Source organism: Sceloporus occidentalis, unplaced genomic scaffold, assembly GCF_023333645.1.
Source record: "Sceloporus occidentalis isolate IW3139 unplaced genomic scaffold, rSceOcc1.0.p SCAF_22, whole genome shotgun sequence".
NCBI lineage: Eukaryota > Metazoa > Chordata > Lepidosauria > Squamata > Phrynosomatidae > Sceloporus > Sceloporus occidentalis.
The window spans coordinates 6543188-6825249 of NW_028317002.1; the positions used below are offsets into that span (position 1 = coordinate 6543188).

Sequence of the window (282062 nt, forward strand, 5' to 3'; positions counted from 1 at the left end):
AGAACAAGACAATCACATATTATTTGTAGCATTTTATGGAGTCTTTTTGTATGTGCATTCAGCACAAATATGTTGATATCTGACTCTGACTTACAATGATTATGGATTTATTAATGTTTAAAATATATTTTTGTCTATACTGTTAAAAATGAGCACATAAGTTTCCAAATGTCAACATACCACTTCTCTCTTCTTAAAGCCAATGACATTAAAGATGTTTATAGCTCACTGCCTTCAATTCCAAAGCTAATGTGATTTAAATGTCAGCACAGGGAAATTACATTATTTGAAATAGAAGATGTTACAGATTGAAGCTCTGCTTACCATTATATCTTCCAGTATTGCAATTATTTAATTAGGATAAAGTCCCTAACAGTGGGAGAAGGTATCAGATTGAGGAAAAAATGCACGATGCTCTCAGACAACCTCTGCTGCTGCCCTACACTCCTGCTGGGGCTTTTATGACGGAGCACCCGCATGACATGACCTTCCGGTGCTCAGTCATAGAAGTCCTGTGTAGCAGCCGAGCCTGTCTGCGCGCATTATACAGACATTTACCGGCTGCCCCCACTTGACACCAGGGAGTCTGGAGCACGGGGGACAAGTCTAGGGATGCATCAGTAAATCGGGGGGGGGGGGCATATAGACGGTATAAGGCATATCAGGGGGCAGATTGGCAAATAGAGGGGGTATAGGGCATATCAAGGGGATAGAGTAGCTTATAGGGGGGCAGAGTGGCATACCAGGGAGACAGAGTGACATATAGGGGGTATAAGGCATATGGGGGAGGCAGAGTGGCAAATATGGGGGTATAAGGCATGTCTGGGGGCAGATGTGCAAAAATGAGGGGCAGGTTGGCAAAAGATATCCTATATATTTTCCAGATATATTGGTACCTAGATTTTTGTGGTCATTTAAAAAGGAGGACCTTAAGCCATAAAACAACGAGGATGAGAGGTATATGTACCTATATATTTAAGTGGAACTGTGCAAACAACTTCCAAATAATCTAATGAACCAGAGTTCACTGAAAAAATCTGCAGATTTTGATTGTAGGAGTTCTATTTCATACATTTTAACACATCACATAGAATCTTGATAGGACATGTCATCTTGTCATATGTAATGATAATAGATGTACAAGGAAATATACATGGTACTTTTGTAGTACCGTTTTACTGTGTTTATTACCCTCAACTCTTTCTGCTTGTCAAATATGTCATGATTCAAAAGAATGTCACTCTAACCCCCTTTAAAATTGGTTAGTGTACCTGACCTTGAAACTTTTGTAGGTCGGTGAAAAAATACTTAATTCCACAATGTGCTGATCTAACGAATGACTCTTCAACTATATAAAAATCAGACTAGGAAAAAAATATATAGAAAATGTAAAAAATGTAGCACAAAGAATTTATGAAGTGCTTCCATTCATTTATTCAAAGGTTTTGCCAAAACTAGAACTGACAGACCAAGTCAAACTGCTCCATTAGGTAAAGAGGGCCCTGCTTGTAAGCTTACAATCGGAAAATGATAAATATTTTAAGAAAACCTACCATCTCTTTAGCCAGGCTGGATGGATTCACCCCATGCAACCATGAGGCGGTAAAGATTACCATATGTTTCATTTGTAAATCATGGACAGGGATACAGCTTAATGGGGTATGTTATTCTTCTGTATTGTGCCAGAATCAGATTACCCAGGATAAGGGACAACTTCCCTGATTACAAAACATCTTCAGGCCATCCAGGACATATGAACAACCTAGTGCTAAGGGAGTTGAAAATTGCCTTAATAAACATTAAGAGAAGCAGAAAGAACATCTCATACACTATTTTGTAGTTGGATGAAGTGGTTAGGGGCATGTGTATCCTCCCCATCTAATTATCTAAATTACCTTTTGCCCACCAACCAAATTGTTTGACGATCAAGTTGCTGTCATATGTGCTGCAACTTTAGGAAATATGTCAATTTGTTACTTTGATCCAACATTTCCCTTACCAGACTGCACTCAACATTTATTGAGTAAATCTCTACAACTTTACTATGGCTTTTTTTTGCATTTATATATTGTAATTTTGTATTATAATTTTCAATGCATTGTAATATAAAAGTCTCAGATTTTTCTTTAAAACTGCCTATTCTGCACCTCTACAACAGGATTATAAATCATCTATTCATTTTAATTATAACCATAGTTTTAGTAAGCTCTAAGGAAATAAAATAATTCAATGCCAAAATAATTGCTTCCTAATCAACAGACTAGGCTTTTCCCAGAATGACTCTAATGTGCATATATCACTCCTCAGGATGCAATTAACAATATATCTGTTACAGTAGCAGACACTGTGCAACACCTTTATTCTTTTCTCAATGACAGCAGAGCAGAACTTATGTTTTCAAAGTGTTCTGAAACCTTGTGAATCAATTGCTCTTGACATTAGCTTCTGCATTACTAACAAAAGTGACTGTAGTGGTGTTGGCTGTGCTTCAGCTACAGAGCTCTTAGCTAGACTTAGCAAAACAACAGGCCATATTTTTTAACTGTGCACTGAATCATGAGCTGATGTCCACTGGAATGAACTAAGTTAACCTGGTACTTTCTTTTCCTACTTTGAAACATTAATAAAATGTATGGATGTCACTTCAATCATCAACAGTATGTAGAAGTAGAAAAAAAACTTGTATTATGGGGGACAAAAGCTGTGCCTGGGCTGAATTCTGGTATCCCCAAAGTAACCATGTGGGTGACATCTTCTGGTGATGGCTTACCACTGATGGTTGTAATCATCATGATGTGTTATGATGGAATCAGATGAGGAATTCAGGTTGCAGAGATTCGAATGAGGGTTACAAGATAAGCAACAGTTCAACAGAATGGTCAGGCAAGCCAGATCAGGAATGGAGAGATCAAATGTTTTTAAACAGGCAAATCAGACAACAGAAGGAGATTGTAGATAAACTACTGCAAGAGTACTGAGCCCAGCCAATACAACAACCGAGCAATGAATGGAACCTACCGTGCTTCTAAGACCCGCCCCTGGTACATGACATTGCGCTGTGCGTGTCCCGTCGCCTCCACAGTGGTACGGGATAAGAAGGGGCGTGAGGTGTGCGCATGAGCAACTTACCTCCTGGAAGACGGGAAGGGATGGCGGTGGAGGAGATAAGTAATGAGTACCCGCTAGACGTGGGTACTCTGGGGATAGACTGCGGTGTGGACCGTCTGTTTTGAAACCAAACAGCAGAACAAATTCTCAATTGACTTCATATTATGATGTAGCCCACTGCATTTGGATTATTTGAAACTAGTATATCTTTATCATTCATCAAGAGTTAATTAATATTCTGTATTCCTCTTTTCATAACACTTGATATATTGGGGTTTGATTGGATATACACTAGCTGGACAAAAGTATTGGAACACCTGACCATTACATTACATTTATTGCATTCAAAATATATAGACATTAATATGTAGTTGGTCCCCCCTTTGCAGCTATAACAGCTACAACTTTTCTGGGGAGGCTTTACACAAGATTTTGGAGAAGATCTTTGGGGATTTTGCCCATTCATCCAGTAGAGCATTAATGAGGTTATTGTTCAAAATGTCTTGGTCCCCTTCACCGCACAAAGACATTGGTATTCCTTGAAGAGTGGAAGCTGCAAAGGGAGATCAACTGCATATTAATGTCTATGTATATAGAATGCAATGTCATAAAGTCCCTGTAGGTGTAATTGTCTGGTGTCCCAATACAATTGTCCATATAGTGTACCAGACTTAGGTCTGGATGGATTTATATAACAAAAGAAAAGTTCTATGGTATTGCTTTCACATTGCTTTTAGTTAGGTACAAGGTTTCTAGCATTTTTTATTAGATTATTAAATAGGTTAAAGAGAGACCCTGCATATGTATGCATTCAAATACACATTACTGGCTATTATATAATAATATAATATTTCATTATCCAGCGTACCAGCAATTTTTTTTTAAATACATATGCATGTTTACATTTTACTGTTATTAGTAGATTGTTCTATTTAGTCTATTTTCCAAGCAGATGGGTTTTACTTTTTGTACATAATAATATGCTGAAAGTTCTATGTCCATTGCATGGACATATTAACCCCTAACAAATCAATAAAATAACCACAGACACAGAATTGTAAATTGGATAGAATTGGCCGTAGCTTTATTTAAAAGGGTATAAGAGGCATTACCAACACAAACCATTTAACGTAATAACCAAATAACTTCTTATATATAATACACCAAATACCGTATTTGCTCGATTATAAGACGAGGTTTTTTCCAGAGCAAATGCTCTGAAAAATACCCCTCGTCTTATAATCAGGGTCGTCTTATAATCAGACCTCAAATAGGTCTGATTATGAGACTAAGATTCAGATCCCCCGCAGCGATGCAGAGGACCTGGATCCTCCTGTGTTAATCCCCCCCCCCCCAATTTACCGGTGCTTCTGAGTCCCCGGTGCTTAGTCCGGGCTGCGTGTAGAGCTCTACGCGATACAATCGCGTAGAGCTCTACACGCTTCCCGGACTAAGCACTGGGGACCCAGATGCAGGGGACCTGGATCCTCCTGTGTTAACCCCCGACCCAACTTACCGGTGCATCTGAGCCCCCGGTGCTTAGTCCGGGCTGCGTGTAGAGCTCTACGCGATTGTATCGTGTAGAGCTCTACGCTCTACACGATACAATCGCGTAGAGCTCTAAACGCTGCCCGGACTAAGCACCGGGGACTCAGAAGCACCGGTAAGTTGGAGGGGGGGGCATAACACAGGAGGATGCAGGGGACCTGCATCCTCCTGTGTTATGCCCCCTCCAACGTACCGGTGCTTCTGAGTCCCCGGTGCTTAGAGCTCTACGCGATTCGCGTGGAGCTCTACATGCTGCCCGGACTAAGCACCTGGGGCTCAGATGCAGGGGACCTGGACCCTCCTGTGTTATGCGCCCCCCCAACTCAGAAGCACCGGTAAGTTTGGAGGAGGGAGGGGGAGTGTTAAATGTGGGTTTGAGGCATTTCTGGAGGCAGAGTGCTCTGTGAAATGCCTTTTAACCCCTTTAATGCCACTCTGCCTCCTGAAATGCCTTAAACCTCCCTATATGCCACTCTTCCCCATAATATGCCTTTTAACCCTCTAAGTGCCAGAGTGGCATATAGGGTTAAAAGGCATATCATGGGGCACAGTGGCATATAGGGTTAAAAGGCATATTATGGGGCACTGTGGCATTTAGAGGGTTAAAAGGCATATCATGGGGCACAGTGGCATATAGGGGGTATAAGGCACTTCTGGGGCAGATGTGCATAACTGGGGGACAGGTTGGAAAATAGAAGGAAATAAAACCAAAATATTTTTCTCAAGCATAGCTTTTATTAAAAAAAGTGTTTAAATGAATTAACATTTACTGGTAAAACTTTTTTCCTATAGGGTCGTCTTATATTCAGGCTTTTTCTTTTTTTCCTAAATTAATATTAAGATTTGGGGGGTCGTCTTATAATCAGGGTCGTCTTATAATCGAGCAAATACGGTACAATCCGCCCCTTTCTCAGCCAGATTGTGTAACACCAAGCCTCTATCCACCTCAACACAGAGGCGACCTTTACCCCTTATAAAACTACGCCAATATACATATTACATACCTTACATTTAAACACAAAAGGGGAGGGGGGGTGGGACGCTTGCTCAGCAACAGCTCCTTGAAGATTTCTCTTGAGGTGAATTTAATCTCCCTGCGCGCAGCTTATTTATTTATTTTAGAGTTGCCTCAAGCAGTGAGCACAGCTGACTGCACCAATCAGCTGTGCTTATTTTTCCCGCCGCACAGAACGCCCACTCAAACCTCGTGCTGCAGCACAGCTAATTAACCAATCAGCTGCGCTAAATAAACTGCCTGCCCAGCAACCTAGAATTAGATTTAGCTAACCTAGCCCGCCAAAACGTTATGCCTTAACTTTCTTGACCTTTTAGTGACCCCTGTTATATAACTAATGTCCAGCAATGGACAATTAGCGCGCCGCTTAGGCAGCTTGCGCTTTCAATTCTTACAGCTGTTAATACATATACACAGAAAATGTATCTAAGCTAGATATATTGCCTTGAAAACATTACATTTAAATGTAACTGTCCAAATGTGACCTTGCGATTTACAGTCTGTGTATGTGTCCCCTCTACTGCCAGGGCTTCCAGTTTAGATACAAGTTGCTGTTCTATCTACCTCAAAAACATTTTTTTTTATGTACCTCACTCAGAGCTTGCTGCCATTGTGAAGTCTAACCTATGTACTGGAGCAGTTACTGCATTTATCTTTCTGACTTTGATCCTTGTTGTTCGCTGATGTTACCTGAACTTACCATTCGCCTGTTTTACCACCATCCTGTCTTCCCTCTGTGTTTTTTTTTTGCTACATACAGGGTTCTCTCCTGTACTACTGAGAGTAGCTGCCTTTCCCTTACGAAAAAATTACTGCAGTTTTTCTGAAGTAATACTGCAGTTTTTTGGACATGAAAAAACTGCAATACTGCACTTTTACTGCAGTATTACTGCACATTTACTGCAGTTTTACTGCATTTGTACTTCACTGTACTGCACTTTTACTGCAGTTGTTTTTGTACAAATGCAATAAAGCTGCAGTACATTGAAGTACAGCTGTAGGTTTGCAATATATAAAAAAAAAGCGCAGTAAATGTGCAGTAAAACTGCAGTACAGTGAAGTACAAATGCAGTAAAACTGCAGTAAATGTGCAGTAATACTGCAGTAAAAGTGCAGTATTGCAGTTTTTTCATGTCCAAAAAACTGCAGTATTACTTAAGAAAAACTGCAGTAATTTTTTCGTAAGGGACTGGCTAGGAGTGCTAGGTGTCCATGGGATTATCACTGTCCTGAGGCCACTTGAACTGGAGGCTCAAGTTCTGGGAGACAAATGGTTGTGGTGAAAAACTCACTGTGGCGCACAGGCCCGGACTGCGACAAAAAATAGGCCCGGGCATTTAAGACTGAGCAGCCCATTTTTATTTGTTTATTTATTGTTAAAGCCCACCCTTCATGTACCATCTTTGCATTTCCCCAAATCATTCACACAAATCATTAACACATACTCATTAATGCAGTCTCACAAATCATTCAAGCAATTCATCCACACATGAATTCATTAATTCTCATACGCATTCACACACTTCATCCACACATTTACTCATTCATTCTTGTACACATTCACACTACCCTCTCCCCATCCCCTTCTTATCTGCCCATTCTAACTATGTTCCCCCTTATCACTATGTACCCCCTTCCCCATTTCTCAATATGTACCCCCTCTCACTATCTATCCCCTCTACCCCTTTCTATGTAACCCCTCTCCCCCTTCTCACTGCACCCCCCTCCCTTACCCTACTTACCTTGTTGCTGGAGTAAGCAGCAACTGCGACCGGATCCGCCACTCTAGGGGGCCGGGCAGCCCCCACCAGGGCCGGCCTTAGGGGTGCGCGGCCGCACAGGGCTTAAATTAAAACATCAGGGTTTTTTTGTTGTTTTTTTTTAAACTTTATTTAACATCCTCCATGTTAAATAAAGTTAAACAAACTTTATTTAACATGAAGGATGTTAAATAAAGTAAACAAAACCCCCCCCCCCGATGTTTTAATTTAAGCCATGTGCGGCCGCACACCCCTAAGGCCGGCCCTGGTGGGGGCTGCCCGGCCCCCTAGAGTGGCGGACCCGGTTGCAGTTGCTGCGGGCTTAAGGGACAGGTGCCCCTTATGCCTTGTGTTAATGCGGCCGCATAGGCCCAGTCAGTCCGGTCCTGACTGAGCCTATTTTAAGGTAGGAGCCTGGAGCTGCAGCCCCATCAGCCCCTACGTCAATCCTGCCCTGGGCGGGAAAATGCCCGGTGTGCCCGATGGCCAGTCCGGGCCTGGTGGCGCATAATGGTTCTTTCAAGCCATGGCAAGCTACTCCAGTATAAAGGAATTTAATTTAATCAGCTAATTTAATCTAATTATATAAACATGGCATAACAATATTTTGTCCTAAACTGTCAGTGCTGGGTGCGAACGGAGCACACTGCAGAGACACACCAGAGATTAGTGATGCCAAAAGTAATCCAAAAAGGAATTTATTCCACAAAATCCAGGTGGTTCTGTCAGGATTTCATCCTGTCAGCCAGGAATCTGCGTTTATTTTCTAGGTGTCATATCCGCGGCAGCCACTAGAGGCCGCCTGTCTGTACACAGCCCCGTGTAGGCTAACGAGCTGCCTCCGTTTACCTGGGTGTAATCCTACCCCTTGAATAGCTGCTTCCTCCTCCATTGGGCCCCTTTGCATTGCAGTTTAGCAGCCTATTGCTGTGGCTCTGTAGCAGGTCCTGAATTGTTCCTGGCATCCTGCTTCTGATCTTCGGCTTCTGACCCGGTTTAATTTTTGACTCTTGCATACCGTATCTGGCTTTTCTCAGTGACTTCCTGCTGTGTGCCTTGCCAGAAAGGGCTTCCAAGTCTTTTGGCCTGCCGGAAGAGCTTCCAAGTCGTTTCCCCTGCCAGAAGGGCTTTCAAGTCGTTTGCCCTGCCAGAAGGGCTTTCAAGTCGTTTGCCCTGCCAGAAGGGCTTTCAAGTCGTTTGCCCTGCCAGAAGGGCTTTCAAGTCATGTGCCCTGCCAGAAGGGCTTTCAAGTCATGTGCCCTGCCAGGGTCGTCTTATATTTAGGCTTTTTCTTTTTTTTTCCCGAATTAATATTCAGATTTTAGGGGGTCATCTTATAATCAGGGTCGTCTTATAATCGAGCAAATACTGTAGTACCGGTTTGACAACTGCAAAACAACATTTATTTAGGAATGTGCCACATTTGTATTCCTCAAGCAGATACAATTAGCATGAATGCCTGTTGACTTTTTTAAATCTTACCTTTGGTGAACTTATAGTATTTAGGAATGATGACAGAAACATAGTTCATCAGCCAAAATAAATAACTATTGATTGATTTTAATAAAAAAAGAGCAGGAAATCCATAACACATAAGAAAACAACTCATTCTTTCAATTTTATTTACACAATTTATTTTTCTCACAGAATTTTATAATAGTGTCCATGCAGACCGCAGATCCCCTTTTTTCTTGAAAAGAATTACGCTGGTCTAGCATTCTGCATGTGACAGACCCAACAGATGACGCATGCAGTTTAATTAAATATGGAGCCAACAATTGCCTGTATTGCTGACATGAAGCTTCATGAATAGCTATATAATCGGGACTCATTGTTTCCAAATACTTGTTGTCTTCATTCAAAGGAGCAGTTATTCTGAAAATGTAAATATGTTCATAAAGAATAGAAACCTTGAAATTAACCAAAATAAGAATATAAATGCATTTTGGAAAATATTAGGTTCTGAGCACAAGACAAGCTGCTTTTAGCTTAATACAGAGGTGTCAATTTGCATGACAGGTTTTTCTGATATAATATAGTTACATTTTTAACATTCTTTAATTAAGGGATTCTAAAATTTTGCAGGAGCTTAAAGTGCTATGAAAGTACTAAAATAACTGTAGTTTTTGCATGAGTCTTAGTTGCCAAACTAACTTGTACCCCCTGATGGTGGCCTTGACAGCATAAGAGCATGGCTAAACTCAATCACTAACTGCAAAAAACCTGGTAAATACTGGACTTGTGCATTCGTATTCAGGCGAACATGAAAACGAACACAAAGTGCATTTTCGTTGTTTGTCCCGAAGAAACGAAGAAGCGAAGATAGCATCAATTGGTTGATGCCAGAGGAGGACCCTGCAGGCGACCAATAGGCTCACTCGCACAGCCTTTTTAACGGATTTCCGCTCCCGTTAACCCCTGCGATGCTGCGTAGATAACGGGAGCAGAAATCCGTAGGTTCGCTGCCAGGGGTTAACTTGGCCGGCAGAGACCACTGGTCTCCCTGCTCCAACAGTTAAAAGTCCGTACGAACGACCAAGAAAGTCGCTTTTACAGACCTTTGGGCCAGGATTTTAAAAGTCTGTACGAGCGATCCTATTGGTTGCCAGCAAGGGCTCGTCTGCCATCAATCAATGAAGTACAGGTGTACTTCATTGGTTGATGGCAGAGGAGGCCCCAGCAGGCGACCAATAGAGTTGCTCGTATGGACATTTAAACTCCTGGCGCCAAAACTGCTGTGTAGTCCGTACTGCGTTAACCCCATAATAACCCCTTCTACAAAAGACGAAGAAAAAACTAACACGAAGAATGCACATGAATATTCAACCGAACACAGGAATGGGTGAATATTCCTGGAATATGAAGATTTTTTCCCCCACAAAGACGAACACAGAGACGAACACAAAGAGTTGGCCGGCGCCCAAGTCTAGTAAATACTCTTTTGGGATGTTGGTCTAATATACAGTGCCAAAATACAAATAAAAGCTGCATGTATATTCAACAATTTATGAGCTGATGTGAATGGTTTTGAAGTACATAAAAGTTGCCTCACAACCCTTTATTTAAAAAAAACACAGAGATACCCAAAATCTCCATTTTAACCAAAATGGGAGGGCCTCAATTATCCCTATGTGGGGATTTGTGGATTCATAATTTGCCGAATTATACTCCCATCAAAACCTGTCATTCAATATAATGGAAAGACCCTACTGAACAACATCCTGTCCACTCATGGGGCCTCATTTGCATGGAGGTAGTTATACACACAATGGCCACAATTTTCTGAAATTCCCTCATTTTATTTTTCGTATGGGTGACCCCTTTTCCTGGTCCAAAGATAAGGACTTACAAAGATGTAGACATCACTTGTAGACATCACAACAATGCTCCCAAAGCATCTTCTATATTCCTTCCATTTGGAAAGAGGTTGCCCCTGTGGTGCGTGCTGAGGCTCTGCTCTGATGCGGTAGTGCTCCAGGAGGCCAGGGTAACGCACCAATGCACTTTAGAGGTGGATCACTGGAGAAGAAAGAAGAATGAAGACGCAGAGAAAACAAAGGAGGAGAAGGAGCAGAGAACAAGAAGAAGAGCTGTGGAAAAGGAGATGCCGTGGAGACATTGAGAGAGTGTGACAGAGAGTAAGTGTGGAAAATGAAGGGGTTTTTAAGTTCGTTTCATAGGGGCCCCCTCCTTGTTTTTGGAAATTTGCACCAATTAAGGAAATTGGCAAATTTTGTTAAAATTCATACAAATCAGAATGCACAAGTCTAGTGCACAGTATATGGGATAATGGGGATGCCTAGGATTGGGTCCATGGCTCCGTAGTCTATTGTTGCCCATCCAGATTAGTACCCACTTGCCTTTTTTAAATATAGTTGTTATTTTTTAAAGTATATTTTATTATTTTATGTAAGTGTATTCAGTCGAGTGTATTCAAGTTGAGAGTCAGTATTTGTGAGTCCATATGCAAGACAGCTTTAGTGAATTTGCGAGATGATCTTTTGTCCAACTTCTGCAAGTTTGTTGAACTGGCGCACACACCGCGAGGGAGCAGTGTAACATAGGTCTGTAGGAACAGACCTTGTACTCGCACCTCAGGAAACAAGAAGAGAGAAAGGAAGAGGGGGAATGTAAGAGATGGTTAGAAAATGATACACCACTGGCCAGGCTATATTTTTGACAACAAAATTACATATGCAAATGAAATGTAAATGAGTTACATGAAAGAAAAAGGTATTCCTACTTATGGATATCTCAGGATTTTAGTTGTGGAATCACTGTCTGCTTGGAGACACCTAATAGCACATTTTATTCTCCATAGTCTTCAGTATGGTGTCAATTCTTTCTGCCACACTAGATTTTTATGTAGACTACATTTTAAGTGAATAACCCTTATAAAACTGAAAAAAGCTATTCATCACATGCCTATCTACAGTATTCATAAAAGTAATTGAATAAAGATAACTTCAAACATATATGTTTCTTAGGGGGGTCATTCATACCAAAGTTTTATATCACTGGTGAATATTTTCCAGAGCTCTTCCTGTGATTTATTAGTTATTTTTGTTATCTGTATATTAAAGTTTAGATTTTGTCTCTCAGTGGGATAATGAGGAAATCTTATGATATAATCCAGCTGCACATTTTACAATTCTTTTAGCTGAAAGATCTGATCTAGAAAGATTTGATGTAGAAATATATCATACTCCATTCTTGTAATGTATTTTCTTTCCTCAATGTCTGTTTCTTACCGAAGATTCACTCAAAGATAACTTTTTATAATAGTGTCAACATTGTATTATACCTACTCCCTCCAGTGTCTCTCGACTCCGACCAGACCCTTCCTGCTCCTTTTTACACCAGCAGGGCTAAATTTCCGCCTGTGCATGGGAGATCAGGCTTTCAAACTTTACTTTAAGTAATTGCAATGTGGAGGAGTACATGCAAGGACACACAAGCTCACATTAAACTTGCATGTCTTAGCCTGTAACCCCTCGAGCACAACAGGTTGTCCTCAAACCCATTAATGACAATGCAATGCAAGTTCTAGGAAGTGTACCATTTCCATGGCTAACTGTGTAATCCGCTGTCCATGTATCCTCCTTGCACTCCCACCATGCTAAAGTTGCTTAACAGTGTCTACATTCATTTACCAACTTGAGATCACACATAGACACTGTCAAATTCCAGGTGTTTTCATATGATTGAAAGAGGGATTTGTATGAATTGCAAATTTATCAGATTTTGGTAACTTTAAAGATTTGTATGAAGCCACGAAAAGTCCTGACTCCCGGAAATCGGACAAAAATGCAGAATTCTAAATGTTTTCCCCTTCTCTATTGTCCTCTCCCGCTTCTGCCGAAAACTTCCACTTCTGCAAGCATTCAAACATTTGCGAAAAAAAATTGATCATTCTGAAGAGAGAAGTGAATTCAAGCGTGGTACATTAACAGGATGCCACCTTTCCAATAAGTCAGTTCATGAACTTTCATCCCTGCTAGATATTCCATGGTAAGTGGCATTATTGGAAAGTGGAAGTGTTTAGGAACAGCAGCAACTCGGAAGACCTAGTAAAGTCACAGAGCGGGTTCACCGACCTCTGAGGAGCATTCTGCGTAAATGTCGCCAACGCTCTGCTGGAGCTTCATGGAATGGGTTTCCATGTGCTGAGCGGTTGCATGCAAGCCTCACATCACCAAGTTCAATGCCAAGCATGGTAAAAAGCACCCCGCCAATGGACATTGGAAACATGTTCTGTGGAGTGATAAATCACGCTTCTCTGTTTGGCAGTCTGATGGGCGAGTCAGGGTTTGGCGAATGTCAGGAGAACGTTACCTGTCTGACTGCATTGTGCCAACTGTAAAGTTTGGTGGCGGATGGATAATGGGCTGGGGGGGTTCAGGGGTTGGGCTAGGCCCCTTACTTCCAGTGAGCTGAAATCTTGAGTCTTTAGGCCTTTGAACAATGCTATGCTTCATAAAATTCCCTGTAATGTTCCAGAGTCCAAATGTTTTGGTCCATATAGTGTATTTAAGATAGAAAAAAAGGATTTGTGCCATACAGGGCTTGACAAAATTGTTGTGAATCTAGGCGCCAGCTAAAAAAGTTAGGAGCCAGGATTTTTTTTTTTTATACAGTTGGTTAGGAGTGATCTGATCATTATCAGCCCACTTACTAAACTCACAGCATTTGACCTGGAAGCACCCTGGACTTTCAGGTCAGTGATGGTTTTTGTTGTTTATTTATTTTTTCTATTTATTTTTTTACGCTTTCAATGCTGATGTTCCATTGGAGCACAGCATTGACTGATATTTAGTCCCCACAAGCTTGTGGGGACAAATGTTAACCCCTGCAATGCCACGAATGTTATACACAATTGTGGAATTGAAGGGGTTAATGCTGCACTGTCGCTCTCATGGAGCGATCGGGCAGCAGGGGGGTGTTGGGGCTGGTCTCATGTGTGGCAGCTGGGACGCAATTGCTGGTCTATAGACCAGCCATTGCAGGGGGGGTCTCTTTGATGACTGCTGTAGGCTTCCATGCCTACAGGAGTCATCAACAGGGCTCGTTTTTGCTGTTGCTGAGACCACCAGCAGCAGAGCCCTGTACAAAACGGGAATTAACGCCTAAAATGCTGCAATCGCGGCATTGAAGGGGTTAACGCTGCACTGTCGCTCTCATGGAGCGATCAGGCAGCAGGGGATGTTGTGTCAGGTCCCCACACTTGTGTGGGGACCCAATCAACACTCAACCCCCTTTCCTGAAGCTGCAATTGCTGGTTTTCCTGCAACCGCGTTTTCAGCCTACAGAATCACTCCGTGGGAGTGATCTCAGGCTCGGGGGCGGGCTCTGAGTGGCTGTGCTGTCTGCCCAGACTCCTGGGCAGACAGCAGCAGCAGCGCCCCCGCGATCACAGGCTGGCAAACACCTAGGCGCCAGGACAAAATTCTGAGTCGCCATGGCGACCTGGGATTTCTCGAGCTCTGGTGCAATATCAGTATTTCATAATAATGACATGTAAGCCTGGGTCTCTGTTTGAAAGTTATAAAGGTTACTTGTAGTTACAGGAAATTATGTCTGCCTTTTGTTGCGCATCATCTGCAGGACATCTGGGTATAGATACATAAAAGCTATTGTTTCAAGTCAAGACCATGTTGCAAACAGGCTGGGGTAATTTACTGTTTGCCAAATTGTGTTAAATTCCAGAAAATAGCATTACAATATAAATGGTATATTTTCTTGAACAATTGTAGAAAAATAAAATAACTTTAAATGTATTGTTTATTTTATGTAAAAATATACAATGATCAGGTTCATTCAGGCAGTCCCTGGATTGAGTTTTCTGTCCACAGAGATGTTCATAACTTGGGGCAGGTTGGAAAATAAAAGGAATTAAATAAAAACTAAATATTTTTCTCAATCATAGCTTTTATTAAAAAAAAATAGTTTACATAGTTTACATGAATTAACATTTACTGGTAAAACTTTTTCCTATAGGGTCATCTTATATTCAGGCTTTTTCTTTTTTTCTAAATTAATATTCCAATTTTGGGGGGTCGTCTTATAATCGAGCAACTACGGTATTTTATTAAATAAAAAAATCACAAATGCATGGTCCCTCTGTAACAAAAACATAAAGATTGCTTTTTGACATATAATATAATGTGTGCTTGATGTTGAAAGTGATGTTAGTTTCTGCATTTTTTATTAAAAAATATAAACTGAAGTATACAAGATATAAAATGACTTTCATTGTGCATATCTATATATTTTGGAACTACTTTAAGTTCCTTGTTTAGCCAAAATAATTTGCACAAGCTGTGCTCATAAAAAAATATTGTAATAAGCAGAACTGGCTAGTGACTGTTCTAAATGCCCAGACATTAAATGGAATGGCTGGCAATATTTTGGCTGATACTAAGCATTGTGTTGCATTAAAGGATATTGCAATACAATCATAAAATAAATCAGTCTTGTTTATTTAATTTTTTATAAGGGTGGCACATATTTCTTCTTGACTGAGATTGTATACCAGTTTTTACAAGCATATAGAAATGTCTAGCTTATAGATGGATGCAGAGTTTATTAGAGAGATCTTTAACTGAAGTTATTTACCCCTATTGTATATTGTAACAGAACACTTGCTTAAATAATTGACTGAATTAATTGTAGTAGAAGTGGTCAGCAGCACCAAAAAATTAACAGGTGCATGAGTCGGGATCAACCAGGACCCTTAATGACAAATAAACAGACGAAGGCTCAGCACTTTAAGTTGTGAGGTGTTTCAATGTCCACACACAAACAGTGCCAACGTTTCGACCCCTACAGGTCTTTATCAAGCCAATCATGAGGTTATTTTCTTCCTATGATTATTAGCAAAGCTTAAATGGTTTTCTTATAAACATTCCTTATTTAATAATTGAGTAAAATGTATATTGGGTTCTTATTTAAATGCTTCCTTTTACATTAATTTGAACACTGTGCACACAAAGACAATAGACAGTGAAGCTGATTTTACAGGTTGACTAAAATTGTATTAATATTTTATTCTGACCTCTGTCTGTATTTTCTATTAAAAAAACAGTTTAAAAAAATCTTGTCAGTAAACTGATTTATACAAATGTATTACTTGAGATAAATTTTCCCCACTCATCTCTGAAATCTTACATGAAACATATTATTTTGTTAAAATAAATAAACAATTTAAAAAGGTTTCCCATTTTAAATTGCATTGCTGCTTCACTTGCATCTCAGGGGGAAATCATTTGAGTTTCTAAGAGTCAATTTAATTTAATACTCGAGGTTGCATCTCGCATTGTAACGCTTGCAAAACAACTTTGCAACTTGTTTACAAGTGCTTGCAACTTGCAATTGAGTGACTTTAACGTAAGGACATGCTAAAAGCAAACTTGCAAATCCTCACCTGAAAAGTGGAAAATGTATCCAAAAAAACACTCCTCAAAATAATATAATTAAATGTAAAAAATAAATTAAATTAAAAAAATGAAATGAGGGCCCCTATCTTCCCCCACACTGTGCTCACTAGGGAGGAAGGGTATTATGACTTGTGGGGTATAGTCCTCCATAGTCAAGGGGAGAGGCTTAATTCTAATTGTAAGAAAAACTATGGGAAGTTCAGACCTCATCCCATGTCCCCCTACCCCCATCCTGTTGTCAGTGAGGTGGGTTAATAATGAAATAATTATATTATTACAGAGGCCCTCATCTCCACCACCTAGCCAGGGGTGAGAGAAATTAAAAAGTAAAAAGCTCAACCTACCCTCTCTACTTTTAAGTCCTCTAGGTAGAGAAGCCATTGACTTGAGTGGGTGCCACAGATTTACATGGGGCCCATAAACTTGAATAGGGCCCATTAAATTCATGGGAGGATGCAATGCCTCCTCCAGCTACTGGGGCCATTGGTGCATAAAAGTATATGTAAAACTCAACAAGAGGTCATTTTACTATCCTCTGTCATCATGTGATTTTCTTTCTGCTCTGTGGCAGCTTTTTTAAATAGTTTATTTTTTGGATGATCCTTTTCTCTGAGCCAAAGATGAGGATATAAGCATTGCAGATCATCACTGGATAGGCCCAAAGATGTATACATCCTTTCTTCCCCCACAGGGTTTGCACCCCTTTTCACTTACATGTGAACTCATAAAACATTACATTTAAGCAATTTATCATACAAGTCAAAGGACTAATCAAGGTTACACTTTTTTTCTGATTATACACTGTTTTCTCTCCATACAAAAGTCAGCTAAGGACAATAGATAGCTGTGTCAGAAATGTGTGTTTCATTAATCAAGTATTAATTGACTTGTCCTTGCAAGTAAGTGCTTACAAATCTGCAGCAGAAACACGTGGGAATTAATTGTCTATGATTTTACTTCTTTAAGATTTGGTGCGATACCATAATTCACAATGCAGCTGTATGCGATTAATAGTATTAGATCCCAAACAACAACTAGCTAATGCATTGACAGAAAGTTATTTGTCTTAAAGAACAAATTATCAAATTACTAACGATGCCAGTAGTGTACATTGAACCAAATAATCAACATTATTTTGAAGACAAACTGATCCCATTAGTGATAAAGCACGTTATGTCGGTGCTCCTGAGGGGAAGATTAAGTGGGAACATTAGGGAGGACTTTTCATTTTCTACTTACACCCATTATAAATAATGATTGAATATGAAACTAAAGTATAAACAAAAATGTTTTGTTTTAGACTTAGCAGTGTTCTCACTGATCCATTGTTTCCAATTACTTACCACTAGAAGCATTTATTACTTTTTTTAATTATGCTGCAGGATCACCATTTAGGGACACAATATGCAGAATGTAATTGTAGGATCTCATTATCACAACATGGGATAAGCAGCAGCAATGTTTTTTAACAGTCCAGTGAGGCAGGTAAAGATCACAGTGTAGTAGGCTGAAGTTTTTACTGCTCTGTTTCCTTAAGTATTGCTATAATTTCACATAAGTTTACATAATAAGAACCTAGTATATCAACAATATCACCATTCGTATAGCTACTTGTAAATTGTGTCTACAACTTTACTGTGGATTGCGCCTTGCCTACTTATAGAGAAATTCTGTTTATTACAGGATAAAACCAAAATAAAGGAGAATAAATTACTTTCTAACATGATCCTAACTGTTGTACATCACCAGATAACATGCAAGATTTGTAGATGTCATGGTCTATAGACTTCTCAATAACTGTTCTTTGATGATTTACTGTCATTTTGTGAGAATTTAACATTCTACCACATCGGCACTCTGCTTTTAATCATTCTCCTTCAATGGGCACTACTTTTGATCTTCCGAGGAGCATCTCAAAAATATCACTAGATAACATTCTTACATTTCTGTCAAGCACATAACTTAAGATTTCAGTGCTGTGAATCTACCTACATCCATAGGTCGCAATTCACTAGATGAAATACCGTATTTGCTCGATTATAAGACGACCCTGATTATAAGACGACCCCCCAAAATCTGAATATTAACTTAGGAAAAAAGAAAAAGCCTGAATATAAGACGACCCTAAAGGAAAAAAGTTTTACCAGTAAATGTTAATTCATGTAAACTATTTTTTTTAATAAAAGCTATGATTGAGAAAAATATTTTTTTTGTTTTTATTTCTTGTATTTTCCAGCCTGTCCCCCAGTTACGCACATCTGCCCCCAGGCTTGCCACACCAATATGGCACTGTGGCCCATGATATGCCTTTTAACCCTCTATATGCCACTGTGCCCCATGGTATGCCTTTTGACCCCCTATATGCCACTCTGCCTCCAGAAATGCCTTATACCCCTATATCCCATTCTGGCATTTAGGGGGTTAAAATGCATATTATGGGGCAGAGTGGCATATAGGGAGGTATAAGGCATTTCAGGAGGCAGAGTGGCATTAAGGGAGTTAAAAGGCATTGTATAGAGCACTCTGCCTCCAGAAATGCCTTATACCCCTATATGCCACTCTGGCATTTAGGGGGTTAAAAGGCATATTATGGGGCAGAGTGGCATATAGGGAGGTATAAGGCATTTCAGGAGGCAGAGTGCTCTATTAAATGCCCCCTTAACGCCACTCCAGAAATGCCCTATGCCCCCATTTAACTAACACACACACACACACTCTCTCCCCCCCTCCCCTCCCCTCTCCTCTCTCCCCTCTCTCCCCTCTCAGCCCTCTCTTACCGGTGCTTCCAGCCGGGGCAGCGGGTTGACGTCGCCTTCTGCTGCAGCCGGAAGGAGGTGGAGTTGGCAGCGGGGGTTTGTATGCGTCCGTCGCGTATACTTTCCCCGGCTGTCAGAGATCAGAGATCTCTGACAGTCGGGGAAGGTCTACGCGACGGACGCAGACAACCCCCGCTGCTAGCCACACCTCCTTCCGGCTGCAGCGGACGTTGTCTACGCGGATCGCGTAGACGTCAACCCGCTGCCCCGGCAATACAGCAGGAAGCACCGGTAAGTGTGTATGATGGGGGGGGGGGGTGAGACAGGAGGATCCAGGTCCCCTGCAGCGGTGCGGGGGATCTGGATCTTAGTCTCCTAATCAGACTCTATTTGAGGTCTGATTAGAAGACGACCCCGATTAGAAGACGAGGGGTATTTTTCAGAGCATTTGCTCTGAAAAAAACCTCGTCTTATAATCGAGCAAATACGGTATATCTGATGTAAGTCTTGTCCCTTTCAGGCTTGCCTTGTTCAGACACAAAATAGGCATTGCCTACTGTAAATGATCTGTCAGTGGAAACTGACAAACTGGCTGAGACTACTTACATGAAAGGGATGTGCCTACTTAACCATAACTAAAGCATCTTCAGTTTCTTCTTCACACAAATTATTTTTTTCACATGATATTTATATCTTCCTTTCTTTGATAATACTCCAAACCTAGACAAGTAGCAGTAGTGTAAAATTCTGGGCCTCAAGGGGATTTAATCTGTTTAAGCCATTACAATGGAGCTGCCAGTGCTCATGGTGAGATATCAAGAAAATCTAGCCAGGTTCCAGCTCTTGAGCCCTGGAGCTTGACAGTTGACACCCCTGAGCTAAACATACTATTATAAACAACATTAAGAAACACACTGTTTTGGAAGTAAAAAAAAATGCAGAACTGGTGTGTTTTCCCTTATGACCGATCGTAAAGTTCATGCACAGTTCTCCTACACCAAAGTCATACCTTTTTTCCATTTTTACAACAGCACTTCATGTCAGCTTTACATTATTATATGCATATTTCACATTAAAACATATTAACCTAGGAATATCTTTCTATGCATTGTGCAGGATATCAATTCTCAATAATGTAGTTATTATAATGGTGGGCTGTATCCACAAATAATTGCAGATACAACCACTTTTAAACTGATAGCCCCTAAGATAATTATTGACTACTTAAAAAAACTACTAAAAATGTTTTAGAAGTGTTGGTCTGCAATACTTGTGTAATATCCTTCGTTCTATAAATATCAATTTGAAATGTAAAACATCTGTTGCATAATGGAATGTCTGCACAGATGTTAGCCATATGTCTTCCTTAACTGATGCAATAATGGCAGTGGGTTCTACTAAAATCCAGATCCCCCTTGAAAATGACAGATGCATAGTCAAGGAAAATTGAACATTTTCACTCTCATTTTTAGTCAAGATGCGTTATGTTTTTTGAAAACCCTTTTTAACCTCCTTCTGAAATATGAGCATATTCTAAATGAGGGGCATTTTTAGCTTGTGCGTATTCTACATGGGTGGGCACTGTATGATATATCTGATCTTAAGGTAATCGTTTCCTTTCAAATCACGATATTGCAAAGAAATTAACTTTATAAATATATTTCCTAAAATATACAGTGTCTAATTTGCATATAACATCTGCTCTGCTTAACCTTGATGTCAGCTGTATGGTACTTCCTTGTGAGCCTTATATTAAATATTTTGCAGCCAAAATAATTATATATAAGGAAAATGTTGACATTTCATTAATTGGATCATCGGATTTATATTGATGATGTTCCTCTTGAGATCAATTACTTATTATAATAAATATTAATATATATATATATATACTATTATACATAATATAATGGGTGGCTCCCATACACCCATCTGACTTCTCCCCCCTCCCATACATCGCTCTGCCTCTCTACCCGGCTCCGTTGCTGACAGGCACTTTCACTGCAGCTTCATAGAAGCCTCAGCGTAAGTGAAGGGCAGTAACGGAGGCTGTCTGTGCGATGCAGACCTCCACCGGCTGACAGAGAGGGTGATTCTCTGTCAGCCGGTGGGGGTCTGCGCGATGCGCACAGACAGCCTCCGTTACTGCCCTTCACTTACGCTGAGGCTTCTATGAAGCTGCAGTGAAAGTGCCTGTCAGCAATGGAGGTTCACAAAGCACCAGGGAGTCGGGAGAGAGGCAGAGTGATGTATGGGAGGGGGGAGGAGTCAGAGGGGTGTATGGGAGGGGGGAGAGAGACGGAAGTGAGAGACCGGCCGACAGTGAGGGGAATCCAGGTCCCCTGCAGCGTTGCGGGGGATCTGAATTCTAGTGTCATAATCCGATCTCTGTTTGAGGTCGGATTATATAAGGAGAGGAGTTTGCTCTGAAAAAAAACCTCTTTTTGTAATCGATAGAAATCGATTCGACTAATCGATAATGAAAATCGTTGACAACGATTTTCATTATCGATTATTATCGATTTTATCGATTAGTTGTTTCAGCCCTACATAAAAGCAGTTAGCTGATGACGAAGACTACACTTATTCTTAGTGATACAAACCTAGTGGTAAAGGTTATAGTGACTACCAATAAATAATTTGTTTTATGCAAAGAAGAGAAAGTTACCAGCTATAAGACTTAACACAATGCCTACTTATGTGACAACTGAAATAGATATCAGCAACTGTTCCATGGTATGTGTTTAGCATGTTGGTTGAACTAAACAACAAAACAAATAATGATGTCTTTGTGTCACATACAAGTAGTAGGAGACACCGTAGTCAGGTAGGACTCTAGGACAGAACGAGGTCATTATTCCTTTGTGGTGGCTGCTGCGGAGGTGTCCGTACGGTGGAGGGGGCTCTCCCTCTCCTTCGTGGTGGCTGCTGCTGCGGAGGTAGCCGTGCGGTGGAGGGGGGTGTCCCTCTCCTTCGTGGAGGCTGTTGCGGCAGCATGGGAACCGACGTCAGGTGAGTAACACTTTGATGTTAATTTACATATTTGCACCCACTTTCAAAAAGTTGATACCTGAAGCAAAAGGAAATAGCTGACATCCACCCCCCAAAAATATCTATTTTTTCCTCTGCACCCAAAGGCGTCGCTACAGCAGGGCAATTGCCCCGCCCATGGTTGTTTCTCCCCCCCCACACTGAATTGGGAACCCCAGCTGCAGGACCTATTGACACAGTGTCATCTAAACACATGGGCATGCTGGGCAGTTGCCAATGGGCTCTACATTCTAGGGGCCCCATGGTAAATCACATTGCTGCCAGCAATCCTCCCCGTGGGCACTGCACACCCAGGCACCATGGGATCTGCTCTGCTCACCCAGTGAGCAGGGTTGGTTGGGGTGATCACAATCCCCCTCCAAGCGACCCAACATCAGGGAGCGCAAGGTCTGTCACTTCAGATGTTGGCTTCCGTGCTCCCTTTTAATTACGCAATGGCAATTGATGCAGAGTGCAGGTATATGACGTCATATTCTGGCACTCTGCATCAATAGCTGGAGCATAGTGATTAGGAAGCACTAAAACAGAGGTCTGGAATGACAAACTTTGCGCTCCCACGACTAGATGGAAGGTGGAAGATAGAATATGGAACAGGAGAAAAATAAGAGTTTGAGGAGAAAGGGGTGTGTAATGGCAGTGTGTGTGTATGTGTGTGTGTTTGTAAGCTGGTGTATGTAAGGGCAGTGTATGGGTGTGTGTATGGGCAGGTTTATGTAAGAGCAGTGTAGATATATTTGTGTTTGCAAGCTGGTATGTGTATGGGCAGGCATGTGTAAGTGAGGTGTATGTGTATATATGTGTTTATGGGCAGGTGTTTGTAAAGGCAGTGTATATAGGCAGTCGAGTGAAAAGGCAATGTATGTGCATCTTTGTGTTTCTGGGGAGGTGTGTGTACAGACAGTGTGTATAGGCAGTTGTGTGAAAGGGCAGTGTTTGTGTATATGTGTGTTTATGGGCAGGTTTGTTTAAATAAAATAACTTCTGTAAAAAAAAAACGGAACCACATGGCAAGCTCACTGCAGCACATCTGTCTTCAGACACCTGGCAGCCTGACACAGGAATCAATCAGCTCCTTATAGCAGAGACTTGTGGGATCCTCAGCAGCAGGAAAGGTCCAGAGATCTCTTGGGGTGCTTTTCTGCAGAGACCCAGTCACCCCTCTTTTTTTCCAGCTGCAGCCACCTCTTGTCTCTCTCTCTACACTCCTCAGGCAGCCTGAGGAAAAGGCCTCACTTCTTATTGGCCCCAAGTCATGCCCAGTGCTCCAGTGATCAGGAAGTCTGTATCTATGGTAACTGGAGGTATATAGATACCAGGGTTACATTAACTATAAACAAAAGCCTTTGAGAGTTTTCCTCTCTTTCTTAAATCTGAAGCACATTTGCTATTCACTTTCATTATCATATTTCAAAATCCATCCTAATTATAGCACATGATTTTTTTGTAAGCAGCAAAACATATTTTATAGGGATTTTTAAAATTTCTCACTGTTTATAATAAGACTTTAATAAATAGAACTCAATATGAAAACAAAGGAAATTAAAATATGCAATGTTCTAAGGAAAAAATATCTAAAATGTATTTATTTTGTTAATTATGTGTTTAAAAATCCAAATACTTTCTCTTTGCTTGAGAACTCTCAGTGTTTTCAAATCTCAGAGTTTGATGGGCAGCAACAGCAGCAGCATATTTTCATGTAAGCCAAATATGCTTAAGGCAGCAAGTCCAAAAGGGCCAGGGGAGGGCTGGCAGCCTAAGGCCTGGGGGGCAAGTCTAGTCAAGTGGCCCGTTGTGCCACCGAATCAGCACACCATCCATGCCCATCTTTTCCTGATTTTCTAACCCATATTGATGTAATATAATGGGACCGGGAGTACAAAAAAATTATGTTTAATACATTAAAAAACAGCTAATCTTTGTAACAAAAAAGATAAGCATCAAGATAACATTAACAAATTACAGTCCAGAGTGAGCCAACTTTGTCCCCAAACAGCCCAGCGTGAGCCAATTTTGTCCCCAAACAGCCCGCCCTGACACCAGTAAAGGCTCTGCCACACCGACACCCAAACACACACACCAGGACAGGCTCTGCCACACAGATACCAGGACAGGCTCTGCCACACCGACACCCAAACACACACACAACAGGACAAACTCTGCCACACCGACACCCAGACACACACACACATACAGACACACACACACACACACACACACCAGAACAGGCCCTGCCACACAGACAGCCAAACACACAGACACCAGAACAGGCCCTGCCACACAGACAGCCAACACCCTTGTGTATTGATTTATGTGATGTCCCCAGCCAGCCCCCCTCCCTTGTGTATTGATGCCCCCCTTTGCATTGTTAATGACCCATGTATATTGAACCCAGCCACCCACCCCCATTGTTGACCCATGCAGACCCCCCTTTGAATATGGCTCCCCTTCTGCCTATTACCTCAACTATTTTTTATTCTTTTTAATACTTACATTTTTGCTGTCATCCTTCACTGCTGCTGTCCTCCAGAATGCTCCTCTAGCTGTCACGAGGAGCTGTTCCGTGTGACTCCGCCCCCTTGAGCGGCCCATCACATTGACAATGTGACGTGTCTCTCAAGGGGGCGGAGTCACATCGAACAGGACACTGTGCGGCACTGGGCAGGCACGCTGGCCGCTTAATGATTTTAAAGCGGCCAGCGTGTCTTACGGCCGCTTTAAAACTCGCAGCCACATCGGCTGCAATGGCATCTCGGTGTGCCGGCCAGTTAATGCTGCGGGCATTAAAGACGGCCCTGGCGTGGCCGAATCGGCCACTTAAATGGGCGGCCGCGCTGCCGTTTAATGTAGATTCAGGGCGGCCTGGGGGGCAATTGCCCCCCGGCCCAGCCCGCCCCTGAAGTGGGCGCATATATTTCAACAATCCTGGTTTGTGTGGGGCAGTCATGCTGTCCTGGGAAGTTGCCCCACGGTCCCACTTTTGGAACATGGTCTGGTTGGAGAGATCCTCTGGTAAAAAAAAACAATGAAGCCCTGTGTTGTTGCAAAACCAACCTTCACTGTCTATGTAGACAGTATTGTTGCGAGATGGCGAGTGAGTGGCCACACCTCCCACCATGCCCCAACCACACACACACATATATATTGCAGACCCCACCACTCCTGGACTCTTGCCCCACACTGATTTGGACACCTGAAATGATGAGGGGTATGGGGGAAGTAGTACCCGTTACCAATTACACTTTGGAGGTCTGTGCCAAGCTAGACCTTTGGGGTTTCATTTCTTCAGAGCTGCAGAACCTTCTAAGACATAGTAACAGGACATGGTGGAATTGACTCCAGTGACTGATGCTATTGCACATAGGACGTGTAGTACGGAAGAGGAGGCACTACATCCCACATTAATAAATGACTTCATAGGGTCAGACAGGCTACCTGAACTCATTCCTATTCCACTCTGATTTAATAGAGAATTCTTTGATTATTATGAGTCATTTCAGAATATTCTTATCTCCTAACAAGTAACATTTTTCATTAGAATATTACTAGATTAATTTGGTTGCCATTGTTTTAAAAAAATGACAACATAATCTTTAGGATGGATTGGTAATGGGGAATTAGCACAGTCACAGCTTTCAGTATATGTAATTTTGTTTTTTAAAACTACCTATTGCTTGGATTATTTTTTTGTTAAGCCCCTAATTGTTTTTTATATTTATTCATTTTAGAAATTCACCTCATGGAAGCTGAGATCAGAGGCAGTCTACGACAGAGCCATCATTATGTGAAGTTATCTGAAGTTCTCTACATGCTCCTCATCTGCTTATAGTTTAAATTTAACCCCTTAATGACAAAGCCCGTACATTAAAATCAAAATGCATTGTTTTCAATGGGTTTAGGGACCGCCCATTGTCCTTAAGGGGTAGGGCATAGATAATTAAATGTGAATGAATAATAATGCAGTTCCATAGGAAAAAAAGTTACAATATATTTCCTTTTGTTATAGATCAGAATTGTTTTTTTTTAAATATATAAATATATAATTTAAATACAATTGCATAGCTCAACACATTCCCTTGAATGGGTTAATATTTTACTTACTTACTTACTTTCCAATGTTGTTCCAGTTCCAGATGCGATGGCAAATGTGTTTATCAGGGTAGAAAAATTATTTTTGATTTAAGACTAGGATTTTGCTTAGATCAACCCACAATAAACATGTGTGGGATAGGCATATGCTTATCCTGGAGACAAGAGAAATTGCCAACTAAAATTTCAGGTCTTGTACAGCAGGAAACAAGCTCTCAAATTCAATGCTTCTATGTAAAGGTTACAACCCAGGTAACAATTTCATTAGACACAGTGAATTCTTAATCATCTTAATTGCCCTACCTTGCTTTGAGTATTTGTGCCCTGGAAGTCTGCTATTAGATGGCTCACTGAATGAATCCCATGGACCATGGAGCAACTGGTCCAGACGTGCATACACATAACACCTCTATACCAAAGTTCTCTTTTAGGATACCTCATTAAGTCTTATCTCCAACCTAAGTCTTATCTTTCTCCACTATTTCCTCATATATAGTGACAAGATAAGACTATGCACAACACTTGAATATAAATTGTTTCCCTGTTTATCTAAACGTGCTACACCTAGCACTTAAAAAGCCAGACCACTTCAAATAGCAGACCCAGTATGCAGTGTTTATAACACTCCCAGGAAAGAGTATTCTTGTTTTTTAAACTGTAATGTAGTAGATTTTGCTGTCCAACTTGATATAATACGGACATTGATCTCACAGGACTTGTTTGCTTTAGCTAATTTTGTAGCTACTGGAAATGATGCTGGTTTTAGAGTTGATAAAAAGTGTAAAATTTGTTGGAAATGTACATGCTATAAAAATAAATAATTTCAGCAAAATGTTTTTTGCTAAAATCCTAAAAAGGTAAACGGCCAAGGTAACATTGGACTGTTATAGTTATATGCATGTCAATGAAAACATATACAGTATTTAGCAAAATTCATCTAAATTTCAATCATATAAATTATTATTATTGACTAAGGATTTAAAAGTCAAATGAAAGCAGATGAACCCTAATACAAGAATTTTAATTTATAGATTAATCCATTATTAAAATATTTTTATTTATGCTGCAGAAAAAGTACTTGCAAGCTCCATGAACTTAAGAAATTAAGTGGGGAGTGTGATAGAAAAACAGTGAAAGGAGTGAGAAGGAGGAAGAGAGAGGGGGAGGTGAGACATGGTATGAGGGCAGGGAGGCAGAGAAAGAGGAGTGAGACATAAAGAGCTGGAAAGGAGGGAGAGAACACAGAAAAAAAGAGAAAAGACAAGGAGAGAGATCTGTCAAGAGAGATAGGACGAAGCGAAGGGGTAGCAGAAGAGAGAAAGAAAGGTTTTTGGCAACATCATTTCATGAGGGGCACATACATAATTTATTTTTTTATGATCTCACTCATTCACTCTCACTCACTTTCTCACACTCTTCTCTCTTTCATCTTCTCTCTTTTATTTTCTGTTATGTATCTTTGTCGCGGACATAACCTGGTGCTAACTGTGACCAAAATAGCTTCCGGTGACGTCCTCCTCCCTGATCCTCCAATAAAAGGATGTCACCAGGACCGGACTGGGAATTAAACCAGCCCCATATTTAATGGTGCCATTTTGGACACCAAACACATAACTCTTAATGTCAATGTGGCCCATGACATCATGTAATGGGCTGGGACTCACTGAGAGAGCACTCGTATAGTTTGTATAATGCGATAATTCATCTTCATATGAAATTAACCATTTTCACAGGTACTTAACATAGCAAGTACATTTGTAACTCTACTAAAAGTGTAAGAGGGAGGTTTAACTCCTGACGGCAAAACTCTGCCTGGGGAGACCACTGGTCTCCCTGCTCCAGGAGTTAAAGGTCCGTAAGAGCGACCAACGGAATCGCTCGTACAGACCTTTAACTCCTGATGGCGAAACTTGGCCTACGGAGGTTCCAGGAGTTAAAGGTCTGTACGAGTGACCAATAGAGTCGCTCGCACAGACCTTTAACTCCTGACAGGGAGTTTCCGCCTGGGGAGACCATTGGTGTGGGCAGAAAAAAAGGTAAAAAACATAAAAACGTTGGGTATTCCTAAACTCTGGACAAATTGTAGAATGTATTTAGCAGTTTTTTTCATTAGCTTTTATAGATGAGTAAAAGTCCTTTTTTCTAAATTTTTCCCCATATTTTATACTTTTTTAAAATTATATGATACAATCAAAATAATGACATCATTGTTTGAGTTCAGAAAATAAAAAAATAAAATAAAATCAGCCACTATTACGAAGGGGTTAAAGGAATTGTTTTTTTTAGTGTGTGTGTGTGTGTGGGGGGGGGGGAGTGTGGACTTGCATATCAACCTGCCTCCTCCTGGGGATGTGAAGTAAAATAAGATACATATTTGTGTTTGCAAACGAACTAATGTAGTTCAGTAGTACTTGTGCAAGCAGTACTTCAGAGTATAATTAGTTTATTTTCATTTTCAGATTTGTATTTACTTAATTTATTACCGTAGTATAGCCTTAAAGTAGGGAACCATTTCCATTTTAATTATTCCTCCTTGATTTGTCAAGATGAGACTGTAGCCTATGGAACGAGTGTAGCTAAGTGAAAGGGGCCTTGACTGGGTGAGGAGGTGGGCTTAGGATAATGGGGTTAAGGGACATTGGTTAAGGGACTTTGGGAGGTCGTGTATAAATAGGTCCCTCCATTTAATTAGTTTTTCTTACCGGAATTTTCCACCCTCCCTCCCTGTTATTAGTTGGATAATTGAGGGTCTTCTTGTGAGTGTCACAGTGGCAGGACTGGTCAGTGTAAGGTGGGGGTGGAATAATGGTTGGTTAATAGGAAATAGTGTGTTTCTGGTTTGGTTGGTGTTGGTGGTTTCGAGCTGGTTGGTGGCTCAGAACCTGGTGTGGGAAAGGTGTGTCTAGGTAAGCTCTTTCCTGATTGGTTTTGTTGTTGGGGTTAATGGTGTTGTTATATGCATGGGAAGGGGGTGTTGTTGTGAGGGGGATGGTTGGAAAACAATGGGGGAATGTATGCACTTTATTACTTGCGGTGTTAATTCTGACAATGACTTTATTGTGTTAATAATTGATTGTGTTTGTTTCCCATACATATTAAAATCTGTGGCCAATTTTTTATCCAAAACAGTTTGCTTCTGTGTGTTTATTTGGAGATATTGGATATGGATATCCAGGGCCCACAAAATCGACGATTCCTCAGTCAAAGCATTAGGCTTGAATCCAAACCGAGCCAACACCAGCTCATCCAAACTACAGCTATAATGTTCCAAAGGGTATCTGAAAATTTTGCAACATGGTTGGAAAACAGATCTGTAAACATACTAACCTCATATTTATTAGGGAAGTTTTGTTTATCTTAATTTCCCCAATATTGTTCAATAGATGCATTGAATGATTGATCTTATCTAATGACTGAAATTTAAAGGCTAAGTGACCATGATAAAATATTAGCCTATGAAGCATGCAGATAGACAATTCAAATAATATAAGCCAGTAACAGGCACAAAAATAAATCAGTATGACAGTAGCATGTGTGTTCCCTATTTTCCTGATAGTTACTTCTAAAAGGTTAAGGATTTTACTACCAACAGATGTTACAGAATGTGTCTGCACACTACATCAGTTAACCAACGCCATTTAGAAACCATGTTAAGGCACATCTGTTCTCCTCAGGAAACTTATAATGAAAAATCAAATTAATTAACATTTCTGCAACATTATAGGTCCCCTACAGAACAAAAAAAGGCTAACTAAGGAGTAACATGGCAAAAGGTTTAGAAAATATTTAAAGAGTAATACAAGGTGGAGTAACAAAATGGAAAATAAAATATTTGCTACCTGCAGTTGTCACAGCCTTTGAATGCCCCCTTTGGAATATAAAATGCATGATACAAAAAAAAAGGCTTATTTAAGGACGGATATCAGCTACACTATAGGTGGAAAAAAAGACCCAGCTCCGAGTGTAACCAAGTACTCAGGTCAGGTAAATAAGATTAGGAAAACTTAAAGCATTTCATTGGTATGTCAATAATAAAAAGGGAATTGGACAGGTATATCTATTAGCCACAAAAATAATAAACAAATAAACAAATAACATCCGTTTAATATAATATTAAAATTAGAATTCTAAATCAGTGTTTATCCCTTCCACATCCGATGTCTTAAACAGTGTATTCATTGTTCTTCTTAGGGGAAAGTTTTCTTTATATGTAAAAATCCACATTTCCTATGCTCCATGTGTAAAAGCCATTAGGCTTAACTCCTAAGATAAAGTAGGTCTATTATTTGATACAGAACATCCAGAGCAAAAAAAGAGAGTTTTTTGCTATCTAAAAATCTTACAAAAAGTTTTCTAACATAATTTGACAGTGGATCTTATAAAGAGGCTTATTTTAAATGTTATTATGATTTTCCAGAAAGAACCCCTGAAATATTTATCCTAATTATATATTTTTTTTCTTATTTATCTTTCCTCACCCTCTAATAAAAGTGCCCAATGACATTTTTCGTCTGGGGATGCAGGCCTGACACATTAAAACAGAACGTTATGATCCTGGTGTACAGGTTAAGTGCATCTCAAGGGGCTTATGTGCAAGCTGTTATTGAGTTGTGTGTTCCAAAAGCAGACTTTAATCAATTTCATGGCTCAGTAGCCTGGTTAAGTGAGATCTTCTGATCTTCCATAAATGGTCCAAGAGCCCCATTGCCCAAAGCATGACAGTTGGGTAACATGGCAGAACTGAGGAAAACAAAATGGTTGGGTAGTTTGCATACATTGCTGTGTGCTTTTGTTTTACCTGTTATACATTTTTGTCTCTACTTGTCAACTTATTTTCCATAGCAACATTACTGATGATTTGTAAGCATCATTACTACTGGTACTTTTTTCCATTATAATTAAACAATATTTAGAAGAAAATTATAATGTACACAACTTTATGTACAGATAGTTTTAGATTTTATTTTATAATATCTGTATTGCACCTATGTGGGTGAAGTGGTATTATCCTTAAAAATAGTTTTGTACACAGGTCAAATACTGCTTTTTTGTAGTACATAAAACCATGATGGCATTATCATGCAAAACATGGACCTCTATTAATCTTCTAAATCATAATTACAGAGTTATATCAGAGGATTAAAAAGTTATGGATCAAAGTGTAACTGGAACACTGATTTTTTTTATATTCTCTATAAAGGTCCACACCAGTGGACACACTTTATTATCTTGAATTGTAAAACACCGCAAGTATCCAGAACTAAAAATAGATACCTGAATATATTGAATATTAGCTCCATTTAGCTAGCTTGAAAATCACTCAGTAGATAAGTTTTCATGTTTTGTGGGCCTAGATTGAGCTCATAGGTTAATATAGGCTATCACGCATGCTTCCCTTTTATCATAGAGTCTATCAACAGGCTCTTCTTGCTCAGACAGTTGTTTTTTTGTATGTTTGAATTAGAATTTTATATTAGGTACAAGATGTGCAAACTTCCATGTATGCCCAGCTGCAATCACCTTACCATTGCTACTCTGACAAATCTTTCCCATGATTCTCATCAATCAAATGCGATCATTTCAAACAACCTGATCTATTCTACTTGCACAAACCTTTTTCACCTACTGTACCCATTAAAACGCTACAGTGGCTCTATACAAATCTAAATGGAAGTTCTGTTGACAAAAGGATCTCTAAGAGGCAAATGGAAATGTGTGGTTCCTGGAAGTGGCAAGGTTGTGAATTTTCTCCAGTGAAAATACAAACCTTGAAAATATTTATATAAAATAACTTTATGGAAATGTCATATTTAAAATGTTTTTTCAATATTTATTGTGTAAAAAACACTCTATACTTACATTTAATCATGTTACACAATATACTTAAAAAGTTAGACTCATTAAACTCATGTTACAGAGCTCTCGAACAAAGAAAAATGGAGTTACCTACCTTTCTGCACAGAGACCAATACATTTTCATATACTCGGCTACAAGAAAAAGAAAGACATTTATCATAACAGGAATATACTTCTGATATATTTGTCAGGGACTGGGTCCATACAGACGACTGTAAAGACCCAGAACGCCCACAGATTTTGTTCAGGAGTTACAGTGCAGTAGCGGAGTTGGACAGGGCCTGGTGCAGGGCGACCGCACTCACCCGGGTGTTGAGCACCTAGGGTTGTGCAGCCACATACCAGCGCCCTGATATGGCAGCGGATGTAGTCCAGAACAGAGGAGAACGAAGCTTGGCTGGATGTGGAAATCCGAACAAAACTTGGATGTAACAAAACGAACAGAACTTGGAGATATCTTGCAGGCACCCTGGAGCAGGCATGAAACGTAGCACTGGAATCATGTGCAGGATGCTGCAGGCAGGGAGTATGGAAGCTAAGCAGAGTATCAACAGAAACATAGCGAGCAAGGACAGAGCAAGGAGGACAGAGCAAGGAACAGGGAGACCGAGCAAGGAACATAACCATACAAGACATATGTGATATAGGGCACAACAAAGGACAGGGAACAAGGCAAGGAACACAGGGGAAGGAGTGAGGAGCCGGAATCCTCAGACACTTCTCCTTTAAGCAAGGATAGGACATCTTCAGATGATTCAGGGAAGGAGGGCAAAGGTACAAAAGAGACAGACAAACATGAATACAGGAACTTGCCTAGGACTAAAAGATAACAATTGGAGATTCCGTCACATCATATGGCCATAGTATGCTTAGCCCACCACTACGCCAAAGTACTCCAATGACGGTGGGTCCTAACGCTAAACCCTGCTGACAGTGGTACGAAACAAACCAAACATGTAAACCAAACACATAGCACTGAGACATACCTTTAGACTGCAGACGGAGACAAACAGAACACACAGGTGGGGCACACCTTATAAAGGAAACAGAGCTGAAGCAAAGGGACTGGAATCAAGGGATGGAAGAACAGAATAGAGCATACGGAAATCCAGGAATGGATAAAAGCAAGACAGGGAAACAAAAGACATGCAGCTCCGCAGCCTGGGAAGAGCGTGACAATATTCATGCATTAAATATGCTATAATTGCTCTCTAACAGTGTTCCCTCTAAGATGTGCGCTTGTGCGCGCGCACATAGCTTTTTTAGAGAGCGCACATGTCCAAAAATTGTGCGCACAACAGTTTTTCCCAAAACAGGAAAAAAATATATATTTTTTAAACTTTATGCGGAGCGGATATTGTGCGCACAAAATTTTGGCTCTGTGAAACTTTTTGCACAAGAGAAATTTTCTGCGCACGCCAATTTAGAAAAATTAGATGGAACATTGCTCTCTAATTGGTTTTTAATGTATTTTCCTTCTAATTTATAATTATAACAGTTTTTAGCCTACTTGATTAATACTAAATACCAGACAGTGGTATATTCTAAGCACTTCTAATCATCATATTAACAATCAATGGGCTATCCATGGAAATTAGAAATAATCCAGATTGCATTGGTCTCATTGTTGGAGGCCTACACAGACAACCTGTTGTTCATATTTAGTTACGAGCTTCTCTGTCTTCTAACCTGTCATAATAAGGACCACCATTAACCTTTGACTCCCTCAGAAAATATAACTTTCATTTTAGGAAAATAGAGGTTTGAAATGCATCGATCCCCAGAACAGAGAAAAACACACATTAGCACTCACCCTTTCCATCAGTTTTGTAATTAAATCAGTAGACCCACTTCAACAAAAAAAATAGAGAAGGAAGCCATCCACTTACCTAAAATGAGCTTTATTCCATAGTAATTTGTTGACAATGAGGGGCTATTAACAGAAAGGCAACCTAACGTGCTTCATGCCTCAGATGGCATTTAATCATAGGCTAAAACATTTTTTCTTTTTTTTGAAAAAAATGTTACAAGCACTGAGAACCTCCACACCAGAACAATGGTAGAAAATGATGACTATTGCACAAAAATGTTAGATCCATACCACATTTCATGAACTCATATGAGCTATTAAAGATGTGGTAAGGGACCCCACAAAAATTTGCATATTTATAGGCACACAGATGACTTATGTTGGAGATGTCATGATATACGTTGGGTTTTGTTCCTTATACAGTGATCCTATTCTAGGAGGGCCTGTATTATTAGGAATGTTGACAATCTCACCTTCATAGACTCCCCAAAGGTAGTGTTGTTGCATGCATCTCGAATGTCCCAGACAAAATATAAAAAACCTCTGCCATTCATATGCTTAAAACAGCTAAAAGGATTATACCCCTACACTACAAATCATGCACGTTACCTCTCTTTATGGAATGGCTAACTAAGATAAGTAAGTCCACTCATGGGTTCTATCTGACACAAAGCAGTGTAATGGCTACTAAAATTCTTTATGATGATCCCTCTGGACTGAGGTCAGACCTCCTTAAATCCTTAATTTAACTTGAACACAATGTAATTGTTTAGAGTGGAGACACTGGGTTGGATGTCCTCTTATTTTGAGCCCCTCGATAGGGAACTCATGCTTTATTTCAGCTTGCATTTATTAGTATGCAATCCAAGAGAATAAATATTATGTGTGATGAAGCAGATCTTGCAGTATTCTTGTTTTGTTAGGGTTATGTTTGGTTTTATTTAGTGTTTTCTTACTACTTGGTACTTTTTGTATACTGGTTATACAGGTACTCTTTTGAGTGCATCACATACTCCTCTGTTTGGACAGTGTGTCCAATTTATTTATCCATTGCACTTGCTCTTTTACCGCATAAATACCTATATTGCTTTTGTAAATCATGCTCCAATGGTCGAGTTGTACATCCACCTCTAAAGGAAAGTATATTCTATTTTATTTTTTTGTTATTTTGAATACTTGCCTGTGTACCACTCAAAAATGCATTAAAAATAGTTTGCATAAAAAACAGAGACATGCCATTAAATAATTTTAAGGAAAAACGTCCTTTGAATATATTTTGGAATTTGCAATATTAAATCAGTGAACATTTCTGTCGTAGTTTTATGTCATTAATTACAAATCACTAAGGCTATTTTTCCTTCATTTTTTTATACTCATTTCATTGAATATTGCTTGATATTCTGGTTCATTTCCTGTCTTTATTTTGTAATATTCAGTCATATTATGAATACACTGTTAATTGTAGTATAATTTGATCACAGTCCACACAATTTCCACTAATTAGACAGTTCTATTACAAAAATGCACATAATGGATGAATATTCAGTTGCATGCTAAACCATCTTTATTTAGCATTTCCAGTTCTTTAAATGATTGGATTGCTATTATTGACACTTGGCTGAGAATAGTCTAACTAACACCTGTCTTGCATTTCCTTTCGGTAATCCTTATCCTGCGGTCTTGGCGAGGGAAACGGAAGGCATGGTATTTTGTGACTTACATCATGCAATGTAATCCACTGTAATAATTTCTATCCTGTTCCTGTCTCTTTTTCCATAAAATATTTTAGCGCTGAATTATAATAAAATATATTAAAATAATTAAATATTAATAACTATTAAAATCATAATAACATAATTGTATATTAATATAATAATAAAACTATAATTTGATATTAAATATAACCATGCTACATATAACCGCATAACATTCATTCAAAATACATGTTCATATTTACATGGGATTTAAACATAAATAATAATAGTTATACTTTGATATTTATTTTAAATAAGTTATTAAAGTTATCAACAATCTCAAAGAGACTGCACCAGTTTTGCACTCATTAAGTACCATCAGTGATTTCTTTCTGCCATGCAGAATATGACTTAACTATAAAATGTTGTTTACCTATGTGTTTGTGGTACCTGTGTTTTTTTTTCCCACAAGATAATGGGATTTGGTAGGAAATGTACTAGAAGATATTGGTGTAAGTGGTATGTGGTTAAAAAAAGGTTAAGAAAAATTAACAGTTCTATGTTTGACCAGGAGTCTTTGGGTGAAGCCCTGCATTCTCAGGTTTCTGAGTCACTTTCCTCTTTCATAGGGCAGGGAGCAGTATTTTACCATATCCACTCCCCACTGTGGACTGTTAAACTGTACCCCGATATTTCCCACTGTCTCACCTGATCATTTTTCCACAGATACTCTCCCTCCTTCAAAATAATATTTAATGTTTCTTAAAAAACATCCTGATAATAATGACATTGACAATATGGTTACCATATGTTTCTGTAACTCAATAATTATCTTTAATTAACATTCCACTCTTTCAAGTACAACAGGTGTGCCCTCTAAAAGGGCACAATCACCCAAGGTTACTTGTTCGCTTGTTTACTATCACCATAGTAACTGTTAAATGTAACTGTAAGATGCTTTCTCTTCTGCATTACCCATAGGAGCAAACTATGAATTGAATAGCTTCAAAGCACTAGGCTAAACATACTTAACAACTGAGATGCAACATATAATATTCTCCTCCACAAGCCTGTCTGAGGCAGAAATGAGCAAGGGGTGATCGGATCTGAAAGCCACATGCACACATTGAGAGCTTGTGCAGTTGTATACTTCCTCTGTGTTATATGTATGTTTCAACTTTCAAAGTGTGGCGCAGCTGGTTTTCCTATAGATTCATAGATTATAGCATACACTTTTTAACTGCTTTTAGTGGACAGCCCTAGGGTCTTCCAAAACCTGAGAAGCTATTTTAAAACATGCTAACACATGCTTGTAGTGTTTATACATAATTCGATTTACCATAAACTGTGTAATATATTCTGCAGGTGCAATTTCACAAGGAATATTTGGAGAGGCATTTACATAAACATAGCAATTGCCTTGGAAATCCCCCGAGTTTTAATGAGCAGAAGATATAAAAGACAGATACATACTATAGTAATACATATATAAAAGAGCTAAATCAATATTTACTGCATGCTGTACAATTTAATGAATTGTCCAAACACAAAATTATTATATTAATTGTGGACTCAAATGCACTAATAATTTTGTATTTGTGTGTAAAAAAGTCTAAATATTCCTATACTGTTAAAATTTCATGAGATAATATTAAGGACATATATTAGAACGGGGTATTTTGCAAAGTATTCCAATACACATTTTGTTTCATGTATGTTAACCCCTTCATTACTGGACTGTTTTTGAAATGTTGTGCCCTTTGCGACAACGCTGTCATTTTCTTCTTTCCCATTTACTTTACCTGCACAAAGGGCCTTTCTGTTTTAGATACCATTATTTTGATCATATCATATAATGTGTTAAAAAAAAACCAATAAAATATGGTGAAAATGTAAAAGAAACCTCCTCTCTCTCTGTAAGTCAATTTGTTATGTTACATACTACTTGTTATGTCCTACCCATTGTACAGCGCTACGGAATTTGATGGCGCTATATAAAACAATAAATAATAATAATAACATTTGCTAAACAGATATGGTGCAGCATAACTCCTATCACTATATACTGAGCCAGACATTGATGGTGGTACAGTGTAACTCCCATTACTATACACTAAGCCAGACATTGAAGTTAGTGTACCATACCCCCATCACTATTTACCAAGCCAGATATTGAAGTGGTAAGCCTCTGCCCCTATAACAACCTGCCTGAGCTACTGCTGCCCTTGAAGCAGCATGCCTGTGCCAATGCTGCCCCTGAAGCAGCCTGGCTGTACCACATCCGCCCCTGAAGCAGCCTGCCTGTGCCACCACTGCCCCTGAAGCAATCTGCCTGTGCCACCTCTACCCCTGAATCAGCCTCCTTGTGACACCTCTGCCCTGCAGCCTGCCTGTACACCCGTGCCCCCTAAAGAGCCTGCCTATGCCACTGCTGCTCCCCCTAAAAGCCTGCCAGTGCCACTGCTGCCCCTGAAGCAGCGTGCCTGTGCCACCACTGCCCCTGAAACAGCCTGCCTGTGCCACCCTTGCCCTTGAAGCAGCCTCTCTGTGCCACCTCTGTCCCGGAAACAGCCTCCCTGCTCCCACCTCTGCCCCTGAAACAGTCTGCCTGTGCCACCTCTGCCCTGAAGCAGCCTCTCTGTGTCACTTGTGTCCCTGAAGTAGCCTCCCTGCTCCCACCTCTGCCCCTGAAACAGCCTGCCTGTGCCCCCTCTGCCCTGAAGCAGCCTCCCTGTGCCACCTCTGTCACCTCAATAAGCCCCCTGTGTCACCTCTGCCCCTTTAGCAGCCTGCATGTGCCACCTCTGCCCCTAAACAGCCTGCCTATGCCACCTCTGGCCCTAAACAGCCTGTCTATGCCACTTTTGCATCCCCTAAACATTCTGCCTTTCCCATGTTTCCCCCTAAACAATCACTCACTCATTCATTCATTCACACATTCACTCTCCAACCCTTACTGGGTTTTCCCACCCAGGACTGGAAACATCTGATCGGCAGGCCCTGTGGCCCACCGGGTACCCCCCTGATCAGTAGCACTCAGGGCGGACTGCCCTTAGGTAAACTACTGCATAAAACATAATTATTAATGGTAATTTGTAACAAAAAATCCTTGTACTAAATAGAAAAAAAAAAAAATTTCACGTACGATTTCATGTGCACAGTAGATGCCAGTGCTGAACAAAGCAATCAGGCTTTCCTTATATAAAGGAGTACCAGGAGTATAACCTGCTACAAATCAGAAAAGATGATGTTTCAAAATGTTGTGTTTTCCTATTTAGTAGTTCACATAGGGCTGGATTAGACTGGGGTGTCATCATTTTTAAACCCCTTTAATAATGGGCTAGCTTTGCAAGGGTTATTTTAAAAAAACCTTTTTTACTTCAAACACACATCTTTGTCTGTAGTGCAATGCAATACTAGCACATTTTACACTTCATCTTGCAATATAAGGATTCATTTGTGTTGAAATGCCACAAATGTGCAACAACTTTTAGAAATAACCTTGATACATGCCTGCAAAACCAACCATTAGACAGTGTTCTTTGTAGGGACGTTTGTTGGGCTACAACACAGGTCTATATAGCGGAGAGAGTTGATACCGGAAATATTTGACAGCTGGTATAGTAGGACACCTTAGACTTAGAACATATAACAAACAATGCATCCATAAACACTAATATAAACATATTATACATTTTCAACCCTTATTTGAACAGTGTGACTTGTGACATACATGGTATTTTGCTAAATAGGGGTGGTATGTATGTACAAATGGGTAGCTACGCACTTAAATGTTGTGGTGGGATTTGTGAGGTTTGTGCATGCTTAGTAACATGTAAGTAGTTCAAGAGCAGGGGTTGATATGGTATAATACATAATGTGTCAGCATTGAGTTAGATGTCCTTTTTGCTTGAGTGTGCAATGTGCTTAATTGGTTGTACTGTTCTTTAAGTTTAGTCAGGTCTAGTAGAGGTTAGTCGAAAGATCCATTAAAGGTGCTTGTACACAAGGGAGTAATTAGAAATCATAGGGCCCTGGTGCAAAAATTACCCCAGGGCCCCTCAACTTCATAAGCATGCTCCAAAGTGCCACCTTTGCCCCATACAGCTTGTGAGTGCCACCTTTGTCCCCAAGCAGCTTATCAGTGCCATCCTGACACCCAAACAGCCTGCCTGTGCCATTTTTGCCCACCAGCTTGTCAGTGCACCCAAACAGCTTATCTGTGCCATATTCGCTCCCCCAAACATCTGATCTGTTCCTTCAGATGCCTAACTTCTTGAGTAACCCAAAAGCTTAATAGCTCCCCTAGCCTGTTTCTGAAAATACTACTAGGTCAGGTGTTTATTGCCATCCCTTATCTCAAAGCAGTTGCTCATTTGGACTAGATATGCAGCCATGCTATATAGCTTTTTTTTTCTAAATCTCAGGCTTTGACATGGTAAGTGACCTTACCTTTTTACCTATTACCAAAATACAGTCCTTAAGCTTTGTGCTTATGCTTATTTAATTATCTAAAATGTCTAATCAACTGGTAGTTTTAGCAAATATTATGTAGAGTAATTAAAAGTACAGTTAAAAAATAGCGACATTCATTTATAATTTATCACCAATAATTAGTGTTCCAGACTCATATAATAAAAATGTCTATTTTTTATTAATTGCCATTTTGGAGCGTAAAATATTTTCCATTAGATGACACTTAGAAGACACTTATAGGAAATAGTGATACCAGATTAACAGTTTATTATGTTTCTAGTTTAAACCTATAACGATAATTGATGCTATAATTATCATTGCTGTCAAATTGTTATTTTATTTGTATTTGTATATATATATATATATATATATATATACACACAAATCATGACTATATTATGTTGCTTTCAGTGCAGAAGGCAGTAGCTGATCCATGTATCCAGGCCAGGTTTTCTCTGCAGCCCTTTTGTAGGCATGTAAACGGGGATCTAGGCAGCACACAGGAGGATGTCTCTGCACAGAAATATTCAGCTTAGAGAAATGGGAGCACAGAAGAAAACAGCTTCTTCCAGGATCAGCAGAAAGCATTCCCAGCAGCAGCAGCAGCAGCACAGACAGCAGCATTACCAGAAAGAAGGCATCACAATAACCATCACCTGAGACAGCCAGCAAGCCTGTTCACCCTGCCCTGTGTTTTTTTTTTGCTGCTCATTGGACTGTGTACAGAGCAGTTTGATAAGAAGTACCACTGAGCGTGGGAGCGGGGAGCCCTGGATGAGAGTGGGTTTGTGCGATTTGGGGGATCAGATCTGCTGATCCGCTTGCTCTTGGGGTGCAATCAGGAGTTCAGTCCATGGCAAGCTCTGCCGCATTGTCAATTTTCACTGCATTAGTCACTTTCCACGTTCACACTTGTCGGTTTGTGTTACGGTAATGAAGACTCTGCTGGTGAAATCATTATTCCGGATAGTTATTATTTATCCTCTGTAATAAGGATATCACAGGCTGCCCTGCTCTAGAGACATAGCTACATATTATTGATGTTTCAATGACAAACAGAAATTGCTACATTCTATTTATATATTGCAGGTGAAGGGTAGCTCTCCTTTTTTTTTCCAAATGGCAAGCCTATGTCTATGTCTTTATTCACCCAGCTCTCTACATGGCTAAATGGGAGTAAAGAACTACTCTGTGTTCTTGTCGGCTTCTTAACAGGACCCAGTAAGTAAATAATTCACACCGTTGAAACATTTACAGGACTCAGACTTTATTAAAATGCATATGCTACATTTGCAACTATTCCCATTGCAATGCTGATTGACTCAATCCATCATCTGGATATAATTCGTGTGATTAAAAATAAAAACACATAGGCACTTTCACTAAGGCTCTGCATGCAGAAGGGGATCCAGATTGTCTTTCAATTTGTAAACTTTCATTGTACTGCTTTGTTTATTTTGGACATGTTGAGGTATGTATAGATGGTCTTTTAAAAATGTATAGACCGACAACCAGTTTCCAGCATTTTGATTGGCTAGGCAGTTTTGGATTCAAGATTTGAAAATAGTTCCTTATATATTTGAAGATGTTCTTTAGTCCAAGTTTTGTGCTTGGAGTGCTGTAAAGTTCCCACCCTTATCACATATTGATCCTAACGTCTGTAGAATTCACAGAGATGTTTACCTTTTCTCTAGCACTACACGAGTTGGATGATAAATTAAGAAATCCCTTATATTCCAGAAGAGTCTGAAGACTGAAGACCGTGGAGTTTGATGGCTTCTCTTAGACGTGTCAAAATCTTGTTGGTCTTGAACCTAATCGCAGTAGCTGGATTTGTCCTGTTTTTGGCCAAGTGTAGACCTATTACTGTGAAAGGTGGAGAATCTTTCCATGAGGTTCATCCAAGGGCTGAGGTCAGCAACCTGACTACTCATGGGGTCAATCATATTCAGGAGGCTGTACTGAAAAGGCTTTCACATTTAGAGGACATAGTCTACAGACAACTAAATGGTAAGATGGCATGCCAATAATATAACATATTAATGTATGAGAACCTTTTTATGCTACAAGAATTGAGCTTTGCAAAATAAGTATATGTGCAGATGCTGGGTCTAACTCTTGCCATTGAATATATTTTTTATATCTCATTTCCAGATATTGATTGGTTCTGTAAAAAAGACATGTGGACCATCCTTCAGGAAAATATTCCCAAATGTATGCATTTAATAATTCTTACATATAGTACCTAAGTGTAATAGTCTTATGGAGGAACTTGTCAGTAATCCTCCAAGGGCACCATTGATCTTACTGAATTATTGATAAATGATGTTTTTGTAACTGCAATATCAAATGCTGGGTTTAGCAGGATTTATCTAGATTTTCATGGTATTGCATGCACCTGCCATGGTTCCCATTATACATATTGTCCCATGAGATAGTAAGTTAGATAAGCAATGGTATAGTTTTTCTGCTCCAGAAAATATATATATTTCTCTGTTACAGCAAGCGAGGATTTAAATCACTACTGGTAATGTATCCTAATATAAAAGGTTGCATTTGAATTTTCTGCTGCTTCAGTCTTTTAAAGAAGAGCTTTATTATTATTATTTTTTAATTACACAACAGACTCTATAAAACAGTCTTAACTATAGTTTTTTAAATTATCATTTTATGTTTAGTTAATTGAACCAACATTTTAATGTGCCAATTTAATGGTATTTCATTTGTTTGCCAATCTTTAAGCAAGCTTTATACTGGAATTAAATTCAACCAATAAGAAAATAGGTCTATAGTGATGTCGTTTTATTCTTGCAGTACACTAGAGGAGGAAAATACAGATTGTTCAATTTCTTTTACCTATATAAAGTTGTCAAATCAATTATTTCATGTTGATGCAGAATCCATTTATATTGGCTTATCAGTCATAGCTTAATTACAGATTTAAACATGATTTCTTGTCAGTCTATTTTATTTATTTTACAAATAATGGCCACTTTGGAATTTGGTTTTAAAATCATAATTATACTATTAAGTCATGTTATTTGTTCAGCTATGTTTTTTAATTCATGCTTTTCTAAAACCTTTTCCCTTGTGCGTGTACACAGATAGCATGTGTGGTTATTTTTAGTAATATGTTGAGCCAATTCCTTGGGGTAAGTGTCATATTACAGAAACCATGCTGTTATTGCTGCAATACTGTGTCAAGGTGTACGGATGAAGACTGTAGATAATGGCACATAATTTACTAAACACTAAGGGTTTTTTGTATGCATATATACAATTTCAATACACAAATGTCGACTCAAGATTCCATTTTTTCGGATATTTCCAGTATAAAATATCTTACTATTTTATATCTGATGTCTGAAAGATTAAACAACAATTGCTGTTTTTGGCTTTATTGTTTGAGGATGGACACAAAAGGTAGATAGATGTATACATATATACAGTATGTACATATATGTATGCAAACCTACATACAACATTAGTGTACCGAGAAGCACATTTTTATAGTGAGGCCCATTAAATTGAGCAGTCTACATATTAGTCATAAATCCATCCAACCCTGGGTTTCTTGTAAATTGAACCAATTTTGGATTACTACAAGGTGACCTGTCTTTCTTGATATATGTTCCGTGAATGAGTTCGAAGAATTTTGTGCTGAAACTATTGATCACAAGACTGCTCTGTTCCAGTCTAAGGAATAATCAATGCACGTATCCACTTATATAGAAGTTATCCATGCTTCTATGTGTTTATGGTTTAACCAAGCCTTCTTGTTCCTTTATAGCAATGTTTAACTCTCACAAGCAGGGTAGTTATTATTTTTTTTGTCATATTGCAATATAGGAATTTGCATAAAAAAAAAATATCAATGATTCATTTATTATCCAAAAAAGCATGTTTAGAGTTATAGAGAAGATAATTTTGCAGAAATAGTAAATATAAAAAGGTATTGTTTTTATGTTAATAGGACTTTACTTTGTGTATTACAGCTTCTAAATGGCTATAGGAACAAAGAAGGATTATAAAACACAAAGTTAGCACTTATACAGGTATCTCTGGCTTTATGATATTTAGAAAGTTAACATGTTTCAAAATTAACATTTTAAGCTCACATGGTAACCATGTTATAAAATTATTAGTGTTAAATAGCAATACTTAAAATGGACGGTTATATCTCATCAGTAAAATGAAGCCAATCTTCCTAAATCTTCTTACTGTGTATCCTTAATAATGTTATTATTTTGAAGTGCCTAAAGCAATGTCAAGGAACTAAAAAAAAATCTCAATTTAAAAAAAAATATATATCACAAGGTATGAGGTAAAGGGGCATCTTTCAAGAAACAAAAGTCACCCCCCCATGACCAAGTATGAAAGTGCCACTATTTTTTTTCAATATTTATTAGCATATCTTGTTTTTTTTAAGTGGGGGCTTAAAGTTGAATCTCATCTAATCTCCTCTTAAAGCAAGGTAGAATTTGACAGCACATAAGAACCATTTGGCCCATCTAATCTGGCGATTTTTCCTCATGTAAAATCAGCCCTTGGTCTTGTCTAAGATTCAGGAAAGCTTTACAAATTTTCCATTCATATTTCAGTTCCCACACTGTATGATCCCCTTCCACTTCTGATGGAAGGCTGTTCCATGTAGCTACCACACTCTTGGTACAGTAAAACTTCCTTATGCCTCTTTACAGCTAAACCTATGACCCTCAAGTTTTTAATTATATGACCTCTTTTTTTTAACATTTCTCATACTTTAACATACTTTTCTTTCCTCCAAGCTATACATATCCTTTAGTCTTCTGTTACTTGTTTTCCTGCAAACCATTTACTTGAAATCACCTCAATTATAACTCACCAGAGTTCCCTGAGTTCCTGGTTGCCAGTTGGCATCAACATGACATCATCAGCAATGATGGAGCTGATGCAGGTAGAAATTCTACCTTTGTGTAGTTGAGTTGTTAGTAAATATGCAACATTTTGTTGAACTCACGCAAGCTTGCTCCTGCATATTGCATTATGGCATTCTTACATTATATTGTCATCTACTTTCAAACATAATAAGGATAAATGTAGAAAATGTATGTAGTAAAAATGTCTTTAAAATAATTTAACATGATTTTGAAATGTGTCGAGGCTGAACAGTTTTTTTGTTTAGTGTTTATAGTATAAATTTCCTTTTCAGTGAGGGTTAAGAGGATAAACATTTTTGTAAAAATCCTGTTAGGCACCTGTCACTCAGGTTTGGTTTATTATGGTTTTTTAAGTCTCAGAAATATAGGTATGAATCCCAAATAGTAAATGGCAAAGAGCTGGACAGAAACTTTAGCACATATACAAAATATATACAGTGGAAAGTAGCATTTTCTGCTCCACAAGAAATATTGTGTTAAATGTATGACTCCAGCCAAAATGATCCTTATAAATAATGTGCCACTCCATTCTCTCCGGGCATTCAGCAAAGCAGGATGGATGACAGACAGAACAGAAAGGGACCTATGGCAGGCCAGACGAGGGCTTAGGTTAGGGTATTATTTATTATTAGTTTCGTACAACATGACTGCCAGCCAGCTAGGGTATCTTCCAGTTACCACCAGCCCTGCGTCCTACCCTAGGCAAGCTGTCTGCAGTACTCTTCTTCTTCCTCTCCTGTTGCTAACCTGCCTGTGCCCTGGGCTGGTTGCGTCCATTCAGGCTGCTATTATCTTTTTAGCATTTTTTTAAAAGCAAATGCTTTGTTTTAAAATAATAGAATTTTCTGGTTTAAGGTTGGTGGACAGTGTCACATTAGAAGTACAAATAGCAAAATATACACATTAGTAGCAGTTAAAGACACAAACATCGCTGTCTGTTGACGTTCATGAAAAAAGTCATAATACATTTACAAACAATAATGTGCAATGTGCAAACACTGGTGTTGGTGTGGTTAATCATAGCTAAATTCAGTTCAATTCAGACCAGGTGGTGTTGGTCCAGAGTATTGGGTAAACAATATGTGTGTCCTGGCAGGTAACCAGCTAGGTCATTAGCAAGAACTTTTTCTTTGTCTTTAAATTTTTTAGGGTCTAAAGTTTCTCCAGTCTGCTCTTGTTATCATTTTCAATTTTGGAAGTATCATCAAGCCTAGTAATCCCCAACCCAGCATTTTTGTTTCCTTTCTCTTCTGTTGTCTTCTGAGTCTGAGGCTATATAACTATAGTGCACTATAATTATTATTAACTATTTTCAATCTCAGAAATATCAGAGGCTTGGAGCAGTAATAATAGCCTACTAGGTGACATTCTATGTGGCCTGGCTTGCAACCACTGTGCTCTTCTTTTCAATTAAATTGTCTAACAGGCCATCAGCAAGTCTCTTAAATTTTGTTTATCTATCTGATCGCAGGTTGGGATTGTGATTTGGGCTAGGGGGCCCCCTGGTGCTTGGGGCCTTGATGCAACTGCCCCATTTGCCCCATCATCGACCTGCCTCTGATTGTTTAGTGTAATTCTGTTTTCTGTCTGCTTCTAATGTATTCTCAACATCTCAATATATTCATGAATATATAAAATATCTGTCAGATTAAACCATGACCTCAGTGTATATAACTAAATGTGGGGCTCTCCATTCAAATTCCATTGGAGGAGCCACATGCCAGTGCATTATCTGTTGAAGGTAATAGTCCATAATACATGTTTAACTCATATTGAGACATAGTAACATATTAACAGTAATTTAGGTTGAAAATCCATCAAGATGAAACCCACTGTCGATCTAGAAGAGGACAAAAGTCCTTCAACTCTGAATGGATCACCTCTTCTGGTTTGTATAAATCTACTAAAGAACAGGTCACCGTAAAGAGGCTGGGGTTTTCCTTATATGTATAATGATATCATGTTCCGCTGAAATGCCTTCTCTATTGTAAGTTCATTCATAACTAAGGTGTATCACTCCCCTTAGTAACATTGTAGCCTAACTACTGTACTTTTCAAGTTTCATAATGTCACTTTTAAGAGGAGGTTCTCAGACTTTCAAATACTGTTAGCTATTTTACAATAAAACCCCATATACTAAGAAAAATATAAAAACACAAAATGAATTAATATGCCTTTAGTCTCTTGATTTTCACCTAAAAGTGTTAACATGGTTGATGGGAAATAAGCCAGAGGATATAGTGTCCATGAATATGAAAAATAGAGGCTTTTTAAAAAACCTTAATGAACTACTGAAGAAACCTTGGGTAAATGACATAAGAGCACGCAGCCTTATTAATCGTGTTTGTTAAGTTGTTCCTTGACCTTATTAAGAAACTTGCTGTCTTCATGACTTCTAGAATTTGATAGAATTCTCACATATTTCTACATAATGGGCAGATTTTCACAGTCAAGCGTCTCAAAATGTTAAAATAGTCATGAGCACATGTAAGTTGTTATTTGTGCAAGCAAAAATAACTTATAAAATGCAAATGAAATGTATTTAAACAAATAAAATACAAATAAAAAAGTAGAATGTAGAAAAAATTAGCACAACAGGGTATAGACTCCCCAGTGTAATATAAGAAAGCTTCTTGACATTCTTATTTTCTAATCAGATTTTTTTAGTCTGATTTATGGCACTTAAAAACATCAGAGAGTTGAGATTTATAGAGCATCCATGTAGTTTCTCCATCTTCTCAAGTTACTTAATGCTATCCTTTACACCCCTTATTCATCACACTTTTATTTATTTATTGTTATATTGTTCTGCATTCAGTAAAAAGTAATTGCAAACAGAATATACTGTAGATCCTACAGGATAAATATTAACCCTTCAGTTAATGCTTAAGATGTTTAGCACAGTGTAGCACAGGTGTTCCCCAATAAAGCTTTAAAGCTGACATTGGCTGCTAATTTAACTGATTTAATTATTGCCTACCAAGTATTTACAAAGTGTTTGCTAACAACAAGTATAGATTTGGGCAAAATTGCCATCCTGTATTTATTTTCAGCCTAATATAATCACACTTATATTTTGAGAAACATCCACTTTAATCCAAAAGATGGTGGCTATGATAGCCTCCTTTGATATAGCATGGGGGTTAAAAAATGTGTGTTGCGCTATGAAGTTATATATTCTATGAATACATTGTGCACTGTCAAATACCCAGAAATTGTCATAAATTAGAAACAAATAGACTGTTTATTTCAATCTTTGAAGGAGAAAAAGGATTGGGTTAACATTTATTACACTATCATAGTTTATGCTACACAATATAAATTCCTTTGTTTTAATACATTTCCTTTGATTTTGCTTCTTAGTAAATCCCATCAATATTGTTTTCAACCTTAATCAATATGATTTGCCTGTGTCTAAAAGAACATTTCCTAAATGAAGCATGGAAGAAAATTGCACAATATATTCTATTTTTACTTAATTACTCTGGAGGGGATACTGTTTCAGCACAGAAAATTACATAACAAAATATAGCTGAGTTGGGTTTAGTGGGAATAGGGCTAGGTTGGGAAAAATTCTTGATCATTTTTGGCTGAAACATTGACAATTCTTGAGATTTTGCACCCTGCTAGTTTTAGACAAATATAGTATTATATTGATTGCAAAGCTATCTTCACATTTTTTGGATTTTAAGGATTGCTAGAGTGTTATCTATAAGACAACATTGGGTAATCATGATTTCCATACTTTCAAACCAGTTCTGCAATTTTTTAGAACCTATAAAATAATAATCACAATTTAAATCGAAATATTTGTTTTTGGTTCTACCTCTAAAAAAAAGCTGGAACATCATGATTCCCAGTGTACCTCCTTTTAAAAAAACATTTTCAGGCCAGTTCTAAAATCCTTTGGAATCCTTTAAAATCTTTGCAATTGCTTTTGAAATCTAAAAATTTTTTTTTAAATTTAATGCATTGTTTTTTACCTCTACCTGTGAATAATTGGATATTTTTATAGCGCAACCAACTGACTGAAGAAAAACCATAATAAGTTTTACCTCTAATAGGTATTTCTAAAGAAATTTCTCTTTACTGCTCATAAATCTGAAGAACAACTGATTGGAGACACCTGTTGAATTACTCATATTTTCCAGCTAAGGGGGAAAAAGGAACACAGTCTGTTCTCAACATGTTTAGCAGCTTGCAAGAAAGAGAAAAGAGAGGGTATATAATAGATCATTTGGAATTCGTAAAGGGGCTGAAAGCGTACATGATGGAAGCATCAGGAGGACAGAAATTGTAGGATGTGAAATCGATAACGCAATATTATTACTGAAGAAGCTGAAGCAGAAGGTGTATCTGTTTATTCTCCACAGGTATAACCAGGAAATTAAAGGGTGATCTCAAGGTTAATAGGAAACTGAAGTATAAGTAAATATCTATAAACAAACATAAACATGTGTTAACAATATTTATAAACACAGCCCAAATGTTAGGATCTAACTGATCAATGGTCTCTGATAAAGAAGATATCCACTCTAATACTGGAGGCTAATTACCTGAAGTGCTAGTTGCAGTGATATTACAAAGTTTATCTTATCATATTAACTAAGCCTTTTGTAATGTCTATCTTAGAGAAGCGTATCAATTATCTATTGACCTCACTTTAAGGAATAAAACAACCCCTTCCTCATGAAACAAAAACGTTTTGTATTATATGTACTTAGGTACTAATCTCTATACATATAAAATGTTTGTCACTGCGGGCAGTCCAATCAGAATGGATGTGCTGGAGTATTATTGGATGTTTCACTTAAGCTCCTTGAGTGTAAGACACATTTGGTGTGTCAATGTGCCACTGATATGGGATGGATATGTGAAAGGGGTTTTAAGGTAATGCAGTACTAGTATAGAATAGTATAGTTAGTCTTATAATGTTATATTATAGTTTTATAATGCAGTGAGAGGTAATATGCTGATATAGGTCAACTGAGTGCATGCAATATAGAGCATCGGGTAATGTGATGGATAGGGGAATCTGGGGTGCATACATGCATCAAAAGGGTGTGGGGTGGGTATCTACATCAAGCAATGTGGTGTAGAGGATTGTATGTGAGAGGCTGGGCAATAGAGTGGATGATGTGTGCGCTGGGGTAGGAGTCTGGCATGCTGAAGTGTATGATATACCGTATTTGCTCAATTATAAGACAAGGTTTTTATCAGAGCAAATGCTCTGAAAAATACCCCTCGTCTTATAATCGGGGTCGTTTTATAATCAGACCTCAAATAGAGGTCTGACTATGAAACTAAGATCCAGATCCCCCGCAGCGCTGCAGGGGACCTGGATCCTCCTGTCTGGCACTTACGCATTTCGCATAGGCAACTTCCGCTGAAGCTGGAAGGAGGTGCAGCGGGGGTTGTCTGCGTCCATGGTGCAGACCTTCCTCGGCTGTAAGAGAGGAGAGTTCCCAGCACCGCTGCTAATGGTACCTCCTTCCAGCTGCAGCGGAAGTTGCCTACGCGCATCGCGTTGACGTCTACCAGCTGCCCCGACTACACACTAGGGAGTCAGAAGCATCGGTAAGTTTGGGGGGGAGTGTTAAATCGGGGCATAAGGCATTTCTGTAGGCAGAGTGCTCTATGATATGCCTTTTAACCCCCTTAAGGCTAGGTTTCCACTTGTTTTTTTTTTGCTAAAAACGCCCATAATAACGCCAATTCAGCCACACAGCGTTTTTTTGGTGAAAAAACACTGCAGCCAGATGTTAGCTGTTCTTCAATAGGAAATCGCAGAATGCCATATCCACTTGGCGTTTTTCTGTTCGGCGTTTTTTCAGTCCTCTTTGGCGTTTTTCTGCTTTTTTTGGGCTCTGTGGCAGTTTTTCAAAATCGCAGCATGTTGACACTCTGGCGTTTTTTGCAAGGAAATCTTGGCGTTTTTCTCCAATAGAAGTCTATGGGAGAGAAAAAACGCCATGAAAAAGCCATGTGGGTTTTTTGCCTTGGCATTTTTTTATGGCGTTTTTTTCCACAGTTACAATGCAGAGGATGGACCCAGTATCTGTGTGTCCTACGAGAAATAGGCTGGAAACAAACAGTTTCACACAACACACAAAACAAAGTTCATATTGAATTTTACACCATTTGGAACAAACATGCCATTACAAACAAACATACCCAACTGGATCCTGCGTGCCAAAAGCAACAGCAAACAATTTGCACCATCGTTTGGGGCCAATCTTCCTAGAGGAGCAGACATTCGGAATAAAGCATGCCTTACAAACCACAGAAAAGAGACAAAAGGGTCCGCCGGGGCGTGTTTAAGTAGAACTCTACCAAGTAAATGACATCAGGAGAGGGCAGATACTTGCCATTTATCCTAATCCCTTTTAGCTGGGTGAAAATTCCAACATGTAAAGGCTGGAAAAACTGCCTAAGGTCAAAAAAAGCAATTTCCACAGAAAGGCTAAAACGCCAGAAAAAACTCCAGAAAAAACGCCAAAACACAGGTAAATGCAGTGGCAGTTTTCTTGGCGTTTTTCATCAAGAGAATAACGCAGGACAAAAACCCAAGTGGAAACCTAGCCTAATGCCACTCTGCCTCGAGATATGCTTCTTAACCCCCTTTATGCCACTCTCCCTCCAGAAATACCTTTTAACCCTCTATACGCTACTCTGCCTCCTGAAATGCCTTATACCTCCCTATGTGCCACTCTGCCCCTTAATATGCCTTTTAACCCCCTAAGTGCCAGAGTGGCATATAGGGGTATAAGGCATTTCTGGAGGCAGAGTGGCACATAGGGGGTCAAAAGGCATATCATGGGGCACAGTGGCATATAGAGGGTTAAAAGGCATATCATGGAGCACAGTGGCATATAAGGGGTATAAGGTATTTCTGGGGCAGAGTGGCAAGCCTGGGGGTAGATGTGCAAAACTGGGGGGCAGGTTGGAAAAAAAGGAAATAAAAACAAAAAAAATATTTTTCTCAATCATAGCTTTTATTTTAAAAAAAAAGTTTACGTGAATTAACATTTACTAGTAAAACTTTTTTTTATACAGGGTCGTCTTATATTCAGGCTTTTTCTTTTTTTCCTAAATTAAAATTCAGATTTTGGGGGGTCGTCTTATAATCGAGCAAATACGGGTAATTAGTGATGTGCATGTTCATTGAGAGAGAGAGAGATAAGAAAGAAGAAAAAAAATATGCACATAATTTTAATGACTGGTACATATACCAATATGTTTCTAAAGGTTTTTAACATACTAAGAAAAACTTGTTACTGTTAGTGTCAACTTGCTTTTTTGAAGAATGTCTAAGGGGCATGCCTCACCCACCGGAGATTACCTTTATACTTGACAAGAGAAAAACAACTACTGGATAGTAGCAGTGAAAACAATTGTAGCTCGCTGTTTTATGCTACAAAAGAAACACAGTCAACAAAATCTACCTGCCATGACACATCCTCAATTGACGAATGTCAACTAATAATACGTTTCTTTCTTTCTTTCCTTTTATTTTCTAGTTTGTATGCTGTAGATGAACAACAGGGAAACTTTTTCAATGGCTTGTTGAAATATACTACAATACTAAGACTCTGTTAATGAAAAAATACCATTTATTATTTGTTTCTTGTAGTGAAAATGGAATGAAGCTATTTTAAACAAATACACTTATTTTGTCAACATAACAGATATAAGAATAAAGGACAGCTGTGGTGGTGCTACGTTATAAGCAGAGTAATCAAATGCTTAGGGTCCCCATTCATTCACCTATAAAGCAGGTGTTGCACATTGTATCATTAAAAAAACAGTATATTATCCAAGATGAGGACAATACCATATTATAAGATGACCCCGATTATAAGACGACGCCTCTAACTTTGGATCGCAATGAAAGAAAAGAAAAAATGCGTTAATATTAGATGACCTAGTTGGGAAAAAAAATAAAAACTACTGTTTTGCTCTCACACACTCACTTTCTGTAACAATCACTCTGTTAATGTCTACCAATGTCAAGGCCACATCACACGCCAAATGCAATCTTTAATTTAACCTTATTAGACTATTGTTCTGGTCCTCAAGGCACACTAACAGCATATGATGTAGTAATTAGTAATTACTACATTCTGTTCAAATAGGGATTAAAAAACCTGACCCATTGATGTGCCTTGACAGCTTGGTTGGAAACTATTATACAAATCATTTTTATTATTATTTTTTCCAAGGCTTATAGTCAGAATGAGTCATAAAAAATTGTATTTAAATTGGTAGTGCTTGGATTACATAATCTTAGAGGAACAGCGACAGTCAAAGCTTTTAGCATAAAGTCATTTTTTATAGTTTGCATATTATGTTATTGAATCCTAATAATTAGTTTAAAAGTGGGGAAATATTTTACCTGATGTTACAGTCCTCCTGCACTAAAGACTGACATGAATTTAATAAAATAGAAAGTACAATTTAATTATGTGGAATAATTATGTAGACCCTGACAATAGGATATTAAGATGACTGTTCCGAGTAGTATTCACATAAATGGTGAAAATAAAGTTTTGTCAAATCTCTTTTGCCAACCGCTAGACACAAGAAAGGGTGGTGACTAGAGGTCAGAGCCTTATTGGGACTAGGTCTGATCACAACTCCACCTTACTTTGATCCTTGTAATTACACAAATATGCCGTATTGGCTCAAATATAGGCCGCACCCTTAAAGTTTGGTGCTATTTTAAAGAAAAAAATATTTTTAAGGAAAAAATACACATTAGTGGGATGGTAAAACAGTATTTTGTCTTATGAATGAACATGAATACATGTATTTTAACATTTTTGGTATCTATCAGTTTGTCAGCATATGTTATATACAGAAAACCAATAGCCATTTTAAGGTCTCCCCCTTAATTCATAATGCACCTTACTTATAGATATGCCCCTCTGCCCCCTGATATACCACTCTGCCCCCTGATATGCTTTATCCCCCCAGGTATGCCACTCTGACACCCCAGATATGCTTTATGCCCCCTAGAAATGCCCACCTACCCCCTAGAAATGGCCACCTGCCCCCAGATATGCTTTATGCTCACTAGAAATGTCCACCTGCCCCCAGTTATGCTTTATGCCCCCTAGAAGTGCCACTCTGCCCCCATGATATCCTACTCTGCTTCCTAGAAGTGCCACCCCCCGACTTACCAACGCACCCCCAGACTCCCTGGTGTCTAGCAGGGCCGGCCTGTGGACGTCTGTGTGATGCACGCAGACAACCTCCGCTGCCGGCACTTCAGCAACAAAGACACACCGGCTGAAGTGCCGGCAGAGGAGGTTGTCTACGTGCATTGCCGCAGCCGATGAACGTCTGCGCAATACGTGTAGGCAACCTCAGCTGCTGGCTCTTCTATGATGGAGCACCGGAAGGTTATGTCACGCCGGTGCTCCACCATAGGTGGAAGTTCTGGGAGAAGGATCCAGGTCCCCTGGAGCGCTGCGGGGGATCTGGATCCTTACCCTGCTGCTTACCCACAGCGGGGAAAAATGAAAACAGAACAAAAAAAACCCGTCCTGAGCCCGGAACTGCATGTCCCGGGCGTCAGGCGACACTGACTGCGCAAAAGCCAGAGTATAGGCCGCAAAAAAGTGCGCCCTATATTCGGGCCAATACGATATACAATTTCTGTATGCAAGTGGGTAGTATTGGACATGATTAGTTGGTACTAATTGGGAGCACCTCTGCAGTTTATATTAATTATTTAATTTAAATAAGGTATGTCCTGTTAGACTAAAAAGAGAACACATTCTTCCTAAATAATGATAAAATCCCTATAGTGGAGATGGCCATACTGTAGGAATACATGCTTGAGTGCATCTAACACATACTTATTCTGTAGAATAATATCCGGTACATTAAAAAAGTTAATGGAACGACTTCTTCATCCAGGTAACTTGTATGTGTTATATTGTATCAGAAAAAATAACTAATTTTTGAATGTTATGTAAACCTTCAAGGACAAGCATCATTAAAAAAGTATATGGATATGTCCAGCAGTATTTACAGATTTACACTTGGTTGAATGCTGACGAATGTATAGCTGTAAAAATGAGATTTGTGCTAAATCTTTTAGAACTTTGGTGGTTTTATCAAATATTTTGCACGGAAACATTTAGGTTGGATTACTTATAACACACAGTAAAACATATCTTCTTATATACAATTTCAGTAAGAAGTGATATTTCTTATATTAGTTTTTAAAGAGTTACTATATAACAGGCGGCAGATATTTTTTTTCTTTCTCCCAAGGGCCACACAGAAATCTAATGAGAAAATTCACTTCCTAAAATTATCAAAAGAATACAGCCATAGTGCATAAAACATTTAGCTATGTTTTATACTCACTTGAATATATAACATTTATGGGTCTCTTAACGTACTTACCCAATTAAGGATTATTAATGTATCTTTATGAAAAATCCATGCATTTTACCTGTAAAATAAGAAAAAAGAATTCCATAGTACACTAGTATGTCTGTGTTAACCTAAAGGAAAAAACCACAGTACTTACCTTTGGGACAAACTGCTGCTCCAGAGCTGTGTAGCTGAAGGCATCTGCTGCATGCCCAGGAGCTGGGGAAGGGGGTAAAAAAAGAGGCAGGTGCATGGTATGGTGGTATTCTTCAGAATCCCTCAATGCATTTGCAAGGAGGAAAAAATTATAATTGAATGTGGAAACTCAGCTGTTGTATGCATTAAAGTGCATATGAAGGCTGGAGTGTCCCTTTAATATGACATTTCCTCAATAGGCATTTAAAAAAAAAATTTGCTTACTCATGTCATGGTCCTTGTATTGCCCACTAAAGCAAGTTAATTACTTCTCCTCCACATTAAACATCATAATCATACCTAAATAAATGTGACACCAACAACAACTCAAACATGAGACTAGGTAGAAGTAAGAATTGCCTGAAGTATTTATTTATTAAATGCTGTGACTTTTGTTATTAAACATATTTTAACACATGTAAATCTAACATCTAACCAAAAGATCTAACCTTTTTCTTCTGTATATGGAGGTTCCCCACAACCACTTAATCTGAACTCCAATCCTCTTCTAGCCTTGTCAATTTCCCGCCATGTACCACCAGTTGTATAAAATAACACGGTGGGCCAAGTTTAACTGTATTATGGAGTTGGACCCAATCCAACAACTTTAACATAGGGAGGGAGGGAGGGTTGGGGACATTTTATTTTATATCAGACTGATCAGCATAGCTAACTTTCCAGGCTGTCACATGTATAGACACTAAGCCTGCTAGCACAGGTTTTTGCATTCCTCCCTTATCCCCAGGGGCCTGATTATTATTATTATTTTTTATTGTTTTATATAGCGCCATCCAATTCTGTAGCACTGTACAATGGGTGGAGAGGACATACCCAGTAGTATGTAGCATAACAATTTGACACAACAGACACAACACGTGAGAAGTTTACAATCTAGAGGGATTTAGGGTGTATTACACAATAGGTAAAAGTGCTGATGTTAGGAATGGACCAGCTACACTAGTAAAAGTATTGCAGTAGAGGGACTAGAAAAGGTGAGCTAAAGAAATATGTGTGATGTTGTAAGTGTTTTTAAAGACGTGGGTCTTGAGGGATTTTTTGAAGCAATAAAGGCAGGGGGGAAGACGGATAGGCTGGGGGAGAGCATTTCAGAGGATAGGGGCAGCCCTTGAGAAATCTTGTAAGCATGCATGAGAGTGGTGGTCAGAGAAGGGGAAAGGGGAATTAGAGAAGTTAGTGAGAGAGCACATGCTAGAAAAAAATACGGTCAAGGGTGTGACCATCATCATGAGTAGGGGAGTTAAAATGTTGTGTGAGATCAAAAGAGGTAATAGAATTTGAAGCCATGGGACGTTGAAGTCCCCAAGGATAACAGAAGGAATATCAGAGGAGAGAAAAAGAGGCAGCCATGAGGAGAAGTGGTCAACAAAGATATTAGCTGGGCCAGGGGCATGGTATATAACAGCTATGCATAAGGAGATGGGATTAAATAGATAGCAAGGACTTCAAATGAGGAGAAAGAGAGTGATGGAGCAGAGGGAATAGGTTGAAAAGTACAAGTTGCGGAGAGTAGGAAACCTACCCCACCACCCTTCCTGTCATCAGATCTGGGAGTGTGAGTGAGGTGGAGGCCAACATAGAGCGCAGCGGGAGAGGCAGCGTTACAAGAGGTTTCAGCGATAGGCCAGTTCCCAGTTTTTTCAAGGCATAATGCGTGCACATCTCCTTCACCTCTATAGTTCTGTTACTGCTTCTTTCACTGAAGTAATTTGAAAGGGTAGTTCCCTGTCACCCCTCCCTTTTCCCGCTGTCTTTGGGTAAGTATATCAAATGTACTAAAAGCGTGTGAGATTAAAAACACCATTATGATAACTGCATTTAAACTGTTTACCTATAAGGTGTGATTCCCTGTAGTAAAGAATGTACTAGAAGAACAGAATATCCTTAATTGGTTGTGTGCAGCTGATTAACACAAGTCAAGCTACAACAATTGCAAATAATTGCATCACAGGGTTTTTATAATTAATGCTGAAGGTGTGACTCAAGCAATGTCACAGAAAATAATGAGTCATTTTTAGTTTTCTACCTTGAATAATATTTAAGCCATCATAATACACATAGATAAACATGAAAGTATAATACAGATGACTTGCGTTTCTCTGGAAATGCAAAAATATTAATTTTTTTACAACACTGAACACAGGAAAAGCAATACTTTTCAGTAACAGTGTTCTTCCTAAAGAATCAATATCTGCTATTAAAATGCTCATTTGCACATTCACAGAATAGGTGCCACTGATGAAAAAGACTCCAGTTTCTGTCCAGCAACATCCTCTTAGGACAGTAATATCCCCACATGCTGTAACATGCTGTTAACTCTAAATTTTGAGTCAAATTATTTTACATGTATCGATGTAATGGTATAGCCTTGTACACTAATACGTATCTACTTCTAGATAAGCAACTTTTATTGAATATAAAGCACAGAAGTCTTTTGTTTAATCTAAATTATTTAATCTAAATATTAATAAGATTTTTACTATGTGTTTATTTATTTGGGTAAGAAAACAAAACAATTTATAAGGAATAATTACTTTAGTTACTGTATGATCTGAAATAGGATGTAACTAAATAATGCCCTAGCCATATGTAATTTATGTAATTTATCCCTCTACCACAATCAGTAACATGTAAGCAAAGATGCAGAATTCACAGCATTCCGCTGCCTACTTCAGACCCCAAACAAACAGGCATTTACTGCTTCTCCCGCAACCCCTGTCAACTCAACCCAAACAAGGGATATCACATACTACTGATACTGTAAGTAAATGCCAACATATATAACACCCCTGACAACTGGGCCAAAAACGATTTTGAGAAATTTTTCGGTTCATTTTTGAATCATTTGTTTTCAGACAAAGCATTCCATTTCTTGCCTGTTGTTGTCCGACGCCCATATTTACACACACAATTCCTCAGAATCTCACTCTCTTGCACATTTTGTTTACTCTCTCACACTCTCTAAATGTCTGCCTACTTTCTCTGCCAATCACTTCTGTTTTATGTCTTGTCGCTTTCATATCTGGTATTGTCTTGCTTTGGATTTTCTTGTTCTGATTTCTCCTCTCTTCTATCTTCTCTTTCTCTCTTCTTTTTTTTTATTTGTCCACATCTCCGTGGACATAACATCCTGGTAAACTTGATATCACCAGAAGCTCCACTATTTTGGATGTTTACACAAGGTTATCATAGAGCAAAATGGCAGAGATTCTGTTGACATCCTCTCCCTCGGATTCCCCAATAAGGTGAGAGAACGTTACCAGAAACTCCGCCCTTTTGGCGGAAGTACGTAAGGAGGTTATGTCTGCGAAGATGCGGATAAAGAAAGAAAAGAGAAGGACAAGAAGATCCAAGACACTGAAGTGGATCTGCGAGACATAGAAGCAGAGCTGCAAAACACAGAAGCCGAATATACCCAGACAAATTCAATTACATAAAGTAGTGCAAACAAGTATTTTCAAAGGAAAGATTAATGAAGAGCATATACTGATTATGGAATATGTGAGTGCAACACCTAATTCATAGAGTGGATTATAGTCTGGCTGTATTACACTATTTTGTGTTCTTTGTTTCTTTTTTCTTCTAATTTAAGACATATTATGCTAAGAAGCTATCTACATTCAGAACATATATACAGGTTCTGTACATCTGTTTCTATTATCAATAGATATATGCTAAGCGCACTTAATACTTGTTTGCACTACTTTATGTGATGTTCACACTGTATGTGGATGGGAAACCACATAATTAAGGTGCTGCTGGCATAGAAGGAAGAGTGCAGGAACAGTCACTTTTTTGTGTTGTGTATGTGTGAAACTAAAAATTATTGATATCCAGTAACATACCCAGACACACACAGTCAACACACTAGAATACCCAGAGACAAACAATCACCACACTCACATACTTAGACTCACACAGTCACCAAACTAGCATACCCAGATACACACACAGTCACCACATTAGAATATATTGACACACAAAACTAACATACTTATCATTGTGAAGCCTCAGCCTGCACTAGAGACAAATTTGGGTGACAAATATCCATGCCTGGGTCCCATGGACCCACTGGGGCATGTGTAAGGGTCGCCTCTGTTCATGGGACACAAGTTAACTGCTAAAACTCCAAAGAAGGGCACTGTTTAGAGTTAATGAGACCGAGAAAGCTGTGGTTGAGGATTACTTGATCTATTTCTGTAAGAAATGTTTAAAACACAAAGTATATTTGAAACTTTAACTGACATACAAAAAAGTAAGATTTTGTTATTTCTTCCTTGGTAAATAACTGTGGTTACAGCACAAATAGGGACACAAATAGATACAGCCCAAATAGGGGCACAAATAGATACAGCACAAATAGGGTTTCAGGCTTTAACTGCATACTGCAAAGTCTCATCAATTCATAAATGGTATAATAAAATAGTAATTATGCTGCATGAAAGCACGTAGCTATTTTATTGTAGAACAGAGCATGACAGACACATTCTACAGTTTTAAACACTCTGAAACCTTGCTTATTGTAAAGTGTGCTCTTTTGTGCTTTACTTATAAATGGTCCTTTTTTGTAGACTTAGTTGTATAAGCTTCAATATAATTACACTGTATGGGATGACCATGGCATATTTATTAATATTATAGCAAGAGTACACTTGAAGAAACATGCTATTTAATAAAGTCATTTTGTACGGTTAGCTTAAAATCCATACAGTTACATTTAACAAAGACAACTATGTTGCCCAAAGAAATAATAGACGCCTGTGACCCAGAGAGGCATGGTTGGCATGATTGTTTTGCAGTGTATTATTTCTTCATATTTGCTGTATTATCCGGCAAACATTGACAACAATGCTCAAGAAATAGGAACACAGACTTTGTCAGCAGATGAGAACCATTGCCACATTTTTCCTAATGTAAAGACTCAGACCTTAAGAAATACTTGGTCTCATCTTAGATTCAGGATAGCTTTATGCCAATCCAATGCATGCTTAAATTCCTTCAATTGTTTGCCTATACTAATTTTGCTGGGCAGCTGCTTCACTTATGCCACACTCTTGGTTGTGTGACATTTATTTGCTCAAATGGTGTTACTGCAATGACTTATTATTAGAAGCGATATTTGCCATATTCAGTATAGCTGTGGCCATCTGCTTAAAAAAAAGCTGAGGAAGCAATCAATAATCGCCTACTTAGCTCAGTCACTGTTGCTAGAATGACTCTTTATTAAGGCATTAAGCAACAGAAAAAATTAAAAAAACGGGACCCCATGTGATAAACAAGCGCCAAGTGCATCCTGCTTCTCACAACATGGCGACATCCAGTAACATGTAAAAGAGTTTTCCAGAGGGCAATGGAGCTCAGCTTACTAAAAAAATGTTTAAAAAATATAATTTTAAAATAAAAAATACTACAGTGATGTCACCATAACACCATAAGGGGAACCATCGAGTTCCAAGGAAATATTAAAAAATATACAAAAATGTAAATATTAATAATAAAATGTTTATTTTTATGAGCAAGTCTTAAATTTGGCACTGTATGTTCTCAAAACTCAGAGTATGGTAAGTGTTAAAATCCAGCAATTGAAATTCCCTGGGGTGTCTCGTTTTCAAAAATATACAGTTTGATTGGGGGGTAAAATAAATTGACCTGCTTCAATTACATCCCATCTAGAACATGGGCGCATGATAATCAGTTCTGGAAAAAAATGGTTTTGAAATAGCAATATGCTACTTGTATTTATTGCCCTATAACTTGAAAAAAATTATAAAAGCATTGGTTATTTATAGCATCAGGACAAATATAAGAATCTATTTAGCAGGTTTTCCAGTAGCTTTTGTAGGTGAGTAAAATGTTTTTCAAATAGTCAATTTTCACCATATTTTATTCTTTTTTTATACTAAATTAGATGAAATGATCTTCTTGATTTCATGAGATGGTAGAGCCTGCAACCAACAGCAAATTCCTTTTAAAAAAAACAGCCAAGCAGCTAGAAGATTTATTTCGTTTATCATATTAGTAACGTATCTATTTTGAGACTTGACCTGAAGCCCCACCAGTAAACATTGATGCTACACTTTTTTTTAACTACCCCTGTTATGCCGCTTATTTATGCTGTTCCATTGCCATTGGCCATTTCTAACAGAAAAGTCTGTGATAAGGTAAATATTCTTAGAGAAATCTGGATAGCATACCGTTCAACATTTCATATAGCACAGGGACACTTTTATTTAGGGGTTGTGGGTGGATTTATGGCAAGAGGGTGGGGCTTTTCCAATACTTTATATATTACTTTGTCATGATTCCACCCTGCTTACCCGGACCATGCATAATCATTTTGCGGTCATGTCGGGTTTCAACCACTAGTGGCCGCCCTTGCCACTCAGAACCACTCTGGCTGATTATCAGGTCCAGCTGCAGTTGATTACATGATCAAGACAACCTTTATAAACCTGCCCAGCCCTGCAGTCTGGGCCTTAACATTGATGTTTGAGGCCCACCTGTTTTGGTTCCTGATCTGTTTCTGCTTTGTTTCCTGATTTGTTCCTGAGTTGTGGCCAGTGCCCCACTAAGTGGACTCTCAAGTCGAGTGCCCTGCAAGTGGGCAACCTGCCGTGTGTGCCCCAACCAGAGGGCTTCCTGCCGTGTGTGCCCCAACCAGAGGGCTTCCTGTCGTGTGTGCCCCAACCAGAGGGCTTCCTGCCAAGTGACTTTCTTTGTATATATTGTTGTACCATCATATGCAATACAACTCTTAATCCGCATCTTCTGTCTTTGAGTTATTTCCTGCGCCTGTCTGTACCAACCCCAAGCCATCATGCATTGTGGGGTACAGACAGAGCCCCTCGTATCCCCTGCACCTGGGCTCCTATCAGACCTGCTCCCCCGGTTTGTGACATACTTTGTGAGATATTTTTAGCTTTTTATCTAAATGAATAAGATGTTTAGAAGGTAATAATGTGTTTAAATGCATTATTTAATTTGACATACATTCTGTGTGGTTTCTATACACATTATTGTGATTGGCAGGACTGTAGAGCAGACATTCCAAGCTCCTGAAAAAGAGGGACATTAGAGGCAAAAGGGACCAAGGTATATGGGTTCCAGAGTGGGACTGCAACTCTGAAAAAGGGATACTTAATAGGTATGGGTTATGCTTTCAAAATGTCACAATGTATACTGCATTAAGTGTAAAATAAATAAACCCTTAATTCTGTCCTATGTTAATTTTCTTATTTAGGATCTGTAAAAACTTTTACCTTTAGTATGTCCTATGTGGTGTTTAAAATTACCATTTTGATTTATGACATTACCTAACAAATGCTTTCTAAATTAGGTCATAATTAATAGTTTTGAGCACTTCTGTTGAACTAGTTGGACTGGAATCTTCTTTCAACATAATTGTCATTTTTTTGTACAATGACAGGGATTGACTTATTCTGCTTTTTCAGTACAATATTTTATTAAGGTCAAGGGAAAAATATTTTATCTGGACAGAAAAAAATCTATTGCATTTACAGTCTATTCAGTTTTTATTTATGAAAAAATAATAGAACTTTGATGCATAATAAAATACCACTTTAAAGTTGAAAATGTCTGTCACTCAAGGTTTTTAGTGTTAAAATGGGTTGCAGAAATCAAAAATGAAATAACACAAATTTGTAAGAGACTACATTACACTTAAAAGCTTTAGAACATAATAATTCTGCTCTTAAATCATGTGCAATGAGATGGCAATAAGTGTTATATTGCTGACAGTTGCTAAGGCACTGGTGTGGCCTTCATATAAGGGAGTGAAAAGCTAATTAGGACAAATATAAAAATAAGAAATACTGTCACTTCACACATACACAGATTGGGGTGAACAATTGATTTTCAATGATTTGTCTGTATTTAAGCATGAATGTGAACCATAGTAATTGTGACAGAATGACCTGCCATACAGGAGCCCAAGGTACTCATAGATGGCTGCCAAACAGGCAGGAACTCCATTGTGTAAACTAATCCCATTAACAGGATTGCTACCAGGGGGATATTCAGTAGCTAAAGGGGATTAAAGGTTGGGTTGTCTACCTGTTTATCAATGTTGATTTATGTTAATGAAGTTCTGTGGCTATATCAGTCTGTTTTACAACAATAAACTGTTTATTCCTTCCTGTACTCAATTCATGGTGTACCCGTTACATTGGCGGCAGCGGCGGGATCCCCCTTGCAAACGTCCCAGCGGAGTACCAGTGGGTATACCAGCAGCAAGCCACAGATGGTTCCAGCACTACAGGACGTGTTGGTGCACAGCAGAGTCGCAAGTTACATAAATGCCTGGATGGAGGCTCTCAGAGTGGACCAGGGTGTCCGGGGAATAGTCCTTCCAACCTCCAAGGAATGGTACGTGCTACAACTAGATTGGCGAATGCAGTACCTGGGAGATCAGCCTCAAGAGGACTTGGTGGCTGAGTTGGAGAAGTTGCTTCCACTTGAAATGACTGTGGATTGTGGATACCGGGCCCTGTATTGGCAGGCCATGCAGTGGTGTCCAGAGCTGAAGGATGACTACATGCCGGCGGCCCGGGATTGATAATGGAAAGCCTACAAGAGGACCAAGAATTTGGGAGCCCATCGAAATATCGGTGCGAGGAGATCCGGGAGTTCAGGGAAGGGATTCTCGCAGATGTGCCCTGTTACCTGCCCAACTTGTGGGCTGATTTCGATTATTTGGTTTACCAAGAATCATTCCTGGAGCAGGCCTACCGAGAACTCTTTGACCGTGCTCAGCAGTGCGCCCCAGTGGATCCTGTGAGTATTGTGCCCCCACCAGAAGCACAAACATCCGAGCAGAGCACAACTGGCCTCTGCCCACTCCCTTCCCTCACCCCAGACACTTTGCCCTATGCCCCGCAATATGGCCCAGAAACTGACCAAGACCCCCCCTGCATGTCCCAGCCAGATCCCCCAGCTCAACTGGTGGCTTTGAGGCAGAGCGCTGCTGGCCTCTGCTCCCCTTTTTCCACTTGTTCCCAAGCCTGACTGCAGTAACCAAGGAGGGTCCGGTCAGGCAGCCACAGAGTTGGTGGTGCCCCTGGATTTTACAAATGCAGCTGAAGAGCTGCCCTCGGGGCAGAGTGCCGCTGGCCTCTGCCCGCTCCCCTCTGTGACTCCCGTTCCATTGGCTTTACCCCCCCCAATGTTGCCCAGAGGCAGTGATTTCTATGGATCCTGTATCCCCAGCAGAAGTGTTGGCAATGGGAGAGAGGCATTTCCTCCCCTCGCAGTGGATCATACAAACATTTGTACCATGCAGGTGGATTGGACTACGGTCGCCACCTGCAGTCCCCAGAGGTGCCGAGCAGTCATCCCAGAACCCCATATGGTAGGGACCCCAGCCTCTCTGTTTTCTCCCCAGCGGCTGAGAGGACACCAGGGAGAAGGCACATTTGGCCCTTCTCCCCAGCGGCAGTTACACTATTTGGGAGAAGCAGAGTGCGGCTGGGTGAGTACTGGTCCTTTGTTAAATTGTTTTGGGGAGTACCAATTTGTGGCTGGCAGTGGTGGTCCGGCTATACAGACTGACTTTGGAGTCAAACCGTGTGGGGTCTTATCAGACGTCGGTCTCCCCCAGAAAAAGGAGATATGTGATGGAGTGTGTGATGGGACTGTCCATCACTGGGGCCCCTGGAGAGGACTGAAAGCAAGCCTGCTACCCACAGATTATGGACCCTGTCTCCCTGCCCTGGCGAGTGGGACTGTTGTCCTCGTCTGGGACCTGAACTCCCCAGTCTCTAAGTGCACCCCAGGACTGGTTAGTGGGACAGGTGCCCTTTGCCAGCCCCCTGCATCCACAACTCTAGGAGCGACGGAGCTGTGCTCCCCGACTGAACTGGATGCAGACCCGGTTTTGGGTCTGGCCCCAGTTCAGTCTTCTTTTTAAAAGGGGAGATATGTGACAGAATGACCTGTCATACAGGAGCCCAAGGTACTCAGAGATGGTTCCAGGCTGGCTGCTAAACAGGCATGAACTCCATTGTGTATAAACGAATCCCATTAACAGGATGGCTACCAGGGGGATATTCAGTAGCTAAAGGGGATTAAAGGTTGGGTTGTCTACATGTACCTGTTTATCAATGTTGATTTATGTTAATGACGTTCTGTGGCGATATCATTCTTTGTTTTACAACAATAAACTGTTCATTCCTGGTGTACTCAATTCAAGGTAGTTGTGTGTCTACTTATTGGGTACACATAGCAGGGTTCCAAGGTGCGCATGCTGGCTGGTGCTGGAAGTGATTCCGGGGACAAGAGGAGGATACACGTGGGTGATCTCTGGGAGTTACTACAGCTCTCTTGGTGAACCCGTTACAGTAATACTTAGTTTTCTTCAAACATGATTGGAAAATGTTCTTGTATAATTAAAGGAGCTGTTCTACTTACTCCACTGAATTAAGCACTTTAAAGGTGGAATTGAAAACATAATTTCTAGTGTTGTTAGATGTCCAAAACAATACCACAAAATTTTTTGAACCATGTCACATTTTGCCCCATTCATAGTTTTGCCAGGAACACTTGTATAAGGTACGGGAGGTGGCGGAGTCCGGTATGCAGGATTACCCCAAGATCAGGAAGTGGAAGCAGATTAACTAAATGCAGCGTAGTCTGAAACATGTAGCCGGGGTCAGGTTCACGGAAAGCAGCGTAGTCCAGTATACGTAGCCGGGGTCAGATTCACGGAAAGCAGCGTAGTCCAGTATACGTAGCCGGGGTCAGATTCACAGAAAGCAGCGTAGTCAAATTAATAGCCAGAGTCAGTACACAAGAATTCAAGGAGAGCCGTTTAGTAGCCAAGGTCGGGATAATGGCAGGTAGCGGAGTCAAAGGATAGCCGGGTTCGGTACACAGGATGCAGGTGGATAGACAAACTCAACAAAACTCTACTCGGCACAATAATTGAGCACCGAGCATAGCTCAGTGCTGAGTTTTAAAGTTGCAGCTCGGAGGACGCCCGGCCCCTGAGCGTGACGTCATCCAAGCGCGTTCCCCGCCGTCTCTATTCAGGGACGCATAAAGTTTGTTGAGGGCACGCACCTAGAAGCAATGGGACATCACCAGGGCTGTCTGTAAAGCAGGGCAAAAGGGGCAGTGGCCCGGGCCCCATCTTTGAAACCGCAGTCACAGGGGTCGCAATTGCGACCGGACCTGCCACTGTAAATGGCACAAACAGGCTGCTTGGGGCAAAGATGGCACCGGGAGGCTGTTTGGGGGCAAGCATGACACGGAGAGGCTGTTTGGGGCAAAAATGCCACTGGGAGGCTGTTTGGGACAAAATGGCGCAGCGATACTGTTTTGGGAAAGCATGGCAAGGAGAGGCTATTTGGTTCAAAACTGGCACAGGGTGGCTTTTATGGACAAAGATGGCAAGTCCTATGCATCCAATCTGGGTGCTGGACATGCCCTGTGGATGTAAATAAATACATCCTGGGACAAGTGATCTAAGTCTGCAATTTAGTGTTTCTATGCATTATTTATTTGATCTATACCTTCAATACTGTTTGCATGTGATTTTTCAGTTGATCTATACCTATGCTATGAAATGTTATGCTTCTTGTGTTATTTATCAATATCTGCAAATACAGGGTTTGTATGTCTTATTCTGTTGATCTTTCCATGCGTTGTTTTATGTGATCTATACCTGAACTACATGACAAAGGGACTCTGGGGGTGATGACAGGAGAGGGGGCAACACACCGAAAACCAAAACACCAAAATTAGACAAAACAATTGAATGACTATAAATATATATATGATTGCTAACAGCAATCACACTCCTATCATGCCAAGTCAGCCAGTACATGCTGGAATCTGGGTATGCCTGGTCATGATAGGAGTGTGATTGCTGTTAGCAATCATATATATTTAATACAGCAATCACACTCCTATCATGCACAAGCAGCCAATACATGCTGAAACCTGTCTAGCTTCCCCCCTTGTGTATTGATGCTGCCAGCAGTATGGGGTCAACACATCACTTACAGCCTTCCTGTGCCACCCCCCACTTACACATCCACGCTATCACACACATATTCATTCATTTACTCATTCACAAACATTCATTTACTCATTAATTCATTTATTCATTCAGATACTAATCATTTGCAGATACTCATTCATTCCCTCGATTACGCATACTCGTTCATACACCCTTATGCACCTACTGCAGATTGCTCTGTGCCGCTCGCAGACTTCCGCAGGGGCCTCTTCTTCCCTCCGTGTTTTTCGCAATCTGTGCGAGCAACTTCTCTTGTCCCGCACAGGCAAAGCAGGAACGGAGCAGAGTCATGTGACGTGACGCAAAGTCACGTGTCTCCACTGGGTTCCTGCTTCCCCTGGGCAGAGCAAGAGCAATGCACGGGTAAGCAGCGGGGCCCCTGCAGAAGTGAACATTAATCCGGCACTGCATCCGGGGACATGTCCGGGGACATAATTTGGGGACAGGGACGTCTGGTCACCCTACCTTATGCTATCCGCTCCCGGATATGCCATCTGAATGTACTCTGTATTAGGCAAATATAGTTCAGCGCTATTTTTGTAGCTATGAATCAGTTAGCTCCTTATATGTGCCATATGTTAAGAATAGGCCATCATGCCCAGAACCACAGGTATCCCTATTTGACAGCATGGATGATACATTAGCACAGTGACTTGACTACAGCCAGTTTTGCAACCAAATGAGGTTATCAGCTAAACTGACTGAATTGTTGATTCATATGTTAGCTTCACACAGAACAGTAATTAGTAACAGAAACACATACATTATGGATCTGAAAGTAACACAGGTGTACCAGTTTTATTGGTCATACAGTGGCAAAACAAAGAATAAACTAAATCAAATTGTTCCAATCAAAACCATGTCTTATTTGAACTAAATGTTGCACATTCTAATGTCAACAAAAAAAGTAAAACACAATACTAATGTGTTTTCAGAATCAGAAAAAATGGAAGGATTGTTTCCTCAATTTATAGTACATGATGCCTATGAACACACAGGCTTGTTTTGTGCATTTTCACTTAATAAAATGTATAATGTTATATAATTATACTATTTTTTAATTGCATTCTACCTTTGAATATATAGTGGTTGAAAGTGAATGAGTGTTATTATGTTACGGTGCAGTGAACATCAAACAGTAAGAAATTTGAGGAGTTTAAGCTTGATAGAACAGCTTTGCATTGTTTCTTTGTAAGAAGGATCAGAGGATTGGCTTAACTATCTTTGTATACGAAGAGATGGGATAAATACATGGCAAGACTTATGTTGAAAACAAAAACCTAAAATCACGTGAAATTGTGAAGTGACAAATAAATGTGTTATTTCCCAAATAAAAATGCAGCCGCCCACATAAATAACACTCTTCCTTAAAGTGTAAAAATACTAATAAACACAAAATTGTGGGGCGCAGATATATATAAGGGTGAAAAAACACCTAAGGTAAATATAATAGTGTCTTTTAATGATAAATATGAATATACATTGGTGTAAAGATATCTTTAATATAAATAAATATAAATAGGGTGAAAGTCAATCTGACCAGCAAAAAAAAGGAACTTACATTAAGTCCATGCACCCAAAGTGCATCAGTGCGTGAATGTGAATAGATCACTGATTCTGGAATGAAAAATAAAGTTCAAATGAGTCCTTCCAAACGCGTTTCGCCGACTTGGCTTCTTCAGTAGAAGTGTTCTCAATTCGGTAAGTAATTTCCTTCTATTTCCGTAATATTTTTATAGATATTTCCGTATAGGTGTTATGCCACGTCATCTCTCTCTCGTCCAATAGTTTCGTTGCGTGCTATGTACGTCATCGCGTCTTGTTGCGTCTTGTTGCGTGTAGATGTGTTATCCTGTACTGTTTGTTTTTTCTTTCTTTGAAGGTGATCGTATTCCGTATATGTCTGGATTTCCGTATACGTCATCACGCTCTGCTGCGTATTGTGTGCGTCATCGCGCACCACTCGTCCCCATTCTTAATGACTTTCGCGTCTCGTGTATCTTTAAACCCCGAGATCGACCAGAAGATTCAGCCTCCGTTTGGGGAGATTATGCCGCGACTCTCCCAATACATGGGAAATGAAAGAGTACAAATGGTTAGAATTAATCCAACAGGTAAGTGGGCTTATAATTGACCGCTCTATCTGAGAAAATGAACCGGACGGGAGGAAGACGGAACGGAAGAAAGACTTAGAAGAATACAGAGGAAGGCAAATACCCCGAATATGTTGCAACCCTTTCTAAAGTGTATATGCGATTATTGAATCATTTATGAAATCTATGTGTGTAATATTTGTGACTATTATTAAGAGGAATGTGTTTGGGTATAATTAATTTAATTTATTTTATTTTAATTTATTCATGTGAAAATATCATAGTGTGATATAATGATTTATTTAAATTATTGCTGTGACGTGTAACTGTGTTTTAATGCATTTATGTGAATAAAGTGAAGAAAAAATTATAAAAATAAAATAAAGTGTCTGGATTTTTTTTTTTTTTTTTTATTATAAATGAAATGTATTACATCTTTTCCAATAGAGATTAAATGAACCAAATAATTATCCATAACAGGTTATATGTTAAATATCATGGAAAAAATGAGATAAAAATAGAACATATTTTAAAATAATCAAGATACTAAAAAAGTGAAAAATAGAAGACATATTATATGAATGTAGAGATCAAGGTGATGGAAATCTAGTTCTATTATTACTAAAAAAATTGATAAAGGAAGTGGTTCTGTCTGTATAATATGTTACAGATCTATATGTACAAGGTACTACAATATTGAAATAAAATTTTATAATTTAATACAATATATGGTAAATATATATGTAAAAATTGCTAAATAAAAATACTATAATTTGTTGTGATATGTATTAAATATATATGGGAAATATTAAAATGAATTATTATAATATATAATATATGTATTATTATAATTTAATACAATATATGGTAAATATATATGTAAAAATTAATAAAATAAAAATACTATAATTTGTTGTGATATGTATTAAATATATATGGGAGATATTAAAATAAATTATTATAATATATAATATATGTATTTTGGATGTAGAAATCTATAAATATTAACACAATATAAAATATAATATATTATACGCCTATATGAATATAATATTATAATGAGTAGAGAGAAAAACCAATTTTAAAAATATATATTTAATAATATAAAAATATAAAAAGGGAATAAAGATTAGGGATAGGATGGAGCTATGATGCAGTGATTAGAAAATTAATCCATGAATGCTAAAATATCAAGTTCCATATTGAGTCCCCCTTTTTTATGTGTCTGGAACTTATAGATCCATTCAGTCTCTCGTTTGGCCAACATTTATTTGATATTTCCTCCCCGCCAATGTGGGGTGACAATATCTATCCCTAAGATTTTGAAATTCTTAAGAGAAATCTTTACAATTATTTGCGTGTCTAGGCACGCTGTGTTTGGGGTTGTTATTCCTAATCCCTCCTATGTGTTCAAGGGCCCTAATTTTTAATTTTCTAGAGGTTCGCCCTATGTATTGAGCTCCACATTGACATTCCAACATATAAATCACATTGGTAGTGTTGCAATTAATAAAATGTTTAATTTTATACTCTCTCCCCGTATTTGTACATTTAAAAGTCAAACTCTTTTTCTCTTGTGGGCCATATATTCTACATAATTTACATCTCCCGCATTTGTGATACCCGGGAGTTTTTATGGAAAGAAAATTTAAATTTTTCTTTTCCGTCTCTGGTAATGCACTAGGTGCCAATAATAACTTTAAATTTTCTGGTTTTTTATATATAATGTTTGGATTTTCAGGTAAGCAATCTTTCAGAATATTATCCTCTCTCAAAATGGGCCAACACTTCTTAATGGCTTTCTTAATTTCGAATGCTTTATCATTGTACCTAGTGCAAAAAGAAAACTCAAAATTCTTCTTAGGATGCTGTTGGTTTTTAAAAAATTCATCTCTCTTTTTCTCTTTGATGAGTTTAAAACTATCTTGTAGTAGATCCTGTGGGTAGTTTTTACCTTCGAATTTTGATATCAATTTTTGACTTTGAGCTATAAATTCATTATCCTCCGTGCAATTTCTGCGAATGCGACCAATCTGTCCTCTTGGGATGTTACGTAACCAATTCGGATGATGGCAGCTGGTATAATTGATATAGCTGTTCCTATCGGTTGGCTTAAAATATGTTTTTGTGTGAATCTCCTCTCCTTTAATATACAGGGTGAGGTCTAAGAAGTTAATTTCTTTATGTATGCACGAGGTAAATTGTAAATTATAGTTGTTATAGTTTACATAAGTTATAAAAGAATTTAGCTGTTCTAAAGGACCATTCCAAATTATAAGGATATCATCGATATATCTACGCCATAGGACCAGATTCGCAAAAAAAAAAATGCAGCCGCCCACATAAATAACACTCTTCCTTAAAGTGTAAAAATACTAATAAACACAAAATTGTGGGGCGCAGATATATATAAGGGTGAAAAAACACCTAAGGTAAATATAATAGTGTCTTTTAATGATAAATATGAATATACATTGGTGTAAAGATATCTTTAATATAAATAAATATAAATAGGGTAAAAAAGTCAATTCCTCTGTATTCTTCTAAGTCTTTCTTCCGTTCCGTCTTCCTCCCGTCCGGTTCATTTTTACACTTTAAGGAAGAGTGTTATTTATGTGGGCGGCTGCATTTTTATTTGGGAAATAACACATTTATTTGTCACTTCACAATTTCACGTGATTTTAGGTTTTTGTTTTCTATTTATATTTGTTTCTTCCTTACCCCTAATTCACGTATTTTTATGGCTTACTCTAGAAATTTATATACTAGTTCTAGAGAACTGAGATCACAGAGATTAGATAGTATTTTTTCACATGAAAACACAATAATCAATTCCCCCACTAATATGTTCACACAGCTAGAGAGACTAGCAGAAAAAGAACTTAAGAAATGGTGGGAGATCACTTTTTTAGAACATTATATCAAGAACAGATTGATACCTAGAGGTTTGAGAATCAATAAATATCCAGCGTTCGGACAGAATGACACAACTTTTATGGAAAAATGGAATAACATCTTGGATAGATGTTCCATGGATTTGATGATTTTACTAGTGGAAGTTCAACAAGACAATTTAAAGAAAATTGAGTCTGAGATTAGACAAATTGAGGACAATATACATCAAAATGTAGATACTTCTGAGATAAAAAATAGAAATGATACTTTAAAAATAAAAATACAGAAAATAGAGGAGTCAATTATAGAGAACAAAAAGAAAAAACTAAAAAGAGATCAGGAGGACTATCAAAAAGGGACTAATAGAATCCCTACTAAAAACCATAACACACAAAAGTTTAGAAACGATTTTAACCAAGACACTAAAGATAAAGGAAGTTTTTCCCGTAATTTTAGAAATAATCATTTTAATAAATTAAAGGAGAGATACACTCCACAAGATAAACCTAATGATTATCACAAGAGATTCTAGATTACAAAATAAATTTAATAAAGAAAGACACCAAATAAATAGAGCTCCTATGGGAGACAGAAATCAGGATCACTATACAGAACACAACAACACACAAAATCCCAGACGTTCTTTTTTAGAGAGGGAGCGATACCAAAAAGAGGATCCGGGAAAAGAATGGAAATGGAACCTCCCAATGAGAGAAAATCAGAGCAGATTCCAGTCATTCTCTCAGTCCCCCATAAAAAGAAAGAAAATCCTCAGAGATGTAGAGGACATAGAGGAAAGGGAACAAAATTCAATATAGAATCCAATGACGACATTATCAATATTTCTAAGATTACTCTCAACCCCATAGAACTTAAGTTACTCTCAAAAGGGCTAAAATTTGCCCCAAATAAAGGCCCTAGTGGCTTTGAACTTTTTATGGATACACAAAAAATTTTACGAAAGCTAACCATTAAAAGGTTCTTCATGAAAAAAGAATTAAGTATGGAAAGAAATGAATTAGTACATATAGATACTATTAAACATACATCTTTTAAACCTAAATCTCATTTTTTCCCGCATCAAGAAAAAAGTGAACACCTACAAGTCTTCACTGATATGCTACTTCACGAATTTGAAAAACATACCAAACGTAAACATAATCTCACGAAACAGGAACAGAAGAGCTTAAAAACGTTAAAAGAAAACAAACAAATCGTGGTTAAAGCCGCGGATAAAGGAGGGTCCATTGTTATTATGGACAGAGCGTACTATCTACAGGAGGCACATCGCATTTTGAATGATGAAATCACGTATAAAAAATTAAAAACAGATCCCACTAAGCCTTTCCAAAAGGAGTTTAAAGAACTTTTAATAGAAGTAAAACACAATGGAGTTTTGAACAGTCAAGAATTCAGTTTTCTGAATATAGAATTTCCAAAAGTGGCTATTTTCTACTTTCTACCTAAAATTCATAAAAATATAACTACCCCTCCAGGAAGACCTATAATTGGTGGGATCAACTCTCTAACAAGCAATATGTCACAATATGTTGATTTTTTTCTTCAAAAATATGTTACCCTTTCTTTATCTTATATACGGGACACTAAACACATATTGGAAATATTGAAGGAGATAAAATGGTCATCAAACTATATATGGGCCACAATAAATGTCTCATCTCTGTATACAGCTATTCCTCATGAAAAAGGAGTACAGACTATTGAAAAAATATTAAAAAAAGATGAGAAAATGGACCCTCTACGACGAGAATTCATCTTAAAATGCATACAATTCATTCTCACTCATAATTACTTTTGGTTTCAATCTAATTTTTTCCTACAACTATGCGGTACCGCCATGGGGACCAGATTCGCACCCAGTTACGCTAATTTATATGTGGCGGACTGGGAACAAGAACACATCTGGTCTCAAAACCCTTTTTTTGCGAATCTGGTCCTCTGGCGTAGATATATCGATGATATCCTTATAATTTGGAATGGTCCTTTAGAACAGCTAAATTCTTTTATAACTTATGTAAACTATAACAACTATAATTTACAATTTACCTCGTGCATACATAAAGAAGAAATTAACTTCTTAGACCTCACCCTGTATATTAAAGGAGAGGAGATTCACACAAAAACATATTTTAAGCCAACCGATAGGAACAGCTATATCAATTATACCAGCTGCCATCATCCGAATTGGTTACGTAACATCCCAAGAGGACAGATTGGTCGCATTCGCAGAAATTGCACGGAGGATAATGAATTTATAGCTCAAAGTCAAAAATTGATATCAAAATTCGAAGGTAAAAACTACCCACAGGATCTACTACAAGATAGTTTTAAACTCATCAAAGAGAAAAAGAGAGATGAATTTTTTAAAAACCAACAGCATCCTAAGAAGAATTTTGAGTTTTCTTTTTGCACTAGGTACAATGATAAAGCATTCGAAATTAAGAAAGCCATTAAGAAGTGTTGGCCCATTTTGAGAGAGGATAATATTCTGAAAGATTGCTTACCTGAAAATCCAAACATTATATATAAAAAACCAGAAAATTTAAAGTTATTATTGGCACCTAGTGCATTACCAGAGACGGAAAAGAAAAATTTAAATTTTCTTTCCATAAAAACTCCCGGGTATCACAAATGCGGGAGATGTAAATTATGTAGAATATATGGCCCACAAGAGAAAAAGAGTTTGACTTTTAAATGTACAAATACGGGGAGAGAGTATAAAATTAAACATTTTATTAATTGCAACACTACCAATGTGATTTATATGTTGGAATGTCAATGTGGAGCTCAATACATAGGGCGAACCTCTAGAAAATTAAAAATTAGGGCCCTTGAACACATAGGAGGGATTAGGAATAACAACCCCAAACACAGCGTGCCTAGACACGCAAATAATTGTAAAGATTTCTCTTTTAAGAATTTCAAAATCTTAGGGATAGATATTGTCACCCCACATTGGCGGGGAGGAAATATCAAATAAATGTTGGCCAAACGAGAGACTGAATGGATCTATAAGTTCCAGACACATAAAAAAGGGGGACTCAATATGGAACTTGATATTTTAGCATTCATGGATTAATTTTCTAATCACTGCATCATAGCTCCATCCTATCCCTAATCTTTATTCCCTTTTTATATTTTTATATTATTAAATATATATTTTTAAAATTGGTTTTTCTCTCTACTCATTATAATATTATATTCATATAGGCGTATAATATATTATATTTTATATTGTGTTAATATTTATAGATTTCTACATCCAAAATACATATATTATATATTATAATAATTTATTTTAATATCTCCCATATATATTTAATACATATCACAACAAATTATAGTATTTTTATTTTATTAATTTTTAGCAATTTTTACATATATATTTACCATATATTGTATTAAATTATAATAATACATATATTATATATTATAATGATTCATTTTAATATTTCCCATTTATATTTAATACATATCACAACAAATTATAGTATTTTTATTTTTAGCAATTTTTACATATATATTTACCATATATTGTATTAAATTATAAAATTTTATTTCAATATTGTAGTACCTTGTACATATAGATCTGTAACATATTATACAGACAGAACCACTTCCTTTATCAATTTTTTTAGTAATAATAGAACTAGATTTCCATCACCTTGATCTCTACATTCATATAATATGTCTTCTATTTTTCACTTTTTTAGTATCTTGATTATTTTAAAATATGTTCTATTTTTATCTCATTTTTTCCATGATATTTAACATATAACCTGTTATGGATAATTATTTGGTTCATTTAATCTCTATTGGAAAAGATGTAATACATTTCATTTATAATAAAAAAAAAAAAAAATCCAGACACTTTATTTTATTTTTATAATTTTTTCTTCACTTTATTCACATAAATGCATTAAAACACAGTTACACGTCACAGCAATAATTTAAATAAATCATTATATCACACTCTATGATATTTTCACATGAATAAATTAAAATAAAATAAATTAAATTAATTATACCCAAACACATTCCTCTTAATAATAGTCACAAATATTACACACATAGATTTCATAAATGATTCAATAATCGCATATACACTTTAGAAAGGGTTGCAACATATTCGGGGTATTTGCCTTCCTCTGTATTCTTCTAAGTCTTTCTTCCGTTCCGTCTTCCTCCCGTCCGGTTCATTTTCTCAGATAGAGCGGTCAATTATAAGCCCACTTACCTGTTGGATTAATTCTAACCATTTGTACTCTTTCATTTCCCATGTATTGGGAGAGTCGCGGCATAATCTCCCCAAACGGAGGCTGAATCTTCTGGTCGATCTCGGGGTTTAAAGATACACGAGACGCGAAAGTCATTAAGAAGGGGGACGAGTGGTGCGCGATGACGCACACAATACGCAGCAGAGCGTGATGACGTATACGGAAATCCAGACATATACGGAATACGATCACCTTCAAAGAAAGAAAAAACAAACAGTACAGGATAACACATCTACACGCAACAAGACGCAACAAGACGCGATGACGTACATAGCACGCAACGAAACTATTGGACGAGAGAGAGATGACGTGGCATAACACCTATACGGAAATATCTATAAAAATATTACGGAAATAGAAGGAAATTGAGAACACTTCTACTGAAGAAGCCAAGTCGGCGAAACGCGTTTGGAAGGACTCATTTGAACTTTATTTTTCATTCCAGAATCAGTGATCTATTCACATTCACGCACTGATGCACTTTGGGTGCATGGACTTAATGTAAGTTCCTTTTTTTTGCTGGTCAGATTGACTTTTTTACCCTATTTATATTTATTTATATTAAAGATATCTTTACACCAATGTATATTCATATTTATCATTAAAAGACACTATTATATTTACCTTAGGTGTTTTTTCACCCTTATATATATCTGCGCCCCACAATTTTGTGTTTACAAGACTTATGTTGCCAGCATTTGGTGATCTTAGAACATCTATTTGTACACAGGAATATTAGGTATTATCTCTCATAAAATATTTGATATTAGTGGGCTTTTGAAGGGAATAGTGTTTTATTTAATCAATACAGTCAATATTTTAAATGTCACACAATGCAGATTTTCCCACACATGTTGACCTGCGATGTATTATGGCCCTGACTAACAGGGCCTAGGCTGGCAGGTCCGAAGGGAAAGCAGTCCCCTTGCAGAAAAAATGGAGGGGCCGATCACTCTCTTGGGCTAGTTAGAAGGGAGCTCTGTGATGTCCCTAACTGGCCCATTTACACTATGGAAGACTGTGTCCAGCTGACATAGCCTCTATAGCAAGCAATGAATCACTACTTCAAGACACAGTGCAGGGACATGATGTCAGGATGACAGACACTGAGGGGAAAGCCCTTGATCAGGTCTATGACAGTGCCCAATGTAAATACCCAACTGGTGTTGACAACCTAGTTTTTTGGGGGGAAACCTGACATGGTGCAGCTGGACATCAAATTATCTTTTTGCAACCCAGCTAGAGATCCATGTGTATGCCTTCGCATGCCTCCTCTCTCTCTCTCTCTCTCTCTCTCTCTATATATATATATATATATATATATATATATATATATTCCAAAAATAGTTGCCGGACTTGGTTTCAATAAATCTCTCAAAGCTCTGTGTTACAAGTCAACGTTTCAGTCTTTTTATTTTCAGACTTTCATCAGGACGTAACAGAGACATAACGTGTCTAACATTTATACTATGTGTAATTACAATAATTAGAAGCAGAACTTACCGCACCTGAAGTGTTCAAAATCACGAGCTCGGCGTGTATCTAAAACAATGTGTGCATGCGTGTGACGTCATCGACGCGCCCGATACTGAGACGTATAGTCCGAGTGCCGGGTAGTCGTGGCAACGTTTACTAGAATTAACTGGATAGTCAGTATTATATAAATCTGTGCCGATAGGGAGATCTAAGTGAGATGCCCGTGTATCATTAGTGTCTAGTGATATGATGCCTTATCTGAAGACGAGCAGGGCCGGCCCTACAATGGAGCCGACTGGGGCAATTGCCCCAGGCGGCACTTCAGAAGGGGCGGCACTTTGCCGCCCCAAGCGTTTTTTTTTTTGTTTTTTTTTAAGCGGAGGAGAGAGAGAGGGGCACCGAGTGGTTTTCGCTTACCCGCTCGGCGCCCCTCTCTCTCTCCTCTGCGGCGAGTTTCCCTGTTCGGTCTCTGTGCCGGCTTGTAATGCAGAGCGCCGGAAGTAACGTGAATTTCCGGCGCTCAGCATTACAAGCCGGCACCGTGGCAGCACAGGGAGACTCGCCCCAGGACTGTTTAAGGGTAAGTACCGGTGGGGGGCGGGTAGATAATGCCGCCCCCCCCCGGCGTCGGCGGGGGGCGGCATTTTAAACTTCGCCCCAGGTGGCGTTAAGTCTTCGGCCGGCCCCGAAGACGAGGCTCATATATATATATTAAGTACTGTGAAGTTTTAACCTCGGGGCAAAACATAAAATTAATTGACAGTATTGAATATAGTAAAATAGGTAGCTACTCCACATAGAGGTAGATATAAACTGTATAATATCAAATCATGATAGTAACAGGTAGGTATAAATGGTGTAAGAACAAATAATAATGATAACATAAAAAGTGGTTCTGTAAATTGTTAATCTATAATTTATAATACTGTGAAAAAAATGTGCGAACCTGAGCAAACATAAATTTATACCTGATAAAGTCTACTAACTTATGTCTATAGACATTCACGTTTTAATTATTATGTACCCAATATCCATCACCAATTAAAAATATGCACTCACTGGCATAGTGTATAGTTGCAGTAATTATATCCTCCAAGCATATACTATTTGTGGATCAGAAAGGTATGTAAACAGTAAACCACTAACCCCTATAGAGGGGCAATAGTCTTACCTGGGACCCTCCTATTTACCATAGCCTTAAGCCAATCTGATATTTTAGCATTCTAGATATCAATGCCACTTCTCAAAATATTCAAGTAGTTATTCACAAACGTGACTGAACTGTAGCTTCACATAACATGTATTTAACAATCACATATCAAATAAATGAGGAAAATGTCAATTTTTCATTCAGCCCTGCTGGGGCCATAGTTTTCAATTGTACAATCCAAAATGTCTCTCGCTGTAATAAGGTTTTACCTCTATCACCCCCTCTTCGGGACTCGGGGACATGGTCAATCGCTATGAAGCGAAGAGAAGACAACCGATGTTTCTTATCAAAGAAATGTTGAGCCACAGGTTTGTCAGAGACACCGTCCCTATATGCTACTCTGATGCTTGAACGGTGTCCTCTGATCCGTTCCCCCAGTGTACTTTCCATCTTGCCGACATAAGCCAATCCACACGGACATAGTATTTTATGTATATCAAATATGTCGTTTTACACGTGATTCTGTGTCTAATTTTAAAGACTTTCCCTGTGTGTGGATGGGCAAATGTCTTGCTTGGTGTCATGTGACTACATGTTACACATCCCAGGCATCTTACACTGCCATAATTATCATGTTTCTTATTTTTAGTGATATAACTATCCACTGGGTCTACATGGACCAATAAATCACACAAATTTTTGTTCCGCTTATAGCTAATTACTGGTTTCTGACGAAACGATCTAGGAAGTGAATTGTCATTAGCTGACATATTCCAATTTCTATTGATGCTATTAGACAGTTTGTGGCTACTCTTGTTGAATGTAGTAGTGCAGTATAGTCTTGGGTTTTGTGTTTTCTCCTTCCCCATAGAACCTAGTCTGGCTTTTGCCAGGGAACGTTGTAACAAGTCATACGTGTATCCCCTCGCTAGAATTTTTTTTTGAATTTGTTCCAGCTGTCTCTCTGTGTTAATATTATCTGAGTTATTGCGTATTACTCTCACAAACTGTGAGAATGGGAGTGATTGTATTAGATGTCTGGGATGGGCACTCTTAGCATGTAGGATGGTATTCCGATCCGTAGGCTTAGTATATAGTGTATAATAAAGCATATCGTTGGCAACTTAAATTTCCAAATCCAAGTATTGAATCTTGGTTTTATCTATCTGGGAAGTAACTTTGATTGGTGTTGGTAGCTCGTTTATATATTTAACAAATTCGTGTGCTTCTTCCTCTGTACCCTTCCAAATGATGAAAATATCAAGGTTAGCATCAGTAATTCCAAAACAAATTCAAGGGGAGGTCCTTTATAGTGTATGGATTTAGATAGAAGATTACGCATAGCTTCTACCCCTTCTTCATGGGGGATTACAGTGTAGAGACTTCTAATATCCATAGACATTAGGACTATTCCATCCATCTTGATGTCTATTTCTTTCAAATATTTAATGAGGGTATTGGTGTCCTTCAGAATTGTTGGTATAGCTTCCACTGACTCCTTAAAGTGATAGTCTAACCATTTCGCCACAGGTTCTAGGATTCCTCCAATAGCCGAGACTATTGGTCTCCCTGGTGGTTGTTGTAAATTTTTATGGACCTTCGGTAATGTATATAACACCGGTATTCTGGGATGAATAGTAAGTAAAAAATTATATTCCTCTATTGTGATATATCTCATTTGTAACCCATTATTTAAAGATTCCTTTAATTTGTATCGATTTGTGGGATCCCCTTGAATTTGTTTATATGTAGTATAATCCGATAATTGGATGCGTATTTCCCCAGCATAATCACAATAATTTTGTATCACTATACCGCCTCCCTTATCCGCTGGGCGGATCACTATGGTAGCGTCATTACACAAGTTTTCTAAGGCGCGTTGTTCCTTTCTTGTTAGATTATGTTGGGACGTTTTCAGTAGTTGTATTTTTTCAGTTACTTCCACTTTAACAGTATTCAAAAACGTTTTTATTGAAGGTTGTGTTGGAGCTGGGTCAAATGTGCTCTTAGGTTTAAATGAGATAATCTTATTACTTTCGTTGTTTAAAGGTTCCTCTTTATTAGATTTTAAAAAATCCTTCAATCTCAAATTGATATAGTTCTACTTGAAGTTTAAACGGATTCATATTTTGAGTTGGGACAAATGAAAGACCTTTAACCAAAAGATTCTCTTCATCCTTATTCTGGGTACGACCTGAGAGGTTATAGATAGGCATTATCTCTTGCGTGGGGGGCGTCCCCTGCCCCTGATGTTTTGGTATCCTCTTGCCTCTCCTCGTGCACCGTCTTCTTTTGTCTGGCTTCTGGTCAATATACCCTCCAAGGGTATATACAATAAATAAATAGTTAATTTAAATGAGTAAGTCCTAAAATTAGCACTGTATATTCCCAAAATCCTGACCTTGAAAGTGTTAAAATACTAGACTTTGAAATACCCATGGGGTGTCTAGTTTTGAAAAATGTATGGTTTGATGGGGTAAATTTAATTGGCAGGATTCAAAGATGTCCCAAATAGAACATGGGTGCAGACTGACCAGATGTCAAAATTCCAAACTAAAAAATGTTCACCTTCCAAATGTAGCCTTTAGCCCTCAAACAACCTATGCATGGGTGGTATCACTGTACTCAAAAAGATGTTGTTGAACAGAAAGTGGGGTGTTCTTTAGCAGTGACGTATACTGGGAGCTGTACATTTATACCTGAAGTACAATGTGTGTGAAAAAAAAACACACAAAAAATACTATCACAAAAATTAACAAAGGCCAGTGGTAGAATTAGTACACAGAAAGTGTTGAAATACCATTTGAAATACCCTGGGGTGTCTAGTTTTCAAAAATATATGGTTTGACGGGGTAAATTGATTTGGTCAGGTTCAAAGATGTCCCAAATGGACACACATTGACCAAATTGAATAATGCGTACCTCCCAAATGTGGCATTTTAGTTCTCAAACAACCAGGTTAATTGCTTTCGTGGTTAGAGACAGTGCATTGGTGAGAGATATGGGTCCCAAAGACTGTACCTTCTAAAGAGGGATGTCTGTTATATAGGGGATTACCTGTTGATGAACTACAGACCAATACTTGCCAGCATTTTGTACCAGTTAATTGGGGGACATAATTTGGCAGTTACAAGTGGGCAAGTTTGCTAAATAACTCACCCTTTTATTATTAGTCTAAACTGCAATTATAGGAAGGACACATGGTTACATTATTAAAGAATATGCATTTTGACGAATTACTGTGTTTTATAATGATTAATGCAAAGCCCAAAAATATATTATTATTATTATTATTAATATTATAAATATTTCATTTCATCCATTATAAGAAAAAAAAAATCATTAATAAAACTGTTTCTGTTGTTAAAGTTGTTTTACAATGTCATCTATTCCCAATTATGGTAAAAATAATTCATTAATTAATATATTGTGAAAAAATGGGTTTTGTGTGTATCGCGTTTTGAAAAAAAAGCCAAATATACTTAGCTGGGACTGACCTAGATGATGTGAAACACCTGAGTTTAAATGCTTTAATATTAGATGTGCAGCTAAGCTACAGCACTAAATAATAGAACAAGCAGCTCCTGAGAAAAATTCCCTGAGGAGCAAAACATTGACAAATCTAAAGATTGCAGTCTCTGTGTTTTTGTTTTCTATCACTACTTTGTCCCTGTGTTTATTTGGCTATTTCTCTAAACATGTAGTTTTTAAATACACAATCACACATACACATATACACAACAGATATATATATATATATATATATATATATATATATATAATATTGTATATGATTCTACTCAAGACCATCATGAACAGGGCAGGGTCTATCATAGTGCAGAAACTGTACTATGATAAGACTTTGACTTTAAGCTCCATACATCACAACAGACAATCCCCCTCCATACATCATAACAGACATTATGTGTGTATTTGAGTGTAAATGTGTGCTGCAGGGCAGGGTAAAGCAATGTACTCAGAAGTTTGCCTTTCTAATGTGTGCAAGACTCCAGGGCCTGGTTAAGGCACTGATTCCGCATGCAGCTCCCTATCTAAGGTCAGTGCAGCTCAAAGCAGCAGCTGCACTCTTAGTATCTTCCACTGTAAAAGCCCTGTGGAAGATTTATGAAACAGCTTAGTTCTAGATTCAAAGCTCCACTCCCTTGATTATTTAACTCAGGTAGCGATCCCTGCAACAAAATGCAGGGTCTCATCAAGTGCAGCTCTATCTGGGACTGAATGACAAAATGCAAAATAACTGGAATTTGCTGGGGAAATTACTACGTGTGAATTAAAATGCGCGATATGTTTTCCTATTGTGCTATTGTTCTATTATAACAGAAGGTTTAACATTATTAGACCTACTCTATGCCAGTGGTATTAAAAGTATGAGTTCTTTAAGATGCTAAAGGACATCTCTAATTTCTTAAAGCACCACAAAAGCTTAGGGTCTACCTGTTAGCACTAGCATATTGGTAGCCAGTGATGAGTGGGCAGGGACAGAATCCAAAGGATGGCTACATATATTCGTATGAATGTCAATTTTAACAAAATTTGCCAATTTCATCAATTTGTATGAATGTCAGGAAAAGAAGAGGGACCTCTAACGAAACAAAGGAAAATGATTGTTTGAATTTCATTATTTGACTCACTCTCTTCCGTGTATCCTTTCCCATACCTCTGCGTCTCTTCTCTTGACCCTTTTTGTTCTTCAGTCTTCTTTCTTCATCTGATTCTCCATGAACCTGGCCTCCTGGTGAACTTCCGCAATGTTGTGAAAGTCCACCACGAGGGCAGAATAATGCAGAAATGCTTCTCTTTCTCCGTGAATCTGTCTTCATAATTCTGGCCTCCTGGTTTACTGTTGCAAATGGGCAGAGCCTCTGGGCTCAAAGCGTTGTATGATTCATCTACCAGTGAAAACATAACCCTGTCACATTAAACACACTAATATTTTGTTCCAGAGATTCTTGGCATATTTGCTTTGTGTTTGATCCATTGTAATTTAATCTCCTCTATACAGTCATGTGAAAGAAAGTACACTCTCTTTGAATTCTATGGTTTTACATATCGGCACATTATAACAATCATCTGTTCATTAGCAAGTCAAAAAATGAGGTAGATATAACCTCAGGTGAACAACAACACGTGACATATTACAGTGTCATGATTTATTCAACAGAAATAAAGCCAAAATGGAGAAGCCATGTGTGAAAAACTAAGTACACCATGTGATTCAGTTGCTTGTAGAACCACCTTTAGCAGCAATAACTTGAAGTAATAATTTTTCTGTATTACTTGATCAGTCTCTCACACCATTGTGGAGGAATTTCGACCCACTCTTCTTTACAATGTTGCTTCAGTTCATTGAGGCTTGCTGGCATTGGTTTATACACAGTTCTCTTAAGGCCCCGCCACAGCATTTTAATCGAGTTGAAGTCTGGCCTTTGACTTGGCTATTGCAACATCTTGATTCTTTTCCTTTTCAGCCATTCTGTTGTAGATTTGCTAGTGTGCTTGGGATCATTGTCCTGTTGTGTGACTCAATTACGTTTCAATGTTTGTCCACTTTTGAATAAAGTTTGGCATTGTAGAATGATGAACTTTGTTGGAAATTGTGTGGAAATTCCCAGATTGATGTGCAGCAACAATTGCTTCTCTAAAATCATTGCTGATCATCTGGCCCAAAGAAGGAAACAAGTAAAGCCAAGTGGCCCCATTGGCCCCTTGCCCCCTGCTGGTTACTCACATACACAGTGCCACTCATATTTACACACACTCCCATACTTACACAAACTTATACACTCATGCTAACACACATACATGCTCATGCTTATTTCATAGTTTCAGCAATTTAACTTATTTCATAGTTTCAGCATTTTATCACCCTGCAGAAAACTTAAATTTCTAATACTGTAGTGAGATACAAAACTTCAATTCATATCTTTAATCCTTACTATTAGCACATAGCTTGGAGCACAGAAGAGAAAGGAAAGATGTGATAGAAACATTTAAATACTTAAAGGGATTTACCAAAGTACAGGAGGAAAGTGTATTTCAAAGTTGGAGGAATGCAGGGGAGGGCTGGCTGCCTACGGCCTGGGGGGCAAGTCTATTCAAGTGGCCACCGAATCAGCTCACCATCCATGCCCATCTTTTCCTGATTTTCTAACACATGTTGATGTAATGTGATGGGATTGGGAGTACGCCAGTATACTAAAAAAAGTCATCATACAGGGGACGCCTGAAGCAACAATTTAACACAACTAATCTTTTTTAATAAAATATGCAGATTGAAATAGATTAAATAACACAATCTTCACTTTTCTGCTCACTGATTTCTGGGTCTAGAAAATGTTGTCCTTTAAAGTCACTATAGTTCAATTTATTCCTACAGAAAGTAAAGTGCCAGGAAACAGATGATCAAATACACACCAGGACAGGCTCTGCCACACCAACAGCCAAACACACCCACCAGTACAGGCTCTGCCACACCGACACACCCAAACACACACCAGGACAGGCTCTGCCACACCAACAGCCAAACACAAACACCAGGACAGGCTCTACCACACCAACAGCCAAACACACACACCAGGACAGGCTCTGCCACACCAACAGCCAAACACACACACCAGGACAGGCTCTGCCACACCGACAGCCAAACACACACCAGGACAGGGTCTTACACACACACCAGGACAGGCTCTGGCACCCACCAGACGGGCTAAGCTACAACAATAATAAAAAAATATTAGTGTTTTGGCCCCAGTTACTACCCTTGTGTATTGATGCCATCAGCATAGATAAAATGCTGCCCTGCAGTATGTGTAATGGCCCCAGTTAGTACCCTTGTGTATTGCCCCCAGCTAGCATTGTATATTTATCCCACCGCCCAGCCCCCCTTTAGTATTGATTTATGTGATGCCCCCAGCCAGCACCCTCTATCGTGAATTAATGCCCCCCCACCTTAGTACCCAGATTTTACTCACAGGATCTGCCCAACACCCAGAATGGAAGCATAGGACTTCCCACTTTTGCACCCAAACAACCTGCCTCTGGTATCCTCAAAATCCCATACACACTCCGAAATATTGCCAAATGCTTTCCCAGAAAAGTAGAGGCTTTTATAGCTGCAAAAAGGCAGTGCGGGGGGCTCCATATTAATGGCCATGGTTTTGGAATGGGATGTCCAAGAAACTCATACTGGTGGTCAGGTGTCCACATAGTAGTGTACGCATACCTTGTAGCAGAGTTTGACCCGGAGATTGCCGGGTGAGTGCTGCTCCTCCCGTTCTCCAGGTCAAGACCCGAATCCTCCGGGTCGCGGGAGCGGGGTCTTGACACACCCCGCTCCCCGCCCATTTTTTCCATTAAATGGGGGTGTTTCCCACTGCCGTCAGTGGGAACTCTCCCAAAGTCAGCTGGAACCCCCGACTTCAGTAGGAACGTCCACCAATGTCAGCGGGACCGCCCAGCAACATCAGCGGGTCCGCCCGCTGATGTCAGTGTGCAGTCCTGACTGCACACTGGGTAGCCGGAACCAAGAAGTTCCCAGGTATGAGTGTATGTTAGGGCCTGACTGTGTTTTTGTTACTTTAATAAGAAAACTCAAGCACTATGTTACCTCATTTGAATTAAGAAGCAAATTCCTCTTAAGTTTAAAAATTCCTGGAATGAGTATAATTCTGAAATGTTTTCACTGCGGTGTGAACATTTTAAATAATTGCAAAATATTGAGACATTTAACCCCTTAATGACAATTGCCGGTCCTGGCACGGCACGGAAAAGCATGTGCTTTACGACAATTGACGTGCCAGGACCGGCACGTCTTTAAACGGGTGCAGAAAGCGATCTACTATCGCTTTCTGCACCCAAAAAGCGTTGCTGAATGCCTCGACCTCGAGGCATTCAGCAACGCCGCGATCGGCACGAAGGGGCCATCTCTGGCCCCTCCACGGGGCGTCAACATCCGCCATACTTTGTATGGCGGCGGACGCCCGTTTTAAAAGCGTTTAGGAGGCGATCGACGATCGCCTCCTAAACTTAAATGGTGTCGCTGGAATGCCTCGATCAGGAGGCATCCAGCGACACCAAACACTAACCTTTTGATGGGCTGTGACCGCTCCGGAGAGCGGTCACAGCCGCAGCTGCCGGCAATCTTCGCCATCAAGGAAGATGGCCGCCGTCCTGTAACAGGAACCACAAATTTTAAAAGTTTGCTAGATGGTCCAGACCATCTAGAGAACTTTGGCTCCACTTGCAGGTTGAATACAGGTACTGCATTCACCATGCAAGTCAATGGAGCCCAGCTTTCTAATCACAGTGTGATTAGTAAAAATAAATTAAAAAATAAAATAAAATTAATAATAATTAGAAAAAAATAGTAAAAAACAGTAAAATGTAAAAATCATTTCCCACTGATGTCACTATCAGGGGAACCTCCAAGTTGAAAAAAAATGTTAAATTTTTTTTTAAAAAAAAAAATAAAAAAAAAATATATATATATATAAAAAATATATTTTTGTGAGCAAGTCCTAAAATTAGCATATTAGCTTAAAACAATTCTCGCATGGAAAGAGTTAAAATACTGGCATATTAAATGCCCGTGGGGTGTCTACTTTTAAAAAATGTATGATTTGATGGGGTAAATTGAATGGGCCAGGTTCAACAACGTCCCAATTAACACGGGGGGAAGGATGGCCACACATCTAATTTCCAATTAGAAAAATGCACACGTACCAAATGTGGCCTTTTAGTTCCCCCAAAAAATGACACACCCATGCATGTGGGGTATCACTGCACTCAGGAGATGTTGCTGAACACATTATGGGGTGTCGTGTGACAGCGGCATATACCAGGAGCTGTAAATTCATACATAAAGTAGGTGTGTGTGGGAAAAATACACACACAAAAATATTACTGCAAACTTTGAAAAAATGCTGGTGGTAAAATATGTGCATGCAAAGAGTTAAAATACCAGCATTTAAAATACCCTGTGGTGTCTAGTTTTGAAAAATATATGGTTTTGTTGGGCACACTGAAATGGCCTGGCTCAAAGATGTACCAAATAGGGCATGGGCAGTGGATCCCAAATGCCAAAGTTCAACATTGAAAAAAGCGCATGCCCCAAATGTGGCCCTTTTGCCCCAAAACAGCCAGGCAAAATCATTCATGTGAGGTATCGCTGTACTCAGGAGATGTTGCTGAACACATATTGGGGTGTTTTGTGATAGTGACATATACGAGAATATTTTAATTCATACCTGAATTAAAATGTGTGTGGAAAACCAAATGCAAAAAAATGACTACCACAAAGTTTGACAAAGACTGGTGGTAGATATGGTGCATGGAAAGAGTTAAAATACTAGCATTTGAAATACCCTGGGGTGTCTAGTTTTCAAAAATATATGGGTTTATTGGGCACACTGAAATGGCTCGGCTCAAAGATGTACCAAATAGGGCATGGGCAGTGGATCCCCAAATGCCAAAGTTCAACATTGAAAAATGCGCATGCCCCAAATGTGGCCCTTTTGCCCCCAAACAGCCAGGCAAAATCATTCATGTGGGGTATCGCTGCGCTCAGGAGATGTTGCTGAACACATATTGGGGTGTTTTGTGATAGTGACATAAACTAGAACATTTTAATTCATACCTGAAGTAAAATGTGTATGACAAAACAAATGCAAAAAAATGACTACCATAAAGTTTGACAAAGACTGGTGGTAGATATGGTGCATGGAAAGAGTTAAAATACTAGCATTTGGAATACCCTGGGCTGTCTAGTTTTCAAAAATATATGACTTGATGGGGTAAATTGCATTGGCCGGGTTCAAAGATACCCGAAATGGCACATGGGGGGAAGAATTACCAGATTTGGAAAAAATGGCTTTGAAATAGCAAAACGCTACCTGTACTTATTGCCCCATAATGGGTAGAAAAAAGCAAAAAAACATAAAAACATTGGGTATTTCTAAACTCAGGACAAATAGTAGAATCTATTTAGCAGGTTTTTTCATTACCTTTTATAGATGAGTAAAAGATTTTTCAACTAAAAGTTAGAAACAGTCATTTTTTTCTAAATTTTTCACCATATTTTATAATTTTTTTAATAGTAAATAATATGATACAATCAAAACAATGTCATCTAAAGAAAGCCCTTCTTGTCCTGAAAAAAACAATATCTAATGTGTGTGAGTTCAGTAAACGGGAAAGAAGAAAATTACAGCTAAACACGAGCAGCGCAGAAATGTTAAAAAGGCCATTGTCACAAAGGGTACAAAAAGTAAAATCAGCCTTTGTCTCGAAGGGGTTAAAGGCACACACTGGGTTCCATATAAACAAATACAAAATATGTGCAAAACATGGAAAGCAATACCATTGACAGTTCTGCACCAGTTTAAGCGTATTAATTTTTGATGCTAATTACACTTGAACATTTGTGGAGGATAATCACCTCTGCTTTGTCAAAATTAAAAATTACAGGGTACAATGCTCTCTTGACTCCAGAGGATGATTTAGAAAAGCAAAAGGTTCAAAAAGGAGGCTTTTCCAAACCAGAAAATTTAAATTAGCTCTTTTAAAGCACTTCATAGCAATATGTGTTCTTGTAGCAACATATGGATATCATAGTAAAGAGATTTTCTCGTACGGCACTTGGAAACCTGCTGTATAAATCCCATTTACTTATGCCCTCCTCGTGACTTGCTGGATACTTAATGTTCTTAACCAAATAGCATACCTATTTCTTCTGCTACTGCAACCATTGGGATTACTACGGTACATGTTACTTATGAAATAAGGAAGGCAAGCAATATTAGCAGAGTACCTTACTGTGGAAACTGACAAATGAGCATATTTTACAACTTATCTTTGTGGTTTACTATATTTCTGTTGTTTAGATAAAAATAACATACTGTCACGGCACAGCGTACAGAGGAGACACCGAAGTCAGGTAGGACTGGCAAAGGATGGTCCAGAAAGCTGTGGTCAGGATTCCGGAGAGCAGGATCGTCGTAGGAATAGCCGAGGTCAGGATACCGGAGAGCAGGATTGTCGTAGGAATAGCTGGGGTCAGGATACCGGAGAGCAGGATAGTCGAGGAATAAGCCGAAGTCAAATAACAGGAAACAACAAGAACGCGTACTGGGAAGGCACTACCGAGATAGGCACGACCATCAGAAGGCAAAGTCTGAGTGTTAGAGCGTCTCTTAAATAGGCCCAGGAGTTAGGGCACTAATTAGGGATTTCCCGGCAAATTTTCAAACTGCCGATACGTCACTTCCTGCGCGGCCATCTTGTATGTGGCGTTCACGTAATCTCCCAATATAGGTCGATGTAGTATCTGCCGGCGCCACTAAGTGGCGTGAAGAAGAGCGTGTCCGGACACCAGAGCTGGACCTGTACTCCGGCTGAAGCTGCTGGGAACGCGGCGTGGATGAGGTAAGTCCTCCCTCAAGTTGCAGCGGCTGCCTCCGCTGTGCAGAAGCGGGGGGTCTCCCCCTTCTTCGCGGCGGCTGCGTCTGCTGTGCATAAGCGGGGGGTCTCCCCCTTCTGCGTGGTGGCTGAGGCTGTGGTTGCCGTGCTGAAGCGGGGGGTCTCCCCCTACCTCGCGGCGGCTGCTGCTGCCCCTCAGAAGCGGGGAGTCTCTCTCTTCTTTGCAGCAGCTGCGGCCGGGGGAACCGGAGGATCTCCTTGTCGGTAGCGTGACAGTACCCCTCCTCAAAGGGGCGACCTCAGGGCGACCCCTGCCCGAACAACGCAGCCCTCTAGCATGGAATGCACGCACGAGATGAGGGGCATGGAAACGAGCTTCAGGAACCCAGGAACACTCCTCTGGGCCGAGTCCCCTCCAATGAACAAGATATTGGAGACTCCCTTGTTGTCTGCGACAGTCCAGGACAGCTTGAGGAATACGCCCCGAAGTCTCCGAAGCAGAGGGTCTAGTAGAAAAACGGTTGCAAACCAGTGGCTTCAATAGCGAGACGTGAAAGACTCGAGGAATACGGAGTGTCCTTGGCAGAGAAAGTTCATAGGCGATAGGATTCACCCGACGGACAATCGAGAAGGGACCGATGAAACGTGGCGCCAGCTTCATGCTGGGCACTCGGAGTCGCAGGTATCTCGTAGACAACCAAACACGATCCCCAGGAGAATATGCAGGAGTACCGGAACGCCTCTTGTTGGCTTGGAGTTCCTGTCGTCTACCAGCCAGTTCCAGAGCCCTTTGCACTGAAGCCCAGGTGGACTAGATATTAGTCAGCCGTTCTTCCAGCGCTGGATCAGGAGAATTCGGAAAGGCTCCAAGGAAGGGTTGCTGGTGAAGACCGTAAACACAGTAGAAGGCGGACTCTCCTGTAGACTCTTGTACCGCATTGTTCCGAGCAAACTCCGCCAAAGGTAGCAAATCAACCCAGTCGTCCTGATGTTAGTTGATAAAGATGCGCAGATATTGTTCAAGGTGCTGGTTATCCCTCTCTGCTGCACCGTTAGACTGTGGGTGATAGGCAGATGAAAATGCTAATGTGACACCCAATGCTCTCGTGAACTCGTGCAATAAATTGGGTACCACGGTCGGAGACGATCTCGGTGGGCACTCCATGAAGGCGGACGATCTCCCGCAAGAATATGTCCGCCAATACCGATGCCGTGGGAAGTCTCCTCAAAGGTATCATGTGAGCCATCTTTGAAAAACGATCAATGATCATCAGAATCACGGTATTCCCCTTGGAGTTGGGTAGGTCCACAATAAAGTCCATGGCAATGTGAGTCCAGGGCCTTGAAGGACGTAGCAATGGGTGGAGCAGCCCAGCAGGGTGCCTCCTGGAGGACTTGTTGGCAGCGCACTTGAGACAGGAGCGGACGAACAGGGCAGTATCCTTAGTCCATTGTGGCCACCAAAATGTCCTGGATACGAGATCCTTGGTGCGTGCTAGCCCTGGGTGGCCTGCAGTTCTGGACCCATGGGACAGGCGAAGCACGCGGGTACGGAGGTGTGCAGGAACAAAAAGTTTCCCAGCCGGCAAGGAGGCTGGAGCTCGGGCTTGTAAACCAGAGATGTTCGGCAACGAGTATGTAGAGCAGCGAGGACCTTGGCAGCAGGTATAATGGACTCGGGCGCACGACCTTCCTCCTCGGGGAGCACATGCATTCGGGAGAGGGTGTCCGCCTTGACGTTCTTGGAGCCTGGACGATAAGTCAATACAAATGAGAAACGCAAGAGAAACAAGGCCCATCTGGCCTGTCGAGGGTTCAGGCACTTGGCAGACTCTATATACTGTAGATTCTTGTGATCTGCCAGAATCAGCGTGGGAATCGGAACGCCCTCCAGAAGATGACGCCACTCCTCCAGCGCAAGGATGACAGCCAAAAGTTCCTTGTTCCCAACATCATTGTTCCTTTCTGCCGGGGAGAATCTCCTGGAGAAGTAACTGCACGGATGGAGAGGACCACTGTAGGAGGCCCTCTGTGAAAGGACAGCCCCGACTCCGGATTCAGATGCATCGACCTCCAGAACAAACGGTAGCCGAGGGTCAGGATGACGTAACACAGGAGCGGTGATAAATTTGGTCTTGCGTCGGGAAAAAGTGGAAATGGCCTCAGGAGACCATTCCAGGGTGTTAGCCCCTTTCTTAGTAAGGGCCGTTAGAGGAGCCGCGACCTTGGAGTAGTCACGGATGAAACGTCTATAATAGTTGGCAAATCTCCAAAAACGCTGCAGGGGTTTCAGGCCCAGTGGTTGAGGCCAGTCTTTAATGGCCTGTACCTTGGATGGGTCCATCTCAAAACCTGAGGGCGTAATGACGTATCCTAGAAATATCACCTTCTGGATCTCAAATGCACATTTCTCGAGTTTTGCATATAATACATGGAGCCGTAGTCGGGACAAAACGCACGTACCATGGGTGCGGTGTGACTGCAAATCGTAAGAGTATATCAAAATGTCATCCAGGTACACCACTACAAACTGTTGGAGAAAGTCCTGAAGGCAATCATTAATGAACTCCTGAAAGACCGCCGGGGCGTTGCACAGCCCAAACGACATAACGGTATATTCATAATGTCCAGAACGAGTATTGAAGGCGGTCTTCCATTCGTCGTCAGCGCGGATTCGGACAAGATTGTACGCACCCCGGAGATCCAGCTTGGTGTAGATAGTAGCCCCACATAGTCTGTCGAAAAGTTGGGAAATTAGTGGAATAGGGTAAGTGTTGCGCCTGGTAATTTTGTTCAGACCCCGGTAATTGATGCAAGGACGAAGTTCCCCGTTCTTCTTTTTCACGAAGAAAAAGCCTGCACCAGCGGGTGATACCGACCGACGGATAAATCCTCGGCGAAGATTCTCCTCTATGTACGATTCCATAGCTTTGGTCTCCGGAATGGAGAGTGGGTAAACCCGCCCCCGGGGTGGCATGGTCCCAGGAAGCAGGTCAATCGGGCAATCGTACGGCCTGTGTGGTGGTAGCTTCTCAGCCTGTTTTTTATCAAACACATCCGCGAAGTCCTGGTACTGCTCAGGCAGGAGAGAGGTCTCACTCGAGGATGCTGTAACCGCGGCATGCTTTAGAGGGGAGAGGCAATGCGCCTTGCAGGATGCACTCCAGGCTGTGATCTGAGTCGTAGTCCAATCAATAGCAGGATTGTGTACCTGTAACCACGGAAATCCCAATATAATGGGAATGGAGGGCGAGCGGATGACGAGCAGTTGCAGACGTTCATTGTGTACAATCCCGACGGCAAGGTTGAGTGGAACCGTAGAGAGAGAGATTTGATCAGGACGAAGCGGTCTGCCATCAATAGCCTCTACAGATAACGGCACGGGCAGGGATAGGGTGGGAATATGTTGCCGCTCACAAAAAACTAGTCAATAAAGTTGCCGGCAGTGCCAGAGTCCAGGAAAGCCTCAGTGTCAATGAATCCAGAATCCCAGACCAGTCGGACCGGAACAGTCATGCGGGTGGTGTAAACGTTAGGGGAATAATTCACTACACCTATGGTAGGTTCCCCTGGCCTACCTAGGTGCGGGCGTTTCCCGGCCTGCTAGGACAGTGTCCGATGAAGTGACCCGAGACTCCACAGTAGAAGCATAATCCTTCCCCTCTCCGCCTGTTCCTCTCCAGTTCGGACACTCGAGTGGCTCCCAACTGCATAGGTTCCTCCGGTGGTTCATAGGAGGGAGTGGCAGAAGAAAGCTGTGGCATGAAGTGTGTAGTAGGTCTCCCACCCTTGTCACGTAACCTCAAACTCTCTCGTTGGGCTTGTCTTTCGCGGAGACGCATATCAATTTGGGAAATATATGAAATCACCGAGTCTAAGTCCGTGGGTAAATCTCTGGCAGCAGTCTCGTCCTTGAGGGTCTCGGAAAGTCCATTTAGGAAGGCAGCCACTAATGCCTCGTTAGTCCAGTTCACCTACCCTATCAGGGTTCGGAACTCTATAGCATACTCCAGGAGAGGACGGGAACCCTGACGGATGGTAAAAAGGGAGGTTGAAGCAGTGGTCCTCCTACCCGGAGTGGTTTGACTGGAAACAAATTCAGCATAGGAACGCACCGTAGAGGCGTTTCTATCCCAGAGCGGTGAAGCCCATGCCAAGGCTTTATCCGTAAGGAGAGAAATGATGTATCCCACCTTGGCACGCTCAGTAGGGAAGGCATATGGAGACAGTTCAAAGTGTATCTCACACTGATTCAAGAATCCTCGACAAGTTGCAGGGTCACCATTGTAGCGTTGTGGTGGAGGTAGGTGAGCAGGAACCGTGGCTACTGGTAACGGCGGCGGAGCAGGAGCCGCCACAGGTTGAGGTGCTTGTAGTGCAGGATCAGTATGCTGAAGCAGGGTCTGAAGGGCTTGAGCAAATTGATCCAGACGGTGATCCATCTCATCAAGTTGAGCCTCAGTGGACCCTTGTCCTACCGAAGCGGGTCTCACGATGGCCTTCTGATTCTGTCACGGCACAGCGTACAGAGGAGAAACCGAAGTCAGGTAGGACTGGCAAAGGATGGTCCAGAGAGCTGTGGTCAGGATTCCGGAGAGCAGGATCGTTGTAGGAATAGCCGAGGTCAGGATACCGGAGAGCAGGATCGTCGTAGGAATAGCCGAGGTCAGGATACCGGAGAGCAGGATAGTCGAGGAATAAGCCGAGGTCAAATAACAGGAAACAACAAGAACGCGTACTGGGAAGGCACTACCGAGATAGGCACGACCATCAGAAGGCAAAGTCTGAGTGTTAGAGCGTCTCTTAAATAGGCCCAGGAGTTAGGGCACTAATTAGGGATTTCCCGGCAAATTTTCAAACTGCCGATACGTCACTTCCTGCGCGGCCATCTTGTGTGTGGCGTTCACGTAATCTCCCAATATAGGTCGATGTAGTATCTGCCGGCTCCACTAAGTGGCGTGAAGAAGAGCGTGTCCGGACACCAGAGCTGGACCTGTACTCCGGCTGAAGCTGCTGGGAACGCGGCGTGGATGAGGTAAGTCCTCCCTCAAGTTGCAGCAGCTGCCTCCGCTGTGCAGAAGCGGGGGGTCTCCCCCTTCTTCGCGGCGGCTGCGTCTGCTGTGCAGAAGCGGGGGGTCTCCCCCTTCTTCTCGGCGGCTGTGTCTGCTGTGCAGAAGCGGGGGGGTCTCCCCCTTCTTCGCGGCGGCTGCGTCTGCCGTGCTGAAGTGGGGGGTCTCCCCCTACCTCGCGGCGGCTGCTGCTGCCGCTCAGAAGCGGGGGAGCTCCCTCTTCTTTGCGGCAGCTGCGGCTGCCGGACCGAAGCGGGGGGTCTCCCCCTACCTCGCGGCGGCTGCCGTTGCCGGCCGGGGGAACCGGAGGATCTCCCTGTCGGTAGCGTGACACATACTATACATTACTCAGTATGAATATATGACTCAGATGGAGGTGGTAAAGTCCCAAAATTGGACAAAAAAAAGGGATGATTAGTCTGACAGGACTACTGTAAAATTGGGTGTATTATATGTGCTTTTGTATAATATAGTAGTGGCAGAGGACGTGTATGTTAAAGCATTTTAACATTTTATCATAATATATTTTATCATGTTCAATAGTAGTACCATAAATAGTACCATATACAGTATCTCACAAAAGTGAGTACACCCCTCACATTTTTGTAAATATTTTATTATATCTTTTCATGTGACAACACAATAGTGTAATAAATTCAAGTAAATGAAATATATGGAGTGTGAATTGCACTCACAAACGGCTTTAAAAACAGCTGATCATAAAGACCATTTCTGATGAGCTGTTTTTAAATACAAGTTTGTGAGTGCAATTCACACTCCATATATTTCATTTACTTGAATTTATTACACTATTTTGGATTTTTTTGTTTTCTCTACATGTTCATGCGCCCCTTTTTGGTTCCATTGACTTTTTGAACACTTATGAGGAGTGTTATTTGGGAGCAGCAGAACTTGTAGGGTATTTATTTATTTCTTTATTCACACATCTACACGTGAAGGTGGTTTCTTTGTTTTTTTCCATGTAACAACACTGAAGAAATGACACTCTACTACAATGTGAGTGTACAGCCTGTATATGTGTGTAAATTTGCTGTCCCTTCAAAATAACTCAACACACAGCCATTATTGTCTAAACCTTGGCAACAAAAGTGAGTACACCCCTAAGTGGAAATATCCAAATTGGGCCCAATAAGCCATTTCCCCTCCCCGGTGTCATGTGACTCATTAGTGTTACAAGGTCTCAGGTGTGAATGGGGAGCAGGTGTGTTAAAATTGGTGTTATCACTCTCACACTCTCTCATACTGGTCACTGGAAGTTCAACATGGCACCCCATGGCAAAGGCAACCAGGTGAGGAGTACAAAGACAAGTGTGTCTTGCCTACAGTCAAGCATGGTCGTGGGAGTGTCATGGTCTGGGTCTGCATGCGTGCTGTCGGGACTGGGGAGCTACAGTTCATTGAGCGAACCATGAATGCCACCATGTTCGGAGAAAGGGTCGCAGGGCAGTATTCCAACATGATAAAGACCCAAACACACCTCCAAAACGACCACTGCCACGCTAAAGAAGCTGAGGGTAAAGCTGATGGACTGGCCAAGCATGTCTCACGACCTAAACCCTATTGAGCATCTGTGGGGCATCCTCAAACGGAAGGTGGGGGAGCGCAAGGTCTCTAACATCCACCAGCTCCGTGATGTCATCATGGAGGAGTGGAAGAGGACCCCAGTGGCAACCTGTAAAGATTATTATTATTAATTATTATTTATTGTTTTATATAGCGCCGTCAAATTCCCAAGCGCTGTACAATGGGTAGACAGGACATAACAAGTAGTATGCAACATAACAAACTGACTAACAGAGACAACAGGTGAGGAGGGCCCTGCTCAAATGAGCTTACAGTCTAGAGGGAGTTGGGTTGTATTACACAATAGGTAAAAGTGCCGTTGTTAGGGATAGAACAGCCACACTAGTAAAAATATTGCAGGAGAGGGAGTAGGAAATGTGAGGTAAAGGAATATGGGAGGGCATTAGTGTGCTATGTTGTAAGCATCCTTAAAGAAGTGGGTCTTGAGGGATTTTTTTAAGGAATAAAGGCAGGGGGAGAGACGGATAGACCGGGGAGGGCATTCCAGAGGATAGGGGCAGCCCTTGAGAAATCTTGTAAGCGGGCATGAGAGCTAGAAATCAGAGGAGAGGATAGAAGGAGATCATTGGCTGAGCAGAGAGACTGGTTAGGAGTGTATTTAGGGATGAGTGAGGAGATGTAGGGAGGGGAACCCCTGTGAAGGGCTTTGAAAGTAAGAGTGAGGATTTTGAAATGAATCCTGAAGCACACAGGCAGCCAGTGAAGAGACTGACATTACGTTAGTAAAGCAATATGAGAGGAAGATAAGTCTGGCAGCACCATTCATGGTGGATTGTAGAGGGGTGAGACGGTTAAGAGGGAGACCAGCTAAGACAGAGTTACAGTAGTCAAGACTGGAGATAATCAGGGCATGGACAAGAGCCTTAGTGGCATGCTGTGTTAGGAAGCGACGGATGCGGGCAATGTTTTTAAGATGGAGGCGACAGTTTTTAGAGATAGACTGAATATGGGGTGTGAACGAAAGGTCAGAGTGAAGGGTGACACCAAGACAGCGTGCATGAGTAGACGGGGAGATGATGGCATCATTAACATTGAGGGAGATAGATGAGGGAATCTTAGCATTGGAGGGAGGGAAGATGGGGAGTTCGGTTTTGGAGAGGTTGAGTTTCAAGAAACGTTCAGACATCCAGGTAGAGACAGATGCAAGGCAGTTAGTTACACGATCTAAGACAGAGGAAGAGAGATCGGGGAGGATAGATAGATCTGGGTATCATCAGCGTACAGGTGGTATTGAAAACCAAAGGATAAGATCAGTTTGGAGGGAGGAAGTGTAAAGAGAGAACAGAAGGGGTCTTAAAATGGAGCCTTGGGGTACCCCAACTGAGAGAGGGAGGGGAAGTGTTACTGGAGACAGAGACGCTGAAGATATGATCAGAGAGGTAGGAAGTGAGCCATGAGAGAGCAGTATCACGGAGGCCAAGATCATAAAGCATTTGAAGGAGAAGAGGGTGGTCCACAGTGTCAAAAGCAGCAGAAAGGTCCAGTAGGATTAGCATGGAGTAGTGGCCCTTGGATTTAGCAGTGAGTAATTCATTAGTAACTTTAGTAAGGGCGGTCTCAGTAGAGTCTCGAGGGCGAAAACCAGATTGAAGAGGGTCAAGCAGGCAGTTGGAGTCTAGAAACTTAGTTGTATATATTATTATATATTTATACAATTATTTCAAGAAGCTTGGAGGTGAAAGGAAGCGGAGAGATGGGACGGTAGTTGGAGAGACCAGTCGGGTCGAGGTAGGACTTTTTCAAGAAAGGAGTAATGGTAGAGCATGTACATCCTCTTCGGTGACAGCAGAGAAATGAGTTAATGTAGTGAGGGGAAAAGAGGTCAGTGAGAAAGGGGGTGCATAGCCAGAGGGAGGTGACTGTGCAGATATGTCATCTCTGATAGTTTGAATTTTATTATTGAAGAAGTCAGATGCATTAAGGTTTTTTAAGAGCAGAGTAGTAGGAGCGTAGCATAAATTTATAGTGCAGAAAGTCAGACATGGAATTAGACTTTCGCCAACTACGTTCGGCAGTGCGGGAACATCATCGTAGGTGTCGGGTTACAGTCGTGTGCCAGGGTTGGAAATGTGAACGTCGTAAGGAGCTAGTAGTAACTGGTGCTACATGCTCAAGAGCAGATATGAGAGTGGCGTTATAGACAGAGGCGAGCGTTGTTAGGGCATGACATGTTTGAGATTGGAGAGAGGAGAGGGAGTAAATTGATTGAGAAGTCCTGAAGGTTAATAGAGCTGAGGTCCCTGGTTAAGCGGGGTTGGGGTGCAAGGGGGCGAGTATGAGGCAAGATTAGAGAGCAGGAAAGGAAGTGGTGGTCAGAGAGGGGGAAAGGGGATTTAGAAAGTTTAGTGAGAGAGCACATGCTAGAAAAAATAAGGTCCAGGGTGTTACCATCATCATGAGTAGGGGAGTTAATATGTTGTTGGAGATCAAAAGAGGAGGTGATAGAAAGACATTTTTAAGCCATGGGACTCAATGGGGTGTCAACTGGGATGTTGAAATCCCCAAGGACAACAGAAGGAACATCAGAGGAGAGGAAGAGAGGAAGCCATGAGGAGAAGTGATCAAGAAAGATGTTAGCTGGGCCCCTGGGGCGATATATAACAGCAATGCGTATGGAGATGGGATGAAATAGTCGGATAGCATGGACTTCGAATGAGGAGAAAGAGAGTGATGGGGCAGAAGGAATAGATTGAAAAGTACAAGCAGGGGAGAGTAGGAAGCCTACCCCTCCACCCTTCTTGTCATCAGGTCTGGGAGTGTGAGTGAGGTGTAGGCCACCATAGGAGAGAGCAGCAGGAGAAGCAGTGTTAGAAGAGGTTAGCCAGGTTTCAGTTAGAGCAAGAAGGTGTAGGGAACTAGAGACAAAGTGGTCATGTAGGGCTGTTAGTTTGTTACAGACAGAATGTGCATTCCAGAGAGCAAAGGTAAATGGGGGGTAGGAAGAGCGGCAGAGTATGTGGACAAGATTATTTAGGTTTCTGGAATGTTGACTGGAAGAGGATGAGGAAGAGAGCACCAAAGGAGGCCCAGGGTTTGGGGAGATATCCCCAGCAGCTAGAAGAAGTAGAATAGACAGTGAGAGGAGGTGGGAATAGGACTTGTGTGAGCGGAGGGATTTCTGGGGGTGAGGGGAGGTGGGGGAAAGGGAGGAGGTGAAGTTGAGAAGTGCCTGGGATGAGAGAAGGGGAGAAGAAAGTAATGAAGGTGCAATGCAGACATAGTGTGGGATAGCTGTTGGCTAGAGAGAAATAATGACTTTACAAACAATAGAGGAAAGAGAAAGGAGGAAAAAGAAGATCTGGTGAACTCCATGCCCAAGAGGGTTAAGGCAGTGCTGGAAAATAATAGTGGCCACACAAAATATTGACACTTTGGGCCCAATTGGGACATTTCCACTTATAAGTGTACTCACAATATCACATGGCAGACCAAAGCAATGCTTTTCTTCAGAGGGGTTTCACCATGCTAACACCCTCTCCTAGGTTGCCAAATGTTCCCAAATAGGGGTCTTTCATTATCATTCAAGATCCTTTAGAACAGTACCAATTTAGGATATATGTCATGAAGTCCCAGGTAATTCATTACTGTTTCTCTGAGGCAGTAATTAAAAATATGTTGCTTTTGTTTGATGTGATGATGTTTTTGAAAGAGTGTCTTATTAGAGTTAAGGGAGTTCAACAGAATATATTGCTGGTTGCATTTTGTTTTTATTTATTTGCATTTGAATCTGTGATGTCCTTATCTCTTTTCCTTTACACAGTATCTGAAAGTAACAACGTGATCTCATTTTGCTGGAATATAAAATCATTTTACTCCACGAACGTTCTTCATGCTGAACAGATTGGTGCTTATTGGCCGACAAATACATAACTGCTGCCAACACTGGCTGGTTTGAAAGTACAAATAATACTTGGAATAGGTTATTGATGACTTTTCTACATAATGTTATTTATAATACAATAAATAAAAGGAAGGAGTTCTTACCGTGTCTATTGAAGATCTGGTTTTAGTCCTTTTATGCAGTGTTAAGGCACTCAAGCCTACTATACACCTCAAATGACTGTAATTATCATCATACATCATTGTGGCAAAATATTCATGGTTTATCTCTATCGTAATACTTCCAGTATGATTTCCCGAGATGATTCCAGTGAAGTGTTTTATAATTTACTTTATTACAACAACTACTGATAGGTAGCGTAAAATATAGCTGTGAAAATGCATGTGGGTTTTATTTTAATTTCTTTGGAATGGACAAGAGAAGTCTGATACCTTTTAATGGGAAAAAAATCTATTATAGGTTTTTTGAATGTGACTCTACCTGCTGTTATTAAATATGTATGGCCACTAAGAGGTATCGCACACTTGTAAAGTGTAAAGTATTATGCACAAAAAGTAATTCTAAAAGTGGTTTCACCACAATAGCAACAAATAGAATGGTCTTGCTGAGTGAAATATTCTATTGCTTGCCAGTACCGTTTCTTAGAAGTAACCTGCTCTGTTCTCTGAGACCAACTGAGAATGTCCGTTATAGAATTACAAATATGCTTATATTTTGTGTTGTATAATCATCTGATTATATGTTACCCATGCAGAAATGAAGTATTAATCTGTTTGAACACTGTTCCCAGGGTGATCAATGAAACCAAGGAAACCAAGGCAGGATCAGGAATATTGCGACATAAAAAAAGAGAAAGACCACACTCCTAGTGCTGTTGAAATTGAATCCACTAATGAATAAATATATAACACCTCATTAATAAATAATACAACTTAACTTTTTAAACTACCCTTGAAAGTAGAGAGCCAAAGAAGAGGAATGGATAGTCTGTATGGCACTAGCCTGAACATTCACTAAGTGATAGGTCACAGAAACCAGATATTTTAAAACTTAGGTAAAGTGAAACATGGCATGATGGTAACCATTTCTATACCCCTTATCCACTCCTGCCTAAAAATAGTAGTTTCCCCGACAAATCTGGCCTGTAGCCATGAAATGAGATATACTTAAGACGATACTGAAGAGGCTCAATACTATGGGTAGGGTTAGAATACCTCCCTAGAATGATAGATAGCAATACTACCACGTTATTTTGTTGAAGATGTTGAATTATTAGTTATCACTACTATCTATTTTTATCACTAACATCATCTGATGATCATGTAAGGGCACATTACCTAATATTTGAAGGACTTTCCATAGAGAAGGTTCTTGGTTATATGCAGCATGAATCATATTGAAATAATGTCAGTAGTCACAAACCATAACAGAACTTAATTGAAAAAGTAGGAAAAGAACCAATCAATAACTAGTCATCATTGCTGAGCAAAAGAGTTCAATTACATGAGAAAAAGGTGCACAACGACTTTATCAAAATCATAATACTTTTTATTGACCACTGTTTCCATTTTTTATAGATATAACTTTACCTTGTGTCTATGTTATTTGTTTACATTAGTTGAAAGTCTATATATATATATATATATATATATATATATAATTTTTTTTATGCAATGTTTTATCATTTTTGATCAGTAGATTCACAGTTTATAAAAGTATATTATAACCTAATAAATTGATGATACCTGCCAAACAAAAAATAGAACAGTAAGAATTTGAGAGGTGGACAGCCTTATAGTTTATCATTAACTTAGACACAGTGTTGCAAAGTCAAGTTAAGAGCTTACTAAAATTACATCAAATAAAGAGTAAACCTGCTCCTCTGTCTTCAAGTTTCAATATCATTCAAAGTGTTGGGTATCACAAACAAATACTTATTTTATCAACAATTTAATTATATCAGTTATAGTAAGAATCATTTCCCTGTCATCTCTTAGCACCAAACAACCTCTTCATTGTAGACTGTTATTGTAGTAAGACAGACTTGTTCTAAGACTCAATCTATATTAAAAATCATATCTCCATCATAGTAATGGGTTTTCTATATGTAATGCTTTTTTATCATACCTTATTTTATAGTCGGAAGCAGCGTTGAACATCTTAGTTGATTATCCCAAAAGCTGTCTGACAGTTGGCGTCTGAAACATATCTCATTCATTCCCTTGCTGCCAAAGAGAAGTGCAAAAATTACTTGAAGTATCTAAAAAATGTATAGCCCTTTCCTGGTTAGCTGCATCCACAGACCTCCTACCTTCCATGATGTCTCTCTGGGGCTTTGACTAGGAATTTAATCCTGCTCTGATGAACTCTGGGAGTTTCGGGTACAAAAGAAATTAAGGGTTGCCAGTGCCTTCGTCTGAATGGGAACCCAGAGTATCCTTGCCAGAATGAAAAAACAACAGTGATACCAGATGTAGGGGATATGGAAATAATATCCACATGTATTATTAACATAACAGTAACGCAATCAAATATGGACACAATAATAGAAAACAATATGGAACAAATGTCAGTATACAGAGTCATAATGTCCCAGTCTCCCTCTCAAACTGTCCATGTCCTACCCACAACTTGAAACATGTGTTGGGGCCCCTGTGGACTAATGCTTCTGTCTGCTGTTTGTGTGCATGGCTCCTGTCTTCAGACATATTGACTCTTAATGACACCTTGCCATGCTCAGGAACTAGATCTTCTCCTGGTCGCAGGCTTGCAGTCTCATTAATCCTCTGCAGCAAGCCACCTGCTAACACAATCCCAAATACAGAACGAGGATCCTCCCAACAAGCATCTGTACACCCAGGAACAGGGTCTGTGCTCTGATATACTGTCCTAATCCTTCTAGAACTCTCTCTGGCTCACTAGCTGTTGGGAGGCAGGGGAAGTGCCTGCATTTCTTGCTTCTGGGGACTGCAATCAATTAAAGTTCAGTCAGAGAGAGGGGGGTGGGCAGAAAATTTAAAATGGGCATACAAATGGGTGTTGTTTTAACATAGTTCTTAATACTACAAGCAAATAAGCTCACTGTAAGGCAATAAAAGAAAAGAAGAATTGTCATATTTTTTACAATTCTTTTGTTATAATATGAAATTTTGTTAAAGGAATAATGATCTTTAAATATGATCAATTGTTGAGATACTATAGTGGATCTGCCACTTCTCACAAATCCTACTATATACTGGCTGTACAGAAGGTGTCGGAGTAGAAGGTTGGGCGCTGTGAGAGAGAATTTCTGGGAGACTTGGGACCTCTGTGTACCAGTGTTGCACCCCCCTGATGACCGCCTCCTAGGACAAACCTTCCCCCCAAAGTATGCCACTGGACGGGCCTACTCTTTAAGTTTACAATCTGTTAGGAGTTTGAGGGGAAAGAGACAAAAAATGAGTGACTGCTTAGACAAGGATGATTTAATTGTATCAAAAGTCACATGCCAAAGTCAAGAACTCTATGGTAGAGCCCTGCGTGGGACTGTTTTTTTTAATCCTGCTCCTGCCTGCTCCCACAGAATTTCTGACCATTACCGCCCGCTCCAGCAATGTATGTGTTTCACTCCCGCAACATATGTGTCCAATCCTGCCCGCTCCCGCAACATATTTGGTCAATCCCCTTACCTGATCTGCAGATTTCCTGTGCTCTCCCCCAAGGCTGCCTTTGTGTTGCTACCACACAGCGTCTTTTCTCTTATCCCGCCCAGGAACCCAGCGGAGTCCCGTGAATTTACGTCACTTTACATGACTCTGCTGCAGGACCGGCCCGACAATGGAGCCGAGTGGGGCAACCGCTCCAGGCGGCACTTTTGAAGGGGCGGCACTTCGCCGCCCCAAGCCCTTTTTTTTTTTTTACGCTAAAGAGAGAGAAAGGGGCGCCGACCAGCTTACCAAGCTGTCAGTACCCGCTCGGCGCCCCTCTCTCTCTCCTCTGCAGCGAGTCTCCCTGTTCGGTCTCGGTGCCAGCTTGTAATGCTGAGTGCCGGAAGATTTCCGCATTACATGCAGGCACCGAGACCGAACAGGGAGACTCGCCGCAGGACTGCTGAAGGGTAAATAAGGGGGGGGCGGCATTTTAAAATTCGCCCTAGGCAGCATTTTGCCTTGGGCTGGCCCTGCTCTGCTGGGTTACTTTTCGTGACGTCCTCAGCTCCAATTTGAGGATTGGGGAGAAGATGTCACCGCAAGCACCACCATATTGCTGGAAGTTCCTGACAGGGTATGTCCACGAAGATGTGGATGGAGATAAAAGACTGAAGATAGGAGAAGATAAGATAAAACATAGAAGATATAAGAAGATGCAGAAGTACATGTGGTCAGCAGAGACAGAAGGGAAACAGAGCATGAGAGAGTAAACAAGAATGAGCTCATGAGAGAGTGAGGAAGACCATTCTGTACATACAGTAGTTTAGAGGAAAACCTGATGTGAGACATTGTGTTTAGAAGAAAGCCAAAAAATATCAGGGACTGAGATATAAAATAGACTTCCTATGATTGACAAGGAAACTGCCCACCAATGTCAGCGGAACTGCCCACCCACATCCCGCAAGGAGGTTCTCCAGGTACTCAGAGCTAGAAAGTTCCCTAGTATGATTGTAGCTCCTTGGCAACTGAATGCCCCTGAGCTTATTTACCGGTGTTCAGGCTGTGTGTGTCTCTCAGACATAAACTACTTAAATGCAATGCTGCTTTGTGCACAGTGTAATTCATTGTACATAGGCAGTATTTTAATGCCGGGACAGACCCAAAAACACAAGGACCCAAAAACCGGGACTGTCTCTGCAACTTCAGGACGGTTTGCAGGTATGAATGTTGCAGGGCAGCACTTTACATGAAATGTTTACATTACACCACGCCAGTATCAAACCTTGGCCATTGATCAAAATGCTTATATCTTAGTGTGAACCTGTCATTGTCTACGAATGAAAATTTCAATTTAATTAGTGTTTCCTATTAACTGTTAACTGAGTAAAAAAATGGATGTAAAAAAGACACATAACAAAATGTCACTTGTGATTATTAAGATATAATGTGTCATAGCTGAAATGAGTTGGAAAACAATTTACTTGACTACAGAGAGATAGCACAAAATCTGTGTATAATATTTTTTTGTTGATTGATTTTATGCAGTCAGGGTTTTCCTAGCAACAGCACTACATTGTTGAAAAAATAAAATACAAAATGAATAAAGAGCACTGTATGTGATGTACAAATCGTTTTAAAGACATTGGTTTTTTGGTTAAACACAATTCTAGTGAACCACAATTAATGGAGGCATATTTTTAATTATGGCTAATGCAACTGAAAACACCAAATTGATCAATCAAAATGTATTTCAAACCATCGTTTCTTGATGTAGCAAAATGTTATATAATCTCATAGGAAGAATGATATGTGACATATATTTATATATATATATATATATTTTTTTTTTAATTATTATTATTATATTTTTTTTCCCTTAGCTACTTTTTCATGGTAACAACCTTTATCTGGTGTCTGGTATCTATGCAACCACTGCTAGTGAACAGGAATGACATATATATTAACATGCAGCTGATATGGTAGTATAATGAATGCTCAACCTCCATTTGGGGAAAATTATGTAGGACTTAATTGGGATTTTATAAGAACTTGCAGGGGTTAAAGTGTAATATTTTTGTTTTCATTATGTATGTGTATTGCGTGAGAATGACTCATCATCTGGTCCACCTTTAAGTGTTACTTCCTTAATACCTTTGCCTCTATTGTGTTTTTGCCATTGTTTTATATGTGATTAGTCTGGGGCCAATGTTGTCTGTTAAATCCCTTGCCAGTGCATTATGTGTTAATTATGTTAAGCTTTTCGTATTTTGACAGTTTCTCCCCCACTAGAAACATGTTCACATTTTCTTAACATCTTAAAATATTCTTTATGGTATTTCAAAACACTAAAATGAGCTTGGATCTTCAACCTTTCCCTTTAATAAACAGTATTTAGGATTCATGAAAAAAGTTTATTAGTTACTTATAACATTAGATGTTAAGTATATATTATTTTATTGTTTTTTTTTTAAATTTCTTTATTTCCAAAGGGTTCATCAATTTATTTACAAAGGGTTCCCTTAGAATGTTATTCTATACTTCTCCTGACAGGGGGTCATTTTACCTCACCTCCATTTTAATAATTTTAACAAAAGATAATTTGATTTGTTAGAGCTTTGTTATTAATAATTGATCATTGGAATACGATATTGTAAGACCATACTTATAATGTATTTGGTAAAAGATCATTCATACCTTCCATGTTAAATCACGGCGTATTTGTTGTACATTGCATACCTCCCAAATTCTGCCCCAGTGAATCAGGACACTAAGGGTGGAGCTTGGGAGGTCGAGTGTGCACAATGCTGTGCATATACAGTACGCATTCTCCAGAGAATGAGACTGGGATTGTGGTCCTGAATCCGCTACATCTGTCCCAAATTGTTATTTCTTTTTTGGAAAATTGTAATGGATTTTAATAGATATTCGTTAGATCAGATTAGATCAAGTGTTTGTAAATACGGCCTTTGCATGATAGCTATCATAAAAAAAAACTGTTGATCTAACCTGATCTAACAAATGGAATGATCTTATGTTAAAATTTGTCACTGAAACTGCCAACTGAGGGCAATATGGTGGAGCTTGTAGTGACATGCTCTCCCTAATCCTCAAACCGGGGGAAGAGGACGTCACTGCAAGTGCCTTCATTTTGCACTCATGTGAACTAAGGGTAATATGGCTGTGCTTGTGGTGATGTCTTCTCCCCAATCCTCCAGGCTGGTAGTAGCCTGTTTGACAATGTATAAGAGAATATCAGAACTCTGTTTCCTGATGTATCCACAATTCATATATAACATTTATATTCTCTGTTAACTGCATTCTTTCTGTGCTTTTTATTTCTATACTAGAAGTTTAAACAGTACTTAAAAAAGAGAAATGTCATGCAATATACATTTTTCAGAAAGCCATTGATGTTTATGTTTTTCATTAACTTTGTAGAGCGTCCCTGAGTGCATGTGCTAACGGGCCATTGGAAGTGTAAAGTGGATTCATTCATTAATTGAATTTCCAGTATGCCAACACTGTGTCAGTAGCCTTAAGAGGAACAAGCAATGTTAGTTGGCAGGTATACTAAAGGGTAGATTTATTTTGCCATAGAAAAATGTGCCAAACTAAATGCACAAATTATTTCATTTAAATTAAGTTAAGCTCTAAAAGCACACAGAAAACAATATCATAGACCAGGCTGTCCTTCAAATGATACTATGGATGTTACAGGTAGGTCCTGAAGAGCTGCTGCCCTGGTTCAGATTTTGGTGCCCCCTGTTTATAAAATGCATGTATGTATTCCTGTATGTATGTATGTATGTATTCCTGAACAATTCAAAGGATAAATATTTCTTATATGAAAATGTTTCGCCCCTCCTCTTATGGGGGACACCTCTCTTGAGCCGAAAGCCTCCAGGGAGCTCTTGAGTAAATCTGCAGAACCTTCAGAGTGGCAAGAGCAGATCTGGGAGAAGTAAATAATTCAGACACACACAAGGTGTTCGTTCTCAGTCACTTCTCAATTTATTCATTGTTGCAAGAGGGTTTAAATACTATTACAGGGGGATTGCTACAAAGGAAAATGTAACACTCAGCATATAGTGGGTACAACTAATCCACATCAAACATAGACTAAGCTAAAAAGTTCTTATTTACACAAGAGTAAATATCTTCCTAGCATCCAGACAGGTAAACATATGTTATCTCGTTACTTAAGGATGAGAAAGAAATTATTAACAAGACTTGTCTACGTTGGCAAAAGTGTCTACAACAACATGTATATTTAATACAAAATGCTGTTCATTTAAATTTCATATTTACATTATATAACCCCTAAACCTTACTAATGAATAAAGTCCTGCTTACTTACTGTTATTGTAAATAGTACTTTCTTTTGCTAAAGGTAACATCTACTTAAAGCTTTGACCTTGCATCAACTATTGGGCCCTTGAGCACACAAAAAAAAAGAAAATTGTGGGTTTTTTAGTATTGACCTTTAAGAGACTTGTATAGTGCAATCATATCTTGCCTGACTATGGCTCATTTGTAATGGAAATTAAATTAATTCTGTTGCCCATATTTGAATTACTTTAAGTGCCACATTTACAATTGTTGTAAAACAACGTATTTCATATTTAAGATTTAAAATCTAAGGAATATTTAAAAAGTAGCCACAAAATGGTGGTGTTTACAAAATGTATTCTCTTTTTATTACCAGCTCATTATATTAACATACATAAACAACAAAGATGTCCCTTTTCTATAACATCAGTATTAGCAGTAGTATTGATAATACTTGTTATATACATACCTGGGAAATTCCCCAGACTAGGTTTTATGGTGTTTTCACTCTTCTGGAGGGGCGACTTTTGATACAAAATAATCAATCAATCCACGTGAATTACGTTTTTATACATTATTGGTGCTCTTGAAGGGCTACCAACGGTCCTGGATTTTGAAACAACCGTATTGGCTGGATGCAGTTAAAGATAATGTTATTGATGGTCCATGGTTTGATGGTTTGAAACTAATTTACCAAAATCTTAGGAATAGCGATGTTTTCATTGTTGTTATTATTAAAATAGATTTTTAATTCATAAGAAAACATGGGAGAAATCAAAATATGGAACATTACCTGTGCAGCTTTAGTTTATACATGTTACTGTTTTATAGTTGATGCAACATTTAGATGAAGTCATAACGATTTACATTTTTTCTTTGAGTGGAGAGAATGCATGCCATTCATCTCCAAATGAATAACTACACCCTAAAACCCAGATGCCCCCCCAAAGGGTTTAATTTTGCTCATAAACCCCCAACCCACTAGGAGTAGGATAGTGGGTGAGGAGACATGGGATGGGGTTAATGCCTCCCATTGGGTATTTGCATACGTTTTTACTCCTCCATCCCATGAGATAGGGGGTGGGGTGGATATACTCTCCTCCCGGGTTGATTTTATTACCTTCTGCCTTCTGCTCAGGTCCAACTTGATGTTTTGTATTGTAACTTTTGCAAGTGCCACTCAAGGACATGCCAGTTTGCATTCAACTTGTTTCCCTTGCATACTCTCATCTGCAGTTTACAAAACTAGCAATCTTTTTTAGAGTTAAATATAATGATAGTTTATAATATTTAAAAAATTTCCACATGAGTTTAAAAATACTAAGCAGAAGACATTAATTTATTTTTTGCTATTTAAAACATATTTGGGTGGAGTGGGTCAATTTTAAAATACACTAATAGCTTTATGTCATAGCACACACAGAACATTATCCTGCATTACAAAAATACAGATTTGCATGTTTCACCAATTTTCATTCAAAAACATTTAATTGAAAGTTAAACTTAAAATGTGTTTGGGATTTTTGTGCTTTAAAATGTGTATCCTTCAGAGCAGTCAGGCCAGCCTATTTACTATATTTACTAATTGGCTAGTTTTTTATTACTAACTCACGATTCCACAACTGGCACTTGACTTCATCAGTAAAGAGGTAAAGATAATCAACCAAGGCACCTATTTGGCAGAGGAACTGCTAGAATCAACTGTGAAATCTCATAGCAAAGTAACAGAGTTTCTGTTAATGTTATAGCTGAGCAAGCCAGAGTTGGCTAGAGCAGGGCTTCAGTCTAATGCCTAGCTCAGCCAAGCTTGTGATGATTGGAGGAATGCCAGATGAAGCTGGAACAGCTAAAACTCCTGTCTTCTAGCAGTTTTCTCCTTGTGAATTACTCTAGGACCCATACAAGGACTTTCTTTATGTTGCAGATGAGTCCTGCTCAGCTCGTGTACAGTTCCTTGAGCCAATGCTGAGGTTTGACTAGTTAGCATTGTAACATCAGCCAATTTGGCTAGTTAGTACCTTTGAAACATTCAAAAAACACAGATTTTGTTTTTGAAAAGCAAGCAGTGCTCACTTATTTTTTTGCAAACCTGCACATCCATTTATCCAAGACATATTTGAGATTAATAGAACAGATAGTGATAGTCTTTCATCAAAAGCCAATGCCATTACTATTTGTGTGCTTTTTTTTTTTTAGATTATATAACTACTGCTGCATTTTAAAGGTTGTAGGATGGTTGGTGCTAGTATGATCATTATATCTATATTTTTTCCTGTTGTTTGATTTCTTTTTAGACGCATCTGTTGTGAATTATTGTATTGATTTCACTTTTTTGCATTTCTCTGTTTACATCATTATATCTAAGAGGTTAATTGTTCTAGGCTAATTATACAAAGGCTCATAACAGATCAAGAAATAGAATAGGTGAAATGCAGCAGGGTTTTGCAGGTGAATTGTATTTCAAGTTTCCACTCCAGATGCATTATGCGGCATGTTATAACTAATTATTTTAATCACTGGCTGAGATGTAATTTAATGTAGAGAGTAGAGATTACTAATTACCATGACCTGCTAACATTTAACCTTTATAATTACACCCTCATATATTCTTTAAAGAAAAGTTACTCAATATTACAGTCAAACACCAATAATGAAAAGCTTATCATAACTTCTAAAGGGAATAATTGAATTTGCATGTGCAGTACACTCAAGAAGAGATCATTAATTCAAATAAAAATCATTCAGTGGGTCATGTCGGGAGAAATTAATGATTAAAAGAATGAGTCTGCAGCAATACCTAAGCTTTTTTTAGACTGCTGGTAACATTACAAATAATGTATGGGGTAATGCAGTAAACATGATATCACTGGTAGGGTTGCTCATGAGCTGCTATTTCATTTTATGTCATGCCATGATGCCTTTTTCAAACAATATATGTGTTAAGATAGTGTGAGAGGGGGGTATATAGTGGGTAGATAGTGTGAGAGGGAGTAGGGAGGGGGTAGATAGTGAGAAGGAAGAGGGTAGATAGCCTGAGAAGAGGGGGGTAGATGGTGTGAGGGGGGGTAGATTGGATTGGGGGTGCGGGGGCCCTTAACAGATTCTCGCATCGGGCCCTGAGGCTTCTAGTTACGCCCCTGGTATCATGTGTCCTCTTCTGCATTAGTCAGACATTAGTGCACATGGTACCGCAACAAATAGGGAATCAAAACATACACTTTAATGTTTGGCATTCCAAAATCTAATGTCCTGGTATTTTTTATACTGGAACATATATATTGAGAACCTGACAGTTACATTGAGTAAGTAACTGTTCCATGTATTTTTGTCTTTCTAGCTCCCACCTAAGGTCATTCCATTGTTCACTTAGATACTATCAATTTTCAAACTTGCTCCAATTCACTACCAATAATCTTTAGTGGGTCTAAGAAGGAATTTTGGTCTTATACTTTTTGCTGTTTGTCACAAGGAAAGAATGAAAAAAGAACAATATATATCTTTTTTTTCACGGCGTGTTGTAGATTATCAAAAGTGAATGAGTGAGCGACATATAGTCCAAATATAGGCAAACTGGGAACCCAGAAACTGCCTTATTTTGCTTTATGCTAGAGCTGTCATTAAGAAAACATAACAACAGATTCTAGGCATTATTTTTCCAGGGATTCTAAGTCAACCAATGCATAATAGAGAAATCATATTTGCTGGATTCACGTTTACTCTACGGGTGTTTTCTGGCATGTTTTTCCTAACAAAAACCCTATTAAAATAAATAGTTTTAGGGAATTGTTTTTGTGATTGCTAAACAATTGTAGTTAACCTGGTTATATTAATTTATTTTGTTCATTTCTTTCCAACATAATGTTTGTTTTTATTGTCGCAATCGTGACAGGTGTCTTACGTAAGCTTTCATGAAGATGTAATTACTGTTTATGGCTACCATACGTCCCCCATCAACCTTGCCAAATTATACTAACAATTTTTACATTTCCTCTGGGAAAAAATTTATATAGTACATAAAAAGTTGTCTTAATTGAAATAAAAAATGTATGCATGCAAGTTCAATATGCATTTTTTAGACATCATTATAATTGATTGTGGTTGACAAAACACTAGACATTATGGTAAAAACTTTCAAGTTATCATATTAACTTTTTTGTTCTTTTACCAGGTTTATCCAAGTCCCTTGGACTTATTGAAGGTTATAGTGGCAGAGGAAAAGGTGGTCTTCCTTCCACCCTTACGCCTGATGAAGCAGAAAAAGCCAAAGAGCCACATGAAAAATATGGCTACAATTCCTACCTCAGTGAGAAAATTTCACTGGATCGGTCTATACCAGACTATAGACCAACAAAGTAAGTCATATTTTGTGGAATAACTTTATATCGTCTCAGCGACACTAGAGTTTTAGGACTTCCCCGATTACTTAGAGTAAATAAAGTGTTAAATAGATTTTGTTGAATTAAAGTGCCTTGTCTACACATGTATACAAACTTGACTTAAACGCTTTACTTTTTAATGGTTTTTATATCTAGCTCTACAGATCCATGAACATATTCCCTTTGTTAAAAATGAAATGCCCACCAAATATCCTGTGTTAAAAGATAATATGTAACTTTTTCAACAGGAACCAGATGATAACTAGTTAGCTCATGCAGAATAACCTAGATCTGTAGGTGTGTATATATGTTTTCAATGTATATTTTGTTACCAGGTTTTCTATATTCTTGTTACATATCATGTAGATTAGAAGGCTGTACCAAAGGCCTGGTAGTAAGATGGTAAAACTCTAGAGTAGATACAGATACACTTCTAACTGTAATCAGTGAGTTGTCATATTGCATTTCATAGCGTCAGCAGTTGACGTATCTTAAGTTCACTTATATCTAGTTAAAAATGAAATTTAAAATCTTATGGAAAGGGTCTAATGTTCTTTTGTTAAGTATGATAAATGCACTTTAATTTATTTGTAAAGCATTGACTGCTACTGTTTGATTTTTCTATTTAAAATCATCCCACATGGTGGAGTAAGATGCATGACTGGGCAGTTAACTTAAATGGTTACACATTATTTAGGAAGGATAGAAAAAGCAAGAAAGGTGGAGGGGTATATTTGCATACCTCCCAACATTTCAAAATGTGAAAGAGGGACACTTCTTTTTAAAATCGCTCTCGCGGAACTCATCAATACAACCGGTTGCACTTTACAATGCCGCGCTTGCATCGCTACTTAAAACACGCTACGTTTTTGTTACCACAGTCATGCATATTAAAAATAAAGAACACATTGAACTCCCATGAGGCTCAGCCAGACATACTACTTTCATGATGCTGGCTGAAAATCATGGGAAGTGCAGTTAACAGTAGATGTAAACTGTGAATTACAATTTCCATGATGCTCAGCCAGCCCAGTGTCCACATGACTAGGCATTATGGGAGTTTAAATTCACAACTAACACCTGTCATATCATGTGCTGTTAACTACAGTTCACATGAGGCTCAGCCAGACATACTGCTTCCATGATGCTGGCTGAGCATCATGGTTAGTGCAGTCAACAGTAAAGCTGCAGATGCTAGCTGTGAACTACAATTCCTATGATTCTCAGCCAGCCAGGTGTCCACCATAATGCTGACTGAGTATCATTGGAAGAGTAGTCAACAACAGCAGATATTTTTTTTAATGAAAAAAGGCTAATGTTAGCCTCCCTCCCAGGACCCTTACACACTGCCTTTACACACACACCTGTCCATAAGCACACATATACACATACACTGTCCTTACACACACATATACATACACTGCCCTTACACACCTGTCCATACACACACATATGCTGCCCTTACACACACCTGCTCATAAACACACATATACACATACACTGCCCTTACACACACATATACATACACTGCCCATACACACCTGTCCATACACACATACACTGCCCTTACACATGCCTCTCCACACTGCTTTTACATACATATACACATTATGGGCAAGCTGGGGAGATCCTCTGATCTTCCCTGATGATCACAACTTTAAAACCAATTGATTTCTATGCTGTCACCTTTGGGTAAGGTGGACAAGAGGTGATACCTTTGGCCCAGTCCACTTCTTCCTGTGACCCATCCCTCCTGTTACCTGTGGTAGGTCCAGACAAACAAGGGCACTGCTATTTGGGCTGGTAGGGGCTTCTCAGCCTCGTAGTATGGAGACACGGATCTCCACATCTGAGAGTCAGCTACGGAGCAGGCTGCACACTAGAACATTGTGACGAAAATCCTCGTATGCGCGACAGACGTCAATATGAATAGTCGTAACCCTGTTAAAGGGCTATGATATAAATTTTGTCCCGCTCCCTAATTAGGTTAATAGGAGTGTCTGATCATTTGTTTATTTATCGTGATATGTAAACCCTCATTATATGATGTGATAGTGCCCTTAGTACTTCCCTTGATTTTAACCATGGTATGGATCTTTTGTTGCTGACTCGTGCCTGAATATTAGTCTATGCTTTTTGCTTTCTGCCTCTGACCTTTGCGTGTGACCCCAACTATGTTTTTGCTTAACCCTTGAACTTACCGTGAACTTTTTCATTCCAGCTGCTCTGAGTCATCAGTGGTACATAATTTGGGTATCATTATGTTAGCAACCTGGTTGGTTCTCCTATTGGATTGTTCCATATTTTTTTGGACTTGTTTGGTAGAGGGCGCCCTGTTCTGTTTTCCATCACAGATCCAATCCTGTTTCCTGTGAGGCTTCACCTCCTTTTTAGCCACGCCCATCAGCGCAAGTGCCCTAATTTGAACACTTGAAATGGTGTGCAGTAGATACATACATAAAAAAACCAACAGATGAATAAAAGCCTTTTAAATGATCCAGAACGTGCGTGTGTGGGAATATTAGAAAATAATGTTCCTGCTGCAGTCACGTACATTGTTTTTACAAGCTTTTTTTAATCAGACCATTAAAAAAGGCCATTATCTATCCAAGGGACAAATCATATAGCTATAAACTACTAGTATAATTCCCTCTAGAGGCCATTAGAAGATATAAGGTATTGTTGTCAAACTGCATTCTAAGAAGCATTGCTGCATGTTTTTTTTACATTTTCTGGATGCTGGTTTTAGAGTTTGTACTCCTTTAGAGCGTGTTGTTTACACAGTTTAGTTATAGGTAAGCAGCAAATGACTCTGTTTTACATTACACTAAAGTGATATAAAAAAAATGTTATTCGGTAATACAAAGTGCAGCTGATATGATATGACATCTTCTTCAATGTTCTAGAGTTGTTGAGTCAATAAACATTGGAAACTTTCTTGGTGCAGTGAGCACAAGATTTGGGATTTATAGCTGTGAGCTCTAACAAAGCCAACTGATCAATAGCTTCCACTGGAAAATTGACAGTAATATCCCACAGAGAGAGACATTTATTTTAGCTTACAATTGATCTCTGTGATCTAAAATTTGCTGACTATTTATATGCAACAGCATGTTCTGGCTGTTAAACAGAAAATCATAGTCCATTATATGTCTGTTCATTTTATTGCAAGTATAATAGTGATTCTCTTGGAATAATAAACCATCCCTTTAATTTTCCATTTATCAAACCTACTAGCAAGAAGAGTAGAAATAAAGGAATCCAGTTTCAGAACTGAATGTATAACTCAATCTGAAAATTACTTAGTACGGCAGGCAGCAGGCAAAGGGTTTATCCAATAAGCAGACCAGGGTCAGAATGGCAGGCAACAAGCAAAGGGTTAATCGAATAAACAGCCCAGAGTTATTATGGCAGGGGGGAGACAAAGGGTTAATCTGATAAACAGTCCAAGGTCATTAGGGTAGGTGGCGGGAAAATGGTTAATCCAATAAACAGACCAGGGTCAGTATGGCAGGTGGCTGGCAAATGGTTGATCTGATAAACAGTCCAAAGGTCAGGAGCACAGCGCAAAGGACAGAAAAAGTTAGTGCCATATACAGGGAACTGTGAGGTTACATAGGGCAGCTGGGAGTGACCCCCTGCTGATGCTACAGACCTAACACGCTTGAACTTCTTGCTGGATACCATTGTTAAGCGGCAGTGAGGCATGCTTGGCTATAAGCCAAGAACTTGATGCCAGAGGTGGTGACTAAAGGCAGATGTGGGAAACATGGCACCCTGCTGCACGCCAGCATCCCCCCTTCCAGAGTGACATACTGTGGCCTTACACCCAAATGCCTCTTGTCCTTCTTTCCTCCCATGTATAGCTTGTAGAATAAAGAGAAATACGTTTATTTTAGAGAAGAAGTGTTAGTGACCATAGTGTAAAACAGATATTGCTACATAATTTGGTCTATTGAAGTAAGACATCCATATCTTGGAAGTTTCCAGTGCTAATTCCCTGAGCTCTCGCTTCTTGCTGCCAATATAACTTCCAAGTCAATGACGGTGCAAATAATTCCTTCACATTTAGGCAGATGATGAATCAAAGTATATATTTCATAATCTACTGTCAGGCACAACATTCATTTTTGCTGTGTTGTTTTTTGACATCGTGTGGCTATTTTTTTTTTTGGGTGGCCTCTTTCCTTTGGCTATAGATGTAAAGTCGATAGCATCCGTTAACAAACCTTGATTGCTGTCAAAGATAATTCAAAAGCTTTTCCCCATAGGTTGCATTCTTTGAGTGTCAAGGAGGTAGACAGTAAGTTTCACCACCAACTTACCTGCACCCAGAGGCTACTTGGATGGACATCATCCCCCCCTACCTGGGAAAACTAATTGGTGTAGAGGGGTAGGAAGGTTTTTTGTTTTTTTTGTAACCTTACCCATCACAACGATGAAGGGAGGAGCACAGGCATAAGCTCTAAATACAGTTAATGTTAATTAAACTCTTTCTCGAGCCAATGGACAGAGAATGGGAGTAGGGGCATTGTTTCTATGTCTCCCAGGGTATATACCATTGTTTAACCCATATCCTACTCGGCACAAGATGAGTGATGATGGGGAGATGTGGCATAAACACTGCATATTTATTATATATATTCACACCCCCCATCCCCACTTCACACCGAACATGGGGTTGCATCCCTAGAGATGCAAAGCAATTTTTTTTTGAGTTGGAACTAGGTCAGCGAGTTTCTTTTTCTTTTCAGCTCCCATTGGACTCTAGTCAATGGACATTAGTGAATATATTTTTTGGACCATTTCTGCCAGCTCTCATGAATTTGCATTCTAGTAAATAGACCTGAAAGTGCTCACCTGTGTGTGCTTATGTAGAAATTGAAATGGTGAATGATGTAATATTACCTGGGTGGAGATACTCAACTGGCTAGAACAACCATAAAGGAATAATGAACACTATAAATATACTGTCATTTCTGGCTTAGTTGTTATGCTTTATAAAATACCTTCCCTTACTATTTAACATAGCCAGCAAACAAGTGAATATGCTAATATTTATAAAGATAACACCAATTTTACATATACGTTGGTGTTTTGGCTTTGTTTTTACAGATTTGGTATCTGGTCACTTGACTAGACTTATCCACTGGGCTGAATGGTACCAGCTCACCCCTGAATACCCACAGTCCTTTATTTATAATAAATCAGTCCTTCAGTCATAATGGCTCGGCTGTTTTATTGCTGTTGCTTATACAGTTAACAGGTACTGTATACCCTGCACATGACATACAATTTCTGCTCTCTCGAAAACCCTAAAGAGCTCTGTAGTTTGCTCACTTTGGATTTAATTTCCAATTATTTAATAGTAGTACAATTTGTCTTTTGTTGATCACTTAGAATAAAATATAAAAAAATATACTTTTCCTGAAATGTATGGCCTTGTAAATATCTTCTCCAATGTTAGAAATATATTGAAAGTGGATGTGAGCTGTTATGTTTGCTATTCTGAAATAAAAATACCTGGCAATAGTACAAGTACATTAAGGTAGATTGAAAGCATTTTGTTCTTAATGCTTTACTTTGGCAATACAGATGTGAATCATATCTTACAACTATTAGATAGCTTTTAGACCAGTGGCATTCTGATAAATATTTAAACCCTCGAACCATAGAAAGCATCATATCAGTACATGGGCGTAGGAACCCCTAAAAATCTGGGGGGGATAGCATTTTTACTGGTAGGGTATACCTGACCATTTCACCAGCAGGGATTTTTATCACATTGCATTATAAATACATATACATTAATATGTAGTTGGCCCCCCTTTGCAGCTATAACAGCTTCCACTCTTCTGGGAACAATTTCCACAAGATTTTGGAGAGTTTCTGTGGGGAATTTTTGCAACCATGCCTTTATGGACCTTGTTTTGTACACTGGGGCACAGTCATGATGGAATAGAAAAGGACCTTCCCCAAAACTGTTCCCACAAAGTTAGAAGCATAGTGTTGTCCAAAATGTCTTGGTATATCACCTTCAGCTCATAAAATGTTCTACTGGATGAATGGGAGAATATTCCCACAGAAACAGAAAAATCTTACAACCACAGATGGACCGCACTGGACACGGCCACAGAGACTACTATGATGTATTGAAGGAACCATCTAAGACTCCTAACACGTCATACACACAGGAACATATCCACACACTTAAACACTTGAATAACATACACACACACACAATAATACACCCCAAAACATTCCCACCCTAAAATACCTAGACACATGCCCACCATAACACACCTGGAAACATACTAACATACCCATAAAAACAGATGTGCACAATAACATACGCTATCACACCCAGACACGCATTCAAACACATCCTTCACTTACTCTGCCTACCCCTAGATTTAACACGTGGCGCTTTGTATTAGTGATGCCCTAGACCAAGTAGCACCCCGAAATATTATCTTGAGTCCAAATGCTACATACAGTGACACACACACTCATTTTAACCAGAAATAGGCCCGGATTTAACCCTAGGTGCCCCTGAGTTAAACATGTGTTACAGGGAATCATTCTCTTCCCTTTAAGTACGACATGCCTGCTCATACACACATATGCACTGCTCTTACGCATGCCTGCCCACAAAAACACATATCTACGCTGCAATTGCCTGCACATACACACTTGCCAGTATTCACACATATGCACTACCCTTATACACGCCTGCCCAAACATACATAAACTGCTCACACACATGCCTCCCCATAAATATACACTGCCCTTGCACATACTTACACTTACGTATACACTGTAAGACAAATACACTCCTTATATACACACATATACACTGCCCATACAGACATACACATATACACTGGCCATACACACTTATGCACATACACTGCCCTTATATGCGTGTGCCCATACACACATATACATACCTGCCCTATACACACACATATGCCTGCCCAAGTGCCCATACACATTCATAAACATTGCCCATATACATGCCTCACCATATGTATATGCACACACACATATCTACCATCAGACCCCCCTCCTTCATTCTCCACATCAGACCCCCCCTTCGTTTTGCACATCAGACCCCCCCTTCGTTTTGCACATCAGACCCCCCTCGTTTTGCACATCAAACCCCCCTCGTTTTGCACATCAGACCCCCCCTTCGTTTTGCATATCAGACCCCCCCTTCGTTTTGAACATCAGACCCCCCCACGTTTTGCACATCAGACCCCCCCTCGTTTTGCACATCAGACCCCCCTCGTTTTGCACATCAGACCCCCCTCGTTTTACACATCAGACCCCCCCTCGTTTTGCACATCAGACCCCCCCTCGTTTTGCACATTAGACCCCCCTCTTTTGCACATTAGACCCCCCTCTTTTGCACATTAGACCCCCCTCGTTTTGCACATTAGACCCCCCCTCGTTTTGCACATTAGACACCCCCCTCTTTTGCACATCTCACCCCCTCCTCATTTTGCACATCTCACCCCCCTCCCCTCCTCGTTTTGCACATCTCTTACCTTTCTCTTCTTCCTTTCTGCTTTCTCTTCCTCCTTTCCTCAGTGCAGTGCGGCTGCGCACAGCTGTTTATGCTGAGCGCTGGGGCTGGGATATAAACGTCATATCACATCGCCCGGCACTCAGTGACAGAGAGCACACTGGTAGGTGTTACTTTAATGTTGGACTGGTTAGGGAAATCCGTGATCTCCCCAACCAGTCCTGCACGCTGCAGCTGCTGATCGGGCAGCTGTGCACCGAGGGCACTTGCCTCGCTTACAGCCCTGGGGGGGATTTCTCTATTATCGGTTCCTACGCCCGTGTATCAGTATACAATTAAGATTCTTAGACACTGACATAGCCAAGCTCATTTTAACAGCACTGGCTTGTGGATACATACCCAGATATGATGAAAGGTTGTTTTTTTTAATTTAATTTACTGTTGTACATTGCTTGTACAGTTTTCCATCTGCCTTCAATGTTATTCCTCTTTCTGCCAACCCAATAGACAGCTGCTTCAGTTAGTAAATTAATATTTATTTCATCTTGATAAAGCATTATTTTATATTTATATGCAATAAAATGTAGGATATTTGGCTACTTTTTAACCGTCTGTTAAGAGAGATAACTATACTATGTTGGTATAAACAGCATTATATTGTAGACTTGTGCACAGGGAACAAAACTGCACATTTGTTTTAGGGCAACAAATTAAATTTCCCGGGCTTTCGCCTCAGATGTGTCCCTGACACCGTCCAGACTTACCTTTTATTATAATTTTTTTTTTTTTTTTAAAAAGGTTCCCCCAGAGTATGGATGTCAAAGAGGTGCAGTAGCAGCAGCAGTAACAGTAGGGCACTGGGCCTAGACAGGCGCACTGGCAGATGATGGGCACATGAAGCAGGACTGAATTTATCAAAATTCTAGAAATAAAAAAAAGGTTCACCCCAGAGTTAGGACGGTCAAAGAGTTGCAGCAGTTTTAGTAGGGCACTGGGCCTGGGCAGGCAGGCACTGGCAGATGGCTCTGACATTGGGGAGATGAAGTGGTACCTACCAAAGTATCAAGAGCGGCTGCCCAAATGGATAATGCTTCAGTGGGTCTAGTGCAACAATCTTGCATCTCGCTGCTTAGCATGCGCCTTTTGTGTTGCATCTCATGCACCCCACAGACAAGCATATCTCTCCAACTTGCCCTTAGCCCTTGGGTCACAGAGGGTTACCAGCATATACTCTGGGGTGTCCCTGATGGGTTCCATGAGACATTTCAGCTCCTATATCAGCTTCGCAACCTCCACTCTTAATCTTTGTCTGGAAAAACTTAATTTTGTTTCAGCAAGTCATGTACATGTTGTTCAAGGTAGGTAAGTAAGGGGATGGCCTGGATCAAAGTGGCAGTGATCTGGCTTAAGTCCTCGGTCACATCCCGAAATGGCTTTAGGACTGCCACCACCTGCCCCAATAATGCCCATTCGCCTCTACCCAATTGGCTGGACACCCCAATGCTATGATCAAGGGACATGGAGTGAAGAGCATGCTTCTGCTCTAGAACAGGCTCTATCATTTCCAGGGTGGAGTTCCAGCGGGTGACATCCTGACATAGATAATGGTGGGGTAAACCTGCCTTCTCTTGCTCCTCCCTCAGCTGCTTGATGCAGTCAATCAGAAGCAAGAAAGTACTCTCACTGAAGTCAATAACAGTTTTTTCTGTGCATGGACTTGAGGGTGGTTCATTAGGCACACTGGAGCTCTCCTGTGAGCCAGCCCTGGAGCTGGTAGTGTGTAGTGTGTTTAGCGAGCAAACCTAGGAGGGAAAGAGGCAAGTGCATAAAAGAAGGATTTTGTAGAATACGTCTATTCATTTCCAAGGAAACCAAATTAAAATTTACATGGACCACTCATCTATCATATGCATTAAAGTGCATATTATGGCTGAAATGTGCATTTAATGACAGTTTCTTTGGGTTCCAAAATATATTCAGAGGTGACCGCTACTAGCACATGATAATTGACAGAATATGAACCCCATTAGGTGATAGTGGTGTTAGGTCTTTAGACAGTGTTATAGGCATCTGATGGGTGATTACTACATGGGCACTCTCAGTTTGAACAAAAGAAAAAACACTTTAGCAATAGACTTGGCATAAAAGCAACCAATACTTTATACTAACACTTTTGGCAGGTTTGGCAAATATGGCAGATTTTAAGATGGTTGGTAGTTAAAAAAAATCTGTATCTGGTGTGTAAAACAAGGATTAGATTGAGATGTAGATGAACGCTCAGTGTGGGAAAAGTCTCCAAAAATGGTAAGTAGTCAGAACCAAAATATGTTCATGTAAATTATAGGCAGACTTTTTATGCTCTGTAAATTATTGTCTATTTTCTTCCAGATTCTGCATTTGTGGGCAAATATAATATAGATTAAACATTGAAAATATAGGTACATTAAACATTGAAAACATGTTTGGCTTCTCTGATTTTTCTGGATAAGCCATCTGTGGCACAATCATGGTGTAAATCCAACGCTTATCTAAAACTCTTAATCTAGGCTCTATCCCCCTCTTGCTGTGGGAAAAGAGTGACTGTATATCACATCACTTATATATATAGTATATTCTGTCCATCCAGACAGGATGATGCTCATTGAACGACAGTGGTGCATATAAACAATATAATTTAAAACTATTGTTTTTTTGTATTTTTTGAAGGTGCAAAAAACTGAAGTATCCCAAGGAACTTCCCCAAATTTCAATAATTTTCATCTTTGTCAATGAAGCTCTCTCTGTGATTTTGCGATCAGTACATAGTGCAGTGAATCACACCCCTGTCCACCTTCTAAAGGAAATTATTCTTGTGGATGACAACAGTGATGAAGGTATGGAGTTCATATGTTATCATTATTTGTAAATAGATACTTATTGTTGATTTAGCATTCTACTGGTCCATGGAGATACTTGTGGAAAGAGAATCCAGAGGCAGTTAAGAGGAAAGTCTTATGCCAATAACAGCAACCCCTTCCAGAAGGTTGATCTCCCAGATAAGTATAATCACCTGGAGCTTCCAGAGAAAAAACTTTATATAGCTAAACAGCAGCTAGTGGCTTGAAGAAGGTAAGCAGGTAAGTAATCATATGAACAGTAGAATTTCAAAAAGAACAGACAAGCTATGTTGGTGCACTGAAATCAGGATAGCTGGGTGGGGTTAAGCATAGTCAAATATCAAGTCATGGTCAGTGGACAAAATATTTCCAAAGTTGTTGGACAAAACAGGTTGGTGCACACAAATGTGGGTAGATAAGCATGGATTACCTTAGTGAATATCAAATCATGGATAAATAAGACAGCACACATCCCTAATCACAATAAAAAATGTAACCAGAACATGGAGAGAAATAGACTTATAAGTGCTACAGACAGGGGCGTAACTAGAAACCAAAGGGCCCTGGTGTCAAAATTGCTCGGGCCCCCACCCCAAATTCACCAATCAACATGTCCCACAATGCCACCTTTAACCTAAAACAGCTTGTGAGCGCCTTTGTCCCAAGCAGCTTATCAGCGCTATCCTAACGCCTAAACAGCGTTTGTGCCATCTCTGCCCCAGCTTGTCAGTGCCCCCAAACAGCTTCTCTGTGCCATCATTACCCCCAAACAACTTTATTTGCCCTTACACAACTAAATGTCCATGCTCACACACACACACAGTCACACATCCATGCTCACACACACACACAATTTCACATCCATGCTTACACACTCACAATTTCACATCCATGCTCTCACACACACACAATTACACATCCATGCTCACACACACAGGTACACAGCTCACATACATTTACTCATACACATTCATGCTCACATATATACATATATACAAACACATATACATACTACCCACCCGCCCCTGCTTACCTCTCACCGCTCCTGCAACTTGCTGTCCAGTTACTCGCACACTGGTGCGGTCCAGGCTAAAGAGGCCCTATCTAAACTAGTTTGAATCTGTATGATGATATAGGAGGAAGAAGCCCCATCGCAGCTGTGACCACTGTAACCCCTGTAGTTACGCCAAAGGCTACAGACACATCATCAGATACAGACGCAGTTGAGAAAAACAAACAAGGACGAATAATGAATTCAAAGATATTTCAAGTGAAGTAAGGCAAGGTTCTGTTCAGCTTAGGCAAAACATTAATTACACTCTCTGGTATGTTAATATACTGAGCCTTAGCAAATTTGACATTTTATTATTACCTCTGCAGCTTTAAGCACATAAAACAGCATACATTGTTAAGTGATTTCTATGGCAACAACCTATCAGTGCTTGATTTTATATCACATCACAATTAAGTGTTCCCTTAAAAAAAAATATGAATAAAGCCAATTTTTGCTTCAATAAAGAATTATTTCTGGGAATGGCATTAAAGAAGTCTAATGCTGCATTTGGTTGAAAAAAGTAGTCAATTTAGTACATGAAAAGCACCTTTAATTATTCTTTAATAATATTTACATTTATAAAAATAATTCCGAACCACTTGATCCCATAAAACTATTATGTTTATGAAACATTTGTTGTAGGATTTTATGAAAATACTTTTTTTTTCACAATTAGAATGATAAGTTAAAAGAAAAAGAACTGTCCATTGTTTTAGAATGTTATAAAGTAATATGAAATGTACAATATAATTGTAAAGTCAAAGGTAGATCTTTTAACTTCGTATTAGCCCATATGTCCCTAGCTCAATCTTTGTTAATGTCTTCTAATCAATCAATAAAGATTTAAAATACTGAATAAATATGTTAACAGTCATATGGATAAATATTTATTTATATTTATTTCTGTTATTATAGCACTGTAAAACATTTATTGTTTGCCAATTGTAACGTGTCAAAATTATTGTTTTTGAGGCTAACCTTAGAACTGAAATTATTAGGGAGTATCATGCAGTATAGGCACTGAGTATTTTATATGCCATGAATCACGATAGTTTGATAATATGCCAACTAATTATGTCAATGTGTTCTATTCACCTCTCATTGATGAAAAAATTAGAACATTTAAAACTCTAAAAGAAACAAACAAAACATAATCTTGAATAGTATCTTACAGTTAGGACTATGTTATATTTTCTCCTTTTTAAGAATTATTCATGCAATATAAATCATGTTACTAAACAATGTACAGACGCCGGCACGTCTAAATATATTAGTAATAATTAGACTTGGGCGCCAGCCAACTCTAATTGTTCGTTTTTGTGGGGGGAAAAATCTTCGTATTCCACAAATATTCGCCCATTCCTGTGTTCGGTTCAGGCGAATATTCGTGTGCATTCTTCGTGTTCGTTTTTTTCTTTGTTTTTTGTAGAAGGGATTAATACGGGGTTAATGCGGTATGGACTACGCAGCAGCTTTGGCGCCAGGAGTTTAAATGTCCGTACGAACAACTCTATTGGTCGCCTGCAGGGGCCTCCTCTGCCATCAACCAACGAAGTACACCTGTACTTCAATGGTTTATGGCAGACGAGCCCTCTGCTGACGACCAATAGAGTCGCTCGTACAGACTTTTAAAATCCTGGTCCAGCAACTTGGCCCACAGAGACCACTGGTCTCCCTGCTACAACAGTTAAAGGTCTGTACAAGCGACTTTATTGGTCGTTCGTACACACTTTTAACTGTTGGAGCAGGGAGACCAGTGGTCTCTGCAGGCCAAGTTAACCCCTGACGGCGAACCTATGGATTTCCGAAGACACACAACATGAAGAATCTTCGCGTTAGTCTTTGTTTTCGTCTACTAATCTCCCTGTTCCCTTCCCCATCTAGCCTACCTTATCTACGCAGCATCACAGGGGTTGACGGAAGCATAAATCCGTAGGTTCGCCGTCAGGAGTTAAAAAGGCCGTGCAAGTGAAACTATTGCTTGCCTCCAGGTTCCTCCTCTGGCATCAACCAAATACTAAGAAATGCATGACTTATATTATATTTGTGGTTGTTTTCTCAATATTATATATTATATATTATATATTAAATATATTAATATATAATATATCTAGGAACCCTATTTCTTATATTAGATATTTGACTTTTTCTGAATTCCATTGTATAGTTTAGTACACTAAATAAACCATCATAGTATTTACAACTGATGTATGAGAAATCCACATTATATCCAAACCATGAGATCTGCACCATCATTCCTCTTCATTAAAATATGAAATTGTTGGTTGATTCTGGCAGCTTTTGTAAAGGCAGGGTAACATAGGAAGTTTATGTAATTTAAAATTTGCTAAAACCTGTGGGCCAGCACTTTTTCTTTGAATAACACACTGAGGGGGGTTTGCTTGGTCAATGCATGATATTTCATGATATTTCACATTTTTGTACAATATACAAATACTAGCTGATGCGTCCATCATTAAAATGATGGTAGTTGTTCCACTTAAATCATAGAAGATGATTTAAATATATATATATGTCACTTGAGGTGGATAATACATTTGATTGTGTAAACTGAGTCCAAACTACGAGAAAGACAATATCTCTGTTGAAAATATAGTAAATATAGTCAATATATATATATATATATATATATATATATATATACAATAATTTACCTGATTTCCTATGAGTTGCCAGCTCCTTAGAGAGGATTTAATTGAATGCCAAGCAGGTTCTGATCTCTTCCGACACTCCAAATGACCTGGTAATAATGATAAATTATAAGAATGATAAATCTGCACTTAACTTTTTATCCAGTTAGGATGATGAATTTATACTCACCTTCTGTTAAGGAAAAAATGAAGAAATATTACTCTTAAAGCGAACTGGAATGACAGTAGCAGTAGCTAAGCACAAATACATGCTTACACATCCCTTCCTAAATGTTTAGTAAGGGTTCTTCATTGTAGGAAAATTGAGCTTTCTTAACAAAAACTTAATAGCACATGAGAAATACTTTGCTAACCGAACTGGGCAATCAGTCCAACGCACAGGTAATGCAGTTTATTGCAGTAATATATCTCCTTCATTTCAGGGAAATTATACCGTATTGGCTCGGATATAGGCCGCCCCCGTGTATAGGCCGCACCCTAAAAGTTTGGTGCTTTTTTAAAGAATTTTTTTTTTTTAATAGACATGCTGCCACTCTGTCCCCCCCCCAAGATATGCTGCCACTCTGTCCCCCCCGAGATATGCTGCCACTGTCCCCCCCCGAGATATGCTGCCACTGTCCCCCCGAGATATGCTGCCACTGTCCTCCCCCCCGAGATATGCTGCCACTGTCCCCTCCCGGATATACTGCCACTGTCCTCCTCCTCCTCCCCCCTAGATATGCTGCCACTATCCTCCTCCTCCTCTTCCCCCCCGAGATATGCTGCCACTCTGCCCCTCCCCCCCATGACTTACCAGAGCAGACTCCCGGGTGTCTTGCGGGGCCGGCGTTGGACATCTACGCAATACGTGTATACGCGTATTGCGTAGGAGTCCCCCGCCGGCCCCACAAGACACCCGGGAGTCTGCTCTGGTAAGTCTTGGGGCAGAGGTAAAACGCATCGTGCGGACGTTCACCGCTGCCGGTGAACTTCTGCACGATGCGCTTAGACAATCTCCCGTGCTGGCATTCCCCCCGTGGGAATTGCTGGCAGGGGAGGCTGTCTGAGCGTATCGGAGAGTAGGATACGGGTCCCCTGCACCACTGCGGGGGATCTGTATCCTAACCCTGCTGCCTGCCCGGCGTCTGGAACTGCATGTCCCGGGCGTCGGGCGCTAGACCCCGAATATAGGTCGCACCCCCACTTTAAGTGTGGCCTATATTCGAGCCAATATGGTATTATCACAGTTTTCCTTTTTATAGATTTCTGTCTTAAGAGTTGATTCTAAACACATTTAGACTTGTCTAAACAGTAAAATGAACCGAATACTACCTAAAAACATTCAATTAGATAAGATTAAGAACCTTGGGGGCAATAGAATCATCTGCCAGCCAGTGACTCTTTCAAAACACATACACATGGAAAATTACTGTTATAAGAATAATAATATCCATCCTGTGTGTGCGAACACTGCTTCTAAATTGGATTTTCCCCACATGCTTCTAACTAGATGGATATAGCCCCTGAGGGGCAGAGATATTGTGCACAAGAAAGCTTTCTAATGGCCATTTACTAAAGCAAAAGAAATGTTCACAAAAACAGTGTTGAGTTTTTTTTTTCCAATTGCAACTTAATAGAAAATTTTACCAACTTACAGTAAGGTACTTGTGGAGGGGCAATAGATGCATTTGATGTGTTGGCTTACTGTACTAACTATGTTTTTTTTGTTATTTGTTTTTAAGGGTCATACATTTAGATATGACCTCACAAGTATAAATATCAATTAGTTTAAATTCAGCAGCCCTTTGCTGTAGACTCATGATTAAATGTATGAGTTTAGTATGTGTTATGGCATGTACGTTAAGAAAAACACTTATTTTCTGTAAATTATAGTATTATTACATCTTATGGCAAGTTAGGTACACTTGGGAAGCAGATCATTTGAATCTGTCGACGCCATTAAAACATACATACATTAGTTTATATATAAATTAGTATATATATATATTTGTGTGTGTTTGTTATATATATTATTATTATTATTAATTTATTTAGCACCATCACCTTTTGCAGGGCTGTATATAATGTCGCGAGAGAGAGTGTGTTTCAGGAGCAAATATTATTATATTTTGTGTTGAATAAAAAAAATATCGCCTCCAGGAAATACAGAAAGCAAGTTTTTTTATAAGTTACAATTAATAGTGTCACATACAGCTTTAACGTGGTGTTGACATTGACATATCAGATCTGTCATTCAGTACTGCATGTCTATAGCAAAAAGGAACACAATTGAAGCATGGGAACCGCTATAACAATATTTTGTGCCCTATACACAAATTATAATACATCTTTCAAGGCTCATTTAACTGTTTACATATTTAGACTATGTAATTGTAAAAAATTATAACATTTTCTCCACATTTATTGAACAGTCTAATCCCAAAATTATATTTTTTTATGTACACTAATGCATTTTCCTGTATGCTAATGAATGCGTGCATTCATTAGTTATTGGAGTTAGAAAATAAGACATTAACGCAAAGATTGTATACAAAGTTTATTAATGATCTATACAGCAATATACAGGTTGGTGATATAAGAGGTAGTGTGATGCATTTGGGCTCAGCTGTACACATCTAATTAATTTTATTCATGCACATTTTCAATGAATGGGACGCATGTCCAGAACAGGGCACCACACCCATACAAGTCAATTTACCTAGGAAAAATGTGCAAGAAGGTGAAACATGTCATCCGATTAGATGAAGCGCTTTAAAAGTGTACCAAGGACAATCATTAGTGATTGGTTATTGTGGTCCCCCAGTGTAAGTATCTCACGACCATTGTATCCTCTAGTCATCTCTAGCTCCTCTTTGCCTTACGTTCTGATTGAAGGATTGAGGATAGGAAGTCCTAAGTTCAAGTTAACCAAAATGGCAGCGCTTTCAGTGACTTCCATTCCCTTGATTGGAGGATCAGGTAGAGGACATCAGCGGAACCGCCTCCATTTTGGCGGAAGTTCCAGCTGGGTTATGTGTGCGGAAATTCTGATGAAGTCAGAAGATTGAATATAGCAGATTGAAGATAGAAGAGAAGGGAGAAGGTAAAAGATAGAAGATAAAAGATGCAGAAGATATATATAATATATATATATAATAAATTATCCTCATGTTTATATTTCTATATATAAATATATATATGTGTGTATATATATATATATATATATATATATATATATATAAAGAGAGAGAGCGACAAAGAAAGAGAGAAATATAAACGTGAGGATATTTTATTTTTTTAACAGAACTGACACATACCAGTATCTGAGATTTCAATTATGTTAAGCATGCGTGGCTTCCTTATGATTTCCGATTGAAATTGAACTTGCTGGCAGCATCCCACAGTAAAACTGAAAGCAGTGCTTCCTTCACTTGCCAACAGGAAGTCATCTAGTGAATGGAAACAGATCAAAAAATCTTTGATCACTATCCTAGGTTCTGCCAGTAACTCTGTGGATCTACTTATCAAAGTTTCAACTTCCAAAACACCATATGAAAGTGCTTAAAGGACTGGAAAGGGTTCGATATTTTCTGCCTGCTCAGAAAATTAATCTTAACCCGTTTAAGTCCTTCGTACTAACTGATGTATAATGTTCTTTTAATTTTTAATGAACATTCTCATTGGTGGTAGACACAGTTAATATGCAAGTCATTCACCGGTTTATCACCTTATACACAGGAAATCATATAAATGAATAAATGACACTTGCATAGTTTATATGAATAAAAAGAACACAGTCTAGTATGATATATTTATCCCTGGCAATTGACTCCCGGATTTGATTTAATCACAACAAGCACCACCATTGCAATGTTTGATCTGAGCAGGTAGGCAAGGAGCCCATAGTTCTACTGATATTTATGTTTTTCTCCTGTTGTAGCAAGGACCTGTTGTGACTGTTGTTTAAGAGATACTGGATATTGAGTATTATGCATGATGGTATTAATGGGAGGGTAGAAGGCCATTGTGAGTCTACTATTATCTGTTACTACAATCACCAGTCAAATTGATCATATGTAACAAATTTCACCTAATAGATCATAATTAGACAGCCTATACTGTATTAAAAAATTTAAAAAAGTAGCATTAACATTATTTGAGTTTAGTAGTAAATTAAATCTGTTTTAAATTATGCTTGGGTTAACATGGTAAACAAATTTGTTTTATGTCTTTTTTTGTCTATTTGTTCTATAGAAGAGCTAAAGGGCCCTTTGGAAGAATATGTACATAAGCGATATCCAGGTTTGGTTAAAGTGGTCAGAAACCATAAGAGGGAAGGCTTGATTCGAGCACGGATAGAAGGCTGGAAAGTCGCCACTGGACAAATCACTGGATTTTTTGATGCGCATGTAGAATTTACGGCAGGATGGTATGTAAACAAAAACATCCTTCAGGACTTACGTCTTTATCCCTACCCGTGAAGCATGCTGTCACATTTCCTGGGGAGATGAATTGTGAAGTCATGCTAATTGTGAAATATTGAAAAATATGGTAAAGGTTATAATTCTAATCATTATACATTAACGCTTGCACTCACAACATACATTGGACTGCAAGAAAGTCAAATGGACGTAAGTTGATGTGAGTTGAGAAAAGCACATAAATCACATTAACTAAGGGGGAAGTGGGAGGTACTGTGCTGTGAGAAAGTATTTCTTGATTTTTTTTTCCGTTTTTCCATTTGTCAAATGTACATGTTTTTTGTTTTTTAAGGGCTGAGCCAGTTCTTTCTCGGATACAAGAAAATCGAAAGCGGGTTATTTTACCTTCTATAGACAATATCAAGCAAGATACGTTTGAGGTTCAACGATATGAGAATTCAGCCCATGGATATAGTTGGGAACTTTGGTGCATGTATATCAGCCCTCCTAAAGACTGGTGGGATGCAGGAGATCCATCTCTTCCAATCAGGTTATTAAAAAAACTTTTTTTTAAACACACTTTATTTACGAATAAACTAGTAATTTGTTTTTTAAGGTGACACAAATATGTAGTCAATGTGGAGTATTTCTTATACAAAGCTATAGCCTGGAAAATCATTGTGTGTTTGTCGTGTGTGTTAACTGCTCCACATAGCTCTCTGTAATTTTTTGGCGCTTAATAACTAAAAGATAATAATAATATGCATTGTTCAAATTGGAAAAAAAGAGAAATAAAGAAAATAAGAACTTACTTTAGCTGCAGAGCGGCAGCCTCCCATCCCTTCCGTGTCCTGATGTTCCATGCCACAGATTGATTGCTTAAAGCAGCCAATCAGTAGCTGGAAAGAGCTCCTATTGAAATAAATAGGAGAGCTTTTTGAGCATGCACTAGAACTCCTCCCACAGTGTTTGCCAAACCAGCCCTGGAAATACATATGTTTGTAAAGAGACCTTTTAGCTGTTGTAAGCTTTATAGTGTTTCTTTTAATAATTTATCAGGAAATTCAGTTTGTTTCATGGTACTACCTCCTCTCTCTATATATATATAGTTCATTATATTGTATGCCTTAGTAACCTATGCTACTGGTGAGGTTATTTCATTTGCACTCGATTATACATTCTGCTCTGTGGGAATATTGATCATTAAAATGTATATATTCATTCACAGTAAATCAATTAGTGTGTTAATTGCTCTCTTACTAAATGTTACTGTACATGTGCAAATTAAATTTCAGCACTTGCTTATGGGAGGCTGAAATTACATTCCGGGGATATATTGAACACAGTGTAAAATGGTTGGTAGGGATAGTGGAAAGAAGGGAAAAGAGCAAAAAGTGACAAAGCATGGTCAGAATGGGTTGGATTTTGAGAGTGGGTGGATGGTGTAAGTGTTCATTGCTAGTATGTGTTATAATTGTACAACATCTAGAGCTCTTATTTACAATTCTTAAAGTGTACTGTACCCTTTTCAGGAACCTCAAATGTTCACCAACCCAATTATCATCTACTAAGTAGATATAGTATTCAATCCAAGCCCTTTTCCCTCTTATTTTTTATGCCTTTTTCTAAGTTATTTCCTTCTAAATTTTGTAAGTATGCAGTATAACTTTATTTTGTTTTTGTCCAATTCCAGCTGACCATATTTATTAGAAATCCTAATTGTAGGTAATAAATCAGATGAGAAGCAGGATAATGATAGTAAATAGTTTTACAGTTTCTCTTTTATAATAGTTTTTTTTTATCATTATAGCACAAACACATTAAGAGTAGCAATTTATTATCCATGTTATAAAAGATAGTTTTAGTGAGCAACTCTGTAATTAACATTAGTCATTTGACAGTTGTATAATAGAAAATAAAGCACTCAGTTAAATGTGTTTCCACTTTTGTTAATTTTTTTCTTCAACCATAAATGAAAACAACACTTACAAAGTACATTTAGTTATAAAATATAGGAACTTGAAGGGACACAGATTACTTTTCATCTTGAAGATTTTACTATATTAAACAATAGTGTTAAATGTCGGATTCATGACTTTATAGTTGTGAACAGTAGGCATCTATAGTAAAAGAAATCAAGGTTCAAACATACAGTGTAATATTTCTGTAATTATTTAGATAAATCTGGAATCAATAAAGAGATCCTATATTCTGGGTGTACCTGATTCATTCTATATAATGCTAAAAGGCTTGTTGGTGGAATATGGAATATGGGTAATATAAAAATGAAATATATGTTTTGCTACTAGCACATAATAACAAAAAACACATCTGAACATGTATCTTTCTGTAGCATTATATTACACTGCCATAGGTATAATAAAAATCCTAATTCTAGCAATGCTGTGGGGAGGCTATAATCTAGGTAAAAATACAGTGCAAATAAGTAAAAAGAAAATAGACTAAACACTATACATGGTAATAATGTTTATGAAATAAAAAATATTAGCTATAGTAACATGAAAGCTGAATAATAGGAAAAAGTAACATTTTAATATAAAAAGATATAGTGAAAACCATAACTGTTCAGCTAAAACTTGAGTTTATAAAGTATAGTGAAATTAAATAGTGATGTGGCCAGGGCATATAATAACATGAATACTGCTACTAATAATAATAATTATAAGAAGAAGTTCAAAGGAAATTCTGACCCCTACAGACATATACATCAGTAAGGTTCGGGGGAGCTGGGCACAAATAAAAACTGAACATGTGCTTCTAGACACATACTATAGAAAATGTTAAAATTTGAGCATGTTTGAGTAATTTGAAGAAGTCCTACATCTCCTGGTCACATAGTTGGAGGGCATACAAAGAATACGGTCTATTGTTCCCTAATGTCTTTAATGTGATCAGATGCTATTGCATTCTAACTCAAGTTTAGACAGCCCTAGAAAACAAGATACATATGCTACCCTGACAGTAGCATAACTTTTCTATATGTATTGTAACCATCCCCAAAATCCAAAAGCACCTAGCCACTTATACCTTTGCAACATCAACCACTTTTAAGTATATTGTACAAATGTTGTGCATCTCATTTACAATAACAGTCCTGATATTCTTACTGTATTTGTATGATATGATTTGGGACATAACAGAATCCTTGTTGAATTTTATTATCAAAGAGCATGTGGTTACCATGGCAAACGCAATAATGATGTGTTTGTACTCAGAGATTGCCTGGTTCTTCATCTAATCAGTGCAATCTCCAATTTCTTGACAAATGGAAATGAATTATTCAACTGTCTCTGTAATTACTCCTAATTGCTTACATTGTTTGATGATAATATACTTGGCATATTATAGCACCCACAAAGTATTACATTAAGAGTGCTTAGCTATAAGAAGACTTTGTGTCTCCAAAGAGAGGTGAATGAACATATTGGCCACTTTGAATACAGAGGATTGTTATTGATATTTTCCTTATCAATGTTACCACAAAAGGATTATCCTTATAACTGACTGAAATACACTGTGGTGTACTTACTGGCACAGCCTTTATAGTGGCCTTACTCTGTAGGCACATACATTTCACCGGGAGAGGGTGGCATGTCCTAGTGTCCAGCATGGTAGAAGGTGGCCATAGAGACAGAGGTAAAGTAAGTGCCCAGCCATGGTACGTCTCTGCAGTAGATATACAGACTCACATATACTTGTAAATTAATTACAGTGTTTGAAGGTTAATGTTAAATAGTTGAAAGGATAAGGCATTGGCTGAGATACATGAGACAAAAGGTTGTAGTTATTGCTGAATATTCAGAGAGTGGCCCCACTGTTTTTAATATTTTATTAGTGATATCTTGCAGATTATATGTGTCTAAACTGCTGGGAGGTTTGCAACTGGGTATACATTGATGGCTGAATAATCCATATGGTCAGAGGAATGCTGGGCTCTCACCCTGACCCCCTGCTGCTGCGTACTGCTATCTTTCATTATTCCATCACTGAGTGAAGTCCTCTTCTAGCTCTCTTTTTAAATTGTAGGTTTTCTAAAGACTGGATTCACATATCATTTTATGGGGGTATGATACAGTGCCGTGGTTCATGGCAGGCATTTTAATAGTTACTAGATGTAAAGGATACTATGACTTTTTTATAATTTAAAACAATACTTAATGGCTCATTCTATTCCTTTTGCAAAAGCCCAAAACAGAATCATTTATTTGTAGGGGATGTATGACAGATTGAGGGGTACCTGTAATGTTACAATGCTTGATCTCTGAAACTAAGATGGGATCAGCCAATTGTTGCTGTGTGCTGACAACCTGAGTTTTTTTTTTAATTGTTTGTTACCATTGAAGCCAGAAGCAACACTGATGCAGCTACACACAAGGTATGGGTGTATATTGGAAGTCTCAAATGCAGGGAAGGGCTGATACTATTTCACACAGAAGGCAAGTATAGCCAGGTGATCCCCCACCACCCCTAACAAAAAAACAACAGCAAACCAGCACAAATATGATTACCTTGCCAGGCTTCAGTCCTCCTTGGGCATTTATAGGTCTAGTGTAGGGTCAAGTACCTTTGTGTAATGTGACTCTATTGAGTGTCTGCCTTATAGAGCAGGTTGGCCTTATGTGCAATTTCAGATTACATCTTCAGGCTGGCTCTGTTTGAGGGAATCTGACCAGTCCTACATAATGTATTTGGACCAGCCTGGTGCCAGTCTTACTCTGTGGCATGTGCATCCAAACAATGCAAGACCTCCAATGGAGGTAAGAAAAAAGATCCCTTTGTGTAATGGTGCAATTACACTACACACAGGAAATGTTTTCAGCAATCATTTTAGTGGTCACTTGGGGATCTAGTGTCACCTCATTGACATAAAAATTAAGTCAATTGCGATAAAAAAGAGTGAAAATATAAGGTAAACAAATTACTGGTCCAGGTGTTAAAGGTCTATGATTTAATCTGTCAAAGAAAAGCCATTACATATGTACTAGTTTTCCAGATTTCTTTTTACTGGAAGCAAATAGTATCTTGGAAATTTTAAGACCTAAAAAAAAAAAGATTTTCCATGAAATGTCATATAGCGCATATGCATATTTGTACTGCCAACAAATATGTATTTATGCATTTAATAATGTGCTAAAATCTACTGTCAGACACTCTTTTTTCTATTGCTTATAATATTCTGGAATTATGGGGCAAGTTCTCAGAATTGGCAGTCTAATAGATAAAAGTCAACGTGAAATTTTCAGTCAAAAATAAATCGGGCACATCTCTGCCAAGAAAACGAGCTGGATCTTGCTGTGACTGATAGTACTGGAGGATTTGGCAACAGCAGCTGTGAGTAGCATAAGATCTGGAAAAACTAATTCCATCCAGCTTTTAACATTCAAGAAGGAAAACATGCTACAAATGGCAGATCAGTTGACTTTAGATAAAATTAATTATTTTCTTTCAATATGTTTTCCCTGTAGCCCCACTGGACCAGATGTTGTAATAAAATGCTTTGCAGAAAATCTTGCTGCAATAAATTACACATTATTGGGGCATGTATAGTAAACCATTGTCTCATCAACTACTGAGTACCTTTTTCTCAACATTATGTTTCCTTAGAGACATACGGTCCCTCTTTTAGAACCAAATCTGCAGTCATAGATAAAGGATAAGTGAGTGTGAGCAATCTATAAGACTAGTGTCCTCTATGTTATACTTGTAGGACAGTCCTATTTAGTGAAGGCTATTTGTGCGTGTTTTCAAGCTATTTTTAAATTACTGTTATTTATTGACTCATCATATTTTTTAACCTAAACAAATCAAATTACACATGCATTTCAAGTAGAGCAGAAAGATATATAAACTAGTATCCTGCAAAACACATTCTTCCCAATATAAACATAATTGCTATTAGTAAGTGGAAACTGGGCTGAGAAATGCTGAATCAAATGTTTAAGAAGTCTTTAAAGGGGCACTTTATATTTAATGCATATGATAGCTGATCAGTCCCCCTTTTCTTGTGTGCCCCTTGTGAATGCATAGAGGAATCCTGCAGAATCTACTCCATGCAATTATCACTGATTGACTGCTTTACACGGTAGCTTTGTGGCTGCAACTTCTCCTAACTTATTTTTTTTTTTTTTTTTAGCTTTAGTGCATGCATATTGAATTACTTGATGAGTTTCCTGGCAGTGTCCCATAAAACTGAAAGTGTCTTCAAGGAATCAACTGTTTTGTTTTGCCCCAAAGTCTGCTGCAAAGAATATAACAATTAATTTTATGTGCCAGATAGGCTTTAAGTTATTAAAAATGAACTATATCAAGCTGTATGTAATTTTAAGATACACGTGTAATTCGTTTCAAAGGAAAAGAAAGACAAATTACCACAATAATACCACTGATTGTACAACTGCTGCCTTCTGGATCATTATGGGCAAAGATATCCTCATTGGAAACTTTATTCGGTACACCTGTTCAATTGCTTGTTAACACAAATAGCTAATCAGCCAATCACATGGCAGCAACTCAATGCATTTAGGCATGCAGATGTAGTCAAGACAACTTGCTGAAATTTAAACTGAGCATCAGAATGGGGAAGAAAGGGGATTTAAGCGACTTTGAATGTGGCATGGTTGTTGGTGCCAGATGGGCTGGTCTGAGTATTTCAGAAACTGCTGATCTACTGGGATTTTGACATGTAACCATCTCTAGGGTTTACAGAGAATGATCTGCAAAAGAGAAAATACCCAGTCAGCGGGAATTGTGTGGATGAAAATGCCTTGTTGATGTCAGAGGTCAGAGGATAATATGCAGACTGGTTTGAGATGACAGAAAGGCAACAGTAACTCAAATAACTCAAATAACTACATGGTTAATAACACTACATTACTGTAATGTTTGTTTTTTAAAGGTGAAATTCTCACTGCATAAGGAAATTATGAGCGAATCACGAGCAGAAGCTCCGGGCCACATAAAGGATAAAAAAAACGTGTTTTTTTTTAATTGGGAAAAACTGTTGTGTGCAGTATTTGGCACCTGGGTCGAATCCTATATGTGGCACCCCCCCACACACACTTTAAAACTGCATAGCTTCTATTGTTAGGCAAACATTGACAGAGGTACAGCATAACTGTTATCATTATATACTAACGCAAACATTGACGGTGGTACAACATAACTGTTATCATTATATACTGAGGCAGACATTGACTGGGGTACAGCATAACACCTGCAACTATATACTGAGGCAGACATTGACGGTGTTACAGCATAACTGCTATCGTTGTATACTGAGGCAAACATTGACGGTGGTACAGCATAACTGCTATCATTATATACTGAGGCAAACATTTATGGTGGTACAGCAGAACTATCATTATATACTGAGCCAGACATTGACAATAATGCAGCATAACCCCTATCACTACATACTAAGCCAAACATTGATATGGTGTAGGCCTCCCACTTCAGTGTCTGGCCTAGTATATAGTATGGATGCACCGAAATGAAAATTCTGGACAGAAAATTCAGCATTCACTTGAAACCGAAAATGACCCCCCACCTTAAAAACTAAAACAAAAAAAACACTTTTATTAAAAGTAACACACCAAAATTAAACAAAAAAATCTATAACAATATATATATAAATATATATATATATATATATCATTGTTAACAGCAATCACACTCCTAGCATGCCCAGGTTCTAGCATGTACTGGTTGCCTGGGCATAATAGGAGTGTGATTGCTGTTAGCAATCATATATATATATATTAATATTGTTATCAAATTTTTCTGTCCAATTTTGGTGTGTTACTTTTAATAAAAGTGTGGTTAACATACCCTTGATTGTTTTTAAGACGGTTAGAGGGATACATTACTGTCCGTCTCTGGTGGGGTGCCGTGCGCAGACCGCCCCCGCTAGGTAGGCTACTGCTTCCACGCACAATTTTCTGATGTGTGCGCTCCCTCTGAAAGCTATGTGCGCACAAGCGCACAGCTTAGAGGGAACACTGGTTACAACCAATGTATGCAGAATACTATGTCTCAACAAACAAAATGTCAAACCCTGAAGCAGATGGGCTACAGCAGCAGAAGACCACACTGAGTGCCACTCCTGTCAGCTAAGAACAGGAAACTGAGGCTACAATTTGCACAGGCTCACCAAAATTGGACAATGGAAGTCTGGAAGAACATTGCTTGGTCTGATGAGTCTCGATTCCAGCTGCAACATTCAGATGGCAGGGTCAGACTTTGGCATAAACAACATGAAAGCATGGATCCATCCTGCCTTGTATCAATGGTCCAGGCTGGTGGTGGTGTAATGGTGTGGGGGACATTTTTTTGGTACACTTCTGGCTCCTTAGTACCAATTGAGCATCGTTTAAACATGACAGCCTACCTAAGTATTTTTGCTGACCATGTCCATCCCTTTATGACCACAGTGTACCCATCTTCTGATGGCTACTTCCAGCAGGATAATGCACCATGTCACAAGGCTCACATCGTCTCAAATTGGTTTTCATGACAATGAGTTCACTAAACACCAATGGCCTCCACAGTCACCAGATCTCAATCCAATAGAGCACCTTTGGGATGTGGAGGAACGGGAGATTTGCATCATGGTTGTGCAGCCAAGAAATAGCTACCCTATTAGATACACCATTTAGAGTGGAAGAAGTATGTAGTGCGATTAAGGCACTAAAATTAAATAAGGCCCCTGGCCCGGATGGCTTTACAGCTTTATTTTATAAAACATTAATGAAACATCTGTCTTTACATATAACTAATACTTTTAATGAAATTAGAGACTGGGGGATCTTCCCAAACGGCATGTTAGACCCCACTATAATTCCTATTCCTAAACCAGGGAAGGACAACACAAACATATCTAATTATAGACCTATTTCTTTGCTAAATATTGATGCTAAGATATATTCATCTATATTAGCTGAAAGATTAAAACCTGTTTGCCCTTCTTTAATTTATAAGGATCAAACTGGTTTTGTGAAAGGGCGCCAATCTAATGATAATGTACGGAAAATTATAAATGTAGTGGAATATGTTTCAACATATAAACTCTCCTCACTATTCTTGGCCTTAGACGCCGAAAAGGCGTTTGATAGAGTGGACTGGATGTTTTTGGAGGAAGTATTACAGAACTTTGGTTTAGGGGATAAATTTATTAAAGCAGTTATGTCACTCTACACCAAGCCTTTCGCTAGAGTTATAGGACAAGGGATATGCTCGGATAGGTTCGGGATCTCCAATGGCACTAGACAAGGGTGTCCCTTGTCACCCTTATTATATGTTTTAACTATGGAACCACTAGCTTCTAGAATAAGAAATAACATTAATATCAAAGGAATTAAGATTGGTGACCTGGAAAGCAAAATCAGTTTATATGCTGATGATGTCCTGCTGTCATTATATGACCCAGAAAACTCCCTTGCTTCAGTTATGGAAGAGGTTTTAAATTATAGTAAACTCTCGAATTACAAACTGAATATTAATAAGACACAAGCTGCGTTGATAGCTACCTCTGAGGAGGTGAAATGTAATATGAAAGAGAGCTATGATTTTATCTGGGAAGATAGCAAAATAGACTACTTAGGGATTGTTATCCCATTTAAGATTAATCAAATTATTGAGGTAAATTATTCAAGACTACAGGATAGTCTGTGTAGGCAAATTAGAGAATGGAAAGGATTATTTGTCTCATGGATGGGAAGAATGAATATTGTAAGAGTTTACATTATCCCTAAGTGGCTATATTTATTAAGAATGATATCAATCCAGCTTCCTATAAATTGGATTAGGTTATTCCAAAAAAATATTGAGAATTTTATATGGGCAGACAAGAAACCACATATATCAAGGAACATTGTGTTTGCTAATAAATATAAGGGTGGCTTAAATATGCCTTATTTAGGTAGATATGTCCAAGCTAGTATGTTATCACATATTATAAAGCTACAGTATACTCAAAGTAAGAAGGAAGATTGGTATTATATAGAACAAGAACGTATTGGTACCTCTAACCTTGAATATATGTTCCTTGATATAGGAATATATATAAAAAGCTGATATATATTAAAAGCTGCATAGAGTATTGGATAGCATTTAACAGAAGATTTAAAATGAATGACATTATATTTACATCAGCCCCCCTAGGAATTTTACAGAAGAATATATCTCAACTAAGCCTTTGTCATTGGGAGAACTACACTAATTGTAGGATAGAAGATATCATCTTGATTGGGAAAATAAAATCTTTTAATCAGCTCTCAGGAGAATTCAAATTTAAATCTTTAGAATTCTTTAATGTCCTGAGAATTAAACATTACTTGAACCTACACTTGTATAAGAATGGGGACTCAGATATAAGAAACGAGATAAATGAAATGTTTACAACAAAAGTTATTAGGAATAGCATGAGGAAATGGTATAATTTATTGGAGAGAATTGAACCCACTATTAGGATAAAAGCTATAGACTCATGGCAAAAGGAATTAAATACTCATATAGATAGAAAGACGTGGATTAATAGTATGGTGGAAATAAAAAAAAAATACTCATTGTTTAAACATGGTTGAATTACATTATAAAATCATGTTGAAATGGTACTTAGTACCTGCTAAGTTAGCAAAATTTAAACCAGGAAATACATCCACTTGTTGGAGATGCAACGTCGATGTAGGTACTTAAAATCATATATGTTGGGATTGCCCTATGATTAGAAATTCTTGGAATTAACTAATTATTATTTCTGACCTTATAAATATTAATATTTCTCCATCCCCGGAAATCGCATTATTACATTTAAATCTTAATACCATTTCCCCTTACAAGAGAGCATCGGTCATACAATGCCTATTAGCTATGAAACATAGATATAGGTAACCATTAATATATTATATAGTTCCAGAGGATGAATGGGGAATGAATGTGTGTATATATTGGTCTTAGCTTGGAAAATCGGAGCATGGATGTCTATGCTTTAAGTTCTGTGGAAAACTGATGTCTTATATATTAATTTTCTAAGGCTAATCGATATATTGTATATTGTACTTGTTATTTTGTAATGAATTTTGGATATTTAATAAAAAATAAAAAAAAGCCAACAAATCTGCAGCAACTGCGTGATGCCATCATGTCTATATGGACCAAAATCTCTGAGGAATGTTTCCAGCACCTTGTAGAAATTATGCCACAAAGAATGGAGGCAGTTCTGAAGGCAAAAGGGGGTCCAACCCAGGACTAGCAAGGTGTATTTAATAAAGTGGCCATGGTGTGTATCAGATAAGTTTGAAACTTACTTTTGTGAATAAACTGAGGTGGTACAAACTGCTTTTCACTGAACACGCTCATAGTTTGACAGCAGAAAATAAACATCATTTTTTTTACACCTTATTATATTAAGCGTGGGAGGATAAAAAAAATGCTTAGATGGTACCATATTGCACAAAACAGAATTCCATTCCATTAAATTAGAAAAAACAGCAATTACTTCAGTGTTCTTGTGAGCATGTTACCTTGAGGCAGTTTTATCTCTGATTCGATGTTAAAGATCAACCATTTTAAAAGAAACTATATAATCATCTTTGAAGGCAACATCTAGTATAATTTATTGTTACTTTCTGTAGCTTTTGTATTTTATAATACCTCAGTAACATTAAATATTGTTTTGCAATAAAAAACCCTCACATTTTAATTAGTGTTGTGACCACGAAATCAGGTTCGGTATTTCCTGATTAAGATGGACCATGAAATATAAGTATTTAAAGATTTTTTAGAGATGTATGTATAAGGCACAGTCACAGTGCACCATCTACATGCTGTGCATACTTGAAAAAAGACTAATATTTCTATGGTAAATTAATATATAGCTTTTTAGCAAATGGAGCTAATTACTAGCTTAACTATCTCGATCTTTGGTTCTGCAATGCATTATATTTGAGATTAACATCCTTAGTGACATCATTATCACCATTATTAATATTTCTGCAGGGGACCTGGATCCTCCTGTCTTGTAACCTCATTATATGCATTTTAACCCCCTATATGCCAGAGTGGCATATAGGGGTATAAGGCATTTCTGGAGGCAGAGTGGCATATAGGGGATATAAGGCATTTCTGGAGGCAGAGTGGCATATAGGGGGTTAAAAGGAAAATCATGCAGGGTCAATATAAAGAGCTCTTCGGTGACCTGTTAATTAACAGAAATGTACAAAAAACAAAAGGTCACCCTCTGAGACAGGAAGAACGGAGATTTCATAGATTTTCATCAAATCCATTAAATGCCTTCAAAAGGGGTCTGGATATTTTTTTTAGAAAGGCATAACATACAGGGCTATAAATAGAATTAATATTTTAGCCCCTTTTGGAGTCAAGAAGGATTTTTTCCGCCCTGATGGCAGAAGTAGCTTAACTAGGGTTTTTTTGCCTTCTTGTGGTAGGAAGGTTATGTAAAAGGGTTGAAGTTGATGGACTTAGGTCTTTTTTTAACCTTATGTACTATGTAACTATGTAACAAAGACTTAAGAAAGCATTTTCATCTTGACTGGATTCTTTATGTGCTTCTTTTGGCATTGTGTGCATTCCTGTTCCATAAATATGTGTTGGACAGGGCTTTATGGTGCATATTGTCTGACAGGCAAGCCTTGGGTTGTTTTGTTACTGGAACTTGTTCCTGGACTTGCCCTCTGGGCTGAATGTTGACATTGTAGGTGAAAAGACCATAGGTCATATTATTTTACTAAACTCTCCCCCAGTGACTGACCCTTTATTTCGAACCTCTGAGTGTGTGCAATCTGAATGTTTGCTGGTTAGTGGTTTTTATAAAGTACAATGCATTCAAACCCTACAACATAAACAATATTATGATAAAGAATAAAAAAAACATATAATCATGTGAATGAATGCATACATGCATACACAGCAAATAAAATGTGATGATGGGTGATTATATGTGGTTTCCAACTTTCCAGCATATGGTAGATTTTCTCCTGCATAATGCATAACAATTCCACAGTAGCAGAAGACTTAATATTACTTTCTCTGGCCTAACTGCTATTTTTGCAGGGGAGTAATATTACATCCTTCATCGCTAGAGGGTTCAAAAAGACATGGAGAGACAAATGTTATATTACACTCTTATCCACTCTCTTGCAGCCATAATACTGATGGAAGTGAAAGTACCAGGAGTACAAGTTTTTTCCTATATTTAGTATGTTTAACACAATTTTCAGATGCAACTCTTTTTCATATGTGACTCAACTATTTTATATTGTATACCATCCCCTATTTGAGGAAAATTATAGAGAAATAGGTTTTTTTTGTTCTTTTACCACTATATTTTTGTTTGATCTAAGATAGACATCTATAAGTAGCTTAACTCTAAGTTCCGAAAACTAAAATCTATAGTTTTTACTAACTAAAGTTTAAGTTTGTAACCTAAATGTAACTGTACCAAAAATACCGATTTTGGCCCAGTCTTTCATGGGGGGAAATGTGTTCCTACACCCGATGCTCAAAGCATTAATGCAATGCTCTTTGATGTTTTATGTTCTCCAGACATTTTAAAATCTAATTTTCAATGCAGAATTGTAAGCTCATAAATGCATGAATAGTGATGCTTCAAAAACCGATTGATGTGCTAGCATGTTGTCTCTTTTACTTTTAAAAATAAATGCATGTTTAAAGATTACACACATAACGTGTCCCAAGATTATAGATTTTACTAAGGGAGAATTAATTGTGACCAACAATCATTCTTTCATCTTCAATGGATGCAATAAATTACTAAACATGTTTTATTTCTGTTGGTAGTTGCTTGTCAATCAAGCTAAATTTTGATGAAAGATATGGTACTTTAATCAAATGTAACACTCTATGTTAACATGTTTCCAAAAAAAGTCTGGAAGCGAGAACATTTTTTATTTGTGATCACAATTTAAAATCCAACAATTATGGAAAACATACCTGTTACAGAACTTTATTTGATCATCCCTATATTCTTTCTATACCAGGAATCAATAGGATACTCGTTTTATTTTCAAAGTAACTAATTAAAAAAACCTAATCTTACTTAATACAAAAATTTACCAAGAGGATAGCTCGAAAATAAATGGTTTTGCTTTAAGTGTTCCCATGTCTCTGGATTCGTAAGAGATGACACTTAGACCAAGGTTATCAATGGGTTTTCATTGTTAATATGCTTGTTTTTAAAAAAGAAAATTAAATTACTGTATTTCTGATCATACTTTTTTTGACATTGTCAAGATTCCAACTGTGTTAAGTAGATTGCTTGGTGTGATTGATGCTGCTCTTCACCAACAAGAAGCATGTGGTTATATGCCCTTTTTTCTTTTTACAAATTAGTAGGCTTTCAGTCCATCTTTCCCTTGAAGAAGGTGAGGGTGCACAAAAACAAATTCAAAACCTTAAGGTCTGGTGGATGTCAGACAAATTGTCAGATGTCTCAAACGCAGATACCTGGAAGTTCTACTGAATAGAGCAGAATACACGGAGATCGCGACTCTGGAACTCTTTTTTTTCATTGTATGGGACTCACTTTACACACTGACTATCTACTTCTGGGATTTCTAAGGAGACTAAAGACAAGTATCCAGAATGTAAGGTGATACTTGCTGTTTTTATATAAAAAATTGTATATTAAGTTTTATTATTTCTCCTGCCTATATCTGAGAATCTGACATCCACCAGACCTTAAGGTTTTCCTGGAAACACATATACCGAGTGCTGATATCGTTGAGCCTGGATCATAGGGCTCATTAAAATAGGGAAACATCTTGAATTTTACCATGTCTATGCTATGCTGCTATTTATTTTTTGTTGCATATGTATCTTTGGGAAGTGAGCAATCCTGGTGATGTATATGTTATTTGTTTTTACAAATAAGCAAACTTGTTTTTGCGCACCTGCACTGGGTTTTTTTCACCCCAATGGCCCTGATTGAAAGTTCACACATTCTTGAATATTTGGACTTATTACAGTCAAACAGGCACCACAGGGATTCAAACCTGCAACTCTGTGGATTCTAGGTAAATCACCTATCCACTACTCCACATGGTGGATCCTGGATTGTGGTGTCCTTCTGCCTCTCCTTGAACCATGCTGTTCCCTAACGCTCTTAAAACAGGTCAATTGAGGTCAATTAAGGCTCAATATAAACCAGGCATCAGCCTAGCCTCATTGTTAGAGCATTGTGTTCCTGGCCCTGTATACTGAGCTACTGCTTTGCTGCATCTGATCTGTCTACTGTGTATGACTCTTGGCTACGTCAACAACCCAGTTTTGTGTTCCATACGTACCTACCTGTCCAGCTGCTTCCTAGCGGTCTGCCCTGCCAGTGGACTTCCTAGCAGTCTGCCCTGCCAGTGGGCTTCCTAGCGGTCTGCCCTGCCAGTGGGCTTCCTAGCGGCCTGCCCTGCCCGGGGGCTTCCTAGCGTTCTGCCCTGCCCGGGGGCTTCCTAGCCTTCTGCCCTGCCAGGGGGCTTCCAGTTTCTTGCCTGTTTTTATCCTGCTCTCTCTGAACACCTAAAGATGGCGCCCAAGAGAAAATCTAAAGCTAAAGTGGAGCACAGCCCTGAACTGGACACTACAGCCATGTTCTAAACCTGAACCTGCCCCTGCATTGAGACTCCTACCTGATCCGGCACCAGGTTCCCTGACACAGACACAGAAGGTGCCACTCCTGTGGCTTTTTAAATTGCAATTAGTGTCTGTCTATAAATAGTCAATGAGTTTGTTAGCTCTCATGTGCTAAATTACCAAACATGAAAAGGGAGCCCAAGGCCAGAATACGCCACTGCATCTGTTTACTTTTATAAATTTTAAAATCCCCATTTAAATTCTCTCACCTTTTTAACCAATTCTAACAAGTTACAATTTAAGTATTTCTGTCCTTGGCGCTGTCTAAAGTATTTAAGGGAACTAGAAATTAAATATGGATTTCATTAGGGGAACATTTGGACTGTGAAATGTGTTTATGTAAATGAATGCCTGGTTTGAAATGTATATGTCAAAAAGATTTTAATTATTTTGTTAAATCCCCTCAGACTCAAAGTATAGTCAACGTATTGTGTTTTAGTTAATAATAATCAGTGTGATAAACTTTTTGTAAAAACATTTTTTTTTTTTTTTATCTACCCCGGAACTTGAAGAAGCAAAAGTTTTCTTTCTTTGCATAATGACATATATATTGTGAGATCACACATGCTGAGAACACACAAATATAAATGTTTCCGTCCACAAACTTCTGTTAATCAATAATATTCCAATACCAGTGACCTACAGTGAGTCTGGTCGTCCCAAGACATTGGTGTTTATTCTAGAAATTGCCAGTTGCAGGTGAATTGCAGTCAGTTGAAACATTTTATCTCACCAAGTTAACATTTCAAGGATCCTCCCTGGTGGATTTCTCCTGCAAAAGGGCTAGGTTGGCCTTTAATAAAACACTCCTCAACAGAATCTGTCTAGCAAGATAATCTCACAGGGCTTGGTCCTTCATAATGCTTAGAAAAGTCAGTAAGCTAACTCACTTACTCACTTTCACAATACGGGTTAGTGAATAAATCAGACATACAGTAGGACAATTTTATTTATATTAGGACATGTGAAGGTCATTAATGAAATCTCCTACTATTAGCTCTCATTTAACATATATATATATATATATATATATTGTATAGTGTATATACGTGCTGACAAATTGACTTTTGTTTCAGCGTACAAAAACATATTCAACTTCTGTTGAGAGCATGGCTTGCCATTTAAACAAAATGTTTGTGATGTTTACCACACAGGCCTGATAGGAGTGTCTCCGAAATTATTTTGGGATGCACTGTGTGATTAACAGATAATCTAACTTTATCGCCAGTAGCATTCCAGTTAATCATATATTTTTTTTCTAGTTCAGATCTGACCACCCATTTCTCTCGTCCTCTGTTCTTCCCTGTAACGTGACTGAAATTCTGTAATCCAAGACTAGAAGGTTGGTGCACCTGTTCACATATTTTGTTGTAGTAAAAAACATTTCCAAATGCATACAGGGAAATAGTTACCAACTGCTTTATTCTATTGTAGTTTATTACCTGTATCTGTAACACCCTCACACTCATTCTAACACACAAACACACCTTCTACCATACACACTCATTCACATTGCGGTGCACCTAAACCTCTTCCCAGAGCAGCTCTGAGATAGTGAGATTATGTGACCCCACTGAGCTTTGCCTCTGAGAGTTGCCCTGCTCTGTTTAAAGAATTAGGCCCAGTCCAGGGAGTAATTGCTCCCCTGCCCCAGATCAGCCTACTCCTCACAAAGCTGGAGGCGCCCTGAAAAGGTAAAGAAGTAGTTGTTTTTCTGCACCCTACACAAGAGAACAGTGTTTTTGTATGTAAATTCTACTTAGTAGAATTCTATTTAGTATCCAGTATCAGTGCATAGTAGGAGAATCAGAGATACATCTGATGCATTGTCTTTTAAAGTTAAAATAGATTAATTCTTGAGCACCATACGCCAAATGCTATTCTGTCACATAAATAACCATGTAGCGGAAACACAGCTGACAGGCATACTTAGTCCTATCACTTTGATTGAAAGATGCTGCCATTGCATGCTGAAACAGCTGCGGTTTCTAAAACTATACATCAACTGGTCACAGCTTCTTAAACAGGATGGGCAACAGTAATTATACAAACACAGAATCATTAATAGTAGGTATCACAGTTTAATTATTTTCCGTTGATGCATAATACAATTTCATTGCCATTTAAAGAGCTAAATATATAAACCACAATGCAATGACATCACCTTTGAAATGCTTCTTCAGAAGAATGTTGTTACAAGTGAGTTCACGCAGTCTCTGCTCTTTTCCAAGCAATACTTAAAGGTTGTTTAACCTAGGGTGATTAGTGTCGGCCCAAGAACCATTAGGGTGCTAAAAATTAAAATATAAGTATGCTGTCATATTGAAATTCATGCAGTATAGTGAAAACTGATGGAATTGGAGGATGTCACCAAAAGTGCCACCATTTTTGCTGAAGTTCGCCAAGAGGTCATGTCCGTGGAGTTACGGACGAAGAAAGAAGAGAAAAGAACAAGGAGATGAAGCTGAGCTGCAAGACACAAAGTGGTCGGCACAAAGTTGCCCATCTACACATGTCTATTGTGTATGTATCTCCATCTATCTAATATAGAAATTTTAATTTAACATGCAGAAGCACCAAATATATTGTAAATGTTATATAAATGACTATTCATTCAAACAAAGGCACATGCAATTAACCAAGCTTGAAAGAACAAACACACACAAATACTGTATACAGTAATAGAAAACACGGTTACTGTATATAAATGTATTTGTTTACAAAAATCTTTGAGAAATAAAATAAGCAGTGGCATTAAAAAAATTTAAATAACCCATTAAATTCCTACAACTGCAAATTAAATATATATATATATATATAATAAAATTGTGCACATTATCGACATACTGGTAAAATTAGTTAATGTATCTTTTCTATATTGATTCAATTTTTGAGAACCTAGGGATTTCACAGAGATTAAAAGTAAAGTTTAACATATTGTCCAAGTTGATGGCTGAAAGCTTACGAATAAACAGGAACAAGGCGTTTGTGGGCTAAATTAAATCCTACACGAAAATGCCTTCTTGGCATTCTTTGTGTTTGGTGACCTTCCACAAATGAGATGTTATGTAATCACATCAACTTGGCATGCAGGAAAGAAGCAGATGACAAAATGTGCATCCTACAGAGTTTTGTCTGCTCTAAAAGCTCATTGGAAAGTGAATACATTGTCCTGGTGATGGAAAAGGCATTTATTAGGAACTGGATGATTTAAAAAATAAAGCAGTTGGTAACTATTTCCCTGTATTCATTTGGAAATGTTCAGTTGTGTGCATCAAACATACCGGCATTTTGTGGGCACACAGAAGAGGAGTGTGTGTTGCTGAATGTTTAGCCATGCTGAGATTGGCACCTGGGCACATCACGGCCCCAACATGCCCCTGAAGACACCTTACCAGTTTTTGCAGGAGAAGCTCATGTGGGTTGACATCAGGGATTTGATATTTTTTGGCTCACCTGCAAACATCTAAATTTTATATATATATATATATATATATATATATATATATATATATATATATATCCAAAGTGAGACAAGGCAAATAAATTATTATATTTAACGTTCTGGTTAATTTAACCATTTCTGTTTGAATAAAAGTTGTAAATGAAGTCTGTACCTTAGGGATCTGTTTTATGTAATCATCTTCAAAATACAATCAATAATACAGAGAAAAAGCATTGGTGATCCACAATGATAATGAATAGGGCCTGACCAGGCATGACTAAGAGGCCCTGGCTTTGTTTTTATACTCACACAGTGTGTGGCTGTTAGTATCCAGCCTGCGGCCACACACTGCCTGATATGCCAGATAGCCAGTCCAGCCTGATAGCAAAGGAAATGTGATACACAGTAATACACAGCAAGTTTTAGGCAGATGTAAAAATAATGCTTTACAGTAAAAATGCTTTCAAAAATATGTTAATAATTCATTTTTATCATTTCACAAAATGCTAAGTGAAAAGAAAACAAAATCTAAATCAAATCAATATTTGGTGTGGCCATCCTTTGCCTTCAAAACATCATCAATTCTTCTAGGTGAACTTTAACGCAGTTTTTTAAAGGAATTTGACAGGTAGACTGTTCCAAACATCTTGGAGAACTAAACAGACTTGTTCTTCTTTAAGCTGAAGATGGCTCTTAATGAGATGTATGTTTTTTGTGGTAGTTGTCATGCTGCAGAATACATTTGGCCAATAAAATTCTTCCCTGATGGTATTACATGATGGATATAGTATCTGCCTATACTTCTCAGCATTCAGGAGACCATTAATTCCGACCAAATCCCCAACTTCATTTGCAGAAATGCAGCCCCACACTTACACCATGCTTCACTATTGCCTGCAAACACTGTTTCTGGTACCGCTCTCCAGCCTTCTCCTATAGTCAAATATTTAGGTTTTGATTCATCAGTCTAGATCACCTGCTGCCATTTTTCTATACCCCTGTGTTTTCGTGAATAGTTCAGTCAATGAGAAATTCGGTATGGACCAGTGCCAGTGAGAAGGAAAGAATTAGAAAGAAGAAGTAGGATAAAAGTGGTTATCCCTATGCTTGAGATAGAAAAATGCAACAAAAAACAAATATTGTGTATTCATGCTGAAAGCAGTAGGACTCTAGAGACATAAATATTTAAAATATATGTTTCATTAATATAATTCATCATACAAATGTATATACAATAAACAGCTTGTTCAGACTGTACAGTACACCTATATAAAGCATTTTGCTGCAAGCCTTCATCAGGGGTAACATGTAAGGAGAACAAGCTGGTATCCTACAAAAGAAAGAGAAATATATATGTTTGTACATCTGTAGCTTTTTTAACTACAGCCTTATATTTTATTAAACATTGGGACAGTTTACATTTAGGCATTTGCAGGTATTATGTAATCATGATAAAAAGGTATATTTATAAATATACATAAAGATGATATAGGAGTGAGTGTATAATGTGAGGGATTCATGTTCTGTTGCATACATACCACCACCAATGGTAACCACTAATGCACATGCCCATTCTCGTGCACGCAGGGCGCATCCTTCTTCCATGCCAGCATACCGTGCTTCATGAGGCAAGTGACCATGTGGTTGCCATGGAGGCAATACCTGTTCCCTGACTTTTAGATTCAGCTCCGATGCTATGGCATGTAGGTGTGGCTGAGATGACTGAAACTCTGGAGGCTGTTTTCAATATACAAACCTGCCCTTTCCATAATGTCAGTGCTCAATTATAGTGTGCCTCCAGAGAGATAAGTTGCTCTCTGGCATTTCTTGCTGTAAGGACCCGGGTCTGTGGTCAGAAGGCTACAATGACCCAGAGCGCCCAAAGATGGTGTTCAGGAGTTATTGCGCAGTAGTGGAGTAGGACAGGGCCTGGTGCAGGGTGTTATAAACATAAAAGGTGTCTGTATTTTATGAATCTTACTGTAATTATTGAATAACATTTACTGTATGAATATATATATATATATATATATACTGTTATGCAATCAATAACCACTAACTATTGAGTGTAAAATCAGAGTCCACACTCCTTGTTTTCTGCAATTAACAATATTTATTAAGAGAGGCTAAACAAACTAACAATACATATACAAATTACTATAAGTTAGTATATGCTGTTACCAAACTATACTATATATAGTATATGCTGTTACCAAATTCATTGATTGAATGGAAATAACAAAGAAACAGCAGGATAGGCCTGTAAACACGTGATACAATTACCACTCCCTTGTGATCATCTCCACGCAGACTCAGAGACAGAGAGAGAGAGAGAGAGAGAGAGAGAGTTGGCAGGACTTTATAAACACAATAAGTCCTCCTTCTGCTGGACACTCCCCTGGTTACCTATCTTCTCCAGTGACCCTTAGAGACCAAGGTGATAGAAAAGGGAAAGGACATTGCACTGGGGGAGGGAGTGGAAGGTGACCAAATGCCCTAACTGATTTGCCATGTGCTCTGCAGAGAAGAATCTCCATTAATGTTTGAGACCATTTTAAGGTCTTGTATAGAGAGGCTTTGCCCATTGGATCTCTGCATCATAACACCATTTAACTTCATTGGCATACAGTTGGTTGTCAATCATGCCTTCATTTTTACACAGGGCAACTGCACTCTCCAGAGTGTTGAGCACCTAGGGTTGTGCAGCCACATACCAGCGCCCTGACATATCAGCGGATGTTGTCCAGTTCAAAACAAAGTAATAACCTGCAGGCACCCTGGAGCAGGCATGAGACATAGCTCTACAGAGGAATGTGCAGGATGCTGCAGGCTGGGAGTAGGGAAGCTAAGCAGAGTACAGGAGAAACATAGCAAGTAAGGGGGACAGAGCAAGTGCCAGGAAACCAAGCAAGAAACATAACCAGACAATACATACATGGTACAGGACATAACAAAGGACAGGGAACAAGGCAAGGAACACAGGGGATGCAGTAAGGAGCCAAAATCCCCAGATGCTTTTCCTTTAAGCAAGGATAGGATATCTTACACAGGGAGAGGAGAGAAGAACCAAAATCCTCAGATGATACCGGGAAGAGAGGGCAAAATCACATAAAAGACTGACACACATAAACACAGGACTAGCCTAGGACTATGTGATAACAATTGGAGATTCTGTCACATCATATGGCCATAGTATGCTTAGCCCACCACTACGCCAAAGTACTCCAATATTCAGTGGGTCCTAACGCTAAATCCTGCCTACTGAATGACTAATAAACTAAAACCAAACATTGAATCTAAACACAAAACCAAGAAGGACATACCTTTAGACTGCTGACTGAGACAAACAGAACACATGGGTGAGGCACACCTTATAAAGGAAACAGAGCTGAAGCAAAGACCAGAACTGTTTTTTTCCTTCTACATTTGATTTTTTTCCTAGAAAAAAAAGGAATTTTGTCCAATTATGTGAGACTGCATCCTATGTCAATTGTTGTCCTATTACAGTAAGCTTTTGTTGTGTTCATTTTGACTGGGTCTGTCCTATTTCTTCTCTGAAATACATTATAAATAATGTAGACAAGGGGTCTCAGAATATCAAATTTCTAAATGCAATATTTGCCTTTCAGCCCCTTGTTTGATCAGTTTTGGGCATGGTTACACTGTCATTTTCCATAAATGTTCAATTTAATAGAATGTGCACAAGAGGATTGATAACAATTCAGCTGATGTGTGTATATTTGTCAAAAATGACAGCTACTGCTGCTATTGTAAACCTTCTTCTAAAGGTTGTGGCCACTCTCCATAACATAACACTCTCCATAACAATAGATATTTATTAAACTATAGTTGTCCTGACAAAGCTTGACTGGAGACCAAGCCTTACCAAGTATTTTGGTGTTTTTTTGCTTAGAGAGTTAAGCAAGAGCCATGAGGCAGTAATTAAATATTTGCTGTTTGTTTTAATTACTATATGAATAAATTGTTAATTAGCACAAACCTGTGATAGCAACTGTTAGGCTAACATAATAGAAGTAGCCATTGGGGTTCTACATTATAGATCTAAAATAATTAAACAAAAGAATTAAATATGTACATGTTTATTTATTTACCATACTTTTTGAAAGAGCACCCTACCTCTATATCACAGTCCTCAGAGGTTTTGTTTTTACCCGATAAACAATAACAGAAAGTTTGCATTTCATCGAGTTCCCCAATTTCATATCCCTGACACTTACAGTGAGAGGCCCTAGCTAAGGGTCATAGCTGATATAATAATTTTCTTAGTAAAGTGACATGGTGTCACTATTATTTTACTACTGTAATGGCCAGAATAGAGCCTAACTTACCTAGGTTATTCAGAGTACCAACTTAGCAATTCAATCTTTTAGTTATCAAGTCTTCATTTCTTGTTTATCGCCACAAGAGACACAACATTTAAGGGCAGATCCATGGCCATGCAGATTCAGATGCTCTGTAACTAATCTATTTGCAAATCATTTCATCTGACAGTTCTAGAGGAGAGTGTTCACGTATAATTTGCGAAAAAGTAAATTTATTGCGGTATTAAATGAAATACATAATAAAGTTACCAAAATCAATTTACCACAGAGTATAGTAAAGACTATTACAAGATCCGTGGGATGCATTATAAAATGAAAACAAAATTATTTCTTATACATCTTTTTTTATCTATTTAGGCTCTACTATGTAGACATTATTAAGAAAATGTATGTAAATAATATACCTATTTTATAATAATTGATTTGTGTATTTGTTGCAGTAGAAGAGTATTCTACTATACTGTAGGTACTTGAATGTTAAATTAAATGTTAAATCAGTTCTAATACAAAATGACCTTTAAAAAGTTATTTTCTACAGTTCTGGCATGATGCTGATTTCATGTTGGGATAAAATCAGTTTGTGCCACAGCAGAAATGTGTCTGGTATATGTGACGTTAAATAGGGGAAGAAGTAAAAACAGTGAATTGTGAATTATCTGCAATACTGAAAATCCGATCTCCTCAAATTAGCCTATAGAACATCTGTGTAAGTGGTACACCTGGAATTCTAATCACCCAACAGGGCCCCACTGCTTCAGTCTAGGCCAGAATATACCATAAAAATAACAGAAAAGGGGAAAATTATAACAATATTCAAATAAATAAATGTATCCAATGTGCAAAAAAGTACTATATTTTAAAAGAGAAGAAATGCTATGACAAAATACTCAGAGTCAAAAACGAATCTGTCAGAGGCAGACAGCAAATTAGAATGACCTTTCAAATTCACGGGGCAGAGGATAATAATGGGAGGGAATTTAATAGTACAAGGGCAAAGCATAAGACTATGCTGAATAAGACTGGGAAAGTGGCTCATATCTAATGTTGATGAGATAGTTCAGTTGGTAAATGCCCTTGACTGCAGTGTCTATTCAAACCTGAGGGTTGCAGGCTAAAGTTCGGGTTTATGATGGACAGATGTTGTTATGATTAGGTTGGATGACAGGTCCACATTGATGATTAGAAAATAACACATTCCTCTTTTTTTTTTTGTTGGTCTCACTGTCTTATTTTTTTATTTTGTTGTGTGTTTTTCTAATTTGCCGGTTGTATTCGTACATGATAGTGAGGTATATGAACTGGCTACAGTACATTTAGACATTTTAACATTCCCATTAATTTCAAAAACAGTACTCAACATAGTCTGTATTATTTTGTTAGAGATTTATATTTTTGAAGGAACGGTGTATATTCTTAAAGTCTGTATCTAATATCTACATTAGAATGGATTATGATTTTTAAGTAATTTGATATTATTCAAAGTCTATATTCCTGTTATATCTGTATCTTACATGAAATTCAGTTGATATACCCTACCTTAAACATTGCCATAAATATAGCAGTAAAAAATGAGTCTACGAGGACATAAACTTGTCATAACAACATCATGGTGTCCTTTATCAAAAATAATCTCTCAGTCACATGTTGTTTATGATTTCAAAAACCTAGTACAAATATAATATATGAAATGATTTTTTGTGACACCATTTATATAATTTTATTTTTTTATTTGTTTATTAAAGGTCTCAGATACTTTGCTGTTTTGTTAATAAATGTATTTCATTTGACATTTAGGCAATTAGTTTCACCATCTCAAGGTTTAAGAAGAGATCCAAACTCGATTCTGCACAACTACCAGTAGCACTACACCAATAGACACACACATCCAGCAGTATGTTATGGGACCGAATTTCATCCAAACTTGGTGAAGGTGATAAAGGCAGCAGTAGTACTGGGACAATAAGTAGTATCGGTAGTGGCAGATACACACATGCAGCCCCATGTACAGGAAACTGACTCGATTCTGCACCACTACCAGTAGCACTACATCAATAGACACACACATCCAGGAGTATGTTATGGGACCGAATTTCATCCAAACTTGGTGAAGGTGATAAGGCAGCAGTAGTATTTGGACAATAAGTAGTATCTGTAGTGGCAGATACACACATGCAGCCCCATGTACAGGACACTGACTCGGTTCTGCACCACTACCAGTAGCACTACACCAATAGACACACACATCCAGGAGTATGTTATGGGACCGAATTTCATCCAAACTTGGTGAAGGTGATAAGGCAGCAGTAGTATTTGGACAATAAGTAGTATCTGTAGTGGCAGATACACACATGCAGCCCCATGTACAGGACACTGACTCTCCCCACTAATTTAAGAAGGGCATTATGCCACAGCAGCATAGGCAGGACACAGTACAGGCGCTGTCAGACACACATCCGGATTTTACAGGATTGTATAGGACCAAATTTCCTCCAAGACAGGCTCTGCCACACCAACACTCAGACACACACACACACATACCAGGACACTCTCTGCCACAACGACAGCCAAACACACACACCAGGACACAGGTTCTACCACACCGACACCCAAACATACACACGAGGACAAGCTATGCCACACTGACTCTCTGCTACAACAACAACAAAATATTTTCCACACTGCTTTGTCGTTGGCACCCCCTTTTGTGTTCTGCTCCCTTGTGAATCGCCTCAAGCCCGCCCAATGTGTATTTATGCCCCAGCCAGCCCCTTCTTTTAGTATTGATTTATGTAATGGCCCCAGCTGCCCCCCTTGTGTATTGATGCCCCCACAGCCCAGCCAGCCCCCTATTGTGAATTTATCTCCCCTGCCAGCCCCCCTTTAGTATTGATTTATGTGATACCCGCCCCCTTGTGTTTTGCAAACAGACAGCCCAATGTGTATTTGTGCCCTACAGCCAGCCCAATGTGTATTTGTGCCCTACAGCCAGCCCCCATTGTGTATTTATACTACCGGCCAGCCCCCCTTGTAGTATTGAATTAAGTGATGCCCCCAGCCAGCCCCCCATGTGTATAAATATCCCCACATCCTTGTGTACTGTCCCTAGCCTTCGCCCATTGTGTATGTATGCCCCCAGCCAGCACCCCCTTTAGTATTGATTTATGTAATGCCCAGCCTTCTCCCAATTGTGTATTGTTACCCCATTGCCTTGTGTACTCATGCCCCCAGCCAGCCCCCATTTTTACCTGACTTTCCCACTTGCTCTGTGCTCTCCACCACGAGACTGAATCCCATGTGAGGAACTCCAGTCACTGTGTGATCCTGCTTCACAGAAGCATTAGGCGGCATGGCCGCACAAGCCAACCGCTTAGAAAATTTCCCGGTTTAACAGTGGGCTAGTCTGTCCCTGGTTGGCAATTTTTGCACCGGGGCCCGGTGGCTTCTAGTTACACCTCTGTCTAGCTCATAACCTAAATCCAGGTCATCGTCATCAACATTGTGGGGCACAAGACAGGGTAAGGCCCAATCCTGCTCCAAGAGTCCCTCTTCTTCTTCATTTTTTTCCTGACCAAAAATAGATCTAGTGCTTCACTATAGAATAACATACAAGCAATCTTTGCTTAGATTCCACCAAGACACCAGCACATGAGTAGGGCTTCACTGAGATTTTTTGTGACTAAAGCTAGTTTTGCAATTGAATTTAAAAAAATAGTATTGTACACATCATTTCTAAACAAATGTATTGTTTCTAACCAAATACATCATTTCTAAACAAATGTATTTCAATTTCTATACACCTTACTATGACTCTTAGGGCTATAGAATACTATATATATCACTTACAGCAATCAAATAACACAACTGCTCTGTTATACATTTGAATCTAAATCACTACAAGTGTACAGGTAATCATTTATTTCAGGTCAGAAAAGTACAAAGTTGAACAGCTATCTGCAGTACAATGCTGTAATTGGAAATTTTAATAGAGAACACTTCTACTGTTTGCATGCTATGAATATTAATGAACTAGTTAATTTCATATGATAGTAGATAAACAGAACACAAGCTCATTAAACAGACTTTTTAAAGTACATATTTTGTGTCTCCTGTAGACAGTGATTGCTGGGCAGTGGTGGACCTGGGCTGTGAACATCTAATAACCAATATATAAAAAAAACATATGGGGTTTATGAGCCATTCCAAAACATGTCTCACTGTATCCCCTAGGGCCTATGCTATATAATGGGTTGGTTAAAAGTACAGTCTAAAACTTTGAAGGGGCATATACCTTACCCATATACCACTCAAAGGGGATTGAGGGTGAGGAACAGGAATACAAAATAAAAGGATAAAAACCTATACTCCTACCTCTATTTATCCCAAGTATTGGGGACCATAGTAAGTAATTTATAATAGTAAGAATTTTAGTAATGACTTTTAACAGATTTTAAAACTTACACTGTTAACTAACACATCAGTTACATGTTACAAATCAGTAGAATGTTGTAAAACGCTTCAACAATTCCACCAACTCTTTGGCATAAAGCCCTCAACAAGAAGATCAGAACTACAAATGAAAGACAGATTGTAAAAAAAAAGAATTGGGAGACAATGTTTTGAAAAAGCAGACATCAAACAAAATCAAATATGTCTGGTTCCTGAGAGTAAACATTTATTTTAAGTGACTATATACTACAACATGTCTAGGTATGTACAGTCTATTTACCTTAAAAAACTGAATATCTGTCCTGTTTAATGGATTTCAAAGTACAGATATAGCCAGTGATTGGACAGTTCGTCCTTTCTTATGTTTGAAACTGCCAATTTTTACCACTAAAGATATCTTCGAGAGATTGTAAAAAGAGCTGGAGTCATTAGCAGAGGGCTTAAGCATGCATACACACATACTATATAGCTTTTCCTAACAGTAGACAACTAAAATACATGGTATTTCCATTTAAATTAGAAATCAAAATTATTTTTGGCATGTATATGATATTTGCACTTTATATGAAAATTACCATAGTTTTTAATCCACTCCTTCAAGAGTTAATTGTCCAGATTCAGCATTTAATGCATATCAGTTCAATACAGCAGGTCCTAGAGATGAATCATTCTGACAGTACTAATTGGGAACTTCGGTAGTTAATGCCAGTCCTGGAGCCATTAAATAAATATCTGGAAGAATATCACTCTTATTGAAAAATTAGAAATGAGAAGACTGTGACTGAGAAGAAGAAATTCAGATAAGGAGAAAAGGAGAAAGATTAGGCTACCTATCTCTTTTACTAACAGGCAAGAGTGTGTTTCTCGGCATAGAGCAGGAAGTCCTCTGGATGGCCAATCTTCCTTAAAATGAGGGTAGACTGCCTGATTAGGAGACCAGGCTTCCTGATAAACTGCTGCCCAATGGACCAGTTGCAGAGACATCTCTGATCTGCCCAACCAGCCCATTTACACTATGACAATTTGCACCTAGCCAGCACAGCACATGCAACTTGGCACCATGTCCTTAAGAGACAGAGGACATGACATCATATACAAGTCCTCTGCAGTAATGACGGCAGCTAGTGGTGCTCCCTGGGTTAGTTTTAGGGCCCAATATAAATACATTGGCCTTAATAGATTATAATACATATGCATTAGCAGCTACTGGTGGAAAAGAAGTATATAACCTGATAACATTTGAACATTTTAACTTTACCAAGGCATTTTTGAATACATAGTATACGTTGAAAATCCCTTATCTGAAAATCCTTATCTGGAAAAAAATTGCATCATTTCAGATAAGGAGAGTTCCGATAAGGGGTACTCACAACTGAGGGGGAACAGGAACAAGATCCCTGACCTCTCCTTTAGTCAGTAAATTATTTCTCCGGCTCCTTTACGGCTTCTTGTTGGCTGCTCCATTGTTCAGGCTTTTCCCCTCTATCCCAACGTGCTTCCCGTCCGTTGTTCAGACTTTCACTTCTGCTCCCTTTTCTGGACCAGAAGTGCTCTGGTTAAGCCTGAACAATGGACCGGGAGCGCTCTGGGTCCACAGGGAGAAGCCTGAACAATGGAGCGGAAACTGGTGATAGGACAGTTCCATTACCTGAATTCTTTTTATATACTTTTCATTAATTTGTTACATGTTTTGGGATGGAGAGCACATACCCAGGAAATGTTTTTTCTTAGAATTGAGAGGCATTATGAGAAGAAAGAGGGGCTTAGGTACTAAAAGAATGGCTGTCTCTCCTAAATATGGCCACTCAGGAGGTGTATGTCTGCCATTCACCCTTCATGTTTGTCAAATATTTTATTTAATAAAATGAAAGTACTTTTTCCTTATGTCTTCACCTGTCCCTATTTCAGAAAAGTTTCAATGGATGCCTATGAAGCCACAAAGAATGCATTTGTGGATGCAGTGAACAATTATTCTGTGTTATTCAGTTACAAAGGCAACTTTGCGGGACCAGTTTCATATGATCTCAAAACGGAGATTGTTGAGATAAATGCAAGAATTTAGTTTTACACATTTAAAGAGATTACAAGAATTACATTTGGGACACTGGAATATTGTTCATGACCTTTTTTTTTAATCCTGAAATAGAAAGTATGCTTTCGTAATAGTTTGGCCAAATTATAGAGCTTATCCATGCTTATCCACTTGAGATTAGGATCCTTTAGCTCAGTAGCAGCATTTGTTTCAGTGTCTTTTCTGTGACATTTGGACCACTGGGTTGAATAATTCTCCTAAGTAATAAAACTTCCAGTCCATTACATTTTGTCACACTAAGACTTCTTCACGATCTATCACTGGTGCTAAGAAATATTGGTCACATAGCATGAATACTCTTTATGGTTATACTAACATGGTTATCTTTTTTGTTTAAAAAAAAGCTTAAAATCCCTAAAGGAAGAGTGTTTAATGGGTGGGTTTTGCTTAAATATTCTGCACTGTTCCCTCCTATTATGTGCTTCATTTTAAGTATGTAAGTATCTTACAATATACAAACAGAATTTTTACCATGTTGGCAAACATTTATAAAAGTTTAAAGTGGTAAATAATTAAGTGTTAAATTCATAACAATATACATTCTGTTATTCAAATGCATATAATGTGGTCAGCATTGTCTGGATTTTGTTTCTTTTTCTTTTTGCATGATTTGGAGTTAAGGACATTTTTTTTTAACTCTTTTCTCCCCTTGCTTTTTTTTTTATCTGCAACTGATGTGTACATATGTGTATTTATTCTTGCATTTGCATTCTTACATATGTATACTATTACTAATGTTTGTTCACATGATATGGTAAAACAAATCAGGGAGAGAAATCTCCTGTATAAACTCGGTATGGGTCATACTAAATAGCTCAGTGACTTTAACCCCTTAAGTACAAAAGCTGTTTATACACTACAGGACAGCAGTGTCTCTGATTAACCGTAACTTTCCTCTTTCTCAGATACTGCACCCAAATTATTATTTTTTTCAGCACACGTAGGGGATACATCTGAACCATATTCATAAATGTAAGACATTATTTAGTATGATTAAAATAAAAAATGATAATTTTTTAATGCTTTCCCAGTTTTACACATACATAATTCACACACAGCTTGAGCCAATGGGGAAACAATATTCCAAATATATTCATTAACTTGTCCTTGTCCATTAGTTTGCAAGGTGCATGGGTATGTCACGGCTTTGTGCTGCATGTAGACTTTAACCATAATTTATCATTTGCAGGAAGAAAAAAATATTTGCTGTGCCTACGATGAGAAGGTAAAGAGGGTGCTGTACCCTCTTCACCTTCCATTTAGTCTGCAACACTGTTGCAAGGCTCACCCAATGAGAAAGGAGGATGCTGACAAGCTTTAAGGCCTAGGCCAGCAGTAATGTCCCCCTCACCGGTCCAGGGAGCCCCTAACTGCATTTTTAATTTTAAATTAAATAACCATCACATTAAGTCTTACAGAACACTCTGAACAGTGATGAAACATGCGTTATTGGTTATCTACAATCTTAATCTTTTTCATTGTTCTTGACTATTTACATCCTAGCCAATGTACACCTACCACGTTTTCTTGCATTGTACTCTGGTTTACGAAGTAAATTTGAGGACCAGGTGGTTGTAAAATCTTAGACCAGGATTGATGTAAAATCTTTTTGTTGTGTTTTAACAACTACAAATTGTTAAGATATTGCTACTGTAAATTCATTAATATCTGTATTATACAGCTTTGCACAATAATAATATTGTAACTTTAGAAAAAATATACACTTTCACAATATTATCGTTGGGTCTTTTCTAAATAGGGTTAAAATGTTTTTCTCTTGAGCAGTCTTTTACTTCTTTTTAACATTTTACTTATTTCTCTATATTTAATACAGAACCCCAGCAATGATTGGCTGTTCATTTGTAGTGAACAGGCAATTCTTTGGAGAGATTGGTCTACTGGATCCAGGAATGGATGTTTATGGTGGAGAAAACATTGAACTTGGCATTAAGGTGCGTGAAAATATTTACGGCTGGTTCTCAGGTTTCTAGTTCCCTAGATGACAGCTCAGTGCACTACACAGCCCCCTAGTCCATCTTTATGATAGGACAGCCTGAGAATATTATTTCTATGGACGCTGGTATCAGAACATTGGTTGGCTTATTAATTACTCATATTTATAATACCAGGATATATTTCATGTAAATCAAGTTATTTTTTATCTCAATTGAAACTTAAGAGGCTGGGTGCTGGTGTGAGTCATAACACCAGTGAGGACCGTAGTGTAAAGATAATGTGGTGCTGCCCTGTGTAAGGTCCAGTATAGCCCCCAGTCTATACCTCTGGATGTCCTCTCTGAATACAAAATTAGTGGTAGTAAGCAGTAAGGTAGTAAGCAGTCATAAAATTGTTGCTTTATGGAGTATTGAACACTAATGACATACATACACATCATGGCAGGTAGTTGCATATTCAACAACATGTTTGAAGGTCATGAAGAAGTTTAAGCATGGATAGGCACAAGGCTAGCCTTGATATAAGATAAGGCTAAGGACTAAGGAAAGCATTCATAAATTGGGCAGACTAAATGGGCCAGATGGTTCATATCTACCAGCAGATTCTATAAATGCTGTAACCATTATAATTTACCATGCATATGTTTCTTTATTAAAGATACATTAGTGACATTTTGACATCGTCGAGGGTAGGTAGGGTTTTTTTTTTTATTTCTACAAGTCAGGGATAGAGGGAGGTGAGGGGAGCCATGGTTTAAGGTCCATGCATCTGTAAAGGGATTTTATGGCACTCCTCTCATCCCAAACGGGCAGGAGCTGTGGGTCATCGATACCCACAAAGGTTTTTAAAAATAGTTATTTTTTCCCACACACCTTAATCTCATATCAGGGAACCATAAAAAGCAGATATTTGTATTTTTTCTGTAAAATGCATATGGTTAGGGCAGCCTATTGATATGTTTATATTTTTTGTTGTTTAGCTTTTTGATTCAGATAAAGTAATATTTCATTATATTCTGAGAAATGTAAGAGTACCTTAGTATATTTGTTTATTACAATTATCAGGCGAAGAAATTTAGTAAATGTATGCATTCTAAAAATGTTGGATACTCTTGTTAGCAAATCTTCTGTTGTCCTCATAGAAGATCATAATTGTTGCTCGTAAAGGGCAAGCTCCATAGCGGTAAAAATGCATTAAAACCTCAAATATGCGTATTATTAATTTTAAATTTCGGCTTCCCTAGAGAATTCCCACTCTAAATATGGCCCTTTCTTTTTGTCACCTGAAACCAATCATTTTTTGTTTGCTCTTCTATCATATAGCTGTATAGGAATGACCAGCATATTAAAAAACCAAGCTTTTCACTATTAGGCACATTTTTTAAAATCTCTGTGTGAGCTGAGATGGAGTAATGGTTATCTCCATCAACTTCACTAACCCACACGTTTTCAGGCTCTCATCAAATGTTTAGAGACCATAAATATATTTTTTCTTGCTGAGTTGATAATAAACTATAGTACATGACATACAGTATCAAATCTAAAAAATAGAAAAAAATAGAAAATTATGATTCATATGAAATAATTATATGTCTTTCACTGTAGTAACAGAAAAAGTGTGAACTCCTATGACATCTATGCCAAATTGTCACAAAACAGAGACCCGCTTCCAGCAGCCAAGCTGAAGCTAGCTAGAGATGGGTCTTCATGCCAAGGGTCCCTACCTGGCAGTCATCTTCTGCAATGCACCGTGGGGCTTCCTGCAGAGCTGCAGGAGCTTCCATGACGCATGCAAGTGACGCGTCCATGAAAATCAGCATGAGGTGGGGCTGACTTAAAACGTAATCGCTGCTTAAAACTTTTTTTCTGGCCTGTTTGACTACTCTCTGCCGTTTTGGGATCCTGTTACCTGCTCTGTGTACCGTACCTGGGTTGTCCCGACTACCTATCCTGTATACCTTAACTGGCATCCTGGGGCTACCTGCTCTGTGGACTCACCTGTGATATATCCTGCCTACAGGTATTCTGCCCTCCAGCAGTTGCTTAGCTTTATATACACAGTGCCGTCATATTTGCCTCTATCTAAGCATCCACACTATTAGGATCATCAAAGTTCTTGGTTATCCTATCTGGGGCCCTCGGCCGGTTCGGCTAGTGTGAATAACTCCTCTAGTGTGTGTGCTCCTGGTTCTGGGGTTATAACACTAAATTATATATATTTTGTCCATACTAACCAGGGACATATTTAGGCTATTTTTTTTTTTCAGGAGAAAAATTAGATGTGGATAATACATCATTGTGTTACATTCACATTCACACAGGGTAACATAGGAGATTTTTAACAGTGACCATTTGCCTCTGATCTGAGAATGAACTCATCCAGTTGACTCTTCAAATTGTATATCTTCATTTATGTATGGATTTGCAGCTCCTTTTTTCAGGAACCTATAAAACACAAAGTCTTGATGTGTATTGCAATGTGCCTTCATCCACTGTGACAAATTCTTTGTAACAGTGCATCTAACCCATGATAAATCAATGCTACATGTCAAATTGTGTAGTAAAGCAAGTATACAGTTCAGCTGTGATTCACCTCTATTGCTCTGAAAGTCATTTAAAATCACCACTAACAAGATCTTAGAAAAAAAGACACAGAACTGGCAATGCTGCGCATCTACATTGGCCATAAATGTACAAAATAGCATCATATCATATAAATAACATGCAAAGAATTGTAGCATACAGACAGTATTTTTTTCTATATAAAAGTAGGTGTGGTCATAGCCTGTTTTATGCAAAATTATGCTAACATTTAATAATGAACCACAATTTTGACAAAACGCATCTAACAATACATTTATTTGATTCCAGAATACAGTTAAATTATGTAAAGATGAATACCAAGAGACATTATGATATATAATGACATACTTTATTAATACCTCGGGTGGTAAAAACAATATATTGAAAAGGTTACCATAAATACATTTACAGATATTCTATATAACATTGTATTAAGGTGTACTTAACTTTAGAGAGGATCAGCATACCAAATGGCTTCTTTGATGTTCAGTGTTCAAAATGGCTCTAGATTCCAGGTTAATAAAGAAGACTAAACTAGTCCTAGCTTCTTGGCACTTAAATAGCCCAAGATGGAAGAGCAGCTTCCTATTTCATATTTTTCCTCTGGACAACTTTCACAGTTCACTTAGCTTCTGTCACACTGCTTCTTTCCCCTCCTTCCAGCTTGTCCTGCTCCTCCCCCCTCTTCCTGGAGTTCCTGATATCCCATGGTTCCTGGTATAGCCCACATGGCTTTTCATGTAGGCAGCCATTATCCATGGTCTTAGATAAACAGCGGATGTACACATTACACATTAGAACTCTTCGTGTTCGCCTTCGTGGGAAATCTTTGTATTCCACGAACATTTGCCCGTTCCTATGTTCAGTTCGGGCGAATATGCATGTAAATTCTTTGCGTTTGTTTTTTTTGTTTGTTTTTTGTTTTTTTAGAAGGGGTTAATACAAGGCTAACGTGGTACGCAGCAGCTTTGGCACCAGATTTTAAAGGTCTGTATGAGCAACTCTTTTGGTCACCGGCAGGGGCCTCCTCTGCTATCAACCAATGAAGTGCAGCTGTTCGTCATTGGTTGATGTCAGACGAGCCCCCTGCCGGGACCAAAAGAGTCGTCCTACGGACTTTTAAAATCCTGGTGCCGAAACTCGGCCTGAGGAGGTTCCAGGTGTTTGAGGTCCGTGCGATTGGTTGATGCTAAAGGAGGCCCCTGCAGGCGACCAATAGAGTCGCTGACACGTACCTTTAAATCATTGCGCTATACTAGGGGAAGGGACCAGGGAGATTAGTTAGAAGATACTAATGAAGATGAACACGAAGATTCTTCATGTTGTGCGTTTTCGTGTACGTTTTGCCGTCACCATGTTCGTTCCTTCAGTATTCGGGCTGAACAACGAAAACGCACTCTTCTAGTACACAAGTCTAGTACACATCAACACTCACTCTCTAGTGCTACCTAGTGGTAGATGTAATGCACTTCTTGAACATTAGAGATAATTGGTATAGTAATGTATGCCACAGTTAGGAGAGTGGTTTATCCAAAGGGAGATACAGATATTGCATCTGTGACGTGAATCACTAATAATGGATGATGCAAGCCATGTCCACTACGGTAGGACATATATGTACTGCAAATATCCAGTTTGGTTCTAAGTCTCAGGGGATATTTTGAAAACTAAATTAAACTTGAGCCAACCTATTATAATCAGTTATTGGTGTAAAAGGTTGGAATACACTCCTTTTTTTAGATGGTGGTAAGCTTTTAGTAACAAACTTGATTATCTTTGGCAAGCAATGCTATTCCAAGGTAAAGTCTATGTACAAAAATAATTGAGCCAGAGATTATTCTGTCTGCCCTTGGAGTTAAGAAGAACCCCCCCCCCCCTTTTTTTGGCAAAATCTTAAAAGTGATTCTTGCTCTGATTCACATAGCACTATGCATTTAAGGGCATGTATCATGATAATTTTGTTTGTTTCAAATACTGTATTTGCTCGATTATAAGACGTGTTTTTTTTCAGAGCAAATGTAGATATTTACGCGATTCGCGTAAACAACTTACGCAGCAGCCGGAAGGAGGTGTGGCTAGCAGCGGGGGTTGTCTGCGTCCATCGCGCAGACCTTCCCCAGCTGTCAGAGAACTCTGATCTCTGACAGCCGGGGAAGGTCTGCGCAATGGACACAGACAACCCCCACTGCTTGCCACATCTCCTTCTGGCTGCAGCGTAAGTGATATCCCTGGAACATTATTTTTAAATGTTACTAGATTTTTATTTATTTTTAACAATTTTTAAATGTTTACATATTTGATATATATTTTATATATTTTACTAATCACATAGTGATTAGCAAGCTGGACAGTACCTGTAATCAACCTGCAGGGGTTAGAGGCTCAGGAGTGTCTGGACACTTTGACTTTTTTACTGGGTGCCACCATCTTTTGAAATGCTGCATGCCTCTCACTATGGCAGTTGTGATCACTCTCTAGATATCGATGCATTGCAGCAGCATTGGCTAAGCAAAGAAAATGATCAAGGATTGTGACGTATTTCACTGCGACTCCACCTTCAGAAAGTCTTGAGCACAGACGAACCTTGGTAGAAAACAAGAAGTACGTTACAACTTCCTGATGCTTCCAATATTCACTGGAAAATAATGATTTTTTTTAATGTTTGTGGAGGCAGATATGACATTTGGGAAAGAAATGTAACTATGTGGATGTAGTGAATTTGGTGTATGTCTTAATGAGTTGGTAAAGATTGATTTACTTATACATTGCTGAGAATTATGCGTTTATATGGTTAACCAGACCCACATATCTTACAAAGATCTTTGTGGCAACAAAGCTTTAAACAGTTGTAAAAATGAGCATTCAAGTATAAAATAATAATTTGCTGAACACTGATACCCATTAAGAATTGTAACAAAGTTGCTTTTTTACAAATACTGAATAATCAAATTTGCCGGAGAAAAGTAAGCAATCCATTCATGGTCACGGCCCCAGACTTATAATGAAATTGGTAATGTATACTTAAATTTGAGCCAAAAAAATTAGCCTCTAAGCCATAACAAGGAAGCATTCAAGAAAGCATGCAGAATAACTAACCAACCAGCCTGTTAGGTTTGAGGCGTTTTTCAAGAGTTTTTGTTGTCGTTATGCTTTAATAGAAAAATAAGCAAACTTCTTTTACTACAAAAATAAAACCTCTCAAATGTTAAAAGCAAAAAAAAAAATACATTGAAACTTGTAAAAAGAAAATGTCATAAGTTTGTCATATGTATGTCAAAATTGTGTTTGCTAGCTTTGGGTGGATCGTCTCCCTACCTTCTCCACCAACCGCTTTAATGCCCCTGCCTCCTTTCATGCAGCTCTGCTTCTTTTTTTTGCCTCTTTTTTTTACCCTTGGACTGTTTCCTGACCAAGTATCTTGCTGCTAGCCTTGACATGTGCCCGTTTAACATTATCAAACCTGTAGCCACCTGCCCCTGAGGACTGTCGAACCATTCTTTTTACCTTGCAAAGGTCCTGTGGCGAAAGCTTGAGGGCTCTGTCTCACTGCTCCATCATGGTGCACGTGGCTTCACTGTTGAGCAAGGGAAGGATCCGGAGCCTGACCTCGGGAGGGCACTCACACTGACACACATTTCCAGACACAAATGCACGCAGGCAAACAGACACTCATACCAACTATACACTCAGCACTAACACACAGACACTCAACACTAACACACGTGCACACAAACTAACATAGACGCCCAGACACCCACACAAATGTACCCAGATACTCAAACTAAGACTACCACACACATACTAACATACCCAAACAAACACACATGTTCACATACTAACATACCCACATACTAACATAGCCAAAGATATATGTTTGCACACTAAAATACCCCCCCACACATACTAACATACCTAAACAAGGACACACGTTCACACACTAGCATACCAAGGCACTCACACTAACATACCCAAAGACACATGTCCACACAAACATACCCAAACACACACTTTCACTAACATACACAGGCATACACACATTAACATACCCAAGGACATATGTTCACAAACTAAAATACTCACACAGACTAACAGACACATTCTCAGTAACATACACATACTTTCACTAACATACCCAGAGATACATGCTAAAATCCCCATGTTCATATACTAACATACCCAGACACACAGCAACATAACCATACAGACACATATGCATACCCAAACAGAAACTAACATACATACTCAGACCTATAGGTAGCATCGGCCCTGGACATGACATGGAATGAACACACCCCCCCTTTTAGACCACTTTTGTCTGAATCTGAATTGTTAAAAGATTAACTCCCAAGGGTAGTGGTCCCAAATTCACTAGAGATGGTCAGTTTGGAAACCCTAATTGGTAGACCAATGGTTCAGAGAAAGACACATGGAAAAAGCACACCAGTACGTGCCTGATTGGCCTTCTCCTAGACCAAACCACAATGAACCTATCCAAATAGTATTGGCCCCAATTACTTACACTTCTCTGTGGTGAGAAACACCCTGAGAAAATCACCTTTGACATAGTCCAGTCGTCCTTATTTCCACTTATATCGGGACTTGGTTATGTAAACAAAACCCACATATCAACTAGTCCGTGAGTTCAGTGTCCTTTAATTTCCAAAAATTTCAGGAGATCTGTTTTGTAAAGACTAATCCTCACACCTCCAACACCTTCCATCCAACAGACTTTGCAAAAACTACTTGAAATATACCATCTCTTGCTTAATGTGTACATCAAAAAGGAGCAGACACTCTTCCTACTTATGGACCATATGATTGTTCAATAGACTTACCTTCTAGTGCTATAGTTCTGCTTGGGCGCATATACCCATTAGTCTAGCAAGAACTTAAAGCCCTTACAGAATGCATTACTGAGCATCTGCAGAAAGGGTTCATCGGTCCATCCACCTCTCCTGCTGGTGGATGGGGGCTTACAACCTTGTGTAGACTACAGAGAAATTAACAAAGTAACTGTTAAAAACTGGTATGCATTACCACTTGTTCCAGAATTGGTGGATTGTTTGAAAGTGTACATATCTACTCAAAACTGGACATGTAGAACTTATATCTTTCATGGAGGAGCTGAATAGTGGCAATCAAAATTATGTCCCATTACGTGTCGACAAATCCAGTAGGGGCATAGTTTTTCCCGCTAGGTAGTGGGTCAATTTCTATTTTGCTATAGTTACATTTAGTTGACAATCTTATACACAGCCGCTTTAATCTTACTTTTACATTCATCGTTCCTGATCTTGATCTGGGTGGTCATTTCTCCCACGTAAATTAACCCACAAGGACATTTAAGTAAATATTACAGTGTGAGCTCTGCAGGCAGGGAATAATTTCCCACTACCGGTTACAAAAGAAAATTTATCTGGACACACCAATGTCTGCCCCTACCAGTTTATCCTTCAACTTAGGGACAACTTAATATGAGAAAAGAATAGGGTTCCGAAAGTCTTTTGGAAGAGAATTACTTTTAAAAATGCCCCAATCTTTATTAAGAATTTCCTGATAAAGAGGTGAATATTTCAAGATAAAGGGGAATTCTATTCTCCTTTTTCTCTGGTTCTCTGTCCATGCAAAATGATGTCTGTATGATTATTATTTACCATCAAGGAAATCCCTAGTGTAACCACCAAAACAAAGCAATAAGAGCATACCCAGCAAATACTATTTGAAAAACATCTATCAAAGGCATAAATATTGGGGATTTGTTCACACTATATGGTCAAATATTTGCTTAGCTAGCCATTACGTATATTCCTAGATAGAAAAGTGTTGCACATCCTATACAAACTACTCTGCATGTTTTTTGTATTCTAAAGGATATTTGTTGTCAATTTTTTTTGACCTGGAACTGTATTGATGCAGTATATCAACCTTTGTATTGGCATATCACACAGAAGATAATGTTATAAGAAGTTTACAGAGTATTGAACAAAAATGCAAAATTTTGATAATGTATAAAATGTTTTACACTTAAAACAAAAAGCATATTAAATAGGTAATTTTTTGTACATCACAAGATTACTCTTCACATGCAGTGCATGTATCCATATTTCAATATATTCTCTTTGATTCTAAGTAGTTATAATCAAATTAGGTTTCTGTTAAACCAGCGTGTGCTACCAGCTATAATGAGAACTTTTTTGAAAGCACGTTTTTGATCCTATAAAAATTAAATACCCTGTTCTAGCCTTTTGCAGCAAATTGAGCTTTGGTGCTATAATTAAGTGACTGCTGTGCGCATTATATATGCATTTATATGAACTAAAAAATATATCAAATAAAGGAACTGACATGATATCTGAGTAAGTGAGGGAGCTCTGTGTTTAACTTGCAAATATTTCTGTAGCATCTCTTCCTCCATGTTGAAGAGGCAGAGGATCAGGATATGATGTCACACTCTGGCTTCATACAGCATGAGTAAGGGTACCCTGTAAGGTAGGTTAGACCTAGCGCTGTGAACCTCTTAAAAACAAAATACAAAAATAGTATTTTCAATGAGAGACTCCTTCAAATGACCATTATGTAAAAAACTAAAGTGCAAACTAAAAATGTAACAAATTAACATTAATATTAAAGGATCTATAAGGGACAAACAATCAGTGATAGACATATGCACATCAGTAACAGCTGCCTTCCAATGTGCCCCAGGACATGTGGATTAGTCTAGATGTCAATGGAGCCTTTGACCAAGTGGCATGGCGGCACCTCATCAGACTCTTAACGTTTCTGTATTTTTGACCCCCTTTCCTTAAGCTCCTTTGCAAATATTGTATGTGAATATCACCACTGAATGGGTGGGCTAGGCAGTTTCCACAGAGAATGGTGTATGCCAGGGATGCCCATTGTCCCCTTTATGTTTCAACTTTTGCCTAGATCCATTAATTAGATCTGTGCAAATATATTCATGTGGGAGCACTGGAATATTGACTCTTTGGATTTAACAAATAGCAAACCCCCCTAGCATATATACATGCGTAGTATATAAATAGTGGCACAAAGTGAAAAATTGGGGGTGCCCATACAATATTGTAGACAATACTTATTTTACAGGAAAATGTTAGATAATGATATAGCACTCAAAGAGGAAAAAAAAAGAAAATATATATATATAGAGAACCTTATATGGTAGTATGTTCAGATAAGCAACCCAAATCCTCCTTTTTTAAATACACTCACAATCACTCTTCAAACCTTTTGGAGGTGACTGGTTTAAAAAAAATGTGTGTCTTATAAAGCTATGGTAAACATAAATAATAAACAAAGTGTTGTAAAAACAAGAGTAACTTATGCAACGCCTGGGAAGCTGTCTCCGAATGTACTCCTATAATGTCAGTCTGGGTTTCTCTCTATGTTTGCGACATCCACTTTCACAGATATGCGTATTGGCCCAGCGTTCTCCCCAGATCTATCCCTAAACTCACTTTTACACCTACCCTATTCACAGATTTCAGATGACATAATAGTTAATACACTGCTTATTCTGACTCCGATTGTTGTGATATCGATCTATCCCTTGTAAGACCTCTATGCCTGGCCTGAATAAGCAGATAAAACCACCGCGGACAATCCTTGTCAGATAGCTGAACTCACCAATACTGGTTTTCATCCAAGAGCTGGTTTATTGTGTACAACAGACAACTGAATACAGCAGAATAAATGGATTTCAGTAGTATGCGGTCAAAAGATGATGCTTACATGTTACATGTTACATGTGACAGATACAAGCAGCCATGATACAGGAAGTGCATACTAGAGAGCAGGGGTGTGGTTTACATACAAAGGAAATGTGTGATAAGTGCATTACCAAAAAGGGCCAGAAGATGGCAGCTAACTAACCATAGAGAAATCCATAGTAAATGGATTAAAGAATAAACTATGTAATTCCCATCTACAATAATGAGAATACTAACTGTGTAACAGCATACTCCCCGTCTGGCAATGTAAATGCCACTATTTACACCATAACAGTAGTTATACAATTGCAAATAAACAACAGTGCAATTTGCTTTGATGTCTTGAAAACCTGAAAGACATAAAGGAGTACATGCAGATAATGCAACAACTATAATGTAAGACTTCAAGGTGTAACAATACAGTTCAAGACTCTTCCTTCTTGAAGTCACAGGTAGGATTCAGCAGCATACGCAAGCTGTAAGGACTTACCTGCCTCTCCGGTCCCGCGCTGTGGCCGGTCCCGCGACGCTTCCTGATTCTTTCAACACGGTTGCTGACATACACATAGAAACGTTTAGTCTGGTTGTATGTGTAGCCCAGAACAACCTTGCTGTCTGTGTAGAATTTGGTGTCATCTATCAGAATGTCCAGCTCACGTAGTATGAAATCTGCAATTTCTACAGCTAGCACAGTCCCACAAAGTTCAAGCCTAGGGATAGTGTGCTCTGGCTTAGGTGCTAACTTAGCTTTCCCAAACAGAAACCCTATGTGGGTTTGATTAGAGGAGTCTCTTACCTTGAGGTAGGCAACAGCTGCTATGGCCTCAGTAGACGCATCTGAGAAGATGTGAAGCTCTTTTCTCTTACTTGTAGTTAGGGAAGCTGTAGTGTAGCAGCTTGGTATACGGATTCCATCTAAGGCATGTAGAGATTGTTTCCAGGACTCGCACTTTGGAAGCTTGTCTGTTGGCAATGGAGCGTCCCAATCTTTAATAGTCTCTGAGAACTGCCTGAGCAAGGATTTTCCTTGTTTAGTGATGGGAGCCACAAATCCCATCGGATCGTATAGGCTGTTCACTACTGACAGAACACCACGCTTGGTAATTAATAAGTCCCACCGTAGGCCCAGACTTCTCTGTGGCGGCATGTCCATCCCCAGGTTTAGGTCTTTGAACCCCGTGACATGATCGTCAGGTTGAAAGGCTTTCATGACGGCAACACTATTTGAGGCAATCTTGTGTAGTCTAAGGTTAGCCTCAGAGAACATACCTTGTGTCTTTTGGAGCAGGTAAAAGGCTTAAGTGCATCGTCAACATAAAAGTCTCTCTCAACGAAGTGTCGAGTGTCAACGCCATACTCCTTTTCTCCATCAAGGGCAAGTCCTTCGTAAACCATATGTTGCAACAGTGGGTGAGGGACTATTCCCGAAAACATGTACTTTCATGCGGTATTCCATGATCTCATTGTCCATGTTGTTGTTACGGTGCCACAGAAACCTTAGGAAGTTCCTATGGTCTTCGCGTACAACGAAGCAATGAAACACTTGCTCAATGTCGGCAGTTACCGCAACTCGCTCTCTTCTAAACCTCATAAGTACACCTACAAGATTGTTGGTTAGATTCAGGCCCGTAAGAAGAACATCGTTCAGGGATACGCCTTGATACTTGGCACTGGAGTCAAATACTACCCTGATTTGTTTAGGCTTGCGTGGGTGATACACTCCGAAGAAAGGCAGGTACCAGCACTCATCACGTCTTTGAAGTGGTGGCGCTGGTTCAGCGTGATCATTGTCGAAGATCCTTTTCATAAAGGCGATGAAATGGTCCTTCATTTCAGGCCTGTTCTTTAATGTTCGTTGAAGTGAGTTGAATCTGGATAGAGCCTGTTCACGATTGGTTGGGAGTTTGGCCCTTCCAGCACGAAGAGGTAATGGCGCAACCCAGCTGTTAGACTCATCCTGGAAGAATTCTTTATCCATTATTTTTAAGAACTCTGTCTTCAACTGACAATGCTACTTTGTTGTCATCACTGGTAGTACTAAACACTGCAGCACCTAGGTTGTCATCACAAAGGACAGGAGTAACATGCCGTACTTGGATAATGTCAAGAGGCTTCTCCTTTACTTCATAATGGTGAGGGCATCGTTTGAAGTGGGAGGCACGTCCATTCCCCAACACGTAAGTTTTGAAGGAGCGGACCTCAGATGACGTACGCATCCTGCCCAAGCACACATCGCCCACTATTACCCAGCCTAAGTCAAGTCTTTGTGCATAAGGAGCGTCGTCAGGTCCATCGCACTGTTCGCGTACTTTATGTACTCTGAGAATGTCTCTTCCTAGCAGAACCAAAATTTCAGCACTCGTGTCCATTGCTCATCAACATGGTGCCTTAAGTGAGGATGAGGATATGCGGCTTCTGGAGTAGGAATCTCTTCCCTTTCGCCTGGTATCTGGACACACTCAACTAATGTTGGTAGGGGTATGCCCTCTCCCTCCTTGATGTGAGAGACCATGAACCCATCGACCTTTCTGCCGAAGGTTTCTACTTGACCAGAACAGGTCTTGGAGCGAGAGGATCTAGAAGAAAGTGCAGTGCGCTTGGTTGAAGTGAATCTGTGAGATCTGGTCTCCTGCAGTTGAATAATGCAGAGTTCTGCCTTAAGCTTAGCATTTTGCACTGTGAGATCCCTTTGTTGGTTCAGTGCATTGATCCTGGTCAGTTCTGCTGAAGAATCCTCTATATTAGAGTCCTGCAAGAAAGCTGAGTATTTTACAGACAACCGCTGGTAGCGTTCATACGCAGCAAATAGGGGATTTATAGAGTCTCTTAATTCAGCTGGTTGATCAATAAAGTGTGACAAAACTGACATGCAGTGTGAGGTTCTGTCCCAGAGGTCTGACAGATTACTGGAGAACTCATCTCTAGTGGCTTCATAGTTTTTCCTGAGTTTCTGTGTTGGTATTATTGTACGTTTGGGTCGTACACACTGTTTGGTAATATCTGCCGGATCTGTTCCCTGTACGACTACCGGTTCGGCAGCATGATGTATCTGCATTGATTCAGCCATAAAAGAGTGTTCAGAGCCTTGTCTAGACATTTTGCGAAAAATTGTACTGTCTCTTTAAGAAGACGAACAGCAGCTTAGACAGGTGAGGTAACGCAGTTTAATGTAGAGAAACAGTTTTCAACCTTCACGTGAAGTGCAGTAAACTTATGCGACCATGTGCTTCACAAGATGTTGGATAGCACTGAGCTTGATTGCAGATTAGGTACACACATATACACACCAGGCTGTAGAAATTCTATCCATCTTTTGACTATTCTGACTCCGATTATTGTGATAGCGATCTATCCCTTGTTAGACCTCTTAGCCTGGCCTGAATAAGCAGATATAACCACTGCGGACAATCCTTGTCAGATAGCTGAACTCACCAATACCGGTTTTCATCCAAGAGCTGGTTTATTCTGTACAACAGACAACTGAATACAGCAGAATGAATGGATTTCAGTATTATGCGGTCAAAAGATGATGCTTTCCTAGCTTAGCATGCAGAATACATGTGTCCCTGTTACATGTGGCAGATACAAGCAGCCATGATACAGGAAGTGCATACTAGAGAGCAGGGGTGTGGTTTACATACAAAGGAAATGTGTGATAAGTGCATTACCAAAAAGGGCCAGAAGATGGCAGCTAACTAACCATGGAGAAATCCATAGTAAATGGATTAAAGAATAAACTATGTAATTCCCATCTACAATAATGAGAATACTAACTGTGTAACAGCATACTGCTCATTACCACAATAAAAGTATAGAACCAGATGAGATTAAGATTAGGTTTCCTTTGCTTTTTGTTGGATGTGTAACCCTGATTTCCAGGAAGTTCAGGCCCACACCTCTTGCTGATGGAGATAGATTTACACACCGTAAAAAATGTTTGCACATCATTTTAGGGGCAGCAAAGAAGATGGTGCTACACCACTGGATACATGTTGATAAGCCAAACCGAACGCTCTTTAAGGCAAAATGGGCTCTCTTTTTCTAGTGGATTGACTAGAAACTCCAACAACCAAGGAGAAGAAAACAAAACACTTATTTCAAATTTGGCAGCCCAAATTTAGAGCAAATTAAACCCGCTTTTGAGCCTACTTCTTGGTGCTCTATCCAACTGATACAACATATATCACCTATACCCTAAATCTATGCCTAACCTAACAGTACTACAGATTTCTGGTACTACTAATATTAACTCCAATTTTTGCTTTGTAGGAACTGCGTGTGGGGTAGGCGTTTAAGGAAATTCTGTTTTGTTGATTGTTTTTTCTTCTGTTCTTGTTTTGTTTGGAGGAAAATTAGAAAATGCGACATGACATATTCATTTGTTCACCGTTATGGTTTACTTATGCAATATTCCAATACGATGTGGATTTCATTTCTGTACACAGTTCTAGTTATTTAACATCACAAACAATGTCTGTAATGTATAACTGGTTACTATATACAATTAGGGCCAGACTGGGAATGAAAAACAGCGCTATAAATATTTAGACACCAACCCCATATATTGCATCGTGTGGTAGGTCTCCTGTGCCTACAACTCACACCCCTTACACATACCTATGTATACCATCCAAATAGCTATACATTATAATTTTTTGAAATTGTATTAAATTCTTCCGTAATGATAACAAAATGCCACATTATTATTATAATTAAAATCACAGGAACCAAAAGTGTTAAAAGACCTAAATAAGTAACTTGGGAACAGACTCCCGAGCCCTTAACTTCTGTCAGGCCGGATGTGGAGCGTAGTGCGGGAATAGAGTGCCCTCATACAGTGCGCGGGCGCCAGAGCAGTAAACTGTGGCAGTAGTGTACCTAGCAGGGGGGGTGCGGTCCGCACCGGGTGCCGCTCATCAGGGGGTGCCACCACCCCTCCAGAGACAGACAGTAATGTCTGCCGCTAGAGGAGCAGGCTCGGTTGGGGAGATCAAGGATCTCCCGCTAACCGGCTTAAAAACCGACTCTGTTAATGCAGACCTCTGATCCTGCTCACTTGCGATGCGCGCAGCAACTGATGCTGTGCGTCAGGATTTGATGTAATATCCTGGCTCACAACACTGAAGCTGCATCTACCGCCTTCCGCACTCACTGAACCGGAAGGACAGGACACAGGAGAAGAAGAGGAAGAATGAAGAGGAAAAGTGACAGTGACAGAGAAAAGGTAGGACATCTTTCAGTGACAGTGGATTAGCAAGTGTATGAGAGTGATGGGTGTTATGCTGTAGTGTATGCTGAATGTTTGTGAATGAGTGTGTATGTGATAGCATGGATGTGTAAGTGTGGGGGGGGGTAGCATGGCATAGGGAAGCTGTAATCACATTCCTATCATGTCCAGGTTCCAACATGTACTGGCTGCCTGGGCATGATAGGAGAATAATTGCTGTTAGCAATATATATATATATATATATATATAATATGCTGGTTTTTGCGGCAATTTTTTTTCCGGGGGGAGGGCAGCATTTCACACTTTGCCCCAGGCAGCACACTGTCTTTTGCCGGCCCTGGTTTAGTCATTTTAGTGAGTGTGGTACTTGATCAGAAGCATAGTTAGTTGTTCCTTCTAGATTATCCATCTACCATGCATCAAACTGTGTGCCCAATTTTAAGTAATTTGAAAGAATTGCTCCCTGATACCATTCTGTTGCGCATATATATATATATATATATATTCCCCTTGACCTGGAAAGTCTTTTTTGCATAGGGGGTATTATTGTAACCTTTCGTGTGCTCACTGGTATATATATATGTATCTGCTACCATATTTGCAATGTACACTCTTTTCACACCTTCCCATTACATTTTAGACCCCTTTCGGTTACCTAGTGATGATTAAACAAGTCGCACATAGAATGCACGTGGCCTAGCAAAGTATTAATCTATCAAAAATAGAAACTGATATTTTTGTTTGAAAAGCATTGTTTTAACAATGGGGGAGGAATTAAACACACTTGATTTAGAACTAAAGCAAAATATTAATCATTCATCAGTGAGCTGAGATTTACTTTAAAATTGTTTGCACATAAATTTGAAACAAAACAAAAACAACATTGTCTTTACATTTGGCATTTAGGTGACAGACTTTGGTTGTCTAAATCATTTTGTTGTCCTGAAGAGAAGGGCAGTCTGTTCTAGCATACATAAGCCAATTCTCCCATCTGTCTTGATTAAAAGTGAATGGTTTCCTTCTGATGTCTCGGCAAAAGCTGGTGAGAGTCAGCTGCCCACAAATCCCAGAACAATACTTATATTTAATATTGCATCCCTAAGATGAGAGATTTATTCTTCTTGTTAATGTTGCTTTTTATGGGTTTAAACATTTGGCATTAGCTTTAAGAGACTTTATGAATAGTTATAAGCTGGCAGATGCAAAATTATCACATTTCAATGCTTTTTATTAGGTTTCATTTTCTGACTTAACATTTTGTGGAATTACTTACTTAGTTGTGAGAGACACAGCAATTCTTGAACCATATCTCTCCTTCATCTTGTAGAAATGTTTTTTTATATAGTAAATAGGCCTAACTGCTTATCTGGCATAGCAATGGTGGAACATTTTGCTTGTTTAACTATCCAACTAGGAGACAACTTTGGTCTTGATTCAATAAAGGGTTTGCGGTTAGCCGTAGGAAGGGGCATGGCAGGACCTGAGAGGGGGTGTAAGGACTTACCTGCCTCTCTGGTCCCGCGTCGTGGCCGGTCCCGCAACGCTTCCTCCTCGGCCGGCTTCCCGGGCAGCGAGTACCACCGCTACCCGGTCAGCGTCTTCACAGCGCCACCGTGTGGTCAAAACATAATATTACACGTTACATCTGTAACGTGTTCTTATAACCTCGGGTGACCTCCTTAATGCAGGACACACCTCCTCCTGTCCCTATTTAAACCTGGACTTCCTCTTCTGGGTCACCCTTGGTTGGTGTATTTTTGCTATTTGCTTGCGCATTAGATTGTTACTGACTGCTCCGGTTTGACTTGGCTTGTTGACCTCGTTCCTGTCTCCTGATTCGGCTCCTGATTCCTGCTCGTCTGTGTTACGCGCGCCGCCGCGGCTCCCTCTCCGGCTGCTAACGCCGGGCGCCGGCAACCCCACCTCCGTCCCGCACGCGGATTGCTGACGGGTAACGCGCGCCGCTGCTGCAGTTACCTTGGCCGCTCACGCTGGGTCCCCTGACGTCGGTGGTTCCACCTCCAGTACTGCCGCAGTCACTCGGGAGGCTTGCGGTCCTGCTTGATCGGGCGCGTGCACCCGCTCACGATCCAGGCGCATCGCCACGCGCACACGCCGGGAAAACGGCGGAAGTGCGCCATCTGGTGGTGGTTCCAGCCAACGCACCTGAAATCAATTTAGGGCGCAACACGCTCTACGGCGCGGCTGATGACGTGAGTCATCATTTAAATTTTCTATTTAAACCCCGTTTGTTTGCCTTGTCTTTTCCCGTTCTAAACGTTCTCTAGCGTTGGGTGTGCTATATTTCTCGTTCTATTTGATCTCTGCCTTGTGTACCGACCTCTTGCCTGTTTAAACGACCACGATTCTTCTCTGCCTGCCTACGAACCCGGACCTGTTTACCGTTTTGCACCTGATCTACCTGCCCTGACCTCGGATTGTTTTTGACCTTGCTGCCTGCTGTTGCCCTCGACCTCGGACTGTGTTCTGGACTTTCTTTAGCTGTGCTTACCTGCATTGTTGGATCCCTCGTCTACCTGACCGTAACAGTAGAACGGGCCCTTTCGCATCAGTAGACGTCTTAACGACGTGTCCGTGTCCCTTGACCTCCCCCCTACTATGCGGATTCCTCGGTCCTTTCACGTCTCCCTGCTCAAGCCTTACGTCTCCAACCGTCACTCCGTTCCTGTCCAGCCTCCTGCTCCGCTTGTCGTCCGGGGCCATGACGAGTACGTCGTCGATCGGATCCTCGATTCCCGTCGCGTGCGGAATGGGCTCCAGTACCTTGTTGCCTGGAAGGGGTACGGATCTTGAGGAGCGGACGTGGGTGCCTGCTCGCTTTGTTCACGCTCCCCGTTACGTTGCTCGCTTTCATGCACTTTGCCCTCTTCGTCCCGCTCCGTCGCGCTCGGTGCGCGCTCCTGGAGGGGGGTACTGTTATGCGCGCCGGCGCGGCTCCCTCTCTGGCTGCTAACGCCGGCTCGCCGGGCGCCGGCAACCCCACCTCCGTTCCGCACGCGGGTTGCCGACGGGTAACGCGCGCCGCTGCTGCACTTACCTTGGCCGCTCACGATGGGTCCCCCGACGTCGGCGGCTCCACCTCCAGTACTGCCGCGGTCACTCGGGAGGCTTGCGGTCCTGCTTCATCGGGCGCGCGCACGCACTCACGATCCAGGCGCGTCGCCACGCGCACACGCCGGGAAAACGGCGGAAGTGCGCCATCTGGTGGTGGTTCCAGCCAACGCACCTGAAATCAATTTAGGGCGCGACACGCTCTATGGCGCGGCTGATGACGTGAGTGGTTCCTTTTCTATTTAAACCCCGTTTGTTTGCCTTGTCTTTGCCCGTTCTAAACGTTCTCTAGCGTTGGGTGTGCTATATTTCTCGTTCTATTTGATCTCTGCCTTGTGTACCGACCTCTTGCCTGTTTAAACGACCACGATTCTTCTCTGCCTGCCTACGAACCCGGACCTGTTTACCGTTTTGCACCTGATCTACCTGCCCTCGGATTGTTTTTGACCTTGCTGCCTGCTGTTGCCCTCGACCTCGGACTGTGTTCTGGACTTTCTTTAGCTGTGCTTACCTCCATTGTTGGATCCCTCGTCTACCTGACCGTAACAGTCTGGTATTGATTCGGCTTGTTGACCTCGTCTCTGGATTCTGATTTGGCTTATCCTGATTACCTGTCTGACCCGGTTGGTTCTCTGACTTCCTGGTTCCTGTTTGGCCTGGCCCACTCCGCCATCTGGGGTCCTACCTCACCATACCATTACAGGGGGTATAGTTGAGGCAAGATCACCCCCAGCATACAGAGCCACCTTGCAGTGCCCAGCTTCAGAGCATTGCAGGATGATCATATGGGTACTGCAATAGGGGTTGGTGCTGCAACAGCACAGACCACCACTGATTTTAAAGCTCCTTTGGCTGTTCAGGGTCAATCCCCAACCCATGATCCCCATAAAAACTGGGACACTTGGAAGGTATGTGTACGTACATGTAGTATTTAGGCCATTTGAATACAGTGTGATGCTAGGTTGTAGCCCATTCTTATAGACCCATATTACAAAGGAGCCAGCCAATTCTTATAGACTCAATATGGTATAGACCCAATATGGTAACCTAAAACACACACTTAGTTTGGATGGACACCTCAGCAAATTAGAAACAATTAACACTTTTGTTCAACAAACAAAAGGATGTTAAATGATTGTAGGAAGACATCGGAAGAGTGACCTGTCCTAGCAAAATACCCAAGGGTGGATTAACAATGAGGCAAATGGGTCAACTGCCCCATGTGTTTGTCTGCATCAGCCAAAATAGAGTTCTTGTTGTTCTGGGTGATATGGGGGCCCTACTTGGAGTATGGGGCCCCTCTCTGGCAACAGGGATATTAACAAAGACAGAGGCAAGCTCCAATGTTGGCATCATTGTTGGTGAGTTTTCTACTTCCTGTTACATTATATGATCAGCCAGTAAGAAGCTCCTTTTGTAGTGACATGCTATAGTCAGTAAGAGTGGAAGATGCATGACACTCTTCTTGTAAGGAAAAGGCAAAGATCATGGTTAGTCTGTCAGGATCCTGCAGCAATCAACTTGTAGGCACAGGAAAAGACAGAAGTAGCCTCCATCACAAACGTAAAGATTTATTTTATACTGACTTATCTGATGGGTAATTGGTTAGTTTTATAGGAACAAAATTTGCTTTGTCTGTAGCTCTCTTCTTGCCCCCTTGAATATGCTTCCTGTGCAAAATACCGTATTTGCTCGATTATAAGACGACCCTGATTATAAGACGACCCCCCAAAATCTGAATATTAACTTAGGAAAAAAGAAAAAGCCTGAATATAAGACGACCCTAAAGGAAAAAAGTTTTACCAGTAAATGTTAATTCATGTAAACTATTTTTTTTAATAAAAGCTATGATTGAGAAAAATATTTTTTTTGTTTTTATTTCTTGTATTTTCCAGCCTGTCCCCCAGTTACGCACATCTGCCCCCAGGCTTGCCACACCAATATGGCACTGTGGCCCATGATATGCCTTTTAACCCTCTATATGCCACTGTGCCCCATGGTATGCCTTTTGACCCCCTATATGCCACTCTGCCTCCAGAAATGCCTTATACCCCTATATCCCATTCTGGCATTTAGGGGGTTAAAATGCATATTATGGGGCAGAGTGGCATATAGGGAGGTATAAGGCATTTCAGGAGGCAGAGTGGCATTAAGGGAGTTAAAAGGCATTGTATAGAGCACTCTGCCTCCAGAAATGCCTTATACCCCATTTATGCCACTCTGGCATTTAGGGGGTTAAAAGGCATATTATGGGGCAGAGTGGCATATAGGGAGGTATAAGGCATTTCAGGAGGCAGAGTGCTCTATTAAATGCCCCCTTAACGCCACTCCAGAAATGCCCTATGCCCCCATTTAACTAACACACACACACACACACTCTCTCCCCCCCCCTCCCCTCCCCTCTCCTCTCTCCTCTCTCCCCTCTCTCCCCTCTCAGCCCTCTCTTACCGGTGCTTCCAGCCGGGGCAGCGGGTTGACGTCGCCTTCTGCTGCAGCCGGAAGGAGGTGGAGTTGGCAGCGGGGGTTTGTATGCGTCCGTCGCGTATACTTTCCCCGGCTGTCAGAGATCAGAGATCTCTGACAGTCGGGGAAGGTCTACGCGACGGACGCAGACAACCCCCGCTGCTAGCCACACCTCCTTCCGGCTGCAGCGGACGTTGTCTACGCGGATCGCGTAGACGTCAACCCGCTGCCCCGGCAATACAGCAGGAAGCACCGGTAAGTGTGTATGATGGGGGGGGGGGGTGAGACAGGAGGATCCAGGTCCCCTGCAGCGGTGCGGGGGATCTGGATCTTAGTCTCCTAATCAGACTCTATTTGAGGTCTGATTAGAAGACGACCCCGATTAGAAGACGAGGGGTATTTTTCAGAGCATTTGCTCTGAAAAAAACCTCGTCTTATAATCGAGCAAATACGGTACTCTCCACTCCCAGGGTGAATTTTGCTGTCACCGTCTATGGGTTAATAAAAAGTAGCACATTAGTAAAAAAAAGAAAAGGCAGCAATCCTATTGAACTATATGTTTGTGTGTATACATATATATTTATATATAGTAAATTAGTTGTCACACTGACATTTACATTGTCTTTAAAACTGGCAAAAAGCAACAAAAGGGTCTAGTCTACTAAGGCGCTCTGGCTTATTGGTCTACCTACGCTATCAGCATGCATTCCTTTTCCTCATAACAGCATTTACATTACTACTATTGGTTCCCAATACAGGAGCAAATTCCGCCACTCCATGGATGTGGGTAAATAACATGTATTGCCATATTTCCTCTAAGAGTTTTTCACTACCACTTCAACCTCCCCTACCACATACAACCAGACTAAAAACACATTTTTATTGTATAACTACAATAATATACACAATTTAACTTCACATTTAATACACAAGTGCTCAAACTATAAAGGGTAAATATTTTGGAATTTCCAACAGTAAAGTTTAAAAAAATGCCCTTTTTTTCTCCATAAATTAATTTTATTTCAGCATTTATGTCCCTTTGAGGGTGAACATTTGTTTGCTATTTTAGTTTGGCAGGAGTGTTGCAACTTAATACATTACATATTGTATTTTAGAGGGAAACAAAAGCCTTAACAACTTTTAGCATATCTAAATTAATTTATTAAAACTATCTAAAAGATTTTTAGGAGAAATATATTTAAATGGACTGTTTAACTTCAAGAAGCTATTGCTAAACTAGTATTACCTAAGCAGTTTCCTGTCCTGCAATTCTCTCTCTCTTCTCCTCACAAAGCCTGCCTGAACACATCATTAACACTTTAAGAGGTTTAATGGGGATGGATAACAGGCAGATCTTGGGAAAAGAAAATTATTGGCACAAAGCTGATGTCTATGGCTAAAGTGTCATCAAGGTCTAAAGTCAAGGTCATACAAGGTAGGGACCACACCATGATACGATAGCCATCAGAAAGGGGCAAAACAGCAAGATCCATTGTTTATTATAATTTTAAAGCACTGTCATATAGTTATTTTTGTTTTTTTGCTTTGTTGAAATAGAAATTATTAAAGATATTTAATGGAATAACATGAATGAATTTTGAGCTCTGTACCAGCCAAACTGTCAGTGGACCCAGTATGCAGATATATAAACATATACATTCATATAATCTGAAAAACTACAGAAAAGGAACAGATTACAATGGCAGAGCCTGCATATTTTCTGTTTTTCTCATTTTGACTCAACTGCTTAACTTGACCTATTTTTTTCTGCAACTGAAAATTAGTCATATGTTTAGAATGCAGCAGAATTTTGATATTTCCGATTTCAATCCGTGTTGATCAATTTCCGATTTTTAAATGTTGATCACTTTTATGTCAATGTCAGTGATCCCTCGTTATGTAATTAAAATCCAGCTTCAGGAAAAAAAATAGCATCCAAAATAATATCATGATTCCCATGACTTCCTTGTGAGGGATAGAGAGATTTTGGATCGGACATAGCACTGTACATAAACATGAAATATGAAGCTTATTTTAGACATCTGGATAACATATAAGCAAAAGGAATGCCTTATTCTCGGAATGACTGCTTAGAGATTGTAACATTCTGATATGTTCCAAAAGCTTGGTCTATAGTATTAATTGTGTAGAATGGAAAATACTAATCTTTTTACAGAGTGTGAGAGGACATTCTGGCAATAATTAATAGAAAATAATACTTTGTTGATTTTTTTCCATATTATCGTATTGAGTATGCCAATTGTCAGCTGCTTGAAAATAAGTGTTGAAACACAGAACACTCAAGGTTTTTATATCTATGTGCAGTTTGCATACAAAGAATGGTATTTTATCCCCTAAGTGATGATGATTGGATATCCTAGTACTGAAAGTGATGTACTCAAACAGGAAAAGTATGCTCTTCTCTCTTTTGTTTAGCTTAATTGTTAGAGTAGAATTATAATACGGTTTTCTTTCTTTCCAACTCAACCCAAATCATAATGTAATCATCGCTGTGTATGTGACAAACAAAGTGGCACATTTTATTACATTTTATAAAAATGTTTATGTGAAGTAACTATAGGGACGACAACACGTCAATTGTCATAGATATAACCTACGCAAATTGCAAAACACGCCTTATCTTCAAAAGTAAAAGCCTATAATAACTTCACATTTAATTTTTTTTTAGGTTCAATGTGATATGCAATATTATTAATTAAGTTATATTGTTGCATTCCCTGGCCTAATTCTGAATGAGTCCAGAATGTAGCTGTGAAAATTTAAATTTTTGGTTAATTACATACATGGACTCCCTATAAGTTTCATTAGATGCTGGATTCAGCATTGAATTCAGCAATAACCAACTAGTGAATTCTGCCCTGCTATAATAACTGCCCACTTTCACATGCACATGCTAAATGTAAAGCCAGCCTGATCAGCAAGTGGCAGCATTTAGAAACTGTGTCTACTTGTATGTATATTTGCCATGTTATATCTATCTTGTATTGATAATCTTTGGTTTCTAGTAAATTTCTATATCTGATCATTGGTTGAGTGAACAGGGACATTTTCAGGTCCATCCACTTAAACAAGAGATCCATAGCATGAAAATAACTGGATGTAAAGTGATGGCTACAAATAAATACAAGTGGGACTAGTTGCACACAGGAGATGAACAAGCCCCAGTTACAATTAGGAAGAGCGAAAATTGGGCACAGTGTAAGTAGTAGTGAGCGGAACCTAGAGCCCCAGTGCTTCACTTGAAGAGTACGGGTACAGACCAGCAAGTTCCTAGGCATGGTTTGTCTCTTTATAGTTAAATGCTTTGTTGCATTTGAGGAACCTGTCACAGGTCAATTGAAATATATGACAACAATGGTAATGAATGACGATGCTGTGTTAAATGAACTTGACCACTTGACTAATAAGATAACAGGGTCTTTTTAATTTTCTGCAATTTGTTGTATGTTTCAAAAGCAGTGACCCACTTCCAGATAGTTGGGGATGCACACATTGAAAGATAATAACGTGATTGGTATTCTAGTTTACCAGCTGGAAATTGAAACATAATTTTTAGCATTACAACCTCTGCATTTCCCACAGCATACAAGAGCAGTTTGCATAAATTTTTTTTATTTTTTTTTTAAATCTTTGAATGGATCATAGGAGCAGATTTTTTTATGCCAATAACAGTAACACATTGTTAACTATTATAGTAATAGGATAATAAATATCACCACCTGACCATCTGCTCATTTTATTACTAGACATTAAGACAGGTGGGGCCCTGCTATTGCGAGCTTACAATCTATAACAAGATTGTGGGATATATGCACACAAATGTATGCTCATAGGCGTAGTAACCGGGGGGGACGGGGGGACAGATCCCCCCCAGTAACTCATGCGGGGGGGACCGATAATGAAGAAATCCCCCCCCAGGGCCGTAGGAACCCCCCCCAATAGAAACGCCGCAAATGCGGCCCGCGAGACCTCGAGGTGCGGCCCGCGTAAGATCGGCAGCTAGGGCAACCGATCTTACGCGGTCCGCACCTCGAACCCTGCCACAACAAGAGCCCTGCTACTTACCTGTGGGAGGGTCTTCTGTACTGCACAGAGGAAGCGGAACCCAGCAGAGTTCACGTGACATCACATCCTGCTTCCTCTGTGCCGTGCCCCCTGCTGAAGTTTGTGAGCGGCATCGAGGAGCTGCAGTGCAGGTAAGGGGGTGGGGAGGGTGTTTGAATCAGTATGCGTGATTGAGGGAATTAATCTGTGAATGAAGGAGTATATGAATGAATGAGTGTGTGTGTGATAGCATGGATGTGTAAGTGCTGGAACCTGGGCATGATGGGACTGTGATTGCTGTTAGCAATCACACTCCTATCATGCCAAGTCAGCCAGTACATGCTGAAACCTAGCTAGCTGCCCCCTTGTGTATTGATGCTGCCAGCAGTATGGGGTCTGCACATCACTTACAGCCACCCTGTACCAGCATGTACTGGCTGATTTGGCATGATAGGAGTGTGATTGCTAACAGCAATCACAGTCCCATCATGCCTAGGTTCCAGCATTTACTGGTTGGATGTGTAAGTGTTGGAACCTAGGCATGATGGGACTGTGATTGCTGTTAGCAATCACACTCCTATCATGCCAAGTCATATTGCTAATTTTTTTTGTCCAATCGTGGTGTGTTACCTACTTTTATTAAAAATGTGAGTTTTTATTATTATTTTTAAAGGTGGGGGGTCATTTTCAGTTTTGGCTAAGTGAACTGTGAATGTTTTGGTCCAGAATTTTCATTTTGGTGCATCCCTAGAATAAATAGAACTATTTCATTTTTTATTATCCTGAGTCCTGAATTTGTAATCACAAAACTTTCTAGGCCCAGAAATCAGTGAGAGGAAAAGTAAAGGTTTTGTGTCATTTACTTTATTTTAATCTGCATATTTTATTAAAGGCCATATTTTCTCACAGTGAAAAATTAGTGCGGCCCGCGCACGTATACAATTCTGATGAAGTGGCCCACTCCAGAAAAAACTTGGACACCCCTGGGGTAGACAGTGAGAAGGGGGGGTAGGGAGAGGGTAGCTAGTGAGAAGGGGGGTAGGGAGAGGGTAGCTGGTGAGAAGGGGGGGTAGGGAGAGTGTAGCTAGTGTGAAGGGGGCGGTAGGGACAGGATAGCTAGTGAGAAGGGGGCAATAGAGAGAAGGTAGCTAGTGAGAAGGGAGGGTAGGGAGACGGTAGTTAGTGAGAAGAGGGGTAGGGAGAGGGTAGATAGTGTGAGAAGGGAGGGTAGGGAGGGGGTAGATAGTAAGAAAGTGTGAGAGGGGGTAGATAGTGTGAGAAGGGGGAGAGGGGGTAGATAGTGTGAGAGATGGGGAGAAAGTGGGGATCTGATGGGGGAAAATGCTGCCCCCCAGATTTTTAGGGGTTCCTACGCCCATGTGTATGCTTAAAGGTCTCAACATCTTCACAGTGTGTTGTGATGACAGTTAGCTTAAAAAGTGCTAAGTTAGTTCAAGGAAATGTATAGTTAATGTATGGAGATTTCCACTAACTTATGTGACTTAAATGTAAAATGTATATGTAATTGTCAGAATCCATTGAAGATTTTCTACATAAAAGGATAATTGTTACTAATATTTGAGTGAATATTCATGCTAAAGCCATAATACCATGATGCAAAAGGGGTAGGTGCCCCAGGGTGACAATCATGTTTGAGCTACCTGTTAGCAATACTCCAACACCTCCTTACGCTTCCAGAAGCAGATATGACATAAGAGCTTTGGGTGGTACCGTTGACCCTGACCAAGGAGCCAAAATTCCTAGTTACAGCTCTGCTCTTTAGTCTCAATTTGCATTTAAAAAATGTTTATGACAACTGCCATAACAGAAAAGCAGAAATCTATTACACACTGCTGGGTCCAAACTAAATCTGCCGAGTAGCTCAGCCATCAAGCATTAGGAGTACAAAAGGACATTGACATCCTTCATCTGCTGTCCGGTGATTTCATTTGCCATGGATTTACACATTGTGTGACCATATCTGATAACCCTCTGTGCTTGCACTGGATTATATAAATTACAAGTAATTACTGAGCTGTCAGGACCAACTTTTGATCTCTGAATGGGCTTTGCAGCTTCATTCCAGTTCCCACATAGAGAATGAAGATTGAACATACAGTCCTCTGATATGTTCAAAACTCTGCTGAAAATTATAGTGTATACTTCCTGTGTATATACATGTGTATGACTATTTCAGAATTATTACATTTAACACAAATTATATTATATATTATAAGTTTTCCTCTGTTTGCTTTGTTATAAAATCCCTTAGCATTAAAAGTAGCTGCATCCTGTTCAATCCGATACCAGATGACATATTTGTAAATAAATATTTAAGTCTTTGTTAAGCGTTTGTTGCCTTTAAACATTATTATCTGATGTATGCTTATACAGTATTAATTGTGATATCCTCTTAAGCTACAGAATATCATTAAAAAATATATTTTAAGAACATTTTGTTATGCCAATATTTGGAACACAGAAAAATAAAAAATGCATTTCACACTATTGCTTCAAGAAGAACTTTTTCCCCTGAATAATTCAAAAGATAACATTATTGAGAACATAATCAAAGGTATTGAATAAAGCAGGGCAAGGGACAGTTGTGCTTCTGGAGTCACACTGAAAAGAATTAACTGAATATTCCACTTGACTGTTTTTCAACTGATTTGCATGGCAATAATGCTGTGTTAGTTGCTAATAGAATATTCATGATCAGAAGACGCTTTGGCAGATATTTAGCCAAGTACAAAAGATTTTTTTTTGGCAAATGCTTGCTGCTCATTTTCTTTATAACTTCTTGTGAGATACAGCTTTATTATATAACAATTTGACATTTAATGTAAACCTCATTTTATAAATGTGTATCTCTACGTGTATTGAAATTAACATTTTTAGTAAGCTGCTTTGATGGTTTATAATTTTTATTTTCTTCAATTTATGTTTACTGACTGAAGAAAATGCAGCACACAGGACTAAGACAAGGCTCTACCAAGAACTTTTATATGACTTTGTGACCTATTGATACCTTTTTGTGTACTTGGTTAAGTATTTAGTAGAAGAATGATGCATTTTAGTTACACAATTTAGTGAGAGTATTGTGTGACTCGGATTTAAGACACCTGGACCTCTGGTAAAACAAGGTTACAAGCAATGCCGAGCCTAGTGTCACTGATGCCTGGGTGCAAAAATCTTTTGGTGCCCCCTCAGGTGACAATATTGCTAACTCTTCCCAATAAAAAACATAATCCCTTTAACCACACCCATTTTCTACTCCACCTCTTTGGGCACCCCGACTTCAAGATGTCACATGCCACTCACCAGTTTTGTCCCCAAACAGCTTTTCTGTGTTGTTTTGGGTCCAAACAGGTCATCAGTGATACCTTTGCCCCCCAAACAGCATTACACTCAATGTGTTAGTGACATCAGTCGCTCTGACTTTAAAGAAGCAATTGAGCGACAGAGGAAAAGCTGTAGCTAACTTTTTTTGTGCCCCCCACTATATCTGTACAGAGGTTATTATTATTTTCAATTTTGGCTGTGGTTTTGTTGAATAAACCATGGCACGGTGTAATGGGTCATCTGTTGTAGTTCATCTGAGGTTCTATTTACCAAATTTTTAGACGTGCGAAGGAACAAATCTGCAAAACCATAGAATTCAAAGAGGGTGTAATTTCTTTTTCACACGACTGTACCCGTAAAACTGTGAATACATATTTTTTTTTATTTATTATAAAAAATAATGTCATATATGTTGTCCCCCCAAAAAAACATATATAGTTTGTGAGAGTACACTAAATGAGACAGGGAGAAATAGCGGTTGAAGAATGACATAGCAAAAACACAAAAAACACTATGGTACTATAGTGTAAAAATAGCCCTGGTTCTTAAGAGGTTAAGAAAGCAAGTCTTCCCAAAAACCCTAAATAACTAAAAGGCATAAGGATTATACCTCTATTCCACCCTATATGTGGTGTGGTACGGACATAATAAAAAAAATCCCTTTAAGGGATGAACTCCAACTGTAATCCTCACTGCTACACACTGAAGCAATGGATCTCGACTGTGATTGTATTCTTAGCACCAGACCTCTAGATGACCTTGACTCATGTATTTGTATCATCACTTCAACTATTGTACTCTATGTAGGTCTATAGAGCTATGCTATTTGCAGCTGGTGCCGAATGCTGTGGAAAAGTTATTGACACAAAAAACATGTTCCCTATAAAACAGTGCATGTTCCACAGCCTGATCATACTCTCATGCAAAGCTCTGCATGATCAAGAAACAATTTATGCATTTTCTTTGTCCAAGCATTATTTGCCCTGAGAGCTATTGGGGGAAATGTATTTGCATTTACCAGGATCTCTGTCTACATTTCAGAACCAAGTTTTCAGTTGAGTAGAACTAATATTCCAGACCAACATCCAAGAGCAGTTAAATAAGCCTGTTCTATGTACATTAACGCATACGTTAGATTCTTGGCCAGGGAAGAATTTAGTTAACTTGACCCCTCACCCCCAACATTTGTAAAACTGACTCTTGGGAGAGTAATATAAGTAAGTATATGCTACAACATCCCACTAGGCATTTTTGTTGTCTTCAGTCCTGTTTGCTAGATGCATATCCTGTAGTGCATGCATTGAAATAGAAGTCTTGTTTCATGTTTCAGAATGCAATGTGCACTTGAATATCAGGGTCACCTAAAGTTTACCAGTGCCATGAATGATTGAAATGATTATAGTGGTAGAGAAGACACCAATGCAGTGTAATCACCAAACAACAAAGTAATTTGTCCAGTTTAATCAAGTACCAGGCCAGCGCTGTGTGCAGAACACTGAAAAGAAAAGCACTGTGATTACCTAGAATAAATGGTGCTTTATGTTATTCTCATAATGAGGGATTCCATGTTTTAGTCATATTTATATGCAATTATGGATTGATCACTTTTAAACAGACGTAGACGAACCATACCGTATTTGCTTGACTATAAGACGACCCTGATTATAAGATGACCCCCCTAAAATTTGAATATTAATTTAGGAAAAAAAGAAAAAGCCTGAATATAAGACTACCCTATAGGAAAAAAGTTTTACTAGTAAATATTAATTCACATGTAAACTATTTTGTCATATTTAATGAAAACAATGATTGAGAAAGATAAATTGTTAATTGTTTTTATTTCCTTTTATTTGCCAACCTGCCCTCCCCAATTATGCACATCTGACCCCAGTTATGCACATCTGCCCCCAGGCTTGCCATCCTACCCACTCTGCCCCCAGATATGCTTTATACCCCCTATATGCCACTCTGCCCCGGACTTACCAGTGCATCCCCAGACTTGCCTTGTGCTCCAGACCAGTTTTCTAGTGGGGACAGCCGGTGGACGTCTTGGCGATATGCGAAGACCACCTCTGCTGCTGCTGCCCGGCACTTCAGCCGGGGCTTCTTTGACGGAGGGCCGTAAGGTCATGTCACACTGTGCTGGGCAGGAGTGGAGGTTGTTTATACGTATCGCGCAGATGTCCACTGGCTGACAGAGAGGAGGATGCAGGTCCCCTGCAGCGCTGCAGAGGATCTGGATCTTAGTCTTAGAGTGAGACCTCTATTTGAGGTTAGATTATAAAACAAGCTTGAATATAAGATGAGGGGTATTTTTCAGAGCATTTGCTTTTATTCGAGCAAATATGGTATCAAACATTTATTTGATTTATTGTTGTTAATTGGACACTTTCATTGAAATACAACCAAATGATAACTGGATATATCTATTTTACACACCCTTCATTTAAAAATAATAGGTTTTAAGGAATTTATGTAAAGAGGTGTTTGTAAAGACTGACCAGATGGCTCCTCTACGTGGGGATTCTTATTGAAAATGCTATATATATATATATATATATATATATACTGCAATATCAGTCCTTTTCTTGCATAATACACTTTTTATAAGTGCTCTTGGTTAAATGAACCATTTGATCAGTAGTATCCTTATTTATTTATTCTTTGCGTCAGTGAAATGTGCAAGAAACATCTTTGTATGTGAAATGGTGCAATCAAAAGTTGTTCTGGGACTAATTTTCTTGTTTAGTTACCGTTTTAGTCTTCTTTTGTATATTGCAATTTAGTTTTGTTTGTCTTGGCTTATAAAAATGTATTTTTTCCAAACCATTTCTATTCATTCTGAGATATAATTCTAGATTTCAAAATATGCTAGCACCCACACAACATTTTGCTAAAGGCCATGACAACTATCAAAATACGTACGTTACCATGCATGTCTGAAAATAGAAGCAGCTCATCATCTACTGCTTATTTTGCCAAGCATTTAAATAACAAAAATATGAAGAACAATCCTATGAAACATTTTCTACACAAAAATTTCTACACAATCTATTCCCAATAATATAAATTGTAATTTAGGACCTATAACATACCTTATGAATTCATAGGAAACTGTATTTGTCTTCGGAGTTCTGAGATTATTATAACAAACATGTCCATTTTAATTTACATTTTTGTAAAACTGTCTTACCTTTTTAACTATCCACATCAACTAAATACTTCTTGTTTCATTTTGTACCCTTAGGCTTTATTGGATCAGTTTAGATGTGTTTTTTTAGAGCTGTATACATTTTCAGTAGCCTACCTACAATAGGTATGAATACATTAGAAAAGGTCATGTAAAATTTAGTCTAAGTAAGTGGTAGGGACTGGGTGGACATATCGATGCCATAAGAAAGAGACTGCATATTCCATTTATAAAATTGGTAAGTTACAGTTTGTATGTGTTCCTTGGACTGATGGCCTGGAGGTCCCCTCTGCTCCTTATGAGAGAGTCCAAATGCAAATCAGTAAGTTCCCTGCTCTGTTTGTATGTTATTGTAGTGCTGCAGTAAAATGTGTTCCTTTAATATGTTTTGTAATCTGTAGACAGTTTAGCTTTTGGTAAATAATACCCTTCTGGTAAAATATTTTTCTCCTGAGAAGTTATTTTATATTCTCAGCATTTAGACCATAGATAATTCTGCGGGACCATCTCTATCGGTAAGACCTTACTCTGTTTCATCGATGGCTTCCCTTTTTGCTACGCAGATCAATTAATGCCAAATGAGTTGGTATTATTACTGAAAATTGTAGTTTACCTGGGAATAGGAAAGTTTTTGATGTTATATTACATTATTCACTATTTGCATTCCTTGACAAAACATTAAAGCTTCCATGATTATAAGCCACTTATGTGCTGCTAGCATTGTGATTTTGAAGCTTTAAAAAAAAAACCCTATACTTGTATAATGTAAATTCATATTTCTAACCGCGAAACTGGTGTACCTTCTATTTAATGTTGTAGCTGGTAGTAAACTTTGATTGGTTTCACTCAGATTTTCTCATAAGTCGAAAATGATACAGAATTAAAGACTAGATTTGGTATCTAGCTGTTTTCTCAACTTCCCAAGGCCACAAAAAATATCACTTATAATAAGGTAGAAGTAAGGACACTGCACAAAATGAATTTTACAGGGATTTTGTTCTGCGGCACGAATTAAAGTATAAATTCCAGCTGTGACATCTTTAGAGAGCAAGAATCGCAGCAACTAACAATAAACTGCAGTACCCTGACATATGTAGGTCTGTGTGGTTAATATTCTTTGTGCAACAGAGACTTCCTATGGTGCACTAAGACTGAGAATAGTAACTTGAACATCTTTTATAAAATATAGATTGCAAGGTGGCTTTTTCAAATTTCAAGAGCGCTTATGTGAAAAACTACTGTTACAGATTTCAAAAGCTGTTCTTTAGGTTAGATTTTATGGTTGTTTATTAATCATGCTTTTCAAATATATGGATCAATTAATCACTATGTGCTTGTTTAACGTAAAGATTAACTCCATGCCCACGTGTGTGTGTGTGGGTGTGTTGGATGTGAGTATTAAATTGTATGATGAATTTTAATGTAGTGTTTGCATTGTACATCAAATGTGCCCTTGTAGGATGCAAGTTCTAATACACAAAGCCCCTTTAGGGATCTATAATCAGCAGTAAACCATGGCATCAGGAAAAACAGATGATATCATTTAATAATGTGGGGAATTCCAGGACAGTGCTGAATTTTAGAATAATGCAGGTAAATGTGATCATGGGTAAACTAGGCAAGCAAGAGTATTCTTGTTCACTTTACTTGATTAGCAAAGCATATGCATTGGTTGGCTTGCACTTTATATCCTCTCTCTCTGCCCTTTGTGCAACTTTTAAAGGACACTACATTTTAGCTAAATGAAACCTTTGCTAATGTATACCACTTTATTAAGAGATTACAAGCATTCTCCCTTGGCAATATGTTTACATCCAGTAAAAGGCAGTGGTTACTGGTATAACATCCGTCTGTATCCCTGGAGATTGTGCAATTTTACAACATTAGGTGATAACATTTTAAACCAACAGTACTCACTGAATCTGCTCTTTTAAAACTAAATGCTGTAGGTAGCAGAATTATGAGGTCTACTAATTACTATCTTGTGCTATGCACAGATGGTAGGAGTATGTGTTCACACAATTAAAATGTGCTCGCCCCTACATTGTGGACTAAATATATCAAAGACTCATTAGTGTCATATACAAAATCTGTAATAATTATTAGGATGCTAAAACCAGTCTTCAATATTTTTTAATCCTTAATTAATTTTAAGATTCTATATAAAATTAGTGTGGGTCCATAAATTGTTTCCACCAAGCAACAAGATGAAGTGCCAAAAGTATGCTCTATGACCAAAAGTATGTGGACCCCCTCGTATTTATTAAGTTTAGGCGTTTCAGCCATAACCATTGCTAACAGATGTATAAAATGAAGCAAATGTGCATGCCATCTCCATAGACAAACATTAGCAATAGAATGGGTCGTACTGAAGAGCTCAGTGACTTTAAATGTGGCATTTGGATGTCACTTTTTCCGAAAGTCAGTTCCTGAAATTTCTACCCTGCTAGATCTGCCCTAGTCCACTGCAAGTGTTATTACTTTGAAGTGGAACCTTCTAGGAGTAACAACAATTCAGCCACAAAGTGGAAGATGATGCTCACTTACAGAACAGGGCCTCTGAGTGCTGAAGCACGCAGCATGTAAAAGTTGCCATTCTTCTGTAACATCACTCACTACAGAGTTTCAAACTGGTAGCTTCATGAAACTGACTGGCAAAGCAACTGCACGCAATGCATAATGCCGAGACTCGGGTAGAGTGGTGTGAAGCACTGTGCCATTGGACTCTGGAGCTGTGGAAACGTCCTCAAGGATGATGGTTGGAGGAGGAGGGATAATGGTCTGGGACTGTTTCTCAGTGTTTGTATTGCAAGCCAGGCCTTTGGTCCAACATCGGAAGCTGACCTCACAAATGCTGTTTTGGCTGAATGGACACAAATGCCAACAGATGTACTACAAAATATTGTGAAAAGCCTTCCCATAAGAGTGGAGGCTGTTTTAGGGGAGTGACTTTTTCCATGGTTTTGGAATGGGATATTCAACACACTCATGTAGTTGTGATAGCCACATATATTGTGTTTTACAAAAGCATTTTACTATAAAACAGCTCAAATGTAGTTATTCTCTTGACAAAAATGCTTAAAGGTTTATCCTTTTGTGTCCCTGGCCCAACATTATTTATTCAATTGCAGCTTCCTAAAGTGAAATCACCATGAAGTTTAAACTACTAAGGCTACATTCTAAATAACTTGTCTTCCTAATAATGTACAAGCACTGAACTGAATTACAGCTATTTATCTGACCTGCGACTGGTCTAGTTTTAAAAACAATTACATTTTAACATTGTGACATTTAACAGTTTGCCTCTTCCTGGATAATGTCTTTGAGCAGCAGAGATCTGAATGCTTTGTGGTTAGACACTCATAAGTCATTTGGTGACATTAAGTATCAAGAGAATAGGTCAAATGGTTTATCAGTTTTACCACTGCGCCCTGAAAATTCATCTTTTTAGTCTGCATCTTGATTACTTCCGCTGCTGAAAAGTTTTACTGTGGTATTTTTTTTTATCATTTAAAGGTAATAGCTTGATAAACACATACTTAAAGAGTATTACACACATTCAAAACTTGCTCTTCCATACGTGTTTAATATTTTGAATATTGTTTTTCTGAACACCAGAAATTAAACTTAGTAATGCTAAGTTATCAAAGCATTTATCTCATGATTAATTCTTAAATAGATAAATTTTTGTGCAAGTTCTATCGACTGGGAGATCCATTAAGTGTTTCTTCACATCTTGGCAGAAGCTTGAGTCCATGAATATTTCATACTATGATAGTAAATATGTTAACTATGCTCTTTTTAGTTATTTCTGATTCTTGTTTTCCCTGGTGAGTTCTAGTTATATATCTGAGATGTCCCCAGTTTTAGATACTTCCTACCTGGCCTTGTTTACCATAAACAAGCTTGCATTGCCTTCAAAGCATTGTAAGATCTTGTAAAACTATTAGAGCCATTACACTGCAGATGCCCATACCATCAAAACAAAAAAGTATTTGTTGATAAATGGCAGCTAAAGTGACTCCCATGAAACATGGCGAACCCAAACAAGCACAATTTGCCATTACTGACATGTAAATGTATAAAACCTTAAATGTATAACCTTATAAAACATAAAGACAAAGGCTTCTTTACTGTATATTGTCTTTTATTTTACATTAAGGAAAAAAACCTTGGCAATATTGTCATTTGCATGAAAATGCAACCTGAAAAGTAGAAGCATAGAATCTCATAATTAACATTCTGCAGAGCAAGGATGCGTTTATAGAAAGGAACGATAATGTAAAAAAAAACTAAAAAAACCCAAAACAAGTATCTTTAAAACACATTTTTAGGTTGTTATGATAAATAAGTATAGTTATGCTAATGACTGTAATGTTGTAGCTCTCCCTTTAAGTGTAACAGTAAGTCATGACTATCACAACTACCTGCTAATAGAATTTTTATAACCATGGAATTTATAAACGAAACACAAAACAAATCCGTGGAAAACTACAATAACTGAAAGCTTCAAAAAAGCATAGAGTCTTATATTAATATTTTAACATAATCAATAAAATGAAACTAAACAAACTAGCCATGAGACCAAACAGGGGTAGAATCGACTATTCTCAGCAGGTTTATTTGGTATTTTGCCACATGTATTCACTATAAATACAGAAGGAAATTACTCCATGAAAGTCAACGTGGCTGTCCCTGTTAATAAATATATTTGCACGTTTCCCTGACAAGGATATAAAGCTGTTCTTTTTTTTGTACTAAATTTTTTGGAAGTTAGGCGGTATCTATTATTTTGGTCTTTTCTGAATTAATTAGAAACTTGTCATTGTATATTCCATTGAATGAATTGCATGGTTACCTGGCTGGCATTGAACATTTCTGTTTTAAAGTCTTCTTTGAGAATTCATACAGTCACTTACCTGTTGTTTTTGTATTTAATGTCCTTATTCAAAACTGTGAATACTTGTTTTGTTTGAAAATGCAAAAAAAAAATTGAAATAATGTGACCTTTTTATATTCTCAGAATATAAAGGACAATGAAACATATTTTTTTTGTCCCTCTTTACATATTTGATAAGGTCATCATGAACCAAAATATTATGTTTGCATGAGCTACCTGGTATCTATACTTGAATCTGTGTTTCACAGACATATTAATAAATACATCATTATAGATGTAATATCCATGTTTAAGAAATGGCTTGTATTTGAATTGATAAAATAAATTTTAAAAAAATAAATAAATAAATACATCATTATATAGTTTTATCTTTATTATTTTATTTTGCTCTAGGTGTGGTTGTGTGGTGGAAGCATGGAGGTCCTCCCGTGTTCAAGAGTTGCTCACATAGAACGCAAACGAAAACCGTACAATAATAATATTGATTTTTACACTAAGAGAAATGCATTGCGAGTAGCTGAGGTTTGGATGGACGATTACAAATCTCATGTTTATATTGCTTGGAATTTACCATTAGAGGTACAGTATAATGCATTATATTTCAATTCACATGTATTCTGTTTTCTGGTCTTCATCCATTAAAAAAAGAACAACATACCATTTTAAATAAAAATATTTCTAGGTTGAACTTGTTTCTATAAATCTAAAAAAAAGCAACCCTCTACCTCTTTGTTGAGACTTTATTATGTCTAAGCATGTTTTAATCAATGTTGTTATTATTAAATAGTGAGCTTTAGGTGTGAAAATATATTTTCCTCTATGTCACTGGAATACAGTAATGAAGAACTGAATTAGATTAATATTTTATGTCTTAAGTTTTTTATATTTAGTTTTGCCCTGAAGGTTATACTTATGCTTGCTTATATTTGTCTTGTAAATCATTAACTTTACTTAACTGCTACTATGTGGCAGTGACTGACTTCAGAAAGTATTTGAATATTACATACCATACCACAGATCACATCTTGTGGTCTTCCTCTGCAACAGTTAGGGTTTCAACCGTTTCCTCAAAAAAAATTACCGGACATATTCAACAAATTCCGTTTCCTGCCCTTTCGGAAATGGGGCTCGTTTTATATTCAGAAATGAAATGTGTTATCCCTCAGTCCTGTCTGTGCACCATGCACTCTCCCTTTGCCTTGTTTCTCCTCCCTCCCCTCCTGCTCACCTACCTTTTCCAGCCGTTTTCTGGTCTCCTCTGATCTCTCTCTGCAGAAGTGAAGACTATGCTGACAGGAGAAGTGGGAATAGCGAGTAAGGAGGGGGAGGAGAGGGTCAGTATGTGAGATGAGATATGCTGCAGAGAAGAAAACAGAAGAAAGGGGAGGTGTGGTAGTGCACTTAGTGCCTGCAATAGAAGCTGCCCTAAATATAATATAACCCTTGCTTGTCTGTGGAGGTAAATTCTGACAGACACTGAAATCATAAATTGTCTTTTGCATATTAATTATGCACCCCCTGTGATTCTTACTTTTATTTAATGTAATAAAATAAAGTTCTACTTAATGTAAGCAAGACTTACTTTACTGAGGGGTAGTGGATATGGGAAACAGGCTCCCAGCAAAAGAAGCTTGAGGTCTACAGAACCCCTGAAATGTTTACTTTTATTTAACTAAAGGCTTTGCTGTATTTGCCAATACTTAATAAGCAGCACCAGTTATGTTTATTTGACCCACTTTGAACTTTAACCACATTTTGTGGGAATGCTGCCAAAAATGCTAATCACAGCTTGTGTAAACCTTCCTGACTGCCCTTCTTGGCAACGTCCCAGAAAACATGTGAAATGTGCATTTTACCCTTCTAACAGTACAGGAGCTAACATTATCTTTAACTGGCAGTGTGAATGGACGCTGCTCGTGCCCATACTGTCAAAGGAAAGAAAGTGAGGGAAGTAATCTAATGTATGGCAAGAAATTGTTCACTGAAAGCTTAAGATGACAACTGTACAAACTTTACTACCATTTTAACTTTTGGTTGGTAAAATGTAATTTTTCTGACAGGTATTCTCCTCTCTCCCCTCCTCCATTCTCTCCTCTCTCTCCTTCTCATCTCTCTCCTCTCTCTCTCTCTCTCTCTCTCTCTCTCATATATACTGTATATATACTTTTTGTTGTAGAAGGTTTTGCTATATGAAAAGTACCAACATATTCTGAAGGATAAGGACTTCATTTTATAATTATACATATCTACATTCTTATGGCTGCTTTTTTGTTTTTTTAGAATCCAGGAATCGACATTGGCGATATATCAGAAAGAATAGCTTTAAGAAAAAGCTTAAAGTGCAAGAACTTCCAGTGGTACTTAGACAATGTTTATCCAGAAATGAGACGATACAATAACACCATTGCATACGGAGAGGTGATTAATTGTGTAAAAATATAGTATAAGTAAAGTCAATGAATACTCAAGAAAGCAAAGTCTCAAAGCCCTTGCAAGACCTGTTTAAAGCACTTACAATGTAATTTCCAGTTTCCATTGCTAATATCCATACCTGGGACCCCCCCCAGGTTTGAACTAGAGTCTCCAGATAAAGTGCTGCTTCCCTTCAACTCTGGATTATTTATGATGTTTGATCATGCCCACTCCCACCCCTACATGTGGCTGTCCACTGGCTATCCCTACCGTTCAATGAATCAACACCTCCAGAAGAGGGAGAGCTCTGAATAGCTACTAGCTAATGTGGTTTAACAAAAGCAATAGATGTTGCTCGCCCAGTGTGCGAGCAATACAGAGGTAAGCTCCCACTGAGGTAAGAGGCAAGCTGCGGAAGTGGTTCCAGGGGTCACCCAGGCCCCCTATAGTGGTGGACCCAGTTGCTGTTGAGCCCCCTGCGACTGTTGTTGTTGGAGGCTCAAGGGGCAGCTGCTATGCACCCCCTAAAAACAACTGGGCACTTTTGCCCCACAATACAATAAAGGCAAAAGGGTCAATTGTGCATGTTATTCTTGTGGTTTTTTTTCTTTTCAAAGCAATTGTGATATTAAAATACATAAAGCAATCTTCAAAGTTATGCACCAAGGTCATAAATGGTCATTATATTTTTTTAGATCTGAGCAAAAAATGTCCTAAAAATATTTTAATGGCCCTTGCAAGAGAGTTTTAACAAACAGAGGATTCATGTTGCAAGTTGGAGACATAAGTAGTACAATAAATGCCCAATTATATGATGCTAATAAGAAATGCAGTCAAAGACAGTACAGAGCACAAAATCTATCATTAATGCTTTTGGTTAGCAAGGAAACTTTACATAAAAATAGCAATGCTAAGTACAACCCGTGTGCCTCCTTTCTGTTCACTGTTCAACTGCTCCTATCTTACAGGAGCCAACTGTGTCCATACCACTATGTCAGATGCTCACTGCATTTTGTATACAGTTTACTCCTATACGGACAAAAACTGGCTGAACTGTGAACTGAAAGGTAAATGTTAGCATTAAAGGGGATTTAGCTTCATCTATTAAAAGAACAATTGTGCAAAACATTTTTACCCCTTTGTGACCAAATGGACGTACCAGTATGTCCTTAAAAGCTGTGCCTAAATGCCCATTAGGACCTTCCGATACGTCCTGACTATTTTGCAGCAACATGAATCTAGGCTAGGGGTCGCCAGTAGGTTACTCACGCTTCTGCTATTTCTGAACAACTCCTATGATGTTCACGAAGGGTTTGGCTGGATTAGGGTGGCTAAGGACCATGGCACCTGTAATTTGCAACAGCTGGCAAGCTAGCCACTTTGTACTCCTTTTATGGACAAATTTAGCACTTCAATGTAAGTGGTGCTGGTAAGTTGATTTGTAAATTATCATGGAGATATACAGAATGTGATTTGAATGAGCATGTTTTTAATGATTCCATTTCAGATGATTTTTATAACAACATTAAGATCGAGCTTTCCATAAAGCTATATAACTTTGTTCGTAGTTAAAATTCTGCTTGATGTACTCTGCTGTTATCAACGTATCCATAATTATTCCTTTTTATGGCTGCTATGGGTATGCTTTACTTTGCAGACCATATACTGTGTAGCATATTTCAAACTCTAAAAGCATAACGCAGCTTTTTTGATTAATTTTATTAGAGAATAATTATTTTTAACATGTATATTTTGGTAATTTTCTAACCTTTAAATTGTCTGAAACAGTGATTGATAATCTTAGGTGAGATTATGCTAATTTTTATGTAACATTAGAACATTTGTTTTACCTTGTAACTGTTTACCATATCAAATTCATAAAAACTCCTTTAAGCACTTTTACATTGAACTTTAGGAAGACAATCATCAATGTGTAACATCGAACATTTCTGCTAAAGCCAATCACAAGCACGGATTGGCTGTAGCAGTTATCACATGCGTGGAAGTGCTTACAAGAACTGCCTTTGCCTCTGTTATCTCTCTTTCTCACTGTTATTAATAGCGGCAAAGAGACAGAAAACAGTAAGTAACAGTGATTCCCTAGGGGCCAAGACCCAGGTTTAAAAAAGTATTTCTAGGGGGTTTTTATCTAGAATTTTAATTCATATATGGTAGTTAGTGGGAAATTAGATAAGGTTATATTTAGTGTTAGGTAGGGGTTAAAACATTTTTTAAAAATGCTAAAAAAAACCATTTATATAAGTGAAAATTATGCACGTAGACAACCTCTGCTGCCGGCACTTCTATGGTGGAGCACCGGTAGGTTATGTCACCATAGAAGCACCTGCTGCTGGAGAAGAGGATCCAGGTCCCCTGCAGCGCTGCAACTTAAAGTGGGGGATAAAGTGCCGCCTATATTCGGGCAAATACGGTAATTTGTATGGGTTCACTAAATGAGAAAGAAGGATATAATGTTTAAAGAAAGACTGTAAAAAAAAAAACACCAAAATTTGTCTGATCCTTTAGCGTAAAAAAGCCCTGGTCATTAAGTGACTGTGTCTTTGTGTCTGTCTCTAATTAAACAGTAGAGCTGCTATCAAAAATAAAAAGAGTGAAAATCTTATAACACTAAACAACACTGCTCAAACTTCCCAAGTGATTAAAAAAGAAAAACATTGAGGCTACTGTAAATTTTAGAATTCCTGTGTCATTTGTACTCCTTTCCTGGAACTGTAAATATAATCATGGGTAGGAAGAGAGCTACAACATCTATAAAGACATCAATGACCCTATGAGAACGTTCAGGTATAAAATGTCTCGTGTTCTGTTGAAAACAAATTATTTCCACAACACCTTTGAACGTACCTTTGCCATGCCTTTTTCATGGTGAAATGTTACTGTTGACAATTTTATGGAGAGAATCCAGCACAAGATTTTGCTATTATATAAATTGTTTTTGTTTCAATACAAATGTACAACTCACAATTATGTTTTAAACTGTGCTAACAAAAACATATGTACGATTTCTGAGAACTACTCAGTTCTATAATATCTATTTTCAGATTATTTACAATAAAACTCATTATCAAAAACATTCACTAAAACAATTTCCACAAATCTTCATTGTACATTTTTAACTTTTGGTAATCACAACAGCATCCTTTGTTTTTTCTTTTTTTTTTACAATAACCAATAATTTAGATTATACTTTTTATGAAAATATATATTTGTTTTATTCTAATGTATTTTATCTGTGTCATGCTTGGGTCTTTTTTTAGTCTCTCAACATTGTAATACCTTTCAAAAAATAACACATAATAAAATAATATCTGACATCAGACCACTTCTAATACACTTACCGGTCCAATATTTAAAGAGAAATGGTCAAAATTAAAAGCTTTAAATGCAACCCTATTTTATAATAACCCGTAAACCAATGTACATGTTTTCACAGCTCCGGAACAACAAAGCAAAGGATGTTTGTCTAGACCAAGGTCCACAGGAAAATCATACAGCAATAATGTACCCATGTCATGGCTGGGGGCCTCAGGTTTGTATTTTTCTATTTGTTTTATGGTTCACAGTTCATCAGTTCTAATCACATATAGACCATTATTAAGATTTACGCAACTGAACAGTAATAGACTTGGTAATTCTAAAATAATGAGCTTGTGGTGACTGCATAGCTGAGGGGCTTGTTTATCAAGTACAAGCATTCATAAAACCACTCAAGTGGCATTAGATCTGCCTTCTTATCATCAAATCTCATTACCAAGGCCCATCTGCAGTGGATTCATTAGTTCTTTAAAAAAAATATAATGCAGTGTCCGAAACCGTCTAAACTCTAAAAAGCTTTTTTACTTAAGCTTTTACGACCACAGCAGTATCCTCTTCATAAAAATTTGTAAGAAATAACTTGAAAGTGTCATCATACTGCAGTATGGAATGTAAGTAACATTAATATACCACTAGTGACTGCATTTAGTATCATATAACTGCCATTCTAGCTAATCTTATAATTACTGTGGATACAAAAAAATTGTAAGCTTTATGAATGCTACATGCATCGTTTGAGTCAGTGATGCACCTTTAAGATTCTGGATGAAGTAAATAACATGACTCGGTAACTTCATAGGTTGCAATTTTGTATTAGGAGAACAAATGAGGGAGTTGGGTTTATGATCAATTTCTCCATGAAAACATGATACGGTAACTCTGTGATGGTGACATAGATAAGAAAATGATCATATATCACAAAGTGCCATCATAATATTTGAAAGTAAGTGAGCTATAATGATAATAATAGTAATTTACATTAGACTGGTTGTAGGTATAAGTTCTGCAGAACTGACAAAGAATGACTAAATGCCTGGGTGCCAAATGAAAAATGATTGACGCAACTGGATACATTAAGAGGTTGCAGAGGAAAGAGTTCCTTTTAACCCTGCGTGTTGTTCTGTTAGTTCTTGAAAGTGTACTGGTTTTGGAAGGCGCTGTAATAGGACATGTAGTTGTAAGGGATATTGTAACCAACAACATTGTATCCTTCTATATTGCTTGAAATAAATACCACATACTCAAATTTGGAATAAACAGGCCGTGTACTTTTATTTAGCTTAATAAACATCACATACTTTAAAGAAACTCTTGGCCCAAACCCAGAGTCTCACCTCCAAATAACTTAACCCAATAAAACATATATACCAAGCCATCCGGCCTAAAAGCCAGAAGGCATACACCATTACACTAGTCCATCCCAAGAAGGGACAACTTTTACCCCGATAAAAGCACACAACAAATTGCAAAACATTATATTCTTAAAAAAAAAGAAAAAAAAAAAGGGGGGGTGGGAGCTTTTCAAGAAGAAGTTCCATATTCCACCCGCGGCTCTCCTGCACAGCCGAACAATACCAGCCTTTTCAAAGGCGGCAAACCATTTAGCGGCTCGCGCACCTCCAGAAATTTCTAAGTTATATAACCAAGCCTATTTTTTTTTTTTAAACCAACTCACTGAACTTTTGAACCCTGCCTATTAAACATAGCTGGCCTTTAGTTGAACCCAACCTCCTATCCCCACAACTACATGCCGCCCAGCGCTATTTAGGCGGCAGGGCTCTTCAAAATTAAGCTTCTATTGGATTTAATCTTGCAAAGGAAAATAAGGATACAAACAGGAAAACAAAATGTTAGATGAGCATGAACAGGGAATTCTAAGGAGTTTTACACCAGTCAAGTTCTTGTTGAACAGAAATTATTTAGTTATATTAGGGCAATAAAAAGTGATACTCAAATATTGAACATGTATCATCTTATGTTGGTTGGTGTCAACTCAGTATGTCTTGTTCTGTATGAATGTGAGCCTCACCCAAATCCCACATGATGGCTCAAATTCCCATTACTTTTTGGCTTGCTCTGGACGATTCTGTTCCCAAATTAAAATGTCTATTTCATCACATATTTACATGTAATGTAAACATGTGTGTATTTGGAGAACATTTGCATTACCCCTGAGTTAATCCTTATATGAATTCATTAATTCCTACCTTAATTGTTCTTACTTTTTCTTCAAATTCAGATATTTGGGTTATTATTATACCTGGGAACTCTCCGTATTTGACCTGGAGAACTCCGGGTGAGGCACAGCTTCTCCGGGTCAACACCCGAATCCTTCGGGTTGTGGGAGCTGGGTCTTGACACGCCCCACTCCCCGCCCATTTTCTATTTAAATGGGGTGTTTCCCACGATGTCAGCGGGAACACCCACTGGCCTCATTCTGCAAGGTAGCCGGAGCTTAAAAGCTCCAAGTTATGGTAATTATATTTGTTTACATTATGTATAAACTGAATGAAAAACATATCTTTGTATATACTTTTAGCTTGGGAGATACACTAAAGAAGGCTATCTTCACCTGGGGACCCTTGGAAGCACAGTGCTCTTGCCTGATACTCGCTGCCTAGTAGACAATAAGAAAAGCAAATTCCCACAACTGATGGATTGTGATAAAGTGAAGAGCACACTTCACAAACGTTGGAGCTTTATACAGGTAATTGTAGTATTGTAAATATATGGTATCTATGTACAGTATGTGTATATACATATCTATCAATCGTCATTCCAATTGTTCAATGGGGTTAAAATCTCGGCTCTACACCAAAAACAGTTTTGCTGGAACAGGTAAAACATTCCGCAAACTGCTACTACAAAGTTGGAAGCATACAATTTTCTAAAATGTCTTTGTAGCATTCTCCTCACATCCACCTAAACCAGGAGGTTTGGCAGGTGTGAAAATGCTGTAAAGTAAGAATGCTTTCAAAAACAAACATGTTTATTTTTATCAATTAGCAAAATGCAAAGTAAGTGAACAGAAGAAATCAATCAATACTTGGTATGACCACCCTTTGTATTCAAAACAGCTTGCTGGTCCCTTCCTAAACTCTGTTTTAAACGGGTTTTTTTCCTCCCTTGATCCACGGCTAACCGGACTTGTGAGGCAAAACCGCTGCATCGTGAGCCCATACATGTATGGGCTTTGTCGTGAAGGGGTTAATATGTAAATTGAAACACAATCATTAACCGAAGCCGAAACAGCTGTGTAGGAAAAAAAAAAGATAATGCTTACTCCCCATCACAATTGGAAGATGTCCATTAGTGTCTTAAGCTAAGCATTGGCAGAAAACAGTGCGACCCTGGTACACCCATCTACTGTCCGGATAAGTCTTGGAAGACGGAAGACTTGCGGCCAAAAACCCATACCTCCGATTTGGAAACAAGGTCAAGCAACTCTGCTATTTACAAAATCACAGGAACTGGGTCAATGATAGATGGCAGCAGGTGTTCTGGAGTAACAGGTCAAAATTTAAATATTTGGCTATAGCAAAAGGCTGTTTGTTCACAGCATGGCTGGAGAGCAGTACGAGAGTAAGTGTTTGCAGGCATCAGTGAAGCATGGTGGAGGTTCCTTGCATGTACAACTAGATATTTATCCATCATGTAATACCACTAGGGAGGCATCTTATTGGTCCCAAAAGTATTCTGCAGCAGGACAACAACCACAAACATAAAGCCAAAGACATTAAGAACTTTCTTCAGCTCAGCATAAAAAAGGTAGTGCCGGAAGTGATGGTATCGTCTCCTGATCTTAAAATTAACAAGTGTTTCTAGAATTATAGGAAAGAAGGAACTGAGGCTGCCTAAATTCACAAAAGAACTGTGGATAGTTATTCAAAATATTGGGAACAACCTACCTGGTGAATTCCTTAAAAAACTATGTTCAATTGTACCTAGAATCATTGATGGTGGTCACACAGAATACTGATTTGATTACATTTTTCTTCTGTTCACTCAGCTGTAACCCAGCAGGTTTGTTATTACTCTCATTATTTCTTAATATTATGTGCTTTATATCAAATTCTGGTTTGTGATGGATTGGTTATGTTACGCACTTGCTTGTTGTCACGAATCTATTTATTAAATTGCTGTCTAATTCTAGAATGGAGCAATTATGAATAAAGGGACTGGACGCTGCTTAGAGGTTGAAAGTAGAAGCAATGGTGGTATTGACTTAATCCTTCGAAGTTGCACAGGTCAAAGATGGACAATTAAAAACTTTATCAAATAGAGCCAGAACATCTGTTAACTTTCAAGCTGCTGTATTTGGAAGAAAAAGTACATGTAAACCGCCTGTTTCCAAGATGCACAAGGCATTTCTACAGACATTTGCCAGAATTTTTAGAGGCAGAGGACATGGCTTGAATTGGTTGCATATTCCTTTACATTGGAGCAGGTTCACATCAACGTATTGCAGAATTTAATTCAATATCATCCATTATGTTTATTCCTGGAGGCTTTTAAGTGGCCAGTACAATACCTTTTTTGCATGCCTGTTTTTTTTTCAACTACTTATGTCTTTAAGGTTACAAAACATTTCCCTTAATGCCAATGAATATTAGCACAAACTAGTAGTGTTATGAAACACTTTTTTTGACAAAAGTGCTTGCCTAGCGCACAGAGGGCTAAGCCCTAGCGATCACACAATGTGGACTTAACTGTATGTATTAAACATTTTTTTAGCATCTCATGAAACTAAAGGAGACATGAAGTTTCTTAAAAGTTGAACAAAATGGATGTAGCCTGTTCCACTGCAAACTCAATTTGTAAGATCATTTGCCTGCTATTCTTTGGAAAATGTGTAATTCTTTAATAAAAAAAACTCACAATAAATTTACAACAAAGTATAGTATAATCATTGTCACATTGCCATATAAGCACTTTAGGTTTGTGGAAGTTGTTTTCTCTATTCAGTTATGTCATGCCTGTAGACTACTGTTTCAAATGATTTAAAAAGCTTGACAAATGTGTACTATTAATTAAAACGCCTAAACGTAGTGTCTGTGTTTTAATGAATGCATAATTATTGTTTTGCCTTTGATTGTATTTATTTTCAAAATGTCTTATACTATTCTAGTACATGAACGAAACAGACCCAAGGGATTTAATGATTTAATAATTGTCACAGTCCAACACATTAGTTAAAAATCGACCCAGGGTTTTCTCTTGAATGCAGTTTCTTTCTAGCCATACTTGTCTGGATGTATTTCTATGAAGACACTGTAGAAGTGGCAAAGGTGAGGCTTGAGCCAAGATCGAGAAGACTGAACACAGTCAGCATGCTAACTGAACCTTCTCATTCTTAGACAAAGGTAACTGCACATGCTGGTATGGTGTACACATATACACAAGCTGCCTTTGGACATGGGAACTACCCATGTTGACATCTTGAGCAGGAAGTGCTTCACTTTAAATGTGCTCATTTGTAAAATTACCATATGCCAAGTGCTGAATGAGAACATGGAGTCCACAGTTAGAAACAAAGAATGTGTTGGCAAATAAGAACCATTCAACCCATCTAATCTGCCCAATTTCTGAATACTTTCATTAGTCCCTGGCCTTATATGTCAGATAACCTTATGCCTATTCCATGCATGCTAAAACTCCTTCACTGTATTAATCTCTACCACGTCTGCTAAACGGCTATTCCATGCATCAACTACACATCTCAGTAATGTAATATTTCCTGATATTATTCTTGATCATATCCCCTGTCTCATTTTTCTTCCAAGCTATACTCGTGAAGATCATTGAAACTTTTCTGTAAAGTTTCATCATACAATTCATGGACCAATATAGTAGCTCTTCCCTGAGCTCTCTTCAGAGTATCTACATCTTTCCCCAGTACGGTACACAATACTCCAACACCAGTGCTCTGTACAATGGCATGAGCTCTTACCTCTCCCTATACAAGGAAACATTCTGTTAGCAACTTCTTCTGGTCTGTTAAATTGTCTACCTACCTTTAAATCCTCTAAATTAATCACCCCTAAATCCCTTCCTTCAGATGTTGTCATTAATACAGTATCAAATATTCTATACGCTGCTCTTGGGTTTTTATTTCCTAGGGGTATTATCTTGCACTTAACCACATTAGATGTAAGTTGCCACAGCTCTGACCATTCTTCTGCTTTACCAAAATCATTTGCCATTTGGCCTATCCCTCCAGGAACATCAACCCTATTGCAAAAGTTTGCGTCTACAGTAGAAAAACATACCTTACCATAAATACCTTCTGTAGTATGACAAATAAAAATATTAAAGAGAATGGGTCCAAGTACAGATCCATGTTTCTGATCTTGAAATCCATGTGATTTGAGATCTTCAACAATCATATATTTTAACATAGTTTCCATTATTTTTCCCACTTACAGTCCTGTAGTTGCCTGACTCCTCTCTACAACATTCGCTAATTTCCAATCCTCTGGGACTACTCCCATTAACAATGATTGGTTAGATAAAACATTAATGCTAGTACACCACTAAGCTCTTTGAATAACTTTGGGTGTGTCAGGCCCTATCAACTTATTTGTATTTACCTTAGACAGCTAAAGTAGAGCTATAAACTAACATGTATCAAATGTCTCATTGGTCTTTTTTTTAAACTTAGGTTACTTTCCTTCATTTCCATCTGTAAACACTGAACCAAAATATTAATTGAGGCAGTCAGCTAGACCTTTATCATCTTCTACATTCTTCGTCCTTTTGTTTTTCATCTAACTAATCCTTGTTTTACTTTCCTTTTCTTGATTATGAATCTAAAAACATCTATTGTTTTTTTTACTCACTGGGCTATTTTCTCTTCTGTGTGTGCTTTGGAAGCTCTGATAACTTACTTTGTTTGTTTCTACCTAATCCTATGGTTACTAAGTGCTTACTTTTTTAGGTTTTTATTTTAATTTTTTTACTATTTTGGCCACTTCTGCAGTGTACCACAGTTTTTTCTTTTCAATGTTTGCTCTTAATACAGTTAATACAATTTTCTGTTGCCTTCAATAATTCAACTTTTAAATAATCCCATTTTTCCAGGCACAACCAGCTACTTTGGTTTTCCAGTTCACCTCAGGAAGATTAAAGCCATCTATAATTATAACTTCCCCCTTCAACATCATGTCAGCTATTTCTGCAATAAGTAGATTAATTCCATCTTTTCTACTTTGTCCAGCATGTCAATAAATCATACTTATTCAAGTTCAAATGTAACCAAAACTGAGTCTGTTTGCCTCACTAACTTTTGTTAGGTTACATTTTGTGCTATAGAGGGCCACCCCCCTTTTCTTGTCTTTTTTTTTTTTTATTTTATTTTTTTTAAGTACACCATGTACTTTTCCTCTCACTACACCATGTCTCAGCAACAGTCACTAACTCCACATTTTCAGTTGCCATTATTGTCACAAGTTCACTGATCTTATTCGTTAAACTACAAGCATTTGTAGACATTTTTTAACAAACATTTCATTTTGTAACAGACATGCTACAGGTGCCTTCTTTCCTTGTTTTGGATTGATGTTTTTTGATGTCTTTTGCCTCTCTAGTTTAAATACTGCCTAGTAAAATGTCGAAACTACTCAATGACACCAGTGTTCCATTTCTAGAAAGATGCAAACCATCTTTTTGTACAGGTCATTTCTATTCCAAATAGTGGTTCCATGAGCCAAATACTTGCCCCCTACACAATTCTCCAAGCCACAAGTTAAGTCTATAATGCTCCATCCACCTATCAACAACTTCCTTCACATCTGAAACATCATTGCAAGTCAAGTAGTTTGTCCCTAGATGGACATGTGCATCCCAATCCTACTTTGCTAGCTTAACAATATTAAAGATATGTCTCCTATAGCATCAAGACGACATCTCACAAAACCACTATTCTCCAAATCCACACCTATTATAATATATTGACCCAACAACTGCTTTCAGTCAGTCCTCATCTTGTCCTTTTTTTCATTTGGTTCAGGCTTATATACACCATAGGGCAGGGGTGCCCAACCTGCGGCCTCAAGGTGCTGCAGGACTACATCTCCCATACTCCTCAGCCAGCCCCTTAGCTCAAAGAGCATTATGTAGTCCTGCAGCAGCTGGAGGGCCGCAGGTTGGACACCCCTGCCACAAGGGATGGTGGTTGCTCAATATCTGAGCCTGTCTCTATAAAATCACTAAAGTGCTAGAAATTAAATATGGAGACCCACAGACATGCTAGATCCTGTAGTAATCCATCTGCTAATCCTAGGAAGCTGCTGTGGTAATGGCTTTGCAGCAGTCCCAGCGTGAGTTTGTTTAACAACTAAAAATCTTCTGCTGCAATTCAGATCAGGCAGCATCCACACCTCCAAAAGGTTGAGGGTGAAACAAATGCATAACAACTATTACAGTGAATCAAGTCTATCATTTTAAGGAAGTGGTGAAGAATTTATATCAACCAAATACTGCATTTTGAAAGATTTGCAAAGTTAAATGGATACTTACAATCCCCCTTCTATGTCTCATTGCACAGAAGTTGGCAATACCTTTAAATAATTTGATTCATCCATCAACAGAAGATTATATATATATATATATATATATATATATATATATATATATATACAATTATACCACCCACATATAAAAACAAGACACTAAACAACTGCTAAAACAACATTGGGAGGAAGCACTCACTCCAAATAATGTCTATTAATAAGCACCTATGCTGTCAATAGGAAATTACTTCATCTGATAATCATCATTATTTTTTTAAATACAGAAACATATAAATATATGGTGCATTGTAATACCATTTCAATTTCTGTGCTAGCTAAATCTCCTGTGATTTCTACATCCTCTATTCCTAATTAGAAATGCTGTTTTTGTAAACCTCACCCATCACAAATCATGCCACACGATGGTCAAAAAAGGCATAAGAAGAAACTAAAAGTTAATAGTTAAACATGAACAGGGCATAGTGTAATATATCTGCAAAGGTCATCTCAATGAACATTATTACTTCCCATAATAACACACATGACAAAGTTAACAAACCATTGGAGGTAAATGTTAATCTAACCTTGGCCTGAGGCAGAAAGATCCATTTGATGTATTTTAACAGAAATGAGTCTATAAACTGAAGGAATCAAGGGAAAAAAATAAAGCTGCTCTGTTTGTGATAAGCTTTATATAAAAAAAAGCGCAGAATTAAATGTTTCAGAATTTCCTTTTCCACAGCTACAAAGAAAAAAGGAATCATTATCGCTGTTACGAGAGTATCACTTTGACAGAGACATTCGCCATATGTTATCTAATTGTATTAATGCTTCTTTTACCAAGAATGAACTGCCACTTACTTACTTTTTGTAATTCTGGGAGTCATTTCAGTGATTTGTGTCCTTGACAACAATGCGTTAGTGACATTGTCTCAACTATACTATGGTACACAAAAAAAAACGTCTTTGTGTCTTGGCATGACCTTCATTTTTTATCACTACATTGGCATTTATTATAATGCAACTGTAAGGACAAGCCATACAAAATACAATTTTTAAAATAATACAAATATGTATCAAAAATAATTGTTCTGGTATCTTTAAAAATATAAACAACAAAAAGTTTCAGTATCTAAATGTGGAAGTAGGGAGCTTGTGGAATTGTAGAAAAATTTATGATTTGTGGGATATAAAGGTAAAACTGAAGCCAAGATATGGAGGTCAGCCCAGCAGTCAAACCAGGGGTAGGCAAAGTATCCGTACCTTGCCAGTAGTGTCCATGACAAGGCTTGTGGAAGCCAATGTGGCTTATGGTTCCTTTGGTCAAATGTCCTTCACAAAAAATCTTGCTGCTCGCCTTTGACTCAAACTCCAACAAATTGCACAATATGCACTTGTCAGACATTTTCAATATGCACTACCTGTAACATATTCACAAATCAGGTTGGAATAGATATATTGTACAATGAGCAAAGAAATAAGAAGTCTTTGTGCACTGCAACTGCTGTAATAAGCCAATGTTACATTAGACACCTTTGTAAATATATGTGGAATTACAAGTACTCTGACACACACGAGAAAGCTGAGAATGAAATATGGCAAAATTAAAATGGTGAATATAAGTAGAAATCCTTCCAAAGTGGATCGTACACTGAAAAAGAGAATTTGAAGCTGGCAGAGAAGGGAAAATGTATATATGTTGTGTTTACAAAAACATTGTACAATATATTAAATATTACTGCTGCAAAGTACATCTGATCCAAAATTTCAACCATTCACAAATATGGTACCAGAAAACATAACTTCATAATTTCATAGACCATTTAACAACACAAATATATGAAAAAGAACATTTTAGAACTGTTAGAACATGGCGTATGCACAGCTAATGCATTTATTCAACAAAAATGCATTTAATAATGAAAACCATGAAACCTTAGCTTGCAGGTAACCACTAGAATTGTGCATTGATATGAATTTTAACAACATTTGACAATTTCATCAAATCATACAAATGTCAGAAACTGAGGAGGGACCAAATACCAAATACAAAACAAAGCAGAGAGCTCTGAATTTGTGTTTGCATTCTATCAGTTTTTTCACAATTACTCAAATTCTCATTAACACTCTCTAATACTCTCTTTCAAGTTCTCTATCAATGTCTCCCTATGTTGTCCGTAGAGCGTTTCCATTTTCCTGTCACCTTTCTCACTTTGTTCTTCTGTCTTCTTTCTTCTGTCTAGTCCCCTTTACCTCCGTGGACTAGGCCTTTTGGCACACTTCCATAAAAGGACGGAGGCTACGTGTACACCATCTACCCGGCTTGGAAGGAGAGGCTGTCCCTGTGGCATTGCATTTTTGCAGAAGTACACAGAGAGGCCGGAAAAATAAAGGACGGAAAGAGAAGCGTTTCTGGACCTCTCTTTCTCCACAAATATGTCTGTGTTATAATGGCCTATCAGAGTACTTCTGCAAAAAAGCAGAGTTACAGGGAAAGCCTCTCTTTGTTCCTCCAATCAGGGAAGAGGGTGTGCCTAGAGTTTTTGACCTTTTCATGAAGGAGGCCTTGTTCACAGAGAAGCGAACAAAGAAAGAAGACGCAAGGAGAAGAAGAAGAACAAAAAGATGCAAGAGAAGAAGAGGAGCTGTAGGAAAAGAGGCAGGGAAATGGAAACAGCAGAAAAGGTAAGGAGACATTGAGAGATACTGTGAGCGAACATGAATGAAAGTGTGAGAGACCATGATTATGAGTATAAAAGAGCATGAGAGGGTGAATGAGGGTGAGTGACAACGAATGTCATTTGTCAACTCAAAGGGCAGAAGAATCCATCCAAATAATTTTTGGTCCATTTAGAAGTCTAGTAATCACTGCCTGTGTTCTCCAAATCCGATGTACTTACAGATAAAATCTCAGTTTAAATAGTTTATGTAAATTGTTGTCATGATCCTACCCAGGCTGTGGAGTTGCATATCTCACTCTTGTTTCAGTTTCCCTTTTTTGCTTCAATCCATTCCTGGATTTCCTTTTGCTCTGTTCTGATCTTCCATTCCTTGTTTCTGCTTCAGCTCTTTGCTTCAGCTTTGTTTCCTTTATAAGGTGTGCCCCTCCCGTGTGTTCTGTTTGTCTCAGTCTGCATTCTAAAGGTATGTCTTAGTGCTATGTGTATGGATTTCATGTTTGGCTTGTTTCGTACCTTTGTCAGCAGGGATTAGCGTTAGGACCCAGCTTCATTGGAGTACTTTGGCGTAGTGGTGGGCTAAGCATACTATGGCCATAAGATATGACGGAATCTCCAATAGTTATCAAACAGTCCTAGGCTAGTTCCTGTATTTATGTGTGTGTCCTGTATCCCCGGCAGCGGGGTGTCCTGTCCTGTATCCCCGGCAGCGGGGTGTCCTGTCCTGTATCCCCGGCAGCGGGGTGTCCTGTCCTGTATCCACGGCAGCGGGGTGTCCTGTCTTGTATCCCCGGTAGCTGGGTGTCCTGTCTTGTATCCCTGGCAACGGGGTGTCCTGTCTTGTTCCCTGTTGTGCCCTGTATTATGTATATCTTGTCTGGTTATGTTTATTCCGTGTCTTGTTCACTGTTGTGCTCTGTAACATGTATATCTTGTCTGGTTATGTTTCGTGCCTGGTCTCCCTGTCCCTTGCTTGTTATGTTTCTGCTATATTTCTCTGCTTAGCTTCCATACTCCCAGCCTGCAGCATCCCGCACATGAGTCTTGTGTGATGTCTCATGCTTGTTCCAGGGTGCCTGCAGGATTTCACTTCGTTCTGGACTTCATCCGCTGCTATATCAGGGCGCTGGTGTTTGGCTGCACAACCCTAGATACTCAACTCCCAGGTAAGTGCGGTCACCCTGCATCAGGCCCTGTCCATCTCCGCTACTGCGCAGTGACTCCTGAACTCCATCTTTGGGCGCACTGGGTCCTTTCAGTCATCAGCATGGACCCAGTTCCTTACAATTGTCCTTTAAACATCAGTAATGAACAATAAAATCAAGAACCCCGTAATTAAAATGTCATCCTTCAGCATAGGTGAGTACGATTATGTTTTCAATTAGTCCCTTTAATGATCTTTTGCGAGTTAATTAGAGCTAAAATATTTACAATATCCAGAGTCCAAACAATTATAGTAAGTTTGAGTGATAAGGACACCAATAGGCTTCTAACTTAAAACATAATACTCAAAGCCTTTCTTGTGTTCGTGTATGTATGTATGTACTGTATGCAGAGCCGGCCTTAGGAGTTGTGGCGCCCTGTGCGGACTACTCCTCTGGCGCCCCCTCTCACTACCCCCCCTCTCTGCCCCTTCAAACTACCCCCCCTGCCCCTTCAAACTATACCCCCCTCTGCCCCTTCAAACTACACGCCTCCCCTCTGCCCCTTCAAACTACACGCCTCCCCTCTGCCCCTTCAAACTACACCGGAGTAGTCCGGCGCTCAACATGAGATGCTGGCACCGCGACGGCGTCACGGATAGTAAGGGGCGCCGAGCGGTTGCTGAGAACTTCACGAGCAACCGCTCGGCGCTCCTGCCCGGGACTTAGATTAAAGCATCGGGGGGGGGGTTTAAACTTTATTTAACATGAATGATGTTAAATAAAGTTTTTAAAAAAACAACTTAAAACATCGTGTTTTTTTGTTTAAGTCCCGGGCAGGCGCCCCTGCTACCATGGCGCCCTGTGCGGTCGCACAGGTCGCACACCCCTAAGGCCGGCCCTGACAGTATGTAAGTATATATAGTAGTGTAGTTTTACATATCAGGACATAATAACAATCATCTGTTCCTTAGCAGGTCTAAAATTAGGGAACTACAACCTCGGATGAACAACACATGACATATTACACCGTGTCATGATTTATTCAACAAAAATAAAGCCAAAATGGAGAAGCCATGGATGAATACCCTTACTGCTTCCATTAGGCAGGTGCTGCTAATCAAATGCCCTTGATTATTTGATCATCAGAAAGTGTGACCACCTCCATAAAAATGTTGTACATTTCCTTCAGACATTTGATACTTTTCATACCTATACATAATAGTAAGCCTGTAAAAAGCTTTTGGCACCAAATAAAGATACATGGAAATACAAGAGGGAAAATACAGCTAAAACATTTTTCTAGAAACTACTTCTAGCAAAACAAACTAAAACATGCATTAAAGGCTGATGGGGTTTTATTAGTTTTATTTTAGATTAATTTGAATAAATAATGTGTTTAGAACATGTATGAGAAGTAGACATGTGCAAATGGGCCAAAAACCATTCATACTTTTTTGGGTTCATTTTCGGCCCATTCGTTTTCAGGCAGCGAATTACTTTCCCTGCCTATTCGGTTCGGCCGCAAGGGGCATTTTTAACCCCTTAACGTCCATTGCCGGGTCAGGCACGTCATGCAAAACGGTCACTTAACGACCTATGACGTGCCTGACACATCATGAGACTTAAACAAGCTTAGAAAGTGATCAACGATCACTTTCTAAGCTTAAACGGGTTTGCTGTAATGCCTCGAGGCAATGGGCAATGTAATGGAGGCATTCAGCAACACCGAGATCGGCATCATGGGCCATGTCTGGTCAATAACTCCCATTTTAAAAGCGTTTAAAATCGTTGATCGCCTCCTAAACTTCAATGGTGACGCTGGAATGCCTCGATCAGGAGGCATTCAGCGACACCAAACACGTACCCCAGCATGGGCTGTGACCGCTCCGGAGAGCGGTTACAGCCGCTACTGCCGGTGATCTTCGCCATCCGCAAGATGGCGGCCGCCCGGGAAAAAAAAAAAATACGTTGAAAAAGTTCGCTAGATGGTCTCCAGACCCTCTAGAGAAATCTGGCTCCACTTGCAGGTTGAATACAGATACTGCATTCAACCATAAAAGTCAATGGAGCCCAGCTTTCTAATCACTATGTGATTAGTAAAATATAAAAAAAAAAAAAAAATAATGAAAAAAAAGGAAAAAAAAAAAGCTTAAAAAGAACATGGTGACATTTAAAAATTATTATGAATCAGAGGAACTATCCAGTTCCAGCAAAATGTAAAAAAAAAGTCCAAGAAGAATAAAATAAATAAAATAGAAAAATAAAGTTTATTATTATGAGTAAATGCTAAAATTAGCACTGTATCTTCCCAAAAATCCTGACATGGAAGAATTTAAATAAAAGCATTTCAAATACGCAAGGGGTGTCTAATTTAAAAAAATTAATGGTTTGATCGGGTAAATTGGAGTGGCCGGGCTCCCCATAGGCACAGGGGAAAAAAGCGCACTTCCAAAATGTGGCATTTTAACCCCAAACACCAGACAAACCCATACATGTGGGGTATGACTGCACTCGGGAGATGTTCCTGAACACACATTGGGGTGTTGTTTGATAGTGATGTATACCTGGAGCTATAAATTTATACCTAAAGTGCAATTTGTGTGAAAAAAATACCAAAAAAAAAATACTACCACAAAGTGTGGCAAAGGCTGGTGGTAGAATCTGATGCATGGAAAGGGTTAAATACTACCATTTTAAGTACCTCAGGGTGTCTAGTTTTCAAAAATATATGGTTTGATGGGGTAAATTGTAGTGGCCGGGCTCAAAGATAGGGCATAGGCACAGACTGACCAAAATAGGGAAAAAAAAGCACACTTCCCAAATGTGGCCTTTTAACCCCAAACAGCATTCAAACCCATGCATGGGTGGTATCACTGTACTCAAGAGATGTTGTTGAACGCATATTAGGGTGTTTGATAGTGACGTATACCTGGAGCTATAAATTTATACCCAAAGTACAACTTGTGTAAAAAAAAATACCCAAAAAATACTACCACAATGTGTGGCAAAGGCTGGTGGTAGAATCTCATGCATGGAAAGGGTTAAAATTCTAGCATTTGAAATACCTTGGGGTGTCTAGTTTTCAAAAATATATGATTTGATGGGGTAAATTGCATTGGCCGGCTTCAAAGATACCCAAAATGGTACATGGGGGGAAGAATTACCAGATTTGGAAAAAATGGTTTTGAAATAGCAAAACGCTACTTGTACTTCTAAACTCAGGACAAATAGTAGAATATATTTAGTAGGTTTTTTCATTAGCTTTTTTGGATGAGTAAAAGATTTTTGGGGTAAAAGTCAGAAAATGTGTTTTTTTAAAATTTTTCATCATATTTTATTATTTTTTTTTATGGGAAATTAGATAGTATGATCAAAACAATGGTATCTGAAGAAAGCCCTTCTTGTCCTGAAAAAAACAACATATAATTTGTGTGGGTTCACTAAATGAGTGAGGAGAAAATTACATCTAAACACGAACACCGCAAAAGTGTTGAAACAGCCTCGGTCCCAATGGTACAAAAGGTAAAACACAGCCTGGTCCTTAAGGGGTTAATGAAAATTGGTTGCCTCTCAAGCTCTCTTAGTGTTTCCCTACATTCTCTGCCAACAACTTCAGCTTCTGCCGACCACTTCAGAATCTTTTTCATCTTCTATCGCTTATCTTCGCTCTTCTATTCTCTCTTCTATCTTCAATTTTCTATCTTTGTACGCATCTACGTGTACATTACCTGGATGGAGCTTCTGCTAAAATGACAGCGCTTCTGGTGACGTCCTCTCCTCGATCCTCCAATAGCGAGAGAGAGAGAGGACATCACTGATAGAGCCACCATATTGCCCAGAGTTCTATGTGCTATGTGCGCAGACATCCTCCGCTACTATCTTCCACTTCCGCCGGGGCTTCTATGATGGAGCACTCGCATGACGTGACCTTCCGGTGCTCCACCATAGAAGTCCCGGCAGATTTAGCGGCCAGCGCTGCAGGGGACATGGATATTCCTCTCTGGCAGCCGGTGGGCGTCTGCCCGAAGCGTTCAGACAACCTGCCGGCACTTCCTCTGGGACTTCTATGATGGAGCAACGGCATCACATGACCTTCCGGTGCTCAGTCATATAAGCTCCAGCAAAAGTGGTGGCACTGCTCCTTGGTAAGTAAAATAGTGTCACGATCCGGGACGTTCTCGTCCCGAACCGCAGCGGAGCCATTCTCCCGAGTACCCGCGTCCCGCGGGCACTCGGGGTCTGCTGCTCCCCATGCCGCCCCTCCAGAATAGGAAGGAGGCACACGCACACATGCCACGCCCCCTCCCTCTCTCTATGCCTCAGTGGAGATCACACTGCACGCACAGCTCCACTTCATCAGCTGGGGGCAGGGCTGGGAGAAGCGGCAAGTTTAAAACCTGAGCACTGACACTCAGTCACTGCTCGGTTGTTGTTCCCAGCTGAGCTGTTCCCTGCTGCATATTGCGTTTACTTCTGATTTGGTTTGTTCCTGGCTACTCTGATATCTCCACTCCTGACCCGGCTTGTCTGATTACCCTCTTGTTGCTGACTCGGCTTGTTCCTGTTTATTCTGATTTCTCCACTCCTGACCCGGCTTGTCTGAGGATCCTCCTGTTGATGAACCATTGCTTGCTCCTGACTACGTTACCTTCTCCATTCCTGACCCGGCTTGCTCAACTATTCTTTGGACTCTGTCCGAACCGTTCCTGTTGCTACCTTTCCTGCTTACTGGATTCCTTACCTGCATTTACCAACAGAGACATTACAAATTGCCATGAAAAATTAAATAGGATTCACCAAATTTGGGGTACTGTAGTAGCCAGCTAAGCAATATATGGCCATATAGTGTAACGGAATCCCCAAGATGTTTTTTTTAATGGTATTCATTAAACATGCACTGGATTCTTGCTTTGTTTTTTTTACTGGTCACTTTTATTCTAGCAGCAACCCAGAAATCTGAATTTTTATGCCTTTTATGTTGTGCTCTCCCCTATTTTATATATATTTTTTGTGCAGTTACATAAATAACACAACAGCAAGTGAGCCCCCTTGCCGCCAGTGACCTAGGGGCAAAGCCCCATTTACCCAATTGTTAATTTGCTTCTGAAATCTATAAATACAGACCAGTTTAAAACCTTCGAGGTCTGGAATTCCACATTCCTAGTTTAAGCATAATAATGTATGTACAGAAGTTATTTTTTCCATCAACTACAAATATATCAGTTTTAAACTGTTTCAAGTAAATATTAGTTTAAAACTGTTTAACAGTATTTATATTGTTAAAATATATTTTAATGATCCTTATTACCAACCAATTAACCTTTTGAATGCACCAATAAAAATGTTAATATATTTTGATGATATAAGCTTTCTGGAAGTTGCATAAAGTAAAATGTTCTACAGTATAATCATACCTGAAAAATAATGTTATTCTCCTAGCAAGTCTGGAAGAGTATCTTAGTCTTATTTTGTATAAATGGAGAAACTTACAAGTCCCTGCTGCCATCTAGAGGATATACCGCCATAAAGCAGTTATGTAAGAAAAAAGAAACAGATCATGCTGATTTCCAAGTTATATAGAAATCCCTGGATTTATAATTGCGTACCCCTATATAATGGCATTCCAAAAGTCCAACCATTGTACATGGGCACCAATTCTGTATTACCAAAATTAAGATTCAGACAAGAAGCTTGGATAGCTTGTCCTCCCCATAAAAATCTCAAGGCATAAAAACAGCTATGTGTTCTTTATATAAATTCAGAAAAAAGCAAAATGCAGACAGAATCACAGTATCCTCTGATCAGGGCCGGACTGGCGGCCGGCAGACCAACATTCAAAACAGCTGTTGAGCGGCTGCAAGTGGGATTGGCCGCTGGCCATGCCTTAGCACTTCGTCCCATGTCTTAAAAGGGGTAGGATGAAGAGCTGAGGCACTGCCATTGGACACAGTGGTAAGTCGGGGGGGTGTTATATGGGCATAAGGCTTTTCTGGAGTACCCCATGATATGCATTTTAACCCCTATATGCCACTCTGCCTCTAGAAATGCCTTTTAACCCCCTATATGCCACTCTGCCTTCAGAAATGCCTTATACCCCCCTATATGCCACTCTGTCCCATGATATGCCTTTTACCCCCTATATGCCACTATGTCCCATGATATGCCCCTGGCATATAGGGGTATAAGGCATTTCTGGAGGCAGAGTGGCATATAGGGGTAAGGCATTTCTGGAGGCAGAGTGTCATATAGGGGTAAGGCATTTCTGGAGGCAGAGTGTCATATAGGGGTAAGGCATTTCTGGAGGCAGAGTGTCATAAAGGGGGGTATAAGGCATTTCTGGGGGCAGAGTGGCAAGCCTGGGGGCAGATGTGCATAACTGGGGGCGCAGGTTGGCAAATAAAAAGAAATAAAAACAAAAAATGCTCAATCATAGCTTTCATTAAATATGAAAAAAATTGTTTACATGAATTAATAAATAAATAAATGTTTCTTACAAGAATATCGTGAAGAATAATGTGCAGTAGCAAATGTTTTGATTCCAAAATCAAAAGGCAGTGTACCTGTATATGTGTGTATAAGGGCAGTGTACAAGTATGTGTGTGTGTGTGTGTGTGTAAGGGAAGTGTACATGTATATGTGTGTGTAAGGGTAGTGTACATGTATATGTGTGCGTGTAAGGGCAGTGTATGTCTATATGTGTGTTTATGGGCAGGTGTGTGTAAAGGTAGTGTGTAAGGGTCCTGGGAGGAAGGCTAGCATTAGCCTTTTATAATTAAAAAAAATCTCTGCTGCTGTGGACTACTCTTTCAATGATACTCAGCCAGCATTATGGTGGACACCTGGCTGGGAATCATGGGAACTTTAGTTCACAGCTAGCATCTGCAGCTTTACTGTTGGTGCACTTCCCATGACGCTCAGCCAGCATCATGGAAGTAGTATGTCTGGCTGAGCCTCATGGGAATTAAATTCAATGTGTAGGTTATTTTAATATGCATGACTGTGCTGACAAAAACAAAACATGTTTTAAGTGGCGATGCAAGCACGACATTGTAAAGTGCAATTGCTTGTATTGGTTCCGCGAGATTTTGAAAAGTGTCCCTCCTTCACATTTTGAAATGTTGGGAGGTATGCATTATGTCTAATGTATATAATTTATTAGGGCCTTTTAACACTTTTGCTTTCTGGCATTTTAATACAAATAATGTGATAAAAAGAATGTTATAGTTATTTGTATGGCAAATAATGTGACTCGGTATGTATAAGGGGTGTGTGTGGGTATAAGAGCGCGAGATAACCTATATGGGGCTGGTCTCCAAATGTTTCCAGGGCTGCTTTTCATTCCCAGTCCGGCCCTGTCTCTGATCTATAATATCCATTGTCACAACGGTATGTATCTACCTTTTTTTACTATATGTGGCCCTAGAAACAACACAGCTTATTAGTATTTTGTTCCTTTGTACATCATTTTAAGATAAATTTCTATTTGCTCATACCATAATACCGGTATTATATGAAACATAATGAATCTCAACTTAAGGTATGGAGATTACAAATCCTACCGGAAACCTGCTTTATTTTTGAGAATAATTGGGGTGGCTCACTTCCTACTTATTGATTTGTTGTAGTTACTTTGAAACCTCATGATTCAGCTTGTTTACCCCTTACCTTGACAACAGTTTGTAAACCAGACTTTGCATTGAGTTCACCCATGCTTGATCAACGTTTTTGGATGTTACATCTGTACATGAGGACTTACGGTTGTGCTCAAAAGTTTGCATAGCCTTGGAGAATCGGTAATATCAGTAGCAGGGGATACAAAGGGTTCCGTTTGTACCCCACGATGCATGACGGTAAGTGGGGTGGTACGGACAGGCGCAATAAAACACAGTACAAACAGAAGACGTGGAAAGGTACTGTATTACTATAGGTGATTTGACCAGCAAGTAAAGGCAGAAAGTCTCTAGGCAGGATGCCCACTGGCAGGGCTGACGGATACGGAGGCCCACTGGATGGGCTGATGGCAGGAGGCCCACTGGCAGGGCTGACGGGTACGGAGGCCCACTGGCAGGGCTGACGGGTACGGAGGCCCACTGGCAGGGCTGACGGGTACGAAGGCCCACTGGCAGGGCTGACGGCAGGTACAGGCAGGTAGCTCACGATATAAGCAGGTAGCTCACGGTACAGGCAGGATGCTCACGGTACAGGCAGGATGCTCACGGTACAGGCAGGATGTTCACGGTACAGGCAGGTTGCAGGTACAAGGCCAAAGCAGAGCGGTCATCACACTACAATGCAAAGGCCCTGAATGCAGGGCTGGGCAGGCTTATAAAGGCTGAGCTAATTAGATAGCAAGGTGCACCTGGACATAATAATCAGCCAGAGAGGTCCTGAGTGGCAAGGGCGGCCACTAGTGGTTGACAACGGGAATGAGCCACACAAAGTAAGAACAAGTCCAGCCAGCGAAGGGTGAAAACGTGACACAGACTAAGACAAGCCAATACATTAGGTGAAGAGAGCCCTGCTCGCAAGCTTACAATATGTCCTTAACGTGTGTGACTTGGAAATAACTCGGCAAGTTGCTAAAAAAAAGAAGGTAAAATAATAAGCTAAAGTTAATGCATTTCTCAGCCAGAATTAATCTGTGGTTATTTCAGACAATTTCTTATTACGTTTTGCCCTTGATGACAGACCACTTAAAATTCTTATCAGTAATTAAAGGAAAGGCTGAAATAAAAATTTCTTTCATCTGAGTACTATGTAAGTTAAAGTGTTCATATCTTGAAATAAATTAAAATAATTTAACCACATGCAGTGTTTGTCGGAGCCCTTAGGGAACTTAATTTTGTGCTGTATTCCATAAAAATCTCATGCTAAAGAAAAATGTGAAGAATAAAATTAAGTAAAGGAAGTTAAATTTGTTATCTCCAGGCTAAGTAAAAATAAACATGACCACCTAATTGCTATACACATGAACATGTAAGAATTACATTTTAAAGGAAATGTCTCACGTTTAAAATACAGTTCCCTGAATAAAGGCATCAATTACACGTTTTATCCCTCTCCATATGCAAATAACAGGATTATTGCTAGCCATATACTACACATGTTTAGATGTTGCTGGGACATACATTTAGCAATGCTGAGATTGCAATAGCTCCGGGTCGACTGGAGTTAGATCTCGGGAGACGCATTCACACTAACACAACCAGACACTCACACTAACACACTCCTGCATGCATGAGGCACGCATGCTGTTGACAGCACAGCCCAACCCAAACCCCGGGAACATTTAAAAAGCAGCTTCTTCTTCTACTCGTTGCTTGGTGTTCTGTAGTCTTAGTATCTAGCATTTTCTCTTCTTGAATTGTTTTGTATTGGACCTGGCTTGTTATACCTGTAGTACTGGACCCATCTTTAGCTTGCTGCTGGTATACCCGCTGGTACTCCGCTGGGACGTTTGCAAGGAGGTTCCCTACCGCTGCCGCCAATGTAACGGGTTCACCAAGAGAGCTGTAGTAACTCCCAGAGATCACTCACATGTATCCTCCTGTTGTCCCCGGAATCACTTCCAGCACCAGTCAGCATGCGCACCTTGGAACCCTGCTATGTGTACCCAATAAGTAGACACACAACTACCTTGAATTAAGTACAGCAGGAATGAACAGTTTATTGTTGTAAAACATAGACTCGTATAGCCACAGAACTTCATTAATATAAATCAATATTGATAAACAGGTACATGTAGACAATCCAACCTTTAATCCCCTTTAGCTACTGTATATCCCCCTGGCAGCCATCCTGTTAATGGGATTAGTTTACACAATGGAGTTCCTGCCTGTTTGGTAGCCAGGCTGGAGCCATCTCTGACTACCTTGGGGCCTTGTATGACAGGTCATTCTGTCACACTCAGCCTGTCCTTAATACTACTCGACTGAGTCGCTGAGCATAAAGAGGTAAACCCACACTTACTCGGTACTTATGACTTTATTCTTACCCCCACTAGCATGCCATTGTCTTTCTCATGGAGGCAAACTCCCTACTGCTTATTAACCGCTATGAATTGATGGATTTAAATGACATTAGTTTCTATATTGATACAGTTTCATATGAGCTGTTTACTGATTACTTAAAATAAATCAATTATTTTGTATATAGATTTTGTTACTTTTTTAAGGTGCCTGGGAATAATTTTAGCAGTTTTCATATAGTTGCAGTGGTGATGGTTGCTATTGGTTACAATGCTACATTTTAACAAAACACTTTTTCCCATTTGCTTTCTGAGTTCAGAAATAGATGCAGCAAACCAAGTTATGGTGTGAAACAGCTTTGCTCCATGGCTAACCAACAGCTGAATCTATGATATGTAAGCAGTTTCTCAAATTAACAGTGTATTCCCAAAATATTTTTAATGCATGCTGAGATGCATATATTATTTAGTCTTTTAGTTTTCTCAATTTCCTCTCCTGGTTGCTTCCAGTAAGCAGTATTATCAAACCTTCTTGCACATGCTCAGTTGCACTCCCATTGAGACCAGTCACATGTATGCTAGCAAAACATCAAGTGTTCATGTAACATATATGTAATTGGCTGCTGCTATACCAATTAACCCCTTGACGACCCCAGGCACGTCATATGGTAAATTAATGTAGGGGCCCTGTTAGACTGCTCCTAGGAGCGATCGTTTCACCACATTGAAAGACTATATGTTCAGGAGGAGATCAGCTGTCCCCGTGGCTCCAACTTTTGGTATATGTGCACAGAGTGACCAGTAATGCAGGTAGATTCGTGGAAAAAGAGAGGTACAGAAACACGTCTCTTTTTTCTTCAAATCTATCCGGAATCAACCGGGCTCTGGGTTTATTTCAATATTGTTGAATGGATTAGGCAGTGGCTGAATGACAACAGAGGCTTGCAGTCGATGGAGTATATTCAGAGCAAGGTCTGGTTATCAGTGTGGTACCTCAGGGACCTGTACTTCGACCCATTTTCTTTCATATTTTTATTAGTGATGTTGCAGAACGTATTTATGGTGATGTATGTCTTTCTGCTTATGACACAAACTTTTGCAACAGGGATAGGCCAAATGGCAAATTATTTAAGTAACCCAGATAAATGGTCAGAGCTGTGGCAACTTAAAGTGAATATATGCAAAGTAATGCACCTAGGGCATAAAGGGCCATGGGCAGAGTATAGAATATTTTATACTGTCCTAACCTCAGCTTGTCTGGGACATATTTACCCCAAACAGCTTGTCTGTGTCATCTTTGCCCCAAACAGCTTGCTGGTGCCATTACTGTCACCAAACAGTTTGTCAGTGCCTCAAACATATTGTTCCCCTAACAGCCTGCCTGTACCACCTTTGCCTCAAACAACGTGCCTGTGCCATCATTGTCACACAACTGTTTGTCAGTACTTCCAAACAGCTTGTCTGTACCATCTATGCCACCAAACATCACTTGACCACATGCAGGTCTGTGAGTTGCCGCTCATAACAGCCTGCATCATCTAACCCTGTCACACATGTGGGAGAATCAGACACAGTGATGTTTTGACTGAAGCCTTAATTCAAGATATTCCACGAACAATAACAGATATGCTGCAGTGGTGGTGTGAAAAGGGGCTAATGGCATATGTGTATACATTTTCCTTTTACTCACAATTCTATCACTGGTTACTATCTGTAAATTCTCCTTTTACATCTTTCAATTGCTATTTTAAAAAAAAAAAATTGCTATATTCACTCCCAAATATAATTATTTGTGTGAACTAATGTCTGTTTTATGGTGTAAACACTGCTCTCTGACTGAAGCACATCTGCATAAGGTCATATCTTTGTGTATTTGTACTTAAACTAACAGTGTCACCACTGATATTGCACTAACCTAAAGGATGTATGTTGGCGGTAGTGTTGGAGGGAACTTGGTGATACAATCTGCACCAAAATAACTAGCCTGAGCCAAATTATACTTATTATGTGGATTGGGCAGAGTGAGTGAGAGCTTTGGGGCAGTGAGTGCGGTAAATTTTCATACTGGGCAAGGATCAGATGTTTGTTAAAAATGTTTTAGTATAACTGTGTGTTAAATTAATAGTAAGGATAAAAATAAGTTTAGTTTACAGCAGGAGCATTTCAAATGTGTGCAGAATCATCCCACTTTCTTATTTATGATATTATTTTATTGGGAAATAGGTGTATATTTCATACCCCGGATGCATTAAAGTTAACCTTGTCACTTTGTTTTGGGTAATTTCCTCATGTTGTGATTTCATGTTGTGAAATCATTAAAAAAACTTACAATCACAGCTGTTGGGTGGGTTGCATGAGCATCCACAATTCTCTCTGCTATGTCACAGAATGCCCAGAACAAAACGATACAGAAAGGAAGTCCGCAGTGCAACTTTCACTGAGGGGTCATTAGGAATTGTGGATGTCAATATTGAAAAAACTAATTTGAATAACTTAACACAACATTATACAGGAATTATAATAACACAATAAATAAATAATCTTCAGTGTTGATAACTATAATATTTTCTTAGATGCCAGTTGATTTTTTAAATTGTCAATTTCACACTAGAAAAGCAAAATGTCTAGACACCTGTAATAAGTTTTCAGGGAGAGAGGGTGTGCCCAGATACTCTGCCCTTTTGCACAAGTTCACCAGGGGCCATGTTTGCAGAGAAGCAGACAAAGAAAGAAGTCACAAGGAGCAGCAGAAGAAGGAAGAAGACAGAAGGAAGAAAACAGAAGAACAAGAAGATGAAAGAGAAGAAGCGGTGCTGTGGGGAAAGGGGACAGGGACGACAGAGAAGAGGTCGATGGAGAAGGTAGGGAGCCATTTAGAGAGAGCGTGAGAGCGAGTGAGTGCGATAAGCATTCCAAATGTAAAATGCCCTACAATTTCCGTCCAAACCAAATGGGCGGGAAGCAAAACCAAAAATATTCCGATTTGGTTTTGGTCCATTTGCAAAAGGCTAGTGTATGGTGTTGGAAAATATGTGTCTGTGTTTAAGTGTATGTAAATAATACTGTATGACACTATATAGAATTGGCATGTGTGTCAGTATATCATGTTAGATTGTATGTGACTGTGTCAGTCTATGGTTTTAGCAAGAGCGTAAGTGTTTGGTGTCAATGCATTTGTGGATGTTAGTGTATGGTCTCAGAGTGTCTTGGGTGAGCCTAGGGTCAGTAGTGCAAGGGATAGGAGGAAGAAAGGGGAATTGTGTGTTTATGTATATGTGATTGTAAAAGTGAATGGTTATTAGAGTGAGTCAGCATGTTTTTTTTAACTTAAGGGAGGGCACTAAAGAAATACTGCACCCAGGCGCCACTAAATCTAGGCTCACCCTTGCAAGGTTATTTCTGCAACAGCTGAACAGATTGTCCTAGAAAGGTATTATGTTATGTTTGTTGAATCATTTTACATTGCATGAAAATTTAGATACTTTTAAGGATCTACCATCTTTTTTGTAAAAGTATTATGTTAGACGCTATTAATATTTTTAATGCACATTAAAACTGAATTTTTACAATTATACTGCTGAGTTATTGCAGCCTAAACTATCATGTTTGTCTTATGCATATTTTTGCTTGGTCGCATTCTCATATAGTACACTTTGGGTCACTAATCTGCTTTGTGATGATAAGGCAAAATGATTGATGTTGATTTGAAGTTATGGTTTATAACTGGATGATTCATTTTACAATCTGTAATTTACTTTAATCTGTCATCTAAGATAATTGTTTTAAGGAATTCATATTCAGGTTGATGTTAATAATATATTATAGCTTTATACAATGAAGCATTATTCTTGTAAGATATAGACTGTGTAATTACATTTATCGTATAGCAGGCATTAAACATGCATACTCTAGGTTAAATTAAATTTGTCAATTTCTGTAAATCATGTTTAATGAGGTCTTATCAATGCAATGGTTTCAAAAGGATGTTAAGATATTGTGATTGCAAGTATGATGTTGCTCATGACCAGAAACTTAAGTTGACAAGTCCGGCTATAAGAGGCCTAACCTTGGGGAAGGCCATGGAACCCCACAATTCGATACAGTTGTCCTTCACCCATATCCCTTCTTTGAATACTGATACTTGAAGTGCTGAGCCTTCGTCTGTTTATTTATTATCAAGGGTCCTGGTGGAGCCGGCTAGTGCACCTGACCACCTCTATTATTGCTAGAAATAGGATGAAAGCTGAACAAGGGAGACAAGCAAGATTAAAGAAAAAAGCTAAAGAAGATAGAAAAGAGTGAGAAAGCAAGTGAGAGGGACAAAATAAATTGCCAGAGAGGGATAGATAGAGCAGAAGGAAAATATCTGCCCTTCCTATATAATTACTCCACAGCCCAAAGCGCCTTAATTCTGCCTTGTCCAGGACTGTCCAATAAATATTGAACATTATTGAAATCAACATATGTAAGAATAATAATGAACCATCTAACCAGACACTGGTTGAAGAAAATCTGAGTATGCAAGATGTGTTTTGAATATATACATATATATTGGAGCAGTGAAAAACAACATGAAAAATATAATGGCATTGAAATAAAAAGTGTGTTTTTATACATAAATAACTGATAACCCAGAGAAGACCCAGGGTGTTTGGTTCATATTATACTCCAAAATGAACAGGAATTGTGAAATTATCACATTTATGCTACTGTTATTTTTCATGTTTTTAGTGTTTTTGAAATAGCCAGGTTTTGTAAAACAGCTTTTATCATTATTTCTGGTTTAGAAAGTTATGAAGAGTATAGAGAAAATGGACATAGAAAGGAAAGTATGTCATAAATTTCTTCTAAGCTATAAGTGTTGGTTGAAAATATTATGTTATTTTCTTCCAGAGAACCAATTCTTTTCATAGTTTAAAATATTATGTTATTTTCTTCTACTGAACCATTTCTTTTCATAAACAAGCTGGAAAGCAGTATAAATACTTCAAGGATATATAAACCAAACAGGTTATTTTTTTCCACAATGATGGCATATGAAATTCATTATAACGAGCTGATACGAGCATAAAAAATGTATTCACAAGAAAGATATTTTCTGAACAAACTTATTGATAACTGCATCACAGACGATCTAGAGTTGCTCTCTCCATATCTTAAAAATGCTTTATCATCGCTAATAATTGTTTCATTTTATTGCATATCATTCTAAAATTTGTTCTTTTACAGAAGGAATTATTTACAAAACTACATTCTCCCTTTGGAATAAAACCCTGTAACTGTACAAAATGTCTTTATTTTTTATTTTTGTACTACAAATCTTCTTGTTTTTATTCCCTGAATTAATTATTTGATGCATATGCACTGTATGCTAAAATTTAATTTCAATTTAAAAATATGTATTTCTGCATAATATTTGAAGCTTCGGAATCCTTTGAAGTCCTAAAGACCTTCTTATTTTGTGACTAGCTCAAAACCCATATTACCGTATTTGCTCGATTATAAGACAATTTTTTTCAGAGCACCGGAAGCTCACGACATGCCTGTGCTCCTCGGGGCTTCTATGATGGAGCACCGGCATGCAGTGACGTTCCGGTGCTCAGTTATAGAGGCCCTGGCGGAAGTACCGGGTTGCTGCGGAGGTTGTCTGTGCGCATCGTGGAGACATCCACTGGCTGCCCCCACTTGATACCAGGGAGTCTAGAGCACAGGGGACAAGTCTAGGGATGCATCAGTTAGTCAGGGGGGGGGGCATATAGGGGGTATAAGGCATATCAGTGGGTCAGATTGGCAAATAGGGGAGAATAAGGCATATCTGGGGGGCAGAGTGGTAAAAAGGGGGGTATAAGGCATATTAGGGAGGCAGAGTGGCAAATAGGTGGGTATAAGGCATATCGGGGGGCAAAGTGGCATATAGTGGGGTATAAGGCATATCTGGGGGGCAGAGTAGCAAGCCGTTTTACATATAAAGAGGATTTTTTTTAAGGGTTGTAATAAGACATATTAAATTATTACTCTACCTATTTTAAGTTATTTATTTTGTCATTGATGATTAAAAAATGTTAAAAAAGGAGGATGAATAAAAAATGATAGTTGATAAGCCAAACTGTTGAGGTTATCTAATCAAAAATACTAAACAAAATGAGTTTATTCACTAACAAGTTAAGTAGACAGTCAATTAAAGAATTAAGCCCATTGAGGTCATATGCCCTTGCATGCTAACAATGGCGAAACAACTTACAAAATGACTAATGCAAGGAAGCTCTATTGCATTTCTCTAGTGCCATGAATGACAAAGATGGATTAATATGTTGGGTTTTTTTGCACCTGTGTTTTTACTTTTTCAGCTTGCTTTTTTTTACACGTTTTTGTATTTCTCCTTTCCTTTGCGTAAAATTGAGGATCTGTGGCTTTCCTTTGTGGGGCTAAAAAGGTTAGTGATTTTCTACAGGTTGCACCCAAACTAACAGCACGTGACAGCAAAACATAAGAATCTATTACAATGTTACGGTAATATCAGTTCACAATTTAAAATATTAAGTGTACATGTCAGGATTCCCTGGGTTCTTTAAATCCAAAGTGGGGTCACCCTTTAGGATAGTTTATGTACTTGTATCGCTCAACTGTCTTAATGATTACTGTAAATAATACTCCTTCCCATTAACTTGATTCTGCACAACAAATACTTTTGATTCTAAGACCAGTTTTACCTCCAGAAGCACGGAGTCTACTGGGAGATCCCTGATTGGACCCTGTGATTGCCGTAGTTACCCTTTGAAGTTATTCCCTTTGGCCAACACCACACCCTGGGGTCTTTACAATCATGGGGCAGTAAAACCCAAAGATCTCCTGACCTGATTCAATCTATTTCATGAGAAAACCTGTCTTTCTTCCACACACCCTTCATCACGCATATCAGTGTTATCTAAACTAAGATAAAAGGTTTCCCAAATATTTATCATTCCCGGCCACCTCCCATGCATCTTGATTTAACTAGTATTAACAGAAACCATGATATATATATATACACACATACACATACATACCTACATATGCATATCTACACACATGTACATCCATACACCCGCATACACGTGTCCATATACATATTTATTCACACAACTGCTTATAGTGTAACATGTGTTTTGAAATTCTCCCAGCTACCTGGGAATGTTGAATTCTTGGAAGTCTTTATTGGATTTACATTTTTTGCTTTTAATTGCTTGAAGATTTTAGGATGATATGCTTGCTAGATAATTGTTCAATGATTATTTCTGGACTGTCCTTTGTCATAGTTCTTTATCATAATTAGGTTGTAATTAAACACCATTGATGGAATTAAAGTAGCTTTGCTTGCAATCTATTTTAATTTCCTCACCACTGAATAAACTTGGCAAAAAGAGAACTTATTTGTACATGGTATTTTTGTATTCTTCTATTAAAGCTAGTGAATTTTTTCATTCTTTTGTAGGAATAAAAATTATGGAAAAGTAAACCTTCAGATTTTCTGGTGCTTTAGTGGGTTTTTTTTGTAATCTTTGATAGACTTGTGCATTTGTTTTCGTACAAACTCTATTTTTAATGAAAATTACCTGTTTTATGCATTCGTACAACAACAAAGGCGATCCTTGGCAAAACGAAAACAAACTGCAAAAGTTCAAAGAATCTTTTAGGATTCGTCTATGCGTTGCCATATGTAACCACCTCCATTACAAGCCATTTTCACACCATTACAAGCCATTTTGGTGCTTCTTGAGGAGGTAAAGTGGGAGGGATTGGGTATAGGAGGGTACTTACCAATGACTGATAGCTGGAAGTAGCTGAAAAACAGGGGAGGGGTCTTATTGATGGTAATGGCTGTAACTGATTGGTTCAACAACCTGTGGGAGTTTTCCCTTACTTTTTTCACTCTCTCCAATTAGCATTTACAAGGGAAAATGACAAGCATTACATATAAAAGTGTGCTGACGCCATTTTAATGTGTCAAAAGCAGCAGTTACAAACTGATGAGAAATGGAGTGTAAACAGTGGATTGGAGAAGCTGTAGTGAGTACTGTAGTGTATAACAAGGAATGCAGCAAATATTTGTTTCCTCTGTTCTTGAGTAGAGTTTAGTAGATTAAGACAGTTGGCCATTTATACTACTAGCCATACCTCTAATTTGTGGACAAGCATATAATATATTATTGTTCATTGATAAGTAAATATTGGTGACAAAAACAGACATTATAATATTGGGGAAATTCAGTCCTGCTCCACAAGGCTGCATGTGCAGGGCTGACTCAGACAACCGCACTGAGAAACTTGGTCTCAGGGAACAGGGATTTTAATCCCCCTGGCAAAGGGGGGTCAAGGTACACCTCTGAGCAACTTGGCCTGGGGAGATAACTGGCTTTGGCGCCAGGATTTAAAAGGTCCGTAAGAGTGACTCTATTGGTAGCCGGCAGGGGTCTCGTCTGGTATCAACAGATGAAAGGGAAGCTACGGGAATCCCGTATTACTACAGAAAACTTAGGATAGAAAACCAGCAGAAAATGAATCTGCAGAATGTTTACAAATATTATTTTTAATACATTTTTTTTCCCTGAAGACGAATGCGAAGACTTCTCCAGCACCCAAGTCTAGTTGCAACCTTGCATTTGTGTCTATTGACCTTGATGCAATCCTGACCTGATCCTTTGTCCTGTTTATCAACTTGAATGTAGAGTAAACCCCATACTACGAGTTAGAGAATCCCAGAGGGTAGATAAACACAGCTCCTGGATTTTTTTGATATTTTGTTTTGCTCTGTATGTGTAAGGCACCTACCTTAATCAGCTCCCGGCCGTCTTCTTCTCTTCCCCGGCTGAAACGCCGGCACCGCACGCTGGAACTTGAAGCAGCCGCTCGCGCACGCGGCCGCTTCATGAATATTTATGAAGCTGACCGCCGGCTGCATTCCGCTGCGTCGCTATGGCGACGCAGGACGCGATCATGTCCCGGACGTCGGGGAACGCCCCCCTGGGCTATGTAAACCTCGAGCACAGTATCATCAGTGCTCAGTTATACTGGTCCTGTCCGTATTTCGTGAGCTCCTCCCGTATTCCATATATATATTTACCTTGTTCTTGTTCTCCCGGTATCCGACCCTGGTCTGCTAAACGGCTTCCTGTGTTTCTCTGGTTTCCTGACCCTGGCTCTCCCTGCTACTACGTGTACCTCTGGCATCCTGACCCCGGCTATCCATACCGACTACGTGTACCTCTGGCTTCCTGACCCCGGCTATATTAACGGTTCCCGTGTACCTCTGGCGTCCCGACCCTGGTCTGCTAAACGGCTTCCCTCTGACCACTCGTGCTTACAGTTACACTACCAAGTGCCCTGTTACCCTCACCAGGCCCCTTGCGTGTGTTCTGTTTCTGAGCAAGTGTGTTCCAGTCCTGCACATCGGATTCCTTCTGGTAAGACGAACCTCACAGAATAACTGAGCCCCGACATGGAATCCGCAGGAATTTCAGATGCTCTTGCAGCCATCGCTGGACAGATTACTGCACTGACTCGTTCCTTCCAGGACCTCCAAGCCAGCCATGCGCATATGCAGCACCAGCTCCATGAACTTCAAACCAACCCTCCTGGCCCTGGGGAACCATCTCCTGCTCCCGCTCCGCTTCCACCAACGGAGGGTGCCTTTGCTGCCGCTGCTACTCCTGAACCCAGGGCTATTCTTCCTGAGCGCTTCTCAGGAGACAGAGCCAGTTACCGTATCTTCATAACGTCCTGCCAACTCCTGTTCTCTCTCCAACCCAGAACCTATGCCTCTGATCATGTGAAGGTACGAACCGTGATTTCCTTACTATCAGGGGAACCACAGACCTGGGCTCACCATTTACTACATACCAACAATCCAGTCCTGAACTCATGGGCCGAGTTCAGTCACGCTATGGACACTTTATTTGACGATCCTTTTCGCACTACCTCTGCTCATGCCGCCATACGTGCCTTACGTCAAGGGAAGAGACCAGTGGAGGAATATGTGACCGAATTCCGAAGCTTGGCTATGGAAAGCAAGTGGAACGAACCAGCACTGTTAGATCAGTTCCGTCTGGGCCTGGCCGAGGGATTGAAGGACGAACTGGCTCGCGTGGGCATTCCTGATTCCTTAGAAGACCTCATACACCTGGTTATACAGCTTGATCGCAGATTTCGGGAAAGACGCCTGGAACGCGCAGCTTCAGCCGTTCCTACCCCGAGACGCCACTTCCCTCCTACGGTTCATACCGCTCCTACGGTTCCTACCGGTCCTCCTCTCCAGTTTCCAGCCATCATGCCCCCTCCGGAAGAACCTATGCAGATCGGATTGGCACGTGGCCCACTATCAGAAGCCGAGAAGGCCCGTCGTCGGAGGAACAATCTGTGTCTATACTGTGGTGAACCAGGACATCTGATATCTACCTGTCCGCGACGCCCTCCCAAGGGTAAGCCCGCACATGATAAAGTTTGCCTAAGTTCCTTCCCTAAGGACGGTTCTCCTCACCTGTACATCTCCTTGTTTTTACAGTGGACCAATAATTCTACCACCGTTTCTGCTATCGTTGACTCTGGAGCCAGCAGTTGCTTCATGGATCAGGACTTTGCCAAGCAACTGCATATACCAACTTTAATCAAGCCGGCTCCTATACACATACAAGTGGTCGACGGGTCTCCCCTGTCTACTGGACCCGTTACACACGAAACATCACCACTTCATGCTCTATTGGGGAATAATCATACGGAATACTTGAACTTTGACCTTATTCCGTCACCCATGTTTCCAGTAATTCTTGGCCTACCCTGGCTAAGACTACATAATCCTACAATTGATTGGTCCAAGGGGACCCTCTCCTTCCAATCCCTGTTTTGCCGCAATCATTGCCTGACAGACCACCCTACACTTTTATTGCTTCCGGATTGTTCGCCTCCTTCTCCTGATCCACGTATTCCTAAACAATATGCAGGGTTCAGTGATGTTTTCGACAAGAAGGGAGCTGACACACTTCCTCCACAAAGGACTTACGACTGTCCCATCGATCTCCTCCCTGGCGCTCCCATTCCATTCGGCAGGATATTCCCATTATCAGAACCTGAATTACAGCCCTTAAGGACTATATCCAAGAAAATATAGCTAAAGGGTTCATCCGACCTTCCACTTCTCCAGCAGGCGCAGGAATCTTTTTTGTAGAAAAGAAAGATGGGAGTCTGCGACCATGTGTAGATTATCGGGAACTAAACAAGATCACCATTAAAAACAGATATCCGTTACCTCTCATTCCCGAACTCCTGGATCGACTCAAAACTGCGCGGATCTTTTCCAAAATTGATCTCCGAGGGGCTTATAATTTGATCCGCATACGTAAGGGAGACGAGTGGAAGACCGCCTTCCGAAGTCGATATGGACATTTCGAATATTTTGTAATGCCCTTCGGGTTCTGCAATGCCCCTGCTACCTTTCAACATTTTTTAAATGACGTCTTTCGGGACTATCTGGATGTCTTTATGGTGGTCTATCTGGACGATATTCTCATATTCTCATCAAACCTGTCTGATCACCCCGTGACCAAGTCAAAATGGTTCTCGAACGTCTACGCACACATCACCTTTATGCTAAGCTGGAGAAATGCCAATTTGAAGCTGATCAGGTAGAATTCCTGGGATTCATCATTACGCCTGGAAACGTGCAGATGGATCCTAAAAAGGTGTCTTGGAGCGGCCAGTACCTTCTGATAAAAAAGGGGTCCAACGTTTTATTGGCTTTGCGAACTACTATCGCAAATTTATTCGAAACTTCTCTCACGTTATTGCACCCATCACCAGGTTGACTCGTCAATACTCCCGTTTTGCCTGGACACCGGAGGCACAGAATGCGTTCAACGCTCTCAAACAACACTTTACCACTGCTCCCATCCTTGTTCAACCTATGGTGGCGGAACCATTCCATTTGGAGGTGGATGCTTCGGATCTAGCGGTAGGAGCAGTCCTGTCCCAAAGACATGGGGAGAAACAAAATTTGCATCCTGTGGCCTATTACTCGCGTAAACTCACCCCGGCCGAGATGAACTATAGTGTGGGGGACAGAGAACTACTGGCCATCAAACAGGCTCTGGACACCTGGCGTCACCTGCTGGAAGGGACTCAACATCCAGTAACGGTATATACCGACCACCGGAACCTGGAGTATCTTCGCTCCGCACGGCGTCTATGCCCTAGGCAGGCTCGGTGGGCTCTCTTCTTCACGAGATTTAATCTGCATATCACGTATCGCCCTGGATCCCGCAATACCAAAGCAGATGCCTTGTCTCGGTTACCTACTGTATCAAGTTGTCCCGAGACTCAACCGGATACTATTCTTCCTTCCAGTCTCTTCCTCACACACCAACCATCTCTCATGGACTTTATTCGCTCCTTATCCCGCAGAGCCGTAGTCCCGAGAACTAACCCTCCTGTTCATCGTACCCGAAACCTACTATACTACCGTGATAAGATATTTGTACCAACCCCGGCTCGTTTAAAGGTTCTTCAAGCATGCCATGATTCTCTCCTCTCCGGACATGGGGGCATTAAGAAGACCACAGACCTCGTTCGACGCCAATTCTGGTGGCCTTTGCTAGACCAAGACGTGACCTCGTTTGTCCGTTCATGTACCACCTGCGCCCGTACCAAGACCCTACGTAGAAAACCAATGGGCCTTCTCCGCCCATTACCCACTCCTTCGGTTCCTTGGTCCGAAATCTCGATGGACTTTATTGTCGATCTACCACCCTCCAAGAAGCACGACACAATCATGGTGGTGATCGATAGATTCACCAAAATGGCACACTTTATTCCCACCATTGGCATTCCTTCCGCTTCCACTACAGCCACCTTGTTCCTGGATACAGTGTTCCGGCTCCATGGATTACCACAAACTATCACTTCAGAACGTGGAGTACAATTCACGTCTCGTTTCTGGAAGGTGTTCTGCCGCAAGCTGCACATCCGTCCCACATTGTCCACGGCCTTTCATCCGCAAACCAACGGTCAGACCGAACGTCTAAATCAAATATTAGAGCATTATTTAAGATGTTACACCACGCACCTTCAGAATGATTGGCTCCAATTCCTCCCTTCCGCAGAATTCACCTACAACAATCAAAAACAGCGATCTATAAAGATGTCTCCATTCTTCGCAAACTATGGTTACCACCCTATCATGATTCCAGGTTTGCCTACCGAACCCACGATTTCCGGGATTTTGGATCGAGTCACCGTGCTAACAAGACAATTTCAAGTCCTGAAACAAAATTTAATCAAGGCTAGAAAGGCCTACAAATTATATGCAGATCGCCATCGTTCCAGTCCCCCTACTTACCACTGCGGCGACAAAGTCTGGCTGTCCACAAGTCACTTGCGCTTACAGATCCCTTCTAAGAAACTGGGACCTAAGTTCATTGGCCCATACAGCATCACGAAAATCATCAACCCAGTGACAGTGCAATTGAAACTTCCCTCTACCTGTCGGATTCATCCGGTTTTCCATGTGTCGCTGGTCAAACCCTGGGTGGCCAATCCCTTTCCTGACCGGGTACCTCCTCCTCCTGCCCCAGTGGTCATCGACGGAGTTGAAGAATACGTGGTACAAAAAGTAGTAGATTCCAGGATCCATCGAGGGCATCTAGAATACCTTATTCAATGGAAGGGATATAGCCCAGAAGAAAGGACCTGGGAACCTGCAAGTCAAGTTCACGCTCCCGTATGTGTTCAAAAGTTTCATAAACTGCATCCTCTCAAGCCAGGTCATCCTCGCCCCCGGAGTTCGCGTCTTGCGGGGGGGTCCTGTAAGGCACCTACCTTAATCAGCTCCCGGCCGTCTTCTTCTCTTCCCCGGCTGAAACGCCGGCACCGCACGCTGGAACTTGAAGCAGCCGCTCGCGCACGCGGCCGCTTCATGAATATTTATGAAGCTGACTGCCGGCTGGATTCCGCTGCGTCGCTGTGGCGACGCAGGACGCGATCACGTCCCGGACGTCGGGGAACGCCCCCCCGGGCTATTTAAACCTCGAGCACAGTATCATCAGTGCTCAGTTATACTGGTCCTGTCCGTATTTCGTGAGCTCCTCCGTATTCCATATATATATTTACCTTGTTCTTGTTCTCCCGGTATCCGACCCTGGTCTGCTAAACGGCTTCCTGTGTTTCTCTGGTTTCCTGACCCTGGCTCTCCCTGCTACTACGTGTACCTCTGGCATCCTGACCCCGGCTATCCATACCGACTACGTGTACCTCTGGCTTCCTGACCCCGGCTATATTAACGGTTCCCGTGTACCTCTGGCGTCCCGACCCTGGTCTGCTAAACGGCTTCCCTCTGACCACTCGTGCTTACAGTTACACTACCAAGTGCCCTGTTACCCTCACCAGGCCCCTTGCGTGTGTTCTGTTTCTGAGCAAGTGTGTTCCAGTCCTGCACATCGGATTCCTTCTGGTAAGACGAACCTCACAGTATGGATGTTTGGTGCCAAATGTCTACCTACATGCTTTTTTTTACCCCTGTCTCAATACCTATGTTTTTATAGTATTGCAGCTATACCAGGAGAGAATTCATGGGCCCTTTTATAGTGTAATATGGTAGACAACCTATTCTCTCGTTTTCTCTAGTCACTTCAAACTAATGTTCTAACACTATTATGGAACCTCTAAAGGGGGATAGGATGATCAGTGCAATCCCTCTGTGGTTTTGTTTATGATTTTGTTCCTCACTGGACTGGGCTAGACCCCACGGAACAACTGTGCTGAACACATATACATTTGGTCAGACAGTTATTATTATTTTTTATTATTTATTGTTTTATATAGCGCCATAAAATTCCGTAGGGCTGTACAATGGGTAGACAGGACATAACAAGTAGTATGTAACATAACAAATTGACTAACAGAGACAACAGGTGAGGAGGGCCCCTGCTCAAACAAGCTTACAATCTAGAGTTTGTACTTAGATCCCTTGCAAGAGCTGACCGCCCTTACTAATATTCAGCAGTTAGCTTTGTAGGTCAATATGCTGGTGAGCTTTGGACCTTGAGTTAGAAAGCTGATTGAAACCAGGGGACCTTGCGGGTAGCTTTTTACAAGGTGCCTTTAGAATTAATCAAGTAGGGCACCGTTTTCCAATTCACTCTAGATGACAATCTCATGGCCTTTGTCTTTTCACGCTTCAAACTTGAATCTCAGAAAGGCAGTCGGATAGGGGGGACAGTCTCCACATTGTACTCAAACGCCTTTTCTTTTTCTGGCTCATTGTAAAGCTACGATTTGATGCAAGGTTATCTATCACCATCTCAGTAGAATAAAACTTTTACATTACATCTAAACCTCTGACCCTTTTAATTTTAGATTAAACTTCTAAACCTCTTCTGCTAACATTTCTCATCCTTTTAAATAAACGTTCCTCCTGTGTTTTAAATCATTTGAAGTATTTACATGTTTATATCACAAATCCCCTCTCTCCCCTTTCATTCAAGCTATACATATTTAGATCCCCTACTCTTTTTATGATACATTTTATGCAAGTAGCCCTCCTCAGAACTCTCTCCAATTTAACAATATAATTCTGGAGATGGAGTCTCCAGATCTGTACACCATACATATACATATACTAGTGAGGTCTAAACAGAGATCTGTAAAGTGGTAGCCCTTACGAAAAATTACTGCAGTTTTTTGTGAAGTAATACTGCAGTTTTTTGGACATTAAAAAACTGCAATACTGCATTTTTACTGCACATTTACTGCACTTTTACGTCATTATATTACAAACCTACAGTTATACTTCAATGTACTGTAGCTTTATTGCATTTGTACCTTACAAAAAATAACTGTGAAGTACAAATGCAGTAAAAGTGCAGTAATGTCCAAAAAACTGCAGTATTATTTCAGAAAAAACTGCAGTAATTTTTCGTAACCGCCTCCCTCTGTGTGCTACTAATGTCCCTAGTTATACAACCCATGATCCTGGCACTGCATATTGTTTATTCCGCAACGCCCATAAATCCCATGATCACACATTCCCCCTATTATACTATTACACATGTACAATCACCTCTTTTTTGGAATGCGTAAAGACCACAGCGTTTATTTATTTATACCCGAAATAGCACATGGGGCAGAATGACCAGCTTTGGGGAAAAAATGGTTTTGAAATAGCAAAATGCTACTGGTACTTATTGCCCCATAACGTGCAGAAAAAAGTAAAAAAAAAACATAAAAAACATTGGGTATTTCTAAACTCAGGAAAAATAGAATCTATTTAGCAGGTTTTTTCATTAGTTTTTGCAGAGGAGTAAAAGTTTTTTATTTAAACAGCAACACAGAAAAATTTTAAAAGAGCCATTGTCCCACAATATACTACGAGTAAGAAACAATATTGTCCTTAAGGGGTTAAAAAAAAAATTGTTTGACAAGACCTCAAAGAATGTCAAAGTACACCATTAATGTTGTCCAGAGAAAGCTTTACATTGCACGAGAGTCTCCATTGATCCATCTCCTTTGTAAGCAATATAGTCAAATTAGACTTGCCAAACATGGGGTACTTTGATGTTGTGGTGGGCTAAGCAATATATGGCCATATAGTGGGACAGAATCCCCAATATTTATGCTTAGCTACAAAGGCATCCGAAAGCAGGTGCAAGAGGGGTCACTACCAAGTGTCCTATTTTGGTTCACTCTCCTCTAACGCCTCTCTTTTTTGTAATACACCAGAATACTACCATGCACAACACGTCATTAACTTTTCTTGACTGCAACTCCCATGATGTTGAGCCAGCAATAGTAGGAATAGTAGCTGGTAACTGTAGATTGGGCTTGGAGTAGGCTACAATTAGGCTTCAGTACAAACACAAACTTGTGTGCACTGCACCTACAATAATATTCAGCAGCCATAGCTAAACTTCATGGGAAATGTAGATATAGACTGGGCTTGTGGTGCCCTACACTTCACACTAACTACAGCTTCCATGATATACAACCAGCCATTACATTCATGGCCGGATAAATGTAGGGGCTGATGGAGCTGCAGCTCCAGGCCCCTGCCAGAAAATAGGCCCAATCAGGGCCACACAAACTGGCAAATATGTTGGTCTGAGCAAGCCCAGAACCAGCCTCCATAAAACTGTTCAGCTCTTACAGCTTACCCAGCTCTGTGTTCTTGATCTTCCTCCACTCCATCTCCACTTCAGCCAACTCCTACTCAGTAAGGCGTATGCTCCTCTCCATGTTATCCATGTCCCTCTGTGTTGCCCTTCTTCCAAAGAGTGTCATTTATGGGCCCTTTAAGGGCATGCAAGTCATAAAACATCACTGATATGAATCTCTGGTGATCAGGAGGTGAGCAAAGCGGCTAGACAAGAAAATATTTAGTAGTATATTTTGTTAACCCTTTCCTGTACATACTCACTTAGGTATTATTTAGTAACGAGAATAAGTAAAAGTCCATTATGGTTACATGCAAATGTACTTTATAAGTCACTATATATTATAATATTGAAAGTGTACTCAAAATATGCTACTAATTAAGATTACATTTTTACTTAATGGTAATTTGCCATGTACGTAAACACTTATTGGTCATTTGGACAATATTTTTGTACCTATCATAAAATTTCTTTGCAACAAACACATCTGGATACTCCACAAATAATTGGTTATAAGAATAGTGGGTGTATTTTGGAATGAATTACACACATTTCAACTACTTGTCCTGAAGTAATTCTTTCCCTTGGATTCAGGATAAATAGTAACTTAATTGTGAAGATGTTAGGCTGCCACTAGGTGGCGAGCAATTGATATAAATAGAATTCTACCATAATCCTTTTTCAGAGAGTGGAAAAAAACAACTTCATACATTTCCTTCCTTAGCCATTTATAACAATTTTGCTATACTGTTCTGCATAAGTTTTGTAACAAATTTGAAACAATTTTATTTAAAACCTGAAATTAAATATAGTACTACCTCTCAAAATGTTGGGGGTCACTTAGCAAATAGAAATACAGTGTAGACATTGTTAATGTTTTAAATGCCTATTGTGGCATGTAGTTATGTGCACACAGGTAGAAATGTCCTAGTTTTCCATGAAAACAGCTCTGACCCCATAATTTTGAACAGTAATGTATATGTATCAAATATTCTAATAAGTTGTAACAAAAATACTCCATGAATGATGCATGTAAAATATTTCAAATGCATTTAATTGTCTCATGAACAGTTAAAGTGCCATGATTTGTATTAATAGTATGTTGAATTTCTAAGAAAAACACAGAATGGTGCCTAGCCGCCTTTTGTCTTGATCATTATTTTCCCATACACAAAAAGATTAGATGGATCTTGGAGCATAGAGGATCTTCTACAGAATCCAGGTTGAAAACATGGTTAATTTTACAGACAGCCCAGTTCCCCTTGACAGTTGACACTTGTCAACGGTTACACTTTTAGTACATCAATGTATTTTCCTTTTACCCAGCTAGATATTTATGTGCTCCTAAGAATGCATGGGACATTAGTGAGAAAGACAAAATCCATCCCTGACCACTGAATGAGTTTAGAACATACTTGTATGTTAAAAAAAACAGTACATTTGCTGTTTACCGAGCAGCTGTGTCTTTTCTCAAGTCCTTCCCTGATGAGTTTGCATTGATTTCAATGGAAACTCGACCACACACTATTCAAAGAAACTTGTTGCACCTGAGTTAACAGATGGTTCCCTTAATTTGCTCAAATTAAAGAAGTTGATAAACTCATTTTGATTGACCTAGATAGGGCCTAAATGCGAGATTGAAATTACAACCCAGAAATACCATTAATTTACTGTATTGGTTGATGCTTCCCACTTCCAACTGCACTGCCGGCTGTACTGAAGCCTATAGAGCAGCGTAGTTTAGTGGAGTGGGCCTTGACAGAGCTAGGAGGTGGGCTTAAAAGAGTTAATTTGATTTAATTGGTATAGGTTGTTATGGGTGGGGTTAGGGTGTTAGCTATATAAGGAGAACCATTTTGTATGAGGTTTCACTAACTTGTTTTTCCAGACCTGTTTTGGCCCACCCACCTGCCCTTCCGTTAAATTATGGTGTATTTAATTTTGTTTGGTTTTCCCCGTTTCATCACAGCGGTGGGGATAGATTGGTAAAAGTCAATTGGCAGAGTGGGTTTTGGTTTGGAATAACTAATTTGACTTGGTTCAAGTTGGTTTTGAGCTGGCCTGAGGCGTAGAACCTGGGGGGTGTAGGGGTGTCTTGTTATGCCCCTACAATGATTCTTTGGTAAGTTGGTGGCACTTTGTATGTGGTGGAGTGCCAATGTCTATAATGTTGAAATTGTTCATAATATTGGGAGTCATTGTTTTATTTTGGGGGATATTTTATTGTTCAGTTGTGATGGTCTGTTTTGACAATGACTTTGGTAAGCTTGTCAATTGTTAAAAAAGCTGTAGACAAATATATTTGCATTTAATAAACATGTTTGTGTCTTTATTGGGTTCTAGTTGTCCTGGGGCACATGTGGCAGCATGTGTTAAAGTGTTATCAAGCTAAAAGTGCAGCACTAGCTGGCTACACTGTAACATTCTGCAGGGCAGTGGTAAAGATGGGTGGTGTTGTTAGAATTCACCCAAACAAACCTAAATGACTTAATGAGTGCCACTTCAATTATTTTTACTTACTGTGCTTTTCTCCTTGTTTCCGGGTTCACTTTTGAATCTGAGACATCCATTTGTCCCACCAGCACAGATGTCTGAGTACCATCACCAGCCAATTGTACTGGCTTAACCCCAAAGCATGGAATTTTTCAGAGTAAATATTATTTAATAAAAATGCTGTGGTATTAAAAATATTATTTTTAAAAAATATACATGACTGTTCATTTAACACCCAGTCACTGATATAGACATTCTAAATAACAAATTATACTGTGAATATTGCAAGACAAAATCTATGTTCTGTAAAAAATGTTTTGGAAGTCTAAATGCTAATTTTTGATACATTACAAAATAATGCTGTGTAATCATTTAATCAATAGAAGGCTTAACCTACAAAGCAAAATATTAGAGTACACATTAGTCTTTTAAGAAGGAATTAAACTAGGGATTATGTTCAAGCAGGGCTCCACCAGATGATTAAACCTTTAAAATTGTAGTATCCAAACTGATCACATCGCATTCTGATGTTAAGAAATAAAATATCAGAACTAAATACAAATAAATCATGTACAATATAAATTTTCATTACAGCCACGTTAAAGCTGTACAGACAATAATTTTTTTATTTATTTTAAAGTGATTTATCTCAAGAAACCTGCTGCCAATATATATATATATATAGAAATATTAGACCCCAGTGGCGTTGGCAGGGGGATGCCAGAAGGGGCCATGCCCCCCCTACGTCATGCTGTACCGTGGTAGGCGGTGTGAGATGGGGGAGAGGGGGGTAGATAGTTCGGAGGGGTAGAAAGGGAGAAGGGAGTTAGGAGGGGTAGATAGGGAGTGAGAAGGGGTAGATAGGGCAGAAGGGGTAGATAGGGCAGAAGGAAATGAGAAGGGGTAGATAGGGCTGAAGGGAATGAGAAGGGATAAATAGGGCAGAAGGGGTAGATAGGGCAGAAAGAAAAGGGGAAGGGATAGATGGGGCAGAAGGGAATGAGAAGGGGTAGATAGGGCCGAAGGGAATGAGAAGGGGAAGGAGAATGGGTAGATAGGGAGAAGGGAGGAAAGCAAGAATATTGAAATAAAGTCAGAATGAGAGAGAGAATGAATGGATTAATGTGTGGATGCACTGTGTGAATGAGTGAGAGAATTAATGAATTTGTGAGAATGCATTAATGCCAAAAAGGCAAAGATGGTATAAGCAGCGTGTTTAAGCATTGTGGACCAAGATCGCACAGGCAGGCTGATTATGGGACAAAGATGACACAGGTAGCATGTTTATGGGACAAAGATGTAGTACGCTCAGCTGTTTGGGGACAATGTTGACTCATGCTGGGCTGTTTGAGGACAAATATGGCACATCCTATGTGTGTGTGCTGGTCAGGTTCTATGTGGGCAATGTGGATGCCAGGGTGTGCAACCTGTGATCTATGCCTGTAATGTAGGGGTTTTTTTTATCTATACCTGTAATGCTGAGTTTTTATGTGAATTTCAGTTGATCTATACCTGCAAATCTGGGTATTTGTGTTATTCTGTTGATCCATATCTGCTATGCTATATTTCCATACATTATTTATGTTTACCTGCAAATACAGGATTTGTATGTCTTATTCAGTTGATCAATGCCTACAGTGCTGTTCCATGTGTTGTTTATTTAATCTATACCTTCAGTGTTGAGTTTACATGTGATTTCCAGTTGATCTATACCTGCAATGCTGGGTTTGTGTGTTCTGTTGATCTATACCTGCAATGCTATGTTTCCATACATTATTTATGTATACCTGCAATTACAGGGTTTTTATGTCTTATTCAGTTGCATGTGCTGTTTTCATGTGTTGTTTATTTGATCAGGGAGTAAGTAAAGAAGAGGTGTAGCTTAGTGAATGAGGGGACAAAGGGACTCGGGGATGATAACGGGGGAGAGGACCTCTCAATGTCACGATGCAGTCAAAAGGAGGGAAGACTGTACTGACTCTCAGTCTTCCCATGATCTGCAGTCAGTGTGGCAAATATTTTTTTTTTGGTGTAGTAGCGGAGGGAGTGATTGCATGCTAGGGAGCGATGGAGCAGGACCCAAGGAAATGCTTGGGTAGCGTCCAATTTTTTCACTATAAAATATATTGGAAACAGGGTGTAATAAGTATATAATCGGCAGCAGGGTCTAATATTAATATACCGTATTTGCTTGATTATAAGACAAGGTTTTTTTCAGAGCAAATGCTCTGAAAAATACCCCTCGTCTTATAATCGGGGTCGTCTTATAATCAGACCTCAGCTAGGTCTGACTATGAGACGACTAAGATCCAGATCCCCCTCAGCTGCAGGGGACCTGGATCCTCCTGTCTTCCCCCCCCCCCCCACTTACCGGTACTTCTGAGTCCCTGGTGTGTAGCTGGGGCAGCGTGTAGATGTCTACGCAATTCGCGTAGACAGCTTCTGCTGCACCAGGAAGGAGGCGTGGCTATCAGCGGGGGTTGTCTGCGTCCATCGCGCAGACCTTCCCCGGCTGTCGGAGATCAGAGTTTCCCGCACCAGTGCTGGTGCCGCACTGGTGCGGAGAACTCTGATCTCTGACAGTCGGGGAAGGTCTACGCGATGGACGCAGACAACCCCTGCTGCTAGCCATGCCTCTTTCCGGCTGCAGCGTAAGTGCGTGGGATCTACACGCTGCCCCGGCTACATGACAGGGAAGTCAGAAGCACCGGTAAGTGTGTGTGGGGGGGGGGGCGAGTGTTAAGTAGGGGGCATAAGACATTTCTGGAGGCAGATTGCTCTGTGAAATGCCTTTTAACCCCCTTAATGCCACTCTGCCTCCAGAAATGCCTTTTTAACCCTCTATATGCCACTCTGCCTCCTGAATGCCTCAAACCTCCCTATATGCCACTCTTCCCCATAATATGCCTTTTAACCCTCTAAATGCCAGAGTGGCATATAGGGGTATAAGGCATTTCTGGAGGCAGAGTGGCACATAGGGGGTCAAAATGCATATCATGGGGCACAGTGGCATATAGGGTTAAAAGGCATATCATGGGGCACAGTGGCATTTAGAGGGTTAAAAGGCATATCATGGGGCGCATTGGCATATAGGGGGTATAAGGCATTTCTGGGGCAGATGTGCATAACTGGGGGGCAGGTTGGAAAACAGAAGGAAATAAAACCAAAATATTTTTCTCAATCATGGCTTTTATTAAAAAAAAATAGTTTAGATGAATTAACATTTACTGGTAAAACTTTTTTCCTATAGGGTCGTCTTATATTCAGGCTTTCTTTTTTTCCTAAATTAATATTCAGATTTGGGGGGTCGTCTTATAATCAGGGTCGTCTTATAATCAAGCAAATACGGTATATTGGCAGCAGGGTATAATATTTATATATATTGGCAGCATGCTCTAATATTTATATATATTGTCGGTGGGGTCTAACAGTGGCATCTCCACTTTTCATATTTAGGGGGGGAACATGATAATAATATTAGACTCTGCTCTCAATACATTTTATATTGAAAAAATTGGACCCTACGCAAGAATTTCCATGGGCCCCGCTACACGCTCCCTAGCCTGCAATCACTCCCTCCGCTACCACACTCAAAAAATATTTGCCACACTGAATCAGAATCAGACATACAAATCCTGTATTTGCAGGTATACAACAATATTGCATGGAAACATAGCATTGCAGGTATAGATCAACATAATAACACACAAACCCAGCTTTGCAGGTATAGATCAATTGGAAATCACATAAAAACTCAGCATTAAACGTATAAATAAAATCCCCTAAATTACAGGCATAGATCACAGGTTGCATACCCCAAAGCCAGCCCTGGTGTCCACATTGCCAACAAAGAACCTGACCAGCACCCAGATAACACACATAGTGATGGCACGGCCTGTGCCATCTTTGTCCCCCAGGCTCAAACACCCTGCTTGTGCCATGTTTGCCTTTCCACAAATCAATTATACATCTACGATACACACAAACACTTTTATAGTCAATCACTAAATCATACTTGCATTCAAATAATTCTAACACACAATCATTTATTCTCTCACTCGTTCACACAAATAATTTACACACTTTCATTAAAGTATTCTCACAAATGTATTAATTCTCACTCATTCACACAATTCATCTACACATTAATTCATACTCTCACTCATTCACACAATGCATCCACACATTAAGTCATTCTCTCGCTCATTCAAACAATGCATCCACACATTAAGTCATTCTCTCACTCATTCTCACTCTATATTTCAATATACTTCCTACCCCTCTTCTCACTATCTACCCCCCTCCATCCCTTCTTACTATCTACCCCCTCTCCCCCTTCTCACTATCTACCCCCTCCCCCCCTTTGTGGTTCACTTACCTTGCAGACGTCCTGTGGTGGGAGCACGAGGCCTCTGTCTCCCTGCTCTACCGCGGTGCTTCACTGCTGAGCGCCGGAATATGATGTCATATTCCAGAGCTCAGCATGAAATGCCAGCACCATGACCAAGACATAGCCCTAGTGGAGGAGAGTGAGGGGCGCTGAGCAGTTGCTGAAAACGTATTCCTGAGCGTCCGCTTAGTGCCCCTCTCTTTCCTCCGCGTCAATTTGATTGAGACTGCTCAGGACCCGGGACTTAAAGTCCCATTCCGGGACGTGCGGTTACCCTAATTGGTGCCTCCTTATGCACGTGACGGTGAGCCTGTACTGGGCAAAAGGAAATATTCCTTATTCTGTGCCCACGTTGAAGTATATCATGTATTATTTCTTTAGATGTACACTGAGTCTCCACATAATGATTTAGGAACAAATGAATCATTAAATATGGTATGACTGCCAAAAATTGGACTGCTGGGTGCATTAGCTATTTACATTTCTTTCAGAGTCTTTTTTTTTGTCATTTCAACAAGAAATAGGAATATACATTCTCTTGTTATACTATTTTTTCAGTGTTAGTTATAGAAATAAGAAGTGATAATTATAATTAAGGTTTAGTTAAATTTCAAAATTACATACAGTTTTATGTTGCTTACACTAGAAAATGAATTCCAAGATATATCTATATACCATTTAAGTGCATTCGCTGTTTAACAATATGTAGGTGTCCTTAGGGGCAAAGATCTCTGATACCCCACACTAAACGATTTTCAAATATTGAGTGGATAATAGGTGGGATGTAACTGAAAAATCATACCTTGTAACTTCAATCTCCAAGCAGAGGTAATTAATCAGTACACATGCTGCTGCTACTTTTTACTTTACTGAGAGAGGGTAGATATGTGGAATGGGCTCCCAGCAGAAATGTTATAGGCTAAAACAGTAAGAAAATGTAAACATGCATGACACAGACAAAAATATTCTGAATTTAAGATGACACCAAGGACTGATTAAGGTCTGAGTCTTTCCATCAAGAAAAATCAGCCGGCTAGATAGGCCAAATGGCTCTTATCTGCCATTTATCTGTACTTTTTGTTTATCTCTATCACAACTGCATTTACATGTGTTGCTGCCTTAGTCTTTACACAGGGAAACTCCCCCCAAACCTATCAAGCCTAGAAGACCCTACTCCTCCAAAGTGCCAAGATATAAAACCATATCCCAGCACTACACATAAAAGGTGCTACGGAATTTTGCACTGACATCTGTAGTATAAATGGGCAGCTTTCAAGTTCTAACATCTCAATGTCTGAGCTTATGGTTATGCTGTCATCCTCTCATCCTCTCTGCCCACAATTCCTGACATCTCTATTAATGTTGACAACTCCAATATCCAACCAACAGACCAGGTTTGGTGCCTTGGTGTGACACTTGACTCTTTCCTTCATCCCTCATATCCAGTCCCTTACCAAATCCTGCCACCTTCACCTGAAAAGCATCTCTCGAATTTGCCCATTGCTCACACAATAAGCAACCCAAATATTGGAATTTCTACCTTGTCTGGATTATTGCAACTCCCTACTAACTGGCATCCCCCTCTTCTGCCTTTCACCGCTCCAGTTCATCCTCAACTCTGCAGCCAGACTAATCTTTCTTTGTCACTGTTCCTCATCTGCTGCTCCACTGTGCAAATCACTCCATTGGCTTCCCATACCCTCCAGAATCAAATTTAAACTCCTGTCCCTCACCTACATAGTCCTTAACAACTCTGCACCCCCTGACATCTCTACCCTCTTATTCAAATTCACCCCTAACCATCCTCTTCATTCTTCTCCTGACCTGTGTCTCTTCTACCGGCATTACCACTTCCCACTCCGGGATTCAGGATTTCACACGTGCTGTACCCCTTCTCTGGAATTCCCTACCTCGCTCCATCAGAGTTTCTCCCTCATGCAAATTTCAAAAGCTTCCTGAAAACCTACAGAGACGGGTACAACTTTAAATTTTAACACTTAGCCAGCATCCTAATCAAGCCATGTGAATGACCAACAACCTCTACAGATCATCCTGATTCCATCAACTCATCCATATTCAAGAAGTCCTCTTCTACTGCTTCACTTCTGCTTCAACCAGCAACTAGGTTGTAAGCTTGCCAGAACACAGCCCTCTTCCATTTGTACCAGTTTGTTTTTGTGATATAAAATAATTTTACTGTTCTAAGTGCTACGGAATCTCCTGGTGCTATATAAATACATTTAATGTTATCCTCAAATTCCTCAACCAACCTATACAGAGCTGGGCCACAATACAACGATCGGTCCCTAGTTACACTGCCCAGGGGCTGAGCCCAGGATCTGACCTAGTTGATAATAAACATTCGTAATACATTTAAATAAAGCACAGAAAAGAGAAAGCTAAAATTACACAATTATTATGCACTTTAGTTTCACTCTGAGCAATTACATTGTAGTCAGGGTGAATAAAATTCAGACGCTAGACATTATTTGCATTGAAATAATTATTAACATTTAATCACATAATATTAATTAGTTTGCCCTCTGTTTTATTCAACTTCTCAGGCTCCGGGACGCTTCAATCAAGGTTTTAATTATGAGCACAGTAATAATGTTAATATAATAAGACTTTATTAATTAATTTGCATTGCAAACCGTTCCATGGTAAGTACTTTCCATGTACTTAAAGTACTTTAAATATTAAATCTACATATACAGATGTTCAAGGAAAACGCAAGAAATGAAGAAGGGAACAAGAAAAGTTTGAGGAAGGGTAATCAGTAGTAGAAGAAAAAAATATTAAGACACTAGCATAACTACAGGGGTCGCAGCAGACAGGGGTTGTGTCTCCTGGGGGCCTGGTGCGATCCCTGCAGCCCCTTGTTCCTGTCTCCACATACTGGCTCTTCCGACCTGGACTGCACCGATCCAGGTCAGAAGGGACCTTTCTAAACTATTTTGAACCGGCACAGGTAGACAGGAGTGCATCGGGTCACGTGACCCCACAGTGAAACCGAGGTTGCCTGCACAGTGTGTGAGCAGCCAGAGAGGACTCTGCAGGAGCGGTGAGAGGTAAGCGGGGGCAGGAGGGAGGTGGGATGCATATATGTTTTATACATACACATATATATATATAATATATAAGCATACATGTGTACATGAATGTGTGTGAGCATGGACATATGTATGTGTGAGCATGCATGTGCAAGTTGTGTGAGCAGGGTTGTGTGCTTTTTGTGCGTTTACAGGGACGTGTACTTGTGTGTATGAGCATGGATGTGTAATTGTGTAGATGTTTGTAAGCATGGATGTGTAGGTGTTTGTGAGCACATGTATGAGTAAGTGGGGTCAGATTGGGTGTGTGTAATTTGTGCATGTTGGAAGGGGGAACAAAGGTCAAAGCAGACACAGATAAGTTTTTTGGGGGAAATGATGGCACACACTAGCTGTTGAAGTTGGGGGACAATTTTCACACCAGGGCTCCATGGTTTCTAGTTATGCCTCTGTATAAAGACATGAGGTAAAATTCATAGTACAGATGGAAAAAAAAAGACAAAACATTGCCATTTCATTACGAAGTCATAACACTAGTGGTCTTTGTACTTACAGCTAGAGATAGATAGAGCAGGCCTGGACTAGCCATTTGGCACAGTGGGCAAATGCCTGGTGGGCTTCTGCGGCTATATATATTTAAACTCACGCTACACGAGCATAAAAACGCAGTGCGCAGATGTGCAAATCCAGCCGTCGACCGTACTTACTGTGTGGCATCAGGTGGCTGATGGCCTTAAAATGCCAGGACCATATTGTGATCGCCAGTCCGAGCTGCAGTGGAATAGGGTACTTTCTGCCCATGTAACCAGCCCAATAGATTGTGGAGTACCGTTTTAAATTGATACCTCCATTAAGTCTTCATAGTGACCTACTCCACAGCTCACATGCATAACGCCCGGATACAATGTATACAACAGATACAACCTCTGCCCTTAAGACACATTTGCAGGAAAAACCTTGTTTTGCCAATGTACGAGTCTCTTGACCACTTGTGATGGTACAACACATGCATCATTTTGAGAAAAGGTCCCTGGAAATTAGCATGGCTTAATGGACATGGCACATGTATTAGTGTGGGTGAGTGGTGTGTGTTTTGTTGTTGGTATATTGAGGGTGAGGCATCAGGGGATAATTGGCACCCTTTTGGTTACCCTAGCCAGTGCCATTTTAGAAAACAAGCTAGCACCAACTTATGTCCCTCCCTGTGTTTATGTTGCTAATTTGTGTTTTTGTTGCCAAAGCAGGAAGTGCTCTTGCCAGTCAGGGATTGTAAATTATGGAGTGGGGAGTTGGTGTTACAGTTGGCAAGTCGGGTTCAATCTTCCCCTATCATTTTATGTGGTAAGGTTGTTTACACCAAGCTTAAGGCAAGGTGGTGATTAGATGTGGACTGGATGGGACCGCAGAACATGTGGGAAACAAAAATAAATAGAAACATGGTATAATATTTCAAAAAAATATAAAGCAGTGTGAGTAAAGGGGAAATATTGCACTCACAAAGCCTCCATGGTAAATGAGCCCATCAAAATCATGTAAAAAACATCTTCTTTTATTAATTACTAAAAAGAAAGAGTAAAAGCACTCCACAATATCCAAAAGTGGTGTAGAATATATATGGTTAAAACCACTTACAAGAAATAAATGCACTCCAACTGTTGGTGTGCAAAACACCAATATATATGGCTCCAAATGGCTGGAAACCTCTTCTAATAGGACCCAGTCCATCAGCGGGACCACTACTCCAGTGAATCCAAAAAGTGAAGATTGTTCCTCCAGGTGTGGTATAAAAGAGCTTCCTCTTGGCTCGTTGGTGGACGTACAAATGCAGTAAAACTTCAGTAAATGTGCAGTAATACTGCAGTAAAAGTAATATTGCAGTTTTTTCATGTCCAAAAAACTGCAGTATTACTTCAGAAAAACTGCAGTAATTTTTTTGTAAGGGGTACGGAACTATCATAGTTAATGAACAGGGGGGTGAGTACGTTGGTGGTAAAAGCCTGAGTAGAAGTGGGACTGGCAAGGATGGTTTAGTACTGTATTAGGTTGTGTTAAGTTATTTATTTATGTGTTAATGGTTTGTGTTGATGTTATATGAAGGTTATATTTGACAACAGAATAATACAGTACGCTGTGTGAGTTGTGGCTTGTTATCAACCATGCAATGGTGTATGTGGTTATTTGGGGTGGGGTTCGGTTTCTGGTGGGATGGTGAGTACTCATTGCCATACCGGGGAACTCTCAGGGTCAATACCCGAATCCTCCAGCGTGTGTCAAGAGCCCGCTCCCCGTCCATTTGCCCTTTAAATGGGGGTTTTTCTCACTGACATCAGCAAGACACAAGAACACCCACAACATCACAGAACCACCCACTGCCATCACAGGACCGCCCACCGATATCAGCAGGACCGCCCCCGGACGTCAACCAGACCGCCCACTGATATCAAAGGGCAGTCCTGGACACGTCTCTCAAGGGAAGGCTCCGGGTAGCGAGAGTGAAGATGTTCCATGGATCGCTTTTTCAAGAGAATCAGACTTTTTTTGCCATGAAAACAATTTTCAATATTTCTCTATGCTCGGCCTAAAGCTGCCTAGAGTGTACACTTGGCCCTGGGCAGTTTGCACCATTGATAATAATTATATAATTTCCTGTGCCTATTTATGCTGAAAATATATATGATTCACAGTTCTACTAAACTGGAGATATTCAGCTATCTAACTAAAGTGGCAGTAAAATGTAGAAAATCTGTAATGGCTCAGCATTATTACTTTTTACCTTTATAAACTATTTGTACTGTTACAATTATCCACCAGATGGAGCAGGATGGGTTCCTTTCAATCAAAGTACATATTTCCTCTTTATTTATCTTGCAGCCATGTAACTGGGGTTCACATCAGGATATGTTGATAATATAGGGAACATTTTTCTACGTTGGGGGTTATGCTCAGTTGTTAAAATTAATTCTCCATGACTATCCAGGTTTTAGGAATATTACAATTTATATATGATGCTATTATGAGGTAAGATAGATAGATAGAGTCACAATGTAGGAAAGATTTGAGAGACTGTAGCATTAGCAGATCAATCCATTACTTAAAAGTCAGCTTTGTGCCAGAATTGGATTGTACAGCGTGGGTAGAAAGTAAAGGTAATTAAGACAACTTACACTGCATTTGAAATAACCTTAACCCTTCACAGCTTTCTAACAGCGGCAAGAACTACTGAAAGCATTTACTACCCAAAAAATAAAAAAAATCACAACAGGCTGTTTTCCTTAAATAGAAACAATTTACATGTCATGTAGTGCTATTGAACTATGCGTATATTAACATACATAATACTCAAAGGGCCCCCATTGACTCCTACAGCTTTTCAACCGTTTTGAACTTAGGTTCTATGTATGTCAAAATATGGAACTATACAATTAATAATCCATGGTGCAATAGATAATAGTTTGTTATTGTTCTGTACATAACAGCTTTATATTGAATATTGATTAAAAAAGAAAACAGGAAAAGAGGACCTCAGCTCATGTTAGTCTATTTCATGGCACCCAATGGGCAAATGAGGAATTTTTCTATGAGTATGATTTAAGATATTACCTTATATGTTTTTCTTCTGTAAAAAATTAAAGGAGGCGTAACAAAATCTGTTATAAAAGAAAAAATATTACAAAGTTTCCCTTACTATTAATGGTGCTAACATCTCCCCATCTCCTCATGCTCGGTGTCCTGGTGTCAGCCTTGATTCTGACCTCTTGTTCATCCCCCACATGCAGTCTGTCTCTAAAAACTGCCATCTTCATCTTAAAAACATTAAACAAAGAAATAAAGTGCTGCGCAAAATTTACAAACGACACCACAATATGTGCGAAAATTAATACTTTTAAAACCCCAATGCTGCAACTTACCCTGCCGATGCCACTGGTCTTTAACTAATTGAACAGGGAGGGAGACCAGTGGCATCTGCAGGGTAAGTTGCAGCATTGGGGTTTTAAAACCCCAATGCTGCAACTTACCCGGCACATCCCACTGGTCTCCCTCCTTGTTCAATTAATTAAATGTCCGTACGAGCGAACAATAAAGTCGCTCGTACGGACATTTAACTAATTGAACAGGGAGGGAGATCAGTGGCATCGGCAGGGTAAGTTGCAGCATTGGGGTTTTAAAACCTCAATGCTGCAACTTACCCGGCAGATCCCACTGGTCTCCCTCCCTGTTCAATTAGTTAGGGGTTAACTTTATTTTTTAAAGGGTTAAGGGGCCGTGCAAGTGAGCCTATTGGTCGCTTGCACGGCCCTTTAACCTATGGATTTCCGCTCCCGTTAACCCCTTCGATGCTGTGTTAGATATCAACCAATTGGATTTCCACTTCCGGGAACTGCCGCGAAGCCGCGAAGACAAGGTAAGTTAGAAGAGGGTGGGAGAATGGTAGACGAAGACAATCACGAAGATCTTCGTGGTGTGTGTCTTCGTCTTCGCCTACGTTTTACCGCCGCCGTGTTCGTGTTCGTTTCCATGTTCGCCCGAAGACGAATGCACAAGTCTAGTTAATGGCTCTATAAATGGGAAGACTGGAGGTGGAGAGACTATGCACCTGAGGAAGCCGATTGGTGAAACGCGTTGTGCTGAATACGCCCATTGAGGAAGTGGACACAGAGGAATCCTGAGAGAACCAAGCTGTTCCTGCTACAACACAGCATTATTCCGGTCCTTCCAAAGGGAACGTTAAAGTATTCTTATATGGAAGATACTATTTTTTTATTTATATTAAAGCTACTACTTTTTTTAACTCTTTATCCTCCGGTCTTTTCTGATACACCGGTACAAAGAAGAAACTCCATTCCCCAGAAGGGGCTCTATGGGCTTCCCAACAGAGGAACCTATTGAAGAATCCATTTTAATGAATTTAAGTATTATTTATTTTTCGCACATATTGTGGTGTCGTTTGTAAATTTTGCGCAGCACTTTCTTTGGTTTTCTTTGTTTTGTGTATTATCCTTTACACACTTGTGGTCAGTGTGTTGGTTCTGCAGCACTAAGGTATTATACTTAGTGTATAATGTATTAGGTGTCATTACACCAGATATCTGGCATTTTCATTTTAAGCGCTGAGTATCACTCTTTCCTTTTCATCTTAAAAACATTGCCCGCATCTGTCCCTTCCTAAAACAGGATGCCTCTAAGGTTCTTGTCCATGAAGTTATCTCCCGCCTTGATTATTGTAACTCTGTCTTAGCTAGTCTCCCTCTTACCCATCTCACCCCTCTACAATCCACCATGAATGCTACTGCCAGACTTATCTTTCTCTCCCATCACTTTACTAACACCTCTCCCCTCTGTCAGTCTCTTCACTGGCTGACCGTGTGCTTCAGGATTCATTTCAAAATCCTGACTCTTACTGTCAAAGCTCTTCACAGCGGTTCTCCTACTTACATTCCATCACTCATCTCTAAATACACTCCTAACCAGTTTCTCTGCTCATCCAATTATCTCCATCTGTGCTCTCCTCTGATTTCTAGCTCTCACACGCGCTTACAAGATTTCTCAAGGGCTGCCCCTATCTGTCTCTCCCCCTGCCTTCGGTCCTTCAAAAAATCTCTCAAGACCCACTTTTTTAAGGACACTTACAACATTGCTCATTAACGTCTTCCCATATTCCTTTAGCTCACCGTTCATAGTCTCTGTCTTGCCATACTTATAGTAGTGTGTCTGCTCCATCCCTACCAATGGCACTTTTACCTATTGTGTAATACCCCCTAACTCACTCTAGATTGTGAGCAGGGCCCTCCTCTCCTGTTTTATGGAGAGGAGGGCCCTGCCCTTACAGTATCTCACAAAAGTGAGTACACCCCTCACATTTTTGTAAATATTTTATTATAGCTTTTCATGTGACAACACTGAAGAAATAGCACTCTGCTACAATGTAAAGTAGTGGGTGTACAGCCTGTATAACAGTGTAAATTTGCTGTCCCCTCAAAATAACTCAACACACAGCCATTAATGTCTAAACCTTGGCAACAAAAGTGAGTACACCCCTAAGTGGAAATGTCCAAATTGGGCCCAAAGTGTCAATATTTTGTGTGGCCACCGTTATTTTCCAGCACTGCCTTAACCCTTTTGGGCATGGAGTTCACCAGAGCTTTACAAGTTGCCACTCGAGTCCTCTTCCACTCCTCCATGACGACATCACGGAGCTGGTGTATGTTAGAGACCTTGCACTCCCCCACCTTTGAGGATGCCCCACAGATGCTCAATTGGGATTAGGTCTGGAGACATGCTTGGCTAGTCCATCACCTTTACCCTCAGCTTCTTTAGCAAGGCAGTGGTCGTCTTGGAGGTGTGTTTGGGGTCGTTATCATGTTGGAATACTGCCCTGCGGCCCAGCTTCCGAAGAGAGGGAGTCATGCTGTGCTTCAGTATGTCACAGTACATGTTGGCATTCATGGTTCCTGCAATGAACTGTAGCTCCCCAGTGCCAGCAGCACTCATGCTGGCCCAGATCATTACACTCCCACCACCATGCTTGACTGTAGGCAAGACACACTTATCTTTGTACTCCTCACCTGGTTGGCGCCACACATGCTTGACACCATCTGAACCAAATAAGGTTATCTTGGTCTCATCGGACCACAGGACAGTAATCCATGTCCGTTGTCTGCTTGTCTTCAGCAAACTGTTTGCTGGCTTTCTTGTGCATCATCTTTAGAAGAGGCTTTCTTTCTGTGAAGAAAGCCATGCAGACCAATTTGATGCAGTGTGCGGCGTATGGTCTGAGCACTGACAGGCTGATCCCCCGCTAGGGATGCACCTATATATATATATATAAGATTGTTTTTTCTCACCAGATCCAGACAAGAATCCTTTCTAGTTGGTTCTTGTACCAGTTATGACATGAAGGTGTCATTTAACAGGTTCAAAAACCTGAATCCCCTTGCAGAACTACTAGTCCCTCTATCCTAATTTATGTGTAAATAATTTGTGTGAATAATTGTGTGAAGGAATTGTGTAACTGACAGAGTGAATGAGTGACTGTATAAGTGGTGTGTGTGTGTGTATCATAGATGTATAAGTGATTTGGGGAAAGGCAAAGATGGCACAAGCAGGGTGTTTGAGCTTTGGGGACCAAGATGGCACGCACAGGATGTTTATGGGACAAAGATGGCACAGGCAGGGTGTTTATGGGAAAAAATTTGCACAGGACAGGCTGTCTGAGGACAAAGATATATTTTGCTGGGCTGTTTAGGGACAAAGATGTCTTATGCTGGGCTGTTTGGGGACAAAAATGGCTCACCCTGGGCTGTTTGGGGACAAAGATGGCTCAGGCTGGGCTGTAATTTGTGTCTGTAATCTGGTTCTGGTCAAATTATGAATATATAAAATAAATCGTTAAATTGTTTGACTATTTTTATCTGATGATTATTGTTTATAGTCATTTTGCGCTTTTTTTATTTTTTATTATTCTTTATTAAAGCTTTTGAAATAATTATAGCGAACAATTAACAAATAGGTTACAAGTAGCTAAGTTACCATATATAACTTACAATATACATAAATTATGACTAACAAATAATACATGTAATATATAAGACAATGCTCTATGGAAGATGGTCCTAATGAAACTTCGGATCTTTAAGGGAAGATTACGTCTCTGGCGAAGTAGAAGGGTTGAACCCATTAAAGCGTACTGAGAAAAAAGAAAAGAAAAAAACATTTAAGAATTCACTAGGGAGCATAAGTTCCAACTGGACCAGATTTTATTATAAAGATCTAAGTTACTTCGAAAGAAGTACCTCTCTGAGATAACCTGCGTTTTAATTTGATTAAGAATTTCATCCCAGGGGTGCTGGTCAAGTTCTATGTGGATACCAGGGCTGGCTTTGGGGTGTGCAACCTGTGATCTATGCCTGTAATTTGTTTTTTTTATCTATACCTTTTCTGCTGAGTTTAAATGTGATTTACACAGGGCCGGCCCGACAATGGAGCCAAGTGGGGCAACCGCTCCAGGCGGCACTTTTGAAGGGGCGGCACTTTGCCGCCCCGAGCCCTTTTATTTATTTTTTTTTAAAAGCGAAAGAGAGAAAGGGGCGCCGAGTGGTTTTCACTTACCAAGCTGTCAGTACCCGCTCGGTGCCCCTCTCTCTCTCTCTCCTCTGCGGCGAGTCTCCCTGTTCGGTCTCGGTGCCGGCTTGTAATGCTGAGTGCCGGAAGATTTCCGGCGCTCAGCATTACAAGCCGGCACCGAGACCGAACAGGGAGACAGGCGGCATTTTGCCTTGGGCCGGCCCTGGATTTACAGTTGATCTATACCTGCAAAGCCGGATTTGTGTGTTATTCTGTTGATCTGATATGCTATGTTTGCATACATTATTTATGTTTACCTTGGTTTGTATATCTTATTTAGTTGATCTATACCTGCAGTTCTGTTTCCATGTTGTGTTTATTTGATATATTCCTTCATTGCTGAGTTTACATGTGATCCCCAGTTAATCTATAACTGCAAAGCTAGGTTTGTGTGTTATTCTGTTGGCCTATACCTGCAATGTTATACATGCAAGTGTTGTTTACATTTGTTGTTTATTTGATCTATACCTGAACTATAGGGAGGAAGGAAAAGAGAGGTGTGGCATAGTGAATGAGGGGACAAACGGACTCTGGGGATGATTACGGGGGAGAGGACCTTTCACGGTAGAATCAGAAGGAGGGAAGACTGCACTGACTCTCACAGTCTTCCCCTAATCTGCAGTCAGTGTGGCAAATATTTTTGTACTGTATGTTACATAGTATTTATGTTCTGTCTACTCGTTGTACAGAGCTACAGAATATGATGGCACTATATAAAACATTAAATAAAATTGTTGGGCAAAATCAAGAGGAGTCAAAAATACAAAATTAATATTGTCTCCAGATTTTATGTAGCAATTGAATAAATCAATTTTGCAGGCCTGAAAGTCCCATATGAGAACACAGTTGTCTGCATAGATTTCAAGCTTAATGAGTGTGTTTACTCACGTTATACATAGTTTCTATTTTGATTTATTTTTTCGTTTTTAGTGTTATACTGTTTAATCTTTTTGTATGTGAAAAAAATGATATGACTAGTTACTTCTATGTCTTTAAGCTAATTATCTTCTTATTCCTCAATGGAAGGCTGCCAGTTTGTATTAAAAAGCTTTTTGAAAAGCTGTCAAATTTTGTAAAAATACAGGTGTACAGAAAAAATCTTTTTGGCAATTTAGATTGGTGATACATTTTTTTCCAGCTTGGAGCAAAGCTATAACTTGAACATGATTTGTTTACATTTTCATTTGGTTCAAATACTGCAACTGATAGGTCTGGAGGTTTGATGGATTTACAGATTTATTAATCTTAATTCCTCTGTAACTGTGTGACAGGATTAAGATAAAAGTAGGAGTAAGAACAACCTTGTGACATGTAGATAAAATGGTTGCTGTCACTGGACAGGCAAAAATAGTTGTATAAAACTGTGTTATTTTAAAACATCTTTGTATAAACAGATAATTACAGCATATGATAATTTAGGATTGGGAAAAACAACACATTACATTGGTAAAACTACCAAATATTATTCTGTTTTGAAACAGTTATGAAAGATAGTCTTGTGTAATGTTTAGCCATGCCATCTGGAAGATTTTTCATAATGGAAATAAATTATATGGGGCATTACAGCCATCATATGAACTTAATGTATAGTTTACAACTCGGACTGTGGAAGGGCGACAGACTGCAGCTTGTTATGTCTTTTTTTGTCTAAAACAGAATGCAAAACCGAAACCAGTTTTAAGTTGTATATCTATAATGATTATGCTTATTCAAATAATCAAAAAAGAAATCAACATAAACTAACACTCATTTTAACTTTTTAATCAGTTCAATGCTACAATGTATGGAGGTATTCGATAAGCAACATTAAAAAAATAGGTGCACCAAGAACTTCTAGATTGATTTTCACTAGTCGTATGCATTGTGATGCAAAATGTTAACTGCATGATTTCTTTCTGGTCAGCAGCCACAATAATAAAGCACTCCCGTGTATTGCTAAGATAATATTAGCTGAGCGATTGCCCTGTACTGATGTAAAAAGCTATTTATTATGCTTTGTTGAAAGCTAGCAGGGGAGGTGATTTATGTTCTTGCCATATGTGGATTCAGAATCATTTTAAAAAGTCATATTTGTTTTTCATACTCAAGGTCAGTTCACTACAAAATAATATGTCACCAAGCTGCTTGTTGCTATATTAGTGGATTTTCTACTGCCTCATTAGTTCTTCTAAAGTTAATGTGTTGAAGACCTATACACACCAAAGTATACAACCCGCTCCCCTGTTCTTTCGCCTAGTTAATGGCATAGCAAGAGCCTGTTTCGTAAAAGGTAGATACTCTTCTTTTTATAAAAAACTGAATGCAGTCTTTGGGGATCATTATTGTAATATAACTTAGGTATATTATGTTTAAGGTATTTATTTCTAGTGAAAGCCTCCTTTTTCGCATTGAATTGAGGCTGACAATACTTTTTCAATCCTTTTTCAATGATGTCCTCCACGAGTAGTTGGTGGGGCTACCATTCACCCTACGGGGAAAGACAAAACAGTCAGCAGGGAGGTCCACTCAAGAGATTGTATCCAGAGTAAATTGAGGGTGGAACAATGGACATAACCCGATGCGGTAACATCCGAACCTTCAACCAGGGAGAGGATGTCACTGCAAGCGCCGTCATTATGCCACTTTTGGCAGAATTTCCAGGCAGGTCATAAACAAAATAGAAGAGAAAAAATAAAAGATAGAAGATGAATAAGAAAATGCGGAAGTGGAAGTGGTCAGCAGAAGCGGTTGGTAGAGAAGGTAAGGAAACATTTAGAGAGGGTAAGAGTGAATGAGAGTGTGAGTGAATATGGGCCAAAATCCTGTAAATTTGCAATTCATATGAATCCAAATGCACATCTCCCATTAGCCAAGAATCTGGGAGATAGGGAAAGATGCCAAATGTATGGGCGAGGGTTTTTCTGATGAATCCCTCGATGCATTTGCAAAAAGGAAAAAAAATCTAAATTTAAAGGAGATACTCGGCTATCATGTTAATTAGAATGCAATGACATATGTAAAGGAATAAAATTGTCTTCTTGAAAGTCCATACGATTATGTAAAACATCCCAGCCATCCTACTGTAATTATTCATTCTTCTCTGAAAAAAAACAACCAAATAAAACTACACAATCATAAATAAATAATGCTATCCAGGTTAGGTGTTTTTTAGTTTGCCAATATATTTGTGTTGTTAGTTTCACCATATTTTACAACGTATTAGCATGTGGCTACGTACCTCCAGTGAGGCAAGGAATTCAATGTATAGTTGCCTGAAAACAAGTTATTTGTAGCTTGAGATGCCTAGATCATGCCTGCTTCTGACACTTGAGGACTGGAGTTGTGCATTCCTGTAATTAAGATCATTAGGCACTGCTTGTTGCATCTGAGTAATACAAACTGGAACAGCAGGGTTGTTTGACCATTGATGCATCACAAACAGTAGAGGATGGCAGTATGGCTCTAATATGGTTAGGGATCTGCAGCTCCAATTATGTGTGGTCTATATGGCACACATAATACCAACTCATCATCACCTCTTAGAAAGCCCTAACATCCACCAAAAGCTTCATTTAAATGCGTTAACATAAATTGAACGATATACCTTATAATGCTAAGTGCAATTGTTTATCTGTTATAACTCGGTATTAAACCAAAGAAAATATTAATGTCAGCATTTATATCAGGCTAAGGTCTAAAACGTTTTGTACTGCATATTGATGTAAGCCTCTTCAAAATGAACCCCTTCCAAAATAAAATACAAGCTTTTTTCATATTTCTCACCAATTAGAAGCTCTGTTGTCCAAAACCGTGCTAACACAGTCACTGTAAAAATATAACATATACAGTACTTGACATTTCAGTGTTTTTACTGGAAAAATATAACACTCCTCTTCAAACAACTTGGTTTTAGCCCTCTTTACTGCCAATGGTGGGGTTTTTTTTCTGCTGCATAGGGATTTCTAGGTCCCAGGTTACATATATGCACTAAGGTGATTTTAAATTGTCTTACTATTTTGTCTTTGTCCTTTCCTATTTTACTCCTGAGACACTTGCTGCTTAATTGTTGTAGTGGCATTTCTATATTAGCCTGCGCCACTACAGAAAGTGTCTGTCATGCCCGGGTGTTGTAGGGTCTAGATGAGGGTCCACTCTGTGCATGAGACCTCTCTCCTGCAACAGGGGTATTTGCAGAGACACAGAGACTCCATTTCCGGAGTGATGGTTAGTTGCTTGTTAGGAAAAGGAAAGACTGAGAGTTTCTCAGGATCTCCCAGCCAGTAACTTGTAGGAGCAGATATACTCTGTACAAGAGCTTAGATCCATGTCAATGGAAGTTTTGCTAATTCTTGACTCCAATTTGCTTTTGTTGAAGTGAGGTTCTCATACTTTTTCCAACCCACACTGTGAACGTTTGAATTATGTATTCAATATGGACAAGAATGTCCAAAATGTCTTGGTATGTCCCCTTCAGCATGCCAAGCCATTTTTGGACAATGCTATTCTTCCAACTTTTGGACAATGCAATGCTTTGTCCAAAAGTTGAAAGAATAGCATTGTCCAAAAATGGGAAGACCCTTTTCTATTCCAGCATGCATCTACCCCGATGCACAGAGCACGGTTCATAAAGACATGGTTGGATGTGTTTGTGAGGAAGAACTTGACCGGCCCGTACAGAGCCCTGACCTCAACCCCATGGAATACCTTTGGGATGAACTGGAACAAGCCAGGCCTTCACGTTGAACATCAGTGCCTGACCTCACAAATGCTCTACTAGATGAAGGGGCATAAACTCCAGCAGAAACACTCTAATATACTCTGTAAAGCCTTCCCAGAAGAATGGAGGCTGTTATCGCTGCAAGGGGGGAGGACTACATATTAATGTCAATGCACGTACAAAAACAGCTTCTTGTCTCTACTTTTCCATTTGTTCTCCACTTTTATCAAATTGGCCATTTTCTGTTTGTTCTTTTACTATTTGTTCCAAGAGACTGATTAATTTAATTCTTATTTTTTTAATGCAGAGCCTATGTTGGTCTAACGCAGGGGTTTGACATTGGAGGGGTTAACCTAGCCAGATGTGTTTTACAATCAACAGCTTGCCCTCTTAAGCCACTCAGACTGAGGGACACCTTGTACATACCAGAGTCCTGCCATAAATTCATTCAGGTTCAGCCTCAATGACCATTAGTGGTAACTACCCTATAACATGGAATTTAGGGTGATGGTCTTCTGTTTTGGGCTTGGGTCATCTCGAGGACACCATGGAATCTGTCAATCTTAACAAATGTTAAGATGTAGCTTGATAAGTGTGTGATACTATGAAAACCCTCATACTAAACAAGGACATTGAGGTTCCCACAGATGACCTATATGAGTTTTGTATAATTAGGGTTTTTTTCTGTGTTTCTCCTTGTTTATTTTTACAAACTGTTTCGTATACTATGTGTGGAAATTATCACCTTTCTTCATAATATCTTTGTATATAAGCACTCTGACATTTGTCAGATTAAACTACATATTAATCCAGTTTCCTACCTTCCAAAAAAGCTGGAATAAACCATGTTACTTAATTGTTTTACTTAAATTGGGTTTTATACATTTTTGATCCGTGTAAATCTGGCTTCAGAATGAATGACATGGCAGAATATGCACTTTCTTAGCCAATTTTTCTACGGCAGTGTAAAGATCTGAATAGAGAGGTCTTTACTATTCATTTCACATCATTCTAAATATGCAAATTAGATGAATTATATTTAATCAGCTTGTCGAGTTGCAATCAGCCATTCCAACATGCACTGATTAGCTTCATTGCATGTAACTTCATTTTCAGCTTCTAATGCAGAGTTACTGTGAGACAAAGGTATAGCTTGATTTTATTTTATTTTCAAATTGCTGTCTCCCTAATGCAATATTATATTACATATAACACATTTTTCATCCGAATATGTAAAGAAACTTTAGCTTTAATACAATACCTCTATGGATCAGAGTGATTTACAGTTCAATAAGTATTGATGTGCTTGATTTATAGAGACATACCAGAAATTTGTAACTCCATTGCCCAGCCATAATAGGTTTATAATTTGAAATGCTGGTAGCAGCATGTGTTACTCAAGGGTATGAAACATGTGTATGCTCACACAATGGAACCAATTAGTTAATCATCTCAAGGTTCTTAATAATAATAATAGGGCACCATATGCCCAAGCAAATAAACAACCTTAAGTACAGTTGGCATCCCAAACAGGAACACATGTATCAACTTTATCATTTTATCCAAGATTGGCTAAGAAAAGTTGACATCAACATACAAGAAAGCACAAAAATAATGCTATGAGGCAAAGACTTAATATGAAACAGCCAAACAGAAGTAAAACAGTTAATACATTAAATCATATTCTTTTCAGATAACTTGAACTTTTGTTTACATTAAAGCCGTGTCATAAACAGAGTCAATGTGATACTGAGTACAAACATCAATCCAATTTATTTTAACAGAACTAGAAGCTATAAGAGTTATTCTGGTCCAAAGAGGAGTAGGAACTTTCTAACAGTTGCCAACAGAACAGCTCTTTCTAAATACCACCATAATTTATGGAGGGTTCTAAACAGAAACGAAAACAGCATTCAAAAGAAAAAAATCTTTATTCTATTTCAGAAATAATGACAAAATTATTTATACAGGTTCTATATTTACATAGTTTGGTTATAGTAAATTTCTAGTACATATGGCAGTCATTTTCCCTTTATATGTTGAGATAATTTAAATATATATTTATATATGTACTGCATTAAATAATCTGCATGCCAACTTCTATTATCATTAATATTTACACAGTATTCATTTGTATTTTACATAAGAGTTCTTCAACCTACAAGAGCCAGTTTTGTGACATCCAAGCGAAGTTACTTTTACCTCCTGGGGTGTCGCACCTAGCTATGAGGGAAATAAGGCTCTAAAGGAACTAGTAAGAAAGGGGCTACACATCTTTGTGCTGCTGGCTATCTGTTTTTAAAGTAATATCCTCATTTTCATTGCAGCAGCAACAACAATTGGAAAACAGAGATTTACACATACAAAGGTAATGTGATAACAGCATGTATATAATGATCACATATATTAAATGTGCTATATGTTTTAAACCAGGAGTTCCTAATTATTGGAATCAAAGCATCAATTCCATACATGAACATAATGATTTTTTTTTAAATATCATGTATGCTAACTATATTTAATACATGTGTGTGTGTATATATATATATATTATATATACCCAAATTGTATTTTCAGTTTTCTTGTGGAATACATATCTCCCTGTGTCGCTATCAGTCTTTTCATTGTCTTACAGAAATGATCCTGAGAATACAAGTACGTGAACAATGTTCCCTGTTTTAGATCATTTATTTAGCCTGTTTCGTTAAAGTATACAGAGAAATTTGGAAACTTTTCTGAAAAGAAGACTCCACTGTATAATACTGTGACACATACCATTTGTGATGGTTTTGTATGCGTGATAACAAAAAATTTATGGATTTCCAGATGAACTCTACTCTAAAGATGGCTTTTTTGGAACAATTGTATGAAAAATGCACAGTTCCATAACAAACATTAGCAAATGCAATATTTATAAAATAAGTATGGACTATTTTGACCACAAAACAAACCACTTACTCTAATACAGTGCTAACTATATAAGACACTAGCCTAATGTAACATCACTGCTTGGGTGTATTTAGATCACTAGGACACTAATATTAAAATCTTGGAAAATTTGAAAGATAAAAAACAACTATTTCAATAAATATACAACCTACTTTGAAACTTGAAACTGCTAAACAAAACAGAAATAATATAATGTATTGTTGTTGTTATGAAATCACCTTTTCTATCCCAATATACATGAAGACATTACAAGGCTTTAGTAGGTACTTATTGTTGGAAGAAAATATTAAACATTCTTAACTTGATTTAGGAAGAAAGATTCCTTAAAATATAAGACACATAATAAATACACATATATGCTAGGTGCAAAACTATATTTAGTACTACAAACATTAAAGGTTTAATCCAGCGTCTTAAAATGTCTCTAAAGAAAAAAACATAAATATTTTGTATGTTTTATAAAAATAGAGATGCATTGGTTTTCTCAAGTCAATAACATTTAAAAAATGGAAACCATGTTTCTTTTGTAATTCCCAAGGTGGCCCAAGAAAAGATCACTTTGAGTGTTCTCCATCAGCCATTCAGTTAATATCAAAACATATGCCAACCTGAATTCCTGAAATGAGCCCCCCATTGAATTAGTCTCAGAAAAATCTCATGATTACAACAGCTATTTGTAAAATAGTGAATCTGATCACATTGGGGTCTAGTGAACACGAGACCACCATAGTCTATTCAAGACGTAGGTACCAGAGATTCACACTACTCATCCCGTAAAAAGTTTAGAAATATATAAATCAATCTTGAATTTGCAAGTAGTTTCTGTAATTGTCAAAACAATTTATATTTTTGAAATTGGAATCTATCAGTTTCTTCCCACCCATGAATTACAGACTATAGTATAAAACTGGCATATTGATGGATTTGCTGAAAACAAACTGGAGACATAGCAAGAACAAACCTACATTAGATTTTTTTTTTATAATTATAAAATAGGGTTCAGTTAATTTGTCTCACATTTGTTTTATTTTGTTTATTTTGCTGCAGGAAATGTCACTTTCACCCATAAATCACATTTGCAAGCAGTCTTATATGGGTTTATATTAGGTGAAAAAAGTAAAATATTAGGTTCTACCTTTATTGCATAGGTTTGTGAGTCAAGGTAACAGTATATTTCCAGGACCCCCTTACTAGAGTACAGGAGATTCATTCAATATCTCACTATTTGCATTTATAAAAGGACATATTGAACACTGTACAGGATAAACCTCAATAGACCAAACAAGAGAGCTTTAAGTTATTACATTAGCATTTCAAAATATGAACAGACTTTAAAGGGACCCAATACAATCTACATATTGCTTTGAGGGTCCAAACATGATTATGGCAAAGTAAAACACAACAAAATGTGAAAACTGTAGAAACTGATTGTACTTTAAACCTTTACGCAACCAATTTTAGTTGTAAAATGTGGTATTTGTTACTTATTGGCAGTTGTAGATGAAGTGTGTGGAGTCATGCCATTATCACTGTCAAATAATGAAGAGTAATATTTTGTGGGGATTTTAGACACTATAATTCCATAGTATCATAGAAAATTGATTCTTTTGTTAAGGATCAAATGCAATACCCTTAAAATACCCTTAATTTAGACAAACTATTGAAATTGTCTTAATTTTGAAAATATATAAGAAACAAGATACAAATCCTGAACATTTTCGTAATTTGCATTTTTTAAATAATGAAAGAATTAAATAGGAGATAATGGCATAATTCTATATTTAAAAATTCTACTTTTAAAAGTTAGGTATATCATATTAATAGATGTCATTTAAAACAGTTTAAGAGGGGTTTTGAACGTAATGACCCAAATAATAAAAAAATAATCTAGAGAATTATTGAAACAGAAGTACGAGCTTTAAAGTTATTTATGTATGCATTTATTTGTATGTTATTATATATAGCAATTTATACAAAACTACTCAAAACGCAATGTGAAATATGAGCTAAGTGTAAAATGATTGCCCTCCTGTGTTCATGACATTTAATCACCAGAATTAAATCTATTTTAATTAAATATCCTTACACACCGTCACATAAAGCCACATTTATTCTGTTGAGATTTAGTCCTATATGGTGACCTATGGTTTTGTTTGGTTTGCCATTCAGGTCATTCTGTTAAATATTATTTTTTGCCACATAGGGCCTTCATGGACCTTAATGTCTCCTAGTTACCATTATCCGTCCGGGAAATACTCATGTCTAGGATTTAAGAATGCAGTTTCTGGGGGCATGCCTAGCATGAAATTGGACACTGGTCATTTATTAGGCGCTGCCTTAAAGTGCCAAAACCAATTTTCATTCTCAATTTGTTTTAGGATTTACAATATTACATATTATAAAAATGAGACAGCTGTAGGCCACAAAATCCAAACAATAAAAAAAGTTGAAACCATACGTAAGGCCCAATTTACTTTACAAGAGCCTTACCACATAAATACCACTATCTACTCCCCATTGCTTTAAACGCACAAAATGAATGGATGCGGGCAGAGCTTAGAAGAATTGAGCAGGGCATATGTGGGAGTATGTGAGGTTTAGACAGCCAGCAAGCTCCCTTTGTGTCCCAACTGCCCTGAAAAACTTGGAGAAATTACAATAAAATGGAGGCTGGACAAAAACATTAAAATTAAATCAGAAAAGGAAATAATAGGACAAGATGCCTCCCAGCAGAAAGTGGTACAGAGTTTTGTAGTGCACAGGAGATATATGTATATAGGGCATAAGGTTATCCCAGACATAATACAACAACAAGAACAAATAAAGTTTAGTGTTTTGCAGTGGGTAGAAACTGGCATATCCTGGCCTAGGCCTAGCATGACAGGTTCAGGGGTGCAGCCGATCTGCTGCATTTCAGGGAGCCAATCGACCTCTTGGATCATTAGGCTCTCTGTAGTACCGCTGTTTAATGAGCCAAATGGGTCAATCACTGTTTTTGTTGAAATTAATCCCTGACAATTTATGAACAAGTCTCCCAAGGCATTTTGACCCCAACCCCATTAAAAATAATTATACTGTTAGGGGTTACGTTCACTTTCAGAAAAATAAGGTCTTTAACAGAATTATTAATACAGAATTCACTGTCTGAAATTGTCCATGATGCATAGCAATAGCTGCAGCTATTCACACAGGAAATGAAAAGGCCATCATGATACTGAATTGAGAAGTTTGAGCTAATGTTACTGCCCGAGGCCAACAGCTCTATTTATAAACAGTGATTGTCTGGGTACTCTAAAGAATTCAATGTCTGCACCTTCAAACTCCATATACTGTGGACATAACCTTGACAATACAAAAGAGATGCATCAGAAAAAAGCATCAGAAGTATGGATTGGTAACTCTGCATTTGGGCCTTGCATTACTGGGAAAAAGAAAAGTGCTCCAAGAGAAATTATTAAATTATGTTTGTCGTTATATTCTACTAGCTGGTGCGCCTGTTACTAAAATCACAGTAGCTAATTAAAATTAAACAAGAAATATTTTCTCTGTACCCTATTGTATTAGTGCTACATAATCTACTGGCACTATATAACTATCAATGATCATTGCTCTGTGTCTATATCAGACTCAGAGTAGCGACATGTATGATGGAGAAGCGGACAAAGAAAGAAAATATGAAGAGAAGATGAACAAAGAAGGCACAGAGAGCAGCGGATGAAGACAGAAGATTGAAGCAAGAAGACAGAAGAACAAGAAAAGGCAAGAGAAGGAACAGAACTATGAGAAAGGAGACAGGGACACAGAAGCTGTCGGCAGAATAGGTAGGGAGACATTGAGAGGGAGCGGGAGAGAGTGTGAGAGAGCATGAGAATGTAAGAGAGTGTGAATGAGAGCGAGAGAGTGCAAGAGAGCGTGCTTCTTATTCATTTGTTGTGTTGGGGTCCTGCCTCATTTTCAGTCATACAAATTGAGAAAATTAGCAGATTTTATTAAAATGTAAATTTGTACAAATCTGAATGCACAAGTCTAATGTATAGTGAAGTCAAGTTGCTGAAACACAACCGTAATAAAAATTTTACTATACCTTTAGTGAATACAGTCCAAGGGGTAGGCACCAACATTCCTTATGATGGACATTTACTGTAGTCTGTGGTAGTCAATTTAATGATGTTCTATAGACAAACTGGTATCCTTGTACAGGCACTTTGCCTATCCCTGGAATCGGAGCCGGACTGGCCCACCGGGATAGCGGGAAATTTCCCGGTGGGCCGATCGGTCTGTGGGCTGCCAGACCAACATTCAAAGCGGCCGCTGTGCGTAAAAAGTTCAAAACAGTGGCTGAGCTGGTGTCTGGTGGGGGCAGCTGGTGGAGGCCGCGCCTAATGAAATTAAAGGGGCCGGCGTGAATGCACCACGCCGCTCAATGGCCGTGCCTCATCCCTTCGTCCCACGTCATAAAAGGGGTGGGATGAAGAGCTGAGGCACGGCCATTGGAGGGCACGGTGCATTCACGCCGGCCCCTTTAATTTCATTAGCCGGTTTAATTTCATGAACGCCGGCCTCTACCCGCTGCCCCCACCAGACACCAGGCAGTCAGAAGCAGTGGTAAGTCGGGGGGGTTATGGGGGGCATAAGGCTTTTCTGGAGGGGGTATAAGGCATTCCTGGGGACAGAGTGGCAAGCCTCGGGGCAGATGTGCATAACTGATGTGATTTTCTCAATCATAGCTTTTATTAAATATGAAAAAATAGTTTACATGAATTCATAAAGAAATAAAAGTTTCTTTCAAGAATATTGTGAAGAATAATGTGATCACTGTTTTGTTCCACTGAATAAAATGGAACTTTTTCATAAAAAAATGTTTGCAGTAGCAAATGTTTTGATTCCATTATGTCTAATATATTTAATTTTATTAGGGCCTTTTTACACTTTTGCTTTCTGCCATTTTAATACAAATAATGTGATTAAAATAATGTTTTATAGTTATTTGTATGGCAAATAGTGTGACTCGGGTATGTATAAGGGGTGCGTGTGGGTATAAGAGCTCGACCGCAAGATAAACTATATGGGGCTGGTCTCCAAATGTTTCCAGGGCTGCTTTTCATTCCCAGTCCGGCCCTGCCTGGAACAGACCCTTAACCTTTTGGGGTCCCTTGACTAAAGACAGCATTGACAGTATGCAGGAGATTACAGTAGGCAGGGCCAGCTCGCGGTCACTTGATGGGAGGCAGGCAGCCGCACAGGCAATTCAGGCTGCAGCCACCGGCCGTGGTCATTCAGTAAGTGGGTGGGTGTGGCAAATGGGCTTGTGGGGGTGGAGCCAGGGGCAGCAAAATTGTGTTTTGCCTAGGGTGGCAAAAAAACTTGCACTAGCCCTGACAGTAGGAGAGTTGAAACCACAATTCTCATGTAAACTCTCCTGTTCTCTCTTCAATGAATACACTTGTAAAAAAGTCTATTACATATACAAAGCTGATCTAAACTAGTAGTATTCAGTCAGTAGTCATAATAAAACTGATTATTCCAAATGTTGATATTTGCCTCTGAAATTAGGTACAGTACTTCCTAAATTTTATGTACTTGGTATTAAAGGGTTATTTTGTGGAAGGGTATTGGTAATCAACTGTAATAGGTGTTTTCAATGTTTTATTTAGTTATAAAAGTTGGAAATTCAGAAGCGTGAGATATGCATCTTATTTACTAATTACTATTCCAAACAATCAATATAACCCTGAATAAACAATCAGTTCCTAGACATGTCTTCATTTATGAGAAACATTACATATGATAAAGCTTATCTACAGTATATAAAATATGAATAATTGGTGCGCTTTTACACCTCATTTTTCTTTTATATTATACAGTTTAAAGGATGAAAGGTTCTGAAAGGATAGTCACAAACGAATTCATCTTTGCTGTTTAAGACCCACAATGTATAGATTCCCAATGATGCATCACTAAGTGAAAATGTCTAGCAATTGATTTCAATAGATTCTTGAAGTCATGGGTGTCAGGTAAAGGGTTTACACAATGCGAAACAATGACAATGGATTTTCTAAAACAAAACGGATTATGCATTGAAAATTAAGCAATTAATGGGTTTTTTTACATATTTGTCATTTTTAAACATATTGGCTGTCCCATTTTTTTACAGTCTCTTGCATACTTTTCTTTAAGTATTCATAGATTTCTAAATAAATAATTTATTAAATTGGGAAACACATTTGTAAATTAAAATTACAGATTTATCTAGCCTATTAAATGTGCATGTTCTTCTGTAGTATCATAACATTGCTCATTTACAAGGAATCAATGAATATATTTCTTCCTAGTGTAATCTAATGAATGTTATTCATTCATTTTTGGGTGTTTATATCAGTTTTCTCTATCACAATGGGTGTTTGATATATTTTTTATATTTGCATTATGAGGACAGTCTTCTTAAAGTCTTACAGGATGAAATATTAATATAACAGATTTTCTCATAGTAAGTCATTTGGATGTTAACATGTTTCATCAAGGGTTGATAACTTTTCATGCTGAGCACAACATAAAAAGTTGAGAATAGGCAGACCAGAAAACATGTCTGAACAATTTCTTCCTCACATAGGGGGACCCTAAACCAAAAAAACAAGGATTGATACATATTGTTAAAAATCCTTAAAATATACTTAGTGATTGAATGTATAATTCTTATCTTATCTTAAAGGAGCATATCTATAAATGTTCATTTAATTTATACCTTTTAACACAGTCCAATGAGCTCTATATAATGGGGCACAAAACAGAAGCTGATTCCCTTGATTGCTTCTGAAATGTTGGGTTGGATAAATGAAGCAAACAATGTTTTCTTTTTTTAGAAGTACTACTGAAACATCACTTAAACTAACATAAAAGTAACCAAGATATAGATGAATTAAAAGCAAATTGGTTTAAATTTCTAATGAAAAAGACATAATGGTTAGTATCTGTGAAAGACTGGCACACTTCTGTATATCCCCTTTATGTGACTGTTTTTCAAACCCCTAGCTCCTTTTTCCTTATTGCTTTTGCCCCCTTATTCTACTGTACCTGCCTCTCCTTGCCCAGGAACACATATACAGTCCCCTCACATCTCTTCTGAAATACTTTGGTTATCTAAAAGATATAGAAAGAAGATATCTGCCGCTAATGTCTGGGATGTCTAAAGGACGGTTCCCTTACAATTCATCAACCCATTCTGGGTCCACAAGACTCCTGATATCCCCATGCAACATGGGGATTCCCCTCACTATAGCAAAGCAGACAATAGGTATATACTTTACTGACCCTTTACATAAAGTACAACTAAACACACTTTTGTTTAGCTTTTTCATTAGTGTCTCAATGGTAAGGAATGCCTTTTGCACATGATACAAAGAATGGTTGAAAGTGTGGCAGCAGCAGTTTAATGTAAAAAATGTAGAATGGTGCACTTGGCATATAAAAATCGAAAGGCAAAGTATAGCATTAGGAACTTGTGAGTAATTATTTTGGAGATCTTCAAGGTAAGCAGGTAATGAATGCAAAGAGGAAGCAAGCAGGGTGCTGGGCTGTATAGCTAGAGGTATTAATAACAGAAATAAGTTCACAGTAGCTATGGCTTGGAGGGATCAAAGTAGAGGAGGGAATTTTATTTCAAAGAGTGGTGTTAGAATTAAATGTCATAATCTAGAGGGTCAGAGGCTTCAGGTGTAGTGTAATTAATGTCTTAGTCTGTACATCAGAAAAAATGGGCATACCTGATGGACCAAATGGTTCTCATCTCCCATCAAATTCAATGTTTCTATGTTAGGAAGTTATACTTTGCTAAGAAGGTGGTAGATAAGTGGGACAATGGGAATAGGACAATGGACAAATTAGATGGGACAAATGGTACTTACCTGCGGCCCAATTTCATAAATCTTTAAGAGATACTTTAGATGTTGATATCGGAATTAAGACATTCTGAAATAGTATATGTGGAACTGTTTTCAGAAAACATTCTGCTTGGGAAATTGTATGAAAACAAGTTATTTATACATTTATAGAACATAATTATGATCAAAATGGTAAGCATAATATACACTTATCATTTTGTTGCTGGCCCTGCGTTTTATGGCAAAACCTGTTGAAATATAGCGAAAAAGGGGCGCATGAACATGTGGAGAGAGCAAAAAATAAAAATAGTGTAATAAGACACCAAGGTCTTGTTGATGAGCTGCATTTAAAGATACTTTTGTGAGTGCAATCTACACACAATTATTAATTTTTTGACCAGAACTTATTACACTATTTTTATTTTTTTGCTCTCTACACGTCATGCACCCCTTTTTCGCTATATTGACCATTTGAACACTTGTGAGGAGTGTTATTTGGGAGCAGCAGAATGTGTAGGTTATATATATATATTTTTTTTTTATTTTCACATCTACACATGAAGGTGGTACTTTGGTTTTCTAAAACCTGTTGAAATGTCTGATAATTTTAAACTAAGAATAATATGGACATTTTTCCCAGTTGCAGTCTCCTCTACTTAAAATATGCTTCTCTCTGTAGGGGGTTATACTGAAAGAGTAAAGAAATGACTCTACAAATAGGTTTATCAAGCAATTAGCCTTATTATTGACATGGTTTACCAGTTGTGCACCTCCTGTAGATGGTTTCTGTATAGAGTCCATTAGTACCTAGTTCCCGTCTAATCCCTACAAAAACCCTAGTGATTTGATTGCATTTTGACTTAACAGAATGAAAAAATCTATATACCTACAGCCCCACTGTGTGTCTAGTATGCAAATACATATTTTATTACATTTTAACTACATTTACCCTGTACACAACATATGTGGAAAATCAAAACATACCAGCCACTAAGAGTTATGCCTAAGTAGCAGTTAGCAGCAGGATCTGCTATTCCATTCCCAATATGTCACTGTGAGCACAGTAGTTACTAGTCAGTATATTCAAGTCAGTATATTTCATTATTCTTTCATGGAATGCAGGAGTCAAAAGGACAATTCATATTGTACACAGCAAAACTCTAAAATTAATATATATATATATATATATATATATATATATACACTTGAATTAAGATACCTTTACATATATATTAATTGTTTAAAATTATATAAACCCAGTGTATCTTCTCAAAAAAACTATTTAGATGACATTTAAAAGAGCCTATTACTGCATAACAGCCATTAGCTATAAAGTGACATTGGAAGCCTATTACAAATATTTTTCCATACCAAATTATTACACTTGTGAATTTAAGCAAATCAAAAAGTCAAATAATTGTCTTAATAACTTACAAATGTGCACAAAGGAAATTTAAAAGCAACAATAGCGTATAATATAGTTTTTTTTTACAATAAGATACAGGAATTATTAATGTTACATGGTTGACTACAACAATATATATTTTCACAGTTAAAGAATGGATATTAGCATGGGCCAGATAAAATAAGCTATGGTTATGGCTTTGGCTTGATTTGAAAAGGTGGAATTCACAAGCACTTTTTATGATCAATACATTCTTAGTATAGTTAAAAAAACTAAAAACTATCAATGCGGCATTGAAAAAACAGAACATAGCAGTCCAAGCTTTTACTAAATGGAAAAGTCAATAATACCTACATATGTTTTTTTTCCTCCCAAATATGTTTGTTATTATTGCTTCAATCTACAATGAAATGATGAAATGTGGGTATGTAGAAACAAAACGGCTTCTAGCTCTTGTGCATTTCTCTTTTAGTTATTACTAATTACTATTACTCAGTTGAAATATGATTATATATTTGTATATACTATTTTTGCTATGGTCATTGTTAGCTCGTTATTCTATGAGAATCATTTTGAAATCCCTCTAGATTACTATACGGTAAGAGTAAATTATAATACTGTATAATATATCTCAGCACCTAAGTATTGTATAACCCCTCAATAAATATTAATTTTTTTTGTTTTGTTGAACATATCAAGTGTTCAGACAGGACTATGTGAAGTGCAAGGAGCATATCTGGATGAGATGAGAGATCATCTGTCTTCTGTGATGTAACTAAATGTGTATATTATCCATTCTATAAGTGATCCGCAAGGAAATACATTTAACAAAGAAGAAGAGTAGATCATTGAGCTTTTTAACACACATTCCACTGGTTGTCACTGGACATTTTAAATAGAATAGTGCAAAATGTAAGAGATGCACCGCTTCACAATATATGAGGAG

General features: G+C 39.1%; 1 protein-coding gene across 1 annotated transcript; it reads left to right on the top strand.

The window, feature by feature from the left end:
- The first annotated feature begins 41868 nt into the window (after window positions 1-41868).
- On the top strand, window positions 41869-210943 carry LOC149300930 (polypeptide N-acetylgalactosaminyltransferase 17-like). The gene is made up of 11 exons (XM_089484554.1): window positions 41869-42106; window positions 113644-113827; window positions 124086-124252; window positions 132215-132389; window positions 132734-132931; window positions 164223-164340; window positions 201307-201492; window positions 203194-203331; window positions 206780-206875; window positions 209201-209368; window positions 210815-210943. Exons 1-11 carry the CDS (start codon window positions 41869-41871, stop codon window positions 210941-210943), a joined length of 1797 nt encoding a protein of 598 aa, XP_089340680.1.
- The last annotated feature ends 71119 nt before the right edge of the window (window positions 210944-282062 follow it).

Coding starts and splice junctions, on each gene's coding strand:
- LOC149300930 (XM_089484554.1), top strand. CDS start 41,869: ATGGCTTCTCTTAGACGTGTCAAAATCTTGTTGGTCTTGAACCTAATC. Junction 42,107..113,643: donor AGTCTACAGACAACTAAATG/GTAAGATGGCAT, acceptor TTCTTTTACCAG/GTTTATCCAAGTCCCTTGGA. Junction 132,390..132,733: donor GTAGAATTTACGGCAGGATG/GTATGTAAACAA, acceptor TTGTTTTTTAAG/GGCTGAGCCAGTTCTTTCTC.